General features: G+C 45.5%; 13 protein-coding genes and 1 gene segment (V, D, J or C); 4 read left to right on the plus strand and 10 right to left on the minus strand.

Annotated features, from left to right (window-relative positions):
* Nucleotides 1-686: 686 nt before the first annotated feature.
* LOC103536641 lies at nucleotides 687-1149 on the minus strand. The segment is given in 2 exon segments: nucleotides 687-940; nucleotides 1074-1149. Coding segments are annotated over 2 exon segments (300 nt in total).
* An 8475-nt stretch (nucleotides 1150-9624) lies between these two features.
* Nucleotides 9625-13134, plus strand: LOC103536553 (immunoglobulin lambda-1 light chain). 2 transcript variants are annotated; one of them, XM_030460356.1, is made up of 4 exons: nucleotides 9625-9702; nucleotides 9836-10133; nucleotides 11203-11240; nucleotides 12806-13134. In XM_030460356.1, exons 1-4 carry the CDS (start codon nucleotides 9657-9659, stop codon nucleotides 13123-13125), a joined length of 702 nt encoding a protein of 233 aa, XP_030316216.1. In that variant the 5' UTR covers nucleotides 9625-9656; the 3' UTR covers nucleotides 13126-13134. The 2 variants fall into 2 exon arrangements, with proteins under 2 accessions (XP_030316216.1, XP_030316217.1); XM_030460357.1 differs by having other exon boundaries at nucleotides 9836-10130.
* A 7383-nt stretch (nucleotides 13135-20517) lies between these two features.
* On the minus strand, nucleotides 20518-27978 carry LOC103536644 (carbonic anhydrase 15). Of its 5 annotated transcripts, none has more exons than XM_030460562.1 (8): nucleotides 26840-27055; nucleotides 25210-25245; nucleotides 23402-23572; nucleotides 22981-23141; nucleotides 22306-22398; nucleotides 21965-22031; nucleotides 21656-21822; nucleotides 20518-21005 (listed from the first exon to the last, which is right to left on the minus strand). In XM_030460562.1, exons 1-8 carry the CDS (start codon nucleotides 26904-26906, stop codon nucleotides 20787-20789), a joined length of 981 nt encoding a protein of 326 aa, XP_030316422.1. In that variant the 5' UTR covers nucleotides 26907-27055; the 3' UTR covers nucleotides 20518-20786. The 5 variants fall into 5 exon arrangements, with proteins under 5 accessions (XP_030316422.1, XP_030316420.1, XP_030316421.1 ...); XM_030460560.1 differs by lacking the exon at nucleotides 26840-27055 and adding an exon at nucleotides 27891-27978 and having other exon boundaries at nucleotides 20543-21005; nucleotides 23402-23618; XM_030460561.1 differs by lacking the exon at nucleotides 26840-27055 and adding an exon at nucleotides 27891-27977 and having other exon boundaries at nucleotides 20543-21005; nucleotides 23402-23615.
* A 4184-nt stretch (nucleotides 27979-32162) lies between these two features.
* Nucleotides 32163-76287, minus strand: DGCR2 (DiGeorge syndrome critical region gene 2). 6 transcript variants are annotated; one of them, XR_003988210.1, is made up of 11 exons: nucleotides 76106-76287; nucleotides 56518-56640; nucleotides 50191-50316; nucleotides 48179-48398; nucleotides 47155-47240; nucleotides 44479-44655; nucleotides 42980-43183; nucleotides 38867-39019; nucleotides 38003-38239; nucleotides 36418-37240; nucleotides 32163-33988 (listed from the first exon to the last, which is right to left on the minus strand). XR_003988210.1 is itself a non-coding variant. In XM_030460370.1 (10 exons), exons 1-10 carry the CDS (start codon nucleotides 76182-76184, stop codon nucleotides 36999-37001), a joined length of 1629 nt encoding a protein of 542 aa, XP_030316230.1. In that variant the 5' UTR covers nucleotides 76185-76287; the 3' UTR covers nucleotides 32163-36998. The 6 variants fall into 6 exon arrangements, 4 of the variants coding, with proteins under 4 accessions (XP_030316230.1, XP_030316229.1, XP_030316228.1 ...); XR_003988211.1 differs by having other exon boundaries at nucleotides 32167-32214; XM_030460370.1 differs by having other exon boundaries at nucleotides 32163-37240; nucleotides 47155-47231; nucleotides 48179-48389.
* A 6844-nt stretch (nucleotides 76288-83131) lies between these two features.
* On the minus strand, nucleotides 83132-90492 carry ESS2 (ess-2 splicing factor homolog). Its single transcript, XM_030460809.1, has 10 exons — nucleotides 90255-90492; nucleotides 89775-89943; nucleotides 89469-89564; nucleotides 88706-88872; nucleotides 87890-88007; nucleotides 87037-87170; nucleotides 86789-86891; nucleotides 85351-85460; nucleotides 84347-84462; nucleotides 83132-83833 (listed from the first exon to the last, which is right to left on the minus strand). The coding sequence occupies exons 1-10, from the start codon at nucleotides 90405-90407 to the stop codon at nucleotides 83548-83550; spliced, it is 1452 nt and encodes a 483-aa protein (XP_030316669.1). The 5' UTR covers nucleotides 90408-90492; the 3' UTR covers nucleotides 83132-83547.
* Nucleotides 90493-91383: 891 nt separating this feature from the next.
* GSC2 (goosecoid homeobox 2) lies at nucleotides 91384-93286 on the minus strand. Its single transcript, XM_008502841.2, has 3 exons — nucleotides 92986-93286; nucleotides 92031-92278; nucleotides 91384-91566 (listed from the first exon to the last, which is right to left on the minus strand). The coding sequence occupies exons 1-3, from the start codon at nucleotides 93284-93286 to the stop codon at nucleotides 91462-91464; spliced, it is 654 nt and encodes a 217-aa protein (XP_008501063.1). The 3' UTR covers nucleotides 91384-91461.
* A 3803-nt stretch (nucleotides 93287-97089) lies between these two features.
* On the plus strand, nucleotides 97090-111038 carry LOC115599238 (thyroid adenoma-associated protein homolog). Its single transcript, XM_030460826.1, has 31 exons — nucleotides 97090-97194; nucleotides 97775-97952; nucleotides 98163-98249; nucleotides 98500-98527; nucleotides 98736-98878; nucleotides 99064-99186; nucleotides 99424-99544; nucleotides 99812-99963; nucleotides 100390-100471; nucleotides 100697-100833; nucleotides 101485-101682; nucleotides 102094-102766; nucleotides 102853-103005; nucleotides 103090-103199; nucleotides 103346-103506; nucleotides 103935-104101; nucleotides 104336-104521; nucleotides 105094-105239; nucleotides 105711-105854; nucleotides 106147-106251; nucleotides 106453-106653; nucleotides 106932-107082; nucleotides 107174-107408; nucleotides 107539-107778; nucleotides 107911-108136; nucleotides 108279-108485; nucleotides 108688-108926; nucleotides 109083-109259; nucleotides 109703-109969; nucleotides 110062-110267; nucleotides 110381-111038. Exons 1-31 carry the CDS (start codon nucleotides 97091-97093, stop codon nucleotides 110650-110652), a joined length of 5619 nt encoding a protein of 1872 aa, XP_030316686.1. The 5' UTR covers nucleotide 97090; the 3' UTR covers nucleotides 110653-111038.
* A 979-nt stretch (nucleotides 111039-112017) lies between these two features.
* LOC115599239 (vegetative cell wall protein gp1-like) lies at nucleotides 112018-113972 on the plus strand. The gene is made up of 2 exons (XM_030460828.1): nucleotides 112018-112996; nucleotides 113412-113972. The coding sequence occupies exons 1-2, from the start codon at nucleotides 112093-112095 to the stop codon at nucleotides 113618-113620; spliced, it is 1113 nt and encodes a 370-aa protein (XP_030316688.1). The 5' UTR covers nucleotides 112018-112092; the 3' UTR covers nucleotides 113621-113972.
* Nucleotides 113857-116852, minus strand: LOC103536554 (somatomedin-B and thrombospondin type-1 domain-containing protein). Its single transcript, XM_008502724.2, has 6 exons — nucleotides 116535-116852; nucleotides 115746-115928; nucleotides 115536-115626; nucleotides 114338-114511; nucleotides 114064-114184; nucleotides 113857-113962 (listed from the first exon to the last, which is right to left on the minus strand). Exons 1-5 carry the CDS (start codon nucleotides 116740-116742, stop codon nucleotides 114079-114081), a joined length of 762 nt encoding a protein of 253 aa, XP_008500946.1. The 5' UTR covers nucleotides 116743-116852; the 3' UTR covers nucleotides 113857-113962; nucleotides 114064-114078.
* Nucleotides 116853-117165: 313 nt separating this feature from the next.
* On the minus strand, nucleotides 117166-131273 carry SLC25A1 (solute carrier family 25 member 1). The gene is made up of 9 exons (XM_030460829.1): nucleotides 131122-131273; nucleotides 120873-120980; nucleotides 120612-120711; nucleotides 120282-120420; nucleotides 119712-119796; nucleotides 119438-119542; nucleotides 119012-119127; nucleotides 118639-118712; nucleotides 117166-118528 (listed from the first exon to the last, which is right to left on the minus strand). Exons 1-9 carry the CDS (start codon nucleotides 131210-131212, stop codon nucleotides 118414-118416), a joined length of 933 nt encoding a protein of 310 aa, XP_030316689.1. The 5' UTR covers nucleotides 131213-131273; the 3' UTR covers nucleotides 117166-118413.
* Nucleotides 131274-138450: 7177 nt separating this feature from the next.
* On the minus strand, nucleotides 138451-173681 carry CLTCL1 (clathrin heavy chain like 1). 5 transcript variants are annotated; one of them, XM_030460328.1, is made up of 34 exons: nucleotides 173413-173681; nucleotides 165284-165491; nucleotides 161059-161327; nucleotides 160625-160786; nucleotides 159706-159819; nucleotides 158811-158984; nucleotides 158345-158542; nucleotides 157765-157965; nucleotides 157493-157645; nucleotides 156754-156876; nucleotides 155871-156008; nucleotides 155513-155677; nucleotides 154929-155109; nucleotides 154418-154581; nucleotides 153559-153684; nucleotides 153100-153242; nucleotides 152270-152504; nucleotides 150273-150395; nucleotides 149697-149842; nucleotides 149132-149315; nucleotides 148388-148580; nucleotides 147761-147918; nucleotides 147502-147666; nucleotides 146982-147089; nucleotides 146472-146639; nucleotides 146242-146391; nucleotides 145298-145429; nucleotides 144846-144956; nucleotides 144116-144286; nucleotides 143121-143342; nucleotides 142420-142440; nucleotides 140263-140338; nucleotides 139761-139859; nucleotides 138451-139242 (listed from the first exon to the last, which is right to left on the minus strand). In XM_030460328.1, the coding sequence occupies exons 1-34, from the start codon at nucleotides 173452-173454 to the stop codon at nucleotides 139127-139129; spliced, it is 5139 nt and encodes a 1712-aa protein (XP_030316188.1). In that variant the 5' UTR covers nucleotides 173455-173681; the 3' UTR covers nucleotides 138451-139126. The 5 variants fall into 5 exon arrangements, 4 of the variants coding, with proteins under 4 accessions (XP_030316188.1, XP_030316185.1, XP_030316186.1 ...); XR_003988208.1 differs by having other exon boundaries at nucleotides 139182-139242; nucleotides 139761-139895; XM_030460325.1 differs by lacking the exon at nucleotides 139761-139859.
* A 12396-nt stretch (nucleotides 173682-186077) lies between these two features.
* Nucleotides 186078-195276, minus strand: SNAP29 (synaptosome associated protein 29). The gene is made up of 6 exons (XM_030460609.1): nucleotides 194824-195276; nucleotides 193204-193400; nucleotides 192350-192435; nucleotides 191219-191323; nucleotides 187123-189584; nucleotides 186078-186898 (listed from the first exon to the last, which is right to left on the minus strand). Exons 1-5 carry the CDS (start codon nucleotides 195043-195045, stop codon nucleotides 189427-189429), a joined length of 768 nt encoding a protein of 255 aa, XP_030316469.1. The 5' UTR covers nucleotides 195046-195276; the 3' UTR covers nucleotides 186078-186898; nucleotides 187123-189426.
* A 293-nt stretch (nucleotides 195277-195569) lies between these two features.
* Nucleotides 195570-252812, plus strand: PI4KA (phosphatidylinositol 4-kinase alpha). Of its 2 annotated transcripts, none has more exons than XM_030460723.1 (55): nucleotides 195570-195781; nucleotides 198052-198168; nucleotides 199389-199482; nucleotides 200142-200230; nucleotides 200739-200811; nucleotides 201140-201399; nucleotides 202060-202126; nucleotides 203919-204067; nucleotides 204669-204734; nucleotides 205392-205488; nucleotides 205848-206039; nucleotides 206371-206471; nucleotides 207354-207483; nucleotides 208495-208624; nucleotides 209185-209280; nucleotides 209754-209937; nucleotides 210559-210662; nucleotides 211422-211590; nucleotides 215233-215283; nucleotides 227421-227529; nucleotides 228100-228236; nucleotides 229164-229297; nucleotides 230268-230350; nucleotides 230613-230683; nucleotides 230801-230925; nucleotides 231386-231467; nucleotides 232163-232246; nucleotides 232527-232616; nucleotides 232989-233108; nucleotides 234741-234833; nucleotides 235182-235338; nucleotides 235613-235740; nucleotides 236720-236878; nucleotides 237140-237291; nucleotides 237787-237894; nucleotides 238484-238611; nucleotides 238692-238811; nucleotides 239444-239523; nucleotides 239662-239855; nucleotides 240589-240679; nucleotides 241470-241637; nucleotides 242168-242221; nucleotides 243451-243571; nucleotides 243879-244008; nucleotides 245558-245628; nucleotides 246407-246479; nucleotides 246599-246669; nucleotides 247014-247123; nucleotides 247740-247844; nucleotides 248312-248437; nucleotides 248753-248873; nucleotides 249494-249653; nucleotides 250386-250475; nucleotides 251350-251433; nucleotides 252148-252262. In XM_030460723.1, exons 1-55 carry the CDS (start codon nucleotides 195572-195574, stop codon nucleotides 252197-252199), a joined length of 6360 nt encoding a protein of 2119 aa, XP_030316583.1. In that variant the 5' UTR covers nucleotides 195570-195571; the 3' UTR covers nucleotides 252200-252262. The 2 variants fall into 2 exon arrangements, with proteins under 2 accessions (XP_030316583.1, XP_030316582.1); XM_030460722.1 differs by having other exon boundaries at nucleotides 195572-195781; nucleotides 208492-208624; nucleotides 252148-252812.
* SERPIND1 (serpin family D member 1) lies at nucleotides 217430-226042 on the minus strand. The gene is made up of 5 exons (XM_008502729.2): nucleotides 225972-226042; nucleotides 223099-223970; nucleotides 219496-219769; nucleotides 218904-219048; nucleotides 217430-218527 (listed from the first exon to the last, which is right to left on the minus strand). Exons 2-5 carry the CDS (start codon nucleotides 223952-223954, stop codon nucleotides 218336-218338), a joined length of 1467 nt encoding a protein of 488 aa, XP_008500951.2. The 5' UTR covers nucleotides 223955-223970; nucleotides 225972-226042; the 3' UTR covers nucleotides 217430-218335.
* Nucleotides 252813-281275: the final 28463 nt, after the last annotated feature.

The raw sequence follows: 281275 nt of genomic DNA on the forward strand, positions 1-281275 counted from the left end.
AACAAAAAGGATGAGGTGGCTGCAGAGGACACTTCAGCAAGGGGGGGTAGGAAAGTGTTTCTGTCATCCCAGTGCATGTGTCTTGGCTAAGGTTACATTGACCAAACCCAGAGTGAAGGAGCATCTGCCTGGACAGCTTGAATGATCTGGGAAGTCTTGTGGCCCCTGAGAGTAACCTGATTGTAGAGTACAGGTGTGAAGCAGAACCTGATGTTCCTGGCTGAGAGGCCCACAGAGCTCAGCAGCCTGGAGTGAGCTTGGGGCTTTTGCTGTACCAGGAGGAGCAGGAGACAGGAGCTGCCAGTGAGCACTGGGAGACACATTTCCAGAGAGGGGCTGTGCCCTAACAAGTGGGGGATTAAGAAGGAGTCAGGGTCTGCAACACGGCTCCATTGGTGTGGGGACACAGAACTGGTGGGCTTGCATGATGGCCTGGGCCCCTCTCCTCCTCACAGAGCTCAGCCACAGCTCAGGTGCCTTGGACACACTCTGTGCCCAAACAGAGCCTTTGGGCATGGGGGTCCTGCTTTAGCACCATGCACCGAATCAGCCATGAGGGAGATGGGCAAGAAAAACCTCTTCCTTTTTAACTCCTCCGTGGCTCACCCCCTCACCTCTCTGTGTCACTACACCAGCACTAATGCTGCTGTCCCAGACACCACAGTAATAGCCTCATCCTGGCTTCCTCACCACTCGGCTTGGACCCCAGTGATGGTTAAAGTGGCCGTGGAGCCAGATCTGGAGCCGGAGAATCGTGAAGGGATGTTCGAGAGTCTGCCACTGCTACCATAGATGACAGTGACAGGGGCACTGCCTGGCACCTTCTGCTGGAACCAGCCATAGCTGTTGGTAGTCCCAGAGCAGGTGATCGTGACGGTGTCTCCGGGTTTCGCGGAGAGCACAGAGGGCGTCTGAGTCAGCGCTGCCTGGACCAGGGAACCTGGAGAGGGAGAGGAGAGAGGGGAGGAGATGGGGGTCAGACAGTGTCCCATGAGCACAGACCCCCCAAGGTAGTGGGACAGGACCCCTGTGCCCAAGGGTCCTGTCTGGCACAGAGAGTGTGTCCAAGGCACCTGAGCTGTAGGCGAGCACCACGAGGAGGAGAGGGGCCCAGGCCATGGCGCGATCCCAGCAGTTCTGTGTCCTCACGCTGGTGAAGCTGCATTGTGGATCTTGAGCTGCTTTTCAGTCCCTGCAGGCTGTGCCCAGCTGGGCCATTTCAGCACAGTGGTCCCCTTTCTGTTCCACTGCTCAGCATGCTCTGTGCTCACGGGCCACTGTCTGATACCCATCTCCTCCCCTCTCTCCTCTCCCTCTCCAGGTTCCCTGGTCCAGGCAGCACTGACTCAGACGCCCTCTGTGCTCTCCGTGAAACCCGGAGACACCGTCACGATCACCTGCTCTGGTGGTAGCATAAACTATGGCTGGTATCAGCAGAAGGTGCCTGGCAGTGCCCCTGTCACTGTCATCTACTATAACGGCAACAGACCCTCGAACATCCCTTCACGATTCTCCGGATCCAGATCCGGCTCCACGGGCACGTTAACCATCACTGGGGTCCAAGCTGAGGACGAGGCTTTCTATTTCTGTGGGAGCTGGGACAGCAGCATTAGTGCTGGTGTAGTGATGGAGGCACTGAGTAACTGGAAAGTCAAACCCCAGAGTCAAAGTAAGATCATCTTCCTTGTAGACTGGGTGAATTGTTGTGGTGGGGATGAGAGAGTTTCCCGTCCTCTTCAAGTGGCAGTGACACAGCTCTTGGTGGAACGTGTGGTGCGGCTGTTACTCTTACCTGGAAATGTCTAGTCCTGTGACTGGTCCCGTGTCCCAGAGAGGCTGGGAGAAGTCCTGCCATCTTCTCTGGGCATCCTGCTCTGGGGTGCCCACCCTGTTGATGCCCTGCCTCCTCTGTTGACAGCACCTGTGCCTAAGGGCACTGTGTCTCTAGGTGAGGTTCTCTTCTGTGAGCGCAGGATGTCTCGGGTAGGGTTCCCTACAGAAGCCATGAAGGCTGTTGGCAGGGTCTGAAGATGTTTCTTGACTTGGTGGAAGCTGTGGTAGGGGTGAAGGACAGCCCGAGCTGAGTCCTGTGCTGAGCTCTGCTCTCATCTCCTCCGGTGCTGTCCCTGAGGACCTTCTTGTCCCCCACACGGTGTCAGTGTGGTCCCGCACAACAGTCCTGAGGTTCACGGCGCTGCGCTGGAAGCAAGGAGGCTGAGGCCAGCCAGGTCCAGCCTGTCACCCCCTGGTGCGGGGCAGTCCCTGCAGAGCCCTGGGATGCTGCTGTGGCCCGTGCTGCTGCAGGTAGCAGCGGGGCTGTCCCTGGCCAGGCAGGTGGGGGATGATCTGTGCATTGGGTCGGTATGAACTCCAGCCCAAGACTACTGGTGGTCGATGTGAAGCCACTGGAGAGCTCCAGATCACTGCTGCTGCTGGAACTGGGGGCTTGTGTTTCCTAACTCTTGGGCAGCCTTGATGCTCCTGATCTCTGGGTGGTTCCAGTCCTCTTTAAAGTCCCAATTCCCTGCTCCTTAGTTCTCTTGTGGCACTTAACAGAGGTCCAGCCATGGCACCCTCCTTTGAAGCAGGACTCGATATTCTGAGCTCCTGTGTCATTGCTGCTGAGCAGTGTGTGGGTAGCACAGCCACGCGTAGGCCACCAAGTGCCCAGCAGATCTGAGTGCTCCACAGCAGGCAGACTGGTCCAGGAGCCACCACGGGGCTGTCCCTTGCCCTGTGCACAGGAGTTCCCAGTGCAGTGAGGCCACAGACCTCCTGGGCAGGCAAAGGCACAGGCACTGGGTTGGTCCCTGGCCAAGCCCAGAGCTCAGCAGCCTTGCTGGGAAAGAGCAGGTACCCAGGGAGCAGCAGCCCAGAGAAAGCCTTGCTGGACCAGAGAAATGTGTGCAGGAGGAGCAGGAGACAGGAGCTGCCAGTGAGCACTAGGAGACACATTTCCACAGAGGGGCTGTGCCCTAACAGGTGGAGGATTAAGAAGGAGTCAACACGGCTCCATTGGTGTGGGGACACGGAACTGGTGGGCTTGCACGACGGCCTGGGCCCCTCTCCTCTTCACAGAGCTCAGCCACAGCTCAGGTGCCCTGGACACACTCTGTGCCCAAACAGAGCCTTTGAGCATGGGTGTCTTGTCCCCATCGCACTGCCTAGGAGGGGCTGTGCTCATGGGGCACTGTCTGACCCCCATCTCCCCTCTCTCCTCTCCCTCTCCAGGTTCCCTGGTCCAGGCAGCACTGACTCAGACACCCTCTGTGCTCTCCGTGAAACCCAGAGACACCTTCACGATCACCTGCTCTGGTGGCAACAACTGGTATGGCTGGCACCAGCAGAAGGTGCCTGGCAGTGCCCCTGTCACTGTCATCTATGCTAACACCAACAGACCCTCGAACATCCCTTCGCGATTCTCTGGATCCAAATCCGGCTCCACGGGCACGTTAACCATCACTGGGGTCCAAGCCGAGGACGAGGCTGTCTATTACTGTGGGAGCTGGGACAGCAGCATTGATGCTGGTGTAGTGACACAGAGAGGTGGGAAAGTGAGTAACAGAGGAACTAAAAACAAGTTTTGTACCCTTCCTGCTTGTGGCTAAGCAGGGCTGTTGGGCTGAGGCCTGTTCATGTCACCTCTTGCATGGCCATGGCTGTCAAAGTCCCCTGATTGTGCCTCATAGTGCAGTAGCTGACCATGGGGTCAGGGGTGCATCATGTCTGTCCCTACAGAAGGCATGGCATTGCCTTATCACCAACCCTGCTGCCTGTTTCTGCTGTGAGCCCCACACTTGCTAACACTGCCTGTGCTCCTCACAGGGACCCAGGGTCTTGGCCTCTGTGTGTGGAGCTGTGGTCCCACTGCACCATTAGAAACATTGGCCGTAGGGGTCCTACCCAGCTGCCCAGCATGCGCTGTGCTCATGGGGCACTGTCTGACCCCCATCTCCTCCCCTCTCTCCTCTCCCTCTCCAGGTTCCCTGGTCCAAGCAGCGCTGACTCAGACGCCCTCTGTGCTCTCCATGAAACCCGGAGACACCGTCACGATCACCTGCTCTGGGAGCACCTACAGCTATGGCTGGTTCCAGCAGAAGGTGCCTGGCAGTGCCCCTGTCACTGTCATCTATGGTAGCAATGGCAGACCCTCGAACATCCCTTCGCGATTCTCCGGATCCAAATCCGGCTCCACGGGCACGTTAACCATCACTGGGGTCCAAGCCGAGGATGAGGCTGTCTATTTCTGTGGGAACTGGGACAGCAGCATTGGTGGTTTAGTGATGGAGGCACTGAGTAACTGGAAAGTGAAAGTCAAACCCCAGAGTCAAAGTAAGATCATCTTCCTTGTAGACTGGGTGAATTTTTGTGGTGGGGATGAGTTTCCTGTCCTCTTCAAGGACATGACTGAAATGTCCTCACTTCCACACCCCAAGGCATGCCTCTGGGACTGGGGCCCCCTCATCCCTGTGCCTCATCCCATGGTGCAGGTTTGTCCCCAGCCCCACTGGCTATTTTTGCTTGAGACCACATCCTGCTCATGCTGCTGGAGCTCCCTCTCTGCTAGGATGCTCTGGCCTGGCCAGCACTCCTCAAATGTGCCTGTCTGTAGTCACGTCCCATCTTGAACAACTTTGGCATTGCCTGTCCTCTAACATGCCAATTCTCCTTGCAGCACACTGGTACTCTGGCCTTGGCCTCTGTGTGCAAGGCTCTTGGTCTGTCCATACTATTTGGACAAAGAGGTCCTGTCCCCATCCCACTGCCCAGTAGGGTGTCTGTGCTCATGGGGCACTGTCTGACCCCCATCTCCTCCCCTCTCTCCTCTCCCTCTCCAGGTTCCCTGGTCCAGGCAGCGCTGACTCAGACGCCCTCTGTGCTCTCCGTGAAACCCGGAGACACCGTCAAGATCACCTGCTCTGGGATTGACAGCAGCTATGCTGTTGGCTGGTATCAGCAGAAGGTGCCTGGCAGTGCCCCTGTCACTGTCATCTACTGGGACAACAGCAGACCCTCGAACATCCCTTCGCGATTCTCTGGATCTGCATCCGGCTCCACGGGCACGTTAACCATCACTGGGGTCCAAGCTGAGGACGAGGCTGTCTATTTCTGTGGGAGCTGGGACTGGAATGCTGGTGAGCATCCATGTACTTCCCAGGGTGCTGTGGTTGGGTGCTCTGGGTTGACTGTTACTGTCTGCTGTAAGCACAGCCATGGCCATGCTGAGGAAAAATGAATCTGCTTTCAGCACCATGCTCCTGTTCAGCCATAAGTGAGATGGGCAGAAAAACCCATTCATTCAACCCTACACCAACATCAATGCTGCCATCCCAGTTCCCACAGAAATAGACAGCCTCGTCCTCAGCTTGGACCCCAGTGATGGTTAACGTGGCCGTGGAGCTGGATGCAGATCCAGAGAATCGCGAAGGGATGTTCGAGGGTCTGCTGTTGTCCCAGTAGATGACAGTGACAGGGGCACTGCCAGGCACCTTCTGCTGATACCAGCCAACAGCATAGCCGCTGTCAATCCCAGAGCAGGTGATCGTGACAGTGTCTCCAGGTTTCACGGAGAGCACAGAGGGCGTCTGAGTCAGCGCTGCCTGGACCAGGGAACCTGGAGAGGGAGAGGAGAGAGGGGAGGAGATGGGGGTCAGACAGTGCCTCATGAGCACAGCCCCCCCGAGGGACAGGACCCCTGTGCCCAAGGGTCCTGTCTGGCACAGAGAATGTGCCCAAGGCACCTGAGCTGTGGGTGAGCACCACGAGGAGGAGAGGGGCCCAGGCCATGGCGTGATCCCAGCAGTTCTCTGTCCTCTTGAGCTGCTTTTCAATCCCTGCAGGCTGTGCCCAGCTGGGGTGTTTGGGTACAGTGACTCATCACAGCATGCGCTGTGCTCATGGGGCACTGTCTGACCCCCATCTCCTCCCCTCTCTCCTCTCCCTCTCCAGGTTCCCTGGTCCAAGCAGCGCTGACTCAGACGCCCTCTGTGCTCTCCGTGAAACCCGGAGACACCGTCACGATCACCTGCTCTGGGAGCAGCTACAACTATGGCTGGTATCAGCAGAAGGTGCCTGGCAGTGCCCCTGTCACTGTCATCTACGATAACAGCAAGAGACCCTCGAACATCCCTTCATGATTCTCCGGATCCAGATCCAGCTCCACGGGCACGTTAACCATCACTGGGGTCCAAGCTGAGGACGAGGCTGTCTATTTCTGTGGGAGCTATGACGGCAGCATTGGTGCTGGTGTAGTGACCCAGTGCAATAGAGAAATGCTACAAACCTCCCACCATCTCAGGGGAGAGTTTTGAGTATCTGCTGTCCCTGTTTGATGGTGGGGCAGGTCCCCACCATGGCCCTGTCCTTTTTTCCCTGCACTGCAGGTGGCTGTGTCTCTGTTCCTTAGAACAGGTGGCCACTGTGTCTCTGTTCCTTAGAGCCCCAGGTCTGTGCCCATCCCCTGGGCACAGTTGGAGAGAAAGATTGGATAGGATGGGAATTTCCATTGGAAGTGTCCCACAATGATCATCCAGTCCAACCGCTGACCACTTCAGGGCTTACCAGAAAAAAAAGCCTGGTTTGAAATGCAATTACCATATGCCTCTGACATTGTGGGGCATCAACCACCTCTCTAGGAAGCCTGCTCAGTGTTTCACCATCCTCTTGGTAAAGAAATGTAGGGATGCCCCTCAGCAGCCCTATTCTTTTCCACACTGCAGGTCTGAGACTGCTCTGTGCTCTCCAACCAGCCCCACTCCTGTGCACATTCCCCTGCTTGTCTGAGTTTAAAATCCATAGTGCTTGTTGGTCATGGACAACATTCAGCTGTGGGGCTGGAAGGGATGGAAATGGGGGCTTTGATTCTGCCTTCTCCCAGCACTCCCCTAAGGGAGAGACTTGTTGGACCGAGTGAGACCCAAAAAACCCACTGCGGTGGCAATAGCTGGAGCAAGGGTTGGCATGGTCTCATCTGCTTCCCACAACCTATGGGTGGGAAGCTGGAGCTGTAGATGTTTTCTGCTCACCATACCCCCTGCCCCCAGTGCCTGTTCTCCCACACGTTTTGTCCCTCCAGATGCTCAGCTCAGTGTAGGGACAAGAGATTCATGCTTGCAGGGCCTTTGGGCACAGGGGTCCCATCCCCATCTCACTGCCCCAGGAAGGCTGTGCTCATGGGGCACTGTCTGACCCCCATCTCCTCCCCTCTCTCCTCTCCCTCTCCAGGTTCCCTGGTCCAGGCAGCACTGACTCAGACACCCTCTGTGCTCTCCGTGAAACCCGGAGACACCATCACGATCACCTGCTCTGGGCTTAGCAACTACTATGGCTGGTTCCAGCAGAAGGTGCCTGGCAGTGCCCCTGTCACTGTCATCTATGCTGACAGCAACAGACCCTCGAACATCCCTTCACGATTCTCCGGATCTGCATCCGGCTCCACGGGCACGTTAACCATCACTGGGGTCCAAGCCGAGGACGAGGCTGACTATTTCTGTGGGAGCTGGGACGACAGCATTGGTGCTGGTGTAGTGACACAGAACAATGTGGAAGTGATACAAAAACCTCCCACCATCGCAGGGGAGAGTTTTGAGTCTCTGCTGTCCCTGTTTGATGGTGGGGCAGGTCCCCACTTTGGCCTCGTCCTTTGTGCCTTGCACTGCAGGTGGCTGTGCCTGGTGTCCTGGCTTCTCTGTCCCTTAGAGCCCCAGGTCTGTGCCTGTCCCTTTGCTGATGGGAATGTCCTTACAGTAGTTGGGAATGTGCCTTTCTCCATGGCCATGTTACCCATCCCTGGGGTCCAAGCTGAGGAGGAGGCTGTTTCTTACTGTACCTGCTGGGACACCCATGCTGAGCAGGGTGATGGTGACTTTCAGCACTGGGAAGTGAGGCATAAACCCACTGTTGCCCCAGGGTCCATCTGATGTTTCATGCTGCTGCTGCTTGAATGTGGTGGTGGAGCAGCACATGTGCCTGGGAGGTGTCTCCTACCCTGGGATATGAGCTCTGCTCCAGCAGGTCCCCTCCATGCTGCTTGCAGGGACACAGAGCCCTGCAGCCCTGCCCGTGCCCATCCGTGCTCCAGACCCCCTGGGGTGGGCAGCACTGGGGACAGGGAGGGGTGGTGGGGTGGGGACATTTCCTCTGTACACAGCAACTCTTGGGCTGGGCATGAGGTGGCCACCATCCCTCTGTCCTGGGTTAGAGCAGGGGGCTGACCTCAAATCTGTGAGCAGAGCCCCTGGACTGCCCCAGCTCCAGTTTTATTTACCTAGGTCCAGCCCATTGGGCTGGTGACAGCTGGTGTGGAGCTATTGCTGGAGCCCCATGGCTCAGTGCTGGGTGGCTCCCATCATGCTGGGGAAATGAGAGCTTGGAAGAGCAAAGGTCTTGAGTGTTGGACCCTGGGATGTCAGAGGATGAGCCAGGGAAGAAAAGCAGCAAAGTGAGAGTGTATCACAGGTGCTGTAACTGAGGAACACCCCAGAATCACTGGGGCTGGTGGTGCCTCTGCAGATCATCTCATCCCACACACTGCTTGAAGCTGGGCTGGCTGCTGGTGCATTTGGAATATCTCCAAGGATGGAGACTTTGTCAGCTCTCTGGTCAACCCATTCCAGTGTTTTAGCATCCTTGCAGAAGAGAAACAGATTTTCTAACTTCATACAAATTTTCCTGTGTTTCAGCTTGTGCCCATTGCTTCTCATGCTGTCAACAGAGACCTCTGAGAGGACCCTGGGTCCATCTCTTTTTCTGCTCCAACTGGATCTTTATGATTTAGAGAAGATGCCTCTGAGGCTCCCACTCTTGGGGTCAGCCATCCCAGTTGGTGCTGCCTCTCTCCAATGAATGGCACCCTGAGCCTTTCATCATCCTCAGGGCTCTTCTCTTGCTCCCCTCTGTCCCCAGCCCTTGCTGGGGAACCCAGAGCTGCCACAGTGCTGGCCTGTGCCTTGGGGTGCTGAGGGGAAGGATCCTCTGTCCAGCTGCTGGAATCACTCTTGCCAATGCACTCCATGGACACTCGGCTGGCTCCTGTGCAACTTGGTGTCCTTTTGGGGCCTTTTCCTGCCTGAGGATCACCAACCACTCAGCCCCAGAAGCCTGAGCAGGGGTTGTCTCACAGGGAAAGGGCAGCAAATGGTGGTCACAAAAGAAGGGGAAAGGGCTGTGCTGTAGGGCTTTGGATCCATCAGGGAAAGCCAAGTCCTGTGTGGAGCTGGGGACACTTGTGGGAAGGGAAGCTGCCCGAAGTGCGGTGGGGGTACCGGGGACTGGCATCCTCCCAACCCTGTCACTGGGAACTCTGAGAGCCACATGCTCCCTGCCCCTGTGTCAGCTCTCCCATGTCCTTGTCCTTGCTACTTCTGGGGACAAAGGGTCTGTGCTGGTGGGTTTCAGACCCAGCTGAGACGTGTCCCTGGTCTCTGTGGCTCCACTCTGTGCCCAGGGACAAACCCCACTGCATCGGGGGGGGGGGGGGGGGGGGGGCTGGGCGGGGAGCAGGGAGTGGGGAGAGGAACAGGCAGGATCTGCCACTGAGCATGGGGTCAGATTTGCATGGAGGGGCTGTGCCCCATCTGGGCTGGAGCTTAAAAGCAGCTCAAGATCCACAATGCAGCTTCACCAGCGTGAGGACACAGAACTGCTGGGATTGCGCCATGGCCTGGGCCCCTCTCCTCCTCGTGGTGCTCGCCTACAGCTCAGGTGCCTTGGACACACTCTCTGTGCCAGACAGGACCCTTGGGCACAGGGGTCCTGTCCCACTACCTTGGGGGGTCTGTGCTCATGGGACACTGTCTGACCCCCATCTCCTCCCCTCTCTCCTCTCCCTCTCCAGGTTCCCTGGTCCAGGCAGCGCTGACTCAGACGCCCTCTGTGCTCTCCGCGAAACCCGGAGACACCGTCACGATCACCTGCTCTGGGCTTAGCAACTACTATGGCTGGTTCCAGCAGAAGGTGCCTGGCAGTGCCCCTGTCACTGTCATCTATGCTAACACCAACAGACCCTTGAACATCCCTTCGCGATTCTCTGGATCCAAATCCGGCTCCACGGGCACGTTAACCATCACTGGGGTCCAAGCCGAGGACGAGGCTGTCTATTACTGTGGGAACTGGGACAGCAGCATTAGCGCTGCCACAGTGACACAGAGCAATGTGGAAGTGACACAAAAACCTCCCACCATCTCAGGGGAGAGTTTTGAGTCTCTGCTGTACCTGTTTGATGGTGGGGCAGGTCCTCACCTTGGCCCTATCCTTGTTTCCCTGCACTACAGGTGGCTGTGCCTGGTGTCTTGGCTTCTCTGTCCTTTAGAGCCCCAGGTCTGTTTCCATCCCCTGTCATTTGGAGAGAAGTTGACCCCTGGCAGCACTGTCTCTTACCTGCACTGCATATCAAAGCTCCCTTTTGCTCCCTGCTGGCACCCAGAGTCCTGTGGGTTCCTCCCTGCCTGCCAGTCCCAGGTGTCAGGTGTTGGGCTTCCCTATGAAACCACAGCATCTGCACCAGTGCTGGTGTTTCTGGGAAGTGGGGAGGACAGATGAATAGTTTAATCATGAGGTTTAGCCTCACACACACTGTCTGATGGTCAGTGGTCCCCATTCACCCCATTTGCAAGCCACAGAGTGGCCTGAGAGGTGGCAGGTGCCCCCAGGGCATCCCAGAGCCACTGACATGTCAGCAGCACAGGGTACAGCAGAATGTTGCTCACCGTGCCTCCCAAGTCACCCAGGTCACACACACCAGTATACCCGAGACCTCCACCAGCCTTTCCATACCTGGATCAACAAATCCACACCACAGGCAGGGCTTGTAACAAGCACAAGGCATGAGGCCCTGGGTAGCAGTGGGTCCCTGGAGCATCCTCCAACGATGCAGCCGCAGCTCTGGAGACGCTGGCCAATGCAGTCCATGTGGAACAGAGGGGCCAAGGCTACCCATGTTCCTGTGGCTCCTTCAGCAAGGGCATGTGGTCATCCTCATATGGCTGTACTGCTGCTCCTGCCCTGCTAACATGCACCAGAAGACAGCTGGCACCATGCATCCATCCTGCTGTATCCATCAGGGCACCTCCATTCCATCACCTCCATCCTGCTGCTGCCATCAGGGCATCTTCATCCTATCACCTCCACCCTGACATATTTATGGTCCCCAGGACTGCTCCTCCCATCAGGCAGGATGTTTTTGCACAGCCCTGTGTCACTGTGTGGTGTATTTGGGGAAGGGACCAGGCTGTCCGTCATTGGTAAGTCGATGAATTCCTCTCAGTCTTTCCTTTTCCACCACGAAATTGTGACATTTTTGTCAGTTTTGGGACATTTGGCGTTTTTCTAGACTTGGCGTTGGGCTGGGGTCTTCAGCCAATTTGGGGACGGGCACCACGTGGGACACTGTGGGCTGTGTCTTGTCCCTGGGGACTCAGAGGTCTCTGGTTTGCTCCAGAGGACTGGGGAGAGAGGGGGAGGGTATTTTCTCAATAGAAAGATTTTAAAATTTGGCCAGAAAATATGTCTGAGGTCTTAGGGGTCCTATTTCAGAAACTCATGTTTAGGTCCCTAAGAAAGTACATTTTTTTCGTTAAAAAAATCAGTCTTAGTCTAAATTCTAAGTCCTCAACTCTCAGTCTGGGGATTTAAGGACACTGCCCTGGGTGAGGCAGAGGGACTTTGTGCTGCCAAATGGCAGCCTGTCCTCAGCTGTGGGCTGGCTGAAGTCACATCCAACTTTGAGTTAAAATGACACATCCCCAGGATCTCAACCAAAAGTATTCCAGGGATATCTTAAAGATCTCATTGTCCAGGTAAGCTGTGTCAAAAATGGAGATTATTGTGTTGAAAATGCTGTTGGGAACACCTTTTGTCTGTCTTTGTCTCTGATTTTTTAAAGAAAAACCCAGTCTGAATCAAATTGGTTGGGGCATAAGGTCAACAAAAATGTAGTTTGCCAATTTCCGCAGCAAAAAGTTTTTAATGTCAGAGTCCACCCGGTTTTAATATAGAGGAGATAGAGAGAGAGAGACATTGTACATTTGAGGAGGCAGCAGAGCCACCTCAGAAAGATCAAAAAACATCCATTCATCTTCCTTTGGTGATTCTTAGTTCTACTTTTCTGAGACAATTCTGAAAGTGTCTGAAAGCAGAACTGGGCAAAAAAGCAGGATACTTGTCTGTGGAATTTTGAGTTTTAGAAGTATTGCCTTGCAAAAGAAAAGGAATGTGTTCAAGGCAACTGACCAGGGATTTATATATATATATATATGTGTGTATATATATATATATGAATTTATAAACAACATATAACATCTATATGTTATATATATAACTTATATATATAAATATGTAAATACAGCAATATGTATGTTATATATAATTACATATATAATTATACATATATAACAATGTATACTACCTATAAATGTAGTGTATGTTGTACGTTTTATACATGAAATATGCAATATATATATATGATGGATATTATCTATATATATATTTCCATCATATATAATGTGTATATGTTCATATATATACACATATAGTGTATATATTCACATAGTGTGTATATATATATATGTACAAGTGGATATGGGCTGTATGTGTACTTGTGTTACATACACATATATACACATGTATTTTATATGTATATATATATATATATACATGTTTGTGTCCTAAATTTAAATACATTAAAGCTGTAAATGAGAATCTCTGAGCTGCAGGGGCAGCACGAAGTTCCTGGGCAGGGGGGCCTGTGGGGGGCTGTGTGGGGCACAGGGACCCCCCCTGACCTCCGTGCTTCTCTTTCCCCTTGCAGACCAGCCCAAGGTGGCCCCCACCGTTTACGTCTTCCCACCATCCAATGAGGAGTTCCTCGAGAAGAACACCGCCACCGTCGTGTGTCTGATTGGTGACTTCTACCCCGGGACCATCTCAGTGAGCTGGGAGGTTGATGGCCAGATCATCACGAGTGGTGTGGAGACGGGCCTGCCCCACCGGCAGAGCAACAAGCAATACTTGGCCAGCAGCTACCTGACTCTGAGCAGCAACCGCTGGCAGAGCGGTGAGACCTACACCTGCAAGGTCACTCATGAGGCTGGCAACGTGGTGAAGAGCCTGAAGAGATCTGAGTGCTAAGCCCTCTCCATCCCCCCCAAGGACCTCCCCGTGCCTACCCGCCCCTCCCTCGCTCTGCCCCTTCTCCCCCACCACAGCTGTCTCTCCCCACATCCCCAAGTCCCCTGCTCCTGTCCCCCACTCTGAGTGTCACACAAATAAACACAGACACTGAACGAGTGCTGGCTCAGCATCCCTGACTCTGTGTCCTTCACACGTGCCGCTCCCCCAGCGCCAGCTGGCACTGACCCAGTGGCACCAGTGTACAGGAGGGTGGGAGGGGGACACACACACACACACACACACAGAGTCATTGTTGGGGGTGTCCCAGGCTCCTGCAGCTCTTGCTCTCCCTGGGGACCCTCTGAACCTCCCTGGCACCCCCAGGACCACAGATGAGCAGCTTGGGATGTCATACTGGTGCGAGCTCCTGTGCCAGCATCAAGCACGTGGCCCTGGCTGTGCTGGCCTTGTCCTTCACCTGCTGGCCTCTGAGCACCAGGTCCCTTGCAGGGACAAGTGTCTTGTGGCAGAGCCAAGGCCAGTCATGTCCCTTTGCTGGCCAGCCCTAGCTCTGTCCCCATGTCCTGCTTCCCCTGGGATGGGGGTGCTGGTAGCCACCAGGGCATACACAGGTACCAGAATGTCCCTGGAATCCTGTGCCATGGCTGCACTGTCCCCTGTGTGCCACATCCCCAGCAGAGCCCCTGGGAAGTTTCCCTGCAGCCCTGCACCATGGTGACTCACAGCCACAGCTGTGGGCCACCAGAGCTGCCAGGAGCCACCCCCTGGGGCAGGGGATGGGAGCACCCAGCCATGCTGTCTGCCTGCTGGGGGCCATGTCCCCTCCCTAGCCTCTTGTTATAGAGGGGACAGCCCTACCATGTCCCCCTCCCTGGGTTGTGTCAGTGCCAGTGGGGACCTGGACCCCATCAAACTCTGGGTTGTCACCTGCCCCTGCAGGCACCTTCTGGGGACACAGAATCATAGAAGAGTTTGGATTAGAAGGCACCTCCAGTGTTGATGAAAGGTCCTCTAGTGATGGCAACTCAGCCTCCCCTGCAGTGAGCAGGAACAGCTTCAACTAAACCAGGGTGCTCAGAGTCCCTTCCAACCTGACCCTGAACGTTTCCAGGGATGGGGCATCTACCCACTCTCTGGGTAACCCAGGCCAGTGTTTCACCACCCTCATTGGAAACAATTTTTTTTCTGAATACCTAGTCTGAATCTACCTTATTTGGTTTAAAATCATTGCCTCTTGTCCTGCCATTACAGGCCCTGCTAAAAAAGTTTGTTCCAATTTTTCTATTAAGCTTCCTGTTCTCCAGGCTGAATGACCCCAACTCTCCCAGTCTGTCCTTGCAGCAGAGCTGTTCAAGCCCCCTGCTCATTTTTCTTGCAGCCTCCCCTGGACCCACTCCAACAGGTCCATGTCTTTCCTGTGCTGAGGACCCCAGAGCTGGAAAGGTCCCACCAGAGCAGAGCAGAGGAGCAGAACCACCTCAGCAGTGCCACACACTTTCTGCTCTCTGCATTGTTCCTTGTCTGGAAAAAAACACCCAAGGCTCCCAGGGAATAAGCACTAAGGCAGCAATGCCAAACTAGCCAGTTTGCAAGTACCAAAGAGAAACTTTGGAAGGAATTAAGCTTCATTCTTCCATCTCTTGCTCACAGGGACGTGCCAGGGTAGGCAGTGAAGGTCTGGACATCACACTGTTCTATTGCCAGCAAAAGGAGCCTCAGGTCCTCCAGCACTGCTGGTGCCCTCCCAACACAGTGTTGTAGCAGTGAAGAAGACTCTGTCCTGATGGGAAACTGCTGCTAATTGCCCAGCTTTGGTGCTTTATTCCCTCAGGCTGTGCAGCTCTCCACTGTCACATCTGCAGCCTCAGCCCAATGCTCCTGACTGGAGCAGCATTTTTAGGGGGCAGCTGGTGGGGAGGGGGAAGCAACCGGGCAACACTTTCATGGGGCTTGAAATCCATCTCTATGTCCCATGGGTAAAGCCTGGCCTTTGATTACAGGACACCGGGCTGAGCTTTTTGTGGGTTCAGTTTTGGGCAGGTCCTGCTGGGCCACGGGCGAGGGTCTTGCTTTGGCTCGGGGCTGGGTGAGCAGAGCTCAGGCTCATCTCCAACTCCAGGAGCAGGAAACCTCACTAATTATTGATTAAAAGATTTTTCTAAGCCCTTTCCCTAAGAAACAACGGGTAGAGAAAAACTAAAAAAACCAAACCTGCTGAATTATAGATCAGTGGCCCCGGCTCCCCCAGAGACCTCATCTTCCCCGCTGCCTGCAGCACAGGGAATTCCCAGCCAGTTTTACCCCATAAAAAGCCCTTTAACAGGGCTGGAGAAGCATCACTGGGAATAACATCAGCTGTCCTGATCCAGCTCCTGGATGCGAGGGAAGCAGTGTCTGGGCAGACAAGGCCTGTCTGGCTCCCACAGCTGCCCTCGGTGGGGTTTTCTGGTGAGCAAATGTGCAGAGTGATACCAAACCCTGTGCCTCTCCCCAGCTGCTCTCCTCACTCTGCCATCTCCTGTGCTGCAATTTTAAAGTCTTTTTTGGGGGGGGGGTTTTGGGGTTTTTTTGTTTGTTTGTTTGTTTGTTTTTCCCATCTCACCATTAATTTTAAAACAGAAGGAACTAATTTTGTAAATGAAGAGCTTTGGGAAGGATTTAATTAGCAGCAGAGAGTGGCAGTGGGTCCCACAGCAGGGTTGGAGACAGCTGTGCTCCCAAGCTACAGCCCACAGGCCTGGGCTCAGCAAGGGCTTTGGAGGGGTTTAATGAACATTGGTGCTTTAGAAGCTTTGGGCTTGAAGGCTCCCTATGACTCAGACCAGAGGGGAGGATGCTAGGATGGAAACAGAGAGAGTGGGCCCATAGGAACTCTTGCAACCCTTGTCCCAAAACATCCCCCAGACCTAGAGGGCAAAGGAGAGTTCTGCTCCTCAAAACCTGCCCTGGGTCTGCATTTGGAGGCGTCTGTGCTGGAGCTCCTCCACAGAGGCCACATCCAACCAGGTTTGAATCCCCCCCAGACCAGCCTGGCCTTGCTTTTCTTTACTGCACATCATTTGGTGATTTCCCCAGGCTCCAGCATCTCGTGCCAGGATGACTTGGGGGACTCTGTATGGACACGTGGCAGGAGCAGAGGGGTGCACCTGGGGCTGATGAAACGGCAGCACAGAGCTCAGGCTGTGCCACGCCAGCCCTGGCCCCCCCAGCCAGCACCACTATGCAGCTGCAAAGCCACGGGGCAGCCCCCAGCTAAATTTACCCCTTGCCTGCCACAGTCTCCAATCAGAAACTCAAAGGTGGGGGCAAAAAAAGGAAGAGAAACCAACTCCAGTGAGTGCTGACGTGTGAAGGTGAGCTGGTGCCACACAGAGGAGACCCAAGACTCAGTCCCAAGATGGTTGCCAGATCTTTGTCCCTGCCTCACTAGGCTGTCACCTCCACGGTGGTAGGGACAAGTTTTGGGGCAGCTTTAAGCTCCCCAAAAGTAGCAGAGGGGGTGGCAGTGGGGACAAGGGACCCACAGGGGCTGGTGCTGAGGCTGGGAGGGCTGTGTGCCCATGCCAGGGTGCATGACCCCATCCCAGGTCATCTCTCCTGTGTCCTGGAGGGTCCCTGCCAGGACCCTCCCCGGGCGGGGGTCTCCTCAGTAGAGTGTGGGCGTGCCAGCTAATACACATGCACACACAGTACACACGTGTACACACACTTACCTGCACACAGTTGCACACACACACACACACTCCTGCACCTTCCAGTGATCCCTGTGCATCCAGCCCCCCCCCAGCTCAGCAGCCCTGACCCACACACATGGAGCTCAGGACCAGGGTTGACCCTGCACTGCTCAGCTCATAGCCTTGACTCCCTGCTGCCTCCCCACTGCTGGGTTACCCCAAAATCTCTCTCGTTAGCTGAATTAAAGTTAAAAGTCTCTGTGTCCTGCCAGGCAGCCCCTTAGCTGGGCCATCAGCCCAACCTGCCAGGAGATGCACAGGGTAGCCTCCAGACTCCTATAACAAAGGGGAGGTTTCCCTGAATCTGGGAAATAAAAATAAGTTATGAATTCATAAAATGTGGGTAATAAATTATAAAGCAAAGGTTATTAATTTAAAAATGCTATGAAATACCCACCCTGGGCAGCCCTGGGTGAAAGCCCCACATGGGGACAGGCAGAGAGCGCAAAGCAGAGTTTTATCAACCTGCAATTGGAAAGGGATTAAACTAAATTAATAAATGTTTGAGGGTGGGGTGGTCAAAAACACAACCTGAGCAATCAAGCCCGCTTGCTAAGATGAGAACATTTGCATAACTCTGTCAAACCAGTAACTGCCAGGGCTCACAGCTGGCGGCCGGCAGGAAGGGCGACCGGAGCCCTGCAGGGGTTGTTTAGGTGTGTATTAAACCCTATCTGCAGCCTGGGAGAGGTAAACAGCCCCAAAGAAAAACATCCGAGCTTGTAAACAAGCTGAACCGACTGAAAAATAAACACTTTTCAGCTGCTTCAGAGTATTTATAATCTCAAGTGTAGCGTGATAGTAAAATAAAACTCCCAGCAGAGCTGGTCTGGGGACCAAGCAAGCCTCTGTTTTCTGCTCCTATTTGGTGTGAACAGCCACATCTCCCCAGGCATCTGTGCTGATGGAGAGGTTTTATCACAGGGATGGTTCAGCCTGTCTAGAAAAATATGGTTGTTAAGTGTCAGCCCTTGTTAGGACTCCCAAGATGGGGTTTTTTTAGCTTAATGGTAAGGAATTTCTAGTTGGGGAATGCTGGTGGCAAGGTGATGGCAGGGTGGTGGCAGTGGTGGCTGCTGGGTGTGATGGAGGCAGCCACTGCGACCCTCGCCTGGCCAGAGGAGGGAACAGAAGTGCTTGACTTAAGCAGGGGGGATGTTAAACCAAATATTGGTTTCTCCACCTCCGCAGCCTGCCAAGGTGCACTGTGCCAGTGCCACAACTTGTTCAGCTGGCACACGAGGACTACAGGGGATGGGGGGTTCATTGGGGCTGGATCCTGCCTGCCTCCCAGCTACTTCCACCCCTCCCCAGCAGCAAATGCCACTGTCCCCAGCTGCCACAGAGCCTCATCCCTTTCCCTGTCCCCTGCAGCCACAATGGGGGCAAAACATTGGGTTTAAACACACTGGGGACACTTTTTGCTGGACCGGGGGTGCCGACATGCATCGCTGACCCCCAGCTGAGCTGGGTGCTCTCCCCAGGCAGCTGTGCTGACCGCAGCCCCGTGGCTCAGGAACAGCCTTTGCTAAAATTACAGCCTGGCCGAAAACAAGAGCCCATTTGGGCCAAACACCAGCTGGGAGCCAGGAATAGCCCCGGGCCCGGCATGCACCACTTCCTCGGTGCAAACTTTCCAGTGCATTGCACCCAGAGCATCAGGCAGGGCAGGAGGCGGGAAAAGCCATTTTTCAGTCCTGTTTCAGCAATGGCTCTTGGGTGGTGGTGATGGGTTCTAGGTCCTTTTCCAGGTCAGGCAGAGTAGCCCAGCATTCCCAGCAGGAGGCACAGCACTTCCCCAAATCTGAGGTCCCAGCAGGCTGCACAGTGTGTGCTGAGCCCTCAGGGTGGTTTCGCTGTTCAGATGTACAGAAGGCCTCAGCTGCCAGACCGTGCCTGGTGCCACCATTGTCCTCTGCCAGGGGTACCGTGGCCACCATGGGTACCCCAGAGGATGGGCCATTTTGACACCATCTTGTCACCCTGGTGCACTCGGAGAGCCACAGCCTTATGTCCTCGGTGAATCCCAGGACAGACAACATCTGGCCCCACAGCCTAGGTGCCTCTCACAGCCTGGCCTGGCCTTTTGGGGCTCCCCATGGCTCACCAGGTCCCACCAAGCCCTGGGCCTGGACCCACTGCTCTTGCTAGCTGGGCCTGTGACCACCCTGTGCTGGGGGAGCAGCCACCCCACAGCCTGTGGGTACCAGGGGTTGGGGCAGGGCATGTGGTGATGGTGGGACACAGGGGGATGTGGGGGCACAGACAGCATGGAAGACCCGGGGGCAGCATTAAGGGGCAAGGGGACAACAGTGGGAAAAGAGAAAGTGCAGAGGGGGGGACACACGTGGGGGGACACACTGGGCGGGACACGGGAGAAGACACACGGGAGGGGACACACGGGAGGGGAGAGACACGGCCGTAGGGAGCCCGAGAACACGGCGGGACAGCGCTCCCTGGCGGACACTGCGCGCTCCGGCAGCCGCGCCCGGACCCGTCCCGGCGCCACCGTGTGTCCCCCGAGTGTCCCCCGGTGTGTCCCCCGTTCTAGTGGAGCTGCGCTGAACTCCGGTCCCATCCCAGCACTCGGCCGCGGTGTCACGGAGGCACAGAGGAGGGGTCTGTGAGGGCACATGGGGGAGGACACGGGGCTGAGCCCCCCAGGGCAGTGGCACAGGGGGCGAGAGCGTGGCCCCACGCACCCCCGGGTCTCCCAATGCCGGGGTTGTCACCCGCAATAATGAGGTTCTTGTGGCAGGACCAGCACAGGGGCTGCTGCTTCCAGCCGGCGGCGCCACCCCATGTCCCCCGGCTCTGCCCTCCCCTCTCCAGACCAGGGAGGCTGCTCCGAGACCCCGGGACCTGAGCTCTGGGGTGGGTTTGGGTGGGTTTACAGAATCCCTGCACCCTCAGGGGCCCGCGAGCACCCTGGCATAAGGATCATGAGGGCTGTGGCTGGGTCCCTTCAGCCCCAGGGGATGCCTCTTCCCTGCTGTGGGATTCTGAGGGAGCTTAGGCCAGGATGCCCAGGCCCCTGCACCCATGGGTGCCAGAGCCACCTCGGGCTGGGGGGTGTTGGAACCCTGTTCTTGCAGTGGTTTCCCTTCAGAAATGATTAAAACCTCAGTCCCCCGTGCTCTGGGGACTTTTATCCCTATAAATCAGGAGGAGACAGGAACATGCCTGGAGCTTCAGCACATTAATTATGAGCCACTCCATTCGCCCGGGTCCTGGCTGTGCCCCTGCCTTGCCGTGCAGCTGCAGGAGCAGCACCAGCAGCTGCTGCTATTTCTGCCAGCATAAAATTAGCTCTGTGGAAAGGGCCGTGGGGTCCCTGCATCCTGCCCCCAGGCACTGAAGGGGGCTGTGTCCCCAGGGACAGCCACATGGCCCTCAGCCTGCCCCATCCCTGGGGAAAGCCACAGGGACTGCAAGTACCCTAAGGCACATGCAGCACCAGAATCTGGTGCTGGGAATTTATTGCACAGGGGAGGAGGGGGAGGCTCATACCCACCTGCACAGCCATGAGCAGAGCCTGTATCCCCAAGTGCCACCCAGACATTGTCCCCCAGCTCCCTTCCAACTAACCCCACACCCCTGTCCCAGCAACACCAAAGGGACACAGACCCAAAGAGGCAGCGACCAACAGGCAGCAGTGAGGACCTTGGCTTTATTCCAGCCCTTCCAGAATCCCCTCCAGCTGGCTTCCCACTGCCTGGCTACCAGGGCATTGCAGTGAGCCTCTGGGATTGCAGGGATTCCCCTCTGCAGAGATTCAGGTTTGCAAAATCTACACCCAGCCAAGGTCTCGACATGCTTTTTTTGTTCTTATTATTTTTTCCCCATTTACCCATGAACCAGATGTGTTGCAGCCCCATCACCATTGCAGCAGAGGGATGCTCTTGCAGAGACCAGTGAAAGACCCTACAGGGTGGGTGAGAAGGAGCTGAGCAGGACCATCAGGAGCAGAGGGGAGGGTAGCTGGCAGCGTCCCCCACAGGGTGACCCAGCGCTGGCCGTGGCTGCTCTGGAGGAGAAGACCTTGCGGGTGTGGAGGGGCTGCGGCGGGCGGAAGTTGTTGGTCATTTTTAGGAGCGTGGGGCCCATGGCTGGGAAGTGGAGGGTGGTGACAAACGCCTGCAGCTGTACAGGGGAGAGGCAGCGGTGGGTTGGCAGCCACTTTGCCAGGCAGCCCCAGCCCCTGCCCACTCTGTGACACCTTGTTGTGCTGCCCCGTAGCCAATGGCACAGGACCTGTGGCACAGCCCCATGCCAGCGGGTGTCCTCCCACCACCCCTCACTGCTCTCCTGAAACCAGACCTGGAGGAGACATACATGGACCATGGCCTTGCAAGGATCAGCTCCTGAGTTTTAAAGGAGCTAACTATGTTTTACTGCCTCTGCTGAGCACTTAAAGAACACCTGGGTCATGGCACTCTCAAGGAAATATGTCTATTCAGATGCTTGGGCAGCAGAGGAGAACTTCATCCATCCATCCACCCACCCACCTCCTTGGAGCCTCTGCTGGGCTCCAATGCATTTGCTCCTACTTCACTTTCTGAATACTGGGGCTGGGCAGGAGAGGGCTATGAACAGGATTTTTCACCTCTGGCAGGTAGCCACTGCTCCGCTGCTTAACCCTCATAAAATTAATTAATTGCCAGGAGCATTATTATAGAGATGACTTTCCCTGTGCTCTTGCTTAGGGGTCAGGAAGGTCAAGGAGAGGGGGAGCCCAGAGGAGGGGATGGAGCCCTTCAGGTGCCAGAGCATGGGGCTGTGCATGCTGGTACCTGCTCCTGGCCAATCTCCACTGGCTCCTCGAAGATGGTCCAGATGACAACTTCACTGCAGTCAGGGGTGGTGAGGGAGCCCTGGTAGCGATAGTACCCAGAGAGCTGGTTGGTGTGTGGCAGCAGAGTGCTCAGGCGGAAGGTAGAGGCCAAATCCACAGAGTCCCCTGGTGGGCAGGACATAGGTACTCAGCAGAGGACAAGGAAGGGACAGCAGAGCCACCCCTATCAGTTCCCCTTCAGGGGCTGGCAGGTCCCACCCACCCACTCGAGCCTTCCAGCCCCTGTCCAGACAAGGAGGTGACTCACCAGCACGGGAGATGTTCCTCAGCCCTGCCACTATGGTGTTGTAGTTGGTGTTGGGGGTTTCAGAGACCTGCAGAGGTGGAGAGCAAGCAGCTTGGGCAGGGCAGGACCAGGTCACCCCACAGGGCAAAGCAGCTCTGGAGATGTGTGGGGTCCAGCCAGTATGGCTGCAGAAAGCTGGTGGGGGAGTCATAGCACCTTTCAGCACTGAGGTGCCCCAGCACCTCCTGACCTTGACCCACCCTTCCTGCCCCTTCTCCCTCCCTTAGGGGGTCAGAACAATGCTCCTCCAGCCTGTTACCGGGGTCCCCTCCCAGCAGCAGCATGAGCCCCCACAGACCCACCTGGAAGAAGAAGCCAAGGACGGCCAGCCCGTTGGGATGTCCCTTGGCCTCTGCCAGCGTCCGGTACTTGACATTGATGTGGACAATGTGCAGCTGGGGAAAGAATGGAGGGGACAAGTGTGGGCAACCACCCCCAGCAAACCTTCCCAGCTGTAGGACACTCACACACAGACCTCCCCATCCAGCCTGGGGCAGCTGGACACTGAGCCAAACACCCCCCTGAAAGGCCACCCCAGTCCCATGGGTGCTTGGATCAAAGCACCCCAATGAAGCCAGCACCCTTTGAGGGGGTGGGTGGGGAAAGGGGGCCAGTGTTCCTGGGGAGACCACCAGATACAATAGTTAAATTCAGGTCTCCTCTAGCAGATGATCAGTACTTTAGAGGCACTGAGCCTCTTTCACCCAGAAGGATCCCAACATGCTGGGCAGAGCACACTCCTGCCGGCTCTTGTTCCCATTCACTGACTCAGTGTGTGGTCCCAGTGGGGCACAGAGCCCCCAAACTCCCCAAGAGCCTCTGATGGGGCAGCTGTGGTGATGGGCAGCACAGCCAAATCCACGTGTGCAGCATCACCAGGCCCCGTCACGCCTTGGGAGGCACCAGCATTGAACCCTCCTGTCACATCAAGGACTTGGACAACCCAGAGAGCAGGATGAGTGCTTTTTCTTGCCTACCTCCATAGGGAGCTGGTGCCCATCGATGGTGTGCTCAGAGCCATTCCCAGCCAGGCTTCCCCAGTGGAAGTGGAGCTGCAAAGCACGGTACCTGCCAGGGAGGCCCCCGCCGCTGATGGTGATGTGCTCGGAGGCCAACTCACTTGCCAGGCTCAGCATCACTGCAAGAGCAGCAGAACAGGGTAAGGAGGGGGGTCAGAGTGGGAGTAAAGGTAGAGGACAGCCCTGGCACACCTGGGCTCATCCTCCCCACACTTCACTTCACCCCAGAGCCAACACAAACCCACAGAGCCAGAGCCCCCCGAGACCCTGTGGCTCTAGAGCAGGGACCATCCAGGAGTGGACTCTGTGGAGACAAATCCTGGCTGGGATGGTGCCTAGGGAGCCAGAGGAGGGGAAGGTGCCCAGCTGCAGCACGCACCTGTGTGCCCATCATTTGTCAGTCTCCACTTGCCCGGGGGGGCCTGGTCATAGCCCTCGAAGAGGATGTCCCCGAGGCCACTGTCCCGATGCAGCCGGCGTCTGTCGATGTTGACAGGGGACTGCTTGTTGCCACCACAGGTGGCTTTCAGCTCCTTCCAGTGGCTGGGCCCTGCAAAGGAGGAGCAGGGGCACCACGGGCAGACACCGAGCCACTGCTGCCCCCCAGGGGGGACAGGAGGCCAAGGGTGTCAGTGTCAGTGTCCCCAGACAGCCCTATGGTCACTGCCAGCCCTGCCATGCTCGCCTGCATCCTGTGGAAACTGCCCTCTTGCCCATCCAACCTTCCTCCCTGTGGATGAGCAGGGGCTTCTTGCAGCCTCATCCATAATTCAGCAGGATTTCCTCATGGGCACAGGGGCTATATTTAGCCAGGCAGCAGCATCTGTCCCTCCACACTACTGTTGGTGAAGGGCAGGATGCTTCTGCCAATCCCTACAAGAAAACCTCCCCTCCTGGGGGCTGTCCTGGCCACCATCCCCTCATGGCCCCAGGGCTGGGGCTGGGCAGGGGGCTGCTCTATGTAGAGGGAGTAAAGTACCCATCCAGCTCCTGCGAGGGATGGACAGACAGGAGCTGCTGAGAAGGAGGATGGAGGTCTTAAGGCCCATTCACAGAACACTTGATTTGAGTTTCACCACAGTTTAGCCTACCTATGCTGATCTTGTCCAGCTGTGGCAGGTGACAGCACATCCTGGCCACACAACTTGTCCTGAGACAGATCCAGAGTCCAGTGTGACCACACCATGCCCAGTGGCAGCTCCCCAGATGGGGAGTCACCACGGCAGCATCTGTGGAGCACCCCCATGGCCCAGCTCTTGCCTTTACCTACCTTCCTCTTGATCAGACAAAACCAGTCACACACTCCCCCTCATCGTGCTCCCCATGCTCAGTCCTGCCTCTTTCCCTTCTCCTCTCATTACTCCAGGCACCTTTTTGCCCGGAAACCCCAGGAGCTCCAGTCTGGCCATGCTGCTGCCCTGCTGGCTCCCCAGAGCATTTGTCCCACAAATTACCTGTAGTCCTTTCATTAAGGGACCATTCCCAGTGGCCTTGCTGCAGGCACACAACTCACTCCATGCAGCTGGTTCCCACCAGCCCAGCTCCCCTGCCCAAACTGCCCCTGGCCTCAGGAGGTCAAACTGCAGAGATGCCAAGAGTGGTGGGGCAGGGGTGACCAGAGCCCAGGCACCCACCAGCCAGGGCCATGCACTTGTACCATGGTGGCTGAGCATGGGGCACCCACACCCGAGGGCTATAAAACAATTGGTCTGTAACTGACTGATTAAATGCTCGTTGCTCCCTAATTAACCTTTTACAAACTATTTACATGCTTTGAGACATAGTGCCCCCAGCCATGACTCCCTTTCCAGCTCAGGTGAGGCAGAGCTTGCTGCCTATCCCAACCAGCCATCCCTCCACCCTCCATGGTCCCCCCACTGCCTGTGCTGGGGTTGCTAATGGCATATTTTAAATCTGGGATTCAAATTTTAGGCAAAAGAGCCCAGGGCTGCCCTGGGAGCACCTGGAGCAGACTGATGTCCAGGGAAAAGCCTCTCAGATGCTCATCTCCAGCCTCTAAGCCAGCACACCTGACCATGAAGGTTCTCTGACTGTTCATTACCACCTGGCTGTGACCAGATCAATCCCCCCTTTCCCAAGCCACACTCCCCACTGGTGCTGCCCAGGATGCCCTTGGCTGAGCCCCACACAGCCCCGACACTTCACCCCACACATGGCACCACTCACCACACTGGGGATCCTGCGAGTCATAACACCACTGTCCTGTGGGAGAGAGGAGAGCTCAGGGCAGGGGATGGGGACATGCACCCCCTCCCCAACCCCAGCCATACACGGACCCCCAATATCATGGGCACCTCTCATCACAGCCTGGGGTCCTACCAGCGCATGTGCTCACCCCAGTTATTTTTGGCACTGGTGTTTCCACGTGTTCACACCCTCCCTACCTCCCCCGGACGCTCAGCAGGGAAACCTCCCTCAGCATTGCTCTGCTCCAAGGCGGCCAAACATCACTGCATGCAGAGCCCCTTCCCCAGACACTGCAGAGCCATCCGCCCTTACCCATCCTGGGGAGCCAAGGCAGCTCCTTGCCCCACACCAGACCCCTCTCCCATCCCCCCCTGCATCTCTGGGTGAGTGGAGAGCTGAAGTGGGGGCTGCTGCAGCCTTCCTCCCAGGTCTCCTGTCACTGGCCATGGGTGGGCTGGCAGCAGAAGGTGGTTTGGTTGCTGGGGGCTGCAGCAGGCAAGGAGTGCTGGTGGGCAGCCTGCACCCACACTGCAGGCCCATAACTCACTGTCATTTAGGGCCATCTCAACCAGAGCTGCCCAGCTCCCACAGTTTGTCTGCTTGTGCCCGGGGCAGCTGCAGGGACTGGGTGCTCGGTGCCGGCTGCTGGTGCAGCAGACATGGGGATGCTGAGGGGATGCCCAGGAAGTGGGAGCCCAGCTCCTCCTGCCTGCACATCTGCCCAGGGCCATCAGCTCTGCAATGGGAGCTGCAAATTGCACTCCTTCCCTCCTCAGCTCCCCATCCAACTCCTGACAGGAGGCACAGAGCAAGTGTGCCCAGGGCAGCCTACACAAGTGGTGCCTGCAATAGCTGAGGAGCTGTGCCAGCGGGCCAGCTGCAGGTGAGCCAAGCCACACTCCTGTGCCAGCCACTTGGACTAGCAAGATAGAGGCTGCCCTGCCTGCCTCCACCTGTGCCCCAGCCTGCAGCACCACATCCAAATCCATGCTAGGGCAGTGCAGGAGCCACAAGCTCCAAGGGAGAGCCAGGAGTGGGACAGTGCAGGACTTGGAGGGTTCCTCAGGCTTTTCTCCTTGCCCAGGGACCCAGCTGCTCTCACTTGACCTCAAGCTTCCTCCAGCAGGAGCCAGAGCAGCATTCGCTGACACCAGCCTGGCCCAAAAGAAGGTGAGCTCCAGGTGAGCCCCCCAGCACCTCGGCCCCATGACAGCAGTACAGGGTTGCTCACAGGTTTCATCCTCATTGGTGTTTCCCTGTGATGCAGATGGGCTGAAGCCCAAGACCCAAATACCCACCCACGCACTCCGAGGGGACCCCAGCCCAGACACCTCTTTCCAGGATGGGCTGAGACCTCCCAGAGCCCGGTGGCACAGCTGGGACACCCTCCAGTGGGGAGGACAGAAGACGGTCCCTGGGCTGGACCAGGTGCCCCCCAACCCCTTGGTGCTGCTGTGCCCAGCGCAGGGGGAAAGGGAAGAGAACAAGCGGGGCTGGCACAGGCCCGCCCAGCCCTCACCCCGCCGCCCCCCATCCCCTCCCCACCGCGGGGACCCCTCCGGCCACCCCAGGCGCCCTGGCAGGGGGACGGGCAGGCAGCGCATCTCACCTCCCGCGGCTGCTCGCACGACGAGAGGCAAAGTCAAAAAAGTTATCCCCAGCCCCTGGGCACCCATGGCGGTATTGGGGAGGGGCAGCAGCGAGCAGCGGTCCCCCAGGACGCCCCGTCCCCCTCCGCAGTGCGCCCGGGCGGGCGGCAGCGCTGCCAGCGCCCAGGCAGCCCGGAGAAATCCTCCGCTCCAGCCTGTGCGCTGCTGTTAAATATTCATCACCAGGGCTGAGTTTTTAACTCCTCGGCTGCTAGGAGGGAGCGGGGGAGCAGCCCGGCCCCCAGCCAGCCCCTCCGCGCCTTGCCAGGCCCCTGCCCGGGATGCCAGCCCAGCGACAGGCAGCAGGTTCAGGGCAGGGGCTGGCAAAGGCTGGGGGTGCAGCATGCTCCCTGGCCTGCCCCACTCCAATGGGGTGGAGTTCCCCCTGCTCCCCAACACCCAAAGCAGGGTGTTGGCAGCATTACCCCTGTGTCCCATCTCACTCCCTGCACGGTGCCAAGGGCTCAGGGGGGCTGCTGGTGGGCAGAAGGGGTGGAGGGCACCAGTTCTGCCCCCTCCCCTCCCCACTTCTTGCAGGTACATGCCCTAGGACAGCTTTTGCCTTTTTCACTGCTTTGGTGATCCCCCCGTCAGCAGCAGCTCTCACTGGGGACCTGAGGCAGGGCAGGCCATGGGGACCCACAGTTGAATCCAGCACATCCCTGCAAAAAGGGGGCACAGAGTCCATCCCCAGGCAAACACCCTGTGGACCCACAGCCAAACCCAGCTCATCCCTGGAAACAGGGGGCATGCAGCCCCTCTCCTGGGCAAAGACCAATGGGTGCCCACAGTGCTTTAGCCAACTGCAGGCCACAGGCTCAAGTGGCCTCTGCAGCTACACTCTGGGAGGTCCCTCAGCCTGAGGAGCAGCACACTGTGGGGCAGGATTTGGCCCTGTCCCCTTCAGCCAACATGAGGCCACGTTGTGCTGCAGCAGCTCAGGCTCTCACAGCCACACAGCACCGGGGCAGGGAAGCGAGGCAGCACTGGGGCATGAACCTCAGCACCCACCTGGGCATCACAGGACCCCAACACAGCCATCCTGTGCCAGGGGACAGGGATGTTCATCCCCTCAACACAGAGGCAGCACATGCTGTCCCCATTGCACCCAACCAGGCAGGTCCCACAGGAGCTGCAGAGCTTTGCTCCTGCAGCAGGCAGGTAGGAAAAGGGGGTGAAAACACAGGAGCGTGGTGTTGTCACATTCTCCTAAAATATCCCTGCCCTCCTCAGGCAGCAGTAGAAAGGAGGCCATGGGACCCAGCCCACAGGGCCTCTTGCCAGCACTTGACCCTGGCCGGGAGTGCTGCCGAGACACTGCCAGGATGAACAAACCCGGCAGCAGCGTGAGGGCAGTGGGGAGAAGATTCCTGCTGCTGCCTTGGCAGGGAAGGGGTCTGGCTCAGCAGAGCCACTTGGCTGCCATGTGCTGCAAGGGGACAATGCACCTGCTAGAGCTTGTCCTTCATGGGGGCTCTCTGGGGCACCTTTGTCCCCCTGGGCAGAGCCAGCCCCAGGCAGGTGCATGGGCCCTGCTGAGCCTCACATTTGGGCAATGGTGAGGAACACAGAGGAGGGTGGCAGTGCAGGGTGGCAGCACAGGGCTCCCTGAGCTGCTCTGGACCCGTGCCATGGCTGACACTTGGCCCCTGCCCCGGGGATGAGGTAGTTTGCAGAGGGCTGCGATCATCCTTCCGGAGCACGCGGCAAAGCACAGGCAAGAGAGGGAGAGGGGCTCACCAGATCTGCCACCAATGGCTGCTCGGAGGGAGAGATGCTCCTCCAGCACTGGGGGGAGACTCCTTGAAGGAATGAGCCCACCAAGTGGCACAAGCACCTCTGCCACCCACAGCAGGACAGCTTGGGAGGCTATGGGACCCACCATGGCTCAGCTATTGCCCCCTGGGTCTTCCATGAGGGCAGATGGTGCCCCCCAGGACATCCTCTGAGCTTTTCAGGATTCTCCGGAGGTGATTTTTGCCAAGGAGAGCCGGAGCAGAGGTGTCACTGCAGTGGACCCATGGCTGGGAGCACCAGCAGCACTGTGCAGAAACACGACTGGGCACACAGCAGGGAACAAGTCCCTTGTCACACAAAGGGCCCTGCCAGGGCAAGGAGCAGCACATCCAGCCTGAGGTCCTGCAGGGTCTGGAGAGCCCTGCACAGCTGGAGTGGGATGCAGCCCCACAGTGGGGCTCAGCATAGCCCCACCGAGGGGCAGGAGAAGCAAAAGGAAGCAAACGGAACCCCAAGGCACGTGGAAACCCAGCAGTATGTGCCATACCCTTCTACTGCCTGTCCCCAGCTGCCCAGGGTGCACCATCAGCTGCTGGCACCAGCACCAGGCAGGAGCAACCTCCAGTTTCTATAGGAACCAGATCAAACCTTGAAAGAGCCGCTCAGTACTTGCCGGTGCCGCGGTGGTGGGGAGCTCGCAGCCCCTCCTGCAGCTCTGCACTGTCCTCATGAGGAGGCACCGCGTCCATCCTCCTGTTGCCACGGAGCCACGAAGCAGCCCGGGTCCCCGCAGACACGGGTACTCACAGCACCACGCTCAAGAGCCACGATTGGAGAAGAAATACCGCTGAAAAATAAAAATAGTTACTTAAGCTGCAGCCATCGATCAGACATGGGCACGGTGCCACCTCCCCGGGAACCCCCGCCACGTGTGCCATCAGCCAGCAATGCACCAGCACACAGAGAGCTGCCAAGAACTCCTCCCGGGGGTAAATCCTGTGCTGCTGCTGCCGGGGAGACCGGCCTCGGGGACCTGGGCTGACGGGGGACAGTGACAAGACAAGAACTTGAGCTGCCAGAGTGGTTCACATCACCCAGGGACGGGTGCACAAAGGCTTGGGGGCATCGAGAGAAGCAAGTGCAGTGGGGGGGGTGAAGTTCAAGGGGAATAAATACTCCAGCCACTTCTGGTTTTCCATTAAAGCGTTTAACTCTATAATAAGCTGACACTGGCCCATGGAGAAAGCCGGGAGCGGGGCAGGGAGCGCGGCCGGCGCTGGCACAAAGGCTGCACTGTGGGAGGCAGATGCACAGCCCCTCCCTTCATCCCGTCAGCGACATCTCCCCCCGCCCGGCCAGCCCGGTCACCCCACGCCTGGCACTCCGGGGTCACTGCCAGCACACGGTCCCCACATGCATCCGATCCGCACCCACACGGCCCCGGAGCTCTCCCAGCGCTGAGCACCCGGGACACGCCCCGCGGGGCACAGCTGATGGTTCCCCTCCCGGGGAAAGGCATTTTAAGCTGGTGAGAGCTTAGAGCAGAGGCTGCTCGGCAATGTCCCTGCCATAGCATCCGAGCATCAATGCCAACAGCCTCTCCCCCTTCCCCGGCACGAGATGCAGGGACACAAACCACTGCGTGTCCCCAGGGAGTGATGGTGAGCTCCCAGAGAGGTGGCTGTGCCTGCTCCCTGCAGCCACAGCATCACCCCTGTCGCCAGGTGATGAGAGGACAAGAGGAGGGGACAAGTTGCACCCGCACAGGGCCTTGCAGTGTGAGAGCCTCAGCCCCCCCAAGCACTTGTGACATCAGGCAGACTCCTGTCCCCCCTGGGACCACCAGAGCAGGAAGGGCTGTGACCCCTCACCCTCAGCTGAGCCACAGTTTCCTGCCTGGAGCAGGGATGAAGCTCTGGATGCAGTGCTGGGTCAGGTCCAGCAGTGATGGAGGGGGGGCAGCTGCTCTCTGTGGGCACAGGAAAGGAAGAGTGGGGCCTTCCATGGCACACCCGGTGACGATGACACCAGACTGGATGGTTTCAGCAATGAACATATCCTGTGGGCACCAGCAGGGCATGGGGACAGCCCAGCACTGCTGTGGGGACTCCTTCCACAGCATGCACAGCAAGCACTGTGAGCCCAGCAGCTCATGAAAAAACAGTGAATGTTTCCAGGACCTGAGCTCCCAGGCCAGAGCTTGGGCAGGCATCACCAGGGGCAGGACCAGACCCTGCAAAAAGGAGCAAAAATTCTTCACTTGCACCCAAACCAAGCCCCTCTCCTGGCAGGCTGGCATCAGAACAATTCTTAATTCCTTAACTACTTCCTCCCCCCAGGTAAAGCAGATTTGACTCTGCATGCCTCTGGAAAATCTGATTCCAGCACCTGTACCACAGGCCACCCACGGAGCTGTCACCAGAACAGTGACAAGGACACAAGGGCTTAGCAGCTCCCACACTTGCTGCCCAAACTGCTCTGGAAGGGGTAGGGGTAGCAGTTGGTACTGCTCCATCCCATCTCCCACAAGCTCCAGCTGCAAGCCTGCCCTGCTAAACCAGCACAACTGCTTAAAGAGACTCATTTATACAGCAAGTTCTTTTAGGGGAATATTCCCTGTCAGCCAGTTTTGTTAAATAATTTAGAGCTACAGGTTCCCTCAAGAGAGGCAGCATCACCATCATGCTCACTGCAGGCAAAAGGGACAGGGCAGCAGAACTACCACTCCCACTGCACACCCCAGCTCAGCTGGTGTCCCCACAGCTCCAAAGGGAATTGCAATCTCAAGCAACATGAACAGCAGGGACTGGTTTGAGCAGAAAAACCATTTGCTGCACATCTCCCTGCAAGGCAATTGTCTCAAAACACAGCTCTCAACCAAGGCTTCTCCTGCCAGCCCACCCCAGGGCCCTCCCCTCCCTGCCCCTGTAGCACACATAAGGTATAAAACACACATGAGGGAAGGGTTGTACCCAAAACCTTCCTTTAGCAATTTGATGAAAAGTTTAGAGCTTGAAATTTGGAATAACCGAAGAGACCAGGACAGCTGAACCTCTCCTTAGGCTTTTCCAGCAGGTTCCTCACTGCCTACAGGGTGTGTGGAGGCAGCACATCATGCAAACATCCTCCTCCTTTGACTCCACAGCACCACTCAGAGCAGCCCAGCTGGTTCCTCAGAGCCTTGACACCCTATGGCAGGAGTTGGGGGTTGAGAACATCCCCCTCCTATCCAACACAACCCCCTGCACCTTCAGCTCTGAGGCTTGGCATCTTCCTCACAGGTTTGGAGAGGGCAGCAGGAGCAGGCTGCACTTCACCTTCTTGAGTGTATACCTGAGGCTTTCTTAAAATTACACTAATATGAGTAAATTCCACTGGACTTGGCACACAAAGGGACTTTGGCAGCCTCCCTGCTTGAAGTTAAATGTGTCTATTGATCTTTTTGCAAGATCACAGCTCAGAAGAGTGATTTAACAAGACCTTCCTTTGCAACACCGAGGAACCACATGGATGCAGAAATCAGGAGACATTGGAAGAGGCCATATCTCTTACAGAACACAGTTTATTTGGCATTTGGATGAAATGTTTCTCACAGCATCTTGAGGAAAAAAAAAAAAGAAAAAAAAAAAAAAGATTAGTGCCAACCCCAAAGGAAGAAGTTAAAACAAAGAAACAGTGTCACAGGGACTGAATTATTATAGTATCAAATTTAAATTCTACATGGTATTTCACAGAATATCAAAATCTTTTATACAATGCCACAGTTAAGTCCAGTCACAAACCAACTACACAGGAGAAGCCTGCAAATGCAGCGTGGGCTACGTTATTTTCCAAGAGAAGGTAAAAAGCAGTGTCTCATTCTCTCTCACAGCCTCCCAGGCCAGCCCAAAGCTCAGGGCAGGGCGCAGCACAGCGACGCACGCAGCATCTCCACTGGCATCAGCTCCAGCCCACTCAACATTCAAGGTGCACAATACTGGAAAATTAAAGCTATGTCGTACCGTAGCAGGCAGGTAATGCAGGCTCTTGTTGGGGGAAGCAGATCTTGACTGCTGAAAGCCTCCATTTCCAAAGAAACCTGTATTTCATTTGGAAATGGGGAACGTCAGAAGCAAAACGTATGAATTTTGATCTGCCTCCTCTACACTAACCTGTTCTAGTTTTAAGGTCCAGCTCCCAGCTTTCGAGGGAAACTTAAGACATTTCTGTATGTTGTGTGCTCCTTAGGATAGGGAGGAAAAAAGACATTTCAGCAACTGAAGAGAAACATGCATTATGAATTGTGTGGCAGCATTAAAACTTCAGTGCTTTGCCACTGAAAATCCCTATCTGAAAGATAAAAACATCTTTAAAAATAGTTTCAAATTCATTGAACAATAGATGGGAAAAGAACAGTAATTACTGGTGACAAAAACATTGTCTTCCCAAGTGGAACTCAAGAGACATTTGAACAGGCAGCTATCACCCTGTGACATCTGTGGAGGCTGACTGTCAGACTAACCTTTCAGAAACAATTTTTCACCTACTTCATTCTTCTTCTAGATCACTGTCCTGCCATGAATGGGTAAAAGAATAGTCTGAGGCTCAAAACTAGACACGACTGAACATAATGCAGACAAGCTCTTTGTAGATCTGAATGACAGTTCTGATCTTCTAGCACAGACTGAAACCCACTGTCCTTCTGACATCACAACACCCTACAACTCACCCAGTAAAATATCAAGAGGCTCTGTGAGGCTGTGTACAAGTATCACTGGTAACACCAACAGAAGTGAGCATCTAGGGCTGTTCTTGTAGGAACAGCAAAGACCTAAATATGGCACCACAGTACTTCATAAGGATGGGGGATCTGAGGAGCAGTTTTTTTCCCAGGCCACAAGGGGAGGAGGTGCAAGCCCTGCACAGAACTGAGTGATGTTACTTTACAGCTACTGTGGGCAACAACATCCCAAGAGCTCATGTGTGCTGCTGGGAATTATGTGGTAATTCTACCTCCTCTGCTGGGTCTGGAAGGACATTTGGGATGCATCAGTAAAGTTAGGAAAAACATCCAGAGAAGTGAATGGTGGTGGGGGAAGAAAAAAACCCCAAAACAGCAACAAAAAAAATAAATGCACAAAGCAACTCTGAAGATCTCATCAACCTAATGGCAATCAAACCAGAAAGGTCTTCCTCAGGGAAGCATCAACCCTCTGTAATTGCTGCTCAGGACAAACTGCTTATCAGTCACCTTGCCAAGGGCAAGGAAGGTTTGCTGAGGAGTCAACTGTTGTCAAGAAAACTCTTCCCCAGTTGGTCCAGAAGTCTGAGTTAGTTGTGATGTTTTCTGCTACAAAGGCTCTCACTTCAAGAGAAAGCACTCAACGTAAAAGCTACATTAAAAAGGGAAAAAAATGACAAATTTATTGCCAAATTAGAAGCTCACTGAGAGGTAAATGAACTATACTTAGTGAGCTGCTCTGTTCAAGGCAAGATTTCCCTTGTTTACAGTTAAGATGAAGAAGGATAGCAGGAAAGAGAGAAAATAGCACTCTCTGTGCCAATACAGAAGTGGGAAAGGCTCAGAAGCAACGGGGAAACTATCACAGTGAGGCTTCTACAAAGAAGCCTCCATTTGGAATAGCTACAACCTGGAGCCATCATAAAGTTGCCAGTTGTAACAGAGCTTATTTTTTAATTCAAAAGTAAAATTAAAAAAAAACAAACAAAACCAAAACCAAACAAAAAAACACCGAACAGATTCCCACAACATTACAAAGAGTGAGGTAAGGTATCTGTTCACCTCAGCCACAAACACAGCTTCAGAGACTAAACCAAGCCAAATGGCTTTTTGTTATTGCGCTAAGATACTACAAGGAACAAATATTCCATCTGGCTTCAAAAGAAATTGGAAGTATTCTATTCTGCACTGCTAACAAAATATTTTTCAGGAACAGATTGTAGTAGCATAGACTCTGCATCCTACTTAAGTGTACACTATCACAGTCTGTCCTACAACAGAGTGTAGCCAGCTTGAGAGAAGTATTAACCCTAAGAGCCTAGTTTATATCCCAATGCTTAGCTTCACCTAGCTGGACTCAGCACAAAGGTTACCATCTACAGTATGTATGTATAGATATATATATACTCTCACCACCCAGAAACACACCCACACACACACACACGCATTCATACCTATAAAACTAAAGAAAAATCAGTACATACAATGTATAAAACGTATGGATGTGCACAAAAATGCACAAAACCCGCTTTATTTTCATACTTCAGAAATGCTCAGTGATTTGTATGCATGGTTCTGACTACTGCTACCCATCTACTTCATTACCAGGACCTGAACTCAAGAGGAGACGACAAGAGATCCCACAGGGTGGAGAACTGCTCCTCTCTCTTCACACCACTGCTGTTAGAGGCAGACAAAGCAGAGAGCAGGATGCAGGAGGGGTGGGGCACAGCTCCAGGCAGAGGCTTCCCAACAGTGCTGCCTCCCACCCCTGTGCCAGCAGCACAGCCCAGGACTCTGATTCATGCTCTCCCATGGATTGAAGATTGCTAGCAGGTGTCTGAGTGTCAAGACACCAGATATGAGCACAGTAACAAAACTCACAGTTTTCTGTGCAAAAGGAGTTGAATTGTCAAGACCAATCCCCAAGTACAGTATAAGCCTACAGGCAGAACACAGAATAGAACGTAGCAGCATTAAATGGGGAAAGAGTCAGCTGCACTGGGAAACCACAACAGTGGGCCAGGATTTGTCATACAGCATGATTTCTCATCGTTACTAGAAAAATAAATCATGTACACACCCCCATGCAGCATTTGCTTCCTGTCCCTCTAGGCTTGTGCCCTTCATAAGGTAACAGGAGAATACTCATGAGAGGCACTCTTTACAAATTCCTTGTAATTTTGCTCATCTGCCAACTGCTACCATAAGTCAAGGAGAAGAGGGTGGGGGGGAAAAGTAAATTATTTGTACACCGAAACCCAAACTTAAATTTAAATCACCTGCAAAGATTATTTTGCACTCATTATCAAAACCAACAGTGCATGACTTTGGGTTTAGTGAGGGACTGAATTAATCGTTTTGCCATCTGTAAATTAACTTATTGCAAAGAGTTCAGTCTGAGGGGGAAATTTAGGATGACGTATCAGACTGAAGCAAACTGCATTTTTATTGATTGAAGTACACTAACCTTGTTATAACCCCTCACTGGACCTGGATAAATGGTTTGAGGGCACAGGAGAAATCCCTAGAATTGGGTTGGCAATTTATAGGACTCAGATAAGAAACAAGTGTCCAATTAGAATGAAACATCATATATAGTGCATGTCAATCACTGTTTTAAAATGTATTTGTAAGACTGTAAAGAAGTAAAATGGAGGGAAGTGAGCACAGTCACTAAATATAGCATAGGATAAGAAAACCAGAAATAATGGTCTTTTATCCAGGCCAGTATTGTACAACTGTTCATTGTAAAGGAATTAGACTCCCCCCCCAAAAAAACCCAAATCAAAACAACCTCTGTCTTCCTTATGGGATTATAGCTACCCAACACTTGTGAAGATTCTACCAAAGGGACATGAGTATTTTGCAGACCCAGTTTTCTTAATGGGTCAGACGTTTACCTGACAATACAAAATTTTGCAGCTACCAACAACAAATAATTGTAATTGCAAATTCTCATTCTCTTAGTACCCAGTTGCCACAAATTGTGTAAATGATTCCTCCTCCAGTCCCTAGGGTGCTCTGAAACAGCAAGGCAGATCAAAACAGGCAAATGTTTTATACAGTGTTAACTCTTACTTGGTGGCATGTGTTTTAACTCCCCAGTGTTCCTGCTCTGTAGAACAGGCCCCAGCCCCTTTCCCTTCAGTTCCATCTTCTCTGCCTTTTCCAAGCACAGCACTGAAGCAAGAGAGAAAGCAATTGGTTGAATGGTGACTGCTCACACTCTGCCATCGTCTCTTCCCTGGGTCCAGTGGCATCCAGTCAAATCCAAGCAGCTTTTTTCTGATGTAGATTTTGTTTCCTCTCAGGTTAAGACAAAAAAAAACAAAACAACCAACCAACCAAAAAAACCCAAAACAAACTACTCATACTTTTCACCTCCTTGGAAGTCAAAGGAATTCTCTGCAATCTTTTCCATGGCCAATGGAAAAAAAAAAAAGCAGTTATACAATCCATATTTACAGGACGAACCGATTAGTGAATGAGTAATGACAGCCAAAAAAACGAGAGGCACGATCCTAACCTAGAACATAAAAGCAGTGTTCAAAAAACAAAGTGGAGAGATTCCTTCTGAAGTTCAAACCACGGATTTTAGTGTTTGTCTGTGCAAACAGTTGCTAAAACTATTTCTGACCGGCAGTTGTTTTTTGACTCCTTTATACAATGGTATTGAGGGAACAGTGGCTGTGACGGGTGCCTGTCAGAGTTTCTGCCGGGGTGTTCTCATTCAGTCCTGTGTCAGGAGGGACAAGAAAGGTGCTGCTATCAGCAGAGTCTTCCAGCTCCACTGGGGAAGGACCAACTGAGGGAGGAAGTGATCCCTCTGTAAGATGTGGGGATACATCACAGTTTCCTAGTGATGGAGGACTGCTTTGCACAGTCTGAGAAAGAACTCCATCTGCAAAGGACAGAAAACAAGCAGAATCAGAACGTGAAGTGTATCGTTTCACACTCCCAAATAGATTCACTCTCTGTATTTCTGGAAGCTCTGAGTTTTTCCTGGGTTTGCATTAATGCCCAAAGAGAAAACACTGCAAAAGAGGAAAATCGCATAGCAAAAATAAAACTTCAATATATAAATAAGGTAGTTGCACTAATCAGGCTCACTTATCTTGTGAGATAGACTGCTACAAACTCTGAAATGGCTTCTACAGAACATGAATATCACAGCTGCAAAACTGAAGAGCACTGGGTGAATCATTAGAAAGTGGTATTTTTGGTCAATTTCTGGGGGGTGTGGGTGGGAAAAGTGGGGAGGAGAGAAGATGCTTGATATACTTTATTCAAAACATCTTATACTCAACATTTGTTTTACTTTAATACCAATCTCTACAGAACTCTCTCTGAAAGACTAGAAAAGGTACCAGCATAGTGGAAAGCAGGTAACCAGGTAACCCATCCAAGGTAAGGCTTGAAAATAGGTGAGGCCTAACAATTAAACTGTTTGCAGCACAGGGATTCAAAGAACCCTTGAGACAAAAACATGCTTAATGATATATTTTAACAAAAGATTTTCCATTGCAGAAATAGATTATTATACCATGAAATGTATTTTCCCATCACAGTCACTAAAAGACATGATTACAGTTTTAAAATACCTAAAATTTAACCTCTACCTAAAATCAAAAGAGAGAGATAAAAGAAATTATTGCCTGCATACCTGGAGTGGAACAAAGGATGCTGTCTGGATTGACAGAAGCCTCATAAGGAGGAGGTGGGTCATCTGGGTGTTGAATATCTGGATACTTGTAAGCAGTATAGGGTGGAGGTGGATCATGGAAATGAAATGCTCCACCTTCCCCATCATCAGAGAGATGCAGTGGAGTAAGGCCAGTTCCAAAACCATCAGGACCATAATCAAAACCAGGCATCCTGCGGCCCAAGTTAAAGTGGTGCACTATTGCAAGAGAAGAAAAAAAGTAGTAAGTGAATTTATCCCATGTTTTCTTCCTCAATTTAAGGCAGAGCTCAACACCTTTTTCCACTTTTCACACCCAAGGAACTCATGTCTCCTGGAGACCTAAAAAAGTCTGTATAACCTATACAGGTCAACACAGTGCAGTTACACAACAATACCCAGGCCCACCTGCTCCCAGCCTGCATCACATCTAAATCTGAATCTAACCTCTTCAAACTAAGATCATTGACACAAAGAAGATATTTCAGATTTGGACCAAAATAAATTATTTTTATGTTACTGGCTAAAACAGTTCAAGTCTGAAGAACTCACTGAGACACCCACACAGGCACAGTCTAGCAAGACCATGACATTTTTCACCTTTACCTACATCCATCTGTCAATAATAACCACGAGGCACGTGGTAAGTGTAGATAAAGTGTTTTTCTTTGAATGTGAAGTGGTTCAGAGAACTAAAACTTATACAGATCACAACCAGCTCAAGCAGCCAGTGCAGAGCTACATCATGGTGCAGTACTGAACAGAATCCAACCAGACTTCCACGGATGTTTTCCACAGATTTCTTTCTCCTGAAGCACACACACTGCTCAGACCATGGCTACTCACAGTTTGCCCCTATCAAGGACTCGATGCGCTCTCTCCGCCTCTGGCGCAGCCGATGGACCATGAAGAGCAGGAGGGAGAGGATGAGGAAGGAGGAAATGCAGCTGACAATCAGACGCATCCCACCAGCCATGGAGTCAAACAAACTGTTGCCATCTGTTACAGGGAATACAGAAAAGAAGCCTGTTACTTTTTTTGTCCAAGACTCATTTTTCTTCATGTTCTTCTGTCAATAACGGAGAGGTAAGTGCGGAGTGGAGATGGATTAGCCTGGTGTAACACTTCTCCATATTTCAAAAACATAAGAAAATTATGAATTATCAAGTGATTTATTTATTGCATGAAGATCTAAGCCTTTCTAAAACTATCTTAATCAGCAAAATAGACAAAAATTTAAAGACTTCTAAACAAGGGAAGATGAAAAGGTTAACAGGAATCTGGCACATCCCCATGCCTATTTGACATAGCTGATGATGTTACACTAGAGAGGAGAGCAGGCCTGGAAGCTATAAGAGGTCTGAGAAGAATCACACTGCCACACTATTTCCACATGACTTCTGGGCATCTTTACTTTTACATTTACAACAACAAAATCTCTAAACATTGTCATTATCACTAAGATGAGATAATCTAAATTTCATATGTCATTGGGACACCAGTTAACACCATCAAGTGATAGGAACTAAAAATACTTTTGAAAGGTGAATCAACATGGTAATCATCTTTCAGGAACTGAAGAGATTACACTAAACAGAAATTAAATCTTTTCATAGAACCACACAGAATCAAGTGGCAGAACATGAAACAGATTCAGGAGCTTAGGACTTGGATAGCTCTATATCACTGCTACCCAGATCCTCACTTGAAAGGCTGTTGTGAGCAAATTATCACTGTTCTACCAGTGTCAGACATGAGAGGTATTAATTTTTCACAAATAAGCTAATCACAGATGGTTATACCTAAGCAGCACATGCCCTTACAGATACTCCACAGAAAGAAAAAAAATCACTGAAATTACTTTGCTGTGTTACTTGGATCAATTTCCTGCTAGAGAGCTTTGAATTAGAAACACACCCTGGTTAGGTGTAGATAAGAAACAGATGAAGTGGCTGCACAGCCTGGTCACCTACTACTGCAGGACACAAGTACTGCCAGGTATGAACCTCCCTGCTCACCCACAGCAGTGCCACTTCTAGAGTCACCAGCCAGATCCTGCCCACCTCTGCCTTCCCACACCCACCACAGCTGCAAGAGCACACTCAATACTTGCCCTTTCACTCACAGCAGCTCAAGCTGTATCAAAGATTCCTTACAAAAGAAAGCTAAAAGTCACAAAAAGTAGTGACTTGCTACAAATGCTAGTAGCAGAAAAATCCACTTAATTTTTACACTGTTAAAGGACATGGCTAACAGGCTGGTATTTATCACCTAACACATTCTTGGCAACCAGAAATTCATTTAATAGTGCACTATACATTGAGCTTCAACATTACACCCTCTCAAATCTGGCTGTGCAGCACAAAAGCCTCTGTGCTGTCAAACCTTTTAGCAATTCTTACTGTCAGAGCTTAAACCCATGCAGTCACACACCTACCAACCAAGACTCTCCTGAACACCACAGGCCTGCTGCTGTTCCTCCTCCATTTAATGGCAAAGCTGACTTCATGAACATCACAAATTAGTGCTAATAACTGCCTTTACAAAAGTGACTTAAGTAAAATACACAGGCAGGCAAGCATGAGGCAATCTTGTAGGCAGAAAGCCTGACTCCCACATATTATTTTTAAGCCAGCTACTTGCAATTCTTGGACTTTCTGGGGCATCTGGGGCCTCTAATCACACTGCTCCCATCCTGTGAGAGCTCCTAATGTTCAACCTGTTTGGCTGGATAAATTATTGTCAAGCAAAGTGCTAGATAAACAAAAAGACAAAGACTGGCCTTGTACAGAACAAGATAAGTCATCATAGAAATTTTGTGCCCACATAAATGCAACTTGATTATTCCAGAAGGCTGTTTTACACACAACACCTTAGTAAAACCCTGTAACTGCACCAGTTTGATCACTAGAAAAGCTTCTGCACTATCAGCTGTTTCAAAGTATCTTCTGTTATCTTTTTGCAAATAGGAGTTTCATGTCTGCTTAACCAGAGCCACATAGAAAAATTGTTTTATATCACATCATGGAGCAGCAATAGACAGACTACCTCAGTTTCAACACTAGGACATGAAAGATCTTTCTCTGCTATTTATCTTCAGCTAATGAGGGAAAGCATCTTTCAAGCTGTGATTGCTCAGCTTACTCCTACCACTGACAAATTCCCTACTACCAAGTCCTTGAGTAATATTCGTTACCCACTTGTAATCACTGCTCACCCACTCACACTGTGAGAGCTGATTACCTGCCAACCCAACAGCAGGATTTATTTCCCCCCAATCTCTCCTTGGGTGGTTAATTTACTTACTGTTGACTAGTAAACTGTTTTCTTTCCTTTGCAACAGACCTTAGGAAAGTTACATGAAAGAACTGAACAAAGATAAATACATGCTGGTTAAAAAAAGTAATTCATTAATTTTGCTATCTGGAATAGTCTTTGATAAACACACAGAAGGAAAACTGAAATGCTAAATTTTAAAACTGCAGTGTTTACCACTAGCTGAAGTCAGTTCGTTACAAAGGTTTGATAACTGCTTGATGATTTGTCTCCCAAAAACTAAGTTACTAAAAAAAACCAGAGCACTTCAGGCAAGTATATAATGAAAGAGTCTTATTTAGCATCAGCACAGAAAGGGCTTAAAGATCAGAAAGGATGTGGTAAAATACACTCTTCAAATCAGTATTCATGAAATAGTCAAGACCCAAACCAATAAGCAAGGATTAAAGAACACAGCATGAGGTTATCCCAGGTCATCTTATCCTGTCTGCTGGATGATGCTTTACTGACACTGTTTCTGAAGATAAAAAAAGGGAAGACAAAGTCTTCACTCTGCTGATAAGAGTGGGAGGAAGACTCCTGCTTCTTCCCCACACTTTCACCAACCAACCTGCAACACCAGCTGTGAACATGTTGTGCTTAACCCTCAGAACAAATGTGAATGACAGTAAGGAGGAGCCCATGGCCTTCAATGATTAACTTCTGGAGTTAAAACAAAGATGACAGCCTGAAAAATCTGGAAGCCAATAAGCACCAATTCTTTGTAACAGACTGATGCAAAAGCCCCTGATGAGACGAGCTGACCTTCTGCATTTTCCATGGGAGTTCAGAACAGAAGTTCACACTTAAGTTCAGGTTCTTTCAAAATACCAAGAAATAACAGTACTGCAGACAGCTGAGGCTGGAAGGGACAACCTGAGATTATCCAGTTTAACTCCTGCTCAGGCAGTGTCAGCTGGAGCAGGCTGCTGAGGACAGAGTCCAATCACAGGCTGAATATCCTCACAGATGGAGGCTCCACGAGCAATCTGCTTCAGTATTTGACCACCCTCACAGTAAATTCCAAGTATGATAAATTTGTTTTCACAAGTCTCCTTGCAGAAAAATAAGCCCTCAAAATACACATTCCTAAATGGTGACTGACAGTTCACTCAGAGTCAACTGAAGACTTTGTTGATCCAAAACAAGAAGCTGCACTGAGATGCCAAATTGAGTAAGCAAGGTTGAGTGTCCTGATTATTACTGAAACTCTATATAATTTATAAACTTTGCTTCCCACATAATCCCTGCATGCAAACTTCCACGCACATAAATGCTCACATCCAGAAAAAGATGCTTAATTAGTGCTCAAGAGAAAAGTCTTTTATTTTTATGACAACTAGACAGGACGAAGGAACCATGCAAGATGATCTACTAAAAATCCACAGTAGAGTCAAACTCCATATAGAAAAGAAGCTATTGCTTCTCTACAGATGAAGCATCAAGGATAACTAATTATTTCTAGCCACAGTCTGAAGTGTTTCATTTCCTGTGATTTGAGATCTTTCCCCATAGGGCATCTGTACCCAGCAATGTGGAGGCATTGAAAGGATGCATCGATTTCAAACAAAGTTATACTCAAAGATAACCAAGTTGAGCAGTGAGCTCATTTTTCTTGACAGAACTGTGGCAGTCAGCTCTTACCTGGGTCTAAACACGTAAATTTGCAGCACTCCTTAGGGTCCTTGCGATATTGCTGACACCCCTGGGGCCTCTCACACAAAGCAGCCACACACATTTCAGGTTCACCATTGTGACACGTGCAGCTCAAGCAGGGATCATTCCCTTTTGGAGTGAAATAGTAGCCTTCATCAACAATGTTGTCTTTGATATCAACGCACGTCTGGCCTAGAACAGAAACATGACATCAATATCCAAGTGTCTGGGAGCCTGCCAGACAGGAGTCCAGTTTATTAGGTCACATTAAGTGACTGTCAACCATAAGCAGACCACTAGTTAAAAACCGTGCCTTTATATTAAAGCAGGTTTAAAAAGGGATCTCCATGGAGCAGGGAAGGTAATGGATAGTCTGGAGGCACGCAGGGATGATTTATTGCTCAAAATTGACAAAATTTAAGGATTTCATGGAACTGGCACATTTTCAGGCATTCTCTCCAAGACACTGGGAAGCAAGAGGTCTGAGAAGTTTAAGCTTTGCTGCCAATGCCTGCTGCAGTTCCCTCCTTCTCTCCTTAGTACTTAGGATCTGCACCAAACCTGAAGGACAGACTTAACAGGCCAGGCCTAAAAAAGGAAGCCATGTAACTGTACTTCCATTTCTCTAGCTGCATCTTGATCCTTGCCCAGCAGAGCAATTTTAGGTGTCTTCTGTCCAGTGCCCTTTCCTCCCACTGACTTGAAAGCAGATACCAAAACCAGAGAGAGGGAAAAGAGATGGCACTGAGACCTTCCAGTTGATGCAAACTGCTCAGGGAGGGTGACTTGGTCCCTTCACCCCATGCACCAGTCAGCTGGAAGGGTCCACAGGAAAGTTCACATGGGTGGAGACCCCGAGATCTCCAGATTAATCTCCTGCTCAAAGCAGGATCAGCTATGACGTCCCAACAGGTTGCTCAGGGTTTTATCTAATCAGGTTGTAAAAAACTCTGAGGATAGAGGCTGCACAACCTCCCTGGTGGTCTGTTCCACTCTTGACTACCTTTACAATTGAAGTTTTCCCTAGCATCAATTCAAATCTTGTTTCAATTTAACATCCCTTGACTCCTGCCATGTACCACTGTAAAGAGCCTGGCTCCATCTTCTTGATAACCTCCTTTTAAGTAATAGCAGGCTGCTATCAGATTCCTCAGAAGTCTTCCCTTCTCCAGGCTGAAGGAGCTCCATTCCCAGTGCCTCACAAAGGACAGGCACTTCACCATCTTGCTGGCCCTCACTGAACTCACCTAAAGGTCTTGTCAACGTGTTCTTTGGACAGCAAAGCTCAGAATTGGACCCAGGATTCTCCTGCTTAACCTGTTACCCTCACCCTCTGGTGAACATTTTGGCAGAGCTATGGCCTTACTTACATTTTGCTTTTTTAAACTCACTAAGCAAAAGGTAGAAAAGACAACATAAGAATTTCCCTGTGTTATATGCATATTTAAAAACTCAGTGCTGTTAACACTGAGCTAAAACCAACTTACTCCTTTTGCAGAGGAATGAAGATTTCTCATAGCAGTTCTCAGCATACCAGCTGTGTAAACCATGGTGCCGAAGGGTAGGGAAATGGAAACACTGAAGCTGAGCACAAAGAACGTTTTCATTTTCAGACATAGCCGTACCAAAGATAGGGTCAGGGGGTAAAAATACTTCTGAAGAGCCTAGAACGAGATGCATTGGTATAAGCAGCCTGCAGGTATGGAATGCTTTAGAAAGGCACAATAATGTCACTCATTTCATGCACACCAGCTCTGCTACAAGGCCACTCTAGCTTTAGCTTCCATTAGCAACATTCCTCTGGGGGAAGGCAAACAGCAGAGAGGGAAGAGGTGACTCACAGAGAGAAGAAGCTGCTGTTTTCGAAGTACTGGGTGATTTTGTCATTCTGCACCAGTAGGAGTAAAGGTTCTGGTATCTCTACAAGTGCTGCTTTCCAGAGTCCCACGGGGTTTGATTGCCAATAATTATGCACCCCTTGAATCAATGCTGAGTTGGCCACACTTGTTACTAGTGGAGCAAGAACTCACACCAATCTGGTACCTGGCACTCCACGCACCCACAAGTGCTTTCAGAGATGTGTGTGTACAGCTACCATGTGCAGCCCACTGCGGTGCTGCTCCTTCAGAGTGCAGAGCAGTGTTACACAAGGAACAAGGCTGCAGTGCTGCTTCTGCTGCTGCAGGGGCAGGAAGGACAACGTGGTCCTTCCATCTCATGTAATTGTGAACAAGCTGCATTGTGATGGGCTCCAAACACTGCAAGAGGTGTGGAATTTTATTTTATGGGCATTCGATAACTTTTTAGATGTTGTTTCTGACCAGTGTCTTGCCTCACAGTTAAATCTGCTGGTATGCAAAGCTGCAGAGATGAATGGGAGACCAAGACACAGCAACTATGAAAATCAGCCTGTTCTATATGCTTTCAGAAGCCTAAATCACAAATCTGTGTTTAAACAGCTCTTACAGTCAGCATATTCTCACATGATGGTCCTTTCATACACTGTTAGGTATGATGGGGTTTCTTCATTTATTTTACTAGGTTCTGCCTTTTTTTTTTTTTTGAGGCCTAACCTTTCACACCTATCAGTACTGGCTTAAAATTTCCAAGATATGGGACATTAAATCACTTTACAAACAGCTATGATGAATTCAGAGTCTGCCTTTCTACAAGTCAATGAAGCTTTTCCAAAAGTTTTTCAAAAGCTACTGAATGCTACTACATACCATTATATACTTTATTATATACATGTATCCTTATTTAATAGAAATCCTTCAAAGAAAATACGTGATATTGAGAAGGTAAACTTACATAATCCATCATATTAAATAAAACTTACGAAAAAAAACAGGTCTGCTTTTTCTCTAGTTTATGCCTCCCTGGTTGCAAAACACTGTCAGCAGATGGCAGTGCAGTCAACGCTCCAAAGAGGAAGGAAAAGTCCTTTAAGGGGAGTACATGGGATTTTTTGCCTTAAACTTTACAGAGCAATGAACTTCTATAAACAGTTTTATGCAGACCAGAAGCCCCTTGTTATGAGAGGTTAGATTTTGTTCCCTCCCTTCCCCATGCTGTTCAAAAACATCATTAGATGCTTTACTATAAGGAACCAATGAAAATGTTCCAGCAGTTTGCTCTGAATATTCAGTCAACTCTCTTTACTTCACTGACAAGAAAACCCCAATTCTTTCATGCATGGCAGCACAGTAAGCAAATACAAGCATTAGAAAGTTATGCAGGGTTCCACTACTCCCTGTGTGTCAAAGGAAGGATTTTGCAAGATCCAACCATTTCACAAAATTCTGTTCTTAATTCTGCATCTGTACCTAATGCAGAGTTTTCCTTCCAGATTTTCCATTACTGGAAAAGATGTATGAGAAGAAAGCTATTCAGATTGTAAGAATTCACAGAGCTGATGCTTAATATAAAACCCCTCTGTTTTAAATTTTCCATGACCTAAGACCAGTACAGCATTAAGACATTAAACTCTACAGATAAGAGTTTGTATAGTGCCTTTAAGATTAATCCCTCTAATGAATTAGTTAAAAGTAAAAGGTACAGAAACATAACCTTGCATTTTCAGCAGAGGGAGCTGTTTGGTTTGCAATTGAAAAAACTGAGCCAGTGACCTAAAGGATTAAAGTTCAGTTTTTCATATGAAATAGATTTCCAGGATTAAGCAAATTTTGTCTTGGTTTAAGTAAACCATCTGAAGTACTTTGAGAAACATCTGGGTAATTTAGTAAAATTTAAGATTTTTTTTCTTGGTGCCTTCCTATTTTTAAAATGTTAAAACCCAAAAATTTCCTTGGCTAGTTTGTGCAAATATAATAATCAGCAATCAGCAGTTCAGCTTGACATTCACCACTAAGAATCAGAGCAGTTCTACCAAGTAGTTTCCTTTTTCTTGAGTCAATCAAAAGGAAAGCCTAAATAAACTGAAAAACATGCTCCTTCCACCAGACATGAATGTGAAAAACTATGAAGCTTCTTACATCTAAAATAAGTGTATTGAGCATTAAACTCTTATATTTTGACACTTAAAGCAAAGCAGTTCCCCTACATTATTTTAATAGTATCATAAAAAATGTTATGTTGTTTTTGCAAAGAATATCCATGCTTTAAGACAGTTCCCATGTGCCCTTTACCAAAGGGATTCCTACCTTTGTAAGCCACTTCCCAGTGACCTTCTAGAGAGTGATTTCGATTGGTGATCACATATTGATATCCAACCCAGAACCTACAAAAACTTAAGTTAGATTGTAAAGATAAGCCAAAAGTACACTAGCAAATTAAAATAAATGACACAGAATTTTCCAATGTCTTTATAGTTAAGAGCTAACTTAAGACATTCTGATCATCTTTTCCTTAACATTTCAGCCCATATAAAGGCAATGTAGAGAGAGAAAGGGCAGTTGAGGAACAAAGAAAAACACTTGATAGTTTTCTATGCTTACAAACTACTCATTGTATCTTTTATTTCTACTCATAATAAGCACCTTAGTCAGTTGTTATGGCAGCACATCAGCATCTTGAACTCAAAAACCACACAAAAGCATCCAGAAGTCAAACATTTTATAAACATACACAACTTATGTCAGACTGTTCTAGATCAAACCATCTAACTCTCCAGAGACAGAGATACACCATTAGTGAACCACTGCTGGTGATCTGTCATGGCAGCCCATGAGACTGACAAAAAACTCACAGGCAAAAGAAAAGGAATTGCTGTTTGTTGTGAATTAACAGAATGAAGTATCTAAAGTCACCAAAATGCAGTTCTTGCAACTCAATGGCTTTTTACTTCGTTCTTAGCTCAAACTTGCAGTCTTTGTTAGATCTACCAGTACATAATGGCAACAAAAATGGTGCTGAAAATATTTCTATACAAAGTAGTGCAGCAGAAAACCAATGTAAAATCCATGTTCCTTGATGCAGTTCAAGAACACTAATATGTTACTGAAACAGTCTAAAGAGAAAGAGACTTTGTTGAATTATAGCATACCTATTAATTAAAACAAAATACTGCTGGCCACTGCCAAACTGGCAACCAGCATGCTCAGACTGGCTTAGTAACCTGAAGTCAATTTTAGCATTAGATTTTCTAAGCAAACCAAACCACCAGTATTTGTAAAGAGAAACCATTCTCATAGAACAGAAGACTTTCCTCCTTCCCTTCCTACTCACCTATGCTGGTCCTTCCTCACAAAGGTTTTTTCTTCCAAGTCCCACTCCTGTGCCAGGATAAACCTCAGCTCCTGGTCTGCAGTGAAGGTGGCAAGGGACCCATTCACCCGCTGACATGTCTGCACAGCATCCCAGTAGTTCTCCCCAGTTAGATAGACTCTGTAGCAGCTGGCTGTGCCCTCATAATGGTGCCACCCTGTTGGGCACTTTCCTAGGAAACATGAAGAATAGAAGGGAAACCATTCCCCCCAAATTAGGATCTTCAAGGTAAAGCATCCTAATCATGACAATACAATGCATAATCACTTGGATGGGTACACGTGACGTGTTCTGTACACTTCACCTCATCAGGAGGTGCATACATTACAGACCAGAGAGGACTTACTTTGCTACAGCTTTTGACAAGGGAATTTAAAAAAAAATATATATTTTAAAAGATGTAGCACCTAGAAATGCTACATTGCACTGTGACAGCCTTTAAAATCTTTAATTAAGACTGATGCTCTACTGCAGAAGGTATTTCCCTGCACATCTTTTTAAATCAAATGAGTTCAGCCAACCCGACTTGAAACAAGCTGCAAGAAGCAGGAAGGAAAAAAAAACAAAAAACAGATGTGGCAAATTTAATGATTCTGTCTCTCTTAGGTGGCTAGCAATGCATCCAACTTGCTGCAAGTTTTTCAATCTACTTTTAAAAATGGTCTCAGTAGTATTCACATAATCCTCCTCCCGTGGTCATCACTAGAGATGATGGGGCTTTAAAGGCAGTCATTGTTTGCTTTGGAAAAACACCACTGGACCTGTTTAAAATCAGAAGGTTATGGTGTGAGCCAGTCTCTGCTTTTTCTCAATTAATATGTATTATGGGAATATATGTAACAAAATATATATGAGAATGTGTAACAAAAGCCTTGAGGCATTTCTGGATGCAACAGGCCTGATGGCTTTTGATGACTGGCATTCTTGGGGGTGACTAATAGAGAAAATCACAGAGACAGGCTGATGAAATCTAAAACAGACATGAAATATGATTTTAGCACCTGCATTTGCAGTATTAATTCTGCACAACACCTAAGAAAGGAACATAAAAGTCACAGTTTTATGTTCATTGCACACATTCACAGAGTTCTTGTTCTCAAGCCTCTCTATTCCTCAACATTGTTTATCCCCTTCAGAAACAGCAATGTTTATCACCAAATAATGACACAAAGATGTGAAGCCCTTTAAGTATATTTCCTCAATCTCCATTTATATTTGAGAAGCAATGGAATATTCTTAAGATTTACTGCTCACATCACTTAAACAGGACAGAACACAGTATCAATCAGACTGCAGAGCATTTTAGATAACACTGTGTATCAATTACTAAATGTCTTTATTGTCCTCTACAAATTTTACTAACAGTTTAGTTACTAAAATCCCTAACAAATCAAAATACCTATTTTAATAAGCAATTTTGTCCCCTAAAAATATCAACAAAGAGGCGAATTTTCTTTTACTAATGACATTAATTTTTTTCAGGAGACCACCATAGTCCAGAGCAATTGTTCCTTCATTACTGCTATATTGTTCTCCCTTGATGTTGTCTTCCTAACCTACCCCATCCCTCCCTCCAAAGCAACTGTTCCTTCATTACTGCTATATTGTTTTCCCTTGGTGTTCTCTTCCTAACCTGCCCCATCCCTCCCTCCAAGGCTAATCAGTGCTGTCTCACAATGCCAAATGTTCCCTGGAGCAAAGACAGAATCAAGAGGGAGAAGGGAGGGGACATATGGATGTTTGGGGCCTGCAGAGATCCAGAGGCAGCAGTCACTATGAGCTATGGTCAGTGGGAAGCACAATTGCAGGACATTTATAACTCTTTAGGTAAGGCTGGGATCAGGATGCCAACAACGGCACCAGCAGTGCTGCAGGTGACAGGGTAGGGTGACATTACCTTAAAAGAAAAATTAGCCTAAATTGCTAAATTAATTAGCAGTGAGATGGCCCAGATTCTCCAGTCTGCAACTTACTGCTAAATCGGACAGGCTGGGCCACGTTGACGGTGTGGAAGCGAGTTGTGTCCCCTCCTCTCCCTCGACTGTGCCTCGAGTCCACATTCTCCTTCCCATGGTAAGTTCGCTGGTCCCCTGTCAAGCCTGAGGACCAGAAGGAATTAGTTAGTAGTGGTGAAAGATACAAGTAAAGCCAGGTTTCATTTCATTTTATTAAACTTTCTCTGGGTTTTAATTCAAGACATATATCAAAAGTAACAGTTAAGTAAACAGACCCGGTATCCCTGCAATAACAGCTGGGCCATTTTTCACAGTACCCAACAAACACCTACAATTGAAAATAACCAACAAGCCATTACACGAGTTTTGCAGAGTAAGCTAAATGTTTTGGCAGATTCTCAACAGCCTGCAGTTGTACACAGGACTTGATGCTCATCATTTCAGTTGCTGCAGTAAATGCATCATCCCCAATGCATTTTATGTTCCTGCTCGCAGAATTACCCACTCTCCAAGTGCTTCGTTTCTCAGAGTGTGTTCAGGGATATAAGACAACTCCAATAAATTTTCCAGTCCTCTGAGACCTAGGACAAAACTAAAACCAGGAAGGGAAGCCTGTCTTCAGCCAGAAGAACAAGTTTTTTCTTTCAGTCTCAAGTTTCTAAAGGAAATGTTAGTTCACTACTTCTGAAACAAATTATATACACACCCTCATCTTAGTGTCAGGGCTTCTAACATGACAATGGGATTCAGTAGCTTAGGAAGAACACAGAGCAAAATGTTATTCCAGAAAAGGGGCTGGGTCTTCACATGCGTACCAAGAGTAAATACAGAGCACACAGCTCAGGTGGAAATGCTGCAGGGTGGGCAGTAGCCAGAAAATCTTTCAAAATCTCAAGGAAGGCTGGTGTGGTGGTGGAAAGAAACCTCTTAGAAAGGAGATGAGCACCAAGAAAGATTAATCTGGAAACAAAGGATTACCCTTAAAAAGAGAAAAATTAAGGACCCAAGAATGTAAGCATTAGAAATATCTACTAGTACCTCATCTAATACTACTGGATGTTATCAAGATAATAGAGTTTAACCAGCACTAAGAGCTATTAATTTCTACATTAAAAAAATCAGCTTGTTTTCTTTTAAAGCTGATCAGCTCTACTTAGCCCAGCTAAACCAAATAAAGGAGTTATGGTCCTAAACAACAAGGATGTACATGGCTCTCTTCAACAGATTTAACCACCTCTGTTTGAAATACATTCAAAACTACATCAATAAAACTTTCTCTGTTCAGACTGTCTTTAAAAAGCAAAAAGTCCACAACAGTCTCATGGTAATTTAAATGCAGAGCTGGAATTGGGTATATTACCTGGGGGTAAAGACCTCCAGAACACCCACCATCAAATAACATGCTCCTTGGAACAAAATGTTAGCACTGATGAGCTGAAAGAAAAAAATCACAAGCTGAAGCCCAGAAGAGCTGAATAGCTTTGCATTCATTTGCCTCTAGCAGACTAAGTTTGCCCTGGGTTAATGGGATAAGCAAGGGATATTTAATTATCATGTTATCCTAGGAATTACATGTCTATAGAGATCACCCATTAAGAAATGGCTGTGCATAATGCACTCCTGTGGCCCTACAAGAATAAAGCAGTAATTCTACTGTTTAATAGTAGAATACACTATTTATCACAGGCAAGAAGTTACTGCCAAGAAATTCAGTTAGTGTATATTTCAAAATGGTAAAATTACTTGACAATGAAGATCAGTGGTTATTTTTTATTACCTTAAAGGCCAATATATTTTTACTTTTAGAATCTGACAGTTCTTAATCCTAATGGTTCTGTAGCAGTATTTGCACCACACTTTTCAGAGTGATACTGAGACACCAAAAAAGCACATCTTTAATTATAGTGAGACTTTAAAAATAAAACTAACTAATGTCAAATGCTTTGTCAAAGATGTATTGAGCTCAGCATGGGAAGCTCTGTTTTCCCATGGCATGAAATGGTAACAACCAGACCCAAAGAACCAGTAAGAACCACATGCACAAAGAATTAGTTCCCTTTCAGAAGTGAGAGCAGATGCAACACCATATGGCTGACCCTCCATGGCTAAAGAGAACACCCACGAGGACTTAACAATTTACCTCCCCTGGGAATGAAGCAGAAGTTCACAGGTTTTAACACACAAGGTTAAGAAAGGGTTACTTGGGCTAACCTCTGAAATTGATGGAATTTATGCCAGATGCTTTGAAAAACAGCTACACAGATCCCACACAAAGCAAGTTCAATCAGTCCTCACCCAGGAAGCAGGACATTCATTCCTTCCCCAGCATCTGGCTGCGTCCCTGCTGAAACCAGGCAGGACTGAAGAGGCAGAAAGCAGCCACCATCAGCCACTTCTACTTCAAGCCCACCACTGTGCTGCTTAATAAACTGATGCTCTTCAAATATTAAGTTCCTTCTATTTGACCTGAATTTTTGGTCTCTTGAAAAAGAAACAATCACAAGTTTTCCTGGGTAATAAAGAGCCTCTACATCACTTGAATGCCATGAAAAGCATACAGGACTCAGAGGGGTGAACACTGGGATTTGGGGAGCTGAACTACATTGCAGAGTTAATGCATTACAGCAAACAAGTCACTCAAGCTCAACACTTCATAAGGATATATATACCAAATCAAATTCTGTCAAAATCATGTTTACGAGACAACCAGGTCCTGTCACATCTTATTTGTTCTGAAATTTGAGCTGCTGCTGCTTAAACACAGATTCTCAAAACGTAAATAAAAAGCTGCCTTGTGGACTAAGCTTCAAGTTTTCTGTCTGGCATGTTACCTATTAAAAGCTCAGAAAGCTTTAATTCCACTTAGAAATTGGAGATGTGAGAGAACTTCAGGACTAAATCCAGTTTTGTGCCTAAAAATTTGGAAATACAGGTCCCCAGGGAGGAGTGATTCTTTTCCCATCAAGCAGCTCCATGCTTTGTGTTATCAATTACTTTAATCCAGGAAATAGATGCCAACCAAGAGCAGCATCCTGCTGTGCTGAGCACTATTCAAAATAATACACAGGCAGTAAAGAGCTTATAAACACCACAGAGTAAAAAGGATGCATCATAGAGGAGTTCAACAGGGGCAGAAAAGGTGTGGAAATGATCAGAGGTTTTTGTCATTATTATCTAGCTTTAAAAAACAAAGTGTCCTAGAAAGTGCACAAATCAACAGAACACAATACCCTTGGTAAAGGAAAACACAAAGCTGTTTATAATCTCTGCAAAACAGTCTGCTGCAGCTGCTGCTTTATCATTCACTGCCCATACCTTCAGCTGAGCCCACAAAGGAGCCTTGGCAGACTCAGAGATGATACAGCAAGTGACCTCCAAGCCTGCACACTGCTTCCTGCTCCAGTATCTGGGGGAGTCCTTAGGAACAGCAGACAAGATGACATTGCTCAAGAGCAGCATTTCCAATTAACTGCTGAGAAAGATTATTTCTTTACTAAATTATACTCCAAATCCCAACATAAAGGCACATTAAATCACACTGCTCATCATGGAACTGCAGAGCAGCTCATGCCACTGCTTGCAACTGCTGCCCCAGGACCAGGACCAGGACCAGGACCAGGACCAGGACCAGGACCAGGACCAGGAGGGGGGGAAAAATCTCTTAAGAATTCAGCTCACTGAAACTTCTGTGTTCATGTTTCTGACCCAGCAGGACTATCAAAAAGTACTGAGAAAAGCCACAAGAAATTATTCTAACAAAAAAGTCTTTAAGGGTTTGGGGTGTTTCTTGCACTTCAGACATTTGATTACCAAACCAATTTATTAATTAATGATCCTTTTATCTCAATAGGAGCTTTGTTACTAACATGAATGAAATCAGGCCTAAAAAATGAGTTAAGCCAACTGTGCCAAATAACTTAGTTTTGTATTAAACTTTTGAAAATACCCACATGTCTAAGCAGTTGTTGAAACACACCTTTATCACCACCACACAACCCTAATTCACTGCCACTGATCTGCTCCAGCTGGAGTATATCATTAGTAGCTCAAAGGCTGAGAAGTAACAAGCTTTCCAACCAGATTCAGAGCCCTTGCAAGCTTTTTTTTCATGCTTCAGAGAGATTTCACACCTTTTAATTTAAAGGTATTTTAATTCTCTGAGTTTCACAAGTCCAGGTGGCTTCACTAACTAGTTCTTTTAGTGTTCAGTCTGCCTTTATTGATATTAAGAACCTTAATTAAAAAGTATTTAAATTTAGCTGAATCATCTCATGATTGCTCAACTAAAGCCAAAGGTATTTTCTATATTTAAAATTCCATCATTTCTTGTTAATTCAGTGGCCAAAGAAGAAAATTGTAACTCCTGAGTACATATGTGGTACTACTTTTAGCAGGATCAGCTCCCCAGCCAACATCTCAGAACAGTCTCTGCTATCACTGGGGTCATACATGTACTGCTTTCCCCAACATAACAAATCCATGCTCTTTAAAAGTTACTCTGGCCTCAGATTTGCTTTCATTCCTGCTATTCCCTTTTATACTTTAGCATACCAGCCACATGCACACCAACCTCTCCTTGTTTGTGACAGTTCTGAAAAACAAGAGCCCTTCAACACCCTTTTCAGGTCACAATGCTATCCCACCAATTTTTTGTTACAAGTATAATAAAGTTTTTACATCCTACACCAGCAGTTCTTGTTCCTCTGGTTTGCTGGCTACACTCCTTGCAATACTGCACAAATATCCCAGTTCTTTCACAAACACCACGCCCAGCTTTCTGGCTGCTTTACTGAGCACAGCCTTTTCACCAATTACTTATCCAATTACTCTTCTCATCAAGTGGAATACTTTCCTTCTCTGTGCTATCCATCATTTTCCCCTCTAGTGTTCTTTATGTTTGTTGTTCTCCTCTCCCTATGTACAGACACAGCAGTGAATCATGAGGTCTCTCCCACGTCTCATTTTTTAACTTCAAGTTCTTCTCATCATGTCAGAGCAGACAGTTCAACCAGACCTACACCCCAAACACAAAAGCAGAGACTATCTTCTGAGAAGTGTTATTTTCATAAAACCTTCTTCCTAGTCAAATACTAAACAGTCTTAGGAACTCCAGACCCCGAGTCAACACCATCCTGATGCATCCTCCACACAACAACTTAAAATTGCCAAATAAACGAGAAGATACAAATCCTGGTTTCTACTAACATGGATGTGCTGACATTCCCACAAGTGAGGCCCTTCAGTGCCTTCTAAGAAACTTCAAACATTAAAGTTTTTTTTTGCTTTCTCCTAGCTATTGACTTCTATTAACCTCCATAATTTTATTAGGTCTGTAGTTTTTCACATTCAGCCAAGATTAGCTAAAAAGGAGCAAGAATAACAGCACAACTATAAAAAAATCTTTCTTTAAGACATCCACATCGTAAAGAATCTCTTTAAACAGGAGATCCATTGCACAGCCTGATTTTCAATGTCAGAAGAAGCTATCAACAGTTTGCCCCCAAACTAAGTAGTTTAGTGGCAAAGAACCTCCTAAAACAGTCTGTGAATGTAATTTAGTCACACTGTAGAGATAAACATGTTTAATTATGCCATTGTTGAATTCATGGTTTCCAATTCTTGCTTCATTTTTCTTAGTAAAACAAACAAAATTACAAGTCCCTTCACTTTCAAGACAGAGAAAATGCTGCACTGGGTTGTTTTTCTAGAACAAACGAGAATATACAAAACTGTGATTATATATTCACAATCAACATTTTTTTGTTTGCTTTTTTTTTTAAAGATGGCTCAGGATTCAGTGACTTTAGTAGAGAAACACTGCTGGTGATAGGCTCCTGAAAGCACACAATCACAAGAATACATGAAGAGTAAATGCACCAGCTGGTTTGGCAGAACAAAGGTCTCCACTTAAGCTCAAAAAGCCTAAGCAGAACAGGGAGCAATAAAACAAGCTCTCTGCCTAATGTCAGGCTCTCAACAATGTCACTCAGCACAGTTTGAGTGACACACTCATGCAAACAAAACAGTAATCCCAAATTTAACCACAGGCCTATGTGTCATTTTGGTATAATTGCAACATTATTTTTTTATTGTCATGACAGTCTCTTCTAGATTACAAACCCTTCTCATCTCCAGGACACCTACTCAGACTGAAAGAATGGAAGCATAATTCAGAGAAGCAAAAAAGCGTTTGTAGCACTAGTTGCACAAAAAAAGCCATCTCAAAGTTTGTTACTAATGGATACGGTTCTACCAAACGATCTCCACCTTCAAATAAAGTAAGGTGGAGGTGCTGCTGCAAAACAGGATGACATTGGGATGAGCAGACTTCTCAACCTTTCTTACCTGGACAGTCAACTTCATCACTCTCATCCTCACAGGTGGGCCACCCATCACACTGCCAGTTTGAAGGGATGCACTGGATGGTTCCACTCCGACACGCAAACTGCCCCGGGGTGCAGCGGAGCTCTAGGAAAGAAGAAGAAGTGCTTGCTTTGAAGTGTTACTTATTCTTGCAAGTCTGTACATCTTTAATCATCCATCACTTATCACTGAAATGCAGAAAACCGCTGGATAACTCAAAGGGTTGAAAAATGGTTGGTTTCAGATCACTTCCATGTTTTAAACTACATGTTTGAGGTTTTAGACGACAGAAGGGCTGGCTTCCCATGCTTGGGGAATTATTATCTCAGACAGCTGTATTAAAAAGCTTCCTGAAAAAAAAAATACATGAGCAGCTATTACCACAGTGTTACCCATTTACTTCTTGTAGGGCACTGAGGACTCCCTGTTCACTTTTCTCAGAACAAAAGTTCAAAAACCTAACCCATAGTAGCTAAGTGCTGGGTTACACAATAAACTCAGAATCCTGTCTCCATTCCAGCCACCGTGTATGCCAGAACCCACTACACTTGCACAAGTGTCCACCTTGATTCAGAGCCATTTCACCGAAGTATTTGTAAAATAATTTCTATATCCATGAACCTGTTTTCACTTTCTAGCTCAAACTCTTTTGTAGAACTTCTCCACATCCTTCAAAAGAAACAGTCATTGTCTGCAAACATGTAGTTCCTGCTTCAGCACCAGTACTGCCTACTTGCCATCATTATACTGTCAGGTCTAATTAGCATAATAAAAAATACAGTTTTTTTCAAAGCTTTTTTATATGAATTCCATCTATCAAATGGTAGAACCTAGTAATTCAGCTTCATTTTGAGTCTCTCAAAATGTTTAGCAGGGAAAAAATATTTCTGTCTATACAAGTGAACAACTCTAAGTTTGTTTACAGGTGGCAAGTGTGCAAGTCACCATCAGGATCCAGATTCACTTCCACACAGGACCATCATGGTCCATCTTTCTTCTGGCTGGTGGCTGTCAATTTTCCAGCCAATGTTTTTGAACACTCTATCATGTTTTCCTCCTGGCAAACTACAATAATCCCAGGTAAGATATGTCTAGAGAAAAATCAGCTTTTTTAAACAACAGCAAAACATTCTTTGAAGTAAAACACAATCATCCCTGATTTTGAAAGACTCAAGTGGGCAATTGTTTTGCAGGGAGAAAACTCTAAAAGAAAACTTAAGCTATTTATTCTGTCATCCACAGTTTATAACCTAACAAAAGAGCTCTAATTGCAGTGGTTACCTTCTTGAAACACGTCTAAACTAAAATGATGTGGAGGTCTTGTTTAAGTGTTGAGACATGAACAAACATAATAAAACCAGTCATCAGACACTTAATAAAAGCTGTACCTGTACACCTAGCAATTGGTATAAGATATTGATAACAGGCTTCTAATTTGCTGTTAGACTAAAATCCAGTTCTAATACTGGTTTCTCTTCAAAGCTCAGACCTGCTCTTCTAGAAGAATAAAAGCAGGCACATCCTCTTAGCAACCACCTACTCAGAGCAAACATTCAGGTCACCAAGTGGCTCAGGATTCAGGCAGATTGCTGCCAGCACCACAGCCCCTGCAGCCAGGGAAGAGCCTTCTCACCCCTTGGTACAGACCTGCTCAGTCCAAAGAGCAAACACTGAAACAGCAAAAGGGAAATCTAAAAACAAATGAATAAATAAATCTACCTGCTGAGGTCATAATGATCTCTCCCTCCCTCCCTCCCTGAATAAAGCAAGTAATTTATTTAGCCCAAAGAGGGAAAGAGCTTCTGATTAGGGGAATAAAAAGTTAAGCTTCACTTGGTTCACAAGAGATAAAATGTAAAAATCTATCTTTGGGTTAGGAAAAATTAACCCAACAGCTCAAGCTGAAATTTAAACTGTTCCAATTTCAAGTTCACAGAAAAGCATCAACTCTTCAGAAAATCACTGCAGCTCCTTTCACTACTTCTGCACAAAGAGGAAGGTTTCTATTGGAGTTTCAAGTACAGAATTTACACTGGAGCCCGTGGTAGATATGAAAGCCTATCCTCAGCCCAGCTACAAGTTTCCACTGAAGTTATCACAAAATTTAATTCAGAATTTAATACTTTAAATAAACTTGTGGGTTTTTTTACTGCTTGATATTTAAGAAGTCACAAACACACATCCTGGGGAGAAATCTCTTCTGTAGGCCTCTTGGTTTCACAGGCAGCATCCCCCAAGCAAGCACTGCAAGCCAAGCTGCACATGGGAAAAGCAGTAAAGAATATTTGTGCTCTTCCTGCAACTTCTTCCATGCTGTTTCTATTTTATGTACTATGACATATGGCTGCTTCAGATAAAAGGATGACTCCAACCCAATATTATGGGCATTTAAAAAATGCCAGTTACATGCTGTAACGTCATTACTTCCTGTACTACAGACACTCCTCTCTGAAGAATGTGGATACATGGAAGAGTACAAAACATTTCTATTAAAACACCACTCAAACCAACTGAGTGACTGTTCCCAGTGAAAACCCTGCTGAGAGGCACTGCTGATTTCAGACCAGGGAACACAAATTGCCATGCAAGTCTGTTGCAGAGGAGGGGACATGACACCACAAGAAATGCTGCAAAATTTAAATCTCCATATTCTGCAAACACTGCCAATAACACCTCCTGAGCCACCCTAACCCATGTATTCCACACTACTGACCTACCTAAATCATCACACAGCTTCTGGAAGAGCTTCAACTGAATTGTTCTGCTTCTGTGTGCTGCCTATTGTGATTTAGCACAAAGAGAAACAAGATGCAACCATCTGAAAAAATCTGCTTCTGATGCTCAAGGCAGCTCTGGACAAACCTCACAGCCCCCTTGAAGACTGATGCTTAAGATCTGTTCCTTCAGAAATGGATTTCCAGGAATGCCCCAGCAGATCCACACCAGTGGGCTGCCACCCAGAGGAGAGAGGGCAGCAGGTGGGTAGCTCTGCACCCCAGCATCCCCTCAGCTCCCTGGGCCCTGCTCAAGGCTCCCAGAACTGAGTGCATCAGCAGCCAGGGCAGCCACCTTCAGAGGTAAAACACAGACAAGAGAAGAGCTGGAATCCTATAAAGAACCTGGGAGATACTCAGCCAAGGAACAGAGGAATTTGGAAGAGGGGAGGATGTGCAGGATAGGTGCTGGTCTCCATGACCAGTCAAACATTTCATTTCAGTAGCCTGTCTTAAAGTCAAAATAGCAGAAAAATTATAACATTCCCAGCCTGTATATTTACTGCAGAAAAGGCAAGTCATGACACCAGCAGCAGGAGAGGATTCATGAAAACATGAGCACTAGCAAACAGTACTAAGTAACCATCCATCTTTCCTGAAACCAAAGTACTTACTTAACTCACAGAGTTTTTACTTTCCAGGAGTGTGCAAAATAAAAACTGTCTCTTCACCCACACAAGGTTTTCAGTTCTTCAAAAGAATAGCAAAATTTCCAAAATACCAGTCATGCTCCTGCACCCAAAGCCACACTGTTCATAGCTATTGATGGTTACTCACAGCAGGAAAGGATAAGGAAGAAAGTGTCTTAAACTATCACCTCCTAACAGCACTAAAAAAACACTTTCCACCAGCTCTTAAAGCAGAAATATTTTGTATTTTCAAAATTGTTAGAAAATGTGTAATGGCACCCATTCAGCTACAAGCAAGCAGCTATTGGAGCAGAGACACAAATTCAGCATTTGCCAACGGCATCAACAACTGCCTAGAAGAGAAAAAAAAGGAAATGCAGCCACCTCCAGTGCTCACACATGATGTGATGAGCTGTATAATGACAACAGCATTACCATTCATAAATGAAATTCTAACAAAAAAGGTTTCTTTTTTCCTTTAAGGATCAGATGCAGTCATTGCTATGCTACAATGCAAAATTTAATACACTGAAATCTCATTTCAGAACAATTAAATTCATCTGCCATTTGCTGGGAAGAAAGAAGACAAGTAAAACACTGGAAATAGCAGCAATTGTAGTTTTTGCACTATACACAGTATGAACTTACAAGACATAATGAAGTTCAAGAGCGCGAGAAGGCAAAAACACTTCAAGCACTGAGGTGTCATTAAACAGATTTCTTCACTTTGCTGTCTCAAAGCACTTGTACAAAATTAACCCTCAACAATCTCACCAAGTACTGCATCCCTCTGCCAGTGGGTACAACGAAGTGAAGAAAAATCACATAGCTTGCCAAAGGCTACAGAGAGGATGAGCTTGTGAGCAGAAGCCAGATGTCCTGACTGTGCTGCTTCCATTCTTTCACCACACCACCATATTTCTTCCCTAAAACCCAGGCAAAGTGCTGGCTCATCAGCACACCTGAAAATAAAGTCTGTCTTCCAGAAATCTCAGTAATTAACAACCATGTATTCTCTGCTAACACATCATCTGTTCTCTAGCAACAGCTTATTAAGAACTAGAAATTGGCCAGAGGGAGCAAGAAACTCCTTAGCTTTACATAAAAAGAGAAAAAACCTGAAATCAGGTTCATACCATGCACCAGTTCTACAAGTTTTGTCCATAACTCAAGATAAAACTTATCCAGTTTTCCACTTATCCAAGAATCCCAACACCAATATGCTGGGACACATTATCAAGTAACACAGCCTGCCCACTTGCCACTCACCTGACAGAAGTCTTGCCAAAGCTAGTCATGGACATATAATTTGAAATTTAAAAGAAAACTTACAATGCAGCTGGAAACATAGTTAAACATATTAGAAATAACAAATGTAACAAGTGCCATACAAAAAAGAGGTCTTCACCTTCTTTAGCTGCTAAATATTACTGAAGTTACTCAGTGACAAAACAGACAAGTTCTCAAGGTGGTGGATTACCTTCTTAAAGAAAGCTTTTGTTCCAAAGGTTTTCCCAATTACATGTTGAATGCCAGGTGTTTCACAGCACCCAGCATGCATTTCAACACAGGACTCAACCAGCTTTTTATATTTTCTTTACAGCAAGCTGATTTCCAGATTTTCTGCTAAGTACTCCACACAGACTTTTGCAAGAGGCATTATCCACAGGAAGGAGCTCATGACACATGAATAAGATACGCACACCCCCCTCTTAGTTTCTTGCCAGCTTCACATCTTTCATAAAACAAACACCTTTTTGCCACTATAAGATGATCCAGGAAGCCCTTCCAGGTTTAATCATCTTCCTGTGTAACTGAGGACATTTTCCTTGTGGAAGCTGAGCTCTGGGAAGCCTCAGTGCATCTTTCCCACAGCAGATGCACCTTGGGCAGATGTTACCCTGGGCATTGCACCAACTGCAACCTGCATTTTCTGCTTCATTTTAAGTCTTTCAGGTGCATTTGGACCAGGACACCTCCTGCTTGCATTTAAACTGGAACTAATTTCTTCTTCATCGTCCTTATCTGCAAAAGTTAAGGGATAGTTACTCAAACCAATTGCTTTATTGAAAAGCAGGGCAGGGAGGTTCTTATATCCAGTATGCGAGACAACTTTACAGCAGAGTAAATCTCATTTTAGAGTTTCCAATATCAAGACTGTAATAGGTACATGAGACTAAGTGTTGATTCAACATAAGATCACCTTGATAGCTCAGTTTTCTGAATGAATTTGATGAGTTGGCTTTGACACTGTAAGCTGGAGATCAAACCAAGCTACTGTCTGTCCACATTAATTTCAAGTCAGATCAGCTACAGGTTGTCCCCCCTGCAACCAGAAAGATCCCAACTAATCCAGCAGAAATATAATTGTACAGATCCAATACCACTTAATGTGGAACTGGGGTCTCATAATATTTGTCTGCCACTGAAGCCAGAACATCTGCTAATCTTTTTAGTTTACATCTACATATATATATTAGGTCTAATAGAAGGAATTTTCTAATATGCTGGGATTACACACATCTCCTCAGAGGCAAAACAGTTGGTTTCAGCCCTGTGCTACCAGAAGCTGCCCTGTGAACAGAGCTGGGACCTTCACCTCCATACCACAAGGAAAGCCTTGGTTACTGACTGCAGTCCCAGCCCTGACCCACAAAAAGCTGAACCAGGTCACAGCACCACAGGGGGAAGAGAAGCAGCAGGGGTGGAAATAGCTCCCTGGAACAGGCAAAAAACAGCAAGGTGCAAAAATGCCCACCAAGCAACAGAAGTCAACAAGCACTATTCACTCATCAAAACACTTCTGCAAAGATCAGCTGGGGGGTAAATGAGAATGCTCCAGTGCTGTCTTCACAGGATTATTTATCCTACTTCAATTTGAGACAGGCATTGAAAAAAAAAACTCCATCCCAAAGCAATGCTACATCCAATCAAAATGCTAGAGGCCTGTCTCAGGTACACACAGTAAGCACCTCTTGTAAAGCCTAAGATGAGCACAAAGTTTTCCAAATCCAAATGTTAAGCTTGCATTTAAGCCACTGAAGTTTGCCATTATAGGAACCTGTGGAAAAAAGAAATACCAGAAAGATAAACCTCTCCTAAAACAGAAATATATCCCTGACAGACAGAAGATCCCACTTACAAACCACATGTTCTGATTTATAAACCTCCAAATGTACAAAAACCTTGATGTCTTGGCAACTCACAATTTAAAATACATAGATGAAGAGCCAGAGTCCTAAACTAAAGCCTTTGGAATATAAATCTCAGTTCAGGAGAGTGCTTTGATACAAAGACTAAAGTCAGTGACTGCAATCACCAGTTATGAAATGTTGGGTTCTTCCAGGTGCAGTAAGTTGATTTCTCTTTAATAAAAGAGATTCACCAGCCAGCAAAGTCTGATGCAGTAAGATATTCTGTTGGTAGCTAAGACTACAGATGCATGTTGAATATTAGCATTTACATAGTCAGTACAGAGTTGAATCTATTTCAGTTTTTAATACAAAGCAAAGCCACTTTTCATTTGCTACTCTAATTGTTTGTTCTTGTCTGCCGAGCTTCATTTGTATGGAAATTGAAATCTGATTAAATGCACAAACCCAGCATTTAATGTTATTTCAATTATAAGCTATTACCCAGAAATGCATGTATTGGAAATGATAAGCTCCAAGTTCCTGGTTTGGTTTTGTACATAAGCTTTTAATGAACAATGAGAGTTTTGTGTGTATCTCATGTGTACTCACTCTGGTTGTGTTTCTCAAGGTTGGATCTGGTGGATCCCTTGGCACCATTTTTGTTTACAGACTGAGGGAAAACAAGGGACAGAAATACTTCCTCCTTTCTCAGTCTAAGTCACACATTGTCCCAAACCAGATAAACCAACCTGTAGCAGAATATTCTGTTCAGGTTTCAAGAGGCAATTACAGCTATCAAAAGCTGATTAAGCATTAACAAAAACTTTAACTACAAGTGCTTAGGCCAGTAACTCCTCTTATTCAGATTTTAACTAGTCCAACAGGTCTTTCTTACATTTTATAATACTAAATCTACATACTTAAGCCAAGGCCTGTACCTACACGTTTCATGTTTTAACACAACTAAGAATAAATTCAATAGAACTGAAAATTGCTTTTTTTCTTAAATCACTGCTTTTGTGTATCCTGACCCATACTACACTGAACAAATGTGATCAGATCCTAGTGTCTTCAAGGAAAAGCCTAACACACCAACTCTTCAGCACCTGGAGACTGTGCTCAACTCATGTCTGCAAACAAGTACCAGAAACAAAACAACAAAAGGAACACCACACCCATCATCATCACAAAAACACAGAGCTCATATTTATCCATGGCTCATATTTATGCTCCAGAGGAAGCATAAATAACAACCAGGATTTCTCTAGAGTGGTGTTTACTGAAGCAACAGAAATGTTAAAATATTCTTAATATTCCCAATTCAACAATACCACACTGGTTGTCTTAATTTATGGCTCAGCAGGTACGTGGAAAAAAAAACCTTCTCCTTAAGCTAGTCCTCTGCTCTTGAAAAGTAGTTTTCACAACCTGGACTTCTCCCAAGTCCACAGGTGAAGTTCTCTGGAGCAAGTACCACATCTCACACATCTCTTTCCAGCTTGGAAAGAGCCAGACAGTCCTGCCCAGCCTCTGCTCCTGTGCCCTGATGTCAGCTGCCCAACAGTTTTCAGTGACAGAAAATCTGACTACAAAGTGTATTTGAGGCTGTTCTGACACAGCCTTTGAACAGGTTTTCTTGTTTCTAACCTCTCTTTGAGATACCACTGATCCCATGCAAAGGCTCCAGAGAATACCCATTCAGTATCCATTCATCTCCCAGCAGGTTTCTTTATGTCACTTGGGGAATGGATCTCACTGCCATTACATGTTTTTAAATTTATCCTTACCCCACAGCATTCAGTGTAGCAGAGTGAGTGCATACAGAACTTTATAACAAAGCCACAAGAGGAGAAAAAACAGCATGATAATGCCCCCATACTTTCAAAGGAGAAAATGTGTGAAGCTCAAAAGTCACCATCAGACAATTAAATAATCCATAGATTAAGGTTTTTATTTTTTCTCAATAAAAAATAAAACCCCATAGAAGAATTAAAATTTAAAACCCACAGAAGAATTAAAAAGCTATGGCAGAATAGAGCATTTTTGTGTTCTGTTCCACTGAGGATGTGTTGTAGCTACTCAAGGTACATTGCAGCATTGCTGGATCAGAGGATACAAGGTACCTTCTTAATAATCAATATTTCCTCATTGCAGAAGACACACTGTCTCTTCTCAAGCAAATTTTAATTTTTTTTTCCCATTGTAGAAGACGAAAGACTTGCCTCCAGATGCACTATGGCACTGCCCAGCCATTTATCTTTGTTACTGAGAACCTGCCCAGGCACCATCCTTGGGTCATGCACCTTGGGCTGTTCACTGCCCAAGCATCTACAAGGAGGTTACAAGAGCCCAGAAGTAAGAACCAGGGACCCCTTGCTGTTTGCACGGAACCAAACACAACCACACCTCTTCTCAGATGTAATTAATTCCACCTCCTGAAAAGAAGAGATTCTGAGGTTATAATCCCATTTTTTGAGAACACATCAGTTTCAAAAATAAACATATAACCACATAACACATGTCAGAGGACATTTTCTGCATGACCTCAGCATGCAGTTTCATGAAGTAATTAAAATTGTGACAGCACTCCAGCTAAAAAAAAAAAATTGTAAATCCTTAATGAATAACTCTAATGAACATTCTGCATTACTCAGTGTTCTGTCACAGTAAGTTATGCTGGATGATCCTGACATCCATCAAAAGATTTTATAGCATGGTATGGGAGGGTAGCAGCTTGCTCCCCCTCACATCAATATTATCCTTACACCCTGCACAAGCTTGGAACTGACCCAGTTTCTCCCTGTTCACAAGTATCATTCACTGCAGTTCATTGTCTGCACTTTGTCTGGAGGGCAGACTCAATGTCAGTAAAAAGGGGGGGGGGAGGAGGGAGGAAATCAAAACAAAACCAAACGCTGAGGCAGAGCAAGAGACCTGGCACCCAGCCAAAGCAACATCACAGCTTCTTAAATGGGAGCCCTGGCTATGATTTCCTAGGACTTGGAAAATACAGACTTTGTGCTTTATGAATGTGGACACTTATTCCTACGACTGCAACAGAAAAAAGGCATTTCCCAATTCCCCAGAACTGTGAAAACCAAAGAGAAAACAAAATTTGCTACTTGAACCAAGGTGAAAGAATATTGTGATTTGGGCAATGCAGCATTCCAAACCCAAGAAGTTTATTTTTATAGCAGTGAGGATACCAGCTAAGCAACAGGCTTGTGTTTTTTCTCCCCTAAGAAATGAAGTTATATTATGCTAGTAAGTAAACAGGCAGAAAGGAAAAGCCAAACACAGCACAGGCACAGAGAGTACTCAGTACAAACAAAACCAAAGCCATGGATACTCAGGAAGTCCTTAATATGGCTCAAAAAATAAAACCTACAGTTCTAATAACCCTGGTTCAGGACTTCAAATGTTTGGGAAAGACTTAGGTGGAACTTAAGTGTTTTAGTACAACAGTGACAAGTGACCTAAACCTGTGCAGCAGCAAATTTTCCCTAAAGAAAAGAGAAAGGGTGCAGGACCCTTTCCCTAAAGAAAACTCATCAGTAAGCAGCTAGCTGAAAGTGCCAATCACACCTTGCAAATAAATACACCAAACAGTTTCAGGCAAGCTTGAGAAAGAAGTCATGACCAGAAAAACACAGGGCAGTTTTGGAAAGCCAAGAGCCAGTGTCAGGGAAGGAAATGATGACTGCCTTGAACTTCAGAGGGCAGGAAACCCCCTGTGGTTTGCAGTTGGCAGCTGCCAGCCCAGCACACCTGCAGAGGAGGCACAGGGAGCTGGGGTGTCTGCCCTGCTGGCAGCTGAGGGAAGGGGTGAGCTGGGGTAGCACACAATGTTCATCCTCCCAACAAATGCAGCAACAGAAAAAAAGTCCATTAAGAAGAACATCAGTAGTGAAATACTCAGCAAGTCCTCAGTTCTGTCCAGAAAAGAGCATCACCACAAACAGGACTTTCTCCTTCACAAACCACATCACCAGGTCAGGATTATCCCACACACACTATAAATACCTAAACAAACAGGGCTGGGTGTCTCAGCTTAGCTACTTCCAGGTTCCATCTCCAATCCTCACCCTAAGCCTTCACCTTTTTCTAAACACAGCTTTTATGACAAGATCCTCATACTCCATTGCATCTAAATACTCTTAAAATATTTTACTAACGTACATATATTGTTCCTGCTCACTCACAGCTTCCCCATGAAGCTGGTGGAAACAAGGGGAAAAAAAATCAGGCTGTCACCTCTGTTTTCACACATTTTCAGCCTTACCTGCACCTCCTTCCTCCCAGAGGACATCTGCACTGGTTCTTCACCCACACAATCTCCAGTACATTTCACAGTCACCTCTGGGATGCTCAGAACTACCCACTGGTGGCAGCAACTCTAAGCAGTTTTGATTACTCTGGTAATCATAAAGTATTTTAAAGCCACTAACATTTATTTATTCCAAGTTCTGACACTCTCTGCACAAGCTGCTTGTTGGAAAGCTTCTAAAAACCAATCTAGAGAAACTTCTGAGAAAAGTAATCCAGAAAGTACTTCTGTATCTTATACCCTGATAGCTGCCTACCTGAAACTACACCTTCCCTCCAAAAAAATAGATGCAAACACGCTAAATGAGTCTCCTTCCTCCTCCAACCAACTGTATTGTCAGGATTAGGCAAGTACTCATCCCACCAAGCCAGCCAAGACCAGTGTGAGCTCCTAGGCAAAGCAGTTTTCACTTAAGTTCACCAGGAAAAGCAGCTGTATTCCTATAGACCAAGTCAACTGTGTCAACAAAAGCAAAACATAAACAAAGTTAAAAACCAACAAACACTCTGCAGAGCTCAGCTTTCCACAAAGGAAAGAAGATCTGAATCCCAAGTTTTACATGAACTGTATTAGTATTTTCTTTAGATCAGGTTTCAACAAGATGACTCTTCAGATGGAACACGATAACAGCTATTCAGGAACTGTCAGAGCAATCAAGGGTAATTTGTAGCCATCATTAATTTGAAAGTAGGAATTGCCAGATTTCTGCAGTATTAGTGAGCTCATTTGCTTTCAGCAAGACAGCACATGTGCCTATTTTATATGGGGGAAAAAAAAAGTTAATATGACTATAATAGGGATTTTTTCAGTACAGGATTCTGTGGTGCTTAAACATATCCTTAAACTTTCAACATGTGAGCAATAGAAAAAAATTTAATGAAAACACAGAACTCAAGGGCAAGCATGTATTTAGGATATTTTGTTGAACTAAAACACAAGAACTGTAATTGTCTTTAATGCCTGGCAAGCAGGTGACAAAATCCTACCTCTGAATTCAGATATTTTTAACCACTCAGTTCTCTAAAAACTAACCCAATTTATTAATTTCCAAACTAAATTAGCATCAGAGAAGCTCTCCACAGAGCCAGAAGGAGGGTCATGGTGACAAGGAAGAATACAACAATCCAGGGAGACAGAAAACCTGTCCATGAGCACTACTCACAGGCAGGTTACACTAAAACACACTTTGGCTCCTGTTTCCTTTTTTTCTTCCCATCTTGTACAAGACTTGATGCAAGAGCCCTCATTTGTCATAAAGGTTTTTCCAGTGTCTCATAACAGATACAGCAACATATTTGTGTGAAGAGTAAATTTAAGCATATTTCACAGTTTCAACAGAGAGAAAACGCAAATGTAGTTCTGATCAACCCTAGATTAAAAGTTGTAACATGTTTCAGAAGCTCAGCACACACAAGTCAAAACGCTGCTTGGGCACAAACTCAAACCAAGCAGGTGTTAGAAGGAGGATTTGTTTTTCTTTTAAAGTAGAAAAAGAGGTGTTGCTTTTGAGTCAGAAGAAATATTTCTATTTAAATTGCTAAAGAAATACTGGCACAGAGGAAACATACATAGACTGAAGGGCAACACTGACTCAGTTTTATGTCAAGTTCTTCTCAGTCACTCAAGGCAATGCTCCACACCAACCTCTGTATCACCCCAGCTATCTCCCCACAGAGATCTGAGGGCAGAGCTGGGCTGGAGCTGACTTCTCTCCCTGGGGATCTAAGGGCTCCAATTCAACCACTTCAGGCTTCAGCTGCTGTAGTGCTGCCCACTCTACAATGCAGATTTGGGTGTCATAAAACAAATGATGGAGGCTTCAGCATAGCAAAGTGACACCTGAAGCTCCCGGGGTTGCAGCCAGCCCAGAACAGCCAGCCCTGTTCTGTCAGAAGCCTCACTTAGCCCTGTTTTCTACCAGCTTTGATTCCAAAATAATTTCACTGAGTATCCCAAGTAACTGGCCTCATAGTGGGAAAGATACAAGGAAGCACAGCAGATGAGGTATATGAAAGACAACACAGGAAAAGAAGGTACAGAAATGAAAACAACAAAGAAAAATCAGTACATTAAAGGACAAAAGAGCAGGGAATGTCCCAGCCATGGCCACCAAAAGCTAATTCTACATTTCTCCCTACCAACTGGCCTGACAACTGTCACATGCTGATCTATCAACAGATCAGAAGCTCAGTATAATGGTTAGATCAACCAATTTTAATTAACTAGGAGGTTGAATGTTATTTTGTTTAGCTAATGAGGCAACTATCAATTTCCATTAAACGTTAAATTGTATTTCTAAATAATCTAAATGGTACTCATCAAGCACCAATAATAACTTCCTGGGGAGTTCCATGTAACAAATACCATTAAAATGCTGCTCATCAAACCCAGAATTAGCAGGCTGACCCTTTAATACAAAGACAAAACTAAAAGCTTCTCAGGAAACCACAAGATGCCAGAGGATTGCACAGTTTGGGGAATGCTGATTAAAGGTTAATCCTGAACTCATGTTTTTAAGCAATGTGGTTCTAGAGTTCTACTAAAGCTGATCAATTATATGTCCAAATGATCTGTGATTTCTCCTCAACAGATTCTCTACAAAACCACCAGTGGAAGTAAAAGGCAAAGGTGTGAGCCTGCCAGGCCAGGAGCTGAAACTGTACATGAACCCTGGTGGGGAGTGGAGAGCCAGGAAGGAAGAGGCACTGCCAGGCACCCACCCCACACCCCACTGTTGAAAAACCAGTGGGTTCTGACACCTGGAGAGTCCTGGGAAACCAGCAAACTGTTCTAACTGTAGCATGAGGGATGTGTGCACAACGCTGTATTTAGACAGGAAGAAGAACCCATAACTGCAGAACAAGCAACAGATGGGCAACTAGGCTTAAAACAAACAAACAAAATATAAAAGTTGGGTGTTTGGAGTCTCTGTCACAGGAAATTATAAAAAAAATGTGCCAGACAAACATCCTTTGGGAACTGTCTGGGTTAACCAGTTTTTGGGTTGGGACAAGAAGATGGACAACCCAATCTCTCAGTACCCTTTCTAGCCAAAATTTTTATCAGTCTACACAGACTAAATTAGCAGCCCTTTCCCCATCAAAGGTTATCACTGGAGATCACACAGGCAAAGATCAGCAGAGCCTTTCATTCTGTTTGTCATTAGCCCTGATCTGCTTCTTTTCCATCTCAAGGACTTCCTTGCTCAGGCTTATCAGTGCAAGAACCCCTGCAAGTACTTATTTCATTTTGAACTACAAAACAAACTCGAGCACCCAAGTTAATGCCTCAAAGGCAGGAGCAGTGATGCCACTGAGCTGATCCAGGTTCTGCTGGGCCACCCTTTAGGTACCAGAAGTCCAGTTGGGGGTACAGCAGCTCTGCCCTGGTGCAGTATATGGGAGCACAACAAGTTCTACTCATCCGGGAAGAAGTTATTTATATGCACAACCAAACCTTATAAAATTTGCAAGAAATGACCACATAAAAACCCAGAGACTCGGGCATTACTCAAAGGCAGATTCTAAGGGCTGTTACTACTCTTGCATTACAATTGAACATCAAAACCAACCCTAACAAAGCTAATTTCAGAGGATGGAATAATTCATTGAAGTCTTGGCTGGTTTTGACATTCACTGGGGGATTTTGTGTCTTTCATACTTAGCATCTAAATTTCTTCTCTCTTCAAGCTGTCTGTGCCTTTCCTCCTAACTACTGAGAAAGCAGCAGCAGCACTCCCACAGCCACCTCCTCCTGCTACAGAGAGGCTGCAGCACTGCTCTCTTTTCCATTGCCTCTGCCATTCTTGTCTAATCCTCCTCCCTCTACACCCAAACTACAGTGGGGACACGGAAGCTGCATGTGAGCAAACCCTCAAGTTCTCCTTCTGGTTTACTGCTTCTCAGAACCAGAGCAAAACACACAAGCAGCCCTCTGCCTACTACTCCTGTCTTCTTCATTTTATAGTCACAACTAGTAGCAAACTCACTTGCACCTCAAAAACTTTGCCTTATAATTAACGTTCAGGAATTACCAGTCTTAAAGTATCAGACCTGTTAATAATGTCTGATACCTCCTGTCTTTCTCGCTGCTACACAGATAGCACTCCCAAGAAAGACTTTTCAAATCTATCAGCCTCACTTTACAGCTCATAACAGCAGCAAACAGCAGAGCACAGGAACACCAGGGGAAAAAACCAAACCAAACCAAACAAACAAAGAAAAAAAAAACACAAAATCAAAAAAAAACACAAAAACACACACACAAAAAACAAACAAACAAAAAAAACCCCACACTAATATATAATGGTAAGAAGAAAACAACAAACTAAAACCAGCAGATTAAGTGGTAAGGGGGCTAGGGGGGAACATAAGACTGGAAAAAAAGGCCAGACTTATTTTCAGCAAAAGTAATTGAAGAGGTGTGATAAAAACCCTTCCTGACTCTCACACGTAGAAGCCCCCACTTGAGAATTCAGCTCAATACAAAGACAGGGACTGTAGTTAGCAGCTACACTGAACTAAGGAAACATTACTCATAGCAGCTCCAGCTCAGGTAGAGACACTGAACAAAAGCAAAATACAGGCTTCCATTTGCTTACCAATTAATTCCCTTTAGAGCAGTGGAGAACTGGGCCCAGGTCACATTTTATGATAGATTTGGGCCTCTGACAGAACTGATACAATTCAACTGGCCCAAACCAGACACCTTCAGACACAGCAGGCAAGTGGATCACCTTGAAACAATGTTGATTGTGGAGTTGTTCGGACTTCCACCCAGAGCTCTGCTTTACACTTGGACCTACAACTTCTGATCAAGTGACAAGAAAAAGTTGGCAATTTAACCACACATGACACCTGTGCAGTGTCCAGATACCAACACCCATCGGTAGGAGTGTTCTCATCACCTGCATACAAGCAAGCACCAAAGCATACAAAAAGTTCAAACTTGAAGTCGTGGGCCTTTTTAATTAGACCACTTGCACTGGCAAGTCTTTCTGAGCATTGCTGATTTGGTAAGTCGTGCAAAAAATTTAAAAACAGAACTTGGGTAATGAAATTACTTCCTCTGGCTAGCTTTGAAGTGGAGAAAAAAAACCTGCAAGAACAAGAACTCAATTGGCTTTTAGCTGCCTGGCAAATGCTCTAATAAGAAAGCCTGATGACCTACATTCACAAGGCTCTGTACTAAACCACTATTACAAAATCCAATATAAAGCCTGACCATGTTTAAGTGTTTTCCATTAGCAAGCAGCAGTATCTTGTTAGAGAAAGATGAAAACATGTTATTGTCTTCAGCGATTATGATCTTAATTAATCCTCTAAACACTGCTCTGAAACATGTCATCCTGATAGTTCCAGACTGTTTAAGTTCCAACATTACATAAAGACACCAAACTCTTTGCTTTTTGATTGTGCAATGGGATCTTAACAGAAACAGGAACTTCTTACCTATTCTCAAACTGTGCTGAAAACCTTAACTCAGAACGATTAACAACTCAGATGACCTTTTTACAACCAACAGAAACACATTAGTGTTCAGAAAATCATCTGAATCCAAACTAATACCAGTATTGTTTGTTGTAACTCAGTTCAAGCACCACCAAAATATTTCTTCACATCAACACTGATGTTCTCAGCCAGCCAGTCAGATAACCTGGAACAGATACCTTGAGTTGCCTTGGAAAATATTTTAGTAAGCAAAATCCACCTGTGGTAAATATCCCCAAAAACAAATGTCTGAACACCAGATAGGATGAATTCAGTTTAATAGCAACATCAACTTAGTCCTTCACTGTACACCCCTGTATTGGAAAAGACTGATACATTCAGCTTCATTTCATATTAGCAGCTTCCAAACACAAGGCGAGGCAAAGAGCTCTACCTAAAAATATCAACTCTCCCAGCAATGCACTATAAAGCAGGCAACTAGTGGAAACAAGCAGCTTCCAGTCAAACAGTTAGAAAGGGAAAGAGGGAAACACTGGGACAAAATAAAAAAATCCAAGTGCAGATTCTCAAAGACCAAAAATTACCATTAAAAGCCCACAGACTGAGATAAATCTAACTGTTCATGGTACCTCTGGGAACCCCAATTCTCCACAGCTAGGGCTGATGTCATGGTACATTGGATGTACCTGATGCTGTTAGTGGCAGCAGTAGCTTAAAACATTCTTGTAACCAAAACAGAAAATCAGGGAGAAAATGAAATTTTAGTTTGTTACCCAATTTACTAAAAACAATCTCACCTTAAATGCGGGGGAAAAAATTAGTTCCCATAAAATCACTGCCTTTCAGCTTGCCCAAGAAGATACTACAGTCTTGAGGAGGCTTAAAAGAAGGTTTTATTTATCTGAAGAGCACAGCAAGAACATGGATACAAAGCTAGTGTCAAATTAACATGGAAGTACAAAGAGGTGCCTGATTCACTGGGACTGAATTGTGAAGGGACTACACATTCATCTCAGAGTACATAAAACCTCCCATCACTCTGCAGCACTCATTTGATAGCTCTAAGTGCAGATTTAAGCTCAGCAAGCTGCAGGCATTCTTTCTAAACCACTAAGACAGTTGCTACAATACCCAGGTTTAAAGAAGCGAAAAAAGAAAACCAAACTCCAGTAGGAAAAGAGTGCATGAGGCAGCTTCTCACTGTTGGCTTGGTTTGCTTCAGGATCAGCCCACACACTATTTAATCTGCTGAGCAGGTGATCCATTTGAGACAGTAGATTTAAGATATTAAATGAAACAAGTTAAAAGCAAATGACATTGGCAGAAGGATGCGAGGCCACCCTGAGGGAGGAGAGAGAAGGGAGAGGAATCACCATGGACAGCTCAGCCACCCGCAGCCAGGGAATCCAGGAGGAATTCAGGAACTCCTCAGCCAGCATCCAGTCCCAGCTGCAACACTACATCCAACTGGATTGCTTGACATTAAGGTTCAGCAATACACATGGTTCCAGCAAAATTTAAGGAATGCACGTGGAGCTGCCACAGAGGAATCCTAATGCTACACATTTCAAAGTCAGTGGTATCTAACACCCAAGATGAACATCAGGAGACGTTCAGAAGAAGGATGCTTCTACCAGCATGGCCACAGCACCACAGATCTCTGAAACAGGTACATGAAAATACCAACAAAAAAAATTTTATTTGACTTAAAGAAGTAAACCTCAGTGTAGAACTTGTCTTCATCCATCAAGCACTGGCTGCTGACTGAGATTCAGAATCCAACTAGAGTGACAAATGTTCTGACAGAACAGGGAAAAATGTCATTTTCTAATTTCTAGGAGGTTATAATGCCCAACACCAACAGTGTCAAATCTACCCATCTGTAAAAGTGCACAGACAGTTATGAATCTGCCCAACTTTTTCAGCTGCCTGTAGCACTCAGTGCCAGCTAAGAAGTTGCTTGAAATCGGGTTTTACACAGTATCTTCTCCCACATAAAAGCCTCTAGCTGTAGTAATACTAGGTTAGCAACTCCATTAATTTTTTGGCTACTGAAGAGCATACCATAAGCCCTATAAATACACTGTACTGCCAAAAAAACAAGCTAAAACACAACAAGACACACACAGAGCAGTTTCAACATCTAAGTTAGTTATTTCACTGTAAACTGCCTACACTGACCCAATTCTGCTTCAGCTCATCTGGGACCTTTTTTAAACGCAGTTCACTAATGCTGTTACGTTGTATTAGTCTGGGTCATAAAAGTTATTTTGAAGAGAAAGAATAAGGAGATTTCAAAGTACAACACTGCTCCTACTCTGCTGTTCACAAAGGAGCAAGTATCACCCAGGAGGAGCAGCACAGTGGGATGGGAGGATGTTTTCCAAACCTGCAAAGCCACTCCAGGCAGAATCAGGCTTTGGCTATTGATGCTCTTTGGCAAGAGCAGCCCAAGAGACGTGAGGGCTCTGCCAAGCTCCAAGCAAGCTCAACACCCAAAAAGAAACTGCAACCGAGCGATGTAGCCAGAAAAGCAGGAGTTTTCTAACAGCAAACACCAACCATTTCTTTAAAAGTTAATCATCTTCATATTTTAAAGCACTGAGCCTAGCAGCCACCACACAAACTCCCTCACTAAATCATCTCCCTAAAAGAAGATGAGATACGAACTGAGATGCAACAGGCTGGGTTTTCATCCTTTTTCTGATGATTAAATAGCACTTGGGTTTGTCAGCACCCAAGGCCCACACCATAAAAGCAGGGAAGGGAAGGAAGAAGCACCTGAAAACTTGGGTCACGCCGCCACATTTCCCTCGCTAATTCACTGCGGGGTTCGTAGTTTTCTACCGAAGCTTTCAAAGTTGAACTGATTTTTTTTTTTTAACCCTCACTCCCAGCCCTCCCAAAACCCCGCCGGCCAGCACGGGGACCACCGCCTCACCCCACACCTCGGCCCGCTCACAGCGCTGGTACAAAGCGCACCGAACCCGACCGACCCCCGGACAGGGACCGGCTCTGGCCCGCGGCGATTCCAGGGCTGGTCTTGTCCGGTCCTCGGCGGGAGGGGAACGGCAGCGGCTCCGCACCCTCCCGCGCTGACCTCCCGGGGACGCTGCTCACCGGACCTGACCCGGCTGCGGCCCCAGGGGAGCCCCGGAGCCCCTCACGTCCGCACGGGCCCGGGACCCGCCCGCGGGCTGAGGAGGAAGGACCCGCACCCCCGACCCCCGCCGCCGCCGCCCCCCGCCGCCCTTACCTGGCCGCAGCGGCTCGGTGATGCTCAGCACCAGGAGAAAGAGGAGGAGGAAGGTGCCGCTGTCCGCCTTGGGCACCATTTATCCTCCGTTCATCCTCCCCCGGCGCAGCGCCACAAACCCGCGGGGAGGGACGCGAGGAGCGGCGGGAGGAGGGGCCACCGCCGGGCCCGCGGGGGGGCCCCCGTCCGCACCGAGCTCTTCCCCTCCGCCGTCCGCCGCCGCCCCCGGGCGGGAACCGGCGGCCCTGGCTGCGGCGGCGGCTGCGGCGGGAGCAGCGCGGGGGTCAGGCGGCTCCACGCTGCGGGCCGCTCCCCTGGCTCCGGAGACGCACAAGATGGCGGCCGCGCCTCCCCGCCGCCTTGCCCCCGCGCCGCCACGCCCACCTCCCCGCCGGGAGCCGCCCGGCCAATCAGCTGCGCGGGGGGCGGAGCCCAGCGCCGGACTCTGCACAGGCCCCGCCCACCTGCGGGGCTCCAGGGGGTCCGGGGGCGGGGGCCGCGGCCGCACCGGGACGGGATGAGCACCGGGATGAGACGTTCACCGGGACGTGATGTGCCCCGGGACGGGATGTTCACCGGGACGAGATGTTCACCGGGACGGAGTGTGCACCGGGACGCGATGTTCATGGGGACGCGATGTTCTCCGTCGGCATTCACCCCCGAGACGGCCTCCACCAGCCCCTCTGTGCCCCCCCGGCATGGCCTTGCCCGCTCCCTGCCGTCAACCCCTCGCCGGCCGCCTCCGCCCCCTCGGAATGGCTCCACCGGTGCCTTTTGTCCCCACCGAGACAGTTTCACCGCTCACCTCTTGCCCCCCAGGGACACCTCCAGCCACCACCGTCCCCCAGAACAGCCTCCACCAGTCCCTCTGTTCTCTCCAGGCTGGCAGCCCCAGTCCCTCCATCTCTCCAGGATCGCCTTGCCCCATTTCCTCTGTCCCCCCGGGATGTCCTCCCCCAGTCCCCTCTGTCCCCCCCAGGTCAGCCTTTCCCTGTCCCAGCTTGGGGGCCTCTCCCCCTCACCTCCATCACTCCCAGACAGCCCCAACCCTCCTGCTCTGTCTCCAAGAGTGGCCTCTCCCAGTCCCCTCATCCCCTGGCACAGCCCTCCCTGCTCACAGCAGAACTTCCCTGTCACCCTGCCTATCCCTGCTCGGCTGCCACCAAGGGCTGGGGTTTCCTGGGGTTTCCTGGTGCTTCCTGGGTTTTCCCAGCCCCTCTGGACTCTGAGTTTGACTATCATTAGTCTGCTTCATTAACTTGTTCCCACCCGGGGGGACACAGTCCCTTTTTACACAAATCTGCAGGGATCTCCAGCCATGCAGGACATGCACAGGTGACACAGGTGACATGTACAGGTGTACAGATGTCCCCCCCAGCCAGGGCCCTGGTCCAGCAGCTCCCAGCACCACAGCAGTGCCAAAGCCAACTACTATTTCCATGTCTCCTGGAATCATCATGTTCTGAGGCCCAGCCAGAGAGGAAATGCGTAAGAGAATTAATTGTGCTACTCAGATAATTTAAAATGGCTCTGAAAATGACAGGTGCCTTTAGGAATTTGACCCTGGGTGTTGCTGCACGTCAGGCCAGGCAGGGTGGTGGCTGTCTCTGCAAGAAGCCCAGCCTGGGGAGGTGGCACCATCCCCAGAACCACAACGCTCCTGGTGCTGGAGGTCAGCCCAGGTGCAGTTTGGGATCAAAAGGCAATTTTACCTTCAACATCCACAGCCCAGCTTGAGCTGGAATTTCCCCTGACACTGGGGAGTAAAGGAGTATTCCTGATGGATGTTCAGATACCTCTGCTCACACATCCCTTCTGCCTCCCCCAGCCCCTGCCCCTGCTCAGGGAGGTGCTCTTTCCAAAGTTACATATAAAGTTCAACGTGGCTTTGGAAACTGGTGCCCAAAAAGCACCCAGAGCTGAGACAGCAACAAGTGTGAGCCACAGCTCCATCACCTGGCACTGTGAGCCCTGCAGGAGCCCAGAAGGGCTGTGTGGCAGGGGACAAGTGTTCTGGGTGACCTGCTGGAGTGTGTCAAGAACAGCAAGGGGTTGTCCAAAGATTTAGGCCAAAACCCATTTTTCCAGCTCCCACGTGCTGCTGGATACTGATCTGAGCATCCGTGGGGACCTGAAGTGTGACAACATCCTCCAGCACAAAGGCACGAGTGAGTATCAGACTCCCTGGCTTTGTTCCTCACAGAGGATGCTGTGGACAGAAGCTGTTCTCAGCCCAGCTGCACATGCTGAACCCAGACTGTCCAGGACATTCCTTCTCCACCCCAAGCCCATGACACCCTGTCACCCATGTATAAGTAAATGTCCTGTGATGCCTGCAGGGTGAGAGCAGTACTCCCCTTGCAGACAGGGAGCTGGCTGCTTCTCCCTTGCTTTTGACCCAAGAAAATACAGCCCTCATTTCCCCACCCCTCAGCCCAGGTACCAGGTTTGGAGCAGGCACGTGTGCCAGGTGAGCACCACAACCCACACAATGCCCAAATAAACCTGCACTGAACAGCCCAGACACACAGGAGCTCACAGGTGAAGGGTGCCAGGCACCCACTACCCCAGGACCAGCCCTGCCCAGCACTGTGACACCAGTGCAGACCAACATGACTGTACTGCCAACACCATGGCCCAGCCACAGGAGCCCCAGGCAGGGCCACCCGTGCTCCTGCTAGGACACCAAGGGCTGTGTGGGGAGGAGCTGGGAGCAGCCTGATGCCCTGGGCAGGGGGGGTGAGGATGGATTGTGCTGGCACAACCACACCCAGTGCCTCTGCCCAGGGGTTGGCTCATCCCAGGCAGTCCTGGTTTCCTACTGGGAACAAGCATTTCTCTGACCAGAGAGTGCAGAGAAAAAAATGTCTCCAGAGTGCCCAAAAAGCAGTGGAGAAAAGGAGCCATGGCCCAGAGGAGCAGAAGGAAGGGGCTCATGAGGAGAGCAGATAAACCCAGTTCTGCCCCTGGCCTGGCTCTGAGCTGGGGTTTGGAGCAGCTGCAGGGAGCTGGGATTGAGGCAAAAAATCCAACCATGAGGAAACGGGAACTGTTCCACCTCCCCCTCCCCTGAGTGAGAAGATCCACTTCCTTTATTTTTGCAGAGAAATAGCCCAGTCCTTCAAAACAACAGAAGTATCCCCAACCACAGCTTCCCTTCTGAGCTAAATCATCAGAGAAGTAGAAAGCAGCACTGAGCCCCACCAAGACCTGCAGAGTTGTGACCCTGGTGGGTGGAGGGGTGGCTACCTCTGCCCCAGGTGAAGGCTCTTGGTCTCAAAGGTGAAGCACAGAGGAAATGAGCCTGGGGCTTGGTGCCTTTGGGAAGTCCCATTGCAGACTCAGCTCCCTGCCACAAGACATGGCTCCTGGGCTGCAGGGATCTCCAAAACAGCTGGAACCCCAAAGCAGTGCCCCCACCACTCCAGCCTGACTGGCTGCTCAAATCATGGCGCAGGGAGACAGAGTTTCCCTTCTCACTTCCTCACATCACTAAACCCTGTGCTGCTGCTGCTTGGCATTTTCTTGCCAGTGCCCCACAAAGAAAGAAGCAGCAGAAATCTGCTGTCCTCATCCTCACTGGCTCTTCACTAATGCAACTTGCTAAGAATTACCTCCTGCTGTTTCCCAGATCAACCATAACACCACCTATTTCCCATCCATTTAAAAGAATCCCTTGTGGTCCCTCATCTCCCCTCCTGCCTGGAGCAAGGACCCCAAACCTCCCACTGCACATGTGAGCACCCTGAGACTCTGCCCATGATGATGTTACAGCCCCATGTCACATCACAGGACCCTAGGCCCACTGGGGCTCTCACAGTTTCTTGCAAGCAGCTGGGACCCCACCACAGCCAGGCCTGGCACCCAGGAGAGCCCTGCTGCTCACCTCCAACCACCTCTGCAGCTTTAAGGAGCTCTGGAGGATATTTTGAATGAAGGAGGAATTGTGCTTGGGTTTTGCACAAAGGAAAATGTGGATATACAGGAAGATTGGAAGGAAAATAATCCTCTGAAAAATGGGGGGGGGGGGAAATCACAAGTCATCACCAACCAAGATGGTTTTTCACCTTGGATTTGGCCCTCTAAGGTACATTATCTGCTAGTACTAAAGGAGCACAAGAACCTGGCAACAAGGAGCCCACTGATGCTCTAATTACAGACTGCAGAGGCTGATCTGCAGCAGGAAGCACAGACCAGGCCTTACAAGTGGGCGTTACAGGAACAGCCCATCTGAAGAGCACTGCATGCCCTGCAAGAGACCAATTTTATAGCATCTCACTGAAAATAAATTGCATTCCCAGAAATTATGTGGAGGTCCTTCACTCCTGCAGAATCAAAACTGCAACTTTAGTAGGGCTGTCTAGGTTAATTCACTAGAGGGCCAACACAAAACCAACACTGTCCCATAAGATATTTAATGCAATCTGCTTTTAAAAATGAACTGCTCAACCCGGAACTAATCATTCTCAGGTATCATATTCCCCTCTCTGTTATTCCAGCTGCATCTCAGTATGAGCACAACCAGTTTGAAAAGCTGTGGAGGACACCCTCCCCATCCTGCTCCTGATCCACCTGCAGAAGAGAGCTTCAACACTCAGCAAATGGATAGAAATCCTCCAACTAAAAGGTGGAGAGGGTTGGGCTCTGGGCTGGAGGCACACGTCCAGCCTGTAACCTCACTCCTCCCCATGTTTTCATGTTTGTTCTCTCATCCCTCCTCTCCTCCCAAATAACTCTCCTCTAATGACTTTCCCCCACTGTCCCAGTCTTGCTACATCTGTAAGTAGCCAAATCTGGTGTTTCTGGTACCTCTCAGTGGATCACCTCCACCTGGCCTGGTTCCATGCCCCAAGTGGTCCCCAAGCTCCTCCTCAGTCATCTGGGAATCTCCACCATTTCCCCTGGGGCTCTCTGTAGTGCTCCAGCAGCTCCTGTAACCTGCTGCATCTCTCCATCTACAAGTCACATCTACTCCTTACTCCTGGTCTGCTCAGTGACCCAACCTGCAGGCCAGGGCCTCACCATCTTCCTGTATGCCCTAACACACAGGTCCTACAATTCATGGAGATAAGCAGATAGTGTGTTTGTTGTGAAAGACTTAGTTTTAAAAAATTAACCAATAACTTGTTATTTAGCTTGTTCACTCCTTAAAGAACATCTCTGGAAGCAGAGAAACATTAGCAAACATATTTCCTTTACATTCATTCCTAAGTACCTGAGAATAATTTTTTACTTAAAGAACAAACTAAGCCTTCAGTTATCTCTGAACTAAAAAAAAAATAAAAAAAACAAAAAAAACCCCACCTTAATTTCTTGTGTTCACAATTCCTACCATTGCTTTGCTGCTAAATTGATTTCCACAAGGTGCACAATAAAAATTAAGGGATTTTGCACAGTGAGGGTCATGAGTTTGGGAAGCAGCAGTAGAAACCACCCAAGAGGAAGCTCCCCACCAACACACACAAGACATACAACAGCCCTGACCTTATAGAAGGCTGCAGGCACTGCTTAGAGCTGCAGAAGACTGTCGGTGGATGTTCCCTGTTTTGGTAAAACATCACCTGATTACAGCAAATCTCAAGACTGCCAAGTGTTACACAGGCTGCCTTGTACTCAGGAGTGGTGCAAGACATGTACACATCTGGCTCCACCTGCTTCCTGCTAAAAGGTGCTCAGAGCACACACAAGTGTTCATCCCACACTCAGTCAGCTCAAACTGGAGCCAGCCCAGCTCTGAGTACAGGCTATGTATGGCTAAAACTGCTCTTCAGAGTTTTTTTTGCTAACTGCAAAAACTAGCCAGAAGTTTCAAAGAACAGGAAGGAAAAACAAAAGCCCCAACCTGGCTCTCATCAAGCATCACTTCTGCTCTTCAGAATGACACTGCCATCCACACTGGTGGATGAGGCAGATTGTCCCCAGCACCTCTCTGTGTTGTGATCATCAACATCATCAAGTCTTTGGAGTCACATGGCAGCTGTAAAAACAAATCCAAACAAGCTGAAATCAATGTAAAACAAAAAAGCCCCAGAGGCTGATTACAGTGAAGCAATCAATATGCAAAACAATCATCTCTGAGCCATTCTAAGGAAGGTGTTGGTGTGGGCCTTTCTCAAGAACAGCAGAAGCTGGAAGTCAAAACGTAACTCCCTCACCCAGTCAGGGTTTAAGAAAAAGCCAGCTGCAAAGCCCACAAAAGCAGTCATCAGAGCTACAAAATAGAGGGGCTGAACAACAAAATGAACTTAAGAACTTCAGAGAAGCCACCTCCCTCCCCTAACAAGCCTATGGAAAAAAAAACAAAACCAAAAACCAAACAAAAATCCAAACCAAACAGTTCTTGAACACAGTCCCAGTGAAAACATGAAAAACAGCATCCCACCCCTGCAGAGGAAAGCTGGCTGGAGAGGAGCACGGCCACCCTACACCAGATGGAAACCCACATGAGGCCTGAAAGATCACCTGAGGCAAACTCATCATCATCATCATCATCACACTGAGAGGAACTGCTGGTTCTGAACTTCAGCTTCTCTGGACCCTTTCAGCAATAGTCCTCATCTTTTGCTTTACAAAGCACAGCAACAGAAGACACAGGACATCTGCTGAGGTGAATGAACTGCTTGACAATATTATTCCCCAAAGACCTGCCTGATATGGTTTGCAGGGATGAGAAGTTACTGTCAAAACATATTGGAAAGTTTCTTCCAGTGCTGCTGACACTTAGCAGCTCTTACACTCAGTTTCTCAGGTTCAGCTGCAGAATTCACACGTGCATCAACCACACTCTGGATGCAGTAAGAGAACAGGTTATTATGAAGTGTGAAATGATGTCTGACACAGTATGCAAACTGTTTGCATACATAACTCTTGACAGGCCCACTGTATGTTCAAGAGCATCTGTTTAAACTCCACTTGCAGTAAAGAGAAACTTCCTAAAATTCTGAGTCAGGTCTCAATGAGCACCTGGTGGTGTTTCCCCCTTCTGCAAAGTACAAAACCAAAGAAGTTTGATGAACTGGCAGAAACTTTTAGGAAGGCTTAGCACATTTTATAAATAGACATCTTTGTACAGAAAGGTAATTTAAATGTATGGCCATCTTAGGAAGAGAAATCTATCTTTAAAAAAAATGATTGCTCTTTTCAGGAGTCCAGAACCTTCTCTGCTGTTACAGGAAGCAACCTTGTGTTACAGCAGCCCTGTGCATCTCCCACCCATGCAGTTCAAAGGGAAGTTACACCACAGCAGGAGATACTCAACTTCCAAAAAGCACATCACAGGCTATTTTAGCAACATAGCCTATGGTACCTCTGGTCCCAGATCTTGTAACCACTGGCTTCTGTTCTCACAGCTGCATCTAATCACCCCTCACTACCACCAGCATCCAGTCTGCAGACATCTGAGCACAGCCAGGTCACTGTCACCTTGCTGGTGACCGGAATATTCAGAAGAGATCAGATACCTTCCTTCTTTTAGGAAGCTGCAGTAAATTGTCTGTGATTGATGTATTATCCTGGGATGCTGGCGTCTGAGACACTGTCCTAGATTGGGGGGTGCTGGTGGGCGTGTGTGGCCCACTTGCTGGAGTCTTGTAACCAGGAGTTCCTGTGTGGGCTGGGGAAGGCGTATAGCTGGCTCGCAAGGCTTTGTCTGTGTATTTACTTGCAGTCCTGTTCACCAGTCTTTGCAAAGCTGGTGACATGGCTGGGCTTAGTCCTTTTGGAGTGAGGCTGGAATAGAACAAACAGTTTTAAATGATTTTACAATAAAAATCTGCCATTTATCAGGAAGAGTATCAATGGTGACACAAGAGACCGTGTCCCTCCAGGTGACTTGGCCTGCAGGTAAATGCCAGTCTCTCCAGGGAGACAAGTGCCAGAGAAACCTCCAATATCCCTCCCAAAACTGAGTGGCACTGCCTGCCTTTTCCTCTGAGCCTTTTCCATCCCTCCCATGACCCAGCCCAGGCTTGCCTTATCATGTCTCCTCTTTGCAATGAGGCAAGACAGGGACCCAGATGCATTGCTGGGTGGCTGCAGGGCAGAACAGCAACACTGACAAGGGGGAGCACCAGGAACAGTCACCTGCCACTTTCTCTCAGGAATTAAGATTTTAATTTCTATAAAATTTTAGTTTGATCGTGCTTCTTCCTGCATCCATTCCGCCCTTTTTGCATATGCTGATTTAAAATCTCCCCAGAACATACCCTTCCCCAGCTCTGCTGTCACAACACAAGTCCCCACCTGGCCAGGTTTTCTGCCACTTTCCGAATTGCCTCCTGCTTCTTCGCTCGGTTTTTGGCTGCCACTTCATTGGCCATCTTGAGTCCCAACCTCTCACGGCGCCCAGGCTCCAGGATCTATAAATGCAGCACAGAGTTCACTCACCAGGGCACTCCCCTCTGAGTGCTCCACACACAACTCAAAGCACCTTTGACTCCAAGGATCCAAATCAGGGAGAAGGGGGGTCAGCCCGCACCTCCCTGCTGCTCTGTAGCAGCCAGAGAGGGCAGGAGGCCCTCAGCCTCCCTCTCCGAGTGACAAAAATGGCACAACCAGTTCAGTCAAGGTTGCTGCCATTACCTCTGGCATTTCCTCCTGCTGTCTCTCCTAGTCAAACAATGTCACCTGTGTCTTGCCAGGCCTGGCCTGCAGCCAGCCAGCTCACAGGCAAACACAGACATTGCTGAACAGCAGGAGAACCAGCCAAGGGCTTTGGAGCCTGACAAAACAGAGGCACATACAGAGAATTACACCTTTCTTAAACCAAGAGTCTCAGACAGCCCATATTCAGTAACACCAGAAGACAGGTGGCATGCAGGGTCTGGTGCCATTAGCAAAGACCTTTGTCTTTTCTACTTCCAAGTGATGCACCTGCCTCAGGCTGAAGCAGACAGAAGGTCAAGCCAGAGGAAAATCCTACAATTTCTACCCATTCATACATTCAAATCAGAGAGATGAGGTGTTTCTCCAGCTTCCTCTGAAAGCTGGGCCCATCATCAAATGCTGAGTCTCACTCTCCTGCCAAACAGTGTGTGTCCTCAGGTACCTCCACCAAGCAGCCTTCACGTGGAACCATGCCCACCTCCACTCTCCAGAGATTTTTAGTCTCAAGGCCTTGGAACACAGCCCAGAGAGGTGTCACACATCCCACATCAATGTTCAATCTATCAGTTACTCACTTGCCTTTCCTTTCTTATCCTTCCCCCCCAAAAAATAACAACATGCTGACTCCTGACATGAAATACCTTGAAGGCTGGTCCAGGTGTTCTCTCCACGTATGGTGTTTCTGACCCTTCCAGACGCAAAGGGGTGCTTTCAATTTCACCCCAGGTCATAAAAGGAGACTCATTCACACCTGAAAACAAATTTAAATTTAAAAGTCATGCTCACACAAGACATTTGACTATGTGTATACCACAAAAAAAAATAATCCAGGGAATCAAATCATAAAATGCAGCAATTCCATCACCACACAAATGAGCCCCTCCACAGCAGAGGAGACCTCAGCAAAGCTGAAAAACATGTGGCTCCCATGAAAAGGGAATGACCAAACTCACAGGCTGTGTCACCCTCTAGGTGACCACACACAAACAGTTGTTTCATCTGTTTATTTTCCATTTGGTGAGTTTTTGTTCAGTAACACTTTCCTTTTTTTCTCTACAGTACCAGCCTTCCTCTCTGCTATTGTACAGAAACTCTTTCAACACAGGGAACTATTTAAAATCAGGAAAACAAGCAGAAGACTCAAGATACCTGGGACAGCCACACACACCCTCAATTTGCCTTGAGGATGGCCTGCAGCACAAAGTGACTGCACCTTGCCTGACAGCTACAACTGCAAAACAGATTCTAAGAGACCAATTAAGTCACCAGGTAGAAAATCCCTACTGACCAGGGCTTGGAAAAGGGATTTTCAGTGGAGAAAGGAGGTGGGATCCAAATGCCACCTACAGGCTTTCTAGGGGAAAAGCCTCATCATGTTTCCCATTTCAGCATAACAAAAGGGGACTGAGGAGCATGACAGCTGGTGGTGGGGAGCAGGTAAAAATTCACATTTCAACTGGAAGAAAAATAAATTTCTTCTGACTGGGTGGCCAATGCACCTGAACAAAAGGCATCTGCAATACACAAGTGTATTCAGACAAAGGAAGAACCCAGAAAGCCCCAAACCTGGAAAAAAATAACACATTGGAGCATGGAGGGAGTAACACATGCCACAGTCAGCCAGGCTGAACCACCACTCAGCAAACTACCAGAGACATTGACACAAATGCTCCTTCTTTAGAAAAAAAATGAGCTCCTTGGAAGGTTAATGTTCAACAAATGTTTCAGTCTCCAGAGAAGCATCATTCAGGGACAAAATAAGCAGCCACAGCACCCCAGTTGCCTAAAAAGCCTCAGCACTTAGGATTATTCCTAACCAATGGCAAGGGAACTTGCCCAGAGCCTCTCAGGCACAAACTTCTGCCAGTGTCTTGGACTGGGATTTAGGCACTGCAGACAACTGGCACACAGGGCACAAAAGAAAGTCATCAGCTCATGAGATACACACAGACAGGAGGCTTAGCTCACTGTCTTAACTGTCAAAAAACCCAATACCCCAGTGGTGGGTGCACAGAACATGAAAATAAATGCAGCAGAAATCCTACATCAGAAAAAAAAATATCAGGAAAACTGTCTTACCAGGAGCAGGAGAGGGAGTAGCCACAAATCCATAGCCATTCACTTTTGGAGACTCTTGAGGTATCAGCTCTTTCCCATCTGGTCCCACTTTGCCTTGTTTGTACTGAAATAGTGAAAAACCAATGTCATTTGTGTGGAGAGAGCTGTGAGTCAGCTGCATCCAGCACACTCACAGTGCTCCTGGTTGATGAGCAACAGAAATGCAGAGTTTAACAAGGTTTTAGTCAGAAGCAGTAAAATTATCCAACCTGGGCATTGAGGGCTGCAGCCTGCTGGAGCTGTGACTTGCTCACAGCTTGGCTGAAAGGGTCCCTCACAAAACGTGTGTTTCGATGGACAACTTCCCTGGGCTTCTTAAAAACTTCATCCTCATCAGAGACACCTGGAAAAGCAAAGAGTCTGCTCAGGAAGGGCAGAGGTAACTCTGGGCACTGTGCTCTGAGGCTGCCAACCAACACAGCACTTCCCACACATTCCTACACAACACAGAACACATCAGGAACTGCTGTGTGCACCTCTAGCAATGTATAACAGTATTTGCACTAGATAAAGGCTTTGTAACACCTGAAATGTATAAATTAAGATCAGATGTTAGGGTTGATTTTTTTTTTTAGAAAACAATGAACAAGACTTCCTTTTCTCTCTGTCATTGGTTTGCAGAAATAATAAACTGTACATTTAGTCAGAAACAAAACTGTGTTTATAAAACTATGTGGTTTTCTACAGCAACCAAGGAGCCAAACAAGATGATGAAGCACTCTCTGAGCAGAAGGAAGGAATTAATAAAGATGACAAGAAAAAGCTTGTAAATAAGACAGACCAAACTGGAAAGAGCTTTGGCTCCTGAACATCAGTAATACAGACACCTGCCAATGACAAATATAACAGAAACAAACTGCAACCAGAGGCAAAGGAGCAAGGTCCAAAGAAAGAAAAAGACCCCAAAGCTTTTTAACAACTTCATATATATGAGCTTCACATATGAAAAAGTGCAGTATCACCAGTGAGAGCTGCTCAGTCACTCACAGCAGTGCTGCAAGCACTGTTTGGAGCCAGCCCACCTGGAACCAACACCTCTCCTGAGAACACTTCACAACTCACCTGTTGGATAATACATGAGGGTGTTTCGAGCTGTGTACTCCCAGGTTTCCAGCCCAGCCTTCACATTCTCCAGAGCTTGCTGCTCTGCTGAGGGAAGGGCCAGGTTCTCACTGCGGCGCTTGAAAGGGTGATGGGAGAAAAAAAAAAAAAAAGAAAAAAAAAATCAGGTCAGAGTCCTGAAATCTTTCAGTCAGGCTTGGAGAGCTCAGCCATGGGCTCAGCTGCATGTCCTGGCATGGAACTCCCTCATCTGAGAAACCACCCTGTTCCCAGGTGAGCCTGCAAACAACCCCACCTGAAGCTCTGGTATAATATCAAGTGAGAATCAAAGAGCTTCTCAGAAAGGTTCTGTTCAGGACTTTATTGCACCCTGTGACAACACTTGAGATGGGTCAAACTTCTGGTTTTTCTCTAGTAATCAAAATTCAAATCAAGCATTGCTTGCTATGGGAGGGATGAGAAGCATGTGACACATCTGACATAAAGATATCACTGCTTTGTCATGGAAACTTGAGACAATATTTGTACCATGCTGCTCTCAGGCAAGCTGTGCTGAGGCAAGAAAACAAAAGAAGAGACAATTCTCAGTACTTGGGGAGTTTTCAAATATTTCCATAGGCAGTACTATGGGAACATTTGTCATAATCACACAATTACTTGTGTGCTTATAGCAGGACTTATAGGAGGAGTCCAAAACAGAAAGCAAGATACTATTCTATTTAACCAAACAAGAAAAAAAAAAATACAGTGAAATGGTGTTTCCTTGCTGTGCCACTTGGGAAGTGCAGCACAGGCACAGCTGAGCCCTCTCCCTACCTCAGCATACTCCTCCTCTGCACTGTACAGCCAGGCATGCTTCACCTTCTCCTTCTCTTTGGCCACCTCCATGATCTGCTCAAAGGAAGCATTATCCTCACTTGTGTGTTTTGCCAAGAAGCTGTCCAGACTGGGAAGTGCCTCTTTATCATCTTTTTCTGCATTTCCTAGCAAGAGAAGGGAAGAAGCCTGAGAAAAGTTAGTGCCTCCCTTTCTATGAGAGCTCTTAAAGCCTTCTGGCAGTGAGCCTTCTACAGACCCACCCATAACTTACATACAGTTTGGTGAAAAAACAAATTATATCCTCGGGGGGAGGGGAGGGGGAGTTACAATAATAAACTATTTTTTAGAAGATTTATCACCAACTTTCACGTAAAACCTCAGGTGGTGTTTAGAGTTATTTGTACTGTAGGGAAAATGCACAAGTGGCCAGCTGCTGGCTGACATTTCCAACAGATGAAAGGCTCTGCTCCTGCAGCCTTTGCTGACTTACAGAACAAATTTCAGGGGACACAGGAAAAATTTACTGCCTTCAAAAGGATCAACTGAGTTAAGAAATCTATGTAGCCCTAGAGACTCATAACTGAGACTTCACACACATGATGCAAAACATCAGGTTCAGAGTGATCATTTTCACCTGCTAGGAGGCTAAAGGAAACTCCTTAACATCTCCTGGGTACCCAAAACCCTTACAGGAAACAGAGCACACAAACACATCTTCCTGATGCTGAAGGATTTGGCAAGGAAAACAGCATTCTCCTACCTTCCTCTGCTGCTTTGATGCCAGCTTTGGATTTATTCCCTACTGGAAGACCACCTGGACGCACTTCTGGGGTTTCAAAGGTGGCTGGAGTAACATCTGTGACAGGAAAAAAGGCTCATGTGGTTACTAAAGAAAGGAACAGGGCACTTACTGTGACATACTGGCTACTGCCTAATTCAGTAAGCTAATTCCTATGCAAAATCAGTCTTGATTCTTTTAGATAAGCACTGCCTGCACAAAGTTAGACAAAACAAAGCATTTATATCAGCAGATAAAGCATTCATGCTGCAGAGAAGTAGCTCTTACAGGGCGCAGGCGTGTCCCTCGACGATTTACTCAAGGAGGAACCAAACTTGATAGCAATTTGTCTCATTTTCTCCAAGTCCCCACTTTCCTCAGCCTCCAGATATTCCTTCTGCGCTCGCAGCTTCTCCACATCGGGAAAGAAGTCTCGCTGAATGATGGTCTCTAAGCTCTACAAACACAGAGACAGCTTCAGAGCCAGCCACCCCCCGGAGGACTCCATCAGCTCGGAGACAGCCACACACAGCGCCGGGGAAGGGCGGGCGGACCCCGGGCTCTCCCAGCCGTGGTTGGGCGGGTGGCAGCGCGCTGACCAGAGCCGCCGGGGGTGCCTGGTGCCCCGGGCCGACCCGCAGCCGGGGTCCCAGCAGGCAGTGTCCGCGGACGGGCCCGATCCGGCCCTTGCCAGACCGGCAGCCGCCCGGCCCCGCTGCCCGCAGTACGGGGCCTGCCGGGCTCTGCCCCTGCCCGGCCCCGGCCTACCTCGATGTAGGCCTCCTCATCCAGGATCTTCTTCGGGCGCCTCGGGGACGGCGCGGCCGCTTCCTTCCCCTTAGCTAGGGCGGTGCCCGGAGCAGCAGCGGGCACCAAGGCTCCGGAGGAGACTGACGGAACCGGACCCGGAGCCGCCTCCATGGCGCCGGTACCGGTGAGCGCACTGACCCTCCGCAGCCGCCGTCGGGAAAGCGACGCGCCGTGACGTCACCCCCGCCCGTGACACCGCCCCGCCGCTCCACGGGCACCGGAACGCCCCGCCCAGCGGGAGACCTGGGCTGCGGGTACGAGCGGGTAGCGTGCCCCCTACCGGCCGGGAGGACTCGCCCGGTGCCCTCTCGCGGAACCTTCGTGCCCGGGGCTGCGGGGGCTGCGGGGGGGACACGGGACCCCGGGGAGCCGCAGAGGAGGCGGGTGGTCTCTGCCGGGGTGAGGCTCTCGGTACCCACCGTGTTTGGTCTCCCGCCCCCCCACCCCCACCCCAGAACCATCCCGGGGAGCGGGGATCGCCGCCGGAAGGTTGCGGCACCTTGCCCGGAGCCTTGGGGCGAACGTGTCCTTTTGGGGAGCAGTCTGGGGGGAGGGCGTGTCCGGGGCACCCCCCGGTTCGGGGTTATTGCACAGGGTCTCAGCCCTGCCGGGGACACGGGCACCGATCGCCGGAGCAGGCGGGACACGGGGGTGCCAGCCCCGGGGGGCAGCCGCGGGTGGACCCCCTCCCCCCCCTGGGAGAGACCCGCGGTTCTTTGCTAAGGAGCAAGTTGCCTGTTGAGTAAACTCAGCCCCAAAAGCCACTCGGGATGCGGTGGAGGTGCGGGAAATGGGAAACGTTCATTTGCGGGGTGTTTGCCAAAGGTACGGGAGTGACACGAGCACAGACGCAGCCTGCACCGAGCACGGGGCCGGGGACCCCCCCCGGGAAGCAGACACACACGGAACACGGCTACGGGTTTGGGCAGTCTGGAGCATCCGGGAGTCACGCGTGGGAAGTTATGTGCCATGTGAACTGAGTTTGGGAGAGAAACCGGGACATCAAAAGTGCCACATCTGCTTTTACCTCTCTTCCTCCCTGGGAATCACAAAGATTCCTTTTTGCTGCATTTGTCCCCCTGGGTTTACCCCCCCTACAGAACCTGCTGGCTGTGGGAAAGGGATGTTTCTTGGTTTTCCTCTGCCGAGGTGCAGCCCCTGAGCACTAAGAGCTGTTCCCGGGGGGCTTCTTGGTGCCTTGAAGGATCAGAGCTGAAGCAGATGCCCTTTTCTGATGCCGCCACTTGGCCCGACGGTTTTTAAACCAAACCTAAAAAGTGCAGAAGAAAAACTGTTGCATTTCACGTGTTACTTGGCGGTGGGGAGTAAAACTCCTGGGTTGTACGGCATGAGGGTAGGATGCTGCAATATATTTCCTGATATAAAAGTTTTGATACAAAATTCAATCAGACCCTCCCCTGGAATCCTGCAGGGGCACAAAGGAAGCCCCCATGGCAAACCCATGGCAAATTCAGGAGTCACACAGATCACATGGATAAGGAATGAGCAGGGAACTGAGCCCGTCTGTGTATGCTCATGGGTGAAACCAGGAGGGAGAGAGTGGCACTGAACCCCAGAACAAATCAGAACTGTTTCACACTCCTCTGCAGCTTGCCAAACCTACCCTGGGTTTTGTTAAACACCCAAGAATGTTTTTTTGGGTCTGCAGTCACCAAAAAAAGACACTGCAGCAACCTGGCTGGTGTCAGCCAAGAGCACCCCACAGGGTCTCACCTCCACCCTCTCCTCCTTCAGGTGGATCCGGTTGGCCAGGTGCTCGCGGGTGATGACGTCCGGGTACTGGTTCTGGAGGAAAAGTGTCTCCAGGGCCTGCAGCTGCTCCTCAGTGAATATGGTTCTGTGCCGGCGGGTCCGGCGCTGGATCTGGTGGAAATTCTGCAGCTCGGTCGGGTTCCCCTGGGGACTTCTACAGACCCTGACTGCCGAGTGGAGGAGCCTCATGGGCCAGGGGAAGCGGGTGTCTGTGGGGCAGAGGCACAGCAGCAGCAGCGTTAGGGGCTGGGGGCTGGGACACCCTTTTGCTCGTGGCAGCTCAGGCACAAGTTGCACCCAGGCATCTGGTGTGGAAGGAGGCAGCTGTCCTGTGGGGTGACAAACTGTGTGACTGCCATGTGAGAGAGAGGAGGGCTTGGAGCATCGCTGTGGGAGAAGTGTGCAGGTGGGGAGCACTCCTTGGGTTTTCCTTGTTTACTTACCTGTTGCCACCTCCAGAAAATGGATGTCAACTCCCAGCCCCACAAGGAGATGTGTTTTAATCCTGATCTGGGGGATTTCTGAACTTCAAGGATACTCTTGAACTGCATTTTTTAGGATTTGCAACTTTTTTTTTTTTTTTTCCCTTCTGCTTTTGTCTAGATGCAGTGGTTTAGTTAGATGTAGCCAAAACCTTACAGGACAAGTGAGGTTCCCCAGGGCAGGTGCTCTCAGGAAGCACAGACCCAGCTCTGCATGTGTGCAGCATGCCCACAGCACCCCACATCCACAGAGAACTTCCACCCCGTGAAGCAACATCATCAATTACAGTAAAACAGTAAAACCCAGTAACAGAGAGCTCCAGCAGTGTTTCGGGCAGAAGCACCTGCTCTCAGGAGCTGTGCTGAGGATTTTCCTCCACCCAGCACTGCCACCAGCCCTTCCACCAGCCCTGCCCCACACCTCAAACACTCACCCAGCCAACTCGAGGACTCCTGCAGGGAGCGGGCACCGGTGTGGGAACAGCAGCAGCAGTTACAACCTCCCCCTTCCAGCTCCTCCTCCTCCTCCTCCTCCCGTAGGGAACCCGCTGGGATGGGCTCCAGCTCACACACCCCCTTGGGACCACACTCCAAGATGCCCCGCAGGCACAGTGGGACCAGGACTTGGGGGCTCTTCTCTGGTGGGCTGGAGAGGATGTCCTCAATGCTGAATGGACATGGCTTCTTCAGGCCTCTCCTGCTGCTCTCCGTGTCCATCACTGGCTCTGATGACATCTTCGGCCAGCAGCGGTGACTGCAGGAGGCTCAGGCTGAGCAGGGTTTGCTCTTCTTGCCCTAACTCTGGAGTAGGATCTTGCCAGGAAAAAGGCAGCTTGTGTGCTTTTAAATGGACTGGAGGAGCCTCCCAGCATCACTGCTTTGTCTTGGTGTTTCAAGCGACTGTCATTCCCACAGCAGAGTTTTTATTTTATACACACACACTTTCTTCTCCCCCTAGCCTAGCTGCTTTATGACAGAAGCCACCCTAAATATATATAGGGACAGATATAATCCCTTTGGAAAGAAAACCGTAAACCCCCCTGTGAATAAACTAAATTCTAACTAATCTTGGCAGCTTTGTGAAGGTTTAGTGTGGATCTAAGATTTAGCTAATCCCACAAAAATGACTGGAGAAGGAAATCTGATTTCTCCATCTCGGGTGTAGATTTGAGGTGGTTATGATCTCCATTGTGCTGCTGCCTCCCATCCAAGGAAGGGGGAGGATAGCTGTTCCCAGCCCGGAAATGGACCAGAGGATTAACTCCTTAAAAGAAGCAAATTATCCCTTTCTCTGGCCAAATGAAAGCTTTCCCATCAAAAGAGAGCTGTCATATCATACAATATGAGAGAGGAGAGAGTTCAGCCTAATAAAAAATCATTTTTAATGATAGCACAGCCCTTGGCAGTGTCAGAACTCTCTGTGAAAGTTGATTTATTTTCTGCCAAACACAGAGAAATTTTATTTTCCCTTTTCTCCTTTACCCCACCTCTGCTGCCCTAATCACAGTGACAATACAGATGCTTTGCATGTATCCAACATGTGCTTTGCAAGGATTCAAAGCCCTTGGTAAATTAGATTACTGGCAGAGCTTGTGATAGCTCTGTGGCATAGCTTAGTGATGTACAGCCACCTCCTGTTCCCCTGCTCCGTGTTGGGAATGCTCCCTGCTTCCTCTGTGTGCTGGCAGGCAGCAAGGTCCTGCAGCAGCTTGACCAGGAGCATGGCCTTGGTGCCACAGCTTATGGGTGCTTCTATGAGCCCTGAGCAGCCAAGACAACTGCCTGGAGCATCCAGGCTTCCCCAAAGATTAGTCAGTCCCATTCCCAACTTCTTTTGTCAAAGTGAGGCTACAGCCAAGAGCAGCACCTCAGGACAGGAGGGGACACCTGGAAACAGCCCTCCAGAAAGCCAACAGCAAGGCCTGGCAGATGGAGTCCGTGGGAGGAGAGAGGACATCTTCCATCTTGGGTTCCTAATGGAAATGAGTAGCTGGGGTGAAAAGAAAGAACCTGGGGATGAGCTCAGGTTACTTAGAAAAGTTTAAACCCAAGTCCTCTTGCTCTCAGTGTGGCTTAACCCAAGGCTTTGGGATTTCACATGGGGAGTGCTCTCTCACATCATTTCTCTGTGCAGGGAAGAGAAGTTCACTCATGATACACCGAAGAGCCACACAGGTGAGTGCTGTGAAACCACTGCCCATCAAAAGTTCTTGTGACACCTCATGGCTTCACACTGAACAGCCCAGCAACCCCTCCAGCATCATATGGAAACAGGAGCCAGTCTCCAGGGAAGCCGCTCTCTATCTCTTCTCTTTTCTTCTGGTTCTGATTTCTGCCTGTCCTTCCTCACCCTGATGGTCTCTCAAAGCCAGGAAGAGATGTCCCACAGCCTCACTGACCCTCATATCTCTGTAAAATCTCACTTAAGACCAAACAACTATTTTTAATTCCATCCCTTTGTTTGACTCTCATTCAGCTATTGCCATGGCATGCATCAAGTATGACCAAGTTCTATAAGTTTGAGAGGAAGGTGCCTTTGCAACTGACATGGTCTGGACATCTTCCCTGCTGCCATGCCAAGATGCCAGCACTCCAAAGAGGCACTGGGGATGCACAACACCAGGGCCCATCCCAAACTGCTTCCATCTTTTCTGTGTGTGCCCAAGCACAGACACAGGAGATGGATGTGGGGCCAAGTTCTGATCCCCATACTGTGCCAGTCCAGAGGGACCATAGGGCAGGCAAGCCGTGATGTGCCACGGGCAAGTAGAGGATCCAACCCTCTCTGCTCTCAGCTGTAATAATCATAGGCCTGAAGCAGATTAATTCTCCTTCCCCATCCTTAACAAAGGATGCCTTTCCCTGGCCTCCCCTGCCTGTCCCTGCCTTCCCACCTCACATGCACTTAGCCTATTAGGATCTCTGCTGATTGCTTTCTTTCATTCCTCCTGTACCTTTCACTTCAGAAAATGGACTGGTAATACTTCTTTTATCAAAGAATTATGGGATTTAGGACCCAGATCTTACAAAGAGACTTTTGATAGCTGCTGGTAATCAAATCCCAATCGGCAGACACTTCTCTGCACCCTGTTACCAGAGAGGAATAAAGGAAAAGGATTATTGATGTTCTGTTTACTGAGCCTCCAGGAGATAGGATCGCTGGGCTATTTCATATTAGAAAAGGCAAGGAAAATAAAACAAGAAAGAAAAAAAATGCAGACAAGGCAGGACAATATAGATATAGATAAAAAGAAAAGAAACAGGCTCTTATCATTTTCTTATTGGTTAAGGAGATTCCAAAGCCATTATAGAGGATTAGCAAAAAGGTTAATCTGCTTTAGCCGCTCGCTTGTCAAAAGTGAATTTATAGGGTCTGAAAATCCTTCCTATGGTGAAATCAGAAAAAAACCCAAACCACCTCTTCCTCCCCTGCCATTCCATTCTGCACGCAGCACAAGGGAATGCAAACAAGAGCTTCAAAGACCCTAAAACACAGGAGCCACATCTCAGCACCCTCCCAGCCAGCCAGCACAGACACTGCCCCACTCAGGTTCACTGTCCTGGGCTGTCCATCCCACTGAGCTGCACACACAGCTGATGCCCATTGCTCTCCCCAGTGCCCCTGTGAGAAGCAAAAACAATCCTTCAAAGTCAAAACCAGGCAGGAGCACTTTCCTGATAGCTGCTGTGTGAAGTTCAGCGGCACCAGTTAGCCAGGAGTTATGACTGTGTGGAAAAAAGACACAAAAATTACAGAATCATAGAATGGTTTGGGGTGGAAAGGACCTTAAAAGGTTATCTTGTTCAAACCCTGAATCATGCCTGGTAAAATAGTTCAGCCCCGTGCCAAGTGACAGAAAGAACCCAGATAAAATCATGTGGATGTAATGATAATTAGCATCAAGTATTATAATAAATCTACTTCCCTTCCCAACGGCCATTCCATCCCACATGAAGGAGCAAAGTCCCTCCACTGGCCAGTAGTGAGAGCAGAGATGCTGACTACCGGGGATGGTCCCAGTGGTGTAGCAGGAGGACCCAGGGACTCAATCACCTCTGATGGAATGAGGCACGGAGGACAGAGAACTATTTCACTCTGCAGCATTTCATTCAGTATTTCAGAGATCTTACAGCCACCACCTGACGCTACCCGGCTTCCTCCAGCAGACACCATCTCCCCGGTTTTCAGCCCTTCTGGGGGCTCTCGCTCTCCACCAGCCATGGAAACAGCATCAGATGTTGCTTTGCAGCCGGGCGTGGGGCCGGCGTCGTGCTGAAAGATGCGGAACAAGACGAGGCTCCCCGCCCGGCACTCCCAGTCTTCTCCCGCATCCTCCGGCATAACAAGCGCTGCCCGGAGCCCCCAGCATCCCCGGAACCTGCCCGGAGTCCCCAGCATCCCCGGGGGCCCCAGCATCCCCGGAGTCCCCAGCATCCCCGGAGCTCGGAGCCTGCCCGGTCGGGCCGGGGGCAGCACTAGGGGGGGCCGCTGAGCCGGCAGCAGCTCGGCCGAGCTCTATGGTGGAGAAGGCAGCGGCCATGGGAGCTGAGCGGGAAGCACGGGCCTGCGAGGCTTTCTACGGGGCTTTTCGCATCTCTCAGCCGGTGCTCTCCTGCCTGAACTGCCTGCGGCAATTTGCAAGGTAGGAGGATGGGCCCTGGAGCGAGGGAATCCCGGCGGCATTCCCCGGGCGCGTAGACCCCGGAGATTCCCCGGCCTGGAGCCCCCGAGCATCCCCTGGTGCGGGTTTTGGAATCCCCCGGGCGCAGGGATCCGGCGCGGTTTCCCCGGAGCATCCGCAAACCCCTCCACCCTGCTCTGCAGAAGCAGGGCAGCAAGTTTTAGGATTTTTCGGGCCCTCCTGCCCCGTCCCTACCCGCATGCTTGCGTTTGCCAGAGCCGCGTTGTGGACGCTGAACTCTGGGGAGTTCCTCCCCCCCAGTGCAGTGCTGAGCGCAGTTGGGAGAGAGGAGCCTCGAAAAGGGGATGCCCTAACCTCTGTCAAGCTGGGACACTTCTGCCCCAATCGAAATCTAGCAGGGGTACCCCAAATCCTAATCCTCACCATGATAATGCACCCCCATCCTAATCCAAATTCAGATGGGGTACATCCACCCCAATCCTCAAACTGGGGCACCCCAATCCCGTTTTCCAACAAGCTGGGGTATCCCCCACCCTCATCCCCACTGAGCTGGGATATCTTCACCCCCATCCCGTTTCAGGAGTACCACCAGGAGATGCAAAGACAAACACCTGGAGGAGGCTCTCCTGCTGTCCCGGGCGCTGGGCGAGGGTCTGCGGGCGCTGAGTGAGGGGGAGGCACGGCCCCTGCTTCGCTGCATCCTGGCTTTCCAGATGGAGGCAACCAGCAGCTCCAGCTCCTTCCAGAAACTGGAACAGGTCTGCAATGTGGCTGGCTGGGCTGCAGCTTCAGAGATCCTTACATGCAAGTGATGGTCTCACCCAGCTCTGCCTGCCACCAGCACAGCCCTGGTGTGCTGTCCTTACCACCAAAGGGGCTGTGGGGAGCTTCCCCACAGAGCTCCACTCTGCTGCTGGGATTTCTTGGGGGTTCAGGCAGAGCTGCTGACCCGTGGTGTCTCTGAGCAGATGGTGACCCAGCTGGCTGTGGGGAATGAAGCCCTGCTGGCCCAGGAGGTGGGCACACTGATGGCTGGCCTGGCACAGCAGGGAGAGGTGAGAGTGCCCTGGTTGTGTGGTGGCACTGGCTTTTGTGGGGGCTTGACTGGAGCCCATGTGTGACAGGGACATCCTGGTCTGGGCTGTCTGGGGTCAGGGCATCTCTTCCACTATGCTGGGGGCTTCCTCTTGCATCAACCCTTTGTTCATCCCTGGGACAGCTTCTTGCACAGGCAGGACCTTCCTGCCCAAGGCACCAAGCCCCAGTGTGTTGTCACACAGGACAAACTGTCCTTCTGCCCCACAGGTGCTGTCTCCTGAGAACCTTCAGTCAGGTCAGTTTCTATCCCTTCTCCTCTGCGGGCTTCTCCCAGCCCACACCACCAATGCACAGGATATTCCCTGCCTACCCAGAACAAGTCCTCTGCATCCATGGGTTAGGCAGCAGGGATCAGACAGATCTGTGGGGTCTCTGCAGGGGTCCCAGTAACACCCAGACCCCCAGCACAGTGCTGGGGGCTGATGCTGTCCCCTTGCCCACAGTGTGCATGTTCATAGAGGAGAGCAGCCTGGGCCGGCAGCACTGGCAGCGGAACCTGTCCCTGCTGCTGCAGTGCCTGGCCACCACCTTGCACTGGGTGCTGCAGAGCCAGCCTGGTGGCACCTGGGGATACCTGGCTGTCAAGGTGAGAGCCAAGTTGCAGAGGAGGGGAAGGATCAGTCCCTGCTCTGGGCAGGCACAGGCAGCTATGTCCAGGAGGGATGTGTCCCAAAGCACTGATCCCAATGGCCATCCCCGGGGAATTGCTGCTTTTTGGTAGGTGAGGAGTGATGACAGCCATCCCCATGGTCCCCATACCTCCTCCTCCAGGCCTGCCTCCAGCTCTTCCAGGCACTGCCGAAGGACGTGGCCCCCCTTGCGTGGAGCAATGTGGGGAAGAGTGAAGCCCTGCAGAGCCTCGTGGGGCTGCTGCTGGAGGTGGCTTGGGGCAAGGTGTGTACTGCCCTGGGGAGGGATGGTGCTGCCTGTCCCCAGGAGCAGAGCAATGCCATCCTTCCCAGGTGCTTTCCCATTCCCTCCCCTGAGAGGAGCCTGCAGAAGCAGCCCCAGTGCCTGGGGTGGCTGAGGGACCCGGCATAATTTCTCCTGTGGGCACAGAGGGAGGTTTAAATGGGGTCTGGGTTTTAAATGACATTTTGATCTGCACCTTTGCCTCCTTTGTGGTTTCAGGCCCCCAACAAAGACACACGGCTGCTGGCAGGCACAGCCCTGAGCATGCTGGTGAACACAGCCCCACAGCCCCAGTGTGGGGCCAGTGCTGTGCTGGCTCTCTTCCAGCTCCCAGGGAGAGGTGGGTGCTCTGTCCTGAGCTGGGGATGGCTTCTGGCAAAGGGAAGAGTGGGAACTGGTGCATGGAGCTGTGGGAGGAAATAGGCCAGTGCTGATCACCAGCTGATCCAAGCTGGACTCTGCTTCTGTGTCTGCTTGGAGTCCAGGAGCCCCAGCTGCCACCAGCCACCTCCTACCGTTACTCTGGGATGAGCCAGAGCAGTTTGCTCTCAGAGCAGCATTTGGGTTTGCCATCTTTCTGCCACCTAATGCAGCTGTTTCCCACCAGGTCTGGGGGAGCTGAAGTTTGGGGAGCTGGTGGTGGAGGCCCCCCAAGTCCTGGAGCCAGATGGGCTGGAGAAACTGGTGCTCACCAGAGGTTTGCTGACATGCTGCAAGACTGACATCCTCAGCTGTCAGCTAGAGAGCTTCACCCACAAGGTAGGAGAGCTCAAACCCAATGGCCAGGGATTTGGAGAACTCCTAATGCTCAGATGGCAGCCGCTGGGCGGACTGTGGATCCCCATGGGATACAGCCAGGATGCACTGCTCTGCATATCCCACTGGACATGGTGTGTTAGCCAGGAGCCTGCCCTTTCCAAAGACATTTGAACAGGGATTTCCCTCTCCTGGGAGGTGGGAAGAAGCCAGGCAAAGCATCAGCAGTGTTTGCCCCCTGGGCAGACACTGGGCAGCCTCCAGCTCTCCTCAGCATCTCCTGAGGACTTGCAGGCAGGAAGCAAAGACCAGCAATAAGCTGCAGTAAGAGTCAGGAAGCCAGGCAACTCTTGCCTTGCCTGTCTTGTGAGGTTTTCTTGCCCTGCAAAGCCCACACACACCCCTCCCTGAGCTGCAGTGTCCCCACAGGCCTGCCTGCTGCTGGACGTGGTCTTTCCCACTGTGTGTGCCCTGACCAAGGAGCAGGACTGCCACTACTACTGCTTCCAAGGTAGGAGATGATGACCCTGCCATGCTGGGGGGGATCAGAAGGATTCATTGTGCTCAGGACATATGGAGCCCCCGTCTCTTCATCTTCTCCTGGAGAAGATGCTTTTCTGAAACTCGGTGGTTGATTTGGAAACTGCTGTTAACATCTGCTCCAGCCCAGTGGACACTAACCCTCTGCAGGCAATTTTTGGGGCGAGGGCTGCAGTGGTGCTCTCTGCCCTTGCAGCCTGTGCCCTGTGGCTGCAGCGCCTGCGGGAGAGCCTGCCTGCCCTCTGGCACCTGATGGGGACCCACATCCTGTCCCAGGACACCCAGCTCCTCCAGCAGCTCACCCAGATGGTGTGGGACAACGCCGAGACCCCGGTAAGGCTGGGGTGCAAAAAGTCTGTACCTCAGCAACCAGAAACAGCTCTTTCCCTGCCCATAATGCATCCTTGCTTGTTTCAGCTCCATCAACCAAACACAAATCCCCTTGCCCATGGCTGCCTGCAGCTGCCTTCCTTTGCCAGGGCAGCAACACCCTCACTGCTGAGGCTGAGGTACTCAGCACACCTGGGCTCTACAGGGTTGTGTCCCAGTGCTTTGCCCTGCCCAGGCAGCACCCATGGGTGCAGTCCCAGCTGGCCCACACAAGCTGGCTCACCTCTTGCCATCCTCATGCCCCAGCTCCTAACTCCCTGGTCACCAGCCAGTGCTGAAAGTTCTCTGCCAGAGTGTCAAGGTTTAGCAGTGACCTTGGTTTCTATGGGAATAAGCATAAACAAGAGCTTTCCTGCATGCCATTCACACCATGAACTTAGTAACAACTATAAACATCAAGAGTTCTCAATTTGAGACACAGACACTGAAAAATGTGCTGTTAGCATCAGAAAGTGCAGTCACTGACAAGTGAAATTTCTAAGGAGAAAATTGATTCTGTTCATGACACATGGGAGAGCCAAGAGTCTTTCCTCACACAGCAAGACAGGACGAAGAACCCACCCTAACCTCTCCTGCTTGCTGTCCTCCCTCCAGGCAGAAGGGGTGTCCGAGTTCATCCACAGCTCCTTCCGACTGCTCCTGGAGATCTACCACCTTGAGTGCCAGCACTTCCAGGACCAGGAGAGACCCCTCTACCAACAGATGCTGCAGAGGGTGATCTCAATGCCATGGCAAATCAAAGCCAGATATGTGCCCCTCTGTGCCATCATCCCCTACGTGGGCAGCCAGCAGGTAGGAAGAGGGACAGAGAGGCTCAGTCCTGGCTGACACTGCTGTCAGGATGTCACAGCCTGTCACCTTCCCCTGACCAGCTCAGCCAGGCAGCCAGGCAGGCTTCACAGTCAGGGTGCCCATTTTAGCATTACCCCAAGGGTAGTATTTCTGGTAGGGTGGTGACCTAAAGCAACAGTGATGCATTCGTGGGGACTCCCTGACAGCAGGAAGGGGAGCTTTGCCAGTTGGTGTCCACCAAAATCTGGCCAAAAGCAGCTTGGTGTACCAGAGCTGCTCAGTGCCCTGGGTGACCTCACCATGGCTTGCACCCGCATGTCACTCGCCATACGAGGCCTTCAGCCAGGGACATAATAGAATCATTTATATTGGAAAAGTACCTTTATGGGGGCTCATCTGGCTTTCTCCCAGGTGCTGGATGCCTACCCGGACCTGCCACAGCACCTCCTGAGCTGCCTCTCCACCAACCACCTGTGTCCCGCAGCAGCTGAGGTCTACAAGGCCCTGGTGAGGCAGCAGTGTGCCGAGGGGCAGCGGGGGTCGGTCCTGGTGGGGCGGTGGTCCCTGTGCTGGCTGCCCCTGCTCTCCCAGGCGCTTCGCTCCCCCCTGCCCATCCTGCACAGCAACGCTGCCAACCACCTCCTCACCTGGACCCTGAGGCAGCTCCCGGACGCGCAGGCACCGCTGGCCGCCCGGTTTGGTGGCCGGGATGCAGCGTCACTCCGGGCTTGGGTCTCGCTGCTGAAGGCACAGAAGAGCGTGTCGGGGGCTCTGTCGCTGCGGGGGGAGACGCTGGAGCGGCTCCGCTGCTGCCTGGGGGCTCGTGAGGACGGCGTCCGGCTGTCGGCCGTGGCTCTGCTGTGCTGCAGCCCCAGCACCAATCTGCCCCTCTCAGGCATCGAGCTGCGGCTGCTGCGGGAGTTCCTGCCCCTCAACCTCAATTGCGGGTCCTCTGCCTTCCGGCAGCTGCTGCAGGCGGCGGTGAGGAAGGCGCTGGTCCGGCTGCGGGACAGCTCGCTGGCCCAGCTGCGAGGGAAGGTGACCCGAGGCACCGATGGAGCGGGGCAGCTGGCCCAGGCAGTAGGTGAGGTGGCCACCCTGGCATCTCCATCGCAGCCCTGGGGGATCCGCAGCCGGGTGCCCAGCCTAGCGTTGTTCTCTGCCCCGCAGGCTTTGTGGAGTGGCTGCTGCAGCTCAGCATCACCTCGCTCAGCCCGGGTTCCAACTACCAGAGGAAGAAGACGGCTCTGCTCCTGCTGGCCGCTGTTTTGGAGACCTGCACGGACACCTGGAGCCCCGACAGGAAGAAGGGACAGCCCCCACGTGAGTACAGGCAACCCACCTGGAGCATCTCCCCTTGGCTGCAGGGGGTCCCACCTGTCCCACCACCCCATGTCCCCACCACAGGGACCATGGCCACACTGCTGAGTTATGCCAGGCAGAGCGGCTGCTGGGACTTCTTCTCCCAGCCCAATTTGTTGGCACTGCTGAGCTGCTTGCAGGACAGCACTAATGAGGTGAGTCTCAGTGGCTGTAAAGCCACCTGCCTCGGCCCTGAGTTGGCTCAGGCTGGGGGCCTTCCCCTACTGCTCTGCCCCAGGTACTTCAGATGCTTTCATCTCCATCTTGTGTTCCAGTTCCTTCACCTGTCCTCTCTTGGCAGATCAGAGACTTGGCCTCAGAGCTGCTTGTCCGCTACTTCCCCCACACGCTTCCGGAGCCCATTGCCCTGGCTCTCTTCCAGCTGGCCCAGGATGCCCTGAGCAGCCCACGAGTGCAAGAGGCTGAAGCTGGAGCCGTGTTGATGAAGACCATCCTGCAGAAGTATGAGCTCTCAGCTTCCCCCTCCCAACAGCAGCACCCAAGAGCATCAGCATCACTGGTGCCTCACCAGAGTCTGCTTTAATATAGCTCAAAGCAACAATGGGCTGCCCAGGGAAGCAGTGGATTCTCCATCCCGGGAGATATTTAAAAAGAGACCAGATCCAGATGTGGCACTCAGTGCCATAGTCTAGTAACAGCAGCAGTAATGGATTAAGGGTTGGACTTGATGATCTCTGAGGTCCCTTCCAGCCCAGCCAATTCTATGATTCTATGATTCTATGAATGGCTTGGGTTTGAAATAGCCTTGCCCTGGGTAGGTGGGTAGGGCTGGCGTGCAGGGCCCCAAACCAGGGGAGGATGGAGATGCACAGCATGAGTCAGGCAGAAAATCCCTTCATCCTTACAGCAGCCTCTACCTCTTACTTCAGGTCAGACAGTGGCACCATGAAGAGCCTGGCCTTGGATGCTGAAACAGCCCCGACACTGCCCAACCGAGGTCTCTGCTTTGCTCAGCACCTTCTCCACATGCTGCAAGCCCAGTACACTGCAGCATGCCAGGACCTGCTGCAGGCAGCTGCCTCTGCACCAATGCATGGTATGTCCCCAGCTTGGCAGAGCAGGGAGCAGCTTCTGCAGCAGATCCCCTTCTTGGGAGCCTGGAGCAGGCAGGAATCATGCAAGCAGGACTGAGGCCACAACTCTGTGCTGATGCCATGTCCTTGCCTCAGTTTCCCTGTTTCCCTGACTTGCCTGTCACTTCAGGGCCCTGCTCGTGAGCATTTAAGCAGCAGGCTCAGACAGGAGTGAACAGAGGTGGGTGTTCCTGCAGGGACCATCACAGCCCTGCGGAGGTGCCTGCTCCAGGTGCCAGAGGTGGCTGCTTCCATGCAGGCAGCAGAGTTGGTGCAGAGCTGGCAGGAGCTCCTCACCCACCTTGTGACCACAGCAAGAGACATCACCTCCTTCCTCCTGGGCACTCTGCAGAGCCAGCAGGGCCCTGGGGCCACTGAGCAAGGTGAGTGTGTCCCCTGGAAGGACCTGCCCCAGGAATCACTGACACCTCTGTCACAGCTGTACTTGACGCAGCAGCCTTCCAGCCTGCAGGGAAGGCTTTGGGCTCCCTTTCTCTGGCAGGGAACAGCAGGGGTGTCAGACAGGGAAGGTTGGCCCAGGAGTGAAGTGCAAAGCAGGACAACTGGGCAAGGATGCTCCCAGTGCTGGGCAGAGGATCCTGGAAATCACAGGAACAGAGCAGCTAATGCCTAGGTTTGGGCTCCTTTCTTGACTGCCTTTGAGAACAGCAGCAGCAGAAGCAAAAGCCTTCCAGAAGCAGCAAGGCACTTGCCAGTTTGAAGCAGCTGGAAGAGCAGGGGTTGGAAGAGCCCTTACAGCAACAACTTGGAAAGAGCAGTAGGGCAAAACACAACTACAATCCTGAGTCAGTCACATGGCAGGAGAGGAGCCACTGCAATTGTGTGCACTCTGAACAGGGGACAGAGGGTTCCCCCAGAAGCATCCCCCTCCTTCTGCCCCACACAGACACTACTCTGTGCAGCCCCACTCAGACGAGGCTTCTCCCTCCCACAGCTGCTGCCCCATCATTTGCAGACATGGGGAATGCCATTGGCTCCCTCATCATGCTGGGGAAGGGGCAGGGTGAAGAGGAGGAGGACTCAGTCCTGCTGTCAGAGGAGCACAGCCTCATCCTGACCTGCTGCTGGGTATCAGTGAAGGTAGGCAACCTCCCCATGGCCCTGGGGAGAGGGGCACCCTGGCACCCACCACCAAACCCACCCGGGCAGATGGTTCTCCAGCTCCCCTTGGGGTATTTGCCTTCCCTGGAGGATCTCTGCCCTTACCTCAGAGCTGCTGTAGGCCAGGGAGAATGCAACCACCCTCCCCAGCAGCCACCACCCTGCCTACCCTTATGTAGCCCATCTGGTTCCCAGGCACTGACAGCCCCCAGCTGTGGCAGAGCCGGGCTCCTTGGCTTGCAGCCCTGTGGTCACCCATCACAGCTCCTTGCCAACAGCCCATCTTGTCTTCTTCTCCTCAGCCTCTCTGGCAGCTGCCTGGAAAAAAGCCATCTCTGTCATTCATGCCTTGCAGCTGGCTGGGGAGTTGCTGTGCCCCGGAGCCTGTGGGACAGCACGGGTGTGGGGCAGTCCCACTGCCAGTCATGGTGACCTTCCACTTCTCCCCAGGAGATAGGGCTGCTCCTGGGAGGCCTGGCTGAGCTGCTGCTGGCCCCAGCACTGCGGGATGGATTGGGAATTCTCCTGCCACTCCCCACCCTGCAGACTGCTGCAAAGGTGTTCCAAGAAATCCTGCTGAGGTGTCGGCACTGGGTAAGTGCATGTCCTGCCTGGGCTGGCTTTGGCCCTCGTCCACCCCTCCAGCTCTGTCCTTACCCCAGGCCAATAGTCAGAGGCTCTCACTGGTGTGAGTGGGGACAAGTGCAGCAGGGCAGGGTCTGCTCTGGGACAGGACATGGGACCCCTTGGCTGGGATCTCAGTGCCAAACCCCATCACATCCCCAATACCATCGTGTCTTCTCACTTTCCCTTTGGCAAAGGGGCTTCTGGGGGACTGGTGGGCACAGCCTGAGGGGCACAAGGGCCTGATGCTGCTCTGCCCTAGGGTGCTGTGGAGGGCTGCAGCATGGGCTTCACCAAGTTTTGTGCTGCTCTGCTGAACCACCCTGATGCAGAGCTGCAGGCAATCCCACGGACCATGCTGGAGCAGGTACTGTACTCATTCTGCCCCACATTCCCCCCATGTCCTACAGCCGTGTCCCTGCATCCTCCATCCTGGGGCCAAGCACCCACCTGGCAGCCAGGACAGTGCAGTGTGGGGTTGGTGCACCCACTGCCCTCCCCTGCAGAGCAGCTGCAGTCTCCAGCCAGCAGTTTTCCAGCCATATCTTGAGCGGGTTTTGTTCCTCAGGGCTTGGAAGCACTGAGTGGACCCCGGAGCAGCTCAATCACACGCCGTGCTGCTGGCTTCCCCATGCTCTTCCTCTGCATCGTCAGTGGGGAGGCCCCGGTGCAGGCACGGCCACTGCTGACCCGCTGTGTCCAGACACTGCTGGCCTTGGCCACCACGGCTCTGCCCCAGGACTGGGACCAGACCCTCGACCTCCCGCAGGTGAGTGTGGTGAGCACTTAGCTCCCTGCTGCTGGAGCCAGTTTGGTGACAGGGTGATCTTCATGAGGTCCCCTGTAGGCTGCCATGCCAGGTACCCCAGCACGAGGTTGTTCTGGCACGGGGACCTCAGGGAGAGCCAAAATCCACAGCCCTGTCTGCGCTGCCCATCCCGGGAACCTGAGAGCTGATGGCTCTCAGCTCCCCCATCTTTTCTCACTACCTCCTCTCTGCGTGGAGCCCCCGATCCCCCACTCACCTCTGAGCTCTGCTCTCCCCAGGTGTGTGCCCTCCATGTGCTGCAGACACTGGTCCGTGGCACGGGGCTGGGCAGTGCACTGCTCCGGCACACCACGCCGATGGTGGCCCTGGCGCTGCGGGGCTTGGGCTCCCCGTGCTGGGCCATGAGGAACGCAGCTATCCAGCTCTTCAGTGAGTACCGAGGGGGAGAGGCGAGAGCTTCACGGGGGGTTAGGAAGGGGGTGGACAGGACCTGACGCTGCTTCCTTCCCCTTCCCGGCAGGTGCCCTCACCTCCCGGCTGCTGGGACAGCAGCGGAGCCGCGGGGAGGGCTGCTCGGCGGAGGGGATGAGCCTGCCTGCCTTCCTCGGGCAGCACCCACAGCTGGGCACCGTGCTGCTGGGCGAGCTGGGGGTGGCTACAAGACCTGCACCAGGGGTGCTCTGCCTGCACCCCGCACTCCATGCAGTCCTTACCCTCCTGGCACAGCTGCAGCCCGGCACTGACTGCCCTGGAAGGTGAGGGGGCAGCAGGGATGCTCTGCTCTGGCATTGCTGGGTGGTCCTGCAGTGCTGGGGATGGCCCTGGCTCTTAGCGGGGTTTTGCCCCAGCTGGAGCATCACTGCATGGACCCTTTTCTCTCCACAGCCCCTCTGCTTGCTTTCTGGAGCCGCTGCTGGGGCTGGCAGGGAGCCCCATCTATGCCGTGCGAGCAATGGCTGCCAAGGCACTGGTGCCAGTCGTCCCAGTGCCCCAGCGCCAGGGGCTCCTGCTGCAGCTGGCACGGCAGCTCCCAACCACGCCCAGACAGGTCTGCTCACACAACACCCTCCACGGGCACCTGCTGCAGATGCAGGCACTGCTGTCTCATGCCCCGGGCATTGAGGGGTGAGTGATCCCCTGCCATCCCGTGTCCCCTGCCATTGGTCTGTGCCAAAATGCAGCTTTTTGGCTGCAAAGGTGGTGTCCGCCCAAGTCCCGTGTGCTCCGTGGTGAGGCCGTGTGTTCACCTCCCCGCAGGCTGTCAGCCCAGGCCCTGCACCCCGTGGCTCTGCAGTTGGAGGCACGGGGCTGGCTGCTCACCCCTGCCCAGCGCTGCCCACTCATCCGTGCTGCCTTCCTCCAGGTCCTCGCCCTCCTGCCTGCATCCCTTAGCTCCAGCTTCACCCAGAGCATCCGTGATGCTGCCAGCACTGAGCTGGGCAGCCTCCCACTGGGGGGAAAGCAGGGAGGGGCTGAGCTGCAGGTATTGCTGCCTGATGGGGAAATCACAGCCAAGGCCTCCCTGACAGTGAGACCAGGGATGGGAGGTGGGGAGCCCCTGCTTGGGGGGCACACACCCCACTTGAGGCTGAGTGCTGGAATGTGGATCTTGGGTTTTCTTCCAGGTGGGCTTGGCCGTTCTCCACCAAACCATGGCCCGTTTTGTGTGCGATGAGGCAGCCCGGCTAGGGGACAGCGGGTGGATTGACACTGTCTGCTCACTTCTCCAGCAGCCAAACTCCTATGTCCAGGTTGCCATCCTGAGCTGGGTTATTGATAGGGAGGGAGAAACATTCACAGACCTGGAAAAGGCTCTCGGGCTGACACTGCTGGTATGATGAGGCTCAAAAGTCATTGAGTAAAGCAGAGGGTCCCCAATGCACTCTGCAGATGGGATCCCAGGTGCACCCTGAGAAGCATTGGTGGTCTCCAGGCTGAGGGTGCACAGGTGCAGGTTGCTTGTCCAGTGTGCTGAGGTTGCCATCCTGTGGTGCCATAGCCACTAACTGTACCTTCTTTCCCATTGTCAACTAGGAGAGCTTGGGGTCAGTGCTGCAAGAGAGGAAGGACAAAGAGTTCCTGAGACTGTACCTTGAGGCTTTGCTGCATCTTTACAGAGACCCCTCGTCGTGGTCCCAGGAAGCTTCCTGTAAGCTTCAGGGCTCCTCAGCAATATGCCTGGAGATGCTGCTGGACATGGTGGAGGCTGAGTGTCCTGGCCCTGACCTCCTCTTTCAGGCAATGTGTGCTACCAGCCTGCTGCTTGCCCACCAGTATGTCCCTGCCCACTGGTATGTCCCTGCTGCAGCTAGGTTGGCTCCACCTGACCCTTCCAGGAGCTTTCTCCTCAGTCCTTGATGGAACAGAGCCATGTCTTCCCTCCTACAAATCATAGCCAGCCTGAATTCCCTCTCCTGTCCTCTCAACAGGCTTGAGGACAAGGACAGCACCCTGGTGAAGCGATGGTGCAGGGCACTGGAGGTCTGCAGCTGCTGTGCATCATCCGAGGTGCTGCGGTTGGCAGCTGCCCGCTCCCTGCAGACAGCGGGTGCAGATGTGGTGTCTCAGTCCCTGGGTGCTGTCTCGCTCATCCCCGTGGCTCTGAGGTAGGTCCTTGCAGGAGATGCACTGCCCACAGCCCTGAGGTTTTGTAGGTTTCACAGTTTTAATCTGGCAAGCAGCTAAATGTGAGACAGCTGTTTGCTTACTCTCCACAGCACCCCCCAGGGAGTCAGGGAGAGAACTGGAAAAGTAGAGATTCATGGGTTGAGATAAAAACAAATAAATAATTTAATTAGAATAGTGATAATAACAATAATAGACTGTACAAATGAAGTGATACACAATGCAACTGGTCTACACCTGATGACCAATACCTGGCCCAGCCATGGCAGGCCATTGCAAAGAAGAAAAACCTGAAAGAAACCCTAAAACCACAATCCAGGAATAGAGGCAGGAACTTCCCAGCCAGTTCTCACCTTAGTCTCCAGGCAGGCTGGGGATGCTCTGGGGACTGCAGTGGCCTTTCTCTCCTCTTCCCTTTCCCCAGGCTGATAAACGTGGGCATTCACCTTCTGCAAGATGAGGAATGGGAGGTCCGGCACGAGGCCTCAGGTTTTGCCAGCCTCTTGTGGCCAGACCCTAGGCTGCCCCTCCGAGATGGCTGTGTCTTTGTTCAGGACAATGTGGGGCTCCAGAGGCTCCTGCAGCTCATCCTGGCAGAGTTTGGGGAGAACCCCGAAACCTTTGACTCGCTGCTGCAGCATCTCCCTGTCCTAGATCTCAGGGGCATTGTGGAGGAGCTGGAAGACAACAGGTGAGTTGCCAGACCCCTGGGCTGGGAATGAGGGAGCACGGGGTACCATGGGGCTGGCCCTCAAATTCATTTGTACCTCGGCTGCCCCCTAGAGCTACCAGCTTGTACAGGGAGGATGAACCCAACATTTTTGCTGAGCCGGCTGTCCTGGCACGGCAGCTGCTCCCTGTCCTGCTGCAGCTCCTGGAGAAGGCTCCCACCAGCAGCCAGCTCCGTGCCTCAGCCCTGCGCTGGCTGGAGGCTGCAGGCCCCAGTGTCCTGTGTGACCTGCAGTACTGCCAGCACCACTGGAGCCCAGGTACAGCACCGCGCGGAGCCCCTGGGACAGGCAAGCTGTGTCCTTGTGCCCCAGGCTGAGCTATCCTGGGGGGACCTCACCACACTCATGACTCCTTCGCCTCCTCTCTGCAGACGCTGCTGCCCACCGGGGGATGAAGGCTCTGGGCTGTGCCAGGCTGCAGGTGGCTGTGGCCGTGCTGCTGTTGAGGGCCCAGCTGGTGGCACGGGCACTGCATCTGCTGGGGGAAAATGCCATCACTGTGCCAGGGCTGGCCTGTGACACCCAGGATCTGGAGCAGAAGCTGGAGCTGGTGCAGGGACTGCTGGCGCAGCATGGGCTGGCCCCTACTCTGAGCCAGGAGAAGGTGCTGAGGGAGCCAGGACCACTGTCTGGGGCTGCCTGATGGTTGCAGGCATGGAGTGGTGTCATGGCAAGTCCCACAAGGCTCCTAGCTCACACTGCCACGTTCCTCCATTTGTTGGATGCTCACTCAGGACTGTGGGTTCAGAGGTGTAACTCAGGAGACCCCAGCTTGCTGTGCAGGACACACTCCCTTTGTTCCTAATGTTTTGTACCTCTCTATCCTGAGGACACTGGTACAGCATTGCCTTGGCCTGTACCTTGCTGCTTGCAGCATCCCTGCCCTCAGGTCCATCTGGGAGGAGGGGACATGTACTGCGGAGCCCTTGGACCCCTCGTGCTGCTTGACTCCCACCACCTTTTTTTTTAACCAAGATTTTGGCTTGTTTTTCGTGGCCAACCTGGGCTTTTATCCCAAATAAAAAGGCCAAGAACACACTGTTGTGGTTTTAATCTGGCAAGCAGCTAAATACCACACAGCCACTCACCCCGGGGAGTCAGTGAGAGAACAGGAAAAATACAGACACTCATGGGTTGAGATAAAAACAATTAAATAATTGCAATATTATTATAACAATAACAATAATAGACTTTACAAGTGATGCACAGGGCAGCTGCTCACTGCCTGCTGGCCAATGCCCAGCCCAGCCCTGGTGACTGATCCTGGAGGAGAGAAACCCCAAAACCACAATCCAGGAAAGAGAGACAGAAACCTCCCGGCCAGCTCTCACCTATGTGCTGAGCAGGATGTGGCATGACTTGGGATATTCCACTGGCCAATTTGGACCTGTTGCTCTGTCTGTGCTCCCTCCCAGCTTCTAGTGCACCCACACACCAACAAAGCCTGAGAAGTTGCAAAATCCCTGATTTCTTAGCAACAACCCAACCCATCAGCGTACTATCAACATTCTTTTCGTACCAAACCCACAGTACATCCAAACCGTGCCGCTCTTCTAGCTCCTGAGAAGAACATCAGCGCTTTCCCGGCTGAAACCGGGCCACATCCCCAGCGCTGAAGCCTTTTGATTTCCCTGCTCCTGAAGGTGTGGGAAGGGGGGAGGCGGGCGGGACCCAAACCCCTCTGGGTGCAGCGAAAGGGCAACAGGATCCGGCTGCAGCCCTGGAGCCCCAAACCCCGCAAACAACGCCCAAAACACCCAGCCCCGCTCACGGCTCCGGGCAGCGCATGGGCCGGGAAGGACCCGGCTCCCGGGTAAACCCCCGCGGCCCTGGAGCCTCCCCTGCCCCGCCCCGGTATCGGCCCCGCCTCGGAGCAAAGCCGGACGCGGCCACATCCGTTTTCCCCGGCACCGCCTGGCACCGGCTCGGCGGGGGGTCCGGCGGCAGCGGGGACCCCGCTGGGCTCGGGGAGCAGCGGGGGGAGGGGACACACGCCAGCGTCAGCCCCCTCGGGCAGCCGGTCCTACTGGGCTCCGGGCGGTGCCGCAGCCCCGGCTCCGTGTGCCCTGGAGCTGTGCTCGGGATGAGCGCACCCAGATCCAGCCTCGCCCTCCATCGCCACCCGCTTTCCATGCCAAGGCGCCTCAAGTTCTCCGAGGAGGAGAAATTCCTCATCCTGGAGGAGGTCAGTCTCCGCAAGGACATCTTGATCCCTAGGAGCGGCCGGTACAAGAACACTCCGGCCCGGCAGCGCGCCTGGGAGGAGATCGCAGCCGCCGTCAGCTCCCTCAGTCCCCTGGTCCATCGCACGCCCGACGAGATCCGCAGGAAGTGGGACAACATGGTCATCGACGCCCGCAGGGAGCTGGCCATGCAGAAGCACCCGGTGCTCCGCCAGCGGCCCCAGAAGCAGCTCTCCCACAACATCTTAGCCCTCTTCGACAAGCCTGGCCCAGGCCTGCCAGAGCCACCGCTCTCAGCCTCGACCTTCGGAGTGAGGGCAGCCAGCGACCCCTCCAGCCCCCCCACAATGCTGGAGGTCACCCCGGACTTGCTCCTGCATGGCCAGAGCAGCACTGCTGCCCCAGGCCGTGGGCTGCTCTGCCCCATGGAGCCCTCACCAGCCTCCGGCCCCATGCTGGAGAGCTGTCTCAGTGCAGCCAGCAAGGCACCCAACTCCAAGGAGCGCTTGCTCCCAACGGGACCCCAGGACATCACGGAAAAGAGCCTTCCACCACCCAGCACTGCCCCCTCAGCACCCTGCCCACCCGCGGCAGTGGTGCTCCCGGCAGCAGCTCCCCCTCTCTCCTCATCGCAGGACCGGGGTGCAGCGGGGATGGTCCCGGTGCTGCCAGCCAGCTCCCCCGAGCCCCCCCGCGTCAAGTGCCCGCCAAGCCCGGTGCTGGCGTGGCCGCTTCTCGGTGCGACAGCGAGCCCGGCATTACAGAGTGGGGGGACGGGCAGCTCCCCGGCCCCGGAGATCAACGGTGAGGTTCCTGATGCAGCAGCCCTCCTTGGGCAGTGTCTCTTCCTTTGCTGTGGACCAGGTGTCCAAACCCCCAATTTTTCTGTCCCAGCTGGTCCCAGCTCCCACACTGCCACAGCCATACCCTGCCCTGATCCCACTGGCTGCTGCAGCACATGGAGAGGGCTCACGGGGAATCCTGCAGGGGTTTAGCTTTTGGGAGACTGCCATACAAATGGCAGGGAGTGGTCCTGGGGTCTGAACTCAGCATCACTGGCACGTCCTGGTCCTGGCAGCCCGGCTCCCTGAGGAGAGTGGCAGGGAGAGCTACTCAGTGGTGGCAAGGGCATAGATGGGAGAGAAAGGGCAGGATCACACAGTTTCCCAGAGCCCCACGTCCCTTCTCTAGCTCTAACAGGTTTCTCTGCTCTGCCCAGGCAGCACATCAGTGCCGGAGGGGTCCCAGCCCTACCCGCGGGGCTGTGTCTGCGTGGCTGGGGAGAGGCTGGAGAAGCAGAGCCGGCTGCAGACGGAGGTCCTGGAGCTGCAGAAGGAGATCCTGCAGTTGCAGAAGGAGAAAATCATGATGGAGAAAGAGAAGCTGCTCCTGGAAATTGTCAAACTCCGCAGGGAGCTGGGCACTTGACAGTCCCCTGCAGGCTTTGGGGCAGCCAATGGCCAGAGTCCCCCTGCAGGGACCGGGACAGCCTGCTTTCCCCGGCACGGGCACTGGCTGCCCACCTGCAGCTAGGGTCCCACAGGATGATGCTGGGATGGCAGTGGCCTGCACTGCCCTCTCCATCCCATCTCCTTTCCCGGACCCTGGGTTGTGCCCAGCTTGGGCTCCTTCATGCCTGCTGCCCCATTAATAACCATACTTCAGCAATTCCCATACTTTTAATCTTTACAAGCAGCATTTTCTTCCCATTCTTTGCCAAAGTACTTAATGGAAAACACAAGGAGTCAGCTCCAAGGGCAAGCAGCAAGCCTGTAGAAGAGTGAAATGACAAAAAAAAAAAAGAACAACCCACATTTTTATTTCATTCCCCCTCCCCAGCAAGGACCAGTGATGGGGAGGGCTCAGCTCACCTCCCCCAGGGGATGCTACACAAAGATGAGTGCTGGTGGGGGACAGACACAACCTTCCTGCAGCCCCTCCTGCACCCACGAGCCCTGGCACCCTGCCACGGAGGCAGCCACCCAAAATGTCCTGGAAGAATATTAATATTAGTTTTATATACAAATATATCTTATTTAAAATTAATAATATAGAAGGAAGATGCCTCAGCAACATGGAGAGATGCTCTTACACAGGGGGGGATGGGATGGGATGGGATACCCCCCCCCTCAAATTTCCACCTACCTGGCTCCTTGTAGCCCATGCCCAGTGCAATGGGGGTGGTGGTGGGATGTGTCCCCCCAGCACTCGACACACACCCGCTTGTCCCGGTGCAGCCGGCGGCTCCAGGGCTGCCCACGGCAGGGGGGCCCCACCTGGGTCAGGCGGAAATACCCGCAGTAGCTGGGGAGGGGGGAGCTGGGAAGGAGGAAAAATGGGGGGAGAAAGAGGGAAAATGGGGGAGAAAAAGTGGGGAAATAGTGGCTGGAGGATAGAGGAGAGTTTGTGGTGTTTTCTTGATGGATGAGGGGTGTCAAGGGGCTGTGGTTTTGGAGGGTTAAAAGGGTAACAGCTCTGGGGGGTGCGAAGAGGCCATGAGTCTGGGGAAAAGTAATGATTGGGGGGAGTGCAAAGGGGCCACAGTTCTAGAAGCTGGTGCAAAGGGGCTGCAGTTTGGGGGGATGGAAGGTGCACAGAGGCCATGGCTGTGGGTGGGGTGTAAAAGGGCTGCTGCTATAGAGGACACCCAAGTTTAGGGTTGGGCAAGGGGAACACAGCTCTAGGAGGGGGTGCAAAGGGACCACAGCATTGGCAGAAGGGGTGCAGATGGGCCTCAGCCTCACTGTGGTGGGTTTGGCTGGGATACAGCTAATTTTCTTCTCAGGAGCTAGAAAAGTGCCATGTTCTGGATTTAGCATGGGATGTGGTATGAGAAGAATGTTGATAATACACTGATGGGTTGAGTTGTTGCTAAGAAATCAGGGATTTTGCAACTTCTCAGGCTTTGTTGGTGTGTGGGTGCACTAGAAGCTGGGAGGGAGCACAGACAGAGCAACAGGTCCAAATTGGCCAGTGGAACATCCCACATCCTGCCACATCCTGCTCAGCACATAGGTGAGAACTTGCCGGGAGGTTTCTGTCTCTCTTCCTGGATTGTGGTTTTGGGGTTTCTCTCCTCCAGGATCAGTCACCAGGGCTGGGCTGGGCATTGGCCAGCAGGCAGTGAGCAGCTGCCCTGTGCATCACTTGTTTGTAAAGTCTATTATTAACAGCAGTGATAGTATTATATTGCAATTATTTACTTGTTTTTATCTCAACACATGAGTATCTATACCTTTACCTGTCCAAGTCTCTCTCTGACTCCCTAGGGGTGCTGAGCAGAGTGAGTGCCTGTGTGGTATTTAGCTGCCTGCTGGGTCAAGCCACAACATCCCACACCTACCCGGACGGCTCCTCTGGCAACATCAGCCCAGCTCTTCGCCAGCGATCCCTGAAGTCCTGGCTGAAGGAGTCGGGTAGTATCTTGGCCACCTCTGGCAGAAGAGTAACCCGGGGGGGACACGGTTGGTTAAACACACCCCAGGACAGGAAGCAGGGACAGCAGCACGGGGGGGTAGGTCACACAAGAGGGAGGTGGGCATCCCCACCTTACCTTTGGCTGTCCCGCAGGTCGGGTGCTCCCCCAGGCAGCCGCGGCGCTGCTTGAGGTCAGGGCAGGGCTCCCCTCCGTGCCGGGGAGGGATGGTGACCTGGCGGCTGCGGGCCTTGCTGCCGACTCCGCACGGGGAACTGCACCCGCTCCACGGCCCCCAGGGCCCCACCGCGCAGCCCACTGCTGCCAGAGAGGCGCGGGAGGGAAAAGAGAGGGAAAAGGGAGCTTTGATGGCATGGAGGACGGAAGAGGAGAGCAGGGGAGATGTAGCACAGGGGAGGGGGAGATAGGAGGCTGGAGATGAAGAAGGGCGGCCCCGGCACCCCCTCTCCCCCGAGTCCGGGCGGTGCGGTGCCATTGTGCTCCGCTTCCGCAGACCTTTATCCCCAGGCTGCGGCGGCTCTGCATCGCGCTGAGTTGGGACCCCGCTAATCTCCCCGAAGATTAGGGAGGGCTGACTACTGCAATTGTCCCCAGGGGCCGCGGCCAGCACCCGCCTGCCCAGCGTTTGGGTCCCCAGGGCAGGCTGGCTCTGCATCCCGCAGGCCCATGCTCCCTGTCACCCCCTGTCACTGCTCCCCATCGAGATATTCATCCAAATCCATCCCAGCTGGTCTTCGCAGATGCACCCCCTTACCCCAAAGCATGGGGCCAACAGAAAATAGCAAACAGCTGCCACCAAAAGCAGCAGCCCAGGCTGGTGTCCCCAGCCCTAGGGCTCCCTCTCTGGCAAGCTGTCCAGCTGGTACCATACTGTACCGTACTGTACCATCCTATCCCCATGCTCACCGGCCCGGCGGCACGCAGCATGGTAGTCCTCACAGCAGTCCCCTGTCCTCTCGCAGTACGAGTCACAGTAGCAGCGAGCCCAGCGGGTGCTCAGAGCCCAGCAGGCGTTGTTCCTGCCCGGGCAGCACCGGTGCCAGCAGCCACCTGTGGCACTCGCCAGGTAGCCGGTGGCCAGCAGCCAGCTCCCGCAGAGAAGCAGACCCCACATGGTGCCCAAGTCCCCACAGGCCAGCGAGTGACAGCTTTCCAGCTTCCCCCCACCTCGTGCCGGCAAACGCTGGGTGAGCAGCGAGGGCTGGAGCCACAACTGCACCGCCCCTGGGCTGGGCGGGGGGACAAAGCCCGTTCCCTTCTGCTCCACTGACCCTCGCTGTCCCAGCTCTGCTCTGCAGCCAAGGCGAGGAATTAATAAAATTAACTGAGACGGTTAATAAAATGCTATGCAAGGGACAATGCAACCCCAGAGCTGCCTTGGAGCAGCTGTGGTGGGGCACTGCTGGGTTAAAGCTGATGGTCACCCAAGAACGTTGGCTCAGCCCTGGGGGGCAGCAGGACTGGGATGCAATGGAGACCCCATTCCCAATCCCCACACACACTGCAGGGCTCAGCACTACCTGGACACCAACACAGCTGCTAAAGCCAGACTGATTTTATTCAAACTGCGAATGTAAAACAGAATAAAAAAAATAACCAACCAACTCAACCCTCACTGGCTTCAGAGCAGAAAGCCACAAGTAAACCAGGCCCAGGCTTCCCTTCTCCTCCTTCACCCTCCCGTGTTAAGGCTGCGTTAGTCACTGGTGACAGGAGGGAGGAGGGACAGGGTGAGCCCCAGCTCATGGGACCCCCCCTGACTCCTCTGTGGAAAGTTTGGCACAAATCCGGTGGGGCCGAGCCCGGTGCAGGGTGAGGCAGGGCTGCGGCCCCACGGCTGTTAGTGGGTCAGCATGAAGCTCTGAAAGCTACAGGATTACCTAGAGGGCCACAGCGAGGTAAGGGCAAGTGGGAGGAATGTGGCAGAAGAAGGGGTCTGCACCCCCAGCCGAGGGGCCAAGCCCATAGCACAGGGCTGTGCCTCCCCGGCTTCCGCACGCGTTGCGGCTGTAAACGGCAAGGGATGGGGGCACCGGGCTCACCCCAACCCCGGCCCCATGGTGAGGAGAACTCAAGGCCTGGCTGGATGTGCAATTTTGGGCAGTTCCTGCTCAATAGCTGAGGGCTGAACAGGATCTGGGGCAAAGATGCTGCACCTCAAGGAACTTAGTGCCAGGAAGGAGGAGGGAGCTGGGACTAAGCCAGCGTGACACTGACCCCCTGTCCTGAGGGTGCAGTGCTGGTGGCCCCTCCTGGAGTAGCTGTGAGACTTGGTGCATCACCCCCAGCTGGTCATGTTGGCCCCAAGAGCCTCCAAACAGCTGTGATGGCTGGTGCACAGCTTGGCCATTGCACTCACATGGTTCTGGGGGGTTCTCAGCATCCCCAAAAAGTGCTGTTCCCTGTGCAGCCAGCAGCTCCTGGCTGCTGGAGGCTCTGGGGGCACAGGGCCACAGTCCCAGGGGACACCTCACCCTGGATAATTTTGCAAGTGATGCACAACAGGGGAAAAGTGTGACCAGGGGATGGGGCGGGCATAACAAGGATGCTGGGGGTGTGGATGCTGGGATGCTGCTCCCTCCCTGCTCCTTTCAGCACAGAAACGAAAATTTAACTTGCTCCAGCGCCTGCTCCTAAATGTAAAGGTGGCCGGGTTTGGGGGGAGGGTGTGCATGGGGCAGAACTGGCCACGGGCAGTGCCAGGGGCTGCTACAGGCTTGGTCACGGCTCTCCAGCTGTAGCCCCGCGGGGCCAGGGAGGTGGGGGCCACCCCTGCCTACCCCCCTCAGTCCGTTTTCCACACTTTGTTGAGGAACTTGACCACCTCGTCGTAGATGACAAAGACAATAGCCACGTCGAGGCAGACACGACCCAGGCGAGGCACCGTGCCCTTGTAAAACCTGCCAGGGACAAAGGTGTTCCGTGGGGCTGGGTCCACTCACAGCCCTCCCCTGGCCCATTACCTCCCCCCCAGGCAGCTCTCCGTGACCCCCCTCACCACACCACTTACGCCTGGGGCCCTTCATATTTCATGATCTGGTAGGCACAGTCCCAGGTGCTCTTGTATTTGTGTGCTTCCAGCCCCTGGGAGATGGGAAAACCAGAATCAGTGGCCAGAGCCAGGGACAAATCCAGGGGGATTTTGCAGGGGAGAGAGAGAGCTGGGGGTTCACCAGGAGGAAACACTGTGTGCCACCAAGCCTGGCACTGACATCCCCACCTCCATGTAAACACCTCCCAGCACCCCCACACTTGGCTGGGAGGGAGCAGGGTCCCCAGGCACCTCCCAAACCTCCTCACAGGCTTCAGGTGTCTGCCCCAGGGGCTGCACAGAGTGTCTCCCAAACTAACAGTGGGTGACCCCAGCCTGCTGCATGCCACACCTGCATCCTGGTCTTCACCACATCCAAGGGGGTGTTGCCAAAGACGCTTGCAGCTCCAGCAAGGGCTCCAAACACCCCCGTCACAAATGGGTTGATGACCTTGTTGGGATCATCTCCTGATAAGGAGGAAAGGTTGAGGTGATGGTGTGGGAATGAAGAAACAAGAAATGTCCCAAGTCCAGCAGCACCAGCCCCACAGAAACCATTCAGCACTGAGGGGCTCACAGTGGAGGTGATGATGATGCTTCAGCACCAGGACCCTTTAACCCCATGAGCTCAAGCCCCCTGCCCTGGCTTTCACCTCCCTCAGGCTAAGCCACAAGAAGCACAGGTGTGGTGATGGAAAGCTTGAGCCCAGCTCCCATGGATGGTCTGGAGGAGCCACTGGCACAGCCAGGGTGGCCTGGGAGGACAGGAGCACTGTACCTTTGTACCAGTTCTTGAGGGAGGTCATGACAAAGAAGCGAATGGCTTGGTTTGATCCTTGCTTGAGGACGGTTGCAGTTAAGCCCTGGTAGGTCCCCTTTATTCCTGCAGCAAGACAGGGTGTTGGATGGGGGCACAAGGCTCACCCAGGCAGAGAAAGACCTCCCCATGCCACCGGTCCCTGCCTGTTCCTGTCCCCAACATCCTGCCCTGTCCACACAGTGTAGGGGTATGGGGAGGGGGGATGACAAGCCACAGCTTCCCCAGGACTCACCTTGTTCCCGAACGATTTCCCGGACACCATGGAAGAAGCCACGGTATTTGGGATTGGGGGAGGTCTGGTCATGAATAAACTTCACCTGCAGGGAGACAACACATTCCTCCAGATAAGGAGAGGGAGGATGCAACAAACCCCAGAGGATTGCCAGCCACATCTTGCCTTACTCCAGGCACAGTCCCAGGACCAGAGCCAACCCATGTGGCCAGGCAACCCCAGGTAAGACCACAGGGGAAGCCTTTGCCCATGGCCAGCAGTGCAGCTTGCAGAGGAAAACCTGGAAAACTTCCTCTGCAAGCAAATGTATGGGTTTTATGGTATTAAAATGGGTGATGGGATGGCTTCTGGCTGGGGAGCTCATCCCCAGAGCAGGCAAGGGGCCACAGTCACTGTGCCTGATGTCCCTCTACGGGGCTGTTCAGTATCAGCTCCTCCCCTACAAAGCCAGCCCAAAGAAACCCACATGGCCTCAGGTGCCCAAAGCTGGGCATCCCTGGCTACTGCCCCATTCCAACCCAGCCTGGGGAGGGGTGCTGGGGCAGGGGGATGCTGGCAGCTGCCTCCCACCTTTATGGTCTCCATGGGGCAGACCACCACCACAGCCTCGGCCACGCCGGCACCCAGCCCAGAGATGAGGCCCCGTGTGCTGTCCAGCCGCCCCTGCTCGTCTCTCATCTGGTTGCTGAGGAACTCGAACATCCCGAACCTGCAGAGGAGCCTCCGTGCCAACCCCTGGGTGCCCAGCCAGGGGGACCCTGCCAGGGGACTCTCCCAGTCCGGGAAAGCACCCAGCTTTGGCAAAGTGTCATTGGGGATGTCAAGGCCAAACCCATTGCTCCCCTCTTCACTGCCACCCACGGTCCCCCCAACTCACCCCATGGTATGGGGGACACCTACCTGACAGCAGCCTTGGGGATGGAGCCATAGACCAGCGAGCTGAGGCCCCGGTACAGCCCCCGGATGCCATGGTCACGGACTGTCTGCTTCACACAGTCCCCTGTGGCAGAGCACAGCAGCTTTCACTTACCACACCCAGGGCCATGGTGACACCCCCTGCCCGCCCCACCAAACCCTGCTCTCCCCCAGGTCCAAGTAGGCTCCCAGGAGCCCCTCATATCCATCCAACAGGCTGAGGCAGGGCACCAGGCATGTGCTCACCAATGCCCTTGTAGCGGGGAGGGTTTGCCTTCTCATCCAGCTGCAGTTGTGTCTTCACATATTCAGTGGGGAATGTGATGCAGATCTCGATCCCTCCAGCCAGGCCACCTGGGTGGGAGAGGAGGGTGAGCTGGGGCTGGGAGCAGCACCCTGCCCATCAAACACACCACTCATGCTGCTGGCTCCATGATGGATCAGCCTGAGACCTCTGGCAGCCAGGTCTGGGCTGGGACAGTGTCCATGTCCTTGCCAAAACCCTGGGGAATTCACATAGCAGCAGGGCCCCCTCCCAACCTCTGGCAGCTTGCACAGGCATCACTGCCTGGCCATGGCAAGAGATGGTGAGGGGATTGGCAAAAAAAACGGACGAACCGCTGCGTCTGTAGCTGCTGTTTCAGCATCATTTCCCCCTCAAAGGCACCTCTCCCCCTCCGGAGCCCCACACCTCGTGGTGAGCTGCCAGCACAGGGATTTATAAACCCGACAGAGCCCAACGGTGCAGCATGAAGCCCGGCACCACTCCCCCAGCACCAGCAGGAGCCCATTTGCAGACCCGCCCGTGCTAGCATGGAAGTGCAATTATCATCAAGCCCGTCTGTCCCCTCGGGCTCCCGCAGCGCTGGCTGCCGGGCGCTGATTACACCGGCAGGAACCTTCCCCACCTCCTCCGGGGACGCGCCGGCCCCTCCCGTAGGTTTGGGTCCCCTTGGCGGGGCAGAAGCACCGGCAGCTGGCCCTGCCATGGGCCGCGGAGCCCACCCCGAGGGGCCGGGGGTCCCCGGGGGCTCTTTTTGCCGGTACAAAGAGTAAGCGTGGGGACGATCGGGGCTCTCCCAGGCTCCCATTTCGCCTCCACCATCCCGGCCACGTCCCCAGCGTGACTCAGCAGCGCTGTGGTTCCCGCTACAGCCATCCCTGCCACAGCCCGGGGGACACGCTGGTCACCCAGCGGGGGATGCGCTGGCACAGGGCAGGGTGAGCAGGGACGTGTCCTGCTCGGTGGCAAAGCGCAGCCTCAGCACCACATGGTAGAGCACCGCCGGGCTTATCAGCACCTTACCAAGTACCCTGCGAGGGGACACGGGTAGGGGTGGAGAGCTGGGACACAGCAGCTTCGTGTGACAGCAGTGAGCAGCCCCAGCTCCTGGGACCAGGGGTCTTTCCCACACAGACGAGGGACAGCACGGATTGGGATGGGGCCTGCGGCCAGCCCGGCTCCACTACGGCAAACAAAGGCCCCTTGTTTCCTCCTGCGTTCCCAGGAGGGGCCAGAACTGCTCAGCCCAGGCCAGGCAGAGGAGGGGACTGTGGGTGACCACTGCTGGCCTTCACAGCATGCAGTACCCCATGCTGCAGCAGCGTGGGAGGAAGCCACAGCAGCCACAGAGAGGGCAGCTCATGTCCTGGCTGCCACTCTGCTCAGGCACCAAGGCATCAGACACCAACCCCGGGTTCCTCAGAGCTCCCCTGCTGCCCCTTCAACACTTTCCCATCCTTGCCATGCCTGTCACAGGTGGCAGACACTGCCAGTCCAATGGCACGGATGCTTGCCAAGCACTTTAATTTCTCCTGCAAAGCCAAACAGCTCCTATGGGAGCAGCTGGTGGGTCCCCAACGAGCAGTATGATGAGGATCAGCATCCTCCAGCTGGGAGCAGTGCTCCCCAAAAAGCTCAGCACCAGCTGGCTCCTCTCTTTGCCACTGCGCACCACTGTGCCACCAGCTGCTAACACAGCCACATGAACACCTCAGGTGCTTCCAAGGCCACTACCCTCCCTCCTATGCTGCAGATCTGAAGTGCCACCTCCTCCAGGAGCCAGACAGCAGGGAAACACTCAGGACAGGCACCAGTCGAGGGGCAACCAGCACCTTGGCTCACAACAGCCACACCAAACTGCAGGGGGATGGATGCAGCAAATCCTGCGACCAGTGTGGCCTCAACAGGGATTAAAAATATTCGTCCACACAAGGGAGGCAGGGAGGCTCTGCCTGGCATCCTGCAGGCAAAGCTGCATCCACAGGCATCTTGGAGTCCACCTAGTGCCCCTGCAAAGGGACAGAATGACCGTCTCGGGAACCAGACCCCCAGGGCTGCCTGAACAGGAGGCAGGAGGAATGGGTGTCTGTGCTGGCTTCCCATGGCAAAGTAGGGAAGCTGTATACAAAAGATGTCCCCAGCCCAGAGCCACTATGAGGGCAGCTGCCTCCCTAGCACCCCACAGCACACTCCTTGTCCCTGGTTGCAGCAAGGGACACCACAGAGGGGCAGAGATATGGCTGGGCACCAGTGCACTGGTCACCTCTGTCACTGCTCACTGGGGATGGACAAGGGGAGAGGAGCTGGCCTGCAGGCTGCCCTGGCCACACAGCTCCAGCACTGCTGGGGTGACTGCACAAACAGGAATGGTGGGTAAGGGAACAGGTCTGTTGAGGAAAACACACCAGAGGAGGATGATCTCCCTCACCCTGCTCAGGGACGTGTGTCCCCCTCCCTGCCCCCAGATCCCATGGGAAGAGGCACCCAGCAGGGACTTCAGATGCACTCTGTGACTTGTAGCAATTTTTTCCTGGTTTTCTCTGCTTCTCTCCCTGAGACCCATCAAAGGTCCAACTCTGCTATCAAGTGTCCTCTCCCCACGCAATTTCATTCCAGTGGAAACCTTATTCTATGCAAATATATCACCACATTGCCCACGAGCAGCAGCTCCTTCCAATCCTGCTCCCTCCTCAGGGCTGCCAAAGCTTTGAAACCTGTTTACCCGGACTTTAACCAGCAGCTTCAGCTCTTGCAACACCGCAGAGTCAGCAGGAACAGCAGCAGCAAGACCTCAGGAGGTTAAAGAGCAAGTGGGGTAGCCCAAATGCTAAGCCAGGGCTCTCTGCTGTTAGCTGGATGCAGCAGAGCCAGAGAAGAGGGGATGTCCTTCAGAGAAGGTCACTTTGCCTGGCCCCAGAGAAGGTGGTGTGACAGGGGGATCTTGCTCTCAGCATGGGGAATTGCTCCTGACCTGCACTGAGTCTGCAAATGCCCCAGCTGCTACCAGTGCTGATCCCACAGGGCCACGAGGGATGGGAGAGAAGGGAAAAAGACCTGTTTGTCAGCCACCTAGCATGTATTTCCCAGAAAAAGCTCAGCTCTCCTCTGTGGAAGGGCCAGCAGTTATTCAAGGAGATGGCAGCAGCCCCTGGGCACTGCTGAGAGCTGGCAGGAAGGAGCAGAGGGGTTCTGGGGACAGTGCTGCCCCTGCAAAGCTCACACAAGGCACAGTGGCACCAGGACACACAACTTCAGCTAATAATCTCAAACCCCATTAGCAAGCTGCTTCTGGGGACACCACCAACCACCCCCCAAGAAGCCTGTCCCCGGGACCCCAGCTCTGGCACTCAGGACAGGGTGGGTGCTGAGGGCAGGAGGATGCAGCCTCGATGGGAAAGGCAAGCAGAGCCCCACAGGCCAACACAAACCAATGGTGTGCAGCCAGGGCTGGCACTGCCACCCCCTGCAAACCTCTACCCGGAGGCAAGTGCCCCAGCAAGGACCCACTGCACTGTCTGGGAGCTGCAGAGGGGCAGGAGGTGACATCGACCCTGACTCCTCCCAGTGCCCTCAAAAACCCAAGGAGCAGTGGGTTTCCATGCAGCCCTGATGAGAAGCAGACACCTGGAGAACAATTTCAGCCTCTCCAATCTGAGGGTAATTTCACATGCACATAAACAAGCACCTGATTTGCATACAAAAAGCTCTTTTTGACTTCAGATTTTGAAGGACCCTTTTTAGGCCAGAGGTAATTATTCCTAAGGGCTTGGAAGCAAAGCAGCAGCAGAGCTCTCCCATGGCTGGGGAAGGCAGGGCCGACTCACACTGGCAGCACTGGCTGTGCAGCTCAAGGCTGGTGGGAAGGCACAAACAGCTCTCCAGAGTCCTCAGCCCCACTTTCCTCTCTTGTTCGGAGCAGACCTGGCCCACTTGCGGGGGGTGCAAGTGCAGGGGGTGAGCTGAGCAGCTGAGACTCCTGACACAGACCCAGGCCAGCACCTGCCTTCCCTACGTTGCACTCGTGGCTCCTACCCACACGAGTCCTTCCCTGTCAGCCAGGAGAGCCTTCATAGCTGGGGAAATAACAATAAAAAAAAAAACCAACCAAAAAATAATAGAATCAAAGACCAGCAGAGCACTACAAGTCAGGGAGCCAGAAAAACCCACCGCTAGTTCTCTGCGGGCCGGGTGCTGCCCCATCAGCAGCACATCCCCCTCAGTCCTCCAGCTCACTGCCGAGGGAATCACCCACCCCCTTCTTGGCAGCTGACAGTGCTGCTCTTGAGCCATGAGCCACGCCATTGACACAGCCCAGCTACAGGCGGTGGAGAAATCATCCCATGCCTGCAGCGGTGAAACGGGTTTAGCGGGCTCCACCCCCCCGCACGCCCCACCGCAGGACATCTTGTGCAACGGGCTCAGGGGCAGAACCTGGCTCCGGGAGCAGGTTCCCTGGGGATGGTGTTGTCCCAGAGAGCCGGCTGTCAGCTGGCACCACTGTCCTTGCCTGGACATCTCTTCCTGCCACACAGAGCAGCTCATCCACAGCCCCCATCCTTGGGAAAAACCACCACAGGGAAAGGCTGCTGAGATGGGCGAGGGCTGACAAACTTGACTGCCAGAGGATTATCTGTGTTTTGGTTAGGAGGGAAAAAACTTGTTCGGCAACAGGCCAGCCTGTCTCAGAGGGCATCCATCCCCTGCCCTGGGGACAGGGTCCCTGGAAGGTCTCCTATCTGATAGGGGCAAGGCCGGTGCAGGGCCGGCGTGTCCATCAGTAAACACACCCGTGGCTGATTTCGTCACGGGAATGGCCAGGCTGGAGAAGTCTGATCCCCTCCCCAGGGGTACACAGAAACATGAAACACGCCTCTCTGTGCCCTGTGCCAGCAGGTGGGTAAACAGCCCCGTGCAAACACTGCTGTAGATAATGCTGTGGGATGGGGTAATTCGTCCCTAATCTTACTGGAACCATCCTGTTTCAACAGGCCATCCTTTCACAACCTGCTAATTCATCTCCTCTTTTCATTTACTTCTGAATGGGACAACATTGCAATAATTATTATATTTTAAACTTATTGGCTGTGAGCCTGATGGCAAAAGCAATTTGCCTTTGCACAGCTTCATCTGCCTTCATTGCCAAGTTCACCTTTGGGGTCTCTCAAGTCCCCCATCCTGGCTCAACTCACCTTCTCCCTGCTGCCCTGTGCACCCCAAGGCCCCAGGTGTGCTGCTGTCAGCTGGTTCCTGACCAGCCCATCACCCTGCTTCAGGCACCTTTTTAAGTGTCCAGATATACTTCTCAAGACAGGCAACACAGAGCCAGAGTCGGAGCCCAGAGCTGCTGGGTGCTTCCCTCCCTCAGCACAGCTCCATAGCGGGACACAGCAGCCACTACCAGGACCCAGGGTTCCCCAGGGACAGGCTCTGGTCCTCCAGCCACCAGCACATGGCTGCTGTACCAGATGCTGGAGCAAAAGGAGAGAGAAGAGATGACAAGAAATCAACCCCAGCTGTCAGGAGGTGACCTGAGATCTCAGGGCACAAGCACGGGTCACTGCTGCCCAGACAAGAGCAGGGGGGCTGCATTGGCATGCACCACACAAGGCCAGCAGAGACGAGAGATGCTGCAATGTCCCTGAGCTGTCAAGCTCGCAGTGCCACTGCCTCAAAGAAGATGGACGGCTCCTTCCAACCACTTACGTCAACCCAGAGAAAATGGTTGCCTGCGGAATGTCAAGCAGAGCATCAGGCTTATGAAAAATCTCTCAGAAACTCGCATTTTAAAGCCTGAAGTTAACCCCAACTCACACAAACTTCATTCAGACCAAAAGAGCTGGGCACCCCGATGTGGTTTCCCAGTCCTGGGGCTGACAGCCTCCTCCCACCAGAAGCCTCAGGGCTGCTTCAAGTTTTGGCAGCAGCTGCAGTCCACAAGGCCTCACAGGCAGGCAAGGACTTGCTCATGGTCAATGTGGTCCTGCTCTGCTCTCCAAACAGATGACAGAAGAGGCAACCCCAGGGGAAACCACAGCTAGGTATGATGTGCCAAGGGCCAGCAGACCTGGCAGAGTTAATCCCCAAGCCCATTCTGCCCTACCAGCTCAGCATCAAGGGGGGGAACATCTCCTCTCCTGTAAGCATCAGGAATGCATCTAAAAGCCAAAGAGTGTGCTGGACTATAGCTATTCCCATCAGCACAACCTCCCTCCTACCATCCCAGGAGGACAACAGCACTGGAAGCCCAGGTGGACTTGTGACTTTTGGGAAAGGAGTCCTACACTCCCAGAAGCACATTGCAGCTTTCACACCCAGTCTCTGACTCCTCTCCTCTGTAGGTACAGGTTTTTCCATAGAAAGAGATGAAGAAAAGGAAACTGAAGTTCGAATTATTGCTTTGTTTCTTGTGGGATCCTGAGCTCCCTGCTAAACGTGTGTTTCATGCCCTGCTCAGCAGGCTCTTGTCTTTCTCTTTGCAGAGTCCATCTCCCTCCTGCCCATGCTCCTCCTGGGACCTTGGTGCATGTCACTGCTATTTCCCAGCAGTACTCCAAGTTTGCAGCAAACATCAGAGCCACAGCCACAACCATGGTGAGTTTCTTTCCAAAACATGTGCCATGTAGAACAGCACCCAGGCATCCTGCCTCCCCGAGCAGGCAGGATTAGGTGTAGGCAGGAATAGCAACTGTGCACCAGCCCCTGGGCGAGCTGGGGTACCATGCAAAGAGCAAGGCAGCTGGGAGCTTCTCCGTGGGAGGGAGCAGACCCCAGGCTTCAAAGCTGGCTAAAAACAGAGTAAGACTGTACTTAACTCTGGGCAAAGCAGGCAAAGCCTTTCACCAAGTGGCTGCTGCTAACCAGAAGCTAAGTTCTCAGGAGACAGGCAGGCAAGCATGGGTTTGCCTGCAAAATGGTGAGGACCATTTATGCTGAAGCTGACTTAACAGCTCTGCAGTGCCTGTAAACCTCTGTAAACTCCAGGGAAAGACAGGGGTGACCAGCTCTGCACCCAGCACTCCTGCTTCACCCCATGCTGCCTCTCTTGGGAGTTCCCCACTTGCCCACTGTAGTGGGGTCTCATGCTGGCAGCTCCACAGTAGACTGGCAGTACCTGGCCCTGCAGGATGCTGAGCTAAAGGGTTTGTTTGGAAACTGTGGCACAGAAACTGAAAGCTGGCTGTGGGGAGGCTGGAGACACAGCTGGACTCCTAGGTCTACCTGCTAAAAGGTTATTACCCTACAGAAGAAACATGAGGTGGCCCTCAAACCATCTCAAGAAAATTATGCCAGCTTTACAACAGGTAACCAAGCCAGCAGATGAGTTAGGAAGGCACAGATGGTACCCATTTCAGCATAAAGCCTACATGTTTACAAGTCTTTTAACCAAGTTTAAGCTAAGCCACATTATGCCAAACCTTAGTGTCCTACAGACATGTCAGTTCTGATCCAGTGCCAGGTCCCTCAAACCAACTTTGTACCATCAGTCCAGAGCCTGGGGGGCTCTTCCTCTTTTAAAGGGGGTGGAGGAGTCAGACAGAGGGACCCACACCCACTCAGCTCTGCTTTCTGTAAACTCAGTCCAATAGAACGCCCCAAAGACAAAGTCCTGGCAGCACCCCCCACCCAACCAGCCAGGACAGCCAGGCTGCTGTTGCATGCACACACAGCTGCAGTACCAGCAGAGGCACAGGCTGTGTGGTCACTGCAAGGTGAAGTGCTGCCTTGGCACACAGCAACTGCTTGGACAAATGAGAGCCCATTAGCAAATTAATTTTTAACTTTAGGTTTGTCTGTTGCGACAACTGAAGGAGAAGAGCTCTTGGCAGCCAGACCTTCACTTGCATCTCTCCAGAAGCACCAGTCCCAGCCTGGGGCTCAGGTCTGGGCAGTGTGAAGGAATTGTGCCTCCCTGGCAGAGAATCTCAATTACACCCAGGGTCTGGGAGCAGATATTCATCCAGGGTAGAACAATGGCTGCTGATTTAACTCCACCAGTACAAGGTGGATGAAGCACATTGGGAATGGTCCATCTTGAACATGTCCAGCTCTCCAGAAGGGAAAACCTTGGAGCACACATCCCTGTTGTACAGACAGAGGTCAGATGAGAAACCCTGAAAGTATCAGCAAACCCCCCCAAAGTCAGCAGAGACAACCACAAATGGCACTGCATGTCCCCAGCAAGAGGCTGGAGGGATGAGCAAACCAGGACGTGGGGAGTTAACAGCAGCTTTCTTCCATTTCTGTGTTTCTCTAATACAATTAGATACCACAGAGTCTTGGTTGGACTTCTGCCCATTAACCAATTACTCTGATTAGCTGCATGCAAGGAGAAGACCAGCATCTCAATAGGGTCTTTCTTCCATCTCTGCAGCTTTACATAGACCCAGAAAGGCTCCTCCAAGCAGGGGCATGTACGGTTTTGTGTTATATTGCCCAACATGACACCTGGTAGAAGTCACAAGCACTACATCCCTTCCTTTACACCAGAACAATCTCCACACACACCCACAGCAACCTTCCTGGCAGAAGAGAGAAGAGCAAGTCTGCTGCAGCCTCTTTCAGCTGATGATCCCCGATTATGGATCTATGCAAGGGTGATGAAAGTTTTCTGGTACACTGGCCCAGGCAATGACACCATACATGGGCAGCAAGTTGGGAAAGACTGGGAAGGCTGAGGAGCAAACTGCCTGTCTTTTCCACCCTAAGTTTGGACTAAATCCCATTTAAAAGCCCTCCAAATAAGAGGCAGTAAGAACAGGCCTGAACTAACAACCCAATCTGAGGGGGTGGCAGGACAAGTGTCAAGACCCTTGAGAAGCAGAGAGCTCTAGAGGAGCTCGGCCTTACCAAGGCCTCATTTGAACAAGAAGACACCCTTGTTTGGCCTGGCTGTCTCCTCCTTGTGTCCCTGCCCTTTGGCCAGGCAGCCCGGGTGATGGCAAAGGACACTGTGGGGCCTCTTCACCCTTTGCATGCTCCAGTGCTCACATCCATTTCCAGCAGCACTGCCATCTCCAGCAGCTCTCCAAAGCTGTGATGGGAGGCTGACCACTGAAGGAGGGGCCAGCCCTGGTGAGCAGAGCCAGAGCAGCACTGCCTCAGCTCTCCCCGTGCCCAGCCAGAGGGCAGGGAAACCCTCATTCCTCCCAGATCCCTGCTGCAGGAGGCTGGAGCTCTGCCCTCCAAGGGGAGCTGAGAGTTGGACAGAGGAACAAAGGCATTATCGTAGGAGGGGGAATTGGCTGGAGAACACAAAAGCTCTAAACATGCCAATCATGTCGATGGCTCATTTTAAAGCAAAGACACTAATCTCCACTCTGGGATTTGTCCTGCGAGTGGCAGAAGAAAGCAAGGAGCTAATGAACAGCTACAAAGGAGTTTAACAAGCCTTTGACTGTCTTGGACTCCATTCAGCTCAAAGGTCCAACCAGCCACAGGCAAGAGGAAGGGCATTAACTCTACAGTTACTGCTGCTTGGAGTCTGCTTAGATCCCATGGAAATGGTCAGAACTGGATGGGAAAACATGTTCTGATCCATGAGGACTGATGATGAGACACAAAGGACAGACAAGTAAGTCATGAGAGCATCCGTACCAAAGCAGCACAGAAGATATGGCTTTAGCTTTCTCCCAGAACATCTTTGGGGGGGCTCATAAAGAGATCCCCTGCTGCTGCCTCTTCCATCAGGTCAACTCCCTCCCGCTGACATTGAAACCCACCCTGCTGAACAACTCGACTGCTGCAAGCCCTGCACTGCTGTAGTGGAAAGACCAACCCCTCCCCAGCAAGGCCACAGGTTGCAGAACAGTCTGGCAGCGAGGTGGAGACCCCCGCCCGGAGCAGCGGGACCCCGGAGAGCTGCCGCTTGTGCTCAGGATGCATCTGCTGGAGCTCTGCTGGTGCCACTGCCCAAGGGAAAGGGCGGCTGGCCGGGGGCCGCCTCCCCGGGGCTGGGGGCTGCCGGGACGCAGAGGGGCATCTGACGGAGCGGTTTGGGCTGGCAACGCGGGCGGATCCCCAAGTGGGGCGGGCAGCGGGCGATCCGGGCAGGCTGGGTGGCGGTGCCAGGGATGGAGCTGCGGAGGGGACCGCGCTGCGCGTCCCCCCCGCCTTCCTCCGGGGAGGGTCAAGGCACCTCCGCCCAGCACGGATGCCCACGCTGGCAGCGGCGGGCGGGCGAGCCCAGCCGGGGCGTGGTCCGAGGGAACTTACCTGCCAGGATGGCCTTGCCGGGGTGGGTGAGCTTGGCCTTGCCGGCGGGGGCGGCGGCAGCCAGGTGGCGGGGCGCTACAGGGGCGGGCATGGCCGCGCTGCACCGCGGCTTCTGCGCTGCCCGGCGGCAGCCGCCCGGGCCCTATTTCAGGGCCGCGCCCGCGGAGGGGCGGCACCGGCGGCGTCACATCCTCGGGGCGGGGCGGGGAGGGGCGGGGGGAGCATCCCGGGGCTCGGCCCGCGGGCAGAGATCTGCTGCGGGGAGAAGGGCTGAAGAAAGATCAGGGGAGGGGCTGCTGTGCCTGGCCCGGGCCTCGCCTGCGCCGAAATGGTGATTGGTTATCCCGGAAAAGTACCTCCCTGGAGCCATCAGCCCTGCCAGCCCCGGCTGAGGCACAGGGACCGCCTTGTCCCCCCGGAACAGCAGCGAGCAGCACCCCGGGCACACGGAGACCAGGGCTGGCTGGGAAAAGCACCCTGGAAACACTGGGTCAGATGTGCAGAAGAAGCAGCCCGGTGCTCCCGACAAAGGCAGATTTGGCCTTGAGTGGGCCGAGTTCGCTTTAAAGAGCGGGGTTTTTGCACGGTCTGTTTTGGTCAGGGAGGAGGGCAGAGAAGGAAACGCCCAAGGCAGCAACCACATGTGAGCGCCTAACGCTGTAATTGTAAATCATAAAAGTAAAGCACTCTTCCATTAGAAGACTGCCTGTGAGTACACACAGTTTAACGTTTTAAGGGGGGGGGGAGGGAGGTTTATCCGTTGGTCCTTGATAATTAAGCTGTGCAAATCACAACACTGATTGGTTTTTCTTTATCTTCAGACCTAGGAAGACAGTCCTTCAGTAATTTGTGGCTGAAAGTAGTGTTTACATGCTGAGGAGGGAAACCAACACTCTCTTCCTTTCCACACTGGATTTCACACAGAAAGCAGGGAGCACTGGAGCTGAACTCCATAGCTGTGTTCTCCCTTACACCTGCAGTAGCTGCTCTACTCCAAAAGGGAACATTTTGTTTAAGAAATCTCTCCCTGCCACGCGTGGAGCATGCTCCTGTCTAGACTTGCTATCTGTGCACTTTGCAACATAACTTTTGCATAACCAACCTCAGCAGTCAGGCAGCTGGCTGCAGGCTGCCAGCCTCATCTGAAAGCAGACTCAGCAGCTAAAGCACAGTGACAGAGCTGTGGCTTTGTGGCTAAACTGCCTGTAGAAAGACCGTTTGGGAGACTGAAGCACCTTTATCTTGCCAGAATGAAAAGCAATCACGTACTTGCATTGTGGAACTCATCCCCAGATGATGCCAGAAGGATGTATGGTTCAGAGCAGAGTTAAGACAGTCACTGAGGCAAGTCCATTGAGGTGGTCCTGTGCCAAGTCTAAAGGTGACCCACCTCCAGCACTGGGAAGTAAAGGGAAAAAAGTAACTCGTGAAAGGTTCACAACAGGAATGAGTATTCACAGTTCTAGTCCCAGCTGCAGAACAGCTTCTCAGTGCTCTGCTTAGCAGTAGTGGGATGGCAAAGATAAGATAAATCCTTTCAAAAATTGCAATCAAAGAGAAATGCATTTGGATTTCTGATTCAGCTCCTTGCTACCTTTCCATCAGATTGCCATGACATTCATGTATGCTTAACATGGATTAATTTAACAGCCACTGGCTCTTACGGATTCCTGTTACAATTCAAAAAGGCCTCATGCACAAATCTCAGCCTGTCTAAGAAAATACCACACCACGTGCTTAATTCTCATCTTCCTCAGTGGGGTTCACAACAGTGCTTACTTTGCTGACCAGGGAAAAGGTTATTCATATTTAATCACATGCATATTTAATCAGATTGGAAGCCATTTCATCTTGACCTCCAAAGAGCTGCTAACAATCCTTGTCAGCAGAAAGCCTGAAAAAAAAACATCTAAGGAAGATAAGCAACCCCTGAAATACCCAAGGGCTGCAAAAGGTGCATTTTAGATCCAGAGAGTGACTTAAGTGAAAGTAAAGGCTTGACCAGACTTGCATGGTCAAGAGCATCTCCTAGGAAAGAGGTGGTCAAAGCATAAAACAGCAGCTACTCTTACAGCCAGGGTTATCAAATCCTCTAACTTACTGCTCTCACAATCTGAACCCATTTCCCTTGCTGGTGGCTGATGCTTGTTTCTGCTGCCACAGAAAGACACTGTCAGGTGCTACTGCTGCCTGTACATCTGGTGGCATCCCTCCAGGTCCTAAAAATCAGAATGGAAGATATCTACGTAAAAGGAAAGCAATTTCCATGATTTTTTAAAACAAACACTGAAGGCAGAGCTTTCTAGATCCTAGAAAGCACAATCAGTGACCCCACTTCTCAGTTCAAGCTTATCCCTTCCTTGCCTCTCCCCAAAATTATTATTTTTGTTTAAATTGGCACAGCTTGATGCACCTGGCAGCACATCATAGTTTCAGAGATCAAAAGTGGTTAATATAGGGCAGATAACTTCCTATTATGTGTCCTTGAGAATCTCTTCATTTCACTGAACAGTGAATATTAGCTGAACTGTTACAACCCATCAGCTACTACAAACCTTTCCATGTCTTATTAATCCACATCACTTGGGGTCTTAGGGTAAAATAAGAAAACTCATTTTCTCTCAGGTTCTTTGGCAAGAACAAGTAATTATGTGTAACAGATCCTGTGCACAACGGACTTCAAGAAGGAGTGATCATATTGAAGATTTGAGTCAACATTTCCCCAGCTTTCAAGGGTGGGGAGCTACTGTGACTTTTAGAAAGATGATGCTACTCCAAAACAACTCGCATGATTCCCACTTGAGGACACAGGCAGAAAGCTCCTGTGGATACTTAACATTATTCACCAAGTTCATCAAGACTGATCCTCTACAAAGCACAGCAGAAATCCTGATTACATTAATGTCTGAGTGGCCCTGACTCATCTCAGAAGACAAGCAAAATCCATGTGCTGCATTCAGTATTCACAGCTATCCTGCTACCAGACCACAGTCATGTTTCCACAGTGTGATATATTACTGAGAGAAACTTCTCCAAGTTGACAAGCTCCAGCTGACAAACCCTGTTAGCAGTTTACCCTAGATGAGACCATTTGCTCACCCTTTAACTGAAAACAAAACTGTATCTTTCAAAAGGAAAGCAATTCAAAGATGTGCTAACTCCTTCCCATTCAAATCCACTCCTAGCTTCCCAGCTGCATAACTGGCACTTTGGGAATTTGTGCTCTCCATAATATTGAAGCCCTATTTGCCATGGAAAAGAACATACCAGATGACTTTGTCATTCCTTCCTTTCATAACCACTAGAGGAAAAGGAGAAAGAGATTTTTAGATGAGTGTATTTTAAAGTCTTGATTGAAACCACAGCAGACAGGAAAAAAATAAATCACCTTGAGTCATTGAACCATGCAGGAGAATGCACAACAGAACAAACTCAGAACTTGACTCCAAATTTTTAAATTCTGACACATAAAAACAAGACAAGACTTACCCTTCACTGACTGCATTTCAAGTTCATACCATCTTAATGTTTTGGAAACTTTAAAGATCAGAAAATGGATGGATTTTGCTCCCTTCCTGAAGATCTCAAAGGCTCCAGACCTAAGCATCTAGACTGAAACACATATGCTAACAATTTTGCAGCATTTTTTCAGTAAACATGAGTCAGGATCTGTCACTACTTTTGGAAAAATGCCCACAGAAAGCACATGGTGTTGAAAACCAAGAAAGCTACACTAGCAACAAACTCTTTAAATGATAAATACTTGCTGAAGTAAGAGATGCAGTAGAATAAAAATACTCCAGATCCATTAAGCTGGACTGCAGGGTGCTATAGCAAGTGTTAATTCACTCAGCAAACCACAGTGTAATTACACACCAGTGTCACACAGCACTCTGCTGTCATTAAGCATTTTCCAGCCTTATGTTCTGTAACATTTTATCACAAATTCAAGGTGTCTCAATTTTACTTTGTGGGAAGAAATGAAATTGAAGCAGTCTTGATGTATTCTGTAAAAAAGAAATCATTGACTTGGAAACAAATGACAAGCCACACCATTTACAGCAGAGGAGGAAGGACCCAGAAAGACTGAAGTAAGTTCTACAGATGAGAAATATGTCCTGTCACAAGGCAGTACAGATATTTTCTAAACTGCTTGTTAAGGGAACCTGGACACACAGTACTGCTTGTTCCAAGATTTGCAAGATTTCTAGCCTTCATTTTTTCAGTATAAATTGGATCCACTGTCATGCTGGCTCAATCACAGTTTCTCAGTGGCCAAGTTCTAGCCTACCAATTAAAATGCCACATGCTGAAGCATAAACATTAACTGTACAGCACTTGAAAAGTCAGCTTTGCCCAAGTACAAAACTCATCCAAGTCATTTAAGTGGGCATCAGACAAAAAAGGATTTGTTTGTCAGTTTTGGAGTTCAGAAACCATAAGAAATCTTCCATGCTGCTGAGTTCCTTGTTTTGGTAGGGAAAAAAATATTGTTTCACACAACCTATTAAGGTATTCATATAATCCTTTATGTGCCAGCTCTCAGCACTGCAGTTACTAAAAAAAGAAGCTCTTAAATCAAAACTGAGTTTTGTACCTTGCGGTTAGGACTCTTTCCTGAATCATTCCCATAATATGGACTAAACTAGGCTTTATTTACCTATAATTTTTATTTTTTAAGGAGCAAAATCACTTAGGAGCATTTTCTTCAAGCATGTTACCATTTTATTATAGAGCCCTGAAAAGGGGGTAAGGGAAATAGAAGTCTTGTACAATTCTACAACATTGGGTAGCCAATAAGAAACAGAACTTACCCCTGAAATGCATTCATCCCAAGTCCAATTCCTCCTGTGTTTATGGGGCTGGTTCATCTGGTCCAGCAGAGCAGGCAGCAGCAGCCTCCACCAGAATTCTGCTTCTAACAGCAGCTTTGTTAGACATTTTTCCTTCCTTGTCCTGTCATTTGGTCTTTGCAGCAAAAGAAACCAGTAACCTTTAGAGACGTGAGTGAGCAAAGGACAGTGTAAGGTCCTCAAGTGCTAGCACAGAATGAGCAGCTGAATGCAAGCCAGACTTTTATGCCAAGAGAAGCACATGTCCTTGAAGTCATTTGTGGGGAGGTCAGTCTCCACCTAGTTTACAAGACATTAAAGCAGCTGCACAACAATGTTTATGAATTGCCTGTCATCTGTAATGCCAGTTGCCCAAAACTTGCCAGACTAGGGAAAACTCCCCTAAGGCCTGACACATAGCAAGAGCTATTACAGACTGAAACCCATACAGCTTCTCCGAGGAGAAGCAGGAGCCAGTAAAAGCCTCGATGTAGGTTCAAGCAAGTTACCATTTGACAGTAAGTCTGCAGGTGATGCACTCTGCAGTGTGTTCTGCCAGAACAGATCATTCTGCACTACTCCCTATCCCACTAAAGTGCTGGGAATTAGTGAGAGGCTTAGTTTTAAAAAAGGTTTCTGCAAAACAATCTTATTCAAGTTTTAAAAACTTGGATGGACACTACTTTATAAACTGGATTAAGTCCTCCACTTAACCCACCAGAAGAGTGGTTATTTCCTGCTGAGAATGACTGTTAAAGAAACTGAAGTACTCTGGTATGCAAGAGCTTGCTCCACATTTCAGGTACAGCTACACTGTAATAGCAAGAAGTTCAGATGAATTTCAGAATGCAAGATCACAAAATTTATAAGAACCACTATACTTGGCAAAAGCTTAAGATACCAGGAAAGCAACTAAAGCAAGACAGAGCTAGCAGCTTTGCTTTCCTTGAAAACTCAGTCATTCCTGTAATTAGATTTCTAGATTGATCCTATTAAGGATCCCCAGGCTAGCTCAATTCTCTACAGGTCATCAGCTGTTCTAGTATTTAATGGAATCATAGAATCTACCAGTTTACTGTGTTTCACCATTAGCTTATACATGTTGCTAGAAAAAAGTCACAGTAAATTTTCAAGCTGAGAAGAAGGAAACTTCTAGTCATACTAATCCTAGAGCTGGCTTTCAGTTCCAGCTACCCCAGCCAAATTTCTTTTGATCCACAAGGAAGTAGTTACAAAAGTTAGTACCATTTGTCTGGGAAATGGTGTGGCACCTGGCTAATTTCTGCTAGGAATAAGTCGGGACAGAGTGCAGATTTGCTTGAACTCATTAGTTGCATTAGTTGGGAGCTGAGTTGTTGAATGCTGATCAGTACAGAAGTACACAAAGCATCAGGATGTGGATACTCATCCTGCATCAGGAAGTTGGACACCGCATCACTTTGACAATGCTACCACAGGGCAGTGATCAAGGGAGACAATATTGTGCCAAAGCATAGTCTGATGTTAATGATTTCACAACCCTGGCAGTTTCTACTGGCTGGTATTTAAAGATGTTTTGCCCTGTTCAGGTAGAATTCCACATGAAAAGGTGCAGTTTATCATTACTGCTGTTAAATTAATGTACTTTAGTGGAGAAGACACAGCCTGGAGCATCTCCTTCAGCAACAGCAGTGAAGCTCTCCAGTCCTGTGACTGAAAATCAAGCAAGCATGCAACAGCCTCGTGCAGGGTGACCTCCACACGTGACAGTGTGCTGATGTGTCCAGTGAAGAGACCACAGCTCCCTTTGAAGTTAATTGCTCAGCCCTCTATGTTAGGTGCCTTGGCACACGTTTCCCTTTTCCTACGTGGCATGCTTAGCAGACAGGTTAAGAAACCTGATGCTATTAGTGGTAGTGTGTTATTACCAACCAGTCCCCACCCCCAAAATATTAAGACTAGAACCACACAGTAGATACTGCAGTTTTACATTTATAGTTGGACTTTTATAATATTCAAGATTAGCACAAGATTCATAACCATAAATTATACATTGTTATCTAAGTACATAAAACGTTAATGATACATGTATTTGAAGAGTGGCACAAAATAATAATACATCCCTGTTGGCATTCTCAAAGAAAGAGACTGGTGATGGGCAGGCTGTGGATGCTACTGCAGCATAGCAGAACTGAGCCACTGCACCCAGGTAATTCAGGAGGTGCTGACTCTGCCCACCAGACAGGGTCAGAACATGGTGTGGCAGGAAGCCAATGCCAGAATCAGTTAAAGGTGCAAATAAAAAGTCAGGATTATGGCCCTCCCTACTGCCTCAGTATTTTAGCAGTGTGTCCCTCTCCCCAACCCTGACACTGTGCTCTTGTGTCTCTAGTACTTTGGCAGCCCATGCACACTGCTATGTTCACTTGCCACACATAGCTGAGGTTTCCTTTAGTACCATTTAGCGTCAAAAAGTAACATGCTCTCTTCTTGTTAAACAAAAAGGATCTGGGAAATGTTTGCTCTCTGGCATGAGAAGATTTATTTTCTTCAAGTCTCAGATCTACTCCAGAAAATATAGAACAGACTCCAACAGTATTGAACCCCAACAGCATTATTATCCAGAAAAGGAACCTTTCCCAACATTCCTCTAAACATTCAGAGCACAAATATTAGAAAGCCCATTTTCTTTTGCACATAAGACTGCAAATAAGATGGGGTAGTCAGATGTACACAAGCTTTCAACAATTCATTATTAACGAGATGCTTCACTGAATTGTTAACAACCCAGCTACTTCAGTAGCTTCAGCTAAAGCTTTAACAACTTGGCGCCAGGCAATTTCCCAGCAGCCTTCAATGGGCTTTGCAAAAGAAAGAAAAATATGCTCTCTTCCCCCTGGCCTCAAGCAGTTATTGCTGTATGAGTAAGTGAAATAGTGCCTTAACTTCAGACAAGAGTCTCACAATGTCAGTAACAAAAGCTGCCTTTCAGAGGTTGAAATGTAACCGGACAATAATCAATAAATAACAGTAAGAGGCATCCCGTTGAAGTCTCCTCACTGAGCCAGGCAGCAAGAGTGTTCAGCCAACAGAAAGTCATCTGTGCCTTTACGACCATTGTACACTTCTTGGAGAAGTTAAAAAGGGACGGGAAGGAAGAGAACAGAGACAGTGAAGGTCTGTCAGAGAGCTAGTTACATGTTGAAACCATAAACAGGCGGCTGGGTGAATCCTGGTGCTGTGTATCCATATGGGAAGTTTGCCTGGGGAGGTACTGCACTGGGGCCTGCTGTTAACATCAACTGCTGGCCTAGAAAAGCATGAGAAAAAACAAACAACAAGTTAGTTTAAGAACCCAAGCTTCTCTAGTGCTAGCTGTACCACGTGACAGGTTATGAGGCTTTAGCTAAAAATCAGCCACTGTGCAAGCAGACTCTAGCAAGTCACACTGTGTCTCAACATGCAGCACAGACTGGGCACCTAGGCCATCTGCTCTTGCTACCAGAAAATTACAAAAGCAAGGCAGGACCCTGAGGGAGGATGAGTATAAACTGATCTCGAAGGCATCATAAACCTGGCTTGTTTTGAAGAGACCATACTGAAAGCCAAACAGACAGATACTACTTAACCCATGCATGGTCAGAACTGAAAAGTAGAGCAATTCAAGCTGTTAGGTCTGTTAGGTCTCAGTCTGGAGAGTGGTGCAACAGGCCAGAATGTACCTTGGCAGATTTGTCTTTATCACTAAGAGCACCCATGCCTCATGCATATGTTAAATTCTGGTTAACATCTACACCAGACAGTGAAGCAGTTGCATCTTTCCCTTACCAGCGATTTCTAGGTGCCTGTTAGCAGAATGCCTCTTCAGAAGGGCTTCTAAAATAGCAGCACACTTCAGGACTATCATGGGTTTTTTTGGCTGCACATCTTAAAATGGGTGAACTAGAAAGCCAGTCTGCCCTTCTACTTGAAAAAGCAGAAGGCAGACACATTCCTCTTAGACAGGAATAACAGGAGGAATTTGCATTGCTCTGGAAGTTACTACTGGGATTGTGCACACCTTGGTATTCCCAGTCCTGTTACCACACTGACTGTTCCTAAGCTATAGTTCTGAGCCATTTAAAGGAGCAACACTTTAGCTGAAGAGTAGAAGTACTGTAGGAGTGAGAGGTCACTTCAACAGCTAATGCATTTCATCTAGCAGAGACAACCATTTTACTATCTAGTTGAAACGAATTTACTTTAACTGGACGTAGTAATTTAAGATGCCTCCACAAAGAGAGGCCAGAGTAACAATAGGTAATCAATTAGAACCAAGTCTTTCACCTACCAAATACTATTGGAGTGGGTTCAGTTACTTGTTCCTCTTCTTTTCTTAGGCTTTCAGAAGCATCAAGTTTATCCACCTACATTGAAGTGAACAGGAGATGTATGAAGGCCTTGTCTGGAAATTGCACCACTGTGTGAGGATTTTCATGCCTGGTACCTTAGCTATCAAGTAGTACTTTCATTAGTCCAAGCTGGACACTTCAAAAGTCTGTGTGTTCCCAGGAAACTATGGTCTCAACCTACCCTCCCAACCTCCTGCTTTAGGTTCATTGCAGTAAACAATAGCTGTCCAGTGTAGCTGAGGTCACCAATACCTTCAAATGAAGCACTTTTATGGGCCTTATTCCAGTCACCGTTAACTCTATGACCCAGAAAAAAAGCCCATCAGATTGCAGTATGAAGCATCCTCTCAAATGGGCCTAATCTACACTCATCTATTAACCTGCACTCACATTCCCCTTCAATGAGAGGGCACAGCTAACTGCAAATATTCCAGCCCCATGAAGTTTGACCCTATTTAGGACTACAGCCTAACCTGGCTTGCAGAGTAATGCTAGTCTAACTCTATCAGTATTCACAGACTCCTTTTAGAGGAAACTCTAGAACCATTATGGAAAGTTGCCTAGCAGTATCACCTTTATACAGATCCCAGTGTTGTGCCAAATAAAGCTGTTGAGGCTAAACACATCTGTGAAAGTGTTGAAGGAATGCAGAAACCCTGAACACAAATTTTAATTGGGGGTGAGGAGAGTAATCTGGGAATGCAACTGTACCTTCCTTCTCTCAGATTTAACAAGTTAGATCATCCCTGAGAGTCACTCAGATTGAAGACTGCAAGGCACAAAAAATCACACAGCTTTACATCCAGACACAAGCAGCACTAACATGCTGGGCAAACATAGATTTTTGCCCAAGGCTCTATTTCAGCTACTCCTCATTTTCCTTTCCCATTACAAGAATATTTGGTCTGAGGAGTGCTGCAAGAGGGGTGTCTCTTATACTTGCAACTGACAGCCACCAGTTTCAAACTAGCTGTATTGCCCTACTTATCACCTGGGATTCTCTCTTGGATTAGGCTTTCCTTTTAACTGCTCCTGAAGTACTAGAAAACTTTCAACAGGAGTCCAGTTACTCCCTCTGTTGGAGAAACGGAGGGAGAACAGAGGGAGAAACAAGCACGCTAAGCGCAGACGTCCTGAAGACGGTGCAGGAGTAGCTCTCCAGGAAAGACTAAATTTGCTGCCTAAAAGTTATTCAAAAGGTTTCCAAATGAGCGTCAAGATACTTAGTGTGCCTGGCTCCTTCTGGGACATGGCTATTCTGTGTTTTAACACCTATTTACACATGAAAAAAATTCCAGAAGACATACACATCCCACTGCTACCCTTGTCTATTGTTTTGCACTTTTGAAGTTAGTTACATGACAACTTTAGACATAGCACATTTATAAAGCCCATTCTCCAATTCCATGTTTTGCAGTTAATTCAACAGACTAAATTAGTTCCACTGTAAACCACTTTCACCATGCAGATTTTCCTTCTGGCAAGTTATCCCGTATTTAGTACATGTGATTACTTGTAAATCCAACCAGCAGCTTAAAAACCATGATCAGAGACCAAAACCCATGGAAAAGTACAGGTGAACTTGTGTAGCAAGTTTCTCCTCAATGGAATATGAGGAGGGGGAGCAGTTCAAGACCTGTGCAAATACTTTCATCATACTGGCAGGCAAAAAGTTTGCAGGAGCTTTATGCTACTATTCAAACTCACCATGCCTGGAAGATTGCACACTTCAGTAATTTACAGCGTAACAAGAAATTTGCACTTAGAAAACATCCTGTTACCTGGCAACTGCTTTTGTTTAGTTATGAACAACACTCTCTTTGCCACCAGATATCTATGATACAGTGAATTGAAGCCTGAACATTCAAGACCTCAATCACTTGCTTCTGTTTCCCAATGAAAAGGAGCAGAGTCTGGTTGGATTTTCAAGTTACTTGTGAATAGTTACCCTTTTAGCATTAGAAAGTGAACAGGAAATGAGTTAGAACTAAATTACACTGCTCTTCTGGCAGAAGCTACAGCTAGATTCCTGTAAAAGAATCCTAGGATATTGAGGGACACAAATGAACACAAAGAGTTTGAAATCAGAGTGTCACCTTATAGAACAGCCCATCAACCTGCAAGAAAATTCAGAGGGGAATACTTAACATCACTGGTTAGAGGCAACCTGAAGCAGTCACTTACAGATTACTCATTTTAATGACATTCTTTACTGTGACATCCTATGCAACCCTAAAGCCTTCTCAGAAAGTATCTTAACTTAGTATCTTAAGAGATGCATCATGACACAAGCATTCAAGACCACACAGGATCAGAATCTCTCATCTCTCAATCAAGGACTAGCTACTGCTATCAGTATAGACACAGTCTGGCTGTACACCATTCTCTTTTCCATTTAAAAAACCTTACTTTCAACAGTCTATTCCCATGGCTAATAAAGGAATAACATGTACTCAGAAAGTTCATGTTACTCAAAAGCTATATTCTCTGAAACAGTTAAAGCAGAGTATTTTCATAGTTAAACAAACAAGAGATATAGGTTGTCTTCACTAGGTCTTGATCTTCAGCTATGAAACTTATGTCTGCTGTTAAAAGGAAAAGTTGAACAAGACCTCTTAAGTCCCAAGGCATCTATTTATAAGCCACTAGCTTGAAGTGATTAAGCCCTCAGATCTTCCTAGCAGACAGTCTATGAGGAACAACAATAGTCCAAATAAATGCAAAGAGCTCTGGTTTGCTTAATGCTTATCATAGATTGGACTAAAGGTCTTAACTTTTTATTCTATGCTATACTCACTTTGGTAAGGTACTCTCTCATCACTTGGATGAAATAAGGCATTGCAAAGTCCATGATGTTATGCCTCCATGCCAACTCAAGGACTACATCTGGGTGAAGCAAGTCATAACATGTGAAAAGGCAGGCTGCAAAACACTCCTGCTTGCCTTCTTCCAGGAACCACTGAAGCAGCTTCTCAGCTAGTTCTGCATCTTTGGATTCTGCAGCATACTGCATAGCATCCTACAGAAAAGAACAACATTTAAGCTTGACCCTTGCCTCTCAGCATCTTGCTCTAAACTTTATGTGCATGTTATGGCTAGTTAGGTAAGCCAGGTATTTGGTGCACCATAAGATTAGTTTTAAACACTATCAGATATATTCTGTAGGAGACAAGCTACAGTACATACACTCAGTTATATACATGTTATTCACAGTTATATACGTCCTCGTGCTTTGAGGTAACTCAGGTACTTCCATTTACATTATCCAGCCAGATTTGCCGTAAGTACTTCAAGTGGCCTGATGAGATGTTACTTAACTTTGTAACTCCAAAAATAAACAACCATTCTAGAATCCCACCTACCTCCATTAGATATTAAGGATTACCCAAAGCAGAAGAGATTATTGCACCAATTGCTGACTATGTGTCCAGACAGAAGACTACTTGCCAGCTGTCCTACAGGGTAGTCAAAAACTGGCTCGTGTGAACTCACTACAGGCTTGAAGACTGTATCATTGTCATGTTTCATCTGTACCCAAACAAGGGCATAAATGTTTCATTCAGTGGAGGATACTCTGAACTAGTGTAGAAAACTGTACAGATGCCACTGAATGATACAGACAGGCCTCTAAGTACAGGATAACATTATGAAATTAGATTTAAGATCCGCATGTGAAATTGCAAACACTTTGACTCTAGGAGCCGTACTAAGACTAATGAGAACTACATAACAAACCCTATTCCATATCCAGGAGACCTGGACTTCATAGCTCAGACTTCTTTTAGACCTCACCTTGTACAGATGGTCCTTCTTGCAGAGCTCCACACTCTGTTTCCAGCGGTTGTTGCCCTTGTACAGGTAAGCAGCGATCCGCCTGAACTCGATCAGCTCGTGCTTCTCCAGGCGCTGAGCCAAGGTTATGTTATCAAAGTTGTCGTAGGCATCGATGGAAGCTCTCAAACCCTGTTTGAGAGAGAATTGTTACGTGTTGAATGTGCTTCCAGATGGTAGTAGGCAGGAACTACAGTGGAGAAACGTCCAAGCATGGTGCATCCAAGCGAAGTGTTCAGGTTCTGCCAGCTGGATGTTGGTACCATGGCTACAGCTTGTTTAGCCTGTGTGTCTGTTCCATACACAGCAAAACAGTAACTCACAGGAACACACTTGACAGAACAGACAAGTTCATTACCTTCAGAACACAAAGCATGTCTTCCAGGAAGCAGCCAATAGGGCCAGAAGCAAAGTAGTACAGTGTGGAGTACATATCTAATATGAAGACCTTTATGAAGTCTGTTGTTCTCAGAGAAATAACTGTGGCACCTGCTTTGTTTCCAAGTCATTGCAGTGTCTCAAGACTCCTGCCCACAAAGGTTCTGATTCCACCCCCACTACTGCAGTATTGAAGTTTTCTTCCATGCACGTGAACCACTCTGTCAGATGGGGCACAACCAAACTATGGCCTCTTACTGTTGGAGAGAGGGAAGCACCCCTCAGGCCTAGCAATCTATTTTGTGGAGCTCACCTGATAATCTTCCTCCTCTGTTAAAAGGTTGTTTAGAGCCTCATTGACTCCTTTGTTGTTGTGGTTCTGGACTGAACGCAGATAAGGCTTTACTAGAAGGAGCTGATTAACCTGGAATTTAGAGGTTTTGAATACAAGATTAAGTATACCAATTCTGACACTTCATACTCCTAAAACAGATTCCCCCTTATTACAGAAGTTTGTGTTCCCTATCAGGGCACTTCAGACAAAGCACCCTGTATTGCCAGAAATAAAACAGAGCAGTCTCCTAAGCCAGTTATGCTAGTTCTGTCTTCTAGTGTTTCCTGTATCAAGCCAGGTCTGGGCTGCTTCTCAGTCCTTTATGCTGGAAGTAAAGCCACCCTGAGAGATGTTAACCCCTTTTTTTCAGCCAGAGGCTGAAGTGTCTTAACTTGAGCAAGTCTTATCCATCTCCCATCACTTAAACTCACCTTTGAGAAAAAATTGACTGTCCTTGTGTGATCCAGTCGTGGAGATAACACAAGCAGAAGATCATTGATCAGCAGAGGTTTGTAGTCTAGGTAGAACTGCAAAGCTTTGTAGTAGAGCTCCACATTGGCCACCTGCATGGTTAGACACTTGTTAGCCTAAGATGCTTAGTTTGGATCACTTAAGTCAGCACAAAGTTTATCACAATTTTAAATGAAGGCTTAAGTTTCCTTCTAGAGGCCAGAAGTGTTACATTTACATGCAGAATTCTTGTTCAAGCTGATAAATGCTTCTTGTGCCTTCTGTTTCTACATAGTGAAGTCACAAGCTACCAGGGGTAATACAAACCAGTGCTAACCCATCCACAGTTAAGAGATCCTGGCACAGGCAGCCCACTAGAGTTGATGTGAGTATTTGTTGGACTCCTAAAGCCAGTAAAGGCTGTAGTCTTATACAGTCTTTAAGTTGTTACACTGAAACCCGTAAGAAAAAAAAAAGTGCATTCAGCCTCAAATATTGTCTAAATTATTCATGAACTCAATATTCTCTGCTGTGTTCATGGGACTGTCCACCATAATTCTCCCACTGAAACAGCTGGAAACATTTTCAGAAATCTTCTAAGAACAGTTTCAGCCTCAGACTATGACAGCAGTCAGCTCAAAAGTATCAGGAGGTTATGCCTCTTGCTTGTGACCTCTGATCCTAGGCAGCCTCTGAAAACATCCTGTGCTAGCTGCTGCCACTCAACAGAATGTGCTGCATAGCAGAAAACAGATGGGAAGTTATTTTAAATACAGCATGACAAATGAGTAGTAGCTTAAGCAAACTCCTTTTCTAAACAGCAATTCTGTTGTGCGTTCTTGCCTCTGTCCCAAAAAAAAAACCCAAACCCCAAAAAACAAACCACCCCAAAATTTTCAGCACTTTGATTCAGTTAGTTAGTTACCTTGGCAATTATGTCTTTAAACTGCCCTTCTTTCCAGGCATCAGTGGGATGATTCATCATAGTAATTATTGCATTGTCATATTCCTCATACTTGTCATAGAGGAATACAAGTTCTGCCCAGAGATGAGCCTGTTCTGCAGCTCTGAGCACCTGAAAAAGAAGAAATCAGTCACTTTGATTCACTGACAGCTTCCCAACTTCACTTACAGTGTAGCTACTTTACTGCATACCTTTGGAATATTAACTCTAGACCAGAAGAGCTCCAGATGTTCCCTCATTTTCTGAGGCTTGAATTTGGAGTACAAGATGGCAAGTTCAGTAAACATTCCCATGTGAGCACGCTCTAGGCCCAAAGCAGCTTCCAACAGAGCAATCAATTCTTCAAAGTAGCCACGATCCTGGATGTCAGGAAAATAAATTCATGACCAACTGGTACTTAAACTTGCTAAAATGCATTTTTACTTAAATTCAACATACTTTGCTTTGCTTTTCAAATAAGAGTGCTTAGCCTTTTAAGCAATGAGGTAACAGAATTGTAAAAAAAAAAAAAGGGACAGCGAAAACTATCACCCATCTATTCACGACAGAAAAAAATATGCCTGCAGCTATTAGAAGATGGAGCTGCAAGAAGAATGAATTTAAAGACCAGCCCACAGGGTATCAGGCTTTATCTGTGACCACTTCACTAGCAGGTACAAGTATGCTGTCTGAATTTGTCAGGTTATTAACAATGATCTAACCTGATAGTAACTGATCAGTTCTTCAAGTTCATCAGCATGGATAACGATGTGTAAGCCACAGATCTGTGCCAAGCGGAACTCTTTTCCATCCACACAGGCAAAGCAGACCTATAATGAGAATTAGCAGACAGTTAATAGAATACTGCAATACTTACTTAATCTCCTTGTATTAAAGGGGAAGTTAAGCATAGCTTTAGCAAATTTGAGGCTTATGTTCAGTTCCAAATAGGTTTTTCCATAATGCTTGCTATAGGATTAAAATTTCTGCCATTCATTTTACCCTGTTTTGAAACTAAGCTTTATCATCTTAGGCAAGAGGACAGCTTATAAAGCTATGAGTGCCCACTGTCACCAGAAGCAGGTAGGAAGCTACTAGCAGAGCTAATTGTGGGCAGTTATGAATTAGCTCTTAATTCCCACATTACTGAACAAACAAAGGAGTCCAATTATGTTTCAGAGTGACATGTTTACATGCAACAGTAGAGCATATTCTGCAGACTTAAAACCACAAGTTTGTTACCTCCTTCCAAGTCCTAGTGCTGTTGGCTTTGCGGCCACTGTCCACTGCTGCCTGGTACTCTCCCAGGTGCACCAGGGTTGATGCCAGGCGTGCAAAGTTTGACACGTTGTTATAGAGGAGTTTTGCTGCCTCATACATCCCCTCTTCATAACAGCGATCACCAACCTGGATTGGGAGTCCAAGGCAAACGAGGGTAACAGCAAGAGTCAGGAGTCAGCTAACCAGCAAGTCATACATGGGAACTGTTGATCAGACATACCTGTTGTATATGGGCATTATTAGGGCCACTGATAAACTCCTCCAGTTCTGACAGACGATTAGTTTTTGCCAAAGCAAAAATAAGTTCTGTCTCTACGTAAGACTCTCTAGCCTTCTTCCTGGCCATCTGCAAGAACTTGACTAGGTCCTCCCAGTTATCTTGGAGAGAAGAAATATTTAAGATCCTCTGTTTAGTCATTGCTCTCCTCGCCAACTTAGGAACAGTTTTTACTAGTAGTGTCAAGGATCTCCTCTACCATGATACTAAGCCATTTGTATTTGAATTAAGGAATTCCCTGCTAAACACCAAGTGACCTTCACATAAGGCTGAACTTCTTGCAACTATTCTACAATCCAGCTGGCAAGCAATTCTGCCACATATGGCTAAATAAATGTATTATACTTGGCTGTATTTTAGTTCAAATCATCTCCACATGAAGGTCTATCTTTAGTGTAGTAACACAGACAAGCTTGTTGACAGGAATCTCACTAAACCTTGACTCATACACATTGATTGCTCCCATTTCCTCTGAAACAAAATTAGTCTTAAGAATTCCTGCTGCTCAATGCAAGGCAGTAACCTAGCCCATATCCAAACAATCATTCGTTTGAAGATGCTTTGCTTTACCATTTCTATTAGCTGCTTGAACAACTTCCATGTAGGCAGATGGATCATCTGCCTTTATATAGGAGTCAATGGCCTCTTTCACCAAGTCCTTCTGAAGCTGTGCTCTGGCTAGCTGGCTCCACACTGCTGGTTCATTACATCTCTCTGCGAATTCATAAGCACGGTCTAAGTTGCCAATGTGCTCAATCAGCACCTGTTTGAAATAGGAATTCCAAGTTAAAAATCAAAGCTTTATTAAGACTGTCCTTTTAACAGAACTCTTCTTTCAAGCACATATGCTGCTCTGTGTAAGCAACATAAAGATAACTGCTTTTAGAACAGCCATTTCTGTCCAATGAAGTAGAGGCAGCAGGAAGAAGACACTTGGTGCTGATGTTTCTCCTCTGCCTTACAGAAGTCAGTAATACTGGCCTGAAGACAATGCCTAGTAGCATTTGCTTCTTCTGCACCTTTTACATGAGTCTCCAAGGTAGTGACCCTGACTCCAATGAAGAGCACACACCTCAAGTGTATAGCACAGCATCCCAATATTTTATTACTTTGACCAGATCAGACTCTGAAGTCAGAATTGACTGTTTTACTATTCTTTGCAGATAATTCCACTTCTCCCTGCAACTTGATATCAAATGGGAGCTCAAGTCTTGATGATTTAAGTGACAATCACTCCTTCAGAATCAATATTAACAGTGCACTTCCCATTCTACTATTAGCATTCCATACCCTCATTCAGGAACCACACCTCACCTGAATTGCTGAAGTATTAACATCAAATTTTCTGAATATAGCAAATGCTTCTTCATATAGCTCATTACTGATGGCAATGTTTGCAATATCAGGGGCATCATAGTTATCCAGTCGATTGATGTATTCCATCACACGAGTGCGGTCAGCTTTAATGGCAGTCAGGATCAGCAGATTCTGGAGATTCCTTTGGTTAACAGATGGCAGAGGTTATAAACAGTGCCCAGTAACTCCTGCTTAAGTGACATACATTGTACGTGTGAAAAATACACCCACTTGCTGTCAGCAGCAACAACTTCTCAATCCCAAGTTGAGTAATGCTGATATTTACCTTTAAAAATAAACTGCTTACAAATGTGTTCTCTCAACACATCACTGCAAACAAGCACTGTGTAAACTAGCTCTATTCTGAAAGCACAGAGGACTTCAAATTCTGCTTTTTCACCTCATTACAGACATCTAACAGCACTTAGGTCCTGTAACCAAAAGGCTCACAATAACAGGTCGCTTCACAACTTCAGCAAAGGCCCTGAATAGGGTAAACTTGTGCTCAAGGCTCTCCTCTTACCTGTGTTCACTGAATACAGAATTATCCAAGACAATTTTTTCCAGTAACTCAATCAATTCATTTGGCAGATCAGCAGTCATGAAAGCTTTTACAGTCACAGAAACCTCCTCTGGATCTTGTGTCTCTGATAAAGCTGTTTGGACAACCTGGATTTGAAGGCAGAAAAGTATTAAGTGTTTTCCCCAAATGAGACATTTGCCAACTTATTCCAGTGAACTACAGATTAAGGCTTCAGAACTTTGAGAGTATTTTTTCACAGACAGCAAGAAGAAGGTACCTCTATATTGTATCTATTATTGTTAGGCTGTTGAAGTCACATCTTGGGTCTGCATAGGGAGCAAATTCACCATAGGTAGACCACACCACAGGACAGAAATAGTATCTTACTGGTAACTATATTTTCTGACCACAAAGGTCAGAGTTAATACCTGCCACTTGAACTCCTACAAATGTCTATGTAGCTGAGATGGGGCCTCAAGGGACCTTGTGGGCGAAGACAGCTACTTTAATGCTCCATGATGTTTCCAAGACATCTAGAGGTCTCCTCATACTCAAAGTTTAGTCTCTGTGCTGTACCTGGTCAATAAGCTGTCTTCTGAATGGGTTGTTTTCTTCCAGAACATTTGCCCAGAGCTCAGGGTCCTTCCTACGCACCAGGTAGCGAGCCTCACTCTTAAACAGCGAGTTCTCATTGCAGACCTAAAGGAGAAGTCACAAATCCTGGCATTAATGCTAGCAAGTTAGTGCCACAGGACAGGTTTATCTAGCTATTAATCAGACAGTCTAGAAGACTGACTAGAACTAATTGCTGACCAATGCTAAATGCCACAGACAAGTTCTTACCCAACCTCTGATCTGGAAGGCTCATGGAGAAGGTCTCCAGCAGAATTTCTATAGCTTCTCTTGGTTTTGCCCGACACACAAATACTGTGACAGTGGCTTCACAGTAACTATTTGCTTCTGTTTGAAGTGAAGACCTGCAGAAGCCTGAAGAACTTAAGTTTTAAATCTAGAAAGGGAGTCACTTGCCTGGGCAGTGTTAAGTAGTGAAGTGAGGAATGGTGCTGGTGTTTAAAGCTAGAAATAGGTTACATATTTGGTGTCATTAGCTTTGCAGTAGAAGTGTTCATAGTAGTAAGTGGCTTCGATTCCCCTGTTAAAATGTTAAGGATATAGACTAAATATCAACTCTCCTATATAGCTGCAGCAAGGAGGAGCTATGATTATGATCCTATTAGTACTACAAGCTGCCATTGCCAACTACAAGTAGAAACCTGAAGGCCTACTCCAGCTTCTACCAACAGATCATGTTTTGTTAGTATCTGAATTAGCTCTTGGAATCTCAAGTACTTTGCTGTAAGAAAATTAATAGTAGCACAATTTTGCTTTACAATTTAGATTTATTAGTTGCAGGAGTTGAGCCTTCTTCTAGGAGGCAGCAATGTCTAAGAATTACTCGAGGGGGATGATCTTTTCTCCATAACAAGAAACACTTGCTCAAAACATCAGCTCAATGAAGAAACTGGTATGGTTAACTGGAATGTTAAACCTTAGCCTAGCAAGCTTCCTCACAAAGCAGCAACTCAGAGCCACCTTCATATCCTGAAATAGCCACAGAGCAGCCTTTTTTGTGTGTGTGTTTGTGTGTACTGCTATGGAGGGGGTATTACTTCAAAAGTAGTTGCTTCATGCTGGAAGCAATTTTCATCAGCAAGTCTGCATTATACGACCATTCTAATGTTCACAGGGCAGGCCTTGCCAGGGAACAGTGTTTACTTCCTTTCAAACAGGACAAAACAAGCTGGTTCTTACCCCTATGGAGCTGTCATTTTCTGCATACACTAGCATAGAAGTGCAGGTAGGAGAAGAATGTTTTCTTTCTCAACAGCCACAAACACTACAATCTGGCATTAAGCTCTGGTATTCACTTTGAGACTAGGATGTGTTTGGAGAACCCTGGGAATTTGACTTGCCCTAGAACTCTTGAGGGAGGTTCTGGGAATCAACAAGCTTAAGATAGAAGAGGAATGCTATCAGAGTAAGTCCTTGAAGTTTGACTGTTAACACTTATTTTCCTCATTTCTAGTCAAGTATTTGAGCAACACCAATGGTCAGCCACAAGAAGGGAAAATTACAAGCCCCATTCTAGTTATAGGGAAGCTTTTTCTCCTACTATTGTCAGGTTAGTTGACAGCTGTCCCTTCGTCCCAAGTGGTCAAGTTTAAAAAAAAAAAAAAAACAAAAAAACCCAAAAAAAAAAAAAGTTTTAACAGTAGATATATTCTTTAGCTGGGCCCAATAAGCAATTTAATTTTGAGTGGAATCAGCAGATGAAAGACATGACTAGTACCTTAAAGCTGTAGAGTTATACAGTTTTAGTTCAGACATACAGCACAGGAGTCTTTTCATCAGCATAAAAATCACTGACTCCATGTAGAAGAATCCTGCCTACCTCAACTCCTGAGTGAGACTGCAAGACAGGATTCTGCAAGTGTTAGACAAATAGCCAGCTAGGCTTCCACTTCAGGCAGCAAGTAGTTCTTTAACATGTTTATAAACACAGTTTTGCTAACCTTTATCAGTTCCAGATCACACTGCCCCCTCTCATAAGCAACACAGGCCAGATGAGGGTCCCTTTTTTCACAATATTTGCCCACTACACGGCTGTCGTAGTAAGGATTCTCACGGAGGAACCGTTCTGGATTATTATTACTGTCAATGTAGATTTTGGCCAAGGCATTGTGAGTCGCAGGTTCTTCACAGCCTTCATGAATCCTTGATTCAAGCCATGGCAACAGCAACTTAAGCCTTTGAAGAAGCAAACATTTTAGGTTTATAAATCAGACTGAGGTATGCTTGACAGCTACCCATTAAGGCCTGGCCTTCCCTTCAAGCAAGTCTGCTGGTCAGACACAAATGCAGAAAGAGACCAGCCAGTTATTTTTAAATTAGTGGAGGCCAGATATGCAATTTAACATCTGGGAATGCTGCAGATGCCAACTTATTTTGCAGCCTTTCCTTTCAACTCCTTTTCTATTAATTGGGTCTTCATGCTTAAAGCCATGTGTTCACATTACATGTAACTACAAAGTAATTACACAAGCTGCTGTGTACCTATAAAAGACTGTCAAGAAAGTTTTATCCAGATTTACTCCTAAGCCACATACTATGGTTTCCTGTACAGAAAGTGTTCCAAAGCCATGTTATTCATCATGCAGTGGTGTCAGGCATTCCTGTATGGCCCAAATAATCAAGAGACTAACTAGTAAAACTAAGCTGCTTTTCTATAGTAAATATAAAACATTATTAGTATTGTATCATTCAATAAAACTGCCTCCAAGTCAGTTGGGGTGTGTATGTCAGGAAAAACCAACACTGGTGTCTACAGATTCATTTTCATTACCGATTTCTTTTTTCCACTTCAGCCACCAGTTCATCTGTTGAGAATTGGCCTCTAACTACCATGATCAAGTTCTTAATGACATCTTCAGAACAATCCACATCGAGAAGTCCTCCAACCACTGCTGGTATACGGCTAGGATTCACCTAGGATAGGGCACCATCATAAAAACTAATTATTAGCATCACAAGTAACCTACCTCTAGCTTTCTACAAGGGGAAGTTCTAGTTAACAATTTAAATTATGCTTTAGAGCATTGAAATTTAAGCTACTAACACATTTGTACATATTATACAGGAAAAACTACATTTTATGGATTTGTAATAGATAAAAGGCTAGTGCAGAGGCTCTCCAGTAAGTAATGTGAGCAGAAATGAGACAGAGCAGATTCTTCTTTAGTTTACTGGAAGGTCAAGTTCTTTCTTAGGAAGGAAAGAACAAGAGCTTAAAACTGTACCTTACCTTCTGTACATAGATCTCTATATACTTCTGCAGGTTATTGCGATATAAGTAGAGCACCAGGTCATGAACAAAGTCAAATCGATCACAAACAATGATTAGGGGAAGCTGGTCTGTGAGCTTTGCCTCCTGGATTTTGTGGGATGGAAAAGAAAAAAGTAAGCAACCACCATTTATTAAAGCAGATTCAAAGCAGGCAAGTATGACCAAATTCCCTTAGTAGAAAAGACATTATACAAGCAGACAATTGACCTCAAAAGCAGATTATCCCCTACAAATACCATGCAGTCAGTCTATCAGTTGAGTTTAAAGTTTAAGCTCTTCATCAACTGCCATCCTTAGGTCTACATCTCTAGCTTAAAAATTCAGTACTATCCAAAAGACAGTTGCTGGGTCAAGAACTTCATGCAAAATGAAGTGGCATTAAAATCCCATTTCACCAGCAATAAAGTATACATCGCTGTACAGGTTGACTCCAGTTTTAATAAGCTTTGTCAAGCCAACAACCTTGACAAAGCTTCTGCTGACCACTTCAGCATCATCTTTCATTCTGCCAGCACAGATTCACCTATTGTTCTGTGACAACATAATCATGAGTTTGGTACAAGCTATATCATAGAGGTACAAGCTATATCATAGAGGCTAGTTTTAAAGGATGGTGAATTTGGGCTTGTTTTCCCAGTGCTTCTGAAAGAATCTATTATATGCCTAGAATAGGATCAAACTCCTATTCCAACTACACATTAGACTACTCAGAGGCATGCTAGGTAAACCTTAAGTTGCTATTTCCCCCCAGCTAGAAGGCTGTAGTTCTATGCCAAACATACAGAGGATTGCTCGGTCCATTGGACAGGATATTTACCTTCAGAAAGTTCTTCACCCGTTCTGGGTTATAGCAGTTACTTTCACGGCAGATTCTTTCCACTTCCTTTATCTGACCAGTCTTGCAAGCTGCCTGGATGTACTTGAAGTGAACATCTGGATCCTGGCTGAAGTTTACAATGGAACCCAAGAAATAGAACAGTCCTAGAAACAGTTACATGTTTTTAACACAGTTCGAAGGATAAATGCAGGAAGTGCAGACTATTACAAGCTTCAGACTTAGTTCAAGCCTCAGACATTATCTTTCATACAACTGCAAGAAAAAGGGTATTTCCCCTCCTTCAAGTTTCATCTTTTTGATCTTTACTGAAAAGGTTTAAGAAACTATCTAGAACAAAGCTATACCTGGGCTCACTGTGATGAGCTCACCTGGATAAATTTGTTGGCTGGACTCAGGTCCAGCTGTGTAACAAATATTTCCCTCAAAGTCCTTACTATTAGCTTCAATCAAGTAGTGCTCCCAAGAAGTCTGCTTCCCTCTAATACTGTACCTTCATAGCTTTTGAAAGATTCAAAAAGCTCCACAAGAGACTGGGTACCAAGCTGCTCATGGTATTTAGAAGCAACTTGCACACAGAGCTGTAGGTTTTGCCTAATGTTGGCTGACAGCATGGCACGTAAACACTCCACAGAGTCTTCAACTGAGAGAGAGCCAAAGAAGTTCACAAGCCACTGAAAAGAAAGACATTTTACTCATTAGCTTATACAGGATTTTACTTCTAAAATGTGGCAGCTAGCCAGAATTCATACCCAAGTTACTAGAGAGAAGTGTTTCACATTCTTATACTAGAGACTTACACACTCACCATCTCTACAGATTCAAAAATTCATTTTGAAAGCAAGATCTGAAATGCTCACCTGGAAAACTGAGGTCAGACTTAAGCCATCAAAACTACAGATTATGGTTGAATCATTAACTAGACAGATGTTCTTGAACCAATGCTCCATGTGCGATTTTGGTACCTATAAACCATTTTATAGCAGCTACAGGGAGACTTTTTAGCAGCTACAGAAGTGCTGAAGTGTGTTCCCTTCACTTAAGCTTTCACTTTCCTGTTCTGTAGAACAGACTTACCTCAGGATTCAACAGGTGAGTATGAACGACAGCACGTTTAATATCATAGAGATCAGTGTAGTGTTCCAAAGCTCTCTGGAGCAAGCCTGCCTTTTCACACAACTGGGCAACGTGAGCACGATCATAGTGTGTAAACATTTGGTTTCCAAGAATGGCATCTGCAACCTAAAGGATTATTAATATTCAGACTGTCAAAAGTCACAGCAGTTCAGCCTAAAAATTGCAGAAAAGTCACAGCAGTGACACAATGGTTGATGTTGCTAAACTACTTATGGATATCATTATCAGACATACTCTTGTGCAAGCCTACTACTGTCTCCCATTCCCATTCTGGAGGAACTAGGTTAAGAGGTTTTACCTGTGGGGCATGAATCAAATTCATCTCCAGGAGACGAGTCTGAAGGTGGCCCTCTGCAGGGCGGTTATTTTTCAGGGCATCCAACAGGAAGGATGTGCACTGCTGGATGAGGCTGTTCTCCATGAATACATCCACAATCTGTAGAGATTGGTCAAGTTAAGAGAGGAAATCTATACATATTTATCTGTATATACTAATGGCCTGGCCAGAAGGTCAGAAGGATTGCTCATCACAGCACCTAGCATGCTGTATGCTTTTTGTTTTCATAGGATTACTCCCAGGGTAACAGAGACAAGTTTCACACTTGTTTTCCTTTTTTCTATAATGCAAGAAGCACATAACTTTGAGCTATTATGCCAGATTTTGTCACTCACTCTATGTAGTTTTAAAACAGTGTGCAAATCCCATATCTTCTCTCTTGTTGGCAGAGGTACTACAAGAAAAGATAAGACTTTTTCTCTGTAGCTTTCCTTATTTAGTAATGCAGATTGCTGCCTTATTTCTCTGTCCCTTTAACCAGAAGTGCCCATTGGCAGGCAGTACTCAACTTAGGTTTATCAGTTCATCTTGCTCCAAATTCTCTGCATGGGAAGGGTTAATGTATGCTCCATTAAAGCCACCAGTAGGACAGGAACACTCTACTGCTTAAGCCAACAATGAAGCAGACTCGCTATCAATATTAATTATAACCCAGAAAGCTTCCATAATAACCTGAGAGCACACTTGCCTCTAAAGACTCAATAGTAACCAAGCTTCACTAGAATAAGTTTAGTCACTTTTCTAAACAAGCTAGAGACCTGAACTGGCCTTACCAGTCCCCAAAATGGTACTATGCTATTACCTCTGTCTAGAAAGAGACCAGTACTCTTGTTGTAGGCATCACCTGGTTAATGTTAGCCAGAGGCTCCTCATCCTGTACCAGCATCTGGGAGAACTGCAGGCCTTGGTCTGGACTGACTCTCATCACACTTCTCAGTAAGAAGATCCAGTCTGGGGTATAGCCAACCTAGAGATTTCAGAAACCATCATGCACGTCTGGGAAGCTTTACACATCTTTTAAGCTCTCAGATTCTTTAGCATAGGCACTATGAACTGCTGTGAAGTTGCCAAACCCATTCCTCATCTTCCAGGAATTGTCAAACAAAAGGATTGCTTGACTGTTACCATAAATTCAGCATTCACCCAGTTAGTAACTGAACTTGTGCCAGGGCATTTCTCTGGCTAGGTAAGAAAACTGCTAGGAATAAATCTCTCAACAGCCTTAAGGCACTATCAAGTAAGGTCACAAACTTACTAGTGGACAATTTGTTATGTAATTCGCCCAAAAAAAGTCTTATGAATTTAGAAAGAATCTTATCCTTACTCTCTAGAATAAAACTGAGTCAGTCCATTGATGTGATAGTTCATAAAATTCTGGATGTTCTAAATTGATGTTTTTGAAGACTGCTCAGACTTTAGTCATACACTATGATTTGCACTAAAACAATGAAGTAAACACCATTTCTCAATCTTACTTATCAGTTTTAAGTGACAGGAATCAAACTTATCTCATGCAAGATAGCTTGGGAATGTACACATTAAACCCAAGATAGACTCTAGCAGCTTGTGATAATCAACTTTACCTTTTTAGCATACAGCACTATTTTCTGGAACTGACCAGTTTCAGCAAAGCACTGAATCACTTTGTTTGGCACATTAGCACGAAGATAGACACTGAGTGCAAGGGTTGGGTCAGCTGTCTTCACCAGGTCTCCCAGCTCCTCTGAGCACTCCAGCTGAAGTCAAAAGTGGTATTTTGTCAAGCAGAAGAATGCAGAGATGCAGTATCAGCAAAAGTACTTTTCATACAATCATTACATGCAAAAGAATTAAGCTAATGTCATGACTATGCCACCTTGTCTTCCTTCAGCCACTTCTCCAGAAGCTGCTTGCGGCCCTGCTGAAGGACCGGACGACAGAGCTCCAGAGATTCAAACTTGTTCAGCTGTCCCTGGTCCAGCAATATTCCAAAGTACTGGAGGAGGGGAGAGGCCTGTCCAGGCTGAGCTGGTACACTCTGAAACTTCCTGATTGTATCACTGGTACGCAGAATTCCCTGAAGAGGCACAAGACAGAAAGAAGCTATGTTTAATCAGTGAAGGATGAATGGTATTAGTCAAAAAATCAGGTTATAAGCTATACACTGAAGCATCTACTCTTAAGCCTTCAGGTTGGAGGTCTTCATCAAACCAATGACATTCTAGCAACAAGTCAGTAGCCATGGCAAGTCCAGCCAGTGGTTGGAAAGTACAGCAGGTCCTCCTTTATGGGCTACAGGAGACAATATTGATCAGAACAACTAAACCATAGAGAACTAAAGCTAGTATTGTAGCACTTTAGTTTCTGAACATCAAGCACTGAAAAGCAAGTGAGCTGGGCAATTCCAGTAAGCTAAATCCCTATGGCTTCCAAGCTTTACCTTTGGAGTTATTTACCTTTGGTGCAGATGCAGCTACTTTAGCAGCATCTGCATAGCTTCCTTGTGCAAACAGTGTGTTGAACTTCCTGGCAAATAATTCCTCTGCCCCAGCTAGGTTACTACGGATAGCCATACGCAGTCCCAGGTCAGGATTCTGGAGAACATTTGTAGCATAGTTCACTATGTTGTCTTCCTCAACACATACAGAAAGCACCTGGAAAGGCCAAAAGGCATACTGAGGAGTACTGTCCTTTCCACAAGTACTATGAAGCACAGCAAACAAATGGTTATGCAGCCCATCAGCAAAGTAGTAGATTATTTAAGCTGTTTCCCAAGCAGTACTGTATTAGGAGGACAAAAACTGACTAATCAAATAGTTACTTGCTCCCTTTCATGATGCACATTATATCAAATCATCATCAGGTTTCGTAGATTCCATCAGAACTTTAGAAGGCTCAAAAACTGAATGCTGGATTTGTTACCTGTCCTTTTTTGTTGACACCAATAATGCCTGAGGTAGGTTCATGAGGAGCTGTGACAAAGATTGTATCAGCACTAATACGATTCATGTAGATGCACACTCCAGACTCCAGGTCATACATGTGAATATATCCATACTTTGTGATCAGGTAGATAACACCATGCTTAATTCCAATCTGCCAAAAGATGAGTTTTGATTAGTCAGCTCTAAGACTATAACAGTTAAGACAGCTGCCTTTAGCCTAGTCACAAGATAGTAGTGCAGTGACATGCCTCTGCACTGACAGTAAAAACAAATATAGCTTCAGGCTTCTTCCTTACAACCTCAAAGCAACAAACAGCTTTGCTGGGTATTTGAAGCCACTACATAGAGAGGCTGAAGGGAAATTTAACTTTATCTGCAGCAAAGGACATACTCATCTTAATGAGTTAGGCTGAGGGATAAAGTTTAGGCATTATTAATGCCACTTTCATGTGAAGCTACATCAAACACCATAACACTCTTATCTAGAACTCTGGATATTATTAGGAAGTTCAACAGCCAAATCGATGTTAGAGACATTCTACCAGAAGACATTATTGAAGGTTTTTTAATATTGTTGTTGGGCTGGGGGTTTTTTTTGGTATGGGTTTTGTTGGCATTTTTGTAGTTAAAACAAACAAACAAAACATCAAACAATCTTAAATTAAGTTGACATACCTAGAGAAATACTGAAGCAGCCTGTATGTTTGAGTTCCTGTTTTAATGACCAGGCTACCTCTCAGAAACCAGAAGGAATGATATCAGAAGGAATGATATTAAAGCACTACAGAAAGCATTCTTTACAGCAGAAAGCAGCTGGCAGCTACTTGCCAGACTATACAGCTGGGTTTTTTTTGGGGAGGTCAAATATTTACCTGCATTGCCACAGGAAAATCTGTCTGTGCCTCAGGTGGGAAAAACACATCAACAGCTTTCTTAACAAATGGCTGATTTCCAGTAGCTGGCTGACCTACTTCAATTATGTGTAGCTAGGAAAAAAAAAGTACATGTCACAAGACTGCCTGCAAGTACAGACACATGAAAGAAGCTCCTCTCCTCAGATGTGCAACTGAAGTCCTCTGCCACACTTGGCTGATAAGCATTTGCCCAGTCCTGAGCCAACAAAGCCTGGGGAGCTGTGTTCCAAATATTTATCACAGGGACAAGTTTTCTGGAACTTGCTAAAGTTAAAAAAACAGGAAAAATAATTAAAAAAAAAGCATTCTAAGCTTTCTGTCAAGGAAGACTATATTTCTATTCAAGACAATTTGTTCAGGATGATTTAAGTGATGCTTGTCAATTCATCAATTTGTGCTGTAAAGGCTAGAAAGATCAAGACATTTTAGTGTTGTCTCAGCTCTTTACAGACTGCTCAGCAGTTGTGTATTCAACTGCTACTGGATTTGACTATCAGGCTGATGCAAACAGCATACCTGCATCACTGAGGTTTATTTAGTCTCTTCCTGTACTGAATTCAAGAAAGAGACTGCTTAATAAAAGGCTGTTCAATTACTTCATACACACAAAACACCACGTGGGCATCAATTGATGCTTTAACACCCTGAGCTCAGCTCTCATTGCATGTACATTTGTTCTTATGCCTAAGTTTCACCCAAGAACTCAGACTTTTTGCAGTTTCTATGCTACTGAAAGTATTTTTGTGCTGACCAACTATGGTGCATACATGTTTCCAGGCTGCTCTTCAGAGGGCATACACTGAACTGTGTGATCACTGAAGTTCTACTAGCACTGGGTTCTGCTACAGCAAAACTGGAAAACATTTGCAAACTTTACCTTGCCCCCTGCAGGACTCCTCACAGCAAAACAGAAGAGAGTAGAAGGCTTGGCATTTCCCTCTATTTTGAATTCTGCAAAAGCTGCTGCATGGCCCTCTATAGGCTGGGAGACTTTTCTGTCAACTGAGTACAGCTGCATTGCGCCAACCACACGATTTTGCTAGAAAAAAAGAAGGTCAGCTTTTAGAGATAAGTTTTCAAATGTTTATAGCAAGAACTTTGAGATAATAAATGAAAAATAACAGTAAACGCCTCTCATACCCTCCTCCAACACTTTAATCACATTAAAGGTCAGGTTATTCATACACAAAAGACTTTGCTTTCTATAGATAAAAAATCCAACAAAGTCAAGAAACTATAACAGCTACTAAGTCAAAAGGGGACACAACTCTCCCAATTGTTTTCATAGCGTGCTGTTCAGAGGTAACTTACCTGTGCAGAAATTCCTATCAGCAGTAGCCATTTTTGGTGTTCATCTGTTCTGTAATTGATGATTTGGCAGCCTGCAAGACTAGCATGCCTGTCAAACATCTTCTGGGGTTGTGATTCCCCTTCCATGCTCCAGTGGTAGACTGCTGTCTCTGTCACCAAGGCAACTGTATTCACAGATATCCATTTCCAGAAGATCACTTCCTCTGCCATCATGTGGGCTTTCATTTTACTTTTCATCTCAATGTTAAATATCTGAAGTGTTTTCCCAGCTAGTACAACAAAATCCAAGAAACATCATCAACAGGTTTCCACAATGGCCATCCCACAACCTGTCTATCCACAAGCACCCTGGTTTAATCCACTATTCCAGTGATGTTACAGACAGGGTTATTGTTCTGTCACATCTGAGTCTCCTTTGATACTTGATTCACATTAAACAGAACCCCCACCCCAACCCCAACTCTTCTACCTTCCCTGAAGCAGAAAAAGTTTCTTATGGACACTCACATGGACATTCCAACAACTGACAAGCATGGACACTTTAAGCTGTAGTGATAAAACAGTCTAAGCTACAGAGCTTGTGTAAACTCTGGCTTAGGCAGTAGCACTGCTATACCAAGTTAGAGATGTCTACTAGATGTCACTCAGTATAATTAATAGAAAGTTTGTCAATTTAGTAGCTGCTGTAGATGACCTGGATTGAGTCCAAGAGCAACAGCTCTTGAGATAGCCAGAGGCCACAGCTGCCATTCTGTTTTTCTGTTGAACAAACTGTGCTCTTAACTAAGAGAAGGATGGGACCTGTGGAACAGTAATACAGAAAGTATCTATTGGAGAGGCCAGTCAAAAGTTTAGGACTACACAGAGGCTTGAAGCTTTAGTTCCAGTTAAGATCACTGCTTCATTATTTAGGTAACTATACTGCAGGTTTACACTTGACTTCAGCTTTTAACAACTAGAAGCAGGTAGGCTTCTAAAACTATGAATATAGTTTTTCCTGTTTTCTGTTCACAAGATGCCCACTCTGCTGGAATATTGGCCTGTAATATTATTTCTAACCACATTTCACAAGTGTTTTCCCTGCTAGTAACACTTCTGACTGTCAAACTAGTAGATGTTCCTTCTACTGGGAAGTTTTGACAGATTAGGGCTGCTGGCCACTGAGGAATCATATTCAGATATACTACTCCTAAATTAATATGCACCTCAGAACACTCTACAACATTTTATCATAATATATACATAAATTGGTCCCATTAGTTTAATGCAGTGCCAAGAAATAAAAACAAGACTTCAGAGCTACCAGATGAAGAATTTACATTCCCTGCAGCAACTGCATAAAGAGCTGTTAATTTGATGAAGCAGTTCCTAGGACAGCTTGCTAGCTTTTCTGGGACCAAAACTTGCCTGTAAACAGTTACAGTATTATACAAATGCAATAAGCCCAGGCCTAACACCAGCTGTAAACTGATTGCTGGAAAAAGCATATTTACTGTACAAGAATTCCTCTAGCAGTAGACTGGTGCTACCAAAGGCTTGAATTTGGAACTTCCACAGTATGCAGCCTTGCATGCACAAGGCAGACAAATGGGCCTGGAAGGGCCCTAGTTACCTTATAAACAGGAATATCAGTAATGTGTACACAAAAAAATGTTTTTGAAGTCAATATTCCTGAGAAGGAAGCTCCATGTTCTTCCTAGTTTTAAGAACATAGAAGAAACCAATAAGCTGCTAAAATGAGCTAAAAGCTCATGTTTGTCTGTCTTTTAGACTAAATTTGGCTGCTGTGTTAGAGTTGGAAATGACTTTAGAAGCTTCATCAGGCAGCTACCTCTGGTTATTGGGTTCCACAGGAGCCATGGGAATACAGTTCCTTAAGTGTGGCAACACAAATTCAAACTTCAGAGGACTAAACTGCAATCAAGCTATAAAAATTCCATTATTTGGATTGAGAGCAGAACATGAAATAAAGTCATAACAAGTGCAAATATGAGTGAGACTAATGCCTATTTGAACACTTTCTTAGGCCATCTGAGACAAAAAGCCAGACTCTTACACAAGCTTTTCTACTCAAGCTACCAGACTGACCAGTCTTTACTCTCTACATCTGTAGTAAGCAAATTCATTTTTTGAACACTGGCATGAGAATTTACATTTCAGTTCACTGGAGCATGGAGTTTCTCCATTCCACAAAGAACAGACATTCTTGAATGCTCCATTCTCCACTTACACCAACTGGGGGATACTCTCAGAACAGAGCAAAGCAAAGAACCATGAACACAAGGACAAAGCATAAATCTTGCTACACCAGGAGAACGCCACATGCAATCCAGAAATGAAATTGTGCATACTGTGTTGCAGTTTAAACCAAGAACCATTTCATTTCTTTTTCTGACGCTGGGTTTGGATGGTTATTGCTCAATAATCCACAGATCATGAGCAACTCCCAGTCATAGCACACCGAGTCACAATATGCAACAGGTCCAACCACTGGAGCTCAGTCAATCAGCAGGGAAAGTCTGGAGTGACAGACTGATTTAACTACATCTTCATGGCAGTTGGCTGTAGTTCTGCTGATTATCATGGGTTAATCATGCTGATTAAACTGGTTAGGTAGCTCTATTCAACCTCTCTTCTACCCAACACTTTGGTTGTGATTGATAGCAAAAAAGATAATTAAGTTTGAAATACCTGACAACACAACTTTGCAGGTCAACGTGACAGCATTCACTCAACCTTATCTGTTCAGAGGACACCTGTTCACTCTGCACAGTCAGAGTGATACCCCTTTTGAGCAAGTCTTAAAACTGTCAAGAATAAAGCTATATTCAAGAATAAAGCTGATGATAATCCATTCATTTAGTAAGTTAGTTTTAAAACCAGATGATAACAATTCCTTTTAAGAGCTAGATCAATCTCTAGTAGTGTAGAGTAGACACTTTCCTTGCCAATATGGCTTGGTTAAAGGGGTCCAAGATTAAAGACAGTGAACTGTTAAGAGATCTGAAATTATTTTCAGTTTTACCTTTACCCACATTCCAGGTAAGGCAGCCCTTTGCAGGATGTATAAGCATCTTCGCCGATTCACAGATTCAGCTGAAGCCAAATATTAATACATTAATTTCCCCCTAATATCAGTGTAAATCTGAGACCAGAAGTTACAGGTTTTGTGCCAGTTCCAAGGACAGTTATTTCTTGGACCCCTAAGTAATTTCACCATGATTTTTCACAATAAAGAACACACTTAGGCATAGAGGAATAGCACACAGGACATGCTTGCACAGGTCTCTCATAAAAATATTGCAACTTGGTTTTGCCTATCAACTGTACTTCTACCATACACACAAACAAACATTAAGAGCACACACTTGTTCACTTGGTACAGTCAATAGTCAAAGCAGCCAAACAATTAGCAACAAGCCAATGGAGAACATTTTCACTGTAATACCAGCTGAGGATTAAGATCCCCCACCTGGCCATGAAGTGAACTGTCAAATGGCTACCTTAAAGTTCAGTACTTTTTATGAGATTAGACCATTCTGTACTATCAAACATGAAACGTCACCACAAAGTTCACTCACCATCTGTTTAGATAAGATGCAGGAAGAAAAGTACATAATAACAGTTATTGAGATTAAATACCAGAAATCCATCATTTAAGAAAAGAGCCAGAGATGTATTAAAAATTATTTCTTTGAGCTCAGAGAGCTACTTAAAGGCAGTAACAACACCACAGGTACTGGTAAACAGATGTCTTCTATCTGCAAGATCTCACGATTGCCAAACATAACATGCTTGTACATTCAGACTTTCAGTTCCTGGCCATCCTTATGATATTTTGTTGGTATCTAGTAAGTTCTTCAGAGCTACAAGAAAGGGCCAGGACAGAGAGCAGAGAGTAAGAATGGTTCTACAACCCTATTCATCTTCACAAGTGCCCACTGTATTTACAACACCTGTTTAAAGGGAAAGTATACCACATGTTGACCTGGTCCTCAGTAAGAATAGGAGGCTGCAGTGCCAAGCCCAAGCATCTCACACCTACTTGGAGGGAAATCATCCAAACATTACTGAAAAATCCACTGCCAATATAGCATGCAAGTTCAGACAATAATCTTATCCTCATATACATTCTTCTTAGAAAGATAACATAAATCTTAAGTGCATACATAAGCAGTAACATTCAACAGTAGGTTTCATAGTGCAATACTGAAGGGTTACTCACCTTTTAGTGCAATTACTTTAGAGGCTGGATTCATGATGGCACTTTCGGCAGAAATTGGACGTCTGATGGGTGTTGTTGGGTCACTCATGTCAATTATCACTACTTGTGCCTGCTCTCCCACTTTCTCCCTAATGCAGATGAACTTGTCAGATTCCATTGTTAGGGTACTGAATCCAATATTTGCTGGGTTAATGCCCAAATTCTGGAGCTAGAAAGACAGAAGAGAGTGTTTTATTATCCTTCCCATTTTGAGGGTCTAACTCAAGCCTCAGTATCTAAAGTCTCCTGCGTAAGGAAATGCAAGACTGGCATATTTCTCTGACAAGAATGTTTATTATCGAACTATGATTTATCTTCTGACTCTTTGTTCCACAGATAAAGAGCTACACAATCCAAGTCCTAAAGACATTCTAAAATTGTACTATTGATGCAAACTAAAAAGAAATTTTAATTTGAGCATTTATTGCTTAATCTGGTTCTAGAAATGGGGTAGGCTTTACACCATCAGTAGCATCAATTACTCCAGATTTAGCAAAGCTGGTAATTTTATTTTAAAAACTTAACTGGAAGAACTACAGCTTACAGCATTACTGGGTCTCTTATGGAAAGAACCAGTTACCCTTATACAACACTGTTAGCAACATTATGGAATGAAGTCTACAGTAGCAGGTCTCAGAAGGGTTATTTTTACAAGTGGACTTGTTCATCTAAGAATGTAATTCTTACCAGTGAAAGCTAAGAAAGACATGTTAAAAATCAGTCATTCCACCTCTTCTTGCTCAAGATGTCATGCCATTTGGCTCAACAACAAAGGCCAGGATTTCAATGCAGGCCCCCTCCAGCCTTATACCCAACTCTCAAAACATAACTTGTGCTCAATCACATAGATACAAAGATACAACGCAGTATTATATACAGATAGATACAATAGATAAAAAGCAGTTACTCAATGTAATTTAAAGTAATCTTGGGCAACTGAATAGACTGCTCTAGAAGATGACTATTTCTCATTTTCATGCTTTTGTGTTAGTTTTGTTTTCATTCACTTCCAATTTCAGGGTAACAAGAAGAGGTGGCAGTCCATGGTATCACTGTTTTAAATGGTCTGCAGTAAATCAGATTTATCTATGCAGCACACCCCAGCTTGGTATGCAGGCAAGTTGCATTTTATATTAACAGTAATTGTGACAAGCCTGAGCACCTGCTTTATGCCCCAGAGCAATGCTTTCCAAGCACAGGAACTGTATCAGCTTCACTGAAGCTTCTTACAGGATTAATCTATACTGCTTTCCAGTGCAGTGCAAGTGAAAAATGACTGCCCTCAAGGAGACAGGATAGAAAGTACCACAAGCATCAATGAGTCATTAAACTCCTTTGATATATACCATCAAGACCCTTATACAATAAACTAAACCCCTTGGGCAACAAGTCCCACAGTGGTGTCATAACACTTTCAGCATTTTTTGACCCAGATGATCATGGCTTGTTACAGTTTCTGTAAAGCTACTCACTAAATCACAAATTGTGTATGAAAGAGATACCTAGAAGTGTGGTGTGTTGGGACTGTGCCCAAGAATGCCTCAGGAATTTTCTATTCAACTTACTAATGAAGAGCTATTCAGCTCAGTAATTGCTGATGTCTGGAAACTCAAGTTTCAGTAATTCAGTACAAGCCAAATGTACACACCTCCCACGAGTGTCTCAGCAAAATTGAGACCCATTCGTTTAACACTTCAGTAAATACTTCAACATATGCTAGGAAATTTCAGTAGGTGCTGTTCATTCCAAAAGAGAATCAAAGTTTAGGCAAAAGAAGCTGCTTGCAAGTGAAGTTTAAAAACAAGTCTGCTGGGTATGCAGAGATTGCAGGTTTCTGTGTCAGTAAGGAAGTTTCTATATCAATCCATGTACTTTGCATAGGTAATGCAGATAGTACCAAATAAACATGCAAGCTGTAGCTCCACCAACTACTGTGGCCTTGAACAACACAGGAATAAATGATGGGCTCTTAATTTCACAGCTCTTGGTTACATGCTATAGACAGGGCAATGTGACACTTATTGTGACAAAATGGCAACACTTGACACCTTGATGCTGAGCAGAATCTGAGACCATCTACCAATAAGAGTCACAAGAGTGGGCCTAAAATATTTAATTACAAAACAGCAGATTTTCTAACTTGTTTTAATTCAATTCAATCTCAAAATGTGTTTCCAGAGACCTGAAGTAAGAAACACAGACCTCTGCTCAATTATGTGCTTCAGCTTGACCTACTCTTCAAGACAACACCTGGCCACTCATTCTTCACAGTGAAGATGGAGGTATTAGCCTACCTGAAGTTCAACTTTCAGCCCAAGGTTATTCCCTGCAAAGCCTGGTCCATGTTGAAGAATAACACTTTGGGTATTTTCACTCAGGTAAGTAAGATTTTGCATCACGTTTGGGTATAAAGAGTTCCCGTTTACACTTGTAAAATCCAGCAAAGCTTTCAGAAAATGTAATGTTAAATTATGCATGAGTATTACTGCCATCCTTTTTATTGGGAAGTCAGTCACATCTTTTAAAGGCAAAGTGCCAATGCTTCCTAAAAAATATTCATATAAGTACTGCAAGCCTCAGCGAGTTATGGCAACACTTCACCTTTTAGCAGTCTGAAAACACTGAAGACTGTTCCTGCCATCAGGGAAATGAAAGTATATCCTTATCAGATTGTACATGTTCCTATACCATGGGAAGAGTGTGAGCAGCATATTCCTTATGACTACACGTAAGAAATAAGCAAAACCCCTCCAACACCAAATAAAAGGACATTAGCAAGTATTGCTTCTATACCAGATAGAATGAACCTGCCAAGACAATCTGGACTATGTAGTTCTAAAGCACCTTCTTCCCTTCCTCGAGCACAGAATTAACAAAATATTATAGGAGGTAACAAGCATTTAGCTATATCTTAAAGGCCATCAGGTGAAGGTGCTACAAAGTCATTACTGACATTTGGTATCTTAGAGATTTTGCAGCTTATTTTAACAAAGGAGCAAATACCAGGCTTCTCAGTTGCTACTCAACTTTTTAAAAAATTTATTTAATTATGCTTCTTATGAAAGCAACACTCTCAAACTAAGGTTGTCTTCTTCTGAAAAGAAGGACTCAATATCGCAAAGTCATTCCAGAGACATTTAATATGGGGACAGCCTCCTCCCATGTTTTTAGTCCTCTATTTTTGCGGGTAATTCAGATAAACTCTATCAAGTAACCCCACGCAGGTTACTGCACACTTTGTTGTACAGGAAAGGTTAACATTCTGTTCTCCAAGTAACAGCCTAACACCACTCCTCCTCTAACATGCCCTAATGCCCATTATCTAGAGTGAACAATCTTCACTATCAGCCAGAAAAAAGCAGATAACAAAAACCTTTGTTTCATAGATTACTGCAGGCTGGATCAGATACCAAACTTACTTATAAGCATCTTACAGACACTGAGAACTTACCCACATGGTAAAGATTAACCCAAGGTGTATTATTTGCTGCTCAACCTGAATGAAGATAGACAAGTTCTACACTTAGGATGCCACACAACTATAAACCTGAGATTTAGTCTTTCCCCATATTGCTTTACCAACATTTGCTAAGAAATGGAGTTGAGATGTTTTTACACAAGAGTTCTACTAAATATTGGGCTTTCTGTGGAGCACCAAGATGCAGACTGAGCCAGCACAGACCAACTCAGACACTTGATTATATCAGTCTCCAAAATAAGCCCATTTCTCTCTAATGGGAGATACTTATGCCTAACTCACTGGAGTGTTCCAAGACTGACACTCCAATACTTAACCATCAATTAAATGCTGAAGTTGGAAGAATTCTGTGAACTTCAGATACCTCCAGGGTTCAGTAAATACCCCATATTTCAGCTTCATGCTGCAAACCTCTAGTGAAAATTGTTTTCAGAGGTGATCAGATACTGTCCTTTAAACCTACTAGAAAAGAGTAAGGCTTGGACAGAGGCTATAGATATCCAAATACTAAAAGCATCTGCTAAGAGCTCTGTAAGCACATGTAATTTCAATCATAATACAAATCAAGAATGCAGTAATACAGTTTTTCAGAATTCTTGCTCATGTAGCTATATAAAGTTATAGTAATGCTCAAAAAGGAACTGCACATAGTTGTTGGATATCCTCTCTCAGTTGACCACCCTCACCTCTTCTGCTGATAGTTTAAATCTTGAGAGGTGAGGTACATCAAGACCCAAGGCATGCTCATGGTTTTCCAGCTGCAATTAGGCTTTCATCTGAAATTAGTTACTCCATAGACAAAAATCTGTTCTTTGTGACTGTGATAAGGATTAGGTCATTTAATAAATGAGTCTCCCAACCACATGTGGGGCACTTTTCAAACCAATGGGCAAACAGGGTCTCTTCAATGCTAAATAGCTGAACTAAGTCATGATATTTAGCCTTATCTTTTGAATAGAAGTCCAAAAAGTCATTTACAGCTTGCAAATATCCTGAGTGCTTTTAAGTGCACATGTCCAGCCAAAGTAAACTCATGAAAGCCATTATACTTCATCCCAGTCATGCCTATTGCACAACAGATAGTAATTCTTAACAAGACACCTCAGACTACCCGGAAAGAAAGTGTTTTTTGTCCAGAAAATAACAGAAGTGTATCTACATCCCTTATGTTTAAACTCAGAATGCTTTAACTTTTCAGAGCTGCACCAAGATGCACAAAAAACTTATGCCTCAAGAACATGTCACAAACATTTTTATTTTTATTTTTTACATTAGCTGGCTGTGCTCAAGAACCTGTTTTATTCAACAAAAAGTAGAACAGTCTCTACAGATCCATATCTCTATCCATGTTAGAGATGAAGTCCTCAACCTAGGAGCCTGAGATTCTGCATAAGCGACTGCTTTCTCTGCAGGCAAGCAGAGATTTTCGCTAGTAAAAACTGAAAAAAAGCTCAAAAGTTAAGACAAGCTTGTATGAGCAAACAAATGACTAAGTAAAGTTTAATTTTAGATCAAGAACACTTTGTACACTGAATTCCAGTAGCACTGCTTCCAGTCTATGTACCAGTATATTTAGTCTTCTACAGCATTTCCATTGTAAACTACAATCCCCTTGGAGGAGTTCAATCTGTTAAAAAATTTATAATTCACTGCTCCAACAGGAGCACTGGAGTTAAGAACCTGATTAAATCACAGTAGCTTAAGTGTTTACAAGTACGTCACTATAGCAGAGCTGGCAGAGTTTGTACTGTTGTTGCAGCTGGTCAGCTATCAAAGAGATAAAAGCCAAGTTATCTTATTCCTCATCCTTGCTGTGGGACATACCTATGATATTCTCTGTGGGAACAATAAGCAAGATGCAAGTTCTGTGAATTTGTGAAGACTTGCAGCTAGAGTTCACATCTAAAAAACAACTATTCAGTTGCATTCAATAGAGTTAAAAAAACCCAAAACAGTAAAGACTTGAGTTCCTTCTTGGCTTGACTACTCTATCAAGACCTGGATATCTTTCTTTTACTGCAGGTATTCTCCATTTTTTAGTTCACACAAGCAGTAACAACTTTAAATAAAACACACAGGGTGACTGGCAAGTCACTCCTCCTGCACAAGCTTGGAGCTCCAGTTCAGCTAGGAGGATGATCAACACACAGCAAAAGAACCTTCAAAAAGAATGCAAACAATCTGATCTCCAGTATGCCTCCAGTTTTGTGTGGACCAAGATCAGTGTTTCACTTCACCCTATCAGTTATCCATCCCAAGCTAGAGAGAGTGGGAGAGAAGAGTTCAGTGTTTAGCACACCAACTTACATTTTGTTTCTTTCGGAGAACACTTACTGCATCCTTCAGTTCTTCCTTTAGGAAAGTACATATAACTATCTTAGGAAGACTCTGAACTTAAGTAAAATGATGTTTCTCCAGCAACTGGCTGAATTCAGAAATTAGTAATTAACACAGTAATTCTAATTACTTAGAGCCATGTGAGGTGTAAACAGCACACCTGTTTACACAGTGTACACAAAGATTTAGTGTAGGATCACTGAAACACAGCACAATTATAAGAAACTAACTTTTTGAATTTAACATCATAAAGCAGTGTACTAGATCTGTTACACTAATTTTAAATATGACCATTCAACTGTAGGCAAACCAATTTCTTGAAAGTAATGTGGGGAGAAAAAAAAAAAAACTATTAAGCTGATAAAGCTATATATGGGTGATAAAGAAGCACTATGAAGAGAACTGAAGTTCTTGTCTTTTCATTAATTCCCTAGCAGTCAACAATAAGCAGCATGGATCGTTTATTCATGACTCTAGATGTTTACAACACACAATATTCAGTTAGAGCTGATAAAAATGTACTGCAGACATCCAGCCAGACCAAACACTACGAGTTCCCACATTCCTTCTGATTTCCCTCCCCATTTATCCTACCATGGAGAGTCAGAAGCAGCACTGAGAAGGCTGACTGCATTCCTACTCTCAGTTACTACTAATCTCAACCCTCAGACTTAGTCCTTATAATGACGTCAAATTATTCAGGAGCAAAAGCAGGTGGTAGCAAATAATAGAACATGACTTCAGTACAAATCCCCTGAGAAGCTGCTAGCCCCCCACCCAAAAGAGAAGCACTACAATGCTAACATTGGCAGTGCTACCAGACACACATTAGCCATCACAGAAACAGTCACTTAATATGCAAAGCAGCACACTACATCTATGACATATTACATGTCATGTTTTCCCATCTTAACTGTATAGACCAAATACACAGAGCAGGACTGGCTATGCTTGCTGCTTTTAAACTAAAAGCTCTCTGCATTCTTTTTAAGTGAGAGTTGGTTACTGCAACCACGGCTACACTGGAGGGGCATCAGGGAACTGACTGTTATTCTTCAGTATGTTAAACTCCCTTAACCCATGACAGCTCTGATGATACAGGGGTGTCTGTGTCCTTGGGCATAGAGATTAGACACTTCTGGAGTTTCCTAGCCCTACTACTGCTTTTCAGACTAGGGCTGCTTCTGCAGTGACCAAGACAGATCTTCCAGTCAAGCAGAAAAACACTTCCTAAAAGGAGCTAGAAGTGTCTAAACCTATTTCCCAAGCTGAAATGCTTGAAGTGGCACACAGTCCACACTGAAGAATGATAGCCAGTCCATATTTTGAAATGCACGCTCGATTTGACAGAAAGGGGCGGTGCAGAGACGGCAGGATGACTTGCCAACTCCACTTCCTGTTCTCTCATTCATTTAGCAAATTCCTTTAATTCCTGCCTTAGACTGCATGCTCAGAGACCGCTGTTCTCTCACTCCATTTACAAACCTCTCTTACTACTAGTTCACAAGGAAACAGATAAACCGGTTTTTCTGTGCTGCATCCATTAGTCATGGATCTTTTCCAGTGCTGGCATTATAGTTTTCACAGTCTATTAAGAACAGAACTATGTCATTCTACGGAGGGTTTTTTAAAAATGTTGTTATGCTTGGAAGAAGGGACAGAGACTTTGCAGCTTCCAAATCCAAATGATTTCTCGCACCTCATCTCACTAATTTCCTCCCAGTTAGCAGCCGCACAGAAAGATGTTCACAGGAACCACCCAGATCCGGAGGCTGATGGTCGTTTAGGTAAATGAGAAAACCCTCGATCCCTCTACAAAATTAAGGCGCCGACTTAAGCCAAGGCGGGGAAGCCCCCACGGTCCCCGGGGCGGGCAGCCCAGCCCGGCGCCTCCCCCTCCTCGGAGCGGGAGGTCCCTCAGGCAGCGAGTGACTCTGCACAAATCGCGGCGGCTCCGCACGCCGTGGAGAGGCTGCCCGGGGGATGGATAGAGGGTCGGAGGCAGCAGCCAGGGAGCCCGCACCAGGGGGGGGCTTGGCCCTGGGCGCCCTCCCGCAGAGCCCAGCGGGACGGCGGACCCGCACGGGAGGGAGAGAGGGGGTCCCCCCACCACCACAGCGGCCGCAAGAGGCGCTCCCGCGGCCCGGCTCCCGTTCCCCTCAGTGCGCCCCCAGCCCCGGCTAGGCCGCGGCCCCCCCTCTCTGAGGGGCAGGGTGAGGCAGAGGAGGGGGGAGGGAGCCCCGGCCCCGCGCCTCCACCGACCCCCTCCGCTCACCTGAAAATGCTCCTGGAAGCGAATGGGCAGTATCTGGGCCATGGCTGGGAGCGAGCTCCCCGGGGCAGGGGCACGGGGCAGGGGCCGGCGATAGCAGCAGGACAGGCGCCGCTGCACCCCACACGGCGGCGGGGAGGAGGGGAGGGGGAGCGGCGCAGGCGCAGTGCCCTGGCTGGGATGGTGCCCCGGCGGGCTCGTCTCCCTTCGCTGCCTCGGCTCGGGGCCGCTCGCTCTGGCGGCAGGATCACTCCGCACCTCACCAGCCTGCCAGGGTCTCCTCAAATAGTCCCTCCCCGCGGCGCCTCTTCCCCCGCCCCATCGCCCCCGCCTCTCGCCCGCCCTCACCCCCCTCCCGCCGCCCTCCTCTCCCCCTTCGCCTCCTACAGCCGCTGAGCGGCGGGGCTGCTGCGGGGGTACCGAGGGAGAGGGGGGTGCCCCCGCTGCGGCCAGCGGAGAGGGGCGGGAGGGGCTGTCAGAGCCCGGGTATCCTTCCGCTGCTGCCACACACACTCACGTGACCCGGCCCCCTCCCCACAGCGGTGGAGGCGCTGCCCCCCCTGGCGCCTCACGGGATCCCCCCCCAGCACCCAGCGCTGGGTCCCTTCCCGCCCGTCCCAACAGCGGCTGCGGAGGTTGCTGGGGGTGTCTCCCCCCTCTGAGCTGCGGAGCCCCCCGCCGAGGTGAGGAGAAAGCCGGGGGGCTCCCATGCCGTGGCCCTCGGTGGTCCGGCAGCTCCCTGTGTCCGGGGGCTCCGCGGCCTGCCCGGCACCTGCTGGCGTGGCCGGTGCGAGGAAGAGCGGCTCTTCCCCTCGGCGTGGACACCGGCACGTCCTGGCCAAAGGGGAGCAGAGGGATTTGTGGTGTTTGACAGTCATGCCCCTCACTCAGGGTATGAGGGCCAGGCAGCCCCTGGGAGCCCCACACTGGCTCTGGGGTCGGGCTCAGTCAGACTGTGGCTGCCCACTGCCCTTGGCCCCCCCACAGATCAGAGCTCCAGATGGGCTTTGCTGCCCACTGTCATGCCCGAAGGTAGCTGAGGAGTTTTATCACCAGTTATAAGGTATGTTTGAAAAGCCAGCCCACTGTTTTACCATGCTGAATTTCTAAATTTAAATAGGTTTCCTTCCCCTGAGAGTTGACATCATAAATCGAAAAGTTACGGGATAACGAAGTGGAGGGTCCAACACACAAGAGGCACCAACATTTTTTTTTTTTTTTTTTTTTTCACCCTTACTCCCAGCCTGCCCATTAGTATCAGATGGGTTAGGTGAAGGTAACATTACTGCTATTATGTTTCTCTTAAATTACCATAATCCTTCCAGATGGAAAGTGATTGCTGCAGTGTTGCTAGCTCCAGCAGTTTTATCCGGAGCATCCTGTTGTTCATGTTTTCCCAGAGAGATGAGCCCTGGGAAACACAAGATTACAGGAGAACCTCTGATTTAATTTTTGATAAATTAGTTTTGCATGCTGTGGGTTGCAAAGAAAAGCTGAACAAGGGACCCCTGAAGACTCGAAACCAGAAGGCAGATTAAAACAATTCCAAATGTATTACCATTTAGAACCTCATTATTTTTACTTAACCTCATTCATTTTTAATACCTGGAGCTGGGAATTACCAAAACTGGGTTAGGTTTCCAAAGGAATTGTAGGCATGGCTTTGCTGACCCCCCTTGGTTCCTACTGACAGGCACAATGGCAGGCTGCAGCCACGGGGACCCTTTTGACATGTGTGGGAGGTCTGGAGGTCTACAGCAGGATTGGGTAAATCCTGAACAGCCCACTGAACAGGAGGCAGAAGATGCTGGGACCAAGGTTCTGCTAAGGCCCCAACTCTTGGGAAATGTGGGATCAGTAGCTGTCCCTTGAGAATTCAAGATTAGGGTTAGACTAATTCCTGTTCTCTTAAAAGTATGCAAAAATGGAGCTGAGGTGAAGACAAATTTTCTGTGTATGGTTTCACAAGGGGTTTGAGTAGCATTTACTCCACACATTTCTTAGTAGCAGTTTACTTATGGTGAGTGAGCTGTATCAGTTTCCAAATGAGGGCAAGTCAGCAGTGCTGCAGATACAAGACCACCAGTGGGACATCAGGATGTGATCTGACACCAGACCATTTTTATATAACACACTCATTCTGTTTGCCTCTGTTGACTGCCCTCCTTCACAATCACTTTATGGATGCTAATTATTTATACCCAGAACTCCAATTGCTAGTCTTTGCTTTCTAATGTATAGCTACCTAGCTCTGTTTAAAAAACCCAAGCCATACGCTTCATTGTTTACTTCACAGATCAAGACATCTTAAGCAGTGTGAATAGTAATAGGATATATATTTTAAAATAATTTTTATTTAAAAAAAAATTGTGACAAAGGAAAGAACAGATTTGTCTTTGGCAAATATTTTTATTAGCAAGAATTACAAATGCACAAAAATCACTGTGTAATGTATGCAATTACTCTCAGTAGCCTGGCACTAAATTGCTGACATGAACTAGAGAGATTGTTGGCTAAGAAAATCAAGGCTCTTTTAAAGTATAATTAATATCAAAGGTCTGTTATATTTCTTCAATCCAGTTTTAATAATATAATGCTTCATGCCCACTCCCAGCTGGCCAAATCCTAATTACAACATCCCATAATTTCTGTAGTTAAAAAAGCACCTCACTATATAAAAGTGCTTTGCCACACTTCTGTCTGGTGATGTCTTTCTCAGTTGTACCTTCTTATGCCACTCTGTATTTAAATATCTGCTCTTTTAAAACCTGGCTTTGCCTAACAAGGGTAAGATTCTTTGCAGGCATGATCAGCTCTGGAGAGCTAGCTGAGAGTGGAATTTTACACAAAAAAATGGGAAAGATATTTTGCCATCTTTTCTCCACTTTGCAATTAGCTCAGCTTCCATAGTTAAAGAAACTGTCCTCTGTGCAGTCAGCTTGGGCATGGATGATTTAACTGAGTCTTTTAACCCTATTTTCTATATTTAGTTTTGGATCTCTCAATGGAAAGGCACTACTGGCCTTATTTAAGGTATTTCTCCTACACTACAGATTATTAAAAGGAAGAGTAAAGGGTCTCAAGTCTCCAATTGTTTGCTGTGCTAGTACCCTTCTGATTAACTAACTGCTACCCTCCTGCTTCTTTATAAAAGGCAAAGCCACAGCACTTAGCAGCTGAGATGAGTTCAATCCCTAGCAGTCCTTTAGCAACAGAAATGGAAAAAATTCTTGCTAGATGTTTCTCTTTGCTTTCAGAGGTTGCTCTCTTCCAGATGTTTGGTTTTCTGGCTCCTCCTATGGATGGCAGCCTGATGCTCTTTTCCAGCTCTGAGACAAGCTGCATTTTTGCCTTGGAGGGGCTGTTATTTACATGGAAAAATGTTGTATGTATTGTGCATGTTCCTCGTCATCTTCACAAAGAATCAGCCAAGGAGGTCTCAGTGGAAAAGCAATGTGCATTTCTTTTAAGTGTTCCTCTGAGAGTCTTGTTCAGCAACATCAGTTCCAATCACTGTTTAACTGCAAAAGTGTTCAATTTGCAGATGTTTGGCCACTTCACTGTTTTAATAAAAAATAAAAATACACTAGCACATATTCTGGTCTATATGACACATCACCCACTTGGTGACAGCAGGAGTGTGAAAAAGTAAAGCTCCAAGTGACAGTAGGTCAGTGGGCTGGACTTGCCTGTCCTTGTGAGCACTACAAACTGGCATAGCATTGAATGGTTGATCTGCATCTGCTCCTGGCTGTATGCTGACTGCCACTGTTTGAAGGCCAATGTTTTGCCTAACAGATAAAAGCAAACCTTATGAAGGCTGCATTAGACAGCACAAAGATGCTGTAGTGCAGCAAAGGAAGAGCATTACAACTCCCCGAGTTCTGATCTGCTCTGTCACAGAGAAAATGGACATTTCATGCATCTCAAGGTTCTTACTAACTGCCCTGCTTGCTTTAGGATCCAGTTTGAAGTTGCACTCCTTGTTTTTCAAACCACACCCTCACTCCTTGGACTTCTTTCCAGCTTGTCTCCTGGAGACGGGCAAGCCCTCCCCTTTCCTCCCATCTATTTCTTCTCTCTCCATCCAACAAGCTCCTCACTGCTGAGTCAAGAACTGATTCCTGTCATCGTTTCCCATCCAAAACTGACTTCCTGTCCATGTCCCGCAGTGTTCTCCATTTTAGTGCAAAATTCCATTCAAATAATGTTCTTTTCCCCTGGAATTTAGTTCTCCTTTTCCCATCTGTTCTTCTTAATGAACACATAACTCTGGATTCAAGCACTTTGAGGCTCTGGATGAGTTTCCTCTGTGGTTTTTTGTAAGTCATTGTGCAAGCTCTGGAGAGCAGACTGGTAAAAACTGTAAATATAATATTTTTGAACAAATTATTTTAAATGTTGAAGATTCTATTGGAATTGTTGAATGCATAGCAATTTAATGCTTACATTCACTCTAGTTCATTCTCTGGCAGGAGAATATCATGCATACTTAGCATTTAAAGGAAATTCCCTGTTATGGTGGATTTAACTCCTGACATGTTCTTGAGAAAGGTGACTTCATGAATTTAGTTTGTTTTGTGAAGCCACATCCTGTAGTGCCTGCACATGGAAAGCTCTGCTAGAGATGATAGATTCTGATGGCATTTAATGTCAAACAGAACAGAAGTGTCTAGAGACAGTTACAGTGCGGGCTGGAGGTCTTATATTCCCCTCAGAGCTAATGCTGTGATGATACATAATTTACTTGTAACTTGCAAACAATATGCCTGTCTTTCCTCCCAGAAGCATTTCCATTTAAAGAAGCCATTTCTGTGTCTTTGTGCACTGTGCTGACACTCATGTTCTCTGTGTTTGTACAGTCGTTTGACTCTTCTTTGGACACTTGTGTTCTCCAGGGTTTGTCACACAAATGCTGAGTTACTTGTGAGGCAGTTTATTAGCTGAAATTGCAACTCCTCCAGCTCTGTGAAAACAGAGGTCTGCTGGCCAGTGATGCAGAGCCAAATAAAGGGCATGGGAGTCCACATCTGTCTTCAAAACCATGACAGATGGGTCAGGGCTGCTTGCTACGTCAACCTTTTTAGAAGCTGAATTCCTCCAGAGTGTTTTCTCTGGCAGCTCATCCATCAACTGGGTAGAGGGTGAACATGTCCTTTGGAAATACAACTAGTGGAAAGAAATGAGGTAGCTAAAAAAAATCAGATGTGCATCAACTGCTAATTTCATTAGTTGCAGAATGACACTAACCAAGCTACACTTAAAAACAGAGCAAGGAAAATCTTAGGCAAAGTGGTCTGAATGGTTAAATACTACTTAGGATCATAACTAGTAAGTGTGCATAAATAGGATGTGAGAATAAAAGGCTGGAAAGGACCTGAAGGGTTATGGTTATTACTGCCTCTGTCCTATAGCAAGGCTGAATGAGCCAGTGTTTTCTAGTTGCAGATTAATAGGGTGATTTGGGAAATGCTGAGTATATTGACTGTTTGGGCCTTTTAGCTCTTGCCTTTGAAACAGACCCTTGATAGGGAAATCTCAGTGTTCATTTTCTTGATGTTACTGTATTATCCAGGAAGTAGAATAAAGCCAAGAAAAGCAGGAACCCTTTTACATTTTAGAGTATAGTAGTAAACCATGCAGATGGTAAACAGACTCTTAATTTTCTATAGAGTATTTAAAATATATTTCCCTTTCTATTAATCCCAGAAAGAAGCACTCCCTAAAATTCATAAGCTATTAATTCCCCTCATCCCCAAAGGGTCTTTTATGACTTAAATTTTCCCTGTGCTTGCCTGTCTCCTTTTCCCCACTAGAGAAAGTTTTGAGTCCATTGGCCAAATTCAGCCATATATGATGGAGAGGAGTAAGATCAAACATACTTATTTGCTGCAAGTTTCATTAAAAACAGGCAGACAGAGAATGGAGAGAGACTTCTATTTAGGAGGAATGGCTGAAGTGGGAATTCAGCCCTTATTGGCAAATCTAAGAAGCAGCCAACCCAAATAATGGAAAAAAGATCTTTGACCAAGGTCTGCATCTTCTAGAATTAGTTGCATTCATTAGATATTTTTGTTCCTTTTCTTTATGCCTGAATTTCTCCTTTTGTATAAATCTTTACCTTTGAGATAGGTTCAAAAATCCCCTGCTGAAAACACCAGTATTTCATGAACTATGTTCTCCCCTTCAAAACTAGGTTTTTGTTAGACCATGTAATGCTATTTTATTTAACACAAAGGCCCTGTTTGTTCATTTTGTTTTGTTTTGTTTTTTCTGTCAGCTTGTAGGATTTCAGGAAGCTGAAGATAAAAGTCATTCTAATTTTCTTACTCATTCTTGACTTTTCCCTGTCTTGAATTGTTTGTGCAACAGGTTTTAATGGATGTTCTCTGCCTTTCATGGTTCTTAATGACATGTATAACCTGAAGGTAACAGACTGGCTTTTCTGGAACTTCAGTCTCTGATAGACATTGCAAGACACAGACGTAACCCAAAGGTGTTTCCCTGAGAGGTTCAACAACAATACATGTTTGCTGCCTCTTAGATTTTTGAGACAATAATGAGTGAGACAGCTGAGCCAGAGTAAAATGTAGGTAAGCCTGGACTTACATTTCTCAGTCACAGAAATGTCTAAATTACCTTCTAAAAAATTCCTACCAGGGTGCTAGCAGAGCAATATATAAACACTTCTGCTACCCTGTCACTAGAATTAATTTAGATAGCACAAGATTAAGACAGCTGTGGCCCTTCATGCCAGTGCTTTCAGTGTGACTGATACTACTTGTATGAGGCAGGAACAAAAGATTCCTGCCCTAAACAAAGGCAGAAAACCTGATGTGCAGAGGCAGCCTTAACAAGCACCAGAGGGAATTTAAAATCCTATCTTTTTTGAGCATGGTTAAGCTTTTTAGAACTACCTGTCTTTTTAGAAAGGAATTCCTGAATATAGAGAGTATTTGGTGCTTTCTCCTTTTCTAAAGGCCTCAGAGGTGCCCTGAAACATAAAATGTGACATCAGTTTTTAGAAGAGTGTGTTTTTCCAGATACATATAATGTCTTTAGCAAACTGAAAAATGAAAAGGGAAGCATACAAAGTGCTAGTTAAGCCATTTATTTAGCATTCTGTGGTCACATTTCTTTGCAGATTTTGGTCTTCATCATGGAAAAATGTGATCTGTGAAGTACTAATTTCAAAAGAATGTGTGGAGGTACAGTTATGTAGCAGCTTCTAGTTGCCTTCCTCTTTCTGCACCGTGCATTGCTGCATACAGGAAGCAAAGGAATAATTTCTAGTAACTGTCAGTTTTTCATCCTAGCTCTCCACAAGTAATTTCCTCCTCTTCTACCAGAGTCATCCAGTTTAAAATTATGGATTGAGTAAGGGTCTGTAACCAGAGCATATCAGAAATGTATCCTCTTTCTGTGTTTCTATCCATTTCATGAAAACTGAAGTGTAACTGTTAATAATAAGCAGCTTTTCTTTTGTTTCTTTGCTTATGATGGAAGAGGAAAACTAAAGAACTGGAAGAAACAAACTTAGTGTTAGGAAATAGCTGCTTCCCCAGGCCCTCCCAAAGATCCTTAAATATCTGTGTTTCTCTTCTAGCCCAGAATGTGGCTGAGACTGCATATGAGGTATTGCCTGATGCAAGAACTGTGTTCAGTTCATGCATTTTGCCAAGTTTGTGTCTGCAAACAGGAGCTTGATTTGCTGTGTCTGGGCTGTTACTGATCCTGCTCATTCACAAAGTGAGTGAACAAATGGCTCCATAAATGTCTGGTAGAGTACAGGAAACTCTGTTGAGCTTTTTGATCAATTTTTCCAAAACAAGAGTGGTCAAATATAGACTATAGGAGTAAAATACAACAAACACAACCTGAACCTGCCCTTGTTTGTAACATTAAGTTAAACATTTTGGAATGGTCTGTCCCTTCCTAGTCCACCCACTCTTGACAAAAAATTATGCCATTGGATTTGCTGGAGGTACCAAGGTTCTGGTAGGCTGTCAGCATGGTTCTGCTGGTTAGTCAGAGCTTCTTGATTTGTCTCACTGCAGTGTCACCTCCTCAGCTGTTGGGTTGTGAAGCAACAAGGCAGCATTTATTATACTACCTATCTCAGATATCACTTCCTCTCTGTTCATCTCCATTCATAGTTACATGCAGTATTATTTTCAGCTATATTTGACTTGCATGTAATCCAACTTTCCAGCTCCTCTCTGTATTATGTAAATACAACAGCAGGGAGAAGGAGCCTTTTGTCCCCTTGTGCCAGGAGGATATGCTGAACATCAACACAGCCACGTTCCTGAAGACCAAACTGTTTTCTGGAAGTCTGCTCACAGACTCAGAATCCATCTGTTTTCTGTAGAATGCAGTTATTTAAAGCAACAAAGTTCACTTCAGAGACATTGTACAGTAGCTGCTATTTATGTTGATATTTCTGATGAGGCTCAATATTGTCTATTTTCCATTATATCTCTACACTGTCTTTAATTGCCTCTTTCCACCAGATTTGGATATTATCCCTCCTGACTGTTCACAGATTTCCATTTAATTGGCAATCTTCCAGTCAGTCTGTACTAGAGAGAGGTACTAAAACAGCAGAGCAGTTGATGAGAGTCAAAACAAAACATTTTGTTTTACTACATGGCCTACAGATGACTGAACAATTAAACAACAGAGCACGAGATTATTCTTTCTATTAATTTTCTTAAGACTGTTCATTTTAATTGCTAACAGGCAGGTATGTAATAAGGTTGTAGAGGCTTAACAAGTATCTCCTCAAATGTTATCTAATTCCTTATTTATCACTACTCCAAGGAAGGGTAAGCCAGAATCAAGGATTCCCTCAAATAGCAAATGAAAATTGTTCTTACAGGAATTGGCTTCATAACCCTGACCCTTGAGACATCTGGGGATTCAGAGACATTACCTGGAGAGCCAAGCAGATCATTAACACAGCCAGACTTGTCAGTACATCCACATATGCCTAATTACAAAGATGTAAGGAAGCTTAATAGATTTAGTATGATGCTCAACATAAATATGTGCCTGTTTCTTAAATAAGTACATTCTTGAATTAAGGCTCTAGCTTCTTGCCTTCTAATGCACCCAGACTCCACTGTTCTGTCATTGCCACTGTGTCCAGAGATACATGGAAACCAGAGATGTGCTGCTGTCTCCCATGGGGAGGAGCTGCATTGGTTGTGCTGTTCATCTCACCTCGCTTAGGCACAGGTGAAGCCCTCAGGCTGCTGGCAGGCTGCCACTGTAAACCCAGCACAGGGCATGTTAGCTTGAGTGGGGAATAGGGCCTCAATATTGCATTTCAAACACTTATTAGTAAAGCAGGCAATTGAAAAAAAGAGTTTACTTAGCTTATTGAGATTGCAGAAAGGAAAACAGCTCCAGATATTCAAAGTTCAAAATGCTAGAGCAGCTGGGTGCATCAGATTCCTAAGAATGAGATTCCTCCTCCCATTCAGCTGCCAGGATGAGAGTCTGACTGCACTGTTCCCTCTCAGACACTGTGCAGGACAAGCAGTTGAAATGCAGCTCAACAAGAAGCCATTTAAAAGGGTCAAGAGCAAGGATTCAGGTTTCCACCTGGGGATGGAAAAATCCTTCTCCGTTTTTCCTCCCACACAGAATCATTATGCCAGGAAATTATTAAACCACACAAATTTCACTAATAAGTGCATTGTTTAGACAGCACATTGAATTGCTGAGGGATACAACTAAGGATTCAAAGTCAGTAGTGATGAAAGATGAGACTGAGGAGTTAGGGTACAACTTATGTGGAATTCTGTAAACAGCACAGGTGCAGAGCAATATTCCCCTGATTGATGCAAGTGAGCATTAAAAAGTGTGTGCCCAAAAAGCAAAGGAATGTCATTCAGTATTTTCTTCTGTGACTGAGCACAAAGGTTCCCTGTAATATTTTTTCTCAACTGGCAAGACTGCCACCTAATTAGGAGAGGGACAAAGCAGAGCTGCTAATGTACTTGTCTAACTAGAAGGCCATTTTAATGTCTTTTGAGAACAATGCTACTTCTGCTGTGCCACAAATGTCAGTTTGCAGCACAATAAAGTTTTGGTTTAATAAGGTTGGTGGATTGATAACAGGATCCTGACAAACTACTGTTCTCACCTGCACTTTGCTTAATGTTGCAAATCAGTTTTAGTTCATTAAATCTTGCTAAATGAATGCTGAGTTATTGCTACTGTCATTTGGGAGAGACCATCCTTCTCTCCACATCATGATACAGTCTGTCCTAATTGAGATGTTCTGTCTGGCTCAGTCACACCTAACCAGGGAGCACTTGGAGGAAAAGTGGGGGTGGCAGCCAGCAGGCTGGCCCTAACAAAGGCTGCTGCATTGTCACTGAGTGCTTGTGTTGCCATTCCCAGCACATGTGGTCAGAACCCAAAAGGCTGGGGACCTGATGACCCACTTGTCACACCCACAAATGCTTCTAGCTCCTGTCTATAATGTATTACTGCAGCTTTGGGAGTACAAATAAGTGCTAGAAATGTCAAAAGCCTGTAGCACAACAATGTACAATGAGGCAGATAAAAGTGACTTGCAACTCTTCTCTGCAGTGTTGTTGCCAGCCTGAATACACTCAGGGCAAAAGGCTGCAGAACTTTGAACCTGGACTTGTCTCAGTCTTGCACCAGAGTTCTTGGCTTTCCACAAAAGTCAAATTACAGGTAACAAGTACTCAGACATTCAGTCCTGGTCATCCTGCATGCAGTAGTCCAGGAAGAACAATACAGGCTGATGCTGTGATGCTGCACCTCCCTCACAAGGCTTTTTTTTTCTTTTTTTTTTTCCATGTGCAGGACTGCCCAGACTTCACTCAGAGATGGAAGGAACAGCTTGTCATCATCATCCCAGAGGACCAGTGGGGCAGAGATGTAAACAGATTGGCCAATCCAGACAGAAGGCAATGGTGAAAATAGGGCAATAAAGTTAAGACTATCAAGACCTGACCTTATGAGCATTGGAATGCAGTAAATTAGTTCTGACATTGCTGGGAATCTTACTGGCAGCCAAGAGCAGACTGCATCACCACCCTTTTCAGTTGCTTCACACCTTTCATGCTTCCTGCATGAAAGGCACCCAAACATGCAGGTAAACACCATCTAGCAAAGAAACATCATATGCAAACACACACTGGGGCTGCACAGAAGTTCTAAGAGTAATCTGGAACTCAAATCTTAGGGCAAGCAAATCAGACTTTAGTACCATTATAATTTGAACTCAATTAGGACTGGCAAAATTAGTACACTGATGAGAGCATATCGGAGACAAACTCTTCTGTTAGCTCTTTCTTTCCCATGGGATGAAAGGTGAATTTAAGGCATGGAAGACAAGGAAGAAATGAAGACATGGGAAATGTTCAGCGAAACAAAGTAAAGTCATTAATAACTTGATTGAATATAGGGAGACCCTAAAAATCAGAAATCAAGACCCTAAACCTTACCTGTTTTACAGAATACCTAATGTCAATAAAACATTTTGTTAAGTAAAACCAAATCTATCATTTTCCCAGCAGCTCTATCATAGCTGGTTTTAAATTACAAACTGTTTTGGGCAGCATCTCCCAGTCTGTTGGGCTGTCAGTATCTGGCACACACATTCCAAACCATCACTTTCTTTCTGTGTGAAGGCCTAGACACAACTAGAGCTGGAAGCCCATCTTCTAGAAGGTTCTGCCTCACCACCACCAAAGTCACAACTCATCTGGACTTTTTATAGCCGAGGCAGGGCTCCAAAGTTCCTGTATATAGCAAACCCTCCCTGGCAGTCAGGCACCTTCCCAATTTGGCAATCTGTTCATTCTGGGGGCAGCTCCCTGCTTGCTTCCCAGGGAGCCTTAACCAAGCCTCCAGTTCTGGCCCAATGCATTCAACTCTCATCTTCCACTGTGCTCTTTGCATTATTTTTATTTTGCTGTAAGTGACAGTAAAGTGCAGAGATGAAGGAGCTCTCACAGTTCCTATTTGCTGAAGGACTCTGAGTGCAAAGGCAGCAAAATGAAGTTAACAGAATCGTAAATCCCTGCCAGTCTCTCTCCAGCACAGACTTTCCCTTTGCAGAACTTTTGTATTAACACTTCTGTATCTCTGCTTTATGAGTAAAAAAAATTAAACTCTACTACAAAACATTTTCAAAAGCCAAATTCCTCTCTTCACATACAGGTAAGAACCTAAGTGAAGGTCAGGACATCCTGAAGTTCTCTGCTGTCATCAAATTTGGGACCTGTTGGGTTTATTTTCAAGATGGCACTTTTTTTTCCCCCCCACCTTTCTCCTGTTCCACCCACTTTGTTCATACATCCAGCTTGATTCTCCTGCTAACACCAAGCACTATGGCAAGATTATTTTTCAAGCACCAGCTTTAATTATTTGAACATCACAAGCTAAAGTTTTGCAAAAATAAATGCCAGTTTGCATTCCTCTTTCCAGATCTAAAAGAATCTAGTTGAGCCAAATAGAAATGTAATACCTTATTTTTATTCTCAGAAAAACCTCACCATCTGCAAACTTCCTTCCATTCTGGCACAAACTTATGTCCAGCCTTTTATCATGTTATTATGGGAAAGTGTCAACTAAGATGTAATGAAAGAATTTTGAGAAATAAATGGAAAAAGTCTCCATTAACAATAAGCACCTTTATTGACCATTTCTTACCATTCAACATTCACTGCATTTAGTCTCCTAAATTGCTGAATTACAGTCCAGTTTAGCATTTAAACAAAAGAGAAAGATAGTCTACTCTGAGTTGTATAAAAAGTGTTATACCTGGGTGGCACAGAATTAAAGTACTATTCAAAAAAGCCATAGACACAAAAATCACTACCTGTGCTTTTGAAAAGTAAGTCCTATATATTTCAAAGTGCACATTCACACACATCCTCCATATGATGTTGCACTTGTAAAAATGCCCACAAAAATCTGTTTGTTCAGAAGGCAAAGTGGTGGAAAGTACTCTCTATTTCACCATTTCTATTTCCTGGTGTTTAAAACATCTTCAAAACTTATTAGTAAACATTCTGAGGAGCAAGAAAAATCACCTTTTATAAAGACTTAATTTTCTTTTCTACCTTTTTCTGACTTTAATATTAAATTCTACTCAAGCCAATATGAATAAAGTCAACCAGAGCTATTTCACTGTATGGACATCAATTTCCATGCCAGTGTGAGTATTTAGGCAAAATCATTTAACTTAAGTTAGCACTTGAGAGTAAATTCAATTTCTTCTGAGAGCCCTATACTGTGCACAAAGTAAGTTTTTCAACAGTATCCAGGAAGAAATAAAACTTTGAAAATAAGAAAAACTACTGAAATAAGTCCTTGAGAACACATGCAAAATCACATTTCCTGGAAAGGCAAAAACATTTCCTCTTTCCATCTTTCTAAAGGATGGGAGTTACTCTAATGAGCAAAAAAAAAAAATAATCACTATTACAACATGGTGCTGTGTAGTGAAATGAGGCAACCAGGTGCCACTAATTGCCAGGGAGTGGCATGAGCTTGTGTCAAGGCCACCTGTGCCTAATTAGGGTGGGCCCCCACTGCGTTTATTGGCCCCCTAATCCTGCTCATGCACAGTGGGGGCCCACCCTAATCAGGCACAGGTGGGCTTGACACAAGCTCATGCCACTCCCTGGCAATTAGTGGCACCTGGTTGCCTCATTTCACTACAGTGGTGTCTCTCTGTGTCAGTTAGACTTAAGTTCTTTATCAGTACAAAGTATCTGCATCAAAGCTGAAAGGGAATTCCAGTTTGTAGCAGAAATTCATTTATACCCATGCACAATCTTTTTTTCCCCACAAAAGAAATCCAATGTGAGAAATAATCCTTTAAAACAAGGCCATTAAAAACCAAAACAAAAATAATAAATAGAGCAGAAAAGCAAACTAAGCAAACAAAGACGTACATTACTAAGCTAGTGAATGGGATTATTAGAAGCCATGAGAAGTTAGACCTCTGTAACTTCCACATGGCTGGGATCCTGGTTTTCTCATCTGCTTGGATCACAAGGTTCTCAAAGCAGAAATAGGAATTTAAAAATTTTTTTAAATTCCCCTTCCCTGCCTTTGTTTTTAGAGGCATCAGATATCCATGATTCAGTAAATATTTCATAAGGGTAATACAACAAAACAGTTGAACAAAAACTTGAGTTCATTTTGTGAAATAGTTTAGACTAAAAAATGGAATAGCTTACATCAGAAAGGCAACACACTTCACTCTTAAATCCAAGATTTTTGCTTGAATTCAAGTCTACTTCTTATTAACACACAAACACAACTGAACTATCCAGCTACATTTTTCCTTCATTAGCCATAAACTTAGTGGAGAAGGTTGCAGTGTACATCCTAGCTAGCAAAATATTTGGAAAAAGATGTTGTGAAATAGCTGCACACTGGTGAAGACAGATTTCACATTAAAAAGTGTTAATTACTGTGAAATTTTTTATGTTCTGTTCTGGATAATTTATACATCCTTTCTAAGATGATTGAGTTTCTGTTAAACAAAACTGGGATAAGAAATACAAGTCTTTTCAGCCTTTTGAAAGGAAGGGGGAAGGTATGGATGTGATGTTCATGAAGGACAAAATTTTGATGATTCTAAACACCAGGGTGCTCCTTTAATTCATAAAAAATTGTGGGACCTGCTAAAGAACCCCTCTCAGCCACTCTGTCATTTGTGATAGGGAGTGTTTCAATACTGACACAGGTCTCCTGGCCTCTCCAAGCAGAAGGAACATCTTGGGTTCAAGACTAACAGCAAGTTCTCATTGTCATGCCTCGTCTGCTGGAGCAGAATTGTAATTATTTTGTTCTGCAGTGAGATTTTCAAAAACACAACAAATTGGAAGGCTCAGCTTGTTTCTGGAAGACTCAAACACATTTCTGAACTTTTCTTCATTTGCAGGAACTTCTTATACCTGCTAAGCCAGTGCAGAAGTATATGAATTTTAGCCAAATTCCTTAAAAAGTCACATTACCTAGCAAAACACAGCATCTGCTCAATCCCTACTTACATTTGAAATAAATGTTATTTTGAAGAACAATCTCCTATGATCTCTTTGTGCAATATCAGACTAATTCTCCATTTCTAGAATGGAAACTATTTATCAAATAACCACTTAACTCAATAAGCTCAAGGAAAACGTAAGACAAAAAAAGCAAATGTTGACAATTTCTACAAAAGAATCTGTAGGAACACACACATTTAAGTTCCCATTTCGCCACTGAAAACTCTTCAGGTCACTGTCAAAGTTTCTTGCAGACCATATGATATCCTTAGAGATCTTTACTGAAAATACCATAAAGGTGATAGCATTTAGTGACCCAAACTTAAAAAACACAGTTCATGGATCCACCGTTTGGCCAAAGTCATCTTAGAAAAGGGAACACACACAGGATCTTATCACTACTGCATGACACTCATATTTTACAACTTCCACAGAACATTTCGTTCCTTAAGCCCTAGCATGCCAGTGAACAGTCACTGTGAATTATTTTTACAGCTGGAAATCAGCATATTTTTTTTTTTAGAATTTAAAATAGCTGTAGGTAAACAGAATTAGCAACATTTGTTCAGAACAAAGCAGCACATTCTGTTCCCCCTGCCCCCTCCCCAAAACCAGAAGGAAAATGCAGTTACTTTTCTCATCACCAGGCCAAGGACACTGAAGCTTCATGGACTGCAAATTCCTCCACACACAACACACAATTATAAAACTGAGAAGGGTGTCCAGCAAAAAAACATTTACCAAGTGCTGCGAGATTTTACTCAATATGCACTTTTCCCACATACATTAAGAAACAACGTAAGGTATTACGCTGCACTTCGGGTTATGCTATTTTAATGACCAAAAAACAGCAATAGTGGATCAGAAAAAAAAGAGAAACAGATACTGTTTTAAAAGATTGGTTGAGATAAGACATTCGAAAAGAACTGATGCTGGACAAAAAAAAAATAATCCTGAAACCCCTTTAAAGTTGTCGGACTTTTTTATCAGTGCTTTTAATGTTGACATCCAGTATCTCTACTTTCTTTGTGAGCCGATCCAGCACCTCATCCTGCTCATCTATTTCTGTCTGCAGACCAAGAGCAAGGTTCTTCAGACGACTCAACCCAGAAGACATCTCATCTGTCAGCAAAGATAGGAAGAAGCACAAAGCACTCTGTTTAAATGGCCACTATCAGGATTCCTCCCTCCCCAAAACCCTGGGTTAGAAAATGTTACAACTGCTCAAGTCTGAGTGTTCTTCAGCAGTGGACACACCAATACTGTAACACTTCTGCCACACTTCTACCAGAAATAACTCTCTTCATTCCAAGTTACAAATGCTTAAAGCCAGACTGGAGCTTTACAAAATGACATATCCTGTGATGCAGTTTTTAATTTTAAAAACCAAACCTTTTACAGAAAAATATGTACATCTTTTCTCAGCTCAGTATACACAATAAGCTCCCTCTCTCGACTGATTAAACTTCACGCAGAGATATCATAAGTGTGCTGAAGATTTTAGCAGTCAGTTCTTTAACACAGATGTAAAAATCCCATTTCCAGACTTTGTAATTTGGCTACAAGGAAATTATTTTATTGTCTAATTGGTCAGTATAAATGCTTCTGAGACTAGGAAGTTTTTCATGGTTTGAAATACACCAACTGTACTTCTACTAACTCTTATGCTTGACTATTTCTCTTTAGTCCTTTCTTTTCTGATTTCTTTCCAGAGTCTTCTTTCTAGGCCAGCTAAACAGTGACATGTAAGCTAGGAGGTACTTGGTTGTGTTTGCTGCAGAACAGAGGAAGAGAAACTCAGCTGAATGGATTGGGGAAGTAATAAAATAAATGCAGCAAATTAGCAAATAACTTAGTACCTTACAGTTCTTCTATTTTCTGCAAAACATGTTTATTTCAGAAGCTGCACTAAGTTTTAAATTCTTTGGATCCAAACTAATGTACAATACCCAAGTTTAAATGTATGTGGCAAACCTTAGAAAAAGAGGTGGCAAGTATCCAAACTGGTCTAACCTGGGTGAAAATCTGCACCATTTTTTCCTTAATACTACTACTAGTACCTGCTAAGTAAGATTTTTCAGAATGGGTGGAGATAAGGCTGCTTGTCCCAGTGGACAACTTACAGGGTGACTCAAAGAAACATTTTCATATCCTGACAGAGTTATGGGATAGTTCAGCACCATTTTTTCATTCAAGTAAGATTTTCTAGCATATGCACGTGTGCCAGGAGTTTTTTTATAGTGAATATATGATCTAAAAAGACTCATGCTTTTGGTGCAGGGGTTTTTTTCCCCTGGTCTCTTTGCTCAGGGGCAGTTCAAAAACTGTTTCCAAAGCAGACACGTTGCAGTACAGTTGAAGTATTAACACCAGAAGCATATTAGTTTCCACAGTAGATTTATAGATTTATACTACTCCAGGTATCCTCACCAGTTTGATTCTAGCTGTGAAACACACTCCTAGCTCTGCTTTGTTATTAATATCAGCAAGTAGCTGACCCACAGACACAGCATTCTACCATTCAAATAATGGATGTTTTAATCAAGGTTTTGATTCTGCCATGTAGATAGTTTTGAAATGCAGAAACCAAGCAATTGTTCTTGTTCGTTTTTAACTATTAAATTTCACATTTCAAACAAATTAAGGAGTTTGTTGGCAATATATTACTTAGAAATCCTCTCTGGCTTAAGAGCCAAAAATGAAAATTGTATTGCATCAAACTGCTTCCTAAAATTGCATTAAAATCAAACACTCACCTAAGTTGTTATCAATTTTCTGGTGGTAAGCTCGCAGGTGTTGGTTCTTCGGGTAGGAATCCCCTTGCACTGAAGAAACTAAATCTGCTTTGCCAAAATCATTGTCTGTTAAGAGCATAAATTTCAGGATATTAAAAAAGGCCAGAAAAAAATTTGGTTTAAAGTTTTGAAAGGGCTATTAAAAATTATTCTGACCACAGCTGCCTTGTAATCATATAACCTGTTAGCAGGGGTATCAAAAGTAGTCCAACACTGCTATTTATAGGGCACTCCTCTAGATGAACACTTATTAAGTAACAATTATTCTCTTTTGGGCTGCCTTTCGTAGTTCTACGAAGTAATTCAGAGAAAAAATAAAAGAAAAAAACCAGCCACCCAGTGAACAACAAAGCCAGGTTGGTATCTTATACCAGCAGCCAGCGTTCCCCCAAGACAAGCACCAGAGAGTTATTTCTGCCCTCTACTGGACAGGCTTTAATACTACGCGAGTGGAATGCAGATTAATGTGCCCAAAAACTATTTCTTTACCCTGCTGCTTTTGCACTCCTGCTAAATAATTGATCCTCACTTTAAAAAGAAGCAGTTACTTTTTGCATAACCATGATAAACACTGTGAGAACAGGGAACAAGACCAAACCCTGTACACTTTGTTTCATCAACCAAGTAATGACTTTAGTGGAAAGGGTTATGGTCAAAAAAATAAAACCAACCAAAAAAACCAAACCCAAAAACCAAAACAAAAACAGGAAAAAAGGAAAACATATCTGAAAACAATGGAAAATGGTGGAAAAGGAGAACTTCTGAACACGTAAGTTCACGTTTTGGCAAACATTAGGACAAGGTTGCTTGCAGCTGGTATGATTGATTCTTGGCTCCTCTGTGCAAATATAAGCACTGGATGCTTCTAAAGCCTTTCACTGACGTAGCATAAATCCCCCACAGGAAGGGCTAAATAAAATCTCCATTCAAGTAAAAAAAAAATCCCATAAGAATTCAAAGCCATGAAGGCTGGAACACAAATCTCCAGATGTTCAGCAGTCAGCAGTTGGGCAGGCTGAAGGGTCTCTGCCTTCACCATGTGCAAGTTTGCCCCATGTTGATGACATTCAATGTAAAATAAAGTTAACAAACCTGAATTATCTAGTTTCCTTAAATTTGGATGACTTTCCTGGTATTTTGACTCTTGTTCTTTACTAGACATCATTGCTTCTTTTAATCTGGTAATAAAGAGAATAAAAAGAAAACAACATTCCTGTGGGACAGCAGGCCTAATTTTGAGACTGTTAAATGAAACCAACTATCAAATTCAATTAAGAGCAGCTAATTTCTTCTGTCTGATCCAAAATGTTCCCTTAAATCTATTATAATTTGTCTACAGAGAAAGCAGAACTGACCACTTTAGTGCTGAAAACAGTGTATGGAAACTTTGATATCATAACTAAAACTATCTTCTGTCTTGGAAACAAACTCTTTGATTCCTCTAGTGGAGGATGGAGGAAAGAAGGAAATCAATCCATGCAGCATTACCAGGCTTTACACAGATTTCTCAGCAGAAGAGAGAAGAGTAAGACACCATAATTTTACAAAACTTTATCTACAGCTTCAATAGAAGCTAGACAAATACATGCAATATTTAACTAGGAGTATTTCAATGCTACCAATCATGATTTCCTGATAAGGCTGAGTAAGCATGATAATTCAGAAAATGATCTGAATTATCTGAAGTGTTACTTGTGTTATTTAATGTAATTGTTGGAATGAATTCCTCACAAATACAAAGTTATTCTTACCACTACAAATACAAATAAAAGGAAAATATTTTTCTGAATAGTTAAAGCAAAACAGGAGCTAGATACCATCTCAGGAGTTCACTTGACAAGAGTAAATAATCTTTTAAATTATGATTTTTTAAATTACGATTTTCTGGTGACTTTTCAGAGATGCTGTGGGAGATAAGTCCCAAATACAACATGTGTATCACTTACCTACTGTTAGCATAATATTCAGGGCTTCCATTCTGCTCTGGCTTGCTCTCTGGAGGTTTGGCTTTGAAGTAGTTTACCAAGCCCCCCCAAACACTCTTAATGCTATTTATGTGCCTCTGACTGGTCTTCAGGTCCTGGTCCATTTTGTCCACCATTTGTTCTGTGCGCTTCAGAACCTCTCCTTGACGTACAAGCTCCTAAAAGATATTCACAGAAAAAGAGAAGCTGGTAAACCAAAAGATACTGAAACATCAAATTTATTTAACAAACACTCTAAAGAAAATTAAGAATTCTTTCATCTGCATAAGTTATTTCTTAAGGCATACAAGCTTTTTATCCACTCACTCCTCTTCCTCCACAGCACTTGGATCAAGTAAAATCAGCTGTAAAATCCTCATCACTATGCAATGCCAGGTGCCTGAGATCTACTACAAACAGCATCCAGGAGTTTTCTGTATCAGCCCTTTTCAGGTTGACATTTGTACCTCTTTTTGATGGAACACACATGGCTCCAGATGAGTGATATAGTGAAAATGTGAAGCTTTATGGCAGGGAAAAGAGCAAGTAGAACTATTTCTGGCTATTTTTGCATTATTAGGAGTTTCCTGATAATTTAGAAATAGACTGACCCAAGGAAACCAATGCAAATAATTTTTTTTCATACTGTAGGAACAATCTTTGAGCTAATACTACCAGTGTAAGACAAAGAATTTTAAATATATACATTATATTATTTTCTAAATCAGCAGCACAAACACTATTCCTAAAGATTAGGATTCCTTTTCCATCAGGAAAGTTGCCTGGAGCTAAGACTAATGAAAACCAAAGAACTTGTGTTCACATTCTCTCCCAACTTTGGGGAATTCTAGTTGAATATCTTTTTTTTCCCCCACTCTATATAGCAGCAAATACACAGGGTTTTACCACAAGCTTCACGTTAAGCCTCAACTTCTTGATTCCTCGTTTGTTTTTTTTCTGAACAAACAAATCACGAGACTGCAAGTTTGCAGAAGTGCCACCGAGAACCTCCCCAGCACCTGTGGAGCTCCTGTCTTAATTTAGGCAAGGAAACTAAAGCTGAAATAAACAGCCCAGTGCCAGGTGACACAGGGGACACGACCTCTGTGAGCCATGTCTCTGATTTTAAACATTCTGCAACGCGGCCAGAAGAATGAAGGAAATGATTAATCAGGGTGAAGCGAGCACAACACAAACAACAGGGCGGGCTCTTCGTTTACCCGAGGGAACTGCTGAAAACTTTTTTTTTGTTCGACATAAAGAGACATAAATACCATTAATAAAGCTTAGGAAGAATTATGAGAAGCAGATGAAAACACAGCCGAGCCTTAACCTCGGTATTACACAAATAGGGGGGGATCCTGCTGGGGACTTTTCCGTAAAACCCAAACCCAGCAAACCCAGATGGGGGATGAGCGGTGTCCGGATCACTGAGCAGCCCTGACCTGGTTGGGGAGGGGCAAACAAACCCCCCCGAGGGGTCTCACACGGAGCAGCCCCTCGGCCCGGCAGCCGGCACAGCCCAACCGCCCCCGGAGGGGGGGGGGGGGGGGAAGGCTCCGCTCTCGGTTCGTCCCCGAACCCCTCGGGGCCCCGACGCACCTCGGAGGTGGCCACGCCGATCCGCTCCGACTCGTAGAGGAGCGAGAGGGAGCGGGCGGTGCTGTCGGCGGTGGCGGCGGAGCGACGCAGCACCTCCTGCCGCAGGTACCGCTGCCGATCGGTGCCGTCCGCCTCCCCGCCGCCCCTCGCCGGCCGCCACGCCGCCGCCTCCTCTTCTTCCTCCTCGGCGAAGGGGTTGTAGCTCCTCGGGAGGGCCGACATGGTGCCACCGGCTGCGAGTCGCGAAGGGAGAGCCCGCGGTGTGCGCCTCAGGGAGGCGGCGCGCTCGGCTCCCACCACGGATCCCCTCACGGGCCGGGACTGCTCCGCCGCTCGCCGCAAGACCCCCGCCTCAGACCGCTTCGCTTCGTTCCCCTCCGCTCCGCTTCCGCCCACAACGGAGCGCCGGGCGGAACTGCCTCGCTCCCACACCCCGGGGGCGGGGCGAAGACACCGGAGCGCCACGGAGACAGAAGGTTCCTGGGAGGGAACCCCGCGGCGGGGCGGGAGGAGGTGGCTCTGCGGGGAGCGCCCTTCTGTAAAGTGGGTTCTGGGAAGGGCGAGCCGGGGGGGAACGAGCACCGGGACGGGCACCGGGAAGGGACGGGCGGTGAAGCCGCTACGGGCGCCGCCATCTGTGCGCTGTGATTGGTGTTTCGTGACCCCGCGGGAAGTGGCGGACTCGCGAGAGTAGGCGGAGCGAGCTGACTGGCGGGCGGGCGGGCGGCGCCTTCCGTTCCCTCACAACATGGCGGCCGCGGCTGTGGCGGCGGCCGCGGCTGCAGCTGCGACGGCGGCGGCCGCGGCCGCTGCAACCACCACTGCGGCGGCGGCCTTGGCTCCCTCCGCGGGCGCGGGGCGGGGAAGCTACGCGGGCACCACGCGCGGCTTCTACTTCAACACGGTGTTGTCGCTGGCCCGGTCGCTAGCGGTGCAGAACCCGGCGCCGCTGGAGAAGGTGAGGGGCTGCGCCTGCGGGGAGCGGCTGTCACGCGTGGGGGGGCGCCTGTGAGGGCGGCTGAGGGTCCGTAGTGCGCGGAGGCCGCCTCTGCGGGCTCTCTGAGGTCGTCACGCGTGAGAGAGGCGTCTCTGTGTGGCGGGGGCCGTCGTGCGGGTGGGGGCTGCGTGTTTGCACGTCACGCGAGTCTGCGCGGCAGGGCTGGCATCGTGGGTGCCGTGGCGGGGGGGCGCGACACGGTTTCTGTGGAGGGTATTCGTGCCGTGTGGGTAGGGAGGGTGTCGGGTCGTGGCCGTGCGTGAGGTGTGGGTGTGCGGGTCGCCTCGGCTGCCTCTGAGGTGCGTGGGGAGCGGGTGGGAGCCAGGGTGCGATGGGAGCAGCTCCGGTGCTGTTTCTCGGCAGCTCCGCATCCTTGAGGTTCGTGCAGCGGGGTCCTGTGGGTGCTGTAGGGATCAGCCGGGTTGGGGCCGGTTGCCTGAACCCCCCTCCCTGGTTACACCCACGCAGTGTGTTCAGCTCCAGGTAAATCCCGCTGGATGAACCTCTGCCCAGTGTGGAATCAGACACGGGTGTATTCCTCGGGACACTTTTCCTCGTGGGTCTTCGCTGCTGGCGTGGAGCAATTGCTGTGGTGCTGTGCAGGATAGAAAGGTGGAGTCTTGTGTTCAGGAGTTGCCTTCTCTGACCACAAAGTAATTGACCTAAATTGCCTCGTGTGATAAGGAAAGAGGGCAAAATTGTTGGAAAAGATAACTCTGTGTTGGTGAAAGCTTGTTCTTCCCCAGCTCTTGCAGGCTTTACGTCTTAATTCTTGTTTTGGAAATCTACCATTGGTCTGACAGCCAACTGTGAATAATTTTCATAAGCTGTGCAGTTGCATTACTAATATCCAGGGATTTATTTTTTGTTTTCTTATGTTTTTCATTTGAAAGACTACAGTCAGTGTTAAATGATATCAACAGTTCATATCTCACTAAAGTTCTTCATGCATGTTGCTGCAGGTATTACCCTGATGTGTGATACATGCATCAGAAATTATTTCCAAAAGTTCATATTTCCTCTGCTGTATTTTATGTTGAGCCAGTGGACTCTTTGTGTTCTGTATTATGAGATGTGGCAGTTTAAGGACCAAAATCTTACATTTCAGTGAACATCCAATAAGTTCTTTTAGTCCTTTAGGGAGATAGTTCTTAGTTTAAAAATTTAAAGGTGGAATGTTTAGAGAGTTATCTAAATAGGAAGTAACTTGACATTCAAACATAAATCATCCAAACATAGGTGTTGTTTTTTACAGTCCTCTTTAGTTAAGATTTATTGATGTCAAGGAGATTGATAAAACTATAATATGTTTGTTGCAGTTTCCCTTTCTTAACAGTTCTATGGAAAAACAAAAGTACTTGGGAGACTTGAGATATTCTTTACTTGTGTGCTGTGTATGAAGTGAAGGGATAGGTAAGTGAGAAAGGAATAGTTCTGAAAACTTAACCTGTTATGTTAAAAGGATTTCAGCAGAATTCATGCTCAGTTAGGTGACAATTTATAGTTCAGTGTTGTATATGAAGAAGCCATTGGTGCAGCTGTAACCAAAACTCCATTCACTGGGGTTTTTTTTACAGGAATTGAGTAAATATAATACCTGTGCTTGCTGTTTATTTCATGCCCATCCAAAACACTCAGTGCATAAGTGGATGGAAGGCTTTGATGTACCAGGGATGCAGGAATGAGCTTCTGTAAATGTGATTCTCTGAAAATTCTGGGGAATTCTCTTGAGATGTGAAAACAAACAAACAGCTTGATCAGATGTTGAAGAAAAACTTTGAAGTTGATCCATGTTGTGGTAAAAATGACATCTACTTGAGGTTTTTGTGTCTTTTCTAGTTTCTGTCATTATCAGTGTTTCCTAGCCCTGAGCTGCTTTCATGAGGAGTGATGACTAAAGGAGAGTAATGTGGCCATCTGTCTTTCAGAAGATGGAAAGACTACTGCCCACTTCTAACCCAGGGTGTTTGAATGAGTTGAAACCCACAGCCTGTCAGCTCATTTCTCTGCTCTAAAAATCTTTGCAATTTTATTAGTGCTACCCAGGCGTGCTCTAGGGCATGGATGTGGCAGGAAGCTCAGCTCCACAACAGAGAAGCTGGGATCTATTTGCGTTGCTTTCCTGAAGTCTGCTGGTGGAATTTTGAAAGCCAGTTTTACTACATGTACTGTTGTTGCCAGGGATTACTTTGGATCTTGTTCCACTGTTCTTTCCCTCAACTGTTTTTCAGGTACAGAAATTGCTCTGTATGTGTCCAGTGGATTTCCATGGGATTTTCCAGTTAGATGAACGTCGCAGGGATGCTGTTATTGCTTTAGGAATCTTCCTCATTGAATCTGACCTTCAGGTATTTTTCCTGCTTTGGCTAACTCTAACTTGAAAGGTTTTGGATTAATTCAAGTTTAGTTGTTCAGTGAATGAAAACCTTGTATTTAATCTTCATAAAAATAAATTAAAAGATCAGAGATAACAGATGGATGGAGGCAGGAGAGTACAAGGCAACGAGGGCAGTACTGATGTAGGATAGTACTTGTGGCATTGCAACAGCCAAACTATTGTCCTTTTTTTTGGTCATCATAGCTTCAGGAGAGAAAAGAAAAGCTGTTCAGGAGTAAATACTGAAAATACTGTAAATACTGTATGATGGCTCAAGCCATGTGTGACTGTGTTCTTCCCCATATACTTCTAAATGTTCTGCTGTACTCCTGAGTGTCAGGTTTGTAATAGGCCTTTTCATGTCTGGCACTAGCCAGGATAAAAAGACAAAGTGCACATAGGCTGCATTGTGTGTGAACATCTTATTTGTGTCTGTCAGCCCATTCATGCCAAGCTGGTTCTCTTCCCTTTGCACTCTGGGCAGGGTATTGTTCTGTGCAGAGGAAAGGAAGGGATATACTGAGTCCTAGATACACAGTCATGAGACCTCATTTCAAGTGATTTCATGTTTCAAGGGTTTCCATCAGGCCTGAATTTCCTCCTATTTAGAATCAATTCAGTGTGATTCAGCTTGCATGTGTATTATTAACTTCCATTTTGTGGTGATTTTTTATTGAGTTTAAATAAGACAGCTGTGCTCATGTTTGCTAGATTTTTTATGATGTTTTCAAAGCTAGCAGTTAGTATTAATTAATCCAGCTCAGTGAGGAAGGAAAGAGCTGTCCTTTGATTTGGTGATGAGGGAGCTGAAGTGTTATGCAGGTGTTTAAAGTGATTTGCATGAGGCCATGGGAGGGGTCACAGGTACTGGGACTGGCACATTGCATTTCTAGTTGTCCTAAAATTATTTAGTGCCCTTGCTCTAAAGTAATGTGTTGGTTGGGGTTAATTACTGTTCTGAAACATTTTTCTCCAACTTCTGCAGAGCATGAGCTGTTGCCTAAAATGAAATGATGGGATTTATAGCACTGAATTGGTTTATTTTTATTAACTTGCACTGAAATCAGTTTGGCAATGGAGTAACCATTAGGAGAGACTTCTGTGTGATTGCTGTAGTCTTTCCATATTTTAAAAATGAGATTATATGCTTCAGATTTTCTTTGACATTTTTCATAGTGTTTTTCTCTTTAGCACAAGGATAATGTGGTTCCTTACCTCCTTCGACTTCTGAAGGGTCTTCCCAAAGTCCAATGGATAGAAGAAAGCAATGCACGGAAGGGCAGAGGTGATGTTTGGATTTTTTGATCTTTGTCATGGAATGCCAGCCAAGAAATAGAAATAACAGAGATTATTCAGCAGATGGTACAAGGGGAGGTGATAGGTCCTGCTAGGTTCTTTAGCTCCTGACTCAACAGCCTTTAATATTGATTTTCTTTAGAAGCAAAGAGGAAGCTGAATATCTCCCAGCTTTCTTGCTTGACTACTTTGACATAAATTGCACTTTCCAAATAATTCTATGTTCAGTAAGTTATGTTACTAAATTGGAGAAGATTGTGTGGTACTTAGGAGAGTGGAACCTCAGCTTTGTTATGCTTTACTTTCAGCTTTGATGCTTAGTTGTTATTTAATCCACTTAATTTCATACCCCTGAGTATATCTGAAAAAGAATACTTTTTCACAAAGGCTATATAAAATGTAATTTCTTTTTCAAATGCTTGAAAACCTACACAACTTTCTAATTATTATAATTTTTTAACATTTCATCTTGAAATTTTGCCAGAGAGGCAAAATGTTCTGAATTAGGTTTTTAGTAGTATGTTTTCCTGCAGTCTCAGAACTGTATGACATGGGAATCACTTGTATCTTCTTGTTTTATTACTGTTTGTTCTGTCAGTTCTCTCTGAAAATACTGCAGTGACTTATTTTCTGCCTGTTACCTTGCAGGATTGCTTCCAGTTGCAGAAAACTTCAGCTTCTGCTTGGTAACTTTGTTGTCAGATGTTGCTTACAGGGATGCATCCCTCAGAGAACAGGTAGGGTCTGTATTAGTTTTGTGTCCATGTAGGACCCAGTTCTGCAGTGCTGCAGTACTAACAAATGTCACTAGAAAGGAGTACACCACAGCTGTTTTCTTTTTTGCAAATGAGTTTAATATGTGTACTGCTGCATTAATTTGCATGTGTTAATTAGTGGTTCAGATAGCTAGAAGATATTTTGAAGTCTGCTGTTATTTCCAGGTGTCAAAGGATGTCAGTGGCTGAGCCTGGAGCTGCAGAATTGAAGTTTAGACACTGAAATTAGGACTGCTGCAATTTTATTTTGCTAGCACGTGCAAGCTCACTGCAGACTTAATAAAAGAAGCTCTAAGCTGAATGGGAGCCATATACTTTTTTAGTTACATAGCATTTAAAAAATCCTGTTTACAGGTTTGTTTGCTTATGTTAATAACTGTAAGTTTCATTTGTGGTTGTGATCTAGTTCTAAGATAATGATGTCTCTGTATCAGAAGGTTCAATTGTATGTCTGTCTTGATTGCTTTAGATTTTGGATGCAATCCTACAAGTAATGCAGTTTCTGTTGGGGATGTGCCAGACTCCACAAATGCATGATAAAGGTACTATTAAAATTGTTACTGTATTCATAACTCCTGACCTCTGGACTTCTCCTGCATTTTCCTATTATTAGGATCACTCCTGAAATGTGTGCAGCTTTTTCTTTCACCTTCTGTTAAGACATACTTATTCTGGTTGTTGCTGACTGAGAAATGTAGAAGCAGAAGTGTATTAATTTGCAATAACTTCATGAGTTTTCGTGTACTAGCAGCAAATTAAGTCTCTGTAAAGCACATTAGGTTGGAGTAGTTTAGTGAAGTGGTAGCAAACTGTGAAGAGGAAGTTCTAGGTTACTCTTAATATACTGTTATATGTGTTCCTCTTTTCCAGAATATTTATGCAAGTATGCAGTGCCCTGTCTGATAGGAATTTCTCGAGCCTTTGGTCGCTACAGCAATTCAGAGGAAGCTCTCCTTTCAAAGCTTTTCCCAAAAATTGCCCCACATTCCCTGAGAGTTCCAGAAGAGCTTGAAGGAATTCGCCGACGATCCTTCAATGATTTCAGATCCATTCTTCCCAGTTCTCTACTCACTGTTTGCCAAGAAGGAACATTAAAGAGAAAGACCAGCAGTGTATCTAGCATCTCTCAGGTTTGTGTTGGAGTGATCTTGTGCTTAGGTGATCTTGTGTTCCTGGTGGAGTTAGGACAGCACTAAGCATGGATTTTTAGTCTTTCAGCACACTGTTTGACCACATAGATCTGTATTTTGGTTCCACAACTGAGTTTCAAAATAGTTTTGTAGTTTCTGAGCTACAGAGCAACCATTGGCAGTTAAACTAACAACTGGACTAATAAGTCTTCATAAGGAACAATTGGCAAATCCTATTCCTTGTGTTATTCTCATGAAAAAGCTTTACATGTATCTCTGAGGAGCTGGCACTTAATGGCTAAGTTTTCAGCAGTGCTGAGGATATGTCAACTCTCTCTGGTTTTACCAGGAGCTGTGGGTGTTTGTTGTCTCAGGGGAAAAGTGGGTTCAAATCCTGGTTTTGAAGCCCCAGACTATTACTATCATACTTCCACACACACAGGAGTCATCATTCTGATCTCTTCCTGTTACTGAAAAGCACTGAACTAGCTTTTTTAACTTCCCTTTTTTGGTTAGAATTTAGCTGTTATGCCTGGCAACACGTAATGCCTGTTTGTTAGTAGCTGTGTTTCATTGTATAAGCGTATGGACCATTCCCTGGAAGATTTTTCAATGTTTCATAAATACTTTTTAAATTATGGCTTTTGTGTGGTGTTTCAGGTTAGTCCTGAACGTGGAATTCCCCCTCCCAGTTCTCCTGGAGGATCTGTCATTCATTATTTTGAAGGTAAATTATTTTCTGAAGAAGTATGATTTGGGGGTTTTGTTGCTATTCATAGAAAATTGAAAATGCAAATCCTTTTGATCCCTTTTTCTGCCCTGTAGAATTCTTACAGTAATTCTTTGGCATATGCTGCTAGGATTTTGAAAAATGTAGGGCTATAAAGACAGTAGGAAGTTTTTCTTAACACCAGTAGTTTCCAGGTTCAGTTGTTTCTGGCAGACTTCTGAAGGAGGCACAGTTTCCTTACTATGAGGCTGTGCCTGGTACTGAGGAGCTTAATTTGACTAGGCCAAAAATATTTTGGGAGATCAGGCTGAGTAACTTAGAGAAAGAAGTATTAATATTGTGCTTCAGCAGACAAATCAATAGTTGGACTATGGCCTGGAATTTTGAGACCTTTTTTGCAAGTTATATAAATCTTTACTGCTTCATTTGAAGAAAACAAGATCTAGGTCATTGTGTAAGACCTAGTAGTTTTGCTGGAATGAGAAATAACAAAGGAGACACTGAAGTAGAGTGGGTATTAGTCTATCATAAAAGACAAAAACATGAAAAAAATTTATAAATTAATGTACAAACTCTTATCTGATGGCTTATGGTAGAGCTCTAGTTGTGAGTTCTGTGTGAAAGGAGGGCTAAAAAATTGTCTTTCATTAATCAAGTGGAGGATTAGCTCTGTCTGGGGTGTTTTGATGTCTGTGGTTCTGCCTGTCCCTTTGAGGTTTTTAACCATTTGGGCATTCTCTGTTTCTGGGTCACTCTCTTCTCTTGAGGCCTGGCTTAAATTAATTTCTTTTGCATTACTTTTCTTTTTCCTTCATAATGCTGTTTGTAGAGGCATCTCTCTTCCTCAGTCCTATCATAGGACTGCAGGGGAATTCAAGTATTGTTCTTGAACTGCTAAGGAGGAAGAGACCTGTTTGTCTTCTGTCTGTCCTGTTGAAGCAACCTATGCTTCTTCAGTTTTATGGTGTTCATATTTTGAATTTAAAAAAAGGCTGCAGGTTAGAGAGAGGCAGGATTTTATTTTCAATGCTGATTTCTATCAGGTATTTCAGAGACTGGGAGCCCCTGTGTTATTTCTGGCAATATAGTTTGTGACAGTTTAACTTTGTGAAGAAGATGAGTAATCACATACTTTTATTTGGACCAAGGCTAATAATTTAGAAAAAAGAACTGAAAACATTTTTTGTTTGTTTTTGGCAGTAAATAGTTGTTTTTTTTTAAAAAGCCTATTAATCACAAGAACATTACTTTGACACAGGCAGCTGAGTACTTTGAAAAGGCAGATAGGTAATTTCTCAAGTGGAAGCAGTGCCAGAAGCTGTAGGCTTAGCAAGTTGTTGGCCTAATATAATTCTTGAATCTGGAAAACAATTTCATTTCTCTTCACCTTCAAATTGCAGCAGTGAATTGGTGCCTCTTGTAAGATTAAAGTTGTGCCACATGTTCATTTGATTTAATATAGGGCAAAACTTTTCAAGATTACTTTTGACTTTATGCTTTTGAACATAATGACATTTACAAATGTTTTCAGGTAAAGGCACACCAGTAGTATGGGGAGACTCAGTGTCACCTCTGTCTCTGACTTGAACACAAGCCATTGAAATCAAACCTTTCATTGTGATTGTAAACTTTGAATAAGCAAATGTGTTTTTTATTAGTTTTCTGTCTTGATTTATCAGTAGATTAGGTGAAAAATGTCTCTTGATAGTTTTTAAGTTAATATTTTTCCTGAAAGTTTATATATCCTCTCTCTCCCCAACCTTTTATTTCAATTATTTCTTTTGATCAGGTTCATATCTTCCTGATGGGAATGCACTGGATCCTGATTATTACTTTTCTACAATCAGTTCAAGCTTTTCAGTTTCTCCTCTCTTCAATGGCATCAACAATAAAGAGTTTAATATCCCACTGGAAATGCTCCGTCAGCTGTTGAACATGGTATGTGACAGGGTCTTGTGAAGGCTGCAGTCAGATTGTGTTCTAGAAATTCATGCCAGCAGAAGATGTGCTTCAAGTTGAAGCTTTTAGAGATGCAAATTTAAAAAATGGTATTCATCTCTCTAGCTTTGTAATATTTTTATGGCATATAACATCATGTTTCAATAGTATTCCTAAAAAGGAAACATGAAGAGTTTGGAAAATCAAATACACTTAATATCAAGTTCTTTCTGTTTGAGTCAAACCACTTGATCTGAGGTAAATTAGATACTGCTAGTTGATGAAATAGAGGATTGTTTTTTGCTGTGAAAGTGAGACCCTTTTTTAGAATAGATGAGTAGGAATTCATGCAAGCTACAGAAACTACTGTTCTGTCTGCTTCCTGCACCAGCTCTTTTGGAACAGCACACAGAAGTTCAAATATCTTTATTTGTGTTGCAGATAGAAATTCTTGTAGCCTTAATTCCATCTGACTCTGCCAATCAAGTGACCTGTTTTCTGTGCATAGACAAATTTTATTGTCTTCATAGCTAGAGTCACCGACAGGAAACATACTTTTAGTTTTTGTTTTTTATTTTATTTATTCTTTTTACCTCCGAAGGTAAAACAGATTGTTGAAGATTCTCTGCTAAAGACCTTAGATGCAGTTATAGCTGAAGTTGCAGAGGTATGTTTTTAAATTTCTTTTCTAATGACCATTGGTTTTTTTTTTCTTGGCAAATCAGTCCTTTACATGTATAATGTATGCCTTGGCCAAACAATACTAATTTCCTGTGAGAACTGTTCTTTCAGTGGTTTAAATCTAGCTTAGGACTGTGTAGAAGTGGGGGCTGAAGGGAAATACCCAGCAGTAGCATAAAGGAAATAATTACTCTTAATTCTTTTGCTCTATCTCTGTTATCTTTCTAAATTACAGCATTGGTTGCCTAAAACTGCTTTCCTGTAGACTAAAGTCTTTTTTTGCATATTACAGTGACATTGTGTTTTTATCATGTAGATAGAATGGGTTGGTAATTTTCTTTTTCTGGCTTGGAAATGACTTCTACAAGTTTAACAGAGTTGCAGTTTGTGAACCTTTACTTTCAGAAGTGGCCTACTCTGCTTTGTGGAGTGAGCAAATTGTTTTAATGCTTGGCATGGCTGTACTCCTTTTGATGAAAGGGAGGGGAGAAAAGCTGTGGGGCTACTTTTGCTTCTGGTTTTCAATACTTGTTTATGTTATGGAGGAAAACAATTATGTGAGTGGAACAAGAGATTTTATTTATCTCTACAATGGGAAATACTTAGTTTTGAATCTTAACAGGTTGCTTCTTTTCTCTTTCAGACTGGTGCTAATGCTGATCTCTATTATAAAACATTCAGTGACCCTCTTTATCTTGCTCAGTTTAAAATGCTGAGAGACACATTATACTATATGAAAGGTATAGTATTTTTTTCAATTTGTCCTTCAGTATGTTTAGAATTCAAAGTGTTGTCAGCATTTTATTGAGTGCTTGAACTTAGGGGCTTGCATTTCCTGGGAACTCCATGTGTGCTGTAAAATTTGTATTTTGAAATGTTTCCACATAAAAAAAGTGCTATGGAAAGAAAAAAGTGTTAGTAGGTGGCATTTCAGTTTTCTCCTTACTGGTGGACTTTGATATGAAATTTATCTTTTAGGTAGGGGATTAACCTTATGAAATAATTCAATTTATAACAGCATTGGTTTTATATATGTTGGCATTCTGATACACTGACTCCTGTCCTTCTAGTATAATGTCATTTCCTTTTATTTCTTCAGACCTTCCCAACTCATTTGTGAAGGAAATCCATGATTTTGTGTTAGAACAATTCAACAGCAGCCAGTCAGAACTTCAGAAAATCCTCCATGATGTGGATCGGCTGCACCATGAGCTGAGCCCTTTAAAGCTGCGTTGCCAGGCCAATGCTGCCTGTGTGGATCTCATGGTCTGGGCTGTGAAAGATGAGCAAGGTAGAAAATGTCTTTGGTCTCTGGAATGTCTGTTGGTTTTTTTAAGTTGTAGAAATACGTACACCTTGTCTGAGAGCAGATGTTGCTCTGAGAAATATAAAATAAGTTTCAGTGAAATACTTTTTGCTATTAGAAATACGGAAGTAAAACATCCATCAAAAAGTTGACAGATGAGTTGGCAGCACTAGCTCTCTTTGGGGAATTGTAGTATAAGGACAGTGAAACTAAAACATTTTCTACATGGTTTTAGAAATTCCAGAAAGCACTGAATTTTCTGTGGACTAACAACAAATCATATAAACAAAGTTTTCTATTGGATTTTTTGTATAAGGTGCAGAAAACCTGTGCATCAAGTTATCAGAGAAGCTGCAGTCTAAAACCTCAAGCAAGGTCATCATTGCTCACTTGCCACTGCTGATTTGCTGTTTGCAGGTCTGTCTTTACAGTTTTTGACGTTATTATATAAGTGAGTGACAATCGGGGGAGTCTTACAGATTGCTAGAGAAACAGTTTCTTATTTGCTGTTTGTATTACCTTATATCATTGTGTTTTGTTTGGATTTTTGAGGTGTGATGTGAAAACTAGAACTATGGTAGAGCAGGAGGATTGTCTCAACTCACCTACTTCTTTAAGAATAACAAGATTTTTTAAATTCAGTATTTAATTTCAGAAGTACTTAGTTTCTTAGTGCATTACAAAAGCAGCTAAAATGCTGGAACTGCCAGATGACTGAGTTCTAAGACTAAGGCTTGGTTATTTTAATTTTAATCTCTTCTCATTGGTCACTTATTTGGTGTTACAAAGGTGCTGTTGTTCACCACATAGTAAATAGTAAATTATAAAGATTTGCTAAATGTTGGAACTTAAAATCATAGAATCATCATGGTTGGAAAGGTCCTTCAAATTCATCAAGTCCTACACCCCTGTAACCACTAAATCATCCCCAAAGTGCCACCTCTTACCCTTCCTTTAAATGCTCCTAAGGATGGAGCAAACTACCTCCCTGGGTGACCTGTTCCAGTAAACTTGTCCAGAAACTTGTTATTTTGGAGAATGTAGTTCACATCATGTAACTCCTGTGAAATCACCCCAGAAGTAAGCAGCAAAGGTTGACTGGAATGATGCACTCCAGGATAACCTAAAAAAATTAGAAGCTTGAATTGTCTCAATCTTCCATTAAAAATGGAATCCCTCAAAACTATGTATGGCATGCTTTGGCTTGGGGTTTTTTTGTATTGAGCTGAAGTTGCAAGCTCACAGTTGTAATAAAAGTTGTGCTGTTATGTTTTAATGTTCCTTCTTTTTCTTTTCTAGGGTCTAGGTCGTTTGTGTGAGAGGTTCCCTGTTGTGGTTCATTCTGTCAATCCTTCCTTGAGAGATTTCCTTGTGATACCTTCCCCAGTGCTCGTGAAACTTTACAAGTATCATAGCCAGTATCACACAGGTAAAGGCCATGGTCCAAAAAGCCATGCATTTCCAACCTGGGTGGCTTTTTGATGCCTTTGGGTATCTGGTGTTGTTATAGCTGTAGAGGGAAGTGGAGATGTGTTAGGGATGTTTTTGGAGGTGGGGAGGAGGAATGCAAATGAAATTCTGGTGGAAGTGTATCTAAGGACAAGCAGTGTATGTAGATGTGCTCTTCATCCTAGCAGCAATGTTGCTGTGCCTGTTCTGCAGTGGAGATGGTCTTATCTCAAGCACTTCTGTACTGAGTGAGATCACCAACAACTGCAGTGTGATACTGCAGTGTTCAAGGTTGCATTATGTGTGTCAGCCTCCTGCATTCAATTCAGACCAGTTTGCTTAGAGCTTTGTTCACATGGGCCCTGAAAAACCTCCAAGACAGAGATCCTACTATCTGAGCCAAAGCATAGTTATACTTATAGAGGAAGGAAATCTCATATCCAGTGGGAACCTCACTTTTTTTTACATTCTGGCTGTTCTGTCTCTTTCTCCCACAAAGCCTCCTTCTACCTCCTCAGTAACCTACTTCACACTTTGGAAGGCAGCTGTTAGGTCTGTGCAAAGCTGCCTTTTCTGAACAAGCCCATGCTCCTCAGACTCTCCATACAGGTCTCGTGCTCCAGCCCCATGACCATCTTGGTGGCATATGGCAATTTTTTTTGTTGCAGATTTAAATTGTAATATCAAAGTATGGTTTATGTAAAGAAAATACTCAATCTAAGCCACTTGCTAATGCAAAACCAGTATCTTAATGCTAAAGTTTAAAGTGAAATGAGAACTGAAGGTGACTAAATTTAGGAATATTTGTTTAGGAGTACTTTAATGCACTATTATCTTGCATAGTTAGTGACAACACATGCACTTTCACATTTCTTCAGTCTCAGCTGTAAAGTTTTGCACTCATTTATCAGCTATAACTGCCTGCCCAGAGTGCTTGGGGAAAAAAGGTATTTCAAATGGAGCTGATTTCATTCCTCTGTGTTCTTAGTAGGTGGCAATGACATCAAAATCAGTGTCACCAATGAGCATTCAGAGTCCACTCTCAATGTAATGCCTGGCAAGAAAAGTCAACCCTCCATGTACGAGCAGCTGCGGGACATTGCCATAGAAAATATCTGCAGGTAAGAGAGACACCTGCACTGTGATGGAACACAGTGTGTTTTATTTCCCTTGCAGAATATATTGACTGTTGGGAAGGTGGTGCTCTGAGGTGCTTTATGCTGCTTTAAAGGCTTTTTGACCATTTTTGTCATAACTTGCTTACTGCTTAGTTTATCATGTTGAGTGAATTCCTGTAACAGAAGGTTTGTTACGCTCTCAAAATGTGGACAATGTAATGATTGTTGTTCCCTTCTAGACAGCTACAGGGAGCTATAGAAAAAGCAAAAAGTTGATGACTAAGAGACAAGTTTCTAAAGCAGTGAATTTTTAATTTTCTGTATTGCACATCCCCATTATTTATTGTTGCTGGAGAAAGAAGCAGTAGAAATTCTGCTTACTTTTAAAAATACCTCTGCAGAATTGCTAGGCAATCAATTCTTCAGGATAAAATATTTTTCTCTTCTATCTGATGTGCATTTACAGTAGTAAAATGAAGTGCTTAATTCATCCTTTTTTATTGTTTGTTTTTTCCTCTGGCTGTTGAACCAAGTTTTCTGTTCCTTTTTTTTTTTTTTTTTAGGTGCTTGAAAGCTGGCTTGACTATAGATTCAGTGATTGTTGAAGCCTTTCTTGCTAGTTTATCCAACCGTCTGTACATCTCTCAGGAGAGTGATAAGTAAGTTGTCAGTCATCAAAAGTCATCAAACCTCCTACTCTCAGCTGTATCCTTCAGGCTTCAGCTACCTTTTGTGGCTTGTAACAGCTTCCCTCTTGTGGTGTTTGACTTACTTCACTTTTAAGACACTCCAAGAGGAGGTCCTATAGCAGCTGGTCCGACTGTCATGTCTTAATGTTGTGCAGATCACTCTTCACTGTTGTTTCTAGAATAGAGTGTTCATGGATTTAGTGTGGGTTTCTTGGATAGTGTGTTTGTGAGGGGTTTTCATTGTTTATTTTGAAAAATAACTCGTGCAAGTATACCTCTAATGTTAATGTTGGGAGTAGATGGGTGTATTTAGTGGCAATGCTGAAGGTGTTTGCGAGGTTTAGGTTTAATATATAAACTGTTTCTTACAGGAAATGTATCCATGCTCTGAGCTCTTGGTAACTGTTGAACATGTATGGTTTCTGTGTTTGTTTTTGTAACAGGGAAGCTCATTTAATTCCTGATCACACAATTCGAGCTCTGGGGCACATTGCAGTGGCACTGAGGGACACCCCAAAAATGATGGAACCCATCCTACAGATCTTGCAGCAGAAGTTTTGCCAACCACCTTCTCATCTTGATGTACTCATCATTGATCAGCTGGGCTGCTTGGTCATCACTGGAAATGTAAGGAAATAACTGGTGAAGCGAATGTAATTTCCTGATAGATTTCCTTTAGTTAAAAGGAAATATATTTTTAAATATGCATTTACAGTAGTTTTTAAAGATTTTTATTTTTTTAGACCACAGGTGTGGGCTTGTGCAGTATTCAGGTCAGTGAATACTGAAAAGAAAATGCTAACTTGTAATCTGTAAAATGCTGTCCCTCTAAAGAAGATCAGTCCCCACAGAAAATAATAAAAAAATAAATTAAAAAAAAAAGAAGCTGAATCTAAAGAAACGCCCTAAATGCAATGTTTCCTGAAGTTATTGAGAAGTTTATAAAATTGGTCTACATCTGAAATGGGTGCAGAATATCTTTTTTAATATCAGTAATTAACTTTAAATGTCCCTTAGGCACATACATTTAAAAGTATGGATTGCCTTCTTGATTTCTTTTGTGAAATTTGTGGAATTAAAATTGCCAGTGCACTGTGTGCTTCATGGGAGCTGAAGCTGTTGCTCAGGCTATGACTAGATACTTCTGAAGAACTTTCTAATACTTAGTGTGTTTTACAGAGTTGTTATTTAGAGAGATTGTATTCAATAAGCTCTATTTAGTGATTTATTTGTTTATTTTTTTTAAAGCATCATATTTACCAGGAGGTATGGAATCTGTTTCAGCAAATCAGTGTTAAAGCAAGCTCAGTTGTTTACTCTGCAACAAAAGACTGTAAGGATCATGGATACAGGTAACACTTAGTTGTGTCCCTTAAATGCATGAGTATTGTATCAAATATCCTTTATTCTACATCAGGGATTTTTACTTTTTCCCAGTGTAAGTTTTATGACAAGGTAATAAATAGTACTTTTATTTTTCCCTTGATGTTAGTGAGTAACCAGAATAATTAATCTTTTAGCCTACAAAACCTAATGAAGTTCCATTGGATTTTGTGCGTGTGTTTTGTTTTTTTTACATGAATCCCAGTACTTGTCAGGGATTAAATGTGAACCATTAGCAATTGAATTCTTTATTGTGTAAATATGCATTTTAATCTCTGTAATAATTAAAGAGTATCACTGACTTGTTGATAGTTAAGGTAGGCTGTGTATCTTTTATGTAGTGTAAGAGTAAATGAGAGGAGTATTTCAGTTAATATGTTTTAACATCTGTCTGACTCAATGCAGTCTCAGCTTTAACAACTGATACCAGTTCTGATTCTTTTGCTCATGAGTTTTCCCAGTCCAGGTACACAGTCCACAGCTGCTCTGTGTCCATTGCTCTGTCTGCTTCAGGAAAGTAATTTTGTTTTGGCCAGCATCATACATGAAAGCTTACAAATAGTTTTGATTGTGTTTTAATTATCAGTAAAAGTCATGTGCTGCTGTTCATAAAAATTAAACCCAACACTCCACCAGTCAGTGGTCTTATTACAAGAGCATTAAGAAGAAAGTACTGAAAATACAGAACTTTGAGCAATTGCTTATTCATAACTGTTCTTTCTTGCCAGACACTGTTCTTTAGCAGTCATTAATGCCCTGGCTAACATTGCTGCTAACATTCAAGGAGAACACCTTGTGGATGAGCTACTGATGAACTTACTGGAACTATTTGTTCAGCTTGGGCTAGAAGGGAAGAGAGCTAGTGAGAGAGCAAGTGAAAAAGGACCAGCACTGAAGGTGAGATACTCACTGCTTTTTAACTGTATGCAGCTGTGCATTTATATGGATGGCACTGCTAAGCATAGTCTTCTGTATGTTCTCTAAACTAAACCCACACCCTTAAGATGCACAGAACAAAATCACACTTCCTTAAACCTAAGAATAAATTCTGATCATGGAACTTGAGTGCTTAGAGTGCTTATCTATAATGCTATTCAAGCACCAAATGAATCTGTGTGAGATAAAGCAGTAGCATACCTATTATTCAGCTGGGACTGGTTCTGCATGAGCTTTAGTAGTGTCTGGAGTGTTGAGCTGCTAGAGGCAGAGCTGCAAAGACAAATATGGAACTCTGCTGAACCCCTCTTAGTAATTCCTGAAGTGTGACAGAATTCTAATTTTAGTAGTTGTAGAATCATAGGAAAACTTGGGTAGAAAGGGCCTAAGGAAGTCATTGAGTCCAACCTTTGGCTTTGAAATAGTCAGCTTATACCATCCTGATGAATCCTGAATTCCTGTTATGAGTGGGTGGATCTTTTCTTCCAAGGTCCGAGTTGATGCAGGCTTTTCTGTCTAGACTTACAGTGGAAATAGGGCAATGAGGTGAAAATAATAGTTAATTTTTCTGGTTTTAGGAGTGCTTTATTAAGAGAGCAAATTTATTCAAAAAACTGTACCTAAAAAATAGGAGACATGGACTTGATCTCAGAGGTCTTTTCCAGCCTCACTAAATATGTGATTCTGTGAGATTTGTCTCTTAGATTAATTTGGGTGATAGCAGTACTTTGCAGAAGAGTATACTTGAGTAGTTTTGCTTTAAAATAGATTTCTTTTAAAATCCAATTTTAAACTGTTATTTGTAAAGTTTAACACATTGGCCTGTGTCTATAAGAAGGCTGGGAGAGAAATATCTTCAAATGCTTCCTGAAATTCTGCAGGAGCAGTTTATATGCAGTTACATCATTTGCTTAAAATTCTCTGCTTGTTTTTCTTAAGCAAAGACTTTTTCACCTCAGTATTGGCTTTTCTTCTAATTTCAGTAAAGTATCCAGAGTACTCAATGTGCCTGTTCTATTTAAGAAGCAAACAAAAATCTGTCTTTCCCAAAATACCTTTGCCATCTTTGCTCTAAAATATACTCATAAACAAGCTGTTAACCTTGACTTTTGCTCTTGAGATACACGTTAACATTTGAAAAGCAAAATCTCATTGCTTTCTACTGATTAAAAATTGGAGCCTTCCTCAAGTTATGTTCCTCTTTAATCTTCAAATGCTGTAATTTCCTGGCATTCATGCACTTCTTAGGAGAAATTGTAAAAGCTCACAGTATTTGGTAATGATTTTAAATTTTAAAAAAATGCAGTTGTATATTTTAATAATTCAAATGTATTCATACTGGAGAGTTGTTTTTCTCAGAGATGCCATTTCCCTGCTATTTAGGGCAGATAGGTAACACTTCCTTTTGAAATAGGAACATTTTCTTAGTACTGAGGGGAACAATGTGTTTTCTTCTTAACTTTTCCCCCCTCCTATGCATGCTACATTTTAATAATGCTAAGTTCTTTATCTTTTCATGGGATGAGTGAACTGTTGGTAAATCCCTCTGAATAAATCTGTTTGCTTTGAAGATAGACTGCATTTCATCAGGTATGCCAACTCTTTCTCTTAAAAGGGGACTAGGACTTGTTTAGAATACACTTTTCATGAAGTCTGTGGTGAAACACTCTACAGATTACTCAGATTTTTTTAAACTACAGATTAGCAAACTGAATTGGTGAAAAACATTGTGACTGTTGCTTTAAAATGACACTTCTAAATTAGTTTCCACCCTCCTACTTTCAGGGATATTTTCCCACTGTTTCTGTTTTGGAATCACTATTGGAGACGAACTACTGCACTGACTTAAAGCTGCCTTCAAACAAACTGTGATTGATTTAACATGGATTTTAGCTAGGAGGCACTGTTTCTTTATTTCAAAGATGCTGATATCAGTTTTTCACTAGAACACTTTAGAATGTAGAATAAAAGCTTTTCTGAAGACTGGGTTACTTCATTTTGAAGAAGAGTTAAATTAGGTAGAACCACTGTACATGCTCTGCCCCAGAACAAAGGCAGTTTTTCCTTTGATAGTTTGCCTGTGTCCTTTGCTTCTCAGCATACCTTTTGATGGACTTAAATTTTCTTGCTAAACATAGAAATGCTTCAGTAGCTTGCTTGTTTGTTCTGGTTTAGACCAGTTTTTTCAACCATGCAAAAGTGGCTTTTTTGGGGGGAGGGAGGGTGGGGGATCAGAGAGCTCTTGCTGATAGTTAACACAAATGTCCCTATAGTATGCCCAGGGATAGAAAACATTGCATCTTCCACATCTTCAGTTCCATATATATTATCATAAAGAAGTTGATACTACATTTTTTGTCCCACTTTGTAAAACTGGGTTTTCTACAGTTTCCTCTCTTGGTGTCATGTGCTGGGTTCTAGTTATCTGGGTTAACTTGCATCTCTGACTCTGCAGCAGTTTGTCATGTGCAGTGAACTGTCCTGATGCAGGCAAAAAAATCCCAACCTTGCTCCAGTTGTTCCTACCCCTTGGGGTGACTTGAGTGCTGTTCTTTCATTCCCTTCAAAAATATTTAGGGGTCCATCTTTTGTTTAGCTTTACTTGGGATACTACAGGAAAGATAACTAAAATGTGTTTTACTTGGGTTGTATCGTTATTATTTCATCTGAAGACCATTTGCCTTTGTTTCTCCTTTTTTTTTTTTTTAAATTACTTTCCTTTGATTTATTCCACTTCATGCAAAGTTTGTACCCTGTTTATTGGTCTGCCTAGCCCTCCTCCCTGTGGGATCAGTGGTCTCTGTACCAGTCCTCTTGTATGGAAGAAGCTGGAAAGTTTTCTCCCTCCCATATCCAGTGTGGAGGGATCCAATGGGAGGCAGGGAAAGACTTTAGAGAGGATGTGTCTGTGAACACAGTATCTGTGCTATCATTTTTTTCCTTATTAGAGAAGGTGAGAGACAGTGTGGTGTGTGCACTGAGTGTTTCTGGTTATTAAGCACAATATTTGTTGAAGAGCAAAAATGCTTACTATATAGACTGTAATTTAAAAAGTAAATATGTGTTTTCCTTTTGCTGCTTTTATTTCCTTGGAAGAGGCTTCTCACTTTGCTTAAAAAAATTTCTTGAAAGTGGTGTCCATTTACAAACTTGCCATTTTTGGCTTAATTTGGTAGGAAAGTTATACTTGCTGTAAACAGTTGACACTGATCTGTGGCCACCTGTTCAATGTGACCATGTTTCTTGAAGTGTTTGAATGTGGTAACAGTGAATATTTTCCCTCTTTAGTTCAAAGCATAGAGTCTGACTTACAAATATAGAAGACCATGTTGTGAAAGGGGAAACATCCCTTCAGTAGCCTGTGAGGAGCCACCTGAAAGGCCTTGCTGAAAGGCTCCTGGGTGAGCCCTTTCCTGTGGATTCCTGGGGTACTCTTGGGCCATCATGTGTGTATTTGTTGAAAAGATAGCAGAGTTGTAATTAGCAATGTATATTTTCATTTGCATAGACAGTAGGAATGTTTGATATTTGAAATATGACTTGTAGGAGGTATTTTAGAAATGTTTTTGTATATGTTTTGATAACTTACTTTTTCTTTCTCAGGCATCCAGCAGTGCAGGCAATCTGGGTGTGCTTATTCCTGTTATTGCTGTGGTGAGTATCCAGTGATTGGGTTATTACAAACAGGATTTTTTTTTTACATGTATGTAAGGTTTGTGCTGTATCATGATCATTTGGTTAACTACTGCATAAGTAAGCAGCCAAGAGATGTGGTAGTATTGTATGAAATAGTATTTCTTGCTCTTAGAGGGGAGGGCACGTTTGTCTCACAATGACTTCTCTCTCAAAATAGTTAATCTTTTGTGATTGGGAGTTAGATTGCTTCTAGTCATGAATTCAAGAAATAAATTAGCTAAATAAAATCACTGGCCAGAATTCTTTGAATTGTGTTTAGCATGCATTGTGATAAACAGCACATATCTGTGGCCTGAGGATAGAAGTGAGAAACAAAAGTTAACAGAAACAGAGTTAAAAATATGTCTTTGTTTGGCAGCAGTGAGAAAGGAGGAAGGAGGGAAAGGAAGTATCATGTATCTTCTGAAACTGGAATTGTCTGTCATGCTAAAAGCATTTTAAGAAATGTGCAAGGACACTGATGTCTATTTCAGACTCATTTATTTTTATGTTTATTTGGTTTTGGCCTCTGGTAGCAACATTTTCTGAGGGAAAAACATTCTTTAAACTTAGTATAACTGCTAATTCAGTCAAAAATTGGTGTGCAACCATTCTAGATCTCCAACCAAAAATTTAATACATCAAAACAAGCCTAAACTTACTGGGGGGCAAAAAACTATTATGACACTTTCTTCCTTCTTGAAGTTGTACATAGTTGTAGTAGGCAGTGTGTACTTGCAACTTGCTCATACTGCACATCCATGAACAAGCAGGAAAAAATGAATTCATTTAATACTTGGCCCTCAGAAACCTCTTTACTGAAGCTTTTCAAAGAGAAAATTAGCACCAGTTAAAGATCAAAGAACTTTCCTTCTCCTGTCTCTTCCTTCGGTTTCCAACATAAGCTCTTCCTGAATTCACAAGGGCCAGATCCTAGCTTGGCAGAAGATATCTGTTTACAGATGTCTTGGATGGATGTTATTCAACAGCTGCTCATTTTTTAATAAACTACCTAGTTCTGTGTTGACAGAGAGGTTTTAGTAGCTAGTATTTTCTAGCTGTCATTTATGCCAGCACTGATTTTAGTGAAAGCAGAGTGATTCCTTTTATATTGAGAAAAGATTAGTGCTTGATTTACTGTAAAATCTGTTGAAGTACTTCTCTGCTTCAGTTTTTTCACTGATGATAGAGTTGTTCTGAGTAGCTGGGTATAACTGTATTTTTCTTAACTAATGTGACCTTTAAATGGAATCAGATAATGCCAGATTCTGAAGCAAGAGTTAATGGTTACATTATGGTTGTTGAAGCAAATATTTGTCTTTCTTGCACAATGTATGAAGATCATGAGTTTTGAGCAGTAGCTGCTTTGCTTTTTTGCTTGACTTCTTTCCCTTGAATAATTCCTGTTACTCAGGCCTCGAACCCTCTGTGTTTCAGATGCTTCAGCTCATTTAGTCAGTGATCAAGTAATTCAGTCTAGGGCATGAATATTTAATATTTTGAATATGCTTTTCTTTTTAATACAGGATAAAAAATAAAATGTGGATATGAATTATGATTTCTGCTGTGACCCTTTAGTACTGAAAATTGTTCCCCACATGGTGGGCTTATAAGTAAACACAATGTGAGACAGGACTAGAGGGAGACATCTGAGCTTCCTATTCACTACCAGCTTTTCATCACCCTTTGTCATCTAATACTGACTTTTCACTGGCTGTCATGTTAAAAATCTTTGTCTATGGAGTAAATAATTGTAGTAGAAGCCAAATTACAAATAGCATTTTATAAAAGCAAAATGAGATCAGTAAGTTAAACTTAATATTGGAAAACACCTTTCTAAGAATTTATAAACCTGAAAATAATAGTTTATAGCTTGATTTGCATATCTTGCTAAGATGAAATAAATTTATAGTATGACTGCATTTAGATGGATACAATTTTTGATACATGAAAAAATAAAAATACTCTCACTGGGTTTTGAGGCACATTTAATAAAAACAGTATAATGCAAAAGTAGGTGTGCAAAGGGAAAAAGGGGAGTTATGTTTGTTAGCTTCAGTAGCTTGAGTGGAAGGTGCAGCTCCATTCCTTGTACTGTGTAGGTAGCAATATACTACAGGTCAAAATCAAATGTGCAGCTGGCTCTCTACAGCATTCATGTCACTGGAATGATTCAGAAAGTTTACAGACTTGGTTTAAGCCTTAAAAGGTTTTGCCCATTGAATCAAGTATGGAAAGTGTATTTCAATTCCTAATAAATGTGATTGCTATAAATCACTCTTTTTTTGTAGTGAGGATTAGGTGATACTGAGCTGGTGAAACAAGCATTGTGCAAGCTGCTTTCATTATAAAAGCTATTCAAAGGATCTTTATGTAATTTTCCTGGTTGGCCTAATTTTGATTCTGCTTGTACCAATGAAGATCAGAGAGCTGTACTGAAATGATTCAAATCAGGGTGGGGAAAAGAAGTGGATCCCTTAGCATTTTAGTTCTCCATGACAATTTAATCTCCTCTTATTTTGTACACTGGTTCATAAGACTCATTGTCTTTATCAGCCTACTAAATATTAAATGATGCAAGCAAAGAAATGACCTATTCTTTTTCAAGTGAGATTATGTAAAACACCCAGGAGAGACTTAGATTTCTAAAACTGGTCAGCTGTTCAGGATTTCCTTATTTCTAGTTAGTATAAATAAGCAGCCTAGCACAAATTTAGAGCTAACTTCAAGAATCCAGATAGTCTAAATATTTTATTGATTACGTTTTATACACTGAAGTAGAACACAAAGTGTAAGTTACTTTGTGATTATTTTTTAATACACTTGTGTCAATACATGGCAGTAACCATTGTAAATAGCAGTCAAATTATCCACTGCTATGAGTCCCTTCCTCTGAAACTACCTGCAGATAATACATTTTCTTTTGATACCAGTGGCAAATATGACAATCAAATTTCCTTTATGATACTGGTATATTAACGTGCAATTATACAGCCCATGGATAACAGCATGGTGGAGGTCTTCTCTGCTTTTAAGACTTGGCTGGGTTAGCAACCCTGCCCATGAAGAGGAGGCAACTGGTACGATGCTCATAGATGAGAAACAAAAAGGGGCGGTCGACAACGAAGCGAATCTGAGCAGAGAGAGGCATGAACCCAACGTTGGTTATGGCTCCAGCTTCTGTGCCTTCCTCATTCACAGTTATTGTGCCTTGGTGATTGAACTGTTTAAACAAACAAAAAAGAAACTGAGCATCTGGTAAGTCTATTTGGATGCTTCCCTCCCTCCGTGTCCCCAGCAGGTGCTCCCTTGTGACACTGTTGCTGGTGACTCCTGTGTGGCACCAGTCCTTTGGTTTGGCTTTGTGAATAAGCCTGTTGCTGACTCAGCACCACTCTTTTAGTGCCTCTGACATATGACTAAGCATGTTCCTCATTGTGCAAATAGAGAAGGATGTGCAGAAAACCCCTACATCCCTCCTATGTCCTCCAGAAAAGATGAAAAAAAAAATTATTTTAGCTTACTGTGAATTATTCTTACTGTGTTGCCATGTTCCCAGGTGTAACAGCTTAATCAGAAAGGAAATGAGGAGTAAATACCCTGTCAATGGTGACTTTCTCATCCGATATACCAGAGTAGTCTCCTTTTTCATCAAACAGTTCTTCTATTCCCATGGATTTCAGATAACCAATCAGGTTATAACTCTTCTCCAGTTTAAATTTAGGCAGAACCACTTCTCTTGTTCTAATAAAAAGAAAACCAAAAGTCACTGGGGAAATAAACGTTTTGCATGACTACTTTACTTTACATACCTGTTACTGTTTGGGTTTTTTGCTGTTTCTAGCAAGCAGGACAGAGAAATGTATAAGATTGTTGACTATACTTTAAAAACTTGAGCATCATTACCTTTAAGCTGTGTTTTGAAAAACTTTAATCCTCCTCCCAAAACTCAATTAGAATTTTCCACCTCAGTCATCTTTTCTTGACAGTATTTACATTTTGTGACATCAACGATTCCGATTTTAATTCAGTAAATCCATCTTCTCTTGTTTTGGGATTGTTTTGTTTAGGTTTTATGCTTTTAATAAGAATATCAGGTGTTTTCTCCTGTGCTATTTGCTTACACTTGGCAATCGATCTTGTCAAGAAAGTACATTCAGACTTTAAGAAGCTGTATTTTGAAGCAGGTACCTGTTTGTCATGCTCTTCTGCCATTTTTCCACCACTTGAGGTGTTATCTGCTTTTCTAGGGCTTTCATACCAGAGAGTTTGTGTGGGAGTACAATCAGCATACTGATGTTCCCCACAAAGGGGAGCTGGATCACACCACAGTCCAGCTCAGAGTCTGCAGCAGCGAGGAAGTTGCCTTTGGTCTGCATCATGGGAACCTTTATTGTTTGCTTTTCATTCAGACGGAAACTTCTCTTTATTGTCATTTCCACTGGAAACTTATTCTCCCAAGTTCCTGTGAAGACAATGCAGAAAACAGATAAACAAAAATGATTCTGATTTGAATGTTCTGAGTTACAAAAGCAGGTAAACATAGACTAGAGATCTGACAGAGATTTGCACACAGTTTTTTTTCTACAAGGAACCTAGAAAGTACAAAGTTAACAGATGCAAAATATTTGGTAGGGTTTGCACCTAGTGAAACAACTGACACAGCTATAATTTCTGAGAAAACTGATCCTTGAAACCAGACTTTCAAGCATCAGAAGTGTCAAGCTAAGAAGCTAAGTAATGACTGCTTTTATTTTGCATAAAAGGTGTTATGCTGAAGGCATTACCTTGACTTAGTCCATTCAAGCCAGTTAACGTTTTCTATTAAGACATCCTGAAGTGTTTTGGTGTTTGACTGCTTAATTCTATGACCCAGTTTGATGATACTGGAGCCTGTCAGCTGACGTGTTTATGCCCAAAGAATACAATTCAGTGTATTCTTCAGCCCAGGAAGTTTTGGCATCAGGGTTAGAATCTTTATATGTGAAAGTCCTTGCAGTACCTCAAATAGTTATTGACTGTGGAAAAGAAGGTGCTTTTTAAAAGCAATATTCCTACTGATTTCTTTTCAGGACTGTGACTCTGGAAAAAAAATTTTTTTCCCAATGGGCAGACAAAGCTACGTTTTTGTACTGGAAATAATTGTAATTTCTGTTAAACTCTGGATTTTAGGTCACTGTTAAGTAGGAGGGGAGTGTGGCTTTGGCTGTGTGGAGGGACTGTACATTCTCTTTAATCAGTGACCTTTTTTAAAAAAAGTTGCAAGTGATTCTGAAATGCTTAATCTGACTTTGCTAAATTGACTGTGAAGTAACCAAAAAAGCCTTAAATCCAACTTTCATGCTAATAGTTTCTTGTGTCAGACTGATGATGAGCAGTTTGAGAAGTGATCAAACTGTGGTTCATGTTTTGAAGGAGCAGGATATAAAATAAGTTATACTATTCCCAAAGAAATGGTTTCACTTTCCAAGAAAAACCCGACATCTGACTGATCTTCAGGGTGCAGAATTCACAGAGTTCAGACTCTAGCTAAAGTCACGAAGCTGTTGTGGGATGGGGAGCTTCATTAGCACTGTTGTCACCTGAGGGATGGGAGACTTCAGCTCTTCCTAGTAAAAAAGAGGAGGTAGGGAACTTGAATTCAGCTTTGCAGATGTGTAAAATATGGGTAAAATAAGAGTTCTCCAGCAGGAGGCATGTGTCTTCTCAGGTCAGCTGTTCCTGGCTTTTGTGATTTCCTGTTTTGAATCTTCCCACCAAGATGTCTTTTGGATTCATCTGTGGTGGCAGATGTTGTCTTCACTGATTGACTTCTTTCTTGCCTTCATGACTAGAATCTTAGAGAAACAATTTTGGATCTGCCAGTATTTGTCAGCTATCAAAGTCTGTTGTTATCTACCATGCCTTAAAAAACCCAACTTGTACTTGACAGGAAACTCATAAGTGATTGGTTGGACTTCTGCAGAATGGAGGATAGATCTGGACCAGATAAAAGTTGCTTCTGAGCAGTGTGAATGATCCTGTTTACTCAGTATCGTTTGTACTGAGCATCTCTTCAGAATACTCACCAGTTCCTTAGCTATAAGGGCTTGATAGAAACTAGTCAGCAATGATAGACACAGTGTAAATATTGTAAATGGAAAGATACAGACAGTGATATAGAATTGTTCTTTTTTGTTTTGAGGGTTAAAAATTACAGCATTCAGCAGACAGCACTAAGGCAATTTGGACTAACAGGGCTCCATGGGGAGAAGAAAAAGCCAAATCTTTTTGGTCTTGATTTGAGATCCAAAGCTACTTGAGTTTTGGTGGTGTTCTTGTTATGTTGAGATAGTACAAGTATTTAATAACTTTAAAACAATACAAAAAATATTTTAAATTTGACCAAATTATGAAAAAATAAAGTGTCTCTTAACATTGTGCATAATCCTTTTCTTAGGATGGTCTGATGGATGGTAAAGCCATCTATTTAATATGATCATCAGAGATGTACTTAGGGGTACAAATAAGTCCCTTTTGAGTGATCCTTCAGAAGAGGGGTTTATTTGGCTCTGGTGCTGAAGTCTGTTTTGGATCTTTTAGAGAGACAAGTGGTATTATTCAAGGAAGGTAATACCTCACAAGTGAGTGGAAAAGTACATTTCATAGACTTAAAGGAATGGTGTTCCTGTACATTACTATAATCAAATAATGAGAAAGTGGGTTAAGAGAGCCTTTGAACATTTGTTTCCCAGAGGCAGGGACATAATAAAAAGAAACGCCTTTGTAAGTTATGTATTTATTTATGTACCATGCAAGTTGAGTATTTTGTACTTGCAGACACTGTTATGCTTTTGTGCTAATCTGCCTTTCCTATGTTTTGAGTAACTTTCATCTGCTTTACATCTTAAACAGTCAGTAACAGATTTCCTTTTTTCCCCTAGTTCCTCTTTCATTGGCACCTCCCACCTTTTCTCATTTAATACCAGTTTTAAAGTTTGTTGAAATATTACTAAACTTTCAATTTGAGGCACAAGCTAGTGTTGAAAATCTTACCACAGATGCTTAGCTTAAGTGTGAAGAAATTAAAGGTAAGGATTCATGATAATAAATTGTACATTCTTTACTTCAAGCCTCTTTAAGTCTTTCAGTCTGTGGTAAAATGTGTAGGAGCCCATATCAGTAGACAGTTCTGAATCCCGTATCAGTTCATTCTGAATTAACTGAAACACTCCCAAGTAGTAAATGCATTTGGTTTTAGTTTTAGAAGAATGCTGTTTTCATTGATCTCTTGAATTCCTTATATAGGTTTGTTTACAAGGATTGTGCTCTGATCATATAAAAAAAATATATTTTAAGCTTAAATTCTTTATAGTTATTCCTATGAAATCTGTAGTGTTTTAACTGAAATCAGCCTGCACCTATTGTGGTGAAGCCAATAACTCAAAGCAGGACTGAATGTGACTAAGAACTTGCACAAGAAGTGGTACCTCACCATCTAAAACTCCTACATAGCTTATGTTTTCTGAGGCTATTCTGCATGCATATGTTGGTTTTTAGTCTCACTCTTTAGAGCACAATTTTTTGGATGTAATAAGAATTTCTACAATATCCAGTAACTTCAGGGCATGACTGGAACATCAGTGTGCTACAGAAACATGCAAATAAAGAAAGGTAATAATAGACATTTTTCTTAATGAGGGAGTCCATAGGCTATAGTCTAGATTTTAGTTCTGTCTGGGGTTTCTAGTAGAATATGCAGAGAATTGCCAACTGAGAAAATCCCCTGCTAAGACTGAAATAATGGATTCTTACCTTTAAAGTAAAGACAGTTCAGAATCATCATCAGTGTTGTAGGGTTTACATTCACAAGAGCTTCCTTTATTAATCCTTTGGTCAGCTTCAGGATGCGTTCGTTGGTTTTAGTTATGAAGTTAGGATCTGAGAAATCAGCGGGTTGGGCATCAGCAAAGTAGTATGTTTTCATATTGTTTCTGAAATCATTCAGAATAGAAAAGTCCTTCTGGACATAGAGGTCATTGACAGACCTCAGTGTGTAACCAAAATTACGCCTGAAGAGCCGGTGAGTGAGTTTGCGGAAGAGATTATGGACAGTCATGAGCTCATATTTGGTGCTGGCATTAATAAAGTCTTGAAAGCCAAGAACAGATAACACTTCCTGATGGGTTTGACCCTTGAGACCCAGGGAAATCATAGCCATTGCTGTGGAAATGCCAACGGGAGCCATGAGAATGTTCTCAGAAGAGTTGGCTTTGTCTGCCACGCTGCGGTAAAGGTTGAAGCCAAAGTTTGCGTTGAGGATATTGAGGCGCTGGATTCTGGTTTTGCCTTGAAAGAGTTCAAGGATATTTCCTTGCCGGATTTCAGAAACCATGTATGGGCCAGCATCAATAATGTCACTATAGTCATCGTCACCCAGGATCTTGTCAAGGTCTAGATAGTCCTCTTCCTCCTCCTCTTCAGGAATCAAGTCATTAGTGATAGTGTTTTCCCTGTGGAATTCGGGTGGGAAGTTTGGCATACCATAGGTTCCGTTTTCATGTGGCTTTGCATCTTTAAGGCTTTCAAAATGCTCCATGAAGTCCTTGACTCCACAAAATGTGGAGGTTATGATGACAGAAAAGGCAAGCAAATTAAATAGGAGCTTCATTCTGGTAGGTCAAAACCTAGAAGACAGCATAACACAGTTGAGAGAGCACAGTGTAATTAAATTTTAGTTGTCTCTTCAGGTCCATCCTGAATTCTGTCACAGGTCTGCTTATTTGACAGCATTATTTTTAGTGAAATGCAGATTAGATTGATAAATCTGTTTTACTGGTAATAAGCTTTGCTTTCATAATTCCTCCAGCCTGCCAAAGAATTGGTTGAACTCTCCCCATGGAAGTTATTATTATTGGCATATTTCAGCAGCAGCAAACTTCCTACTTAAGATATGTGGCAATTTTACTTATAAGCCTGTCAAACTTAAAATGTATACTCACTGTATTACTAATGTATGCTAAAAATAGGATGTGTAGCTAAGTTTGAAGATTTAAGCTTGGTGGGAGGAGGGACGAGGCGTCTGCTACAGGAGCATACCAAAAGGCTGAGATGTACTGAAGAATTGAAAAAACAGACATCCTGTAGCTACAACAAAAACGGGAGTTTTATGGGAGTATTTTTGGAAGCACAAGGCAGAAATTTGAATAACTAGAGGAGATCTAGGATTGTAGCAACAAATCATGGAGAAAGAAGTGTGTTTTTGTGAAATGCCATCACTGGGACTGCACTGTGGGCAGTGTCATGGGGAAAGATACATCCTGGCTTGCTCGTGGTCTTACTCAGGTGTGTTACTCCATGTCTGCACAGTTTTTGCAGCTGTGTGTACTCATCCTTCTGTGAAGGATTGGTTTGATTGTGCTTTTTGCTTAGTTAGGATTAATTTTGGTTTAGTTTTGTGTAGCACTGCACAACGTGTGCTCTCTCTTCAGTGTGTAAAGTGTCTGTAAGTTCCTTTTCAGAACTTTGTTTCTCTAGTCTTAGTGATATCCTGGTGCTGGATTTCTTACCTCACTTCTTTTGAGTGAGGATATCTTTAAGGAGCCCTTGCAGTTTTCTAAACAGGGGCTTAATCTCTTCATCATCTGCTGAGTATTGGACCATTGCATTTTAAGAATTAGTTTTAAAATCAAGAACTTAGATGTGTATTGTTTGCAATAAATCCATCGGGTTTACTCAGCTATACAACACTGTACCAAGAAGTGGGTCTGAAAAACTTTTTACCACATTTAATAATGTTTAATTGATCTTAAAAATTGTGGAACAGTGTAATTCCTTCCTGTGACAGTCAAAGAGATACAAGAACGTAAGTTCAGTAACTATGTAAACTGAAACTGTGAAATGAGTGTCTGAGTGCCAAGGTCTTGGTTTCTGCTCAGATTTATTTAGAAAGTTAGGTGGTGGCTTCATAAGGTCAATTTCTATTGATAGTATTTTTGAGTAAAATGTACAATACTTAAAGTATAATCTAGGACACAACACTTAATGCAGTTAAAACAAAAATCTTACTAGTATGTTGATATAAATGTTGTTTATGTTTAAAGAAATTAGAAAATAGTCCAAAGAACAGTTATGGAAGTAAAACATATAGGCATACATACCTGCATAGCTGTGAATAAAACCAGTGCTTGAAGGAAGATATTTTTAAACATGTTGTAGCAGGACTGAAGTAACTGAACTAACACTTTAATTTTTAAACTCTCTCCCCAAACTAGTTAGCTTGAAATATTAAAACAATTCAAGGTGATTATCTCATATATAAAAATAAATTGCTTTACAGCAGTGGAGGATCCATAGCAAGTGTGTTTTAGAAGGCTTTACACTTTGCCTGAAGTCTCGAGTCAGACTTTTCTTTATTGTTTCTTTATAAATTCATAGCTTCTTTTTTTTCTTTCCCCGCCCCCAGAAGCCAGGCCCTTACTGAGATACTCAGTCCAGTGACCACTGATAAATGTTTTCTGCTTTTGGCATAGAAGAATTTGCTGTCTCTCAACTTTACATTCTTGCCTTCAACGAAGTTCAGTTATTGCTTAGCTGCACTTACACAGGCAAAACATTCCCCTGCCCTGCAATATATGTGTCTCTGCTCAGATCTACCTAAAATAACAGAAAATGTAAATGAAGCTTACCTTTAAGCTGCTGTACAGAAGGGATGTGTAGAATAGCTCGAGTGAGGGGAATGGCAGGGCTTAAATCTGAACTTTGACGCTGTTTTTTTGTGTATCTCCCAAAGTAAACATTCTCTAAACCAAACACTGCTAAACTTACTTCGTCAGCCAAAATCCCTCCCTTGCCTGGTGATCTCTGCTGAATTGTATGTTGTTTTTTGAACTACTTTTATGGCTTTCAGGTAATTGTTCACTTTTGAGGAAGATTTTTGAGCAAAAACTGATGTGGATGTGAAGTTTCAAAGTCAAGCATGCACATAAACTTGACTGTTAATAACAAAAGCCACGCTGCTGCAATTTTTGATGAAATGGGGGGAATCTTATTGCAGATGTGGTTGAGGCCTCTCTGGTCAGACTTCTGTCAGAATTTCATAACTGCACATGTTTGTGTTGTACGAGCAACTTTTTACCATAGTGCCATTCACCAGCTTAAATTCAGATTAATTTTACTGTAATATATGGATCATTTTAATGTTTTTTTTTTTAAACTACAAATCTGCCTCATGATTTACAATTATATGCAAAATTGGCTCACTGTAATACTGCTGCCTTTCATATCTCAAGGGAATTGTTGTACAGTTAGAGAAAACTCGAGCTGGATTAGAATTTTTCTTAGTGAAGTTTACAGTAATAATATGCAGTCATATTGAATAAAGCTCACAGTTTCATGGGGAATTTTGCTTTCTAAGCATTGCTTGTGCTTCTGACATTTCTAAGGATAACACATTCTGAGTTTTGTTATATAAATTTATCTAGCATTGCACATTATGTTGGCTGGGAGTATAAACTGTGCTCCTCCAGTGGTAGCAGCTCTTTGTGCAAAAAGTATCAGAGAATTTTAATAAATGCATTGAAAATAATGTTCTTTTACTTACTTGTTTAGATAGTAAATTCTCCAGGGCTGATGTCATTGTGTGCGTGGGTGCAAACAATGAGAGATCCCCTATTGGTGCCTCAATGTATCTCCATGAAGCCAATAAACAATAGCAACCAGCAGTATGTTTGGCTGATATTTATTTGGTTTTGAGTTCCTTTGCACTGAAGCAAAGCTGCGTGGTATTGTCTTTAACACAGTTTGCAGGAGTGTGTGGTCTCTTCCTCTCTGCAGCTGATAGTGTACTAATATTATGTTTTCTCTTCAGAGGTTACTGTATCAGCATGGTATTATTCCTGTATAAAACAAAGGAAATTGTTATTTCAAGCATCTCAAGTGTTAGCATTTAAGATATTCTATAAGATCTAATTTTATTCAATATAACAACAGTGCTGTAATACTAATTTTCATAGATGACAACGAATATTACCTTACTAAATCATAGTAAAGAAGGTACCTGGTCTGATCCCTTAGCATGGAATTTGGTTATTCTGACTCCTGTCATTTTCTGATGTTAATTTTTATTTCTTTGATAGCTCACTAGACGTTTGCCACCCATCAAGGAGGCCAAGCCCCGGTTGCAAAAGCTGTTCCGTGATTTCTGGTTGTATTCAGTGCTGATGGGATTTGCTGTGGAAGGATCAGGTAGTGTGGATCTAAGAGAAAAAACATTGCTGCTTACATAATAAGCTCTTGATGAATTTAAGTGTAAATGTAAGTAAGCAATCGCAGTAGGCTGAACAAAATTCACAGGCATAAAGATACAGTGCAAACAGTTCACAGGACAGTTCTCTCTCTGGGAGGATTACTACCAGCATCTAAATAGCATCTCTGTATTTGCTATGTTTTCCTGTGAGTTTTTTTTTCCTTGACGTGGGAACAATTTGTTCTTGTACTTGGGATGTGATTGTGTTTCTATGCTAAAATAGCAGCTTAAGTATTAGTTAAGTATTAGTTTTGATAGCTAAATTCCATAAATAGAAGATCTGACATATGGAAAACTATGGTAATCGGTGAGAAACTTCACTTTTACTGTTACTCAAGCATACTTATTCTGTTTAGAACATGGATAGCTTGTGTTGGGTGTTTTTGCTTAAGTGTATGAAAAACTGGCCCTAAGAAGTAGTATAAAGCTTGATACAGCTTGTTGACTTTGTAAACCTTAATATTCTTTTTCTCCCCCACCTCACCTTTCTTTTTATACTTGTGCTTCAGGTCTCTGGCCAGAAGAATGGTATGAAGGTGTTTGTGAAATTGCCACCAAGTCTCCATTACTTACATTTCCTAGCAAAGAACCACTCCGATCAGTTCTTCAGTACAATTCTGCCATGAAGAATGATACTGTGACTTCTGTAAGAATTAAATTTCTTCTCTTATCTCCGTCCATAATATCACTGAAATAGTAACCATGAAATAATGAATATGAAATAGTAACCATGTTATATTGAAATACCACAATACCTGCTATTGGTGAAAACCAGCTTTTTTTACACTACTCTTATGACAAGAATGTTCATGTATGACTTAGATTTAGTTTTGTTGTGTGTTAATAGTGTAGCTAATAGTAGCTACACTATTTTAATTAGGTGTAGAAACCAAGTTTTTCATCCATTTTCTTACCAGAAAAAAATTGACTTTGTTTTAAATGTAAAAAAAACCCAAAGAAGCAAAAAGACCAAAAACCCAAATCAATAAACTTTGGAAGAAAACAGCACTTTTAGTTCTGAAAGAAATGTTAGGTGAGCTTCTTCCCTTTTATCCTCTGCCTTGGTACTGGTATACATTTCTCTTCTTAGTGTTTGCAGGATAGATTTTACCTGAGGACTATTTGTGGTAGTGCTATGAAGTGGAGTTTCAGTTTCTGAAATATCTTTGGCTTCCAAATAATACAGAAATCTGCATTCTGCCTAGGTATTTAGTTCTTTCATATCAAATAATGGCACAACAGACCCTTGAAGTTTCAGAAGCTGAATAAGGTTAATGTTGATCAAAATTACAGGCATTTAGTGTAGGAATTGTATTTCTTCATTGGTAAAACTGCATGGAAAATAGCAATTGTTTTAGCAGGGAGCTTGACTCCAGTATTTATTTCTGTTTTTGAAGTACCATGACTTGCTGAGTCAGAGAAGGTTGGTCTTAGTCAGCAGATGGAAGCATCCTATAGCATATTGTTTGCAAAGGTTAAAAAGTAAAAAGAGTAATAGCCGAAAGCAGATGCTTCCAGAACACAAACTAACACAGTGCTCCCACTTCACATAACCTCATGTATTCATCTCTAGGCTGAATTAAATGAATTGAGGAGTACCATAATAAATCTCCTGGATCCTCCCCCAGAGGTGTCAGCATTGATCAATAAGCTGGATTTTGCCATGTCCACCTATCTCCTCTCTGTCTACCGCCTGGAGTATATGAGGTATGTGTGGACTTTTTTTCACTGATGAATTAAAAAGAAAAGATAAAATTAAGAACTGTGTGTTCAAATAAGAATTGCCAGACACAAAGATAAATGACAATCAGTATTCTGAGTCACTTTAGCTCCACTGAAGATTCCAAGGCTGGGAATTCCTCTGTGCAAAAGTGTCTTTAGAGTAAATTAAAAAATTGAATGTTCTCTGTATAGGAACTAACAGAGGATGGACAAAAGAGTCTTCAAAACAGTGTCTTGCATGCAAAATCCTTTGCACAGCCTTGTGCTTGTTTCTCTGAAGCACAGTGTAGACACCTGCCTATTCTTGCTTAAATAAGATTAGTGGAACGTAGGAGCTGCAAGATTTTTTTTTTTTAGTGTACTTCTTTTTTCCCCTCAGTAGTGTGTTGTACTAATCAAGCACACTGAATTCACAGACATTTTTTTTCTTTAAAAGTGTGTTTATTACTGTTACTCAAAGAAGTGTGAAGCTGAAAGCTGAGGTAGAGTAGAGGTCTAGCAATGAGGAAAGTAGAAAATACCTTTTTCATGTTTTGACTTAGACAATAATTGACAAGAGGGTCTACCATTTCCAGAAACATCATGTCTGTATTTCACAGAAACAATTTTTAATAAGTGATACCCTATGGAAATGCCAGAGGTTGTACCCTGTTAATGTATTTGTGGTGATTGCATAAGTGCAACATTATCAGGCTTCCCATTCCTGAGGAGTGATTTTATTCTCTGAGGGCAAACCAGCATTTTAGGAATTGAGCCCTGTTAGTTTAATGTAGAAACAAACAGCAATGTCACACTTAGTAGAGACTTAAAATTATCATGAACTGAACAACGACTGTATGTCTGTGTTGTCCACTGTGTCATTAAAGTATATGGCTTTCTGTTGAAGATGTTTGAAAGAAAACAAACAAAATAAACCCCGGAATCATCCCAACCCACAAAACTCTTCTTTTCCCAGGGTTTTGCGTTCAACTGACCAAGATCGCTTCCAAGTTATGTTTTGCTATTTTGAGGATAAAGCAATTCAGAAAGACAAATCTGGTAAGATCACCTTTCTAGGTTATCTTGCAACTTGAGATACCAGGAAGTTACTTCCAGGCCTGGAAATCTAAAACAAATCAAGGAATTATATAACAAAATGCATCACGTTCCTTAGATTGCTGTTGCTTTATTCTTGTCAGGAATTCTGGTTTTGTTTTGAAACAACTTGTTTCAGTGCTGGTTGAGTAAACATAAACACTTTTAACCTGTTAAACATGGTTTATAAAGCAAATATAACCTGTCACTTCTCTCAATTCCTTAGGCATGATGCAATGTGTGATAGCTGTTGCTGATAAAGTGTTTGAAGCTTTCCTGACAATGATGGCTGATAAAGTAGGTTACATGGAAACTAAAATTTTAGAATTATGTAAATGTTCTTATTTCTCTTTAAGAATGTGTGCTTGTCTTTTTCCTTAAAAGCTTCATACTTCTATTTGGCATGCTTTTTAGCCTAAAACTAAGGAGAATGAAGAGGAGCTGGAGAGACATGCTCAGTTCTTGCTGGTGAATTTCAATCACATTCACAAGAGGATCAGGAGAGTTGCAGACAAATACTTATCTGGTTTGGTAGACAAGTGAGTGTGTATTTCGTTTGCCTGTAATGGATTGCTTAGTGATGACATATACACTTGTCAGTGCACAGTGAAGTGGGTGTCTTGACTGGTACTTCTGCTGAAACATCTTGAAAAATAACATTCAGTAGTGGATTTAACCTAGGGTCTGAAACCCCTGCTTAAAATGTCTGTTTCTGCTTAGTATTCCTGTGGATGGAGCAAAGCGAAGTGCTCATGAATAAATGCAGCCTCAGCTCCTATGAAACAGCTCTGCTTAGCTTGCTCTTACAGAGCTTTTGTCTGTGATGAACTGGGCTGTTGAGAGCTATGACAAGCTGTGTGTTCTGCTCAGTATGAACTTACCTGGTCATGTATTTATTTGAGCAGCTCCATTTCTTGAAAAGATTTCCTTCCTCAGATATTTGTATTTATTGTATCTATTGTATTTATAAGACAGCATCTGAATCCTGTCTTGTTCTAGATTTCCTCATTTGCTGTGGAGTGGAACTGTGCTGAAAACTATGCTGGATATTCTGCAGACACTGTCACTGTCTCTTAGTGCAGTAAGTGCCTTTTTCAGTAATGCTGTTTGGGAAAGAAGACGTGTTTCCAGTTTTCTTGTCTTTTGTAGAACTGATCTTTTTTTTTCGTTGTTTTGCTTGTATTTGATACTTCTTTGAGTTCCTAATTTGTTTATCCTTTCATCAGTAAGTTCTGTGAAGTAAGGAGTGCATTTACACCTCTATTTCATAGGTAGTAGAACTAGTGCTGGAAAGCTATTAAATGTGGTTCAGCAAGTCAAACTGAGCATCAATAATCAATCACTGGATTATCAATTCTATGTTGTAACCATTGAACTCTCTCATCTGAAATTAAGGTTTTGTGGGGCTTTTGTTTGGTGTTTCTTTGTTTGTTTTTTTTTTAATGAATTATGGTTTTCAGATTAGATTCTTTTGGTCTGTGTATGTGTATCACACATTGAATCCATGGATTTAATATATACCTACAATTTTTAGAGATGGAAATGCTTTCATTTGTGTTCTAAATATTGAGGAAAAGGCATTGGGTCTTGAAAATTCTTTATACTGAGAACAAATCTGGAATACAAAACCTTAGAGCTGTTCAGAGTGACTTTGAGAGCAAATATTAGCAAAAAGGATTGGTGTATCAGATTACTTGTTTGGGGAGAGTGCTACCTGTAGTTTCATGTGATGTGTTGATCAATTTTGTCTGAGAATTGATGATTTGTTTTGTGTAGGACATTCACAAGGACCAACCATATTATGACATTCCAGATGCTCCATATAGAATAACTGTCCCTGACACACATGAAGCCAGAGAAGTAAGTGTTCCTCTTTGATTAATCAAATACAGTATTTGATTGTTTTTCAAATACATATGTCACTTAGTATTTGCTTTTCTGAATCTTACTGTTTTACTTGACTCAAAGTGTGACAGTTCCTCACTTACCAAGTACATATTTTATTGTTAGAGGAAAATTTTAAATTTACTATGTTGCTGCAACCTGTCTTACTCTCTGTGTTACTTACTACACCATTAAAAATGGTGCCTCTCATTATGTTCTCTCCTTTATTGACTGTATTGATGTTTTCTAATTCTAGAGTATTGTGAAGGATTTTGCTGCACGCTGTGGGATGATTCTGCAAGAAGCAATGAAATGGGCTCCCTCAGTTACTAAGTCTCATCTACAGGTAATGAGTCTGCTTTTGTGAAAGATTTAATCTTTTATTCTTCAAAATGCAAATTAAATGCTATGATGTCTTATTTTTCAGGCTATCCAATCAATTAAAAATTCTTCTGTTACTCTGAGGTTTTCTTTGTAGGAGTAGCAGAATAATTAGATTTTTTTATTTTATTTGACTTGTGATGTAGTCAAAGTCTATGTATCTTGAAAAATAGCAGGTTTATAAGCAGTTGATCATTCTGGATTTACTTCAGATGCATAAAGACAATGTATTTCTTGTCAGGTGTGTGTAATTAAGTTTTCTGTTAGTTTGCAATGATGCAACATTTTTTATGTTTTATTTTGAAAAACACAGTAATTTGTTTGTTTGTATTGTCAGGAGTACCTAAACAAACATCAGAACTGGGTGTCAGGTTTGTCCCAGCACACAGGACTGGCTATGGCTACAGAAAGTGTTTTGCACTTTGCAGGCTACAACAGACAGAACACCACTCTAGGCGTGAGTATTGGACAAAATTCTTGTTTGTTTGTTTGTGCAGCTCAGTAACTGTAGTGGTAATTTTACAAGATTCAGTATAAGCACATAATAACCACAAATTTCTCAAATCACCTTGGTCATAGCACTTGACCATTATTCAAAAGGTTACCTTATTTCTTTCCATCTCAATTCAAGGTATATTCCAATCATGTGGTTCTGTAAAATACTGAAAAGTAAGATGGCAATAAGCAAGAAAATAAAGCTGTATCCAATTATGTTTAAGAGTTTTCTCTAGATGATTTTTAATTATTTGAAAGGAATATTTTGTGTAGGGCTTAGATGAGCTCCTTTCTGGAATAGTAACATAGGTGAGAGTCAAGTGACACTCAATTGCTCTGAATTTTACTGAGGTTCACTCAAAACATGCTTTTGTATTAGATATTTCATGCAGTTATATGCATTTTTTGCAGTTCTTTTTTCTCATCTGTGATTGTTACTTACAACCTCCTGGAGAAGCATACAGTAGAAAGTGTTATATCATCAGACAGTTTCTTTTCTAGCAGCAGCTCTGAAACTGCCTCCATGTGCAGCTTTAGCAGCATTAACTGTTGGTTCTCAGTTATAGTCATCCTTCTCCTAGCCAGCTCTAGTCACTAGTTGTAAAAAGGACTAAGATCTCCCAGGACACAGGAGTGCAGTCATGTAGTTCCTGAAGAGGGAAGGTGAAAAAAATTGGTAGAATAAAGACTATGCTGAAAGAAATGAGAAAATCTGTAACTGGAAAGGAAATAAGAGAAACAACTTTCTCATTTCCTTAATATGTTAACTGTATTTGTTTTGATTGGGGCCCTCCTGCATCTCAGCCAAGTGACAAAAGCTCTTTCAGAAAGCTCTCAGATTTCCATCAGTTTGTTTTTCTTTTTGCTTTATTCACATGGACTGGACATTACTAATGCAAAGATGATAGTATGCAGATTTTATATCCAAAACATGTAATAAGAATAGGTCTCAAAAGTTTACCCACTGCAGAGCCAAGCTATCTGGTTCTGAAGCAAAACATCGCAGGAGTGTTGAATTCTTGGTGGTTTTGTTGGCTTTGTATTTCAGTATTAAATTCTCTCTGTAAGAATTCATGTTACAGTATAAAGAATCATTCTTTTTCTCGGTTTTGAGGAGAAGCCTCTGAGTCCCACATTCCTGAGTTGTGTTGCAAAGGAAAACATGGATTAGTAGTGTACTACTTAAAGGCAGGAACAAAATACTCTCTCTGAATTACTGGCAGTTCAGGAAGCTGTTGTATTGAGGGGGGCAGAACCCAGATCACAGCTAATCTTCTGTCTTCTTTCTTACTTGTTCATGAAAAAGGAGCATCAGTCCCTGAAATTCTACCCTTTTAATGCTTTTCTTGGCCTTTCAAAAAGTATATAAAAAGATAATATATGTCAAACTGTATACATGGAATTAATGCACCTTCCTTCTCTCATTTTCTCAGTAGCTTTAACCAGGTACTGTTACACCTAATAGTCATGACCTTTGGTTTTTTTGTAGCATAAACCAAACCTAAACTTAAAATATATATGAATATATAAATAGAAAACAAGACAAATGGCTAAATATGAACAATATAAACATTTTTATGTGGTCTGATCATAGGCAACCCAACTAACTGAAAGACCAACCTGTGTGAAGAAGGACTACTCCAACTTCATGGCTTCTCTCAACTTGCGCAACCGCTATGCAGGGGAGGTAAGTACAAGATTTTTCATGAGCCAAGGCTGTGAGCTCTGTCATGGCCCATCAGGGGACAATATCCCTTTCAACCTAAACTGTGGTATGGTTTTATGTTATTTTAAGCTAAGACTCTAAAGCTAAATTCCTTCAAGATAAAGGGCATAATTTTCCAAGGTTATTAAATAGATCATTTTACTGTTGGTCTTGCAGAAAGTTCTTAGATTACAGATAAAGCTAAAGATTTAGCAAAGCAGCAACAAAAGATGTCTGGGCTTGTGGACTCCCCTCATTGACACATGCCTAGAATCAAACTAAATTCCTGAAAATACTGTTCTGTGTTGAAAAATTTGTTGTATTTTACAGGTTTCGGGAATGATTCAGTTTTCAAATGCTACAGGACGAACATCTGACCTGAATAAACTGATGGTCAAAGAGCTGAATACTGCTCTGGAATCAGGCCACGCTGAATTCTACACCCAGGCCATGTTTAAGTTGACTGCATTGCTAATAAGTAGCAAAGGTAATGAAAACCAAATGAAGTTCTGCTTTCTGGCTGTGAATGCCAGGAGTAATAAGCTACAAAAACTACCCATCTACAAACCCAGTATGCATCAGCTCGAAGCAAAACTGTGTTTTGAGATTTTTCAGTCAGGCTTGTATTGGGGAAGATCTTCTTAACCTAGAAGATTTTTATTAGGAATTGGTTGTTACACACCATGCACACCAGTTGCATGCTGATGTGAAAAGCATGTATTTATTCTGTTGGAGAAATCTGAGTAAATGTTTGTTTTCAGATTGTGATCCCCAGCTCCTTCATCATCTGTGTTGGGGACCCCTGAGAATGTTCAATGAACATGGCATGGAAACAGCAATTGCTTGCTGGGAGTGGCTGCTTGCTGCCAAGAATGGGATAGAAGTACCGGTAGGAAGTGATTTAACAACTCTTTGTCTGCCCCTGCAAAGGAGGGAGAGAGAAAATTGAGATTAACAGCTATTGTGGATCTGTGTCAAATAAGGATGTTAAATGCATTGTTAATCACTTTACGCTGTCAGAAAATATCTGTTCACATATTGTTGGAAGTCTGAGCACCCTCAAAAAATGGTCTGTGGGAAACAGCTTTTTCTCAGCAGCAAGAATGATACAGCAAAGGAAGTCTGTTAGGATCTCAGCTGTACAATTTACTTTGCTGCTGAGGTGCCTGAGCTGCTCATGAATCAGGTTCTAAACTACCACAATTTACAGAATGGTATCTTAAAACAAATAGAAATCAATGTCCCTGCTCATCAGTCAGAACCTCTGGCATCTGGCATTGCACCCTTGCATAAAAAAAATAGGCCTGCAAGTGTCCTGATCCTGTAACAGGCTGGACCAGCTGTGTTTTGTGAGGTGGAGATGAACCTAATAGATATAAAGCAATTCAGGATGATGTAGTGACAGCCCACACACAGCTGAGAAAGCTGCTTCTGGTAACTGCTCCAGTTACTGGGCACTGAGGTTTTTTTACTTCCTGAAGATTATATCAATCTAAGTTTACTTAAATTTGCTTAAATGAACATGCCAAGGTTTAACTTCATAAGCATCAGGTTTTTGTATTTTTTTTGTTTATGGGACAAACTATGCTTTGTGGTACATGAGAACCTGTCAAATGCTGTCTCTGCTGTCTTGGTGTTGGAAGCAGCAGCCTTTAGTAGAACAGAAGGATGATTCCATCGGTAACAGGATGGCAAAGAAACATTTTATTTCAGGTGAGCTGTATAGCCAGGGCTTTGCCATCCCATTAATACGACAGTGAATTTTAATTGGTGTATTAGATTCTTACATGCCCTTTAGAGAAAGGTTGTGCCATCCACATAAGAAGGTCCTTTTCAAGTGGAAAACACCATCAATTTCCTTTTTGCAGTTCATGCGAGAAATGGCAGGAGCCTGGCAAATGACAGTTGAGCAGAAATTGGGCCTGTTTTCTGCTGAGCAGAAAGAAGCAGATCCATTAGCAGCCTCAGAAGAGAGCCAGCCAAGACCTTGTCCACCAGAGGTGACTCCACATTACATCTGGATAGAGGTGTGTATTTCTTCCCAGTGTCCTACATATGGTGGTGTCACAGTGATGCTGTGCTTAACCTTCTCTGCTCTATTTGTTCTCATCACTGAGGAAGGGAGAAGAGTTAGCATGGTTTAGTCCCTCTGCCTCAAAGCCAGGAGTATCTTTAGATGAGCATAATAGCTGAGGGGGAGAAAGGTGTTTGAAATAGAAGAGATTGGAGGTTTTTTTTGAGTTAAAAAAGGTCAAAGGAAGCACACCATGCCTTTCTCTCTCTTTCAGTTTTTGGTGCAGAGATTTGAAATAGCCAAGTACTGCAGTTCTGACCAAATTGAGATCTTCTCCAGCCTGCTCCAGAGGTCTCTTTCGTTGAACATAGGAGGGGCAAAAGGCAGCTTGAATAGGCATGTGGCAGCAATTGGACCCCGATTTAAGTGAGTAGTTTTGGGGTTTTTTTTCCTTTTGATGGAAGAAATAAGGTTATAAAGGGTTGGTGCTTGGCTTCAAGAGGTGAAAACTGCTGTAAAAGCCTGGAATGATGTATAGTCTAAGCTCTGTGGTTCAAAGTAGAAGTAATAACTTTAGCTTGAAAGTAATTTTTGGTACTTCGGAAGACTTTGTGGGATAATTTCATATAGTGAATTGTCCACATTATGGATCCAGTCAGTGTATAAGGTAGGGGTAATATTGCACCATCAATTGCTTTGGCTTTTTTATGATTTGAAGGCTTCAATTTTCTATAGTTCCATAATCACAGCTTTAGGATCACAATGGTGAAATGATGTTAATGAAAACAGTTTGCCAAGAACTCCAAAAGACTCTTTACAATGAGCTGAATGGAATTACAGCTGTAGCTGTGGTTTGTATGGTGTTGCATTATTCACCATTTTGGGAACACCAAAACTTTTATTCTCCATTTTACTTGCTAGGTTACTGACTCTGGGGTTGTCCTTGCTGCATGCTGATGTGGTTCCAAATGCAACAATTCGAAACGTTTTGAGAGAAAAGATTTATTCAACTGCATTTGATTATTTCAGGTACTTTTTAAATTTGCAACTATTCACTGAAAGTGTGTGTGTGATTTCCTGAACTTCCTCTATACTTCAAAGCAGCAACTGTCTTTTTCAGTGATTTAACTTCTTTCTCACAAATTTTGACAGAAACTTTTATTTTCCTTGTGTTTTTATGTAGTTCATAAACCATCTCATAGAGGCTTAGATAAAAGTTGCAGTTTTTATGTGTGGTTTATAAAGTAGTACCTTCAGGAATGCTTCTGTTCTTTTCCTTGTTTTGAAGCATGTACACCCACGCTGATGGTTTAAATGTTTGTCATGGGCACAAAGAATAATAGACAGGAATGTCTGAATGTGAGGAGGTCAGTCAGTCATAGTATTGAATTTCAGATTAATCCAAGATGCTGACATACTGCTGCTCAATTTTCAGATATAATAGGAAGTTTGTACTCTTCAGTCAGACAGAATAAAGCAATGAGGATAAACCGTAATTATATATTCTATACTATAGATTCTGGTCAGAATAAGTGGTATGACTAGGTTAGATTTGTTGTGGGGTTTGCTTTTTTTCCTAATGCATTCATCTTAACATTATTTGTCTGATTTCTTTAAGTTGTCCCTCAAAGTTCCCTACACAAGGGGAGAAGAGGCTTCGTGAGGATATCAGCATATTGATCAAGTTTTGGACAGCAATGTTCTCAGACAAGAAGTATCTGACAGCCAGCCAGCTTGTGCCACCTGGTGAGTTCCTTTACGTGCTGTTTCAAAAGTCTGTTGTTTCTCTGAGTCACTTCTGCATCAGATCTATGCTCTGTTGTTAGATAATCAAGATACCAGGAGCAACCTGGATATCAATGTTGGATCTCGGCAACAGGCTACACAAGGATGGATAAATACTTACCCATTGTCCAGTGGCATGTCAACCATATCTAAAAAATCAGGTATGTTTTTGACTGTGACCAGCTCATTGCAGCCAACTATACAGCATATTTCATATGCTTAAAATCAATATTTACCTTGAATATTGGACTCTTGTTCTTCTGGCAGGGTATTTATTTACTAGTGCCAAACTTCGGATAAGAGGCAGAAAAAGTCTAACTGGTAGCAAGCAGCAGAGTTCTGGAATTACTTTGTCTTTCTGACAGAATGTTCAATTCTGTAGTGCAGAAGAAATAAGTCTGGAGGTCAAAATGTATTAAAGTCCTGTAAGGAACCTGTTTTGTTTATTTAAACATGCCCCTAATGCTATCTGGGGGCAACAGAATGACATTAGATTGTGGGCTGTGTTTTTGTACTGGTGTAAACTATGTGTGGTTTTTTTTTTTAGTTGGCTGTCATGTTTCTATAATGAATGCAATACTGGCTAAGTTGTACTCCATGTTTTCAGAGAGCAGCTGTATGTTGAGTGGCTGCAGTGCTGACTTTCTGAAGTCACTCTGATCTAAGTTTACAACTGTCCTATGGTTTGTTACTCAGTTCTGATGTGTTAATGTTGCCAGATGTGGACAGTTTGAAAGTATAGTTTAACACACTGAACAAAAGCCACTGAACACTTTTTTATTCTTTTCTCAAGGAATGTCTAAGAAGACAAACAGAGGTACTCAGCTGCACAAGTACTACATGAAGCGAAGGACATTACTGCTCTCATTGCTGGTGAGTCTTCAGAAGAATAGGGAAGCTACATGAATTTCTAAGACCCTGTTGCTGTTGCAGGATAAATAAACTAAAGTATGAAATCAGGAGTGGGTTTATTTTTTCCAGAAAAAAGGCCTTTTTTTCTGTTTCCTTTAGGCTACTGAGATTGAACGCTTAATCACATGGTACAATCCACTGTCTTCCCCTGAGTTAGAGTTGGATCAAACTGGAGAGAGCAGTGTAGCAAACTGGAGGTCTAAGTACATCAGTCTTAGTGAGAAGCAGTGGAAGGATAATGTAAATCTGGCCTGGAGCATTTCTCCTCATCTTGCTGTACAGCTGCCTACCAGGTGAGATATTAAAACCAAACCAAACCAAAACAAATGGTATCTAATTTCTGCTGCCCTAGGAGCAGAAACTGCTGATGACACTTGCTCCTCTTTACAGCCCCCTTGCACACTTTAACAGCTGTTTCAGACCTTTGAAATTAAAGGAGCTAGATTACTTCTCATACACTCATTTGACTCAGGCTCTAGTGAAGTCCAGGTTCCTTTCCTGCCATCCATTGTTTGCTAACACTTAGATGGTGTTTTGTTCAGAAGAAATCATGTTTGTTTTTTAAAAGTATTTAAGCCATTAGCAAGCATAGCATTTAAACAGTGCTAAAAGTATCTCTGAATGAAGTGTTCTAGCTGTATATTGGTTTGCACTTCAATAACTATTATAGGACAATTAGCATAGTTGGCTCTGGAAGGGAAAGGAAATTCTTTCCCCCTTACAACAGTGACAGTTTTTGCCAAGTAGAATTCTGTGAACTTTTCTCTAGAATCCCAGACAGTTTTTCAGCCAAGAATTTAATAATGGGCTAAAATACTAGTGGCTTATACAAAAGCATTGGATGAGGACCAGTTGTTCCTGAATCCACTTTTGACTGCATCTCAGTCCCTCAGTGTGCCTTATTTCATAGTTGGACTATTTGTTTAATAAGCATATACTTTTCAGCTGTTTGCTGTCCTCATCTTCACATAAATAGAAAAGACTGTAAAACTCTAATATTGTGGTTGTATTCATGGTTATGCTTAGATTTAAGAACACTGAAGCTATTGGAACAGAAGTGACCCGTCTGGTTCGGTTAGACCCAGGAGCTGTTAGTGATGTTCCTGAAGCAATAAAGGTACTTATGAATGTTTATACTGTTACAGGGCCCCAGTATGGCAGTTTATTCCAGATATATTGGAAAATATATCTAGTTCTAGTTTTGTTCTCTGTCTCTCTTCTAGTGAGAGAATGTAGGAGAGAATGACAGAACAGCTGTGGAAATAAGTGTTGGGGCAAGAATCACTGATAATCAGAGGTGGCTAGTTAGCTAGTGGTACACCTTACTCCTGAGAGTATTCTAATCATATACAAAATGTCTCAAAACTCATCAGCCATGATTTCTGTTCCTTTTGTATAATATGTAAAAAGAGCACTGGTGAGTGCTGCTGCTGAAGTGAATTCAAGCTTAATGCATTGTGTGTGTGAAAAGGCCCAGCCTCTTAAAATGGAAGAATGTCTTCATGCTGATCTGCAGTGAAGCACTCTAGTCATGTCAAGGACAGTCTTGTCAGAGCTGCATTCTGTGTGTCACCAACAAAGCAGATGACAGATAAACTGAACCTTCTTTAATGCTTACAAAAGGGCTCATCCTTTCTTCTTCTCCCTATGCTAGAGCTCCTGTATTGTGCTTTTGGTAACTTGACTTCAGTTACTTCAGCTGGTGATTTGGGAGGTGAGGTGATTCCAATAGTTAGATTTCCTTGGAAAAAAATGCATTAGATAAAATAGCTGTAGTTTTGTATAAAAAAATGTATCATTTTTCACTTCCCTGGCACAGGAAGCCAGATTATGGCATTACTGTCTGATGTGTATTACCCAGACATTATTGGGTGCTATAAACTCCTAATGTGTCTTTACTTTTTCAGTACCTGGTGACCTGGCATACAATTGATGCTGATGCACCTGAGCTCAGCCATGTTCTGTGCTGGGCACCAACAGATCCACCAACTGGCTTGTCCTATTTTTCAAGCATGTATCCACCTCATCCTCTAACAGCTCAGTATGGGGTTAAAGTCCTGCGATCTTTTCCTCCGGTAAGTTGAGTTCCAAGAGAGCCTTAACACCCCAAGTCAAGTTATGGTCTTTAGTCAATGTGGCTTGGTTTTAATGCCATGGAGAGACGTGTGCTAAATAGGCAAACCACATTGCAAAATGTGGATAGGGATGAAAAGGAAAAGTTGACTCTTCCACATAATACTGGCTCATGTACTTTTAAACTTTTTTGTTATAAGTCAAATTAAGCTGAGTTCCTCAGGCAGGTCTTCTCAAATTGCTCCTTGTGAATCTTTTCTCAGTGGAAAGGTGTTTCTTCTAAAGCATCAGAAGACTGGATTTTTAACACTTGTCAGACTTTAGGACTGTATAATATATGATAATGAAACTTCTGAAGAGAGTAACTGGACAGGAAAGTATTTTTATTTGAGGAGGTGTATAGTTTTAAATAAAGAGGCAGTCTTATTTTGTTCATCATCTAGCTGAAGGGAGGAGCTCTCTTCTGTGTGTGTGAGCTCTCTTCACTTCTAACTACAGTAACAGTAAAACCCTGCCATCTTTTCTCTTTCAGGATGCCATTTTATTCTACATTCCACAGATTGTGCAGGCACTTCGTTATGACAAGGTAAGGATATGAAACAGGTGCATACAAATAAAACAGATTACTAGGCAACCTTTAGACTTAAAACTGCAAATCAGACAAAATTTAAGCTTAAATGCAGCTAATGCTGCTTATTATTATCCTGTATCTCTAAAACATAGAAGAAATAGTATTGTCTCTAGAGGCTGGCTTGCTTTGGATACGCCTCCTTAATGAACAGGTAAAGTTGAGAAACCAGGGGCTAAAGTAACTCATCCATCAAGAAAGAGATTTGTTCATGGGAAGCACCAGATGAGAACTCTGTCTGAATAAAGCTTTGGAAAGTCTGCATGAGACAAGCAGTAATGAAATTACATTGCTGTCCTTAATCATTCTGCTGTGGAGTTAGCCAGAGAAGACATCTATGGATGTCTTGTGCTCCATCCTGTATATGAAATTGCATTTTAGCTTCATCTTGAAGAAGCCAGAAGTAAAGCTTGACAGCCAAGTTCAGATTTCATTAATGTGAGATCATTGCTATCTGTGAACTCTGGCCAGGGTAGTATTTTCAGGTAAAGGCATTCCCAGCCTGTAGTGTGACTGTACTTACTCTTTGAGGACTTTGCACGCGTGCATCCTCTGCAATGCAGAGCAAGAACATCAGATATCGTGTCTGTTAGTATCAGTTCAACAGAGAAACATCAGACTACAGAAGTTGCTGCAAGTAGAAGAAAGCCAATGCGACTTCTGGAATGGGTAGGGTTCCCTTATACACTTCCACTTCTTCTGGAAACCTGTTCCTACATTTTAGGATTTCTGTGGAACTGTGCCAGCACGTGCAGTTCTTTACATCAAAACGTGTAGTCCACATGACACTGTCTAGATTTCTGGTATTACAAAAGCATTTAGTGATTCCCAGCAAGATCAATGTCTCTATTGCACTGTGCCTTGTACACACAGTAGGGTATGTCCTAAGCTCAAAGAGGTTTGAAATCCAAATAGAACAGATAGAAAATGGCACAGAGGTAGGAAGAAGGTTGGTCAGAATAGCAGAGTAGGTCAGTAACAAAGCTGAAACAGTTTAGGTCAATTTACTACCTGTTAAAAAACAGTGTCATTATTCAAAGGTCTTTTTGAGTGTGTGAATGAAAGTGCAGAGGTCTTCTTTCCATTAAGTATTCCTGCATTTGGAGAGTAGCTGTTAGAAGCAGTAATACCAAGTCTGTTAGAGGTGTAATGATTTTTGGTCCTTCCTGGACTGGATATGGTTGCAGATGGGTTACGTTAGAGAATACATCCTGTGGGCAGCTGCCAAATCCCAGCTCTTGGCTCACCAGTTCATCTGGAACATGAAAACAAATATCTACCTGGATGAAGAAGGACACCAAAAAGATCGTAAGTGCTTTAAAATATAATCTAGCTTGATCCCTTTCCTTGTCTCAGTTCAGACTAAGTCTTCTTCCTGCTTCTCTCCTGTCAGGAGGAATCCTTTTAGCTAGGAACTTCTCTTTCATTTGCAGAGGTAGGGCTTGTTCTGTAGAAGTGTTCTGATGGACAGAATGGCTCAAAAGAGATGCAGCAATGTTTGCATCAGTACCTTTTTTTTTTTAATACTATTTTGAAGGTGGCTGTTTCCTTCACCCATACCACTTAGCTTTCTGAATTAAGCTTCTGATGCAAATGCTTCCTTCTTCACATGCAGCTGACATTGGGGAACTCCTGGAGCAACTTGTAGAGGAGATAACTGGCTCCTTATCTGGCCCAGCCAAGGAGTTCTACCAACGGGAATTTGATTTCTTTAATAAAATCACCAATGTTTCAGCGATCATCAAGTAAGTGCTGTACTTTCTGGGGGGCTCTCAATTCTGTTAGTTACCAGTGTCCTGATTAAAGAGACTGAGTCACACTTTGGAGTATTGGAATAGTGTTTTCAGGAGTTTAAATACAAACACAGAAATCAAAACACAGAACACCACAAAACCAAAAACCTCAAGCATAGGTAAATGTTTTATTTTCTGCTAAAGTTTCATGTGTAATACAAAGATTTACATGTGTAATACAAAGACAATTGTTCTTTTTGCACATCTAAGACTTTTTCCTTCATTCCTAAATTGTGGTTATGGAGAATGATCTGATGTCATAACCATTGGACTGCTGATCTCTTAAAGCTGGAAGTCTTGCTCATAGAGAGATTCTCACTGTTGATTGTAAAGGCAGCAGTAAGATGATCTGTAATTTAACTTACAAAGCTTGCCAGCGGATGGCAGCAGCTCAGCACACAAGCTCTAAGTCTATAAGTGTGGTTTCATTGTATGTTTTTAAAGTATTTGTGTATGAAAGTATTGGAAGCAATGTAAAATGTATATCCTGGAACAAGCCTCTTTTAAAATGAAGCCTTGCAAGCCACTAATACAAGGGCATCAGGCTAAAGGACACCTTCATCACAGAAACAATCCAATATTTGGTGCCTTCTATGTGGCTATCAAGATGCTTTCACCCAGCAGGATGAGTTAAAAGAGGTGTGTAGGGTCTGAAGATCTTTATATTTAGAATTCAATCCATTCTTTGTGAGTTTGAAGTAATAATTAAGCAACAGATGATCACTGTTTTGCAAGCATTACATTTTATACCCCAGCCTTAAAATGAATCTGGTTATTGTGCATCTCCAGTGTAAAAGCAAAATGAAGGAGATGCTGTTTGGTTTGTAAATGGCATAAATAAAAAAAAAGTGTCATCTGTGGTGATTTCATTAAATGTTATGTTGCTGCTTCAGTAATCTGCTGTACTGCTTAAAACAAGAGCATAAGTGGTGCCTTTTAGTTGCATGCTGCTATACCAGCTGAGCATGTGATTGTGTGACTACTTCAAGAGATGGTTAACACAAGTGCCTGTGCAGATTGGGTAACTATACATACTAGTGGTTAACCATTACTATGTTAACCCTGATGGTTAACCATGGTACCAGTTATCCAGTTGACACCTGCAACATGCTGAGCATGTGAACAAATTAGGTATGTAGTTGCAAAGGCATTTTGCTAGCTTGTCCTTTTCCAGTTAGCAGTTTTCTTACTCTAGAAAAAGTTCCACGAGTGAAAATTATATTGATCTCACATACAAAGGGATAATGCTCAACTTTCTGAATAAGGAAAAACCTTCATATATTTCATTCACATCTCTCATGCTGTTTGGGTTTGCGAACAACCTGTATATCGAATCAGTGCTAGATCTACAAAGTAAAGACTATAATCTTCATTAAGATAGAGATCTTAGTCATACAAACTTCTCTTTTAGTCATGTTCCATAAATTTGAAACGAATTTGAGGTTAGTATATAGAATAACATACAGTGTACAGATAAATAAAATATCCCTCATCTTTCTAGGCCATTCCCTAAAGGAGATGAAAGGAAAAAAGCTTGTTTGAGTGCTCTGTCTGAGGTGAAAGTGCAGCCTGGTAAGAAGTAATTTAATCATATAATATAGTGGGCTTTGTGCACTCAACATGGGTACTGTATTTTCTGGAAGCAAATATTGAAATCTCTGCAGGCAGCAGCTCTCAGTTTTGATGCTGGTGGCAGCTCTTTTGTTACAGTTGGATTGTTTTTCCTCTGGAAAAAAATCAAATATTTTTACCCACCACATAATTTTTATATGATGCATCAAAACTTGCCTGAGAGCAAGTTAGATAACACATATCATGAATTAAAATGGAAACACATGTCTGAAAAAGGAAGATAAGTAAGATCTTTTTGTTTGGACTACCTTCTTTTTCAAAAAGGTGAAGTGCTTTTGAGAAGTTATGTTATATCCAGAATGAAGTGTGTCCAAGTCCTTTCATTCTCCTTTTCTCCCATCAGGCACTTGCTTGAAACATCATTGTCTGAAGGTCCATACAAATCTTGAACATGTATTTCCCCAGTCTGAATCTGCTTTTTAAAGTAGTTTGACAAAAGCTTTTTATGATCTCTAACAGATCTCAATTCTCCTACCATGTGGAGTTGCTAAGGGCCCTCACTAGTACACTGGGATGTACTGCTACATCCTATTAGGGACTATTTTAAGATAAGTCCTCTCTGTGGTACAAATTCTGCACCATTAGTTCAAAATTGTATTATTTTCTGTCATTCACCAATGCAAAAACTGTACTGAAATTATAGACACATTGATTATTCTCCAGCTTGCATTGTCACACTAGCAAATGGATTTGTCTTAGCTGTCCCTGTTTTTTCCAGGCTGTTACTTGCCCAGCAATCCTGAAGCTATTGTTCTGGACATTGATTACAAATCAGGAACTCCTATGCAGAGGTATCATGCTCTTCTTACATTCTTCCATTAAGTTAATTAATGATATCAAGGCATTTTTCTGGAAATTCTTGTTTGGCTAACTTATTCTCATCTTCATCTTTGTTTTTGTTACAATTCAGTGCAGCAAAAGCACCCTACCTGGCCAAATTTAAGGTGAAACGATGTGGAGTTAGTGAGCTTGAAAAGGAAGGTTAGTAACTGTGTCTTAATCATTGACACTAGTAATTAAGAATCAGCAATTCCTTTAAAATTATCTGCTTTTAGTGACCTGTACTGCTGCAGTAAAAATATTTTCATAGTTGAACTTTGAAGCAAAACTGGAACAAGGCAAGAGAGTAGAAAATTCTGAAAACTTAAATCAATTTTTTGCATTTTTTTTAATGTCACAACTATGGTACTTAGGGCATTTGCCTAGCAAGACATAAATATCTGTAGTGCACCTGCAGTGAAATGTCTCTTTGAGTACAGAGAGCCATGATAAGAAGTTTCTAATTTAAGTCCCTGTCTGAGTTTTGCTTTTTCCTCTTCGTGCAGGTCTGCGTTGTCGTTCTGATTCCATAGATGAAAGTGCAGAAGAAGGGGTGGACAGTAAGAAAATCTGTTGGCAGGCAGCTATCTTTAAAGTGGGAGATGACTGCAGACAGGTACAAAGCTATCAGGCTTTACAGTAAAAGAAGACAGATGTGTAGGTGACAATATGTAAGAAAAAAACCCTTTAGTATAGAAATATTTTCCTTTGGAATTTTGAGAATCACTACTCTAGTTGTGGACTGAGGGAGAGAGTGGTGCTGTTACCACTGGATAAATTCAGGTTTGGAAACCAAGGTCATTCATTCAAGACAGTTTACCATAACTTCATAGACATTTTCAGAGTTTATTTTCTGATTGAACTCTTGGTAATATAGCAGTAGTTTCCAGGGTGGTATCTTGTACATTGAAGCTTGATTGGTTTTGATTAAGTGGGAACACTGGTGATTACCCCTGGAGTTATCAGCAGCCCTCTTATCAAAGACTGATGGAAAAGTTCATTCTTCATAGGTTAGCAGTTAAATCTTCAGTGTTGCTTGCCACCCACTTAAACAGCATTTCTCTTTTCCCTTTTTGATTCATCCCATAGTCATAGAGCATACACAAGCACACATCTGCAGACCTGCTGGGGTAACTTAATGTTCACTTCAGAGTTCTCCAGAGCATTTTTGTAATCTAGCTTAGGATCCATAATTCCTGTAATGCCTGTATAATTTTTTTCTTGTGTAACAGGACATGTTAGCTTTACAAATCATCGATCTCTTCAAGAACATATTTCAGCTGGTAGGCTTGGATCTCTTTGTGTTTCCATACAGAGTGGTGGCCACAGCTCCAGGGGTAAGTGGACAATTAACTGTAGTGCTGTAGAAAATAGTCTCTAATCAAAAAAACTTTCTTTTCCAGCACACATAAAAATTCCATACTGCAGGGAATTACTTCCCACATCACTTATGCCAAATATTTGGAGTACTAGTGACAGAAAGAGTCTTTCCTCTCCAGCATCCTGCTTTTCTAAAGCTTTTGGCTCTGAAATTTTGCCTGTGGTTATTCACGTTTGTTGTTTGATTTTTGGGACTACATTGTGCAAGTCAGTGGAAAGTCAAAGAGCTTGTCTTATGTTACACGGAAATCCTAAAAAACTGGCTATACTTTTTTTTTTTTAATAAGTAAACTAGAAATTCTGTATTCAGTCATCTGTAGGCTTACCCATACTTCCCAGGGGACCTGTATGACTGCCAAGAGCCATGAACAAAATGTATGTTGGGAGTGTGCTTTACAGACCTGCTTCTCTTCTTCCCCTTCAGTGTGGTGTTATTGAATGCATTCCTGACTGCACATCCCGTGACCAGCTGGGCAGGCAGACAGACTTTGGGATGTATGATTACTTTACAAGGCAATATGGAGATGAATCTACCCTTGCATTCCAGAAGGTAAAATATCAGTTTGCAAGCACAGTAAAAACTTAATTGAGAAACATTCTAGCTATAAGAAATAATGACAAATATTTGGATAATGACTACCATTATGCTTTATCTGGTTTCTGATGCTGAGAATCCGTTTTTATCTATGAGTGAGTTAGCTAAAGAAGTTATTGCAGCTGTAGATGTATGGAAAATGTCATTGAACATTATTTCAAACTAATCATGGATGTAAAAAAAAACTTTGTTCAGCTGTATCTGCTCGTGGGATGAAGAGTTATTAAATTCTCTGTTGTTCTGATTTGTTTTAACTTCTTGTTTGTACAGGCTCGCTACAATTTCATCCGCAGTATGGCTGCCTACAGTCTTCTCTTGTTTCTGCTCCAGATTAAAGACAGGCATAATGGCAACATCATGCTGGACAAAAAAGGACACATCATTCATATTGGTCAGTCATATTTCCATTCACACTCCAGTAGTTACCTTTTCCTCCTGCTGCATTGCTCATAGCAGACAATTAGCCATTTTCCCTTTGAGATCAATCAATTGCATGCATTGTAAATATGTGGGATTTTTTCAGTGTTGTATATTCATATTGCCAGCTTCTGTGTAAATGTGGCTTTGTAAAATCTTACCAGCTTCAGGAAAGAATATAGAGACACGTATGGATTTTATGTGTGCATACATACTTGTACATACATACATGTCTATTTACATGTATGAATACATAAAAATATCTTTGGATTCCTCTCATCACTGTGTGAGCATTAGTTAAATTTGATAAGTAAATTTATATAATTGAATGAGGCTGTAACCTCTGCTCCAGCTTTTCTTTTCTGTAACTGCACAGGTGTTTCATCAAGGAGTTTTTATTTGATGATGTTGTTTAGTGCAGTGTCATGGTGATGATTCTTTTGTTGGTGTTCTTACTCTTCACCAAAACTTTTTTCCACTCATAGTTAAAACGTTGGTAGAAAAGTAGGTATTAATACATGAAATTAATCTCTCCTTTTTCTATAAGCTTTCACACCACACAATTAGCCAACAAAGGTTGTCTTTTGTGTACAGATTTTGGATTCATGTTTGAAAGCTCACCTGGTGGAAATCTGGGCTGGGAGCCTGACATTAAGCTGACTGATGAGATGGTGATGATAATGGGAGGAAAAATGGAGGCAACTCCGTTCAAATGGTTTATGGAGATGTGTGTCAGAGGGTATCTGGCAGTCAGGTGAGATGTTCTTAACACAGAAGTGGAAGTGCTTGCATGCCTAAAGCTAAATGAGAAGATAAATAATAATAAACATGTCACTAGGGGATCTGAGCCTGTCAGACTATCCTGGTACATATTGCAAACTTTGCAACAACTTAATACACTTGCAATTGTACAGCCTAAATGTGTTTTCTGTTCTTTTGTTATGTTTGAAGTTGTATATGTTATATTCAATTTCTAAATGTGTTTTTACACACATTGAGGAGAGCAGTCTGGGGAAAGTTTTGTGTCTAGGCAAAAATGTTAGCCCAGTAGCAGAGTAATAGATTGGTAGATAATAAAGGTTCTGAGTGGGAGGAGGGAAAGAAGAGAAGCTGGGCTGAAGTAGCAAAGAATAATGTTGTTGTGGTATTGCTGGATTTGCCTTTCATACTGTTTGGATGTACAGAGTCAACTTTCTCATGCCAAAGAAATGTTTACTGAAATGTTCCATTGTATAATACTCCCTGAGACTTTATCTTGCAGCATTCCAAGTACCTGGTAGTCCAACATAAAGGAGTGAAATTGAATTAAAGTGACAGATTGCAAGCAATGGTGTTGCTCCAGCAGCAAATGTAAAGGGATTACTTGTGTTGATTTAATTACAGAAAAGGTGTAATGCAGCTTGTTTAACTCCTTAGCTTGTCTGCTTTACCTAGCAAGACCACAGAAGTTTGAGTGTTGTAACCATTTTTTTCTCTTTTTCTCCAGGCCTTACATGGATGCTGTGGTCTCACTGGTTACATTGATGTTGGATACAGGGCTACCCTGTTTCCGAGGGCAGACAATCAAGCTGTTAAAGTAAGCATGTGTGGACTGGAAAATATTTGTATGCTCTTCAGAGAATGCACACTGCCACAACTTGGGCAGTGAGTATAAGTGTTGTGCTATTCAAATCCCTTAGGTGTCTTAACATTGTGAAAGTGGTAATTTTTATGTATTGAATATCTTGGAAAGAAGGAATTCTAGAGACCTTTTCATAAAATTAAGTTCAAGCTATTCAATGACTGTGCATTAAGTTTGTAAGACTAGCAAAATAATACTGTAAAGGAAAGATCTACTTTACTTGAGAGATAATGTGTTGCAGAGTCTGTCTGTCCTCTGACATCTGTCTGATACGGTGCTGGATGCTGAAGAACAGCAGCATCTTAAAATTTATTCTACAGACTATGCAGTACTGAATGAGGATATGTTGTAACATCCAACAGCTCAGGCAAATAAAAATTCTAATTTGACACTTCAAACAGCCCCTCAGGCTCATGGCCCCAGAATTAGCTCCAGAATCAACAGTGTTCACTCAGCATTTCTGGCATGTAACTGCCTACAGCTTCCTCGAGATAAGCACAGATTCATACAGTATGATGGACTTGAGCTCATGGGCATTTCTAGAGAAAAAGATATTTTATAAACAGCAGCTGCCTAAGAAGAGGGATCTGCTGTTCCTGGAGTTACCACTAGACCAGTGAAAAGTTCACAGCCTCTATCACCAGTCTAAGACTAACAGCAAGTGCTTATTAAAACATTGTGTAATTTGTACAAGGTAGTCTTGGAGGAAGTGTGTACCTGCAGCAAGTGAAATCAACACCTGGCTGAGCTTGTGCAAAGACACATTTGTTTCATGCTAATGGAAACCTCACCAGTTTTACTTTTGCTTTTTGTTATTTTCTGCATATAGACACAGGTTCAGCCCCAACATGACTGAACGGGAGGCTGCAACTTTCATCATCAAGGTCATCCAGAATTGTTTCCTCAGCAACAGGTTTGGCATCTATGCATGTCTTCTCCCTGTGACTTAAGGAAGGTCATCAAACTTTGAGTCTAACACAGACTCTGGTGTAGTTCCATAGGGAGTTATCTTGAGACTAGTAAGGCCCAGAGCCAGCTTCTCTACTTATGGCATGGTTAGTGTGGCCTGAATCTAAGATCTACCCATAGATAGGTATCTGTAGCAATTCTTAGATTTGTTTGTTCAGTCACTCATCAGAGATACTGCTTTTAATGCTGTTATTTCCCCTGCATTTTTTTTTCATTATTAGCATTTTCCTTAATTAAGATCACCTTTATTTTTCCACATTTCTTGCTCTGTGTAGCCCTGATGATCTTGCTTCCTTCATTGCGCATTTCAATGCATCCTTCATTATGCATTTTATTCTAAAACAAGCTGCCAGTGCAATGTGAGGTGCTTCTGGCTTATCCAAACACAGGATCCAAGCTGCTGTTGCCCCACTGAGAAGCAGGGAAATACTTTTTTTGCCTAGTTTAAACAAGAGCAGGATGTTTTGTGCTGTTCCTAACAGTAACTGGGCCCTCACAATGCCTTCAAAGTGTGTTAGGGCTGGTTCTGATCAGCAGCTAATTTCCTTGACCCATGTTTTGTTTTTATGGAATCCTGATATTTGTTTCTGTGACAATTGGTACAATGTTCGGGTTTTTTTAACTTTTGCTTACATTTGGCTTTGCTGTTCTTCTCTAGGAGCAGGACATATGATATGATCCAGTACTACCAGAATGACATCCCATACTGAGGGACCAGAGATTCACTGCCACCATGAAACAAGCAACCCTGTGCCCTCCAAACTTGTAATAAATAGGAAATGCTCAATCACCTCACTATCTTCCATCTTTTGTGTGTGTACATGTTTCCTGGACATTGTAACAATCAGTCTGATTCACTCCTTTCTCTTTACCAGGTTATATTTATTTTTGGTTTTCCCTGGATTTTTGGAGTTGGGCTGCAATGACAATAAAAATTGTACTATGATTATGAATGTGTGAAAGAGGTAAACCATGATGGAGCTTCATAATTTTTCATACAATGCACGAATTTTATAGTACCTTTAAAAATAATAAAGTAAAAAATCAAAACCTTTCCTGCACAATCCCATGAAATTCTGTGGAAGGGAAGGGTATAGATTGACTTGTTCTAATTTTACTCTAGAAAAAGCCTGATAATCATTGCAGGCGGTGATGTGTATGTAGCTGTGTTCATACTTTGCACTGTACGTGGTCCCTGCTACGTGGTCAGTATTTCATATGTACATGAAGAATGTATTTTTTCCTTTTGTGTGTTTTAAGAAAAAGAGACTCTACCGAAGATATATTTAATCTATAAAGTGTAATAAAAGAACTTAGACTTTGTGTCTGTTGTTAATCTTTTCCTGTATACTATGTGATTCTGCAGTTTTGTACTGTTCATTATACTGTGATGCCTGTTCTGGAGAAATTGGATTTTTTTTTTCCCAGCTTCTCATCCATTTTAACTGACATTGTTTATTTATAAAAGATTATTTGTACAGAAGTTGTGCACTGAGTAGCTGAAATATAGGACCCAGAAACAGCTCTCCCTGTGCTGCTCACACCATAGCCCCGGCCTGGGCTGGGATACGTCTTTGGGACACATCTGTCCCTTTCTACGTGGCTGTCACTCTGGAATGTGCTCTTGAAAACTTAGTCCCACCCCTTGGGTATTTTCCCCTCGATGCCCAGTACCCGCGCTGTGGGAAGGGGCTGCCCGAGCCGGTTCCCGCCACTTTGGTTGTGCAGGTGGGGCGGGCTCTCGGGGGACGGCGTCTGCTGCCTCAAAGCCGGCTCGGCGGGGAAGGGCTGGACTGGACTGGACTGGGCCGGTCTGGAGAGAGCAGAGCAGGGCAGCGGTGCCCAGGGCTCCGCAGCTGCATCTGATGAGGCGATGGGAGCACCTGAGACATCCCCGGGACACGCGGCCCCTGCAGGGATTGCGCATTTAGAGGGGAGATCCTGAGGAGGCAGCGCGCCTGGAGGGGACCTGCCCTGAGGTGAAGCGGGGTCTGGAGGGGGCTCAACCCTGAGGAGAAGCGGGGTGTGAAGGGGGCTCAGCCCTGAGGAGAAGCGGGGTCTGGAGGGGGCTCAGCCCTGAGGAGAAGCGGGGTCTGGAGGGCACTCAGCCCTGGGGAGAAGCAGGGTCTGGAGGGGGCTCAACTCTGAGGAGAAGTGGGGTCTGGAGGGCACTCAGCCCTGAGGTGAAGCCAGGCCTGGACGGGGCTCAACCCTGAGGAGAAGCCGGGGCTGGACGGGGCTCAACCCTGAGGAGAAGCCGGGGCTGGACGGAGCTCAACTCTCAGGAGAAGCCGGAATTGGAGGGTCTCAACCCTGAGGAGAAGCAGGATCTGGAGGAGCCTTAGTCCTGAGGTGAAGCTGGGCCTGGAGGGGCCTCAGCCCTGAGGTTAAGTCGGGTCTGCAAGGGGCTCAATCCTGAGGAGAAGCGGGGTCTGGAGGGGGCTCAGCCCTGAGGAGAAGTCGGGCTTGGAGGGGCCTCAACCCTGAGGAGAATCCGGGCCTTCAGGTGGCTTAACTCCGGAGAAGATCCAGCCTTGAGATCCAGCACTGAGGGCTGAAGATGTCCTGAGGAAGACCTAGCCCTGAGAAGAAGCTGCCCTCTGAGGTGGCTTAACCCTGAGAATTTGTGCTTTGAGAGGACACAGCCCAGGTGAGAAGCCATGGCTTGACCGAGAGGAAAGCTCAGTCTTGAAGATGGCTCGTCTCAGGGGTGGAGACATGAGGAGGACCCAGCCATTGAGGTGGGTTTGGACTTGAGCTCCGTAGGGGGTGCCTGGCCCCGAGGGGGTGGGTGTTTCATGTGGGGTGCACAGTGTGGACAGTGTTGCTCACACGAGGGTCTTGGTCTCTGAGAGGAAGGACCCTGGGCTGCCTGGGCTGTAGTTGCCCATCTTGGGCTCCTAGAATTAGCTGGGAGCTGGGCTGCAGGTTGCTATGCTATGGGTTTTGGTGATTAGTGTATACCAAGTCTCACCTGTTGGTGATCTGCAGATTTCATTGTTGCAAGTTGGCTGTGCCTCCTTCCCCCGCCCTCAGCATTCCCACCGGTAGCACAGAGGTGGGAGAAAATTCCCCAATAACTGAGCATCAATTGCAATTGAGGGGGTCTGATGTTTAACATTTAATCATGCAAGGCAGTACCCTAAAGCCAGTTCTTCCTAAATGAGTTGGGTTCTCATGTTTCTTCCTTCAGGGAGAGTGAGGAGGTGAGAACACGAAGTTGGTCCAGTTTTGTGCAAGCACTTTGTAGATGATGACTGGGTGCAGTTAGAGATGGCATAGACTTCATCTTCAGCCTCCCACCAGGGAAGGATAAGTCCTTTATCCGCAGAGCCTGGCAGGACTCTCCGAAGTTACTCAGGTAATTAAGAACCTACAGATATTCTGAATCTTGTGCTAGAATATTCCTTCCTGTGCTGATGCCTTCCTGTGCTGATGCCTTCAATTGGAGAGAAAAGAGGCCTCAAAGAGATGGGTGAGAAATGCTCTTTTAAGGAGAAATAATTAATATTATACAAATAAAGATGCTTCCGTGGTTTATCTCTCAGAAATCTTGGGTCACTGTGAGAGAGTCCTCCCTGACTGCACTGCAGTTCTTTCTGTGTTGGCAATGCATGTAAAGAGCCCCTTAGAAAGGAGGAAAATTTATAGCGATTCATTTACATCTGATGGACCCAGGGTTCAGTGCTACTGGCTACTTGATCAGCACTATTCAAATGCTAATCTCATTATGTGTGTTTGAGCCTGAAGTGCAGCAGTCCACCTCCATTAGCACAACGTCCCTGTGTGGCGTTCTGGCTGGTGCGGGGTCGGGGTACCCCCTGCAGGCACCCAGCACATGCTGCATGGCATCAGGGTTGATCCAGGCAGGGAGTGGGAATGTGGTGGAGGAGCCAATGAAATAAGCAAGCATGGGAAGTGGAGTTCTTTTTGAAAAATGCTGGATGAAGGGAGGAAGGGATTGTGGCCAAGTGAGCAGTTTAGATTTGACTTTTTTAGTTTTCATCATAAAGACATCTGTCCTTCCCCCTTGCTTCTACACAAGCAGTGTCAAAAAAAGCAATAAACTAAAGAATTTGTCCTGAATGTACCTTAAAAGTGTGATTTAATATTGTTTGACATTATGAAGAAAACTATATTTGTTCTGTTTGTTGTTAAGAAAAGGCCTCTTTGCTTGTACCATGTAACAAAAACTAAAATCTGTGGGCAGCATGCAGCACTCTCAAAGACAGCATGCACAGGGATTATTGCTGGATACATCCTCTCTGACAGAACCTTGTTACTGAAAGCATCTTGAAATAGTGTTTGGAGGTGTTGCTGCAGTTTCCAGGTCTGGTGCGAAGGAGTTCTATCCCTGGTTGTTACCCTACAGTGGGTTAGTGCTGGGTTGGTTTGTTTGAGGGTTTTTATAGTTCTGTAAGGGTTCTACTTTTGGGAGGTCACAGGAATTATAATTCTAAGGAAGCAAGATTTGTAAGGTGGCATAGTGTATTTATTAGATAAGCTACTTAGCTGGCAAAAGCAGATGAGCTCAGATAATGGGCAATCCTGGCATAAGCTGGCTTATTAAATAGCACAGCCTCCCCAAAAGGACTTTTTCTGATGGGCTGTTGCACCTGCAGCAGCCCTGTTACCAGAGCTTTTTAGTTCTAGGTGATGCCTTTGTTTTTATTTCTGGCACAGTCTCAGTTGCCTAACAGCACTGGTAGTGTTCCTGTGAGTGGTGTTGTTCTAACCTGTCTGTCTCCAGGGTTTATGCTGTCATGGTCAGCCTCAGAGCTTATTGTAGGAGCAACAGAGTGAACAGGCTTGTGTTTAAGGTTTATGAACATAGAATCATAGAATTGGCTGGGTTGGAAGGGACCTCAGAGATCATCGAGTCCAACCCTTTTACTACCGTTGCGATGTATGGCTCTGCTGCCTGCCTGGGGAGAGCAGGGAAGATGACCCAGTGACAGAGAAGCCATCACAGTAATCACACAGGTGGACAGCAATGACTGACTGAAATTCCATCCTTGTAAAGGTATAGAAGAGGTAGCTCCCAGAGACAAACATGCCTCTTGATAGCAAAATAAAGAGAGAAAATAATACATTACAAACTTGCAGTTCTCTTCCTCAGTGAAAGACTTGGTGAGTTATATTTTGCCTGCTGCATCTGAACTTTTTAAACATGTTTGCTTATGGATGAGGGCTGCATGTGTATGTACATCATGAGATTCAAACCATTTCCTTGCTCTTTGTAGCACAGACCTAGCAGCTTTGCAGTACCCAACATCATTGCATGCATAATACTGTATGCATTACAAAGATATTTCTTGTGCTGGACAGTGCTGTATGGTAGCTGATCATACATCAGAGAGAGATCTAATAAAGCTACTACTTATGGGTGTTCTACTTAGAAAAACTTTATTAACCTAGGTAAGTAACAAATTTCAGGAACACAGTTCCAAGCCTGTTGCCTGTAGAGCTCTCGTAATTAAAGCCAAATCCTGAGCTCCAAGTCTCAGGCAGGATCTGTGAGCTACATGCGAGGCTGCCTGGTCCTGCTTGCTGTCCTTAACCGAGATCCTGCCGATGACCTCGGCCTCGTTAACTGCAGCCTCGCAGCTCTGTGGGCTGAGCGGCAGAGGGCACTCCGAAACAAGCCACGGTGCCTGGAACACCTGGACCGGGCAGTTGGGGAGAAACAATTCTGCCTTTGAGCAAGCCCGGCAGGGAAAACCTTGCCGTGACCTCTAGTTGTGACATATCTGTCACGGCAGGGACTGAATGGTGGAGCTAGTGAGTGCCTGAATATCAGATATGAAATTGCTCAAAAGCTTGGCAGGTTATATTCTGGCATTTTCTGCTGAGGAGGTTTTTGACCTTCCAAGGGCATAACGGAAATGTGTTTTGCAGACTCTGCATTGTTGTCTCAGGTGAAACCTTTAAATATATGGGTCTCCTTTGGTATAGCAAGCATGCAGAAATCCATAGTGCATTTACCAAGAAAACAGAGGTTTGTCATGGACAGTGGAGTACTTCTTGCTATTATTCATACCGTGTTAGATGAACAGCATCTGTGCTTGGTTCCCAAGGGGGCTAGATTTCTGTGATTCTGCACATGTATGGATTTGGAAAGCTGCTTTGGGGTGAAAGGTTAACTGTATGCAGGCTCTGATGTAAGTTGTCCATTATTTTTAGGTTTGTGAGTATTTAATAAAGCTCCCCTCCTAAGTAGTTTAACATTCCCTCTTAATCTATTTGCCTCTTCACCTTCATAGTAGACATAGTGAGTAGATGGCACAGTGAAGTCTTTTTAAACCTCCCAAGAATAAGCAGAGCACTGGTGTATGATGGGGAAAGAAAATGGGTCCCAGAGAAGAAAACACTTTGAATTGGTGCAGCTATTAAGAGCTCACTGATAACACATATTTCCTGTGATCATTTTGAGTTCAGGCAAGTAGTAGTTAATAGACCTCCCTGTGTTGTCTGTGGCAAAGGTGGGCTCAGGTGTTTGGAATCCTCTGCCATGATGATAGTCCTGGTCTGTGCTGTTACTAAGCTTAAAAAGCACTGTTTTAGGGATGGGGACCAATAGAAACCTGGATTCTGAAAAGTGCTCTTTCCCTTTCCCCATGCATAAACTGGGATTTGAATTTCAATGTTTTCAGCATCAAGCCTGGCCTCTTGGCTGCAGCCCCAGACAGTAAAGGAACAAGTCCAGCTACAGCTGTGGTTATGTCACAGATCAGAGCTCAGATGGAGGGACAGACAAATATGCAGTAATTTCAAGCTCATTAGCTTGCAGACAGGATGACTAAATCAGAGGAAGGGATCAAGCTCTAGGTAAGAAGACAGACCTGCCAAGGAAACACCTGAGCTGGATCTGTGATGAAACCTCAGAAAGACCTCAGGAACCTGAAAACCCAGTTGGTTTCTGGGACAATGCTGAAATTATTTTTTCCCTGCATTTCTGCTGACACTGTGATCTTTCTTCCAATTTGAAGAGAGTTTTCTTTCCTTTGAGATGCAGCTCTTATCAGCTTGTGGGACAAGTGACTCAGTGCACTGCTTGAGGCTATGGGAACAGAGCTGATGATAACTGAGTTTTTACCCATCAGCTAAGCCTGGAAAACCAATCATGTTTGTGTTCCTGCTTTGTCTCAGCTGAAAGCTAGAACTTCTAAGCTTAAGCCTCACTGAAGTTTCCTTAAAACCAGAGCAGGCTTAAGAGCAGGTACACCAGTTCCCAGTTTCAGTGAGGAGCAGGAATTCATGTTGCCATAACCTTGACATGTGGTATATATGGTAGGCTGAATCCTTTTAGAAATGCTTTAAGCAAGGAGCTTGATTTCTTGCAAAAGATGTGCTCTGAATTTGTGAGCTGCTTTGGCTGCTCACTTTGGAGAACTTGAACCCAATAGGGTGTTAATTGGGAATCAGAAATTCAGCTGCCACTTTTTGAGAACTGAGCACATCTGTGCACCTGTGCAAGGGAACTCTCAAAGTACAAGTTGAAATTGGAGCCCTTTTTCCTCTAACATTTGTTACTAGGACTTTTAAGCATTATTGTTAACAGTATAAGTAAAAGCAACATGATTTCAGCAGATGCATCTTAAATGCTGAGAATTTGTGGTTTGTCCTTTTCCCGGAATATTGTGTCTAGCAATTGTGTAAAGTGATAGGAAAGGCAAAGCTTGCCCTTCATTTTTATTAGAGAAGCTTTGTAAAAAGTTCTCATGGTGGTGCAAATGGCTTTTGCTGCAATGGCGTGGCTGTTCTGCCTTTCAAAATGTTGATGCACTTTGGGAGAAAGTTACTCACTGGATCTGCAGTTTCACTTCACTCGGGATGCTTGGGAAGTGGAGGTGGGTACCGTGCGTCTGCCCATACAAGCTGTCACCACTAGATGACAGCATGGCTCTTGACAATAAAGCCCGGGTGAACCCTAAAACCGAGGGCACTTTGCCTGTTTTGAAGGGCTTGTTACACACCCAGAACATGCTGGGGGGTGTGTGTGTGTGATTTGCAAATCTTCCAGTGAACCAGGGTCAAGTTTCCCCCAAATGCAGGCTGGGGTTTGAGCAGAATGGGCTCAGTTCCAGATGGCAGGGTGGGATTTATGATTTGAGGTGGAAACCATCTGAACATTTTTCTTGCAACCAGGCTGATCTTGGCTCTGGTTATACTTGGAGGGCCTGTGTGTATTTGAAACAAAATCTCAGACCCAGGTTCAGGGAATGTGAGCCGGCCTAAGCCAAAACCAGAAGGGGTTTGCACGACCCTGCTGTGACCTGCTGTCAGAAGGTTTCACGTGACTTTATCACTCACCCGGGATGGGCTCAGGCACAAACCCAAAAGCAGTATCCAGACCTGGTCAGCAGTAGCCCCACTTCCCTCTTAACCCATTGTCACCGTGGGTGGTTGGTAATTAAATATCTGACAAGGAGTCTGTGAGCTCATTGCCACGCTGCTGCCACCCCTGGTTAACCATAGCCTCATGGTGGCACAGCTGCTACAGGGGCAGTCTTGTACCAACTGACTGGATTGTTACCCACCAGCAGAAGGTAACTCTTCAGGAGTGTTCTTTCTGGGCATTCACTCTGGTGAATGGATGGGGTCTCGTGGGTACAACTCTGCTAGAGATCATCGAGCAGTGGCTGTTGTTTGCTACTCTTTTTAATTTTTTTTTCTTTTTTGGCAGAGGAAATACTTATTTTTTCTGTAGCCTGACAAAGCTTCTTTCTCCTGTAATTACTGTGTATGTGCCCCTACACAAGTCAGCCTTCCACTACTTTTTTCTTCCAATGAGAGTCACAGGATGTTCACATGAAACATTTTAATAAATCAACCTGCATGTCTTCTACTCTTGCAAAGGATATTTCTGCATCCCAAAGTTTGTCAACTATCATATAATTATGTGGCTCCAAGGATAGATTCAGGGAATTAGAGATATTTGTTCAGTGCTCTGCCACCTCCTTTGAAACTGTTGTCTTTCTGCTACCACCTCAACAATCCCCACCTGCGAACTGGTTAAATATCTTGTAGCAAGGAGTCAGCATAGAGCAAGGGCATTTACCTGATGAGCACACTATGTAAGCTACTCCCAAACTGTCCTTGTGTCCCACACTGGTCCTGGGCCAGAGGGATCCTGGCAGTTTGGTAACTCTGACTCTCAACAGTGCTTAGAGATTTAGATTTTATTTTGGCAAACTTGTAGTGTATGGGAGTTTTCTGAGTTATTAGCTTTACACATTGATATTTTCATAGGATGCTCAGATGGCTTCCTAAAACAAACCATCCATGTTAATATGGTTATCTTATGCTAATGTTTTGTATTTGTGTTGAAAATGCTTCCAAAATAAAATTCATAAAAGCTTACTTACTATTGTAAGGTTAAGCATCACAGAAAATCCCACTGCAAATGTTTTAGTTTATTGTTTGTTTTTGTAGATAAAATAGTGGAGTGTTTACACTGAGTCATCCCTAAGCTTTACTCTGGTTGGAAAATGCTTTTGTGGATGTCAGCTTTTATGTATGGTTGGAATTTATCTTTGTGGTGCTTGACATATTATGCCTTTTGCTATATTCTCTGATGCATTTAGAGAATTCTAAAGGATTAGTTTTTTCAAAAACTCTGTTCATAGCCCATTATAGAGCAGCAGTATCACTATTCCTATTTTAATTAACATCTAAATGAATTTACCAGCACACAGCATCTGAGTCTCTAGCTCTCCAAAAAACCCTGAAGGTCTATTTGAAATACAGCTACACTTGTTACATTGCAAGGCTATAACACTGTAGCTGATTTCAATAAGAGTGTGCATATTTTTGCTCACAGTTTAGACACTTGATTCTTATGACTCCTCACATGACTGCTCATTGTTCGGTGGGAGGGGTCGGGAAAGGAGAAGCAGCAATTCCTTTTCACACTATGTTAGTTCAGTCCAACATACTCTGCCACGAGTCCTGTGTAAAACTGACACCAGGACAGATCAGGGGAGGCAATAGATATGGGTAGGTAATAGAAATCTTAAAAATGGGTGCTTGTGGCTTGGAGTGCCAACTGTATGGATGGTTGTCTGTCTCAGCTGGTTCCTGTCCAAGTCTGGAACAGCAAGAGTGTTCAGGTGTGCTCCGTGAGGAGCTCAGTTAGTCTCATGTTGTACTCCTTGCAGAGCGTCAGGCAACTTTCATCCCGCCCAAGCCTTCCAAAATTCATTGCAAAGTGTGTATTGGTTTTTTTTTTTTAACAAAAGCTTTTATTGCTTTAAGAAAGTTACTGCTTTCTGAGCTGTGTGTTGTACTGCAGAGATTTCTTGCAGTGTCCAAAGACATAAGATAAAGCTATATTCAGCACTATGTTATCTAAACTTTTTGTACTCTTAAAGTTTTGCTGAAGTCCTGTGTGAGCTTATATTGTTGCAAAGGACCAATATACTACAGATGCAGCTTCTTTACTTCGCCTTCAGAAAAACCTCTAGAGCAGATGTGTGCTGGAGCTGAGTTGATGTGCAACAAACACCTCCGGGGCTCTGTCCAGCTCTGACTGCTCCAAAACTAATGGGCCATTATCTCTGTGAATGGTAACATCAGGTAGCTGTTCCTTCTGACTCTTATTCTTTCTTCCTCCACTGCCATGTGCAGAGTATGAATGGGAAAAGAATAATTCCTGCATATTAGCCCCCCTCCTCTGCCTTGGTTTCCCTGGCTTACAGTATTCAAGGTAGCTTTATTCAGTGGTGGGGGATTGACAACCTCCAGCACAGACACTGAAGTGTGGAAACTCTAAACCCCTGTGCTGGGAGCACTGTAAAGAACCCTCTACCTTGCAAGAAAGAGCAATGTTACCAAAACATAATCAGTGCTTGTAAATGTGGATTTCTTATTTATTCTGTGACCTTTTTTTTTTAATTTAAGGGCTTGGACACCTCCTGAAAATCTGGCTCTTCTGCAGAATGACTGGGAGGCAGAATTAACTGCGTGAAATGTCACTGCAGCATTTCTGCCACTTGTGGTGCAGATTCCTGTAATACCTGTAGCTACCCACACTACCTGGGGGTAGGGAATCTCTTGCTGGAGAACTGGTATCTGCAAGTTAGTGCTTGCTGTCTGCTCATGTTCTGCATGCTGATGTGCTAGAGAGGCAACCCAGGAAGCTAATGGAGAGTCAGAGAACTGTTGTAGTTTGGAGATGAAGGGAGAATCAGTGTGGCTGTCCTTCTGTTCTGCTGCCTGTACCTGATTATTTGTTCCCACATCTACATGCCAAAGAGCGAAGTAGATAACTTGGCATTTTCTGTCCTCTACCTACAATCAGGAGTTAGTGTCTTCTTTGCTAGCCATGTTTCACTGGGGCTGTTTTAATACCTTACTGCATCCACTCTCCCACAAGCTTCTACAAAGTTAGTTTTCCACATGGATGCGAGAGTCCAACAGATTGCTGATAACCTGAGTGGTGTGGGGGGTGCACAGAGTTGCTAAGATGATAATCTCTTCTCAGCCATGTCAGGTGATGGGCTACACTGTGTTGGGAAGGTCAGCAAAATATCCTGGGTCTGTTTGCCTTCCTGTAACGCAGGGTGATATGAAGAGCCTCATGTTCAAATTGCTCTCTGGCCTCTGTACTGAAGTGCCAAGGCTTGGCATTTCATCAGAACTGTTGGACTCCTACCATTGCTCCTGTTTGTTGGGCCTGCTGAGACCCCAGTGGGGGAGGATTTTCATCTTCTCTTTTACAGCTGGGAAAACAGAGGCCTAAACAGACTTCAGTCACTGATGCAGACCCCATGTGCCCAGCTCTAGCCCAAGAGCTGTTTGTGCCCATCACGGAGAGATTTCAAAGCTGAAGAGCCTTAGCAGGGCACTGAAGTTCTCCTTAAAAGTGAAGCAAAAGGCTGGAGGAGCATTCTCTGGGGCCCCAACCAGTGAGTTGTCAGTAGGTCGTGGCAGTGTCAGACAGACATCCTGCTTCTTTAGGGAATGAGAGTGTGACTGCAGGGAATAAAGATGTAGGCACAGCTTCTTGCTTGAAGTTCTGCCTGTAGAAAAGGAGCTCCAGCCAAGGCTGTCACTCTCCCATTTGTTTTTTCTTTCTCTCTCTCTTTCATTCTTCCATCTCCCTTCTTGGCCATTTGTGCTGCTTGCCTGGCTGTATGTTTGTTGGCTGAGTGCCTGCTGAATTATTTACCAACCTGACTGAATTAAGCAGCAGTGAAAGCAGGCGAGTGAATCCCACCTGAGACTCTTCCAGGGAGAGGGGGGTGGAAGAGTGGGGTGTGCATGTGGGGGCATTGATACTTAGTGCTTAATTAAATGCACCAGCCCATTCCAGGCAAAATCTTTTGGGAGGAGAAACTCCTCTGTTGCCCTGAGACAGGGCTGAAGGAAGCTGAGCCTGTGTCTAACACAGCAGCCTGGTGGTAGCATGCCCCATCCTCAAGCTGAGTGGGGGTCCTGCTGCTGGGTGTTGCCTTCAGCCCCTGCAAGTGTCATGTCAGCACGCCAGAATGTAGCAGGGCTGTCAGGCAGCTGTTCCCCTCCACCACATCAGTTGGCTTCGTTGTGGTGGTGGTTGTACTGGGTGGGGTTAATTGGGTTAATCAGCACATTGTACATTATTAGAGGCTGAATTGGCAAATATGATAATTAGTGTGGCTCCCAAAGTGCCACAGTTACCAGGGATGTTTAAAAAGACAGAGGTTCCTGTACCACACATTGAATCAAAGTTGAGTATGTGGGCACCAGGGGACCTCTCTTTACCAAATGGTGGTGCACTGGGTGTCTCCTCGTTGGCATATCTGACAGCAAGGATGTCCAAGCTCAGCACATAGTCCTTGGCTCATGCAGGTCCTCTCCTGTCTATGCATCTCAGCTATAAAGTCTTACAGAGGGGAAAATGAGGCATAGGTCATTCTGTGATATATCTGGTCTGGTTGCTTCCTCTCAGAGCATGTGTGCTCCAGTATGGTTGCTTTCTCCAAGCCAGTGCTCCCTACGCTGTGGTGGACTCTGGAATGTGCCCTTATTGCAATTCAGACTTCTCAAGGCTCTGTTCTTCCTATCGCATGCTGCCTGTGCTCAAAAGCAACAGTCTTCCCACAAGTCACTGTCTGCCAGCCAAGGTTCAGAAACAGGTTCTGATCTGTAGATATGCCAGTCTGGACTACTTTCTAGGTTACATCACATTGTCATATGATTGTTTGTGATTGTCATGCCACTGTAGTAATGCCATCCTGGCTCTTCTTGCTATGTAGGTTTTCCAGTAAAGATAACCCAGGGATGTCTATGTCCACTGAAACCAGCTTTGGAACATTGTTTGTGGGTAATGAGCAGTTGCAAACTATAAAGCAGTATGGGGGTTGAGAAAGGTTATCTTCCTGCTTCTATGGGCTCACATGCAATGCTCACCAAGATTACTGCTGGCTTCAGTGAGAGCAGAACTGAGGCTGAGCTGAGGAATGCTGCAGTGTGCTCCAGGTCATCCTTAATGCTGATCAGAAAGGTGGCTAATCAAAGCAATGCAGTACCAGTGTGTGGGCTGTGCATTTCCAAAGGGTATCTGTTGGTTAACCTGTGCTGAACTCCATGCTGGCTGCAGTGTCTCAGTTCCTCCTTAGATGTAGCTATGCTCATGCTAAAAACTGGGGATTAGTTCAAACAGTGGAGTTTATGACATCTGAGGCCTAAAGCGTGGATTGAGTCACCTTTAGAATCTATAGCCTGTTTCTCTCAGGTTGTCTTTTCCCTGAGTTTTCATCTCCCCCAGTTTAGCAGGGAAAGCCATCCATCCACCAAGCAACTTGTGAGCCTGGGAGTGCCTTAGTTGCACATGTGCAGTGGAGAGCACCTTTGTCTTAGGCCAAATGATTGAGAACTGGCCCCTGTCATCCTTTTCTTCCACCTGTGGATACTGCTTGAGTGTGTTAGGAGGGCCCTAACCCCTCCAGGCAGACTGCTTGCAGTGTCTCCCAGACTTCTGACTTCTTAAGGCATCTCTGTCATCCATTCCAGAATATGGCATGTAGGAAAGGGAAACTGAAGCAGACTACTTCTTATTGTTTGTAGCACCAGTTTACCACGTGAGGCAGAATATTGTCTCCAGAAGGTGAATAAAGAGGAGCTGGAAATGGCAAGACAAGAGAAAAGCACTGTGTGATCAAAAGCACATGCCTCATGAATTTATCATGAACTAACTCTGTGGGACTCTTGCTACATAAATCAACTGATAAGTCACCATGTAAAAGATCATATACAACAATTCACCATTTCCTTCCCATTTCTGCTATATCCCTCTTCCTGAAATTCACTGTATAGTGACTGTGAACGTGCTCACACACTGCTCTGTTGCAGAAATATGGATGTGGCACACCAAGGTAATGGATTTTTCTTGAATAACCTATGCGAGTACTGTCATGTTTTGCATCAACAGTAAGTGATTTCATATTGCATAAAGCAAGGAGTTTAAAAGAGTTGATGACCCTTTCTGGCATTATTCCAGATGGGGGTCATGTGTCTGGGTTACTGCCCAACCTTTTCCAATAAGTTAATTCCTGCTCCTAGAATTGTAATGGCTGCATTGAGCTGCTCTCTGTAATGATTACTTACAAAAAGAAAAAGTACTTTTTCACTGACTCCAGCGTTCTTTCTCATGCCTTGCCAGTGTTTTGTGCAGGTGCCTACTCTTTGCACTTGCTGTGAAAACTGAGGCACCAGGTCTGAAACTGCTCCTGGCATGAACATGCATGTTCTAAGTCTCTGCAGCAATTAAGTTAACCAGTTCTGTACTGTCTACAACAAATTTCATGTATTTCTTTAGAGAGAAAACTTGTCTGATGATGATCCAAGACAGTTATAATCTAGCTAGATTGCAGCAAAGCACTTTATAAGGTATCTAATGGAAATAATATGCTCTCAGAGAAAATGAGGATTGGCACATGACTTGTATAGTAGAAGAGGGACCAGTGATGGGAGACTGCACAGGAAAGAAGTCATACAGTTGGCCAGCAGAGTATTGATGTATTTAAGAATGTTAATTCTACTTATGTACTGATTCACTGGGCAATATTAGGACTCTTCAGAAGCATCTGTATATCCAAGCATATCAGAGGAGCTGAGGGCCCCTCTTTCTTTACCTTTGTACCCATTGAACAGTACTTGCCTGCTCTAGTCTCTGCAAGAGGAAATGACCCTTTCTAGTGCTGCCATCCCCTGCTGTGTTTTGCAGAGATTTACTGCTCTCTGCTCACTGACTGTACTCGGGAGCTGGTATGAAAGCAAATACCTAAGGGATGCATATATCAGCAAAACTTTTTCTCTCTGATTACTCAAGTTAGGCCAGGGATGGGCTTTTTGTCAAAGAAAGGATTGTAAGGCCTGTCTTCCTCAGGCAAGGTCAGAATTTCCTCCTAAGTATGCACCTCTCCATGTGTCTGTGCTTGGAAGGAGAAGGGGCTGATATTGCTTTACAGTGGCAAAGTAAAGGTGATCTCCCATCTTGGCAGTCTTGGCAGGGAGATGATGGAAGAGACACACCTGTGGAAGCAGGTACTTGCATGAAATAACTGAAGGAGTCCCAGATAGTACAAGAGGGAGAGACTCAGAAATGACAAGGGAGAAGAAATCATGGGGCTGGAAGAAAGGAGGAAAGGTATCAAGAACAAAATGAAAACAAGGGATGGAATACTGTGGACGATGCACATGGGGACTTATCTTGGCAGCAGTTTGGACAGTATGTTTTTCTTCCCGTTTCCTTTCCTAGTGTCTACCCTTTCTCCCTACTTCCACACAGGTATCTTAACCTTCTTTTCCCATGGTCAGTCTAGTATGCACGCTGCAATGCTCAGCCTGGGTGATCTGTGCTGTTTCTTGCCCTTCTCCCTTTTCCATTTTCCCATGTGGGAATTTGAATCAAGAACAAACCTTACCAGATCAGTCCCATCAGCAGGAGGTGATGTATTAACAGGGAGAAGTGAAGGGAGCCATCCATGCCTAGCACTTTGGAGCCCTTTCCTCTCCCTCTTGTGGATGTTTGCTAAAGAGGTGTTTTGGTTTAACTGTAGCTTATTGGATTATGTGATTATGGCATTTGAATTCTTTATTAGATCTTTTCTGTCTTGGTCCCTGGGGTTGAGAGGGACTTGTTTTCTGGCCTTTGATGTGCTTGAAAAGTCAGGCTATTTGTATTACTTCTTTGCTTTGATTCCTTGACTTCTACTCTAGGGACCATTCTGTGCAGAGCTCAGTTTTGTGTGTGGCTGCTGCATGGGATGTCTTTGTGGTTTGTTTTTGTATGGGGCACAAATCACCCCTCCTGCTCCCTTCTTTGCAAGTTGTCACGTGAACAAGCTATTGGTGACCAGTTCTATTGGAAAACTTGTGTTTGAAAGCTGTACAGAAAATCCAATATTTTGAGATACACAGTGCCTTGGCTTGGAGGGATGAGTGGCACTGGAGCAATGCTCTGATTTCTCCTCAGCCCCTTTCTTCTGTATCTAGACAGAATTTTATTATAGTTCTCTTATCAAAAGCATATTCCTCACATTCTGCTGGATCTGCTCTTTCCTGATGATTCTGACTGAAGTGCCAGCAAAGAAGGACTCCTTAACCCACAGTGGGCAGTGCAGAGCTGCTACTCTGGTACTTTGCCACAAAGCAGCACCTTGTGAGCAGAATGTCAGAGAAGGGAAATTTGCTTAGCCTGCAAGAAAAGGTCAGGCCCAGCCTGGTAAGCCCTGCCAGGAAGGTCAGTGTGGTGAACCAACTTATGCTTCATTTGTCACCTCTCAGTGCTGCACATGGTACACTTAGTAGTGTGGAAGTGGAAAGGGCAAAAGGGATTTCTGATGGGGGGAGTGAGGCAAGCTGTAATTAACTAGAATGCTGAAGGAAAAGCTCTCATCTTGGTGCTGCTGAGTTTTGAGTTTCTCTTGTGACCTTAGCTGTTCTCCCAAGTGATGCTGACATGCAGCTCAGCCCTATGCAGCCATTCCATACACCCTGACATCCCATCCATGGTTGTATTCTCCACAGTGAAATGGGACCAAATAAAAGGATGACTGAACCTTTGTGGACACAGGCACTGAATGCACTACATAGATCTGTGAGGCTGAGTGTTCCTGCTGGAGCAGAGCACAGGCTCAGTCTTAGTTGTTGACAGAGGGAGCCCAGTGTCTTATGCTTATGCTAGCTCTGGAATTACTCTCCCCACCCAGCATGGGTGAAAAAGGGGCTCATTGGCATTGAGGAGGGCAGTGTTGTTGTTAAAGGTCACCCGAGCAATGGGAAGCAAAGGCCCTCCCTCTTGTCCCCCACCCTTCCTTTCCCTGTAGGATAAGCTAATGCCTGGATCTGGGTGTCTGGTTTGTGTGTGACCTCTCCTGCACTATAACTGTTCCTGTGGGAACAGTTACTGCCACATTTCTGTTTTTCCCAGCTGTCCCTGGATGATGTACCTTGAGGTACTCCATGGCACAGGCTGCTCAAACATTGAAGCATATGCTAGTGGAAAAGAAGCAATTTGGTGACCTTTTTGTCTGACAAAACATAGTTTGGAAATACCTTTGTAAGGGTTGCCAGTGCCCAGGCAATGATTTGGTTCCCACATCTTGCTCATCATATAAGAGAGCTGGTCTTGTATTGCATGGTGATAACTGGGAGAGCAGGCTGTGAGCTCTGAGCTTGCATTCTACCTCACTCCTAGTACTTGTACCTTAAGTGGACCTGAGCTATTCTTAAAGGAAACCTTTCAAGTGTCCTTAACAACGAAGCTGTAATGGCAGCCTCTGCTGAAGCTGGAAAATATCTGCAAACACTTGGAACAGGTAACAGTTTGATGAGGGCAAAGTTGTATCAGGCTACACACAGCTCTTGGGGATTAAAAGCCTTATCTGGTGGGGTTAGCACGACCTCTGGTTTGGCTTGGAAGTGCATTGTGTTCAGGAAATACTGGTAAATCATGGCAGCTCCTTGCTTCTGGAGAGCATCAGGATGCAGGGTACCAAATGAAAAGATACTTTACTGAGAAATTGAGCCCTACTCTCTATGGAGTTTTCTTCTTGAATTTGCTCGTTATTCAAAGATTGTTGGATCTCTTTGCCATTTTGGAGGATGGGGAATGAATGAGCATTTTAGGTTGTCATAGGCTGTCTTTTAAGCAGCTACCAGCTCTGGGTAACTGTGGTCACTGTTTGTGGTTAAATGACTAATGTTTTACTTTCCCTAACCTTGGAATTAGTTATGGTGCAGATTTTGCTGGGATTAGTTTTGTTGTTCTGTTTCTGTAAAGACCTAAACAAGGGGCTTTCTGCTGATGTAGACAATAGTGGAAAGCATCTTTCAAGGTTCATTATTCACAGGATTTATTTTAAGAGCACAGCCATGACAAAATGGAGTGATTCCCATGGCCAAATAAATACTTGTGATGTTTCTTTTGCTACCTTTGCTCTGAGGAATGTACATACACGATTTTTAGGTTCCTCTTACTTTGGCTTGAGATCTGTCTGGTGATAGGGAGACTGTAAGGTGTGAGAACCACACCATGTTGTGATCATAGCTAAAAGAATGTTGTGTTCTGCATCCTCTCCACTACTGCCTCAGGATTACCTTTGTCTCAAGCAGCTTTATTGTTTGTTTGTATGACAGTTTCAATTGAAATGTCCTCTGGACCTGTGTGGTGCTTTTTGGTAGAGCAGTCCAAACTGCTACTAAGTAAGATGTCCACTAGAAAGTCTCTAGTTTTATGGGATTTTCATATTAATTTTGTCAGACACACTTTGTGCAGAGTAAATATTCTTCCTTATCATCTCCCTTTTAAAATTTACTGTAAGTACAGTACCTTAAGTAACTGCTTTGTGTCTCATATCAATTATCATGGACTAATCTGTGAGAAAGCTTGTCTGTGGAAAGTCCTATTCATAGAATCATAGATCTATGGTTCAATCTATTGATCTCAATTTAAGCATTCTTTGGGAATGGAGCAAAAAGGCATGTGTCTACCAGCAAAACGGGAGTACCAGACTTCAAAACTTGGTCTGTTCACCAATTCCATATCTGCATAAATTATATTGATAAGGAATTGGGTTCTTTGTCAAAAAACCTGTGACAGCCTTTATAAAAATTATGCATATATGAGGGCATTATGAAAAAATACAGATGTTCCTTCATTGACCGTATTCTCTTCCCCTAAAGAAAACACTTGCATCACACTCAGATTAGAGGCAAATATCTTCCAGACTCGTCTGCACTAATAGAAGATGTTACTGTCACCTACTGATGTTACTTTCTACATTGCTAATCAGGAGAGCCCCAGGCAAAGTCGGGTGTCTGAAGTACTTTCAATTGCTGGCCACAGGAAACCTGATGGCTCTGCCTTAAGAAAATTAGGAAGTGCTCACAAGAAGTGCTCCTATGGAAAATCGATGGAAAGGCAACTTCTGTAGGGTCGGGAGAGATGGGAAGAGTAAGCTGAGGGAGGTAGGCATTGGTTCTGGCTGTGTCTTTAAACACCTTTGTATTGCTGGAGTGGCAGCAAAAAACTGTCTGCATGTAGACACATCTCTTATAATTATTTTTAAAATAAATTTTCAGTAAATCTTAGGTTACTTCTTTACCTATCATGAAGAAACACACTTACACAATTTTTAAGTTGCAGGCCCAAGGTTTTGTGAAGTCAATGGCAGTGACAGACCTAGAAACAGAACATAAGAATCCTAGCTTTTTAGCTGTCTTCACTAACCATTAGATGTTACTTCCTCCAGATGTTTCAATATGGGGTGAAGATAAAACTATAACTATAAAAGAACTTTTTATAACTATAAAAAGTTCTTGACTCTGCTGCTGCAATTTCTCAGTTCCAAAGGGCTGCCTGCCTTTATGTTTTTAATATCCTTGCTTTGAAGCACCATAGCTAGAAGTGACAGCGCCAGAAATAATAATAACAATCTGCATAGCACAACAGGCATTTTACCACCACGCAGGAAGACAAAGGTCTCTGTGTGTTTTGTGTTAGCACACTGAAAAAGTCTTATTAGGTCTATAAGGAATGCATAGGTGGGAAGCTTAACCCCTCCTATGCTGAGAAGAAAATTGTATGCAGACCTGAGAGCTGCATTCAGTGAATAAAAGGGCACACAAGCTTCATTCCTTTGGCAGTGGGAGGTCTTTCTGGACCATATGCCTTGACAGCCTTGTTCAAGCTTATGTATTTAATATAATCGTGACACCAGAGTACTTAATTTACAAGTATTTTTCTAGTTTCTTCAGTCATATTTAATTATTCTTTATCATAGACCAGAAAAGACAGAGGAAAAGCAAAAGCGAACTCAAATCTTAAAGTTCCTTTATCCTCTAAAGATTCCATCCTTATTCCTGCCATGGCCCATATTCAAAACCTAAACAATAAAACATAGAGCTGTGACATAGGGGAATTGTCCAAAGAGGACGATGTCTGAAGGTTTATGATTAGGTTTTATATTCCCTCTGTCTACAGAGCTGCTCTTCTTGAATGTTTCTGTGGTGGGAAAAGCATCCCAGCCATTTCCCCTTGTGGATGATGGTGTAATTAGAGTTGTAAAGAAGGAACCCATGACACTAAAAGGCTATAAGTGCTGCAGATTTAGGACAACGGGTTTCTATGGAAACTGAAGTGAAAATAGGACCATAAATGGGTGAATGACAATAATATAGACTTTTCAGTTTGGATCAGTCTAAGTTGACTAACATACTGCCCTCCTTTCTGGCAGTCATTTGCATAACTTTTTCCTCAGTGCTTTCAATGAAACCTTGTCACCTCAACTCTAAATTTTTATACAGACACATTCTTTCCTTAAAAAAAGATGAGGAATTTCCAGTGTGTGGTATGCACCCATTGATAGATGTTATCAAAATAATTTGAGTTTAAAATGGGGAGCCATGCAACATTGTAAGTTATGGCATCCATTGCCAATGCTTGTACCACTGCATTGGAGTCCTTGATAGTAGGTGAAAATTTTCCTGCATCAGATGGAATATGAAGCCATCTTTCTTGCATGCTGGTTCAGGGAAGGTGCACTGGAAAGTGTGGGGTAATGTCACTGATAACCTTTGCAGTACCTAGGTGTAATTCACTGCATTCTGTACTTGCCAGTTCTTGAAATCAGACTGTCACCAGAAATCAGACCACAGTCTGCAGGGGGAGAGATCCTCTGCTTCTGAGAAAATTGGCAGGAAACTTTTCCAGGATTTTCAGTAGAATTTGGTGTCTTGCATATTCTGTGCTGTGCCATCCGTGCTTTAAGCAGTATCTGAAAATGCCACTGCTATGGCTCCATTGAAGAACAAAAGGGGACTTGGCATTGTTTGCAATGTAATTTTTTTTTTTTTTTCTTGTTGAGCATTGAGCAACAGTGGAAGAAACTGCTACTGACAGAAATACCCAAATCATCCTCTATGTTTCTGTAGAAATAGCTGTGCAAACTTTGTAGTAATAAATAGACTAGCTTGGGGATATTTAGGAGAAAACTGTCTTAGATTACAGACTTCTCTGGAACCAACCTGCATAGTACAAAAATACATGGGATTGTGACTAAAATCAGTGGCAACCAAAACTGGGACACATCTGTGCAGTAATTGACCCTAAGAGCTTATCATCCCCCTGGCACTCTGAATGGTTGACTTTCTCTACAGCCTGAAACATGAATTAATTTTGCAAGCAGTGGGGTAAAAGTCACACAAGCTGCAATTTAAATCTTTGCAAACCATCTCATAAGAAGAGCCAGCCTTGGAACATGCTGGGTCTCTTTCCCTGCCTGCATTGGTGCAAAACACTGGTCCAAAGGGGAACTATTTAAACCAGTCTGCCAGTCACTGAGTCAAGATCCTGATTTGCTGGAGTGGAGTCTACAGCAGCACTTTGTGTGCAAATGCCAGAAATGCCAGTGATTTTTTGGTCTGAAGCTTGTGTCTTACCTTTTGAGTTTTAGTGATAAAATACAGGCTGCCCTGACTCTCCAGCTTTTTGTTGCTATGAATGGGAAAGAAACTGCTGCTCTGTGCGTGCATCCAGAATCTCTCACTGCACAGCAAGCCAGACAGATTCACGATTCTGGCTTCTCTCCTTGTGCAGGCTCAGTGCACCATCCAGATGCTGACATGCTGGCTCCAGACAGCCTCCCCACAGAATAAATGCTGTTAAATTCTTGATCTGATTGGCAGCCCTGGGAATTCAATTCAAGTCCCCGGGGAGAGGCAGGAGAGCATTTCTTTTCTCTGTGGCTATTGTCATGAAAATGAATAAATCCTACTCCCTTCCCCCCCACCTCAGGTTGTCACTGGCCTGGATTAATTTTGTGTACTTTGCCTATTCCTCCCCTAGCTGCTTCTTGAGGAAGGGATTGCCTAATTCTCTGTTGGGTTCAAAGCCAAGCGACCTGGTAGGTGTGAATCCAGGGAAGGAAGACATGGAGCCTGGCTGAAGCCCCTCCAGCCTGATGGCTCTGCACATGCCTTGTACCCTGGTAAAGAGAGAAGCCAAAGGGAGGGAGGCCAACCTCTCTGTTTCCTGGAGCACATCTCCTCGTCCGTTCTGTACTTGTTAAGACATTACTTGATGATTTGCCCATGGATTTACCCATTCTTCTAGGCAAATTGTAAGTTATTCATGGCTGGGCTGGGGCCAAGCGTGCTCCCCTTGTCTGCCCCTATTCATCTGTGTGACATCTAACATGGGATATTAGCTCCCGGCACTCAGCAGTGAAGAGAGCAAAGCCCCCGCCGCGGTGTGGGTTAGGTCAGGCACAAATGAATTGGAGGTGAACAGCAGCTGGGACCCAGCGCAGGGGCTGGGCTGCAGCGTTCAGCAATCACAGAGTGCCTTGGGGATGCTGCAGTGCAGAGGGAGAGCCAGCCCACGGTGTCAGAGCAGAGACCTCAGGGACCAGCCTTAACATGCCGAGCTGAGGAAAGCCCATCCAGCCTTTGTTTCAGCAGAGCATTTGAGCACAGCTAAACTTCACGCCCCTGAAAGAGCTTGCAAGAGTAAAATGGATAAGAGAGAATTCTGATTCGCTGAAACTTTCTACTCTACTTCCCTTTTGAAAGAAAAACTGAAAATAGAAATTGAGTTTTCTGGGGAGAAACTCTTTAGCTTTGGGAAAAAAAATCTGCTTTATGGTTAGGGAAATAAAATATCTTAATGGAAATAAAAACTCCTCCAGAATTTTCTTTAGAAAAGCAACCATTACTTCTCAGCCAGATTTGTTTATGTGTTTAAAATTGCTAACATGTCTAAGCATCTTGCAGAATTGGAGCTTTAAAAGACAAACCTTTTCTTAGCTTCTTAGCTACAATACCCATTTTACCTCATGTAGTGACATTAATACTCATATGATATCTCTTATAAATATTATATCTTTAAAAACCATTTTTTAGTGTGTGTAATTGTTATGTAGATCAGAATTTTTACCTTTAAATGTTGATCATTTGCATAAAAATTTACATGTATTAATGCTAATCAGGGACATAGGAAGAGAACCAGAATTTCACCAAACTCTCTACTCAGAATTAGGTCTCCATTGTCAGAGGCTGATGTTGATATCAGCCGTATTCCTCAAATCCTTGCACAATTGCAAAGTTGTCTGATATTTCTGTTGATCATCATTCTGTCGGGTGATCAAGAGTGCTGACACCCACGTTGCTGTTGCTGCAGTGTAGTGTGAACACCTTGTTGAGCTGAATGAGAAAGTTGCACCTCTTTTTAAGACAGTTGATTTAGTGATTTCTACTCTGTGGGCTGGAGGCTCACAGAGGCTCTTATGAGAGCACCAGAGTCAAAGTGAGCCTGTGGTCAGTGTGCTTAGATTTTAATATACAAAGCCTAGGAAATCTTTAGGATTTGCAAACTGGAAAAAGTTGGTAACTTGATTTAGACTGTTAGTAAACAGAGCTGCTCCTGTTAAATCTGGACATTTAATATCCAGCCTTCACCTGGGGTTCTGGATTTGTTCTTGGTCATTTTGTGTTCAGTAAAGCATTACAAAAACAGGAGGTGTTTAGGGAGGGAGAAGTGATTATTCTTAGAAGCATGAGGCAGCTTCCACACAAAAAGAGAGATTATTTAGGCTGGAGAGGTGGAAAATAATGGAGAGTTACTCTAGAAGCCTGTGAAATGAGGACTAGTATGAGGATGGTAAGGCTCAGTCCAGGGTCTTGTCACCAGTCCAGAGCCACCTCTGCATGTGGGCTGTGTGTGTCTGGCTGTATCTTGTTTGGGGCTGTCTGCATTATGGGTAGACCACTCCCCTTTCTGCACTTCAGTCTAGAAGGAGATGTTGGGTAACTTTGAAAAGCAACATTTTTGTAGTGGCTAAAGAAAATGTTCTGTCACACACTGCAGAACATCCTGCTAAAAGGTAAATGGGAATTTTCCAAGTCAGAAAAGCAAGCTAGGCATTGAACTCCCCGTGGAGTGAATTGAATGCTGAACCTGCATGTGTTGATTTTGAGACTCTCATTATTTCTAAATGCTGAGAACCTGAACAGCTAAATTAAAAAGGACAAAGTGAAATAAAATGGTACAGCTACAAGAACCCTGGGTGTCAAAACAGAAACCTCAGACTTGTGTCCTCTAGAACGGAGCTTTCCTTCTAGGTGAACTGTTCTGTAATTTCTCTGCTGTGAAGCTCCTTACATTTACATCTTTGCAAGAGATTGTTTTAACAAAAAGAAAAGTTTCTTCAGGTTACAAAGCACTGAAATCCCAGAGTGCCTGAACTCCTGAACAGAATTTCCCTGGCTCTGAAGCCGGGCAAGGCAGTGCTGTGCACAGGGGTGGAGCTGTGCTGGCTGCTTGCCTGAGGCCGTCCCACCTGGCACATGCCTGTGTTGAATTTGGAATGGGAAGGAAAGCTAAGCGTGCTTGAAGGGGAAGTTATTTTACTGAAGTTGTTTGAATGTTGATGTTAATTTGTCATGTTTTGTGATAAATACTTGAGTACCTGGAAGCTTTTTTTCTCCAATAGTCAGTTAAGCAAATCTCAACTGACCCAGAACAGCCTTTCCCAGCACCTAAATCTTATAGAAGGATTTCTTTCAAAGCACAGATTCTCATTTAGGAAGTAATTAATTGAGAGGAGCTGAATAGGAGACTGTTACAACTGAGACAATTTAGCCAAGTAGTATCAGCATTTAAGTAGTGTTGGTAACTGGCGATAACTAGCAAAGCTCTGACAATCTGGGTAAGGTAAGAAGGGCACATGCATAAGTGAGTGTATGGAAGGAAACAATGCTGTTTTCTTTGAAACCTGCCTGTGTGCTGTTTTAAGATGGAATAGTTCTCTGGTAGTGAACGTGGCAAGGCTGCTGTCATTTATAAACCTTCAACTCAGTAGTGCCTTGGGATGGGGAAAGAGCCCACCTACCTGCATAAACATAATCCCCCTGCTGCATCAAGCTTGTTGTTTGAACACTAGAAAAGCTGAACTTCTCCAGCCAAATTAATATGTATACAATAAGCTATATCCCATTGTGAGACATCTAAAGTAATTCTAGTATCAGTGTTTGGGATAAGGATTTACACTGTGTATGCCTATTGACTGTGGCATAGAATTAGCTTTAAAGTATGGCCTGACTGAACGTGTGATTCTGCCATCTTTGTACTGGTGTGGGCACAGTCAGCATCCACAGGCATCTAGAGCAAGAGCTTACTGTCTTTATTAGATTGTACTTTTTTTAAATTCATGTCTCTGATTTACAATTTTTTTTCTCCAAGTCATAGTGAAAAAGAGAGTAGAATTTTTTATGTTTGGGTTTTTTTTGTGAAAAAAGGCAAGAAAGTGTTATCTTTCTCAATCTGTAGTCACTGTTAAAAAAAAAGGAAAGGTGTCTGTGTGTGTGTGTGAGACCTAAGTGTGTTCAAGAAACATTTCAGAAAGCTCAGTACATTACTAGAAGGGGACACGAAAGGTAGAAGAATGCATTCCACAACTTCCATTCATATGAGCAGATTCTGCAGCTGTAGTTTCCAGTTTCATCCACAATGACTTTGATTGTCCTGCTGTTGAGGTGAGCTCATGCTCATAGCTGAGATGAGGAGGGCAAAATTGAGTACAGCGAATGCTGGAAGTCAGGCAGAATAAAGCTGGGGGCAGGTTGCAGGGCAGGGAGGGTATCTTGAGTTTGAGGCTTCTGCTGACTGGTCTGTGCAATACATTGCAGAGGTTCTTTGCATATTTTATTGCTATAGAGGACAGTGCACTTCTTGGAAAAAAGCTTTTGTGTTTTTTTTTTTTTGTTGTTGTTTGTTTGGTTTGGTATTTTTGGTTTTTTGTTTTTACTTCTCAGTATTCAATCATTATACTAATTTGCTGCATGCAGAGCAGTTGCTGCAGATTACACTAATGGCATCTGAACAGATTACTAGGACCAGCAGTTTGCTGCAGGGCACCAGCCCATGTGATAGGGATTAGGGGTCAAATTCTGCTCTCGTGTATACTGTTGTAAATATCAATAATCCAATTGGTTTTATCAGAGTAGCTCTGGATTTAAACTGGTGTGATTAAGGGCATCTGACCTCGTTGTTTTGTTATGTTTGTTAATGCACACAATGCTGTGCAGCAGAAGTCTTTGTAATGGGTAGGAGAGGAATCGATAGAAGAGATTCCAGTATCTTGCTGAGATTTTTGAAGGAGTCTAAGTAACTGTAAGGTGAGCTTCTCATTCACCTCAGTGGTCCCATGCTTGAGTGTCTGAAAATCTCAGCCATACAGTGTAAAGTGGGATGATGTTATAACAGTTTTATGCAACATCCTCCAAAGGGAATACCCTCATTCCAGGCTGAGCTGTGAGGACAAACACTGTGCTGCAGTGTGTTGCAGTGACAGCAAGATGTACAAGATATGAAACACTGATTAAAAGAGATGAACAGGCAAGTGAATTCAAGTAACATTAGTGGTTGGTTACTCACGGATTTAGTACTTGATCTTATTACTGCCAAAGCCTGTAACAAAACTTCCCCCAGATCTTGGGGGAGGAGAATCAGTCCCTGCCGTTATATGAGTACAGCATGGTTGTCCTGTACATACTGCAGAGAGCAGTGCACCATAATGCAGATTACACTGGTTTGCTGCAGCATCAGAAAATCTCCTGATCATATGTGCTCTATAATAGAAATGTCACTTAGCCTCCTTGCTTTTATAAATAGGCATAATTATTTTAATGCTACTCCTGTTAAATTCACAGCTGCTAAACCAGTCCTGAGTGGCAGGGGTAAGCCAGCTTCACCTGCAGCCACCCTGGCAGGCTGTGGGATTTCGACGCCTGTTTTTTCAAAGAGCAGCAATTTTGTTCTTGCACCTCCTGCCTGACCTTGCAGTGCTCTTGCTCATGGTAGGGATGTGGGACTGACAGATCTCTTCTTTGTCCACTGTTGCCTTCTAGCAATGTTATGTGCTTTGCTTTGTGAGTGGAAGGAGCCAGCCTGTCTTATCTTTGGAAGCCAGCACCATCAGTGGCTGCATGGGAGGCTGGGACTCACAGGGGAAAGAGCAAAGCCCCTGGTTAAACCTCAGTCCAGTGTCTTGTCACCAGTCCAGAGCCACCTCTGCATGTGGGCTGTGTGTGTCTGGCTGCATCTTGTTTTGGGGCTGTCTACTCTATGGGTAGACCACTCACTAATTATTCCATAAATAATGCATGTGCCAGAGTTTATTCAGATGGCTACTGGGCCCTGCCTGTATCTGCCCCCACCAGAACAGGCTCTTTCTTTGAGCCTTGTGATCTTTTGCTCTTTGGATTTTGGGGCTGAATCAACTCTGAGGTGAGCAGCTACTGAAGTGACTGTCAGAGACCTGATAGTTGATACTTAGTTTTTCATGGTGATTCGTAGAGGAGGTGACTTGCCCCCTTTTTCCATTTGCTGGAGGCACTCATTGCCAAAACACAGGCTGCACTGGTAGGAGTGTAGTGTAGGCAGGCAGTGACAATATGGTCTTATCCTCGTGCTTTGTAAAGCAAAATACGAGTCAGACCATGGCAGTGTGGTGTCTTGGTAAAACCCTGAACTAGGACACAGGAGGCTCCAGCTCTTTTCCAGCCTTGTTTCTGGTCTGTTCTATTGCCTTCAGCTGCTCAACTCCATGCCTTGTTCCCCAGGCGTCTGGTGAAAATTTCAGATTGCAGAGCCAAAGACTGTGACACATTAGTGTGCCATCTAATGAGGTAGAAGGTGTTTAGTCTTTGGCTGGAATTCTCTGGCAACACTGACCATCTTTTTGGTCTCAAAACTAATTGAATTCACGCTCTGGCTCCTAGAAGATGGGTTCATGGAGTTCTATGCTGTTGATTTTAATTAACTGAGTAGAAGCAGCCTCCAAAGGCTTTAACTTCATTGGGAGGAAAGCAGTTGTGCAATGTCAGTGATGAGTATGCCAAGGCTGACTTAGCTTGAAGGCCTGAGAAGTTTCTGTTACCAGTTTCCCCATTCATGAAAGAATATTCCATTCATCTTTCTTGTACTCAGTTCTTCCCTCTGTAATTTAGAGGGATTTAACCTACAGCATTCAGAGTGAGAATTCTGAAGCAGACTCATTTGCTTCTGTGACTGCCCAGTATCACCCTGAATAGCAGTTGTGTACTACTAGAACTACTAGTCCTCTGCATTAGTTTATCTCCCAGTTTTCTGCCCTCATGAGCTGGGTTCCATAATAGGCACAGGAGGTTAGATGATCAGTGTGAATGTTAAATGGATTTATGCAGCTGTGACACAGTCAGAATCACTGTTTCTCAGCTCTGGCATTATAACAACTTAATTATTTGATTTCCAGGTGCTACTGTACTGTTGTTGAAGGCACTGAATGAACATATAAAAATAATGACCTCTGCCCTGAAGCTCTTGCAGTTGTGCACACACAATGAGACAGACTGATGCAATGAACGTGTATTACCAGACAATTAAAAAGTATAAAGCAACAGCTGGGTTATAGCCTCAGGTCCTCATGGCTTTCAGGTATTGGTCTTTTCTTTACATTCAAGTCTGCCTTCTGCTGGTGGCAATGGGGCAGTCTTGCTTGTGTATCATTTATGCAAAGGTATATACTTTGGTTTGTGTTTAAACAAGGTAAAACATTTTTTTAGCACACAGCTTGAATGAGACAAGAAGCCTGATACAGCAGTGAGGGGACTGTCCTGTGCATGATAGAGCTGAACAGCTGCTGACAGTAGCTATTAATGGATGTCAGTGGGTTTCATTGCCTCATCCCAGTTTTACTGTAGAATCTGCTGTGAGTTATCAAAACATCATTCCCATGATATCTTTTGACTTCTGTTGGCTTCACCTGAGCACTTTGACCAACACAGTTTAGTTCATAGAGATGTTGGGAAAAGGTGACTCATTACCTTAACTATGGACATCAGCAAGAATTCATGCAGAAACTGTCCACAGCTACTCTCAAGGCTGATTTTGATTCTGAGAGGTGTCTAGTCAAGCACCAACTCCAGAAGCATGATCTAGACAATTAGTCACACTGCACACATAATAAACTCCAACAAAGACCACTCAAAGTCAACAGCTGAGGCAAGTGGTTAGCAAATATTCCAGATAAGTAAGGTATTCCAGGAAGTATTGCAAGTATTCTGGTGTGTAGTATGTTTGCATAAACCACCAGATAAGGCTGCATTACACTGTTAAATCAGTGATTGGAAGTATCTATTTCTGCTTGGGTTTTGTTGTTTTGTTTTAATAGTTTGACTAAGGCTTGGCTTGAAGTCACAATAATTTTACTAATTGTGGTTAGGCAATATGAGTTTTTTGCTGGTTTGGTTGCAGTGGTAGA

This window comes from Calypte anna, chromosome 15 (genome assembly GCF_003957555.1).
Source record: "Calypte anna isolate BGI_N300 chromosome 15, bCalAnn1_v1.p, whole genome shotgun sequence".
Taxonomy (NCBI): Eukaryota; Metazoa; Chordata; class Aves; order Apodiformes; family Trochilidae; genus Calypte; species Calypte anna.

Excerpts from the sequence above, each read along its gene's own strand:
- LOC103536553 (XM_030460356.1), top strand. The coding sequence starts at position 9,657 with ATGGCCTGGGCCCCTCTCCTCCTCGTGGTGCTCGCCTACAGCTCAG. Across the intron at positions 9,703-9,835 it reads GGTGCTCGCCTACAGCTCAG|GTTCCCTGGTCCAGGCAGCG; the intron begins GTGCCTTGGACA and ends CTCCCTCTCCAG. Across the intron at positions 10,134-11,202 it reads GACAGCAGCATTAGCGCTGC|TGGTGTATTTGGGGAAGGGA; the intron begins CACAGTGACACA and ends TGTGTCACTGTG.
- LOC115599238 (XM_030460826.1), top strand. The coding sequence starts at position 97,091 with ATGGGAGCTGAGCGGGAAGCACGGGCCTGCGAGGCTTTCTACGGGGCT. Across the intron at positions 108,486-108,687 it reads CTCTCGGGCTGACACTGCTG|GAGAGCTTGGGGTCAGTGCT; the intron begins GTATGATGAGGC and ends ATTGTCAACTAG. Across the intron at positions 108,927-109,082 it reads AGCCTGCTGCTTGCCCACCA|GCTTGAGGACAAGGACAGCA; the intron begins GTATGTCCCTGC and ends TCCTCTCAACAG.
- ESS2 (XM_030460809.1), bottom strand. The coding sequence starts at position 90,407 with ATGGAGGCGGCTCCGGGTCCGGTTCCGTCAGTCTCCTCCGGAGCCTTG. Across the intron at positions 89,944-90,254 it reads ATGAGGAGGCCTACATCGAG|AGCTTAGAGACCATCATTCA; the intron begins GTAGGCCGGGGC and ends CTGTGTTTGTAG. Across the intron at positions 88,873-89,468 it reads CATCAAAGCAGCAGAGGAAG|GAAATGCAGAAAAAGATGAT; the intron begins GTAGGAGAATGC and ends TTCTCTTGCTAG.
- SNAP29 (XM_030460609.1), bottom strand. The coding sequence starts at position 195,045 with ATGTCGGCCCTCCCGAGGAGCTACAACCCCTTCGCCGAGGAGGAAGAA. Across the intron at positions 192,436-193,203 it reads GAATATTATGCTAACAGTAG|ATTAAAAGAAGCAATGATGT; the intron begins GTAAGTGATACA and ends CTTTATTACCAG. Across the intron at positions 191,324-192,349 it reads AAGGAAACTAGATAATTCAG|ACAATGATTTTGGCAAAGCA; the intron begins GTTTGTTAACTT and ends TGCTCTTAACAG.
- CLTCL1 (XM_030460328.1), bottom strand. The coding sequence starts at position 173,454 with ATGGCCCAGATACTGCCCATTCGCTTCCAGGAGCATTTTCAG. Across the intron at positions 139,860-140,262 it reads ACCCACTCCAATAGTATTTG|ATGTGCAGCCAAAAAAACCC; the intron begins GTAGGTGAAAGA and ends ACCCATTTTAAG. Across the intron at positions 139,243-139,760 it reads CAGGCACCTAGAAATCGCTG|GCCAGCAGTTGATGTTAACA; the intron begins GTAAGGGAAAGA and ends ATGCTTTTCTAG.
- LOC103536554 (XM_008502724.2), bottom strand. The coding sequence starts at position 116,742 with ATGTGGGGTCTGCTTCTCTGCGGGAGCTGGCTGCTGGCCACCGGCTAC. Across the intron at positions 115,627-115,745 it reads GACCTGCGGGACAGCCAAAG|AGGTGGCCAAGATACTACCC; the intron begins GTAAGGTGGGGA and ends CTCTTCTGCCAG. Across the intron at positions 114,185-114,337 it reads CATGGGCTACAAGGAGCCAG|GACATTTTGGGTGGCTGCCT; the intron begins GTAGGTGGAAAT and ends ATATTCTTCCAG.
- SERPIND1 (XM_008502729.2), bottom strand. The coding sequence starts at position 223,954 with ATGAAGCTCCTATTTAATTTGCTTGCCTTTTCTGTCATCATAACCTCC. Across the intron at positions 219,770-223,098 it reads GAACTGTCTTTACTTTAAAG|GAACTTGGGAGAATAAGTTT; the intron begins GTAAGAATCCAT and ends TTGTCTTCACAG. Across the intron at positions 218,528-218,903 it reads AGAAAGTCACCATTGACAGG|TTCAATCACCAAGGCACAAT; the intron begins GTATTTACTCCT and ends TTGTTTAAACAG.
- GSC2 (XM_008502841.2), bottom strand. The coding sequence starts at position 93,286 with ATGTCATCAGAGCCAGTGATGGACACGGAGAGCAGCAGGAGAGGCCTG. Across the intron at positions 92,279-92,985 it reads GGAGTCCTCGAGTTGGCTGG|ACACCCGCTTCCCCTGGCCC; the intron begins GTGAGTGTTTGA and ends TCTGCCCCACAG. Across the intron at positions 91,567-92,030 it reads TGAAGGAGGAGAGGGTGGAG|GTTTGGTTTAAAAACCGTCG; the intron begins GTGAGACCCTGT and ends TGCACTTTTTAG.
- SLC25A1 (XM_030460829.1), bottom strand. The coding sequence starts at position 131,212 with ATGCCCGCCCCTGTAGCGCCCCGCCACCTGGCTGCCGCCGCCCCCGCC. Across the intron at positions 120,421-120,611 it reads ATCCCCAAGGCTGCTGTCAG|GTTCGGGATGTTCGAGTTCC; the intron begins GTAGGTGTCCCC and ends GCTCCTCTGCAG. Across the intron at positions 119,543-119,711 it reads GGAAATCGTTCGGGAACAAG|GAATAAAGGGGACCTACCAG; the intron begins GTGAGTCCTGGG and ends GTCTTGCTGCAG.
- PI4KA (XM_030460722.1), top strand. The coding sequence starts at position 195,572 with ATGGCGGCCGCGGCTGTGGCGGCGGCCGCGGCTGCAGCTGCGACGGCG. Across the intron at positions 248,438-248,752 it reads CTACCCTTGCATTCCAGAAG|GCTCGCTACAATTTCATCCG; the intron begins GTAAAATATCAG and ends TTGTTTGTACAG. Across the intron at positions 251,434-252,147 it reads AATTGTTTCCTCAGCAACAG|GAGCAGGACATATGATATGA; the intron begins GTTTGGCATCTA and ends GTTCTTCTCTAG.
- LOC103536644 (XM_030460560.1), bottom strand. The coding sequence starts at position 27,971 with ATGTGCTGCCTCTGTGTTGAGGGGATGAACATCCCTGTCCCCTGGCAC. Across the intron at positions 23,619-25,209 it reads CTCGCAGGATCCCCAGTGTG|CAGTGGCTCGGTGTCTGCCC; the intron begins GTGAGTGGTGCC and ends CCTGGGGGGCAG. Across the intron at positions 22,032-22,305 it reads TCCTTGGCTTCTTCTTCCAG|GTCTCTGAAACCCCCAACAC; the intron begins GTGGGTCTGTGG and ends CCACCTCTGCAG.
- LOC115599239 (XM_030460828.1), top strand. The coding sequence starts at position 112,093 with ATGAGCGCACCCAGATCCAGCCTCGCCCTCCATCGCCACCCGCTTTCC. Across the intron at positions 112,997-113,411 it reads CCCGGCCCCGGAGATCAACG|GCAGCACATCAGTGCCGGAG; the intron begins GTGAGGTTCCTG and ends TGCTCTGCCCAG.
- DGCR2 (XM_030460367.1), bottom strand. The coding sequence starts at position 76,184 with ATGGTGCCCAAGGCGGACAGCGGCACCTTCCTCCTCCTCTTTCTCCTG. Across the intron at positions 56,641-76,105 it reads CACCGAGCCGCTGCGGCCAG|AGCTCCGCTGCACCCCGGGG; the intron begins GTAAGGGCGGCG and ends CTTCTTTCCTAG. Across the intron at positions 47,241-48,178 it reads GTGAGGAAGGACCAGCATAG|TTTTTGTAGGTTCTGGGTTG; the intron begins GTGAGTAGGAAG and ends ATCTAACTTAAG.